Source organism: Dendropsophus ebraccatus, chromosome 1 (genome assembly GCF_027789765.1).
Source record: "Dendropsophus ebraccatus isolate aDenEbr1 chromosome 1, aDenEbr1.pat, whole genome shotgun sequence".
In the NCBI taxonomy this organism is placed as follows: Eukaryota; Metazoa; Chordata; class Amphibia; order Anura; family Hylidae; genus Dendropsophus; species Dendropsophus ebraccatus.
Window position 1 is genome coordinate 16,378,725 of NC_091454.1, and position 288,358 is coordinate 16,667,082.

Below are 288,358 nucleotides of genomic sequence, written 5' to 3' on the forward strand. Positions count from 1 at the left end.
GAAGAAAGCGGGAAACAGGACGATGATAATCCCTCGGATGGTGTTGGCTATTGGAGGTATATTCTGTTCTCCAGAATCCACCGAATCTGTTACTGTCTGTATAGAGAAATCATAAAGAAAAATGAGAAATTATACTGATTAGAAAAAGCCGAAAGTAATAACACTTACAGATCTGAGAATTTTTATAAGAAAGATGAAAAAAACAAGAATGTGGAGAGTTGGGAGAGCATACATAGAGGGCAGCTCACACTGGCTGGAGATAGGGAGTTAAAGGGGAACTATCAGCAGGTTAGTCTAATCTAACCTGCTGATATGTGCCTATTGCAGAGGAGATGCCGAGGATGAAGGTGAGCTCTTACCTTCCTCTTTGGCGCTGTTCCAGTGCAATTAGTAGTTTGCTCCATGGTCTGGTAAGACCATTAGAAGTACTAGGGCACTGTTAGGAGAACTGCCCACCCCAATATCACCGATCCGCCTCCGGGCGGCCTGCCCCTCTCTAATTATAATCAATGGAGCAGGCTGTCTGGGGGCAATCCGGATCTTTGCTATGGGGGCGGGACAGTGCTCCTAACGGTGCCCCAGTGCTCCTAATGGTCTTACCAGACCATAGAGCAAACTACTAATTGCACAGGGACATTAGATGGATTGAAGGTAACTAGTTACATATGAAATTATTTTTTTTTTTCATGTCAAAGCATTCTAAAGTGTCACTGTCGTTAATTTTTTTTTTGCAGAAATCAATAGTACAGGCGATTTAAGAAACTTTGTAATTGGGTTTATTAGACAAAAATGCATTTTTTTATCATGAAAAAGCAATTTGAAGCAACCCCCCCCCCCCCCGTCTTGATTGTCCTCTTATGGCGAGGGGAGGGGTGGGGGGAGATGAGGCACCAAAACAGGACAACAAAAAGTTAATTTACAGCTACATCACCGGGCTATCTCCTCTGAGGTCAGCACTGACCTCTCTGACCTCTGAATACCGGCTTTCACACAGTTCCCGCTGTGTAATCTTTTGTTCTCTGCTCTCTGCTGCCGAAATCTCCCTCCCCCTCCCCTCTCCAAAGTTTACACAGGGTCCGACTGATGTAAAAGAGTTGAGATTTCCTGATAATGAGCAGTGAATGAGAGAGAGGAGGGGGGGGACCTGGGGAAAGTCTTTTTGAATGCAGATAATGGCAAAGTTTCTTAAAATCGCCTGGACTATTGATTTCTACAAAAAAAAAAAGAAACATCAGTGACACTTTAAGTAGTCTGGGCAGACAGATGTTCAGCATAGGAAGAAGCAGTCTTGGATTGTTGCACTGTACATTGGCTTTGCTCATTGGTTGTCACATTGACAGGCCTTATGTTATGCACTTCTCTATTTTGCATTTTACCAATGTTTGCAAAGTACCTCAAATTTGCATTGTTCGTATGTATCGTACTGCTGATGTCCTGATGCATCTAACCTTTGCTGCCACCTGGTGGTAAGACCAAGCGGAAGTGATCTATGCACTTATACAGGGAAAACCTAGAAAGCACGATGTCCTTAGTTCCTTCCCCCTTTCATTTCTCAGAGAGAGGCAATCCGGGCGGACCCCTTCTCTAAAGTAGGCCTCAATTATTTTTATTATAGCTATAATAGTTATAGCCCCTGCAAAGTTGAACAGAATGCCCCATTGATTTGGCTTCAGGCCGGGCCTAGTAATCTGTATAGCTGAAAGAACTGCACCTTAAAGGGGTTTTCTGGTTAGGTAACATGTTGAATATGTTGAATCATCTCCCCTTTTAGAGACTAACAGTTCACTCCATGCATGTCATTACCATTTCTGTCTCCTTTTCTCAGTTTTGAGCTGCTGCTTTCTGCTAAAGACACAAAAGTCAGTCTCAGCTCTCAACTCCCCCCCCCCTTCCTCCCTTCTGAGATGGCTCATGCGAAAGCTCCCTCCTGGCTTCACACAGTGTATATTCAGCCAGCCATGGATGTCGTTTACATGAGCAGTCTGGAAAAGAAGGGTGAGGAGATGGTTGAGAGCAGAGGTGGACTAAACAGCTCAGAAAGAGATTTTTGGGTTTTCAGCAGAAAGCAGCAGCTCAAATCTGAGGGAAGGAGACAGAAAAGGTAATGACATGTATGGAAGGAATTATTAGTCTCCAGGAGGGACGATTCAACATACAGTATATTTTACATAACCCCTTTAAGTTATCTGTACCACACAGATTTGGGCACTGCAGAGTGTCCATGAGTACTACAAGTGTCATAAACCCTGCCAGGAGCCAACTGGTGTGAGACCCTTTTACTGAAGAGTATAGATTGTTATTATTTAAAGCTATAAGGAACAGTTCAAAAAAGAGAGGGATCTCCTCTTTTTGAGGTTTATAAATACCCATGCAAAAGTATTCTACAGTGCTTCATAAGGACGGTGCTGAGACCGTCGAAACGTCAGTCGATGCACGATGTTATATTTTTGCGTCTGATGGAATAAATCTTCTTCACACATTTTTGAAATTATCTAGAGTGCTGTGGAGTATTGTTTGGATTATGTAATTTAGTCCGTGGTCGGGACCAATCTACTGGCACCAGGACATTATTTAAAAAGTGCGATGGATAGATAGATAGATAGATAGATAGATAGATAGATAGATAGATAGATAGATAGATATAGGAGATAGATAGATGATAGATAGATAGATAGATAGATAGATAGATAGATAGATAGATAGGAGATAGATGATAGATAGATAGATAGATAGATAGATAGATAGATAGATAGATAGAAGATAGATAGATAGATAGATAGATAGATAGATAGATAGATGAATGATAATAGATAGATAGATAATAGATAGATAGAAGATAGATAGATAGATAGATAGATAGATAGATAGATAGATAGGAGATAGATAGATAGATAGATAGATAGATAGATAGATAGATAGATAGATAGATAGATAGATATAGGAGATAGATAGATGATAGATAGATAGATAGATAGATAGATAGATAGATAGATAGATAGGAGATAGATAGATGATAGATAGATAGATAGATAGATAGATAGATAGAAGATAGATAGATAGATAGATAGATAGATAGATAGATAGATAGATGAATGATAATAGATAGATAGATAATAGATAGATAGAAGATAGATAGATAGATAGATAGATAGATAGATAGATAGGAGATAGATAGATAGATAGATAGATAGATAGGAGATAGATAGATAGATAGATAATAGATAGATAGAAGATAGATAGATAGATAGATAGATAGGAGATAGATAGATGAATGATAGATAATAGATAGATAGATAGATAGATAGATAGATAGATAGATAGATAGATAGATAGATAGGAGATAGATAGATAGATAGATAGATAGATAGATAGGAGGTAGATAGATAGATAGGAGATAGATAGATAGATAGATAGATAGGAGATAGATAGATAGATAGATAGATAGATAGATAGATAGATAGATAGATAGATAGGAGATAGATAGATAGGAGATAGATAGATAGATAGATAGGAGATAGATAGATAGATAGATAGATAGATAGATAGATAGATAGATAGGAGATAGATAGATAGATAGATAGATAGGAGATAGATAGATAGATAGATAGATAGATAATAGATAGATAGATAGATAGATAGATAGATAGATAGATAGATAGATAGATTTTGTCTGGTTACAGTAGAATGATATATTTTCTTTACCATCCCTTCCGTTGTGCTGGGGACGATATTAGAGACCCCTGTAGATCTGTCTGTGGTAGGTTCAGTAACCTCAGGACCTGAAACACAAAAGTTGGTTTGTTCTTTAGCTGAAGACTCCATTATATCACATTTATAGTTCCTTTAAAAGTTATTAAACAGAATATCCTTAAAGCGACTCTGTACCCACAATCTGTCTCCCCCAAACCACTTGTACCTTCGGATAGCTGCTTTTAATCCAAGATCTGTCCTGGAGTCCGTTCGGCAGGTGATGCAGTTATTGTCCTAAATAACTACTTTTAAACTTGCAGCCCTGTGCCGAACGGCCGTGGCTTGGAGTGTCCCTAACTTTGCACCACCCCTCCGTCCCTCCTCCCCACCCTCTTCATCATTAGGAATGCCACTGGAACATTTTCTCCTGTCTGAACCTTTGCACAGGTGCTTTAACGATCCAGCCCATGTGCCGGGCTCACACAGCTGATGAATAGTAGAAAATCTGCCTGGAGCATCCCTAATGAGGAGGAGGGACAGAGAGGGTGTGCCAGCCTAATGCATACACATTCTAGGCCATGGCCTTAGGGCACGAGGCTGCCCGTTTAAAAGCTGTTTTTAGGACAATAACTGCATCACCTGCCGACTGGACCCCAGGGCAGATCTTGGATTAAAAGCAGCTATCTGAAGGTACAAGCAGTTTGGGGCGTCAGATTGTGGGTACAGAGTTGCTTTAAGTATTCTCATTGAAGCAATAGTGACCATTTTTGCAGGCTGCCATTTAGAGGTCCAGTCACATGTCCTGCTGGTTCAACAAGATCTGCAGATTGAGAAGACAATATAGTAACATCTACAAATAATAAAGACTAAAAATACAAAGTTGTCACAAAAGGTGATAAACGAAAGGAGTTTTATCACCTCTAGTAAATACGGCTTAAAGGGATTGTTTTAGGAAGAGAATCTGTTTTGCTAAACCTCCATTAGACAGGCTATTTTATTCTTATTAAAGTCCGGATGATCACAGGGTGCTGTCTATAGCACCTTAGTAAGTCACTCCCTCAGGTTCACACAGGTGGGAGATGGTGTGTTGTTGTGTTCTCCCCACTAGCTGTCACTACAGTCTTGTCTTATACTATGCACCACTGACGGAGCATAAAGGTTAAATTGTTTTGTGTCACATGTTGAATGCTAACCAGTCACCGGTGTGAGTTTTCTCTGTCCTATCTTGTCTTCTCTCTCTCTCACATACACTCAGTTGCACCACTCACTGGAGGGTTAACACAGCCCCTGTAGGAGGAGTTAGTTTCTGGGGGAAGAAAGTGATCAGTCTTAGATTAGGTCTTCAGTGTTAGAGGAAGCAAACAAAGGAGTCTCTGCTGGAGTTAAGCCGGGCCCTTGTTTTAGCCAGGTCCCCTGTCAGTGTGTTAGTGGCTGGAGGTCCAAGCGGACAAATGTGTGAGAGGCAGCTCAGTTACAAAGTTCTCCTACTAAACTCTAAGATAGCTATGCAGTGCTAAGCTATAAAATGGGGAGAGAACTCAAATAGGGAACACCTTGCCCATGCTAGGAACTTCTCTAAAATGTGCAGGGCAGTTAACTGAAGCAATAGGAACTGACCTCAGCGAAAAACAAAGCTACCATGAGAAAGGTCCATGTATCCTACTGTGCAGTGCAGGACAACTGGGCAATCCTGGGAGTCTGCTACACCCAGATAATCAACTACTGGGGCTCGTACTACCCACCTAGGACGGGTAGCCCGCAACTAGGGGGCATAAGGCGGTCAGAGACAGCAAGTCATCCATGAGTTCGAGTATTCTTTTTCACCTCTTCCTGTTCCAGCAGAGCACACTTACTACATTAGGCAGGGTGCCTCTGGCAACTCCTCACCTCTCTCTCTCTACTACAAAGCAGCTTTCCACTAAAAGCACCTGTGTTCTACCTCAGCTACTTGTACCTCAGTCTTCAGCAAGATCTGTACTGCTGTATTACACTGTTACTATGTGTACTGCTTTCTGGTTTGCACTACGTTAATCCAAAGTAAAGTATTCTATGTTTACCAAAACGCACGGGACTCTGACCTACTCTTTCAGCACCAGCACCTACACATCTCTGTGAACTTGGGCTATTCCTCTTTCTGTGTGTGCCGGTACCAGCAGTCTGGGGTGGGTCTAATACCACTCCAGGCTACCGTGACAAGTGCCCAAGTGACCCTAAACACCCCCGAGATGCTGGCTACAGGCCCACCACACTGCCATGCGCTGTACCTGGCTATAACTAATGATCGGAGAAGATGTCAGCATCAGTGAGAGTGTTTGTAAGAGTTCATTTAAGTGACTCTTTAAAGGGCTTGTCTGTGATGGAAATATATTTTATTGTTTGCCTGTAAAGGTCTCCTTACCTTCACGTATCTGTACTGTATATTCTATTCTCAGGTCATTGTTCCATCCAGGGATCTCTATTTTGCAGCAGTAAGTTCCTTCATCTTGTTTAGTGACCCCGGTGATGGTCAGGGACACGTCCCTCTGTCCGATGTCCCCCAGTAACTGGTATCTGTCAGATTTCCTCCAGGTCACTTTGTCACCATTAGTCCAGATGATCACATCATAACACTTAGAGGATGGACAGTGGCCTCGTCCCCAGCACATTGTGGTTTTCCAGCCAGTATATGTACAGGGTAATGTGACTCTGCCATTCAGAGGTCCAGTCACACGTTTTGCTGCTGCTACAAGATCTGCGGATTGAGAAGACAATATAGTAAGATCTACGAATAATATAAGGAAATATAAACAAGTCACGGAAGGTGGTTAATGAATACAGTTTTATGACCTCTAGTAAATACGGCTTAAAGGGATTGTTTCTTGAAGAGTCTCTTTAGTTGAACCTCCATTAGGCAGATCACGCACGAGGCTCATAAAGCGTTTATTAAGCGTGGCAGTAAAAGTATATACAGTAAAATGCTAAATAAATGTAATTATTATAAATAGGGATATAAAGGCCGAATCAATAGCCCGATAGATGTAAGTGTGTACTTGCCTATTCCCAGGGGCATAGCTAAAGATTTGTGTCCAATGGTGGAAAAGCTTTGCTTGCTTATAGATACGCTCATACATATGTATAAAACAGATGAAACAAACATTCAGAAACAGCAGAATCTGTGATATTATAAGTTACTGTACAGTAATGGAGAGGATGAGAAACACAAGGGCGGACAGAGACTGCAGGGAGCAGGAAGGAATGAGCAGGACAGATGTGGGCACATACATGCAGCACTCTGTCCGGGGAGAGAGGGGTTACAGCTATGGAGAGATTACCCCCACAGTCCTGTCCCCTGATGTAAGCCCCAGCCTGAAGTGGATCTGCTATGATTTGGAAGGTGAGGGAGACTTCCTGGGTCAGAGTACAGGGCTGTAGACCCCGCTATGCAGGCCATGCCCCTCCTCCACTCGCGCTCCCACCCAGTACAGGGAGCTCTTAAACCAAAGCAATGCTCTTAAACCAAGTCACAATTTTGAAAAACTGTGAGCTCCTAAACCAAAACGCTCTTAAACCAAGTTACTCTTAAACCAAGGTACCGCTGTGTGTATATATATATATATATATATATATATATACATATATATATGTATATATACACTCACCGGCCACTTTATTAGGTACACCATGCTAGTAACTGGGTTGGACTCCCTTTTGCCTTCAGAACTGCCTCAATTCTTGGTGGCATAGATACAACAAGGTGCTGGAAGCTTCCTCAGAGATTTTGGTCCATATTGACATGATGGCATCACACAGTTGCCGCAGATTTGTCGGCTGCACATCCATGATGTGAATCTCCCGTTCCACCACATCCTAAAGATGCTCTATTGGATTGGGATCTGGTGACTGTGGAGGCCATTGGAGTACAGTGAACTCATTGTCATGTTCAAGCAGAAATCGAGACTCATCAGACCAGGCAACGTTTTTCCAATCTTCTACTGTCCAATTTCGATGAGCTTGTGCAAATTGTAGCCTCAGTTTCCTGTTCTTAGCTGAAAGGAGTGGCACCCGATGTGGTCTTCTGCTGCTGTAGCCCATCTGCCTCAAAGTTGGACGTACTGTGCGTTCAGAGATGCTCTTCTGCCTACCTTGGTTGTAATGGTTGGCTATTTGAGTCACTGTTGCCTTTCTATCAGCTCGAACCAGTCTGCCCATTCTCCTCTGACCTCTGGCATCAACAAGGCATTTCCGCCCACAGAACTGCCGCTCACTGAATGTTTTTTCTTTTTCGGACCATTCTCTGTAAACCCTAGAGATGGTTGTGCGTGAAAATCCCAGTAGATCAGCAGTTTCTGAAATACTCAGACCAGCCCTTCTGGCACCAACAACCATGCCACGTTCAAAGGCCCTCAAATCACCTTTCTTCCCAATACTGATGCTCGGTTTGAACTGCAGGAGATTGTCTTGACCATGTCTACATGCCTAAATGCACTGAGTTGCCGCCATGTGATTGGCTGATTAGAAATTAAGTGGTAACGTGCAGTTGGACAGGCGTACCTAATAAAGTGGCCGGTGAGTGTATATATATATATATACAGTATATATACACACAGACACAGGGTGGTCCAAAAGTAGGTGGGCAGTATGTATAATAGGGTTATAATGGGGGAGATTTATCAAACATGGTGTAAAGTGAAACTGGCTCAGTTGCCCCTAGCAACCAATCAGATTCCACCTTTCAGTCCTCACAGACTCTTTGGAAATTGAAAGGTGGAATCTGATTGGTTGCTAGGGGCAACTGAGCCAGTTTCACTTTACACCATGTTTGATAAATCTCCCCCCTCATAACCCTATTACACATACTGTCCGCCCACTTTTGGACCACCCTGTGTATATACACTAAGGGGTAGATGTATCAAGCTCTGTGCCTAGCGCAAACCAAAAAATATTTACAAACTTTTGCGTAAGAGTCCACCTTGCGCAAAATGGCCTTCCAGTGCGCAAAATTTATCAATATTTTCACCCAGATTACCCCAAAAATTTACTAAAAATCTATGTCAGCTCCAGACTGGCATAGACTTTCTATCCTGCTGGGCAGCAGCCTCTGCTACGCTGGATTTTTCAGGACGCGGGCATCTCTTGATAAATTTAAAGGCGCAACCCGGGAAAATAAGTGTGGCACAATAAAGTCTGCTATAGATACATCGACCCCTAAATTTCTTCCACCTTTGGGGGCCAGGGGAGCGGACCTGATTAGGTCATAACCATTGTAGGACAGCATAAACCATTTGTCTATGTAGAAAATAAAGGTTACAGAGATGGAAAGAAATGTCCGTACTTACCTGTTGAGCAAATAACAAGAACCAAAATCCTGAGAGTATTCAGATGAGACATGATGTGTTGCTGGTGGCTAGAGCTACGGTATACAGAGAAAGAAAAATAACATAAGAAAATCAGGAAATAAGAGGTGTGATGTAGAGTTCCTGTCTCTCTAGATACTCCTACTTTTCTCACCTAATAGACAGGATGCGGCTGAAGTGTGGACGTGCTATATCTGATGTACAAATCAATATAGTTCTCAAAATGACTTTAGCGGTAAGCATGGTAATTGTTGAAAGGGTTCGCCCCTTCCTGATGACCTTTCTGCATACCATCAATAGATGTATTCTTATTGTATATAGCACTTAAGTCCAAGGCCATAAGATGACCATCAGTCTATGCCGCTTAAAATGGCAGAAGTCATGGGATTGATCCACAAAAAAAAAGTCATGGGATTGATCCACAAAAAACACATGGTCCTTTTGTCGTCCTTGATATTTAATAATAATAATAATAATAATAATAATAATAATAATAATAATAATAATAATAAGAAGAAGAAGAAGAAGAAGAAGAAGAAGAAGAAGAATATTTTGGGGGGGGATTTTGTAGTGCCCCACTAAGGGTTTTTCTTTATCGTCACACACCCAGGTAAAAGTGTTTCTGTCAGGTGTTGCAGGTTATGTAGCTGCTGTGCCCTGCTCCAACCACTGGGTGGCTCACTCCCCCTATGCACAGCTGCAGTTATGTGGGAAGGTTTAGCCTGCCACACACTCTCTTACCTGTTCTAGCACAGCTCTATGCCAGTCAAGTTGTCTGGCCTAGAGCTGCCTACGCTGTGGACTCTTTTGTCAGGACAGTTAACCCTTTAAGAAGGAGAGGAAAAGCAAAAAGCTGATCCTCAGTAGAGCACAGATGCAAGTTAGCCGCTCTCTACAGACTACGCTCAACTAAGTAAGAAGGGAACTACTAGTTATCTGCAACCAGAGACAGAGGCCTGGGACTCGTACTACCTATCAGGGCGATCACTGATACTGAGAGGCAGATGGCGGTCAGATGAGCAAAAGTTATGTAAATGAGAGTACGAGGACTTCTTAAAGGGGTTGACCACTTTAAAGTAAAATAGGTCAGTGTACAGTATTAAGCTGGGTTCACACTACGTATATTTCAGTCAGTATTGTGGTCCTCATATTGCAACCAAAACCAGGAGTGGATTGAAAACACAGGAAGGATCTGTTCACACAATGTTGAAATTGAGTGGATGGCCGTCATTTCATGGCAAATATTTGCTGTTATTTTAAAACAACGTCTGTTATATTGAAATAATGGCCGTTATTTACTGTTATATGGCGGCCATCCACTCAATTTTAACATTGTGTGAACAGATCCTTTCTGTGTTTTTAATCCACTCCTGGTTTTGGTTGCAATATGAGGACCAAAATACTGACTTGAAATATACGTAGTGTGAACCCAGCCTCAGTAAGTGTACTCACTGTATATACTGACAGCAGCTCCCTGTGTACTCACTGTATATACTGACAGCAGCTCCCTGTGTACCTCATAGAGCTAATATCAGGCACCCCTCCTGCTCTGTGGTGACTCTGTCCATAAGATGGCCAACATAGAGGAGCATGTGACCATGCCCCACCCCCCTGTGTCCACCACTGAGCCTGTATATGTCTATGGAGGAAACAGGGGACAGGCACTGGGTGGTCACATGCTCCTCCATGTCGGCCATTTTATGGACACATACAAAACAGAGCAGGACAGCCCAGCCTGGAGGAGGGGAGTCTGATTTTAGCTCTATGAGGTACACATGGAGCTGCTGTCAGTATATACAGTGAGTACACGGGGAGCTGCTGTCAGTATATACAGTGAGTACAGCGAGCTGCTGTCAGTATATACAGTGAGTACAGGGAGCTGCTGTCAGTATATACAGTGAGTACACAGGGAGCTGCTGTCAGTATATACAGTGAGTACACAGGGAGCTGCTGTCAGTATATACAGTGAGTACACAGGGAGCTGCTGTCTGTATATACAGTGAGTACACAGGGAGCTGCTGTCAGTATATACAGTGAGTACACAGGGAGCTGCTGTCAGTATATACAGTGAGTACAGGGAGCTGCTGTCAGTATATACAGTGAGTACACAGGGAGCTGCTGTCAGTATATACAGTGAGTACAGGGAGCTGCTGTCAGTATATACAGTGAGTACACAGGGAGCTGCTGTCAGTATATATAGTGAGTACAGGGAGCTGCTGTCAGTATATACAGTGAGTACACAGGGAGCTGCTGTCAGTATATACAGTGAGTACACAGGGAGCTGCTGTCAGTATATAGAGTGAGTACACAGGGAGCTGCTGTCAGTATATAGAGTGAGTACACAGGGAGCTGCTGTCAGTATATACAGTGAGTACACAGGGAGCTGCTGTCAGTATATACAGTGAGTACACAGGGAGCTGCTGTCAGTATATACAGTGAGTACACAGGGAGCTGCTGTCAGTATATAGAGTGAGTACACAGGGAGCTGCTGTCAGTATATACAGTGAGTACACAGGGAGCTGCTGTCAGTATATACAGTGAGTACACAGGGAGCTGCTGTCAGTATATACAGTGAGTACAGGGAGCTGCTGTCAGTATATACAGTGAGTACAGGGAGCTGCTGTCAGTATATACAGTGAGTACACAGGGAGCTGCTGTCAGTATATATAGTGAGTACAGGGAGCTGCTGTCAGTATATACAGTAAGTACACAGGGAGCCGCTGTCAGTATATACAGTGAGCTGCTGTCAGTATATACAGTGAGTACACAGGGAGCTGCTGTCAGTATATACAGTGAGTACACAGGGAGCTGCTGTCAGTATATACAGTGACTACACAGGGAGCTGCTGTCAGTATATACAGTGAGTACACAGGGAGCTGCTGTCAGTATATACAGTAAGTACACAGGGAGCTGCTGTCAGTATATACAGTGAGTACACAGGGAGCTGCTGTCAGTATATACAGTGAGTACACTTACTAATACTTTGTACTGACCTATTTTACTATAAAGTGGCCAACCCCTTTAAAGATTTCACTTCACATACTTCAGCCACATCCTGGCAGAGTACTGAGACACTAATTTGGTAAGGGCCTCCTATCTGACCCCTATCTCCTGCTACAGAATTTCCTATCCTATCTCACCTCAAGCTATTGTTGTTACTATTGTTTTATAGCACTAAGTACCAGAGCACCTTCTGTATTGCACTGAAGATAGTTTCAAGTAAAATTAAGCATCAGTTAAAGTAGTCCGATTGCCCGTGTGTCCAGGGGTGGGTGTTACTATTCCTGGTCACCATGACAAGTCGCCCCAAAACACCAGAGCTCACCAGCTGGTTCAACACCAGTATCCAGTGCCCCAGGCCATAGCACTTTTACTTCAGTGCTGCAGTGAGGAGCGAAGTATGTTAGTGTTTCCTATGCAAACTACACACCAGCTCAGCTAATTTATGAATTTATTCACAAAGTGGCCAATCTCTTAAAGGGTTACTCCAGAGAAAGAAAAACTATTCAAATCAACTGATAGTTATAAAAGTTATAAAAATTTGTTAAAGGGTCTTCAAGTACTTATGTACTGCTGTATGTCCTGCAGGAAGTGGTGTATTCTTTCCAGTCTGACACAATGCTCTCTGCTGCCACCTCTGTCCATGTCAGGAACTGTCCAGAGCAGCAGCAAATCCCCATAGAAAACCTTTCCTGCTCTGGAGAGAACCTGCCTCTGTCTGGATTTTCCTCTCTTTACCACATGACTTTCATTGCAGTAATTAGTTAGGGATTTAACCCTTATGTTGCCTTCCAGTAAAGAATATTTGTACACTAACTGCAGGGGAGCAGTGTAGGAGTTAGGCTTCGTGACATGGTCCTAGAATAAACTGGAATCGGGAATAAAGCAAGTGTCTAGTGGCAAACACGGCCCTGACAATAATCACACATGACAGACACACATGTACTGTATATATTTTGCACATTTTTTGTTGTTGCTAAAGATGTAGGATAGTCATTAAAGGGGTTATCCAGAGTTAGATAAGCATGGCTGCCTTCTTCCAGAGGTAGCACCGCTCTCATCTCCACTTTGGGTGCAGATTTTGTAATGGTGCGTTTACACAGACAGATTAATCTCACAGATTTCTGAAGCCAAAGCCAGGAACAGACTATAAACAGGGTTCAGGTCATAAAGGAAAGATTGAGATTCCCTGTCTTTTCAAGTCCATTCCTGACTTTGGCTTCCAAAATTGGTCAGATAAATCTGCCTGTGTAAACGCACCATAATGCTGGGTTTACATGGAGCGATAATTGGCCAGATCGTATGATTAACGATGTTGGAGTAACGATTTTTTTTCATAACGATCAGCGTTTAGACGGTACGATATATCGTACTGAAAAATTGTTTTGCGATCGTTTTAAGACCGCGCGCCTGCAGCCCGGCCCTCCACTCATCCGCAGCCCGGCCCCACGGTCAACCGCAGCCCCCTGCGCCGCCCTGATCGCTACCCCCGCCGCTCCGATCGCCCCCGCCGTCCCGGGCACGAGCATAGCTTACCTGCTCCGCGTAGCAGGTGTTCGAAATCCCCGGCTCCCCTCTTCAGTGCATTGATTGGCTGAAGAGGGGAGCCGGGGATTTCGAACACCTGCTACGCGGAGCAGGTAAGGTATGGTCGTGGCCGGGGCGGCGGGGGCAATCGGAGCGGCGGCGGTGGGCGTGTCAATCAGAGTGGCGGCGATCGGGGCCGCGGGGGTGGCGATCAGAGCGGCGGCGCCGGCGATCGGGGCGGCGGGGGTGGCGATCGAGCCGGTGCAGGGGGCTGCGGGTGAGCGGGGGGTCGGGCTGCGGATGAGCGGGGGGCCGGGCTGCGGGCGGCCGCACTTTAGCAACGACTGTTTACACGGAACGATCGGCGAATTTTTTGAAAACGACGATTTAAGAACAAGATAAAAGATCAAAATGAACGATTTCTCGCTCATCGTTCGATCGTTCGCTGCGTTTACACATACGATTATCGTTCGAATTTGATCGTTATTGTGCAAATTTGCACGATCGTTTCGTGTAAACCTAGCATTAGGCTATGTTCACACTGCGTATATTTCCGTCCGTAGTGTGAACCGTGAATATACGCACATAGTTTTGAGGTTGATGCGTTCGCTTGAAAGTATACGATATACGGCCGCACAATGCACACTACGTATGAGCTTACGGTCGGATCGTATGCGGCGCCGTGAAAAATGGACAAGACCATTGTTTAAGGACGGAAATGTTGAAACTCACGGCCGTGGATTTCCATGCGGTCCCGTACGAAGTACTTATTTCAGCCACATTGAACTTGATTTTTAGATCCAAAAGGTTCTGTGTGGTTGACGGGGCTGGGCGAAGATTTCCAAGTAAATGACCTGCCTCAGATCGCTTCGAAACAAGCTAGGGAAGCATAACTGTACTACGAGCGTATGTTCGCGGTTCGCCCGTATGTTCGCAATTCGGCCGCATGTCTATTTTTCCCTTTCAGCTGCACATGTACGGCTGCGTACGAACTACGGCTGGACTCATACGTAGTGTGAACATAGCCTTACTCTGTTCCATTGAAGTGAATGGAGCTTAATGGTAAACCACACCTGAACTGGAGACAAGAGGCGCTGTCTCTGGAAGAAGGCTGCCATGTTTTTTTTGTTTTTTTTAAAGCTGGATAACCACTTTAATCCACCTCCTCTGTGGACGCTATACTGGTATTATGTGCAGCCTCTATGTCATGTAGACAACTATGGGCAACTATTATAACTCCAGTAGGGAGATTTATCAAACATGGTGTAAAGTGAAACTGGCCCAGTTGCCCCTAGCAACCAATCAGATTCCAGCTTTCATTCCTCACAGACTCTTTGGAAAATGAAAGGTGGAATCTGATTGGTTGCTAGGGGCGACTGAGCCAGTTTGACTTTACACCATGTTTGATAAATCTACCCCCAGGTGTCTCTGTTACAATTTGACTCAGAAGCTCAGTAGTCCACTGTTCACATTTTTTACCACTATTTGGTTGATGGAAAGATTGTCTTTCAATTGCTCCTTGTTCTGTACAGTTGTGTTATGTTCTTACTTTGAAGTCATCTATTTAAAATGTCTATGTATAATGTGTACTTTGCTGACACCTAGTGGTTATTTTGTATAATGACCAGAGCTAAGTACTTAGTAATTCCCATGAGGATAGAAAGCACTATATCATACGGTTGTCAAACTCGTGGCCGTCTAGCTGTTGCAAAACTACAATTTCCTTCATGAATTAATGATAGGGAGGAAGAGGGGAGAATATGAGCCCCATTAATCCTAGCTATGCCCCTTTATGTACTTTACAAAGAGAAGGGTTAAAGAGCAGAAGACAAGGAGATCTCTGCTTCACTGCCCATGCACTGATCTGATAACCCGACCTCTGCACGAAGCCCTGCACACATTTCTACTTAAGTCCGGCCAGAGGAGGTGCTGCAGGGACAGTGTTGAGAAACTGTTCCTGTTGGGGATGCTGTCTCTATCAGTGTCGGAAGGGCCGTAACTGCCCCCCCAGTGCTCCTAAAGAAGAAATCTGCTTATTTTAATAAGATTGAATTTAAAAAAAAAAAAGCAGCACTTACAAGCCTCAGGGGAGCAGCGCCGGTATGAGGAGGTAAGGGGGCACCAGAAACTATCAGCAGGTTCGTTTGCACAAACCTGCTGATAGTTTTCCTTTTATAGTAAGATATTATACCTCGTACCCCCACCCTGCAACCACTATGAATGTAACACAGATGCCACAAAGCTTAATACATGACAAGGTGTATCTTGTTTCTTGTTTTTATTATATTCACTTATATATGACCACCTGACCACCACCTGTAGGGTCTAGTCCTATAAACACACATCCAAAATCAAAGTTATCTCTATAGCCGCGATGGTCAGTCTGGCCACAGTAGTCCCGGACTATCCCGGACTATGTGCAGCTGAGTAGGATAGGCAGATGAGGTGAGGCTGTCCATGTAGCTGTCTATGAATTGGATCTTGACCCCCTAGTGGGTAAACACTGGAACTGCAGAAACCAGTTAGAGGCAGAATCATATCTCCTGGTACATGAGGACTGCAGCTAAAATCCGGGACTGTCCTGCTGGATCCAGGATGATACGGTAACCAATAGCTCTAAAGTAATGGAAATGTCATATACAGCCGAGGGGCAGATGTCCTATAAAAAACTGCTGTTTCCATAAATGAATTTATTCCGGATATTACGTCTATGTACAGATATAAAAAATTAACTTATTGTATAAATATTCTGTTCGGTTTGGTCCTCTGTTCTCTCCAGTCCCTCCAGTGATATGATGGCTGAACAGCTGCAAAACATACATAGTCAGTTATATGGTATACAAATAATCATGTGAGCAATACTTAAAGGAGTTGTATGAGATTAGCACCCCCCTTGTCTATAAGCTATGAATGGCATCACATTCAGTTATAAGGCGCACAACCCACACGGGAATACCCCATGGGCAAAAGTTTCTGGAAGAAAGTGGCCATGTTTTTTTTTTTTTAATTTTTTTTAATTTCAAGTTCAATCAAAGGATCAGTATTTTTGTATTTCAACCTGATATCGCCATCTTGTGTCGGAGAGTGGTTACTACAGCTGTTCTATTATTCGAGAAGAAATGCAAAGTACTTCGGCATCTGTAGACAGCTGTTTTAGGGTTCTTGTCCCTCACCAGTACAGAAAATTGTCCTGGTTGGATGAGAAGCCTTTGGGTAGGTGGAGATGTACACAGAACGGAGAAGGATCAGAGCGGCACTCCGTGCAAGCTGGTGGTGCACGAGGAAAGGAGCGTAGTCCCAAAATAGTATATCAAATGGAAATCCCGGCACTCACCATATTCATCTCATAATTTTATTTGGTTCAAAACCGTAACAGTGTGAAACTGCAGAACGGCATATAGCCGAAACGCATTCTGCTGTTTCACACTGTTACGGTTTTGAACCAAATAAAATTATGAGATGAATATGGTGAGTGCCGGGATTTCCATTTGATATGAGATGTACACAGAGACTACTCTCAGAGAGTGTCTTAAAGGGATTATCAGAAAAGTCAAATGTCATGAAACAAAAAAAAAAAAAACTTTACTAATCCTTCCAATGTGACAGTGATCCTTTGTCCAGTCCAGTCTTTCTCTACTAAGGGTGCGTTCCCCCTGAGGAATCTGCATGGAGATTCTACCGCTCATCCCCACGCTCTCCCGCTTGCATCTCTGCTCGTCCCATAGACTCCATTCTATAGTCAGGCAAAATCCGCCGTCCGCCCAAAGAATGGACAGATGTAAATTACAAATCTATATAACCTTTTTTAATACCAGTTGATTTGAAATTTTATTTTTTGCTGGAGTACCCCTTTAAGACGCAGCTCTATAAGCAGAGGTGTCATATAAACTAATTTTATACAAAAATATCTTTCAGGTTTTATCGGATTTGTCACTGACCTCTCTGAGTATTTAGTTTTCCTTTTACAGTGTCTGTCTGTAGAGAAAAAAGAAGATTGTGGTTTATTACTGTGCAATGCGCAATGTATAATATAATCTCACCCCAAGTATTATATGATTATAGTCAGTCATATACTAGGCAAGACAACCCCCTTATATCATGCAGTTCTTATTCAGTGTGGACTATTTCTATATCTTTATGTACAATATCAGTAATGTTTCCTTAATCTGACATCAATGAGACTTGATAGGCACCATATTATTTTATATTCTAACATAAATCCCCCAAATCTATATTACAGTCCAGGATTGGATTATTAAAGGGGTTGGCCACTTTATAGTAAAATTGTTCAGTGTACAGTGTTAGTATATTCACTGTATATACTGACAGACGCTTCCTGTGTGCTCACTGTATATACTGACAGCCGCTTCCTGTGTACTCACTGTATATACTGACAGACGCTTCCTGTGTGCTCACTGTATATACTGACAGCCGCTTCCTGTGTACTCACTGTATATACTGACAGCCGCTCCCTGTGTACTCACTGTATATACTGACAGCCGCTCCCTGTGTACTCACTGTATATACTGACAGCAGCTCCCTGTGTACTCACTGTATATACTGACAGCCGCTCCCTGTGTACTCACTGTATATACTGACAGCAGCTCCCTGTGTACTCACTGTATATACTGACAGCAGCTCCCTGTGTACTCACTGTATATACTGACAGCCGCTCCCTGTGTACTCACTGTATATACTGACAGCAGCTCCCTGTGTACTCACTGTATATACTGACAGCAGCTCCCTGTGTACTCACTGTATATACTGACAGCAGCTCCCTGTGTACTCACTGTATATACTGACGGCAGCTGCCTGTGTACTCACTGTATATACTGACAGCAGCTCCCCGTGTACTCACTGTATATACTGACAGCAGCTCCCTGTACTAACTGTATATACTGACAGCAGCTTCCTGTGTACTCACTGTATATACTGACAGCAGCTCCTGTGTACTCACTGTATATACTGACAGCAGCTCCTGTGTACACACTGTATATACTGACAGCAGCTCTCTGTGTACTCACTGTATATACTGACAGCAGCTCCCTGTGTACTCACTGTATATACTGACAGCAGCTCCCTGTGTACTCACTGTATATACTGACAGCAGCTCCCTGTGTACTCACTGAATATACTCACAGCAGCTCCTGTGTACTCACTGTATATACTGACAGCAGCTCCCTGTGTACTCACTGTATATACTGACAGCAGCTCCCTGTACTCACTGTATATACTGACAGCAGCTCCTGTGTACTCACTGTATATACAGACAGCAACTCCCTGTGTACTCACTGTATATACTGACAGCAGCTCCCTGTGTACTCACTGTATATACTGACAGCAGCTCCCTGTGTACTTGCTGTATATACTGACAGCAGCTCCCTGTGTACTCACTGTATCTACTGACAGCAGCTCCCTGTGTACTCACTGTATATACTGACAGCAGCTCCCTGTACTCACTGTATATACTGACAGCAGCTCCCTGTACTCACTGTATATACTGACAGCAGCTCTGTGGTGATTCTGTCCATAAGATGGCCGACATGGAGGAGCATGTGATCATGCCCCACCCCCAGGTGTCCAACACGGAGCCTGTATACACCTATGGAGGACACTGGAGGCGGGGCATGGTCACATGCTCCCCCATGTCGGACATCTTATGGACAGAATCGCCACGGAGCAGGACAGCACAGCCTGGAGGAGGGGAGTCTGATTTTAGCTCTATGAGGTATACAGGAAGCTGCTGTCAGTATATACAGTGGGTACACAGGGAGCTGCTGTCAGTATATACAGTGAGTACACAGGGAGCTGCTGTCAGTATATACAGTGAGTACACAGGGAGCTGCTGTCAGTATATACAGTGAGTACACAGGGAGCTGCTGTCAGTATATACAGTGAGTACACAGGGAGCTGCTGTCAGTATATACAGTGAGTACACAGGGAGCTGCTGTCAGTATATACAGTGAGTACACAGGGAGCTGCTGTCAGTATATACAGTGAGTACACAGAGAGCTGCTGTCAGTATATACAGTGAGTACACATACTTATACTGTACACTGAACAATTTAACTATAAAGCGGCCAACCCCTTTAAATAGGAATGAGCGTATTTACAGGTGCTGGGAAAAGATGGATCCCGTCCTGGGAATCTTCTCCCAGTTTCCCAGGACCGGATCCATCATTTTTCCAGCACCTGGGAATGAGCGTCACGGAGCGGAGCACACTTCAAAGCGCCGCAGCCCGATGAGCGGCATACAGATAGGGACGAAGCACTTCGCTTCGTCCCTACTGTAAATACGCTCATTCCTACCTTTAAACTTTACAAATCTCATCAAAATTTTCTAATCTAAAAATTTAATACGTTTTTATTGCACGATCATGCACATTTACCAAAGCAGCAACTTACAACGGACTATTAGTACGGCCACTAATACCAGGACAACAATCAATATGACAGCGGCAGCGATGATATGAGGAAGTTTGTTGTCGCCTGTTTCTTTGACTTCTCCGTCCTACAGGAAGCGGAGAAACAATGTATTGGATAAAGCATATGTATGAGATTATAGATTGGGGGGGGGCAAAGTCAAGTGTTTGCATCGTGGCACATGAACCTTTAGCTATACTCCTGGGACAGACATACCTTCAAGGAAAATTTAGAGTAAACTTGTGCAACAAAAGAGATGATATGAACTCTCTACAGCACATGTGTCAAACTCAGGGCCTCCAGCTGTTGCAAAACTACAATTCCCATCATGCCTGGATAGATAAAGCTTTAGCTTTGGCTGTCCAGGCATGATGGAAGTTGTAGTTTTGCAACAGCTAGAGGGCCTGAGTTTGACACCACTGCACAGTATAGGTGCTGCCATTCTTTCTGCACCCCCCTCCGTATACTTGTAGTTAGCTCAGGGATCTGAGTCGCCACCAGTAAACAGAACAGTTTATTTTAGAATTAAGTGACAGTTTAGCAGAAAGGGGAGAGCAGGGAGATGCTTGAAAACAGGAGGAGACATTTTTGTCTGGTAAGATATATTACGTTTCCTAAATGTTTGTTAAAATGACAGTGCCTATTTAACCGCTTGCTTCTCCTCACTCATTTTACTGATCGGCGGGGGTCCCAGCACTAATGTCTTTGTGACACGTTAAAGATTTCTTGTTTGTGATACCATCCGGATTTCACTTACCCTTAAAGAATTTCATAGGGGTCTATAGTGTAATAGAAATGAGTTAATCAATTTGGAACTAATCAAATTTTTTATAGATTTTTTAAAAATTCGATTTTTTTTTTTTTTTTTTTTGAGTATTTGATTTGTTACAATTTTTTTTTTTTAATTTGGGGGCATTTTTAGTACAGAGCACTTTAGAAAGTATGTACAGGAGCAGGGATTCCTGCTGAATCGGATTGAAATCCATAACACAGATGTGAAAATGTGTTTGTGCGAATCCAGCCTTGCAAACTTTGGCACCCCTAGTGGTGGCTGTAGGCAATTGCAGTTATGATACAAAAGATTAGGGCCTCCACGGCCTCCAACATGGGAAGCTCATATCTACTAAATTATCAGATTCATGTAATATCACGGTACTCATATCCCCAGTCATAGGCTGGGTTCACACTGCCTTTTGAAGTCTGTTTTTTTAAAATCCATTTTAAGTAACAAAAAAAAAAAAGTATAAAAAAAAATTGATGTATTTGGATTCATTTAGATTTGTGTGCAAAAAAACGGATGAAAAAATAGATTTTGATCCGTTTTTCCACTGTCTTCCATTATTTAAAAAAAAAAAAAAAAAGATCAAAAGGCATCAAATTTTTTTATGTTATGATCTTTTTTTTTTTATTATGGAAGTTAACTGAAAAATGGATAAAAATCAATTTTTTCATCCATAAAACAGATTAAAAAAAACAGACTACAGAAAATCAGTGTAAACGCAGGCTTATTCTATAGGTCTCATAAAATCCAGAATATGTAATAATCCAACGTCTTTTGAATTTTATCCAAAAAGATTGCATAAAAATATACCTGGCTTTCCATCTTTCTGGTGACGGGAACAGGGGCGGCGGAGATTGTTTTTGGATGGATATAAGGAAAATAAGGATCTGTGGTTATAAGAAGGTTGTTAGATAAAAATACAAGACAACTAGACAAATGTATGGGATAATGTATGGGATAGTAAAGCCCTAAGTTCTGTATCTGTGATGTCATGAGCCTTGTGGGTGCACCCCCCTCTGTAGCATACAATCCTGCTGATCTATTACTCTGGATCAGCTCAATTCTAGTTTAGACTGGAGTTCCTGATTGGTTGGCCTCTCTTTACAGCAATTAGGGTGTGTGCACACTACGGAATCCGCCGCGGGTCATACGCGCAGATTCCGTAGTGTGCACACACCCTAAGGTAGTGATTATAGTATAAGCCCTTTTGCTTTCAGGGTTCCTTGTATTTCTCTAGTATCTTTCCTACCTAGTTTTGTTCCTAGTCAGTCTAGTTCTTTCTTCTTTTGTAGTTCTTGTTTCTGTATCTGAGGTTACTGCAGTTTCTTCCAGTTTTGTTTTTGTTGTATTTCTCCTTAGTTCAGTACTTCTTAGCCTTTGCTTCAGGGTCCTAGTGCCTGCTTATTGTTCTGCTAGGGTAAGTATAGGGATGTCTGTGGGGACTTTGTAGCTTATCTTTTCCTGATGTTAGGGTAATATTCAGGGAGAGATGTAGGGAAAGATTATGGACGGCTCCTCGGTTCAGTTTCTCTTATTATTCCTGTTCTTTAATTCCTGATATAACTTTTTTGCTTGTTCCATCATCCATTTATTTTGATCCTATTTCTGACACCTACTAGTGAGCGTCTATTCTTGTTTATAGCTGACAGCATTGATATGTGCTTTGAACAATTTGTGTCGTACTATTCAGGCCTACAGTAAGTCCTGGGGATATCTGAGACACTGGGAGCCTAATTAGAACTCAGGAAAGGCTTCTGCTGTAGGTGACATCCAGTTCTGCTATCTTGTGACCAAATACTATTATCACAGTACTGAAGTTATTGGGGTCTGTAAAAAATATGTAAGTAGCAAGCTTTACATAATGGCCGAATTAACAATTTCATGGAAAGCAAGAAAAGCAGATTATTGGTAGGATTTCTCCCACCATAGCTCCATAGCAGTCATGTATTTCTATGGGAGATGGAGTACAATATACTGGGAATTGTTCTCTGCTTTGGTTCTTGAGTCTGGTTTAGAGAAATGGGTAACATAGGCATCCCATTGACACACTGAGGCAGGCGGGATTCCGCCTGTTTTACTCAGTGTGAACGCACCCTAACTGTTTTCTCTTCCGTCATCCACATGAATGTTAGGCTGAACAAGGTCGGTTACTGAAATTCAATCACACCAAAACCCTTCTCTGCCAATATCATCTGTCGGTGGGGTCTGACATCAATAAAAAGTGTATGGGGACCCTTAAAGGGAACCTGTCACCAGGGACGCGGGCACAGAGCCCACCTGACCCTCCGGTGCAGCTCCCGCATACTTACCCTTTGCGACGAGTCCCGTTCCTGGAGCTGTTACCGGGACAAAGATATCAGCGCCCGAAGCCGTGTGTGCGCTGTATGCAGATTAGGAGAGATGAGTCCGATGCCCATAGAGAATGACGGCTCCGTCATTCTCTATGGGCGTCGGACTCATCTCAGAGGCGCTTATGCATGGCTTCAGGTGCTGATATCTTCGTTCCCGGGACCGACTCCAGGAACGGGACTCGTCGCAAAGGGTAAGTATGCGGGAGCTGCACCAGGGGGTCGGGCGGGCTCTGTGCCCGCGTCCCCGGTGACAGGTTCCCTTTAAGCCCAGACTATCAGTAGACATCTATGACTTACCATAAGTAGTGTTAAATAACCGGCTGGTCAGTTCAGGAGGCTTTGTAGTTGTTTCTAAAAAAATATATAATTTAGTAAAAAGGTGTCATCCTTACAAGTTCTACAACAAAGACCCACAAACTAGATTGTTTTTAGGACTAAAAAAGACTTTAGACTTTCACAGGGACTCTCATTGTTTACATGGTGGCTCTGCCAAATAAATGGCATTTCCTGAATCTGTGGCTAATCCTATTTAGTTGGTCAGACCCTCACAGATTAAACATTGATGGCCTATGCCGAATTACTGAAAGTTTAGGCTTTTTATTCTGATAACTAAAGTGGTTGTCCCACTTATCCATGTCAAGCCCTAAGACCCCCAACTGATCAAGAGAATGGTTGGCCCCAAGGGCCCCTTGTTAATGGACAGGTAGTGTGCCCAACTGATGCCCATTCACCCTTTATGGCTTGCCGAGCATGACGTCAGTCCCATTGATGGTGGTTGGTCCGATGCAGGTCCACAGCCACTCCATATACAGGCTGCATTCGGGAACTGCTGATCGAAGGGGTACTTGTGGGTAGGTGATATTTGGGGTGCGCGGGCTTCTAAAAGGTTCCTAAGTCAAACAAACCAGAGCCCTCCAAGCATACACACAGCTGTGGTCTCTCCCAGCCAACCAGCCAAATGAGATACTCATTTATCATAGAGGGTGTGTATTATTTTTGGAGGATGGGGGTCCTTGGACATTGGTGTTAAAGTACCTATTGGGTTGTTTTCTTAGGTTATATCATGATTGTCTGCAATGCCCAATAAGGAATTGTTTGTGAGTACATGAAAAGGTCTCCCTTCTTATTCTCCTGGAAACAGTGCCACCCATATTAAAAGGTTATGTCTGGTATTGCTTCCCAATCTTATTAAAGTCAATAGACGAAACTTTAGGATGTGAAAAGAGTGGGTTTTTATTTTCTAGAGATGAGCAAGTAGTGAAATATTCGACTTTCGAGAATTCGAATCGAATAGGCACCGAGATTCGACAATTCGAACGAGTATTCGATCCCATTATAGTCTATGGGAAAAAAATTCTTGGCTCTTGGAAACCCAAATTCGACCACTTGGAGGTCACCAAGTCCCCCATGAAACCTTCCTAAATGATGCCAACACCTCCGGAATGACAGTGGGACATTAGGGGGAGCATGCCTGGGTGGACCCAACACCCCAAAATCACAGTATAATGCCACTCTCCGCAGTTGCGAATGAAAAATATTTTTGAACGCTTTACGAACATTTATGGCAATGTTCACACATTTCCTTCGTATTTCTTGCGCAGTGTTACATACATGATTCCAATGTGCGTCCGCAGAGTGTCATGTTATTTGCGCGTATCACGCATCATGCTGTACGAACGTTATTGGAACAGTATGTATGACGTGCCTTTTACTAGGCTACTGGAACAGTATGTATGACGTGCCTTTTACTGGGCTACTGGAACAGTATGTATGACGTGCCTTTTACTGGGCTACTGGAACAGTATGTATGACGTGCCTTTTACTGGGCTACTGGAACAGCATATATCACGTGCCCTTAGTGGGCTAAACCAGGGACACCATAAGTCACTTGTACACACAGGGTACTGGAATGAATACAGATGCTGATGCTGCTGTTACATCATCTATTTCTTAGCACTGAGAAGTACTTTGGATTCAGAGATGACTTTTTCTCTTGATCTTAGCCCTGAAAAGGACTTTTGGGTTCTGTAGTAATCCTGCCTAACCAAAACGCTACTCAAACCTATCTCTCCCTGCTCCAAGATCTCTCCCTGACTAGGTTGAAAGCGTATCTGCGGTCAAGAGGCGGGAGCCAAATATTTAAGATTCGAGGTCATGTGGTTTAGCTATCCAATGAGGGTAAACGCCGTTTTCGCGCTGCGTGCGGACTCCCAGGGTCCCTCCCTGCCTCCCTGCATGGTGATTGGATTAAAAAAAGCGCCAACTGCAATGGGAGGGCTTTCAAATGTTTCCCGCATATTCATCACACTACTCGATTGAATTTGAATCTTTCGAATACCACAATATTCTATCGAATACCTACTCGATCAAATCGTATTCGCTCATCTCTATTATTTTCACATTGATGTGTTTTTTCCATTGAAGCAGGTGTCAAACATGTCCTAGACTGGCTTCATTCAGGACAAACTCGTCATCTTGATGGGTTTTGCTGTAGTGTTGGCATATATAACCCTGTCTGTTATTTAAATGACCTTTTGAGGGGTCGCATATACATATCAAAAGACCCCATCCGATTGGGAAATATGTGTGGCAGCGCTTCACTCCTGGCTTAGAATGGGCTTTATAGGCTATAATGTGGGGGAGTGCCATGTGTGGAGATCTCAGCATTAATCCTAACTTTTGATATGTTTTTGAGAGTTCGTTTAAATGACAGTAACTCTTTAAAGGGATTGTCTGTGATGTAGTGGAATATATTTTAACGTTTTTCTGTAAAGGTCTCCTCACCTTCCTGTATCTTCACTATCACCTCTTCTCTCAGGTCATTGTTCCATCCATGGATCTCCACCCGGCAGCAGTAAGTCCCTCCATCTTGTTTATTGACCCCGGTGATGGTCAGGGACACGTTCCTCTGGCCGATGTCCCCCAGTAACTGGTATCTGTCAGATTTCCTCCAGGTCACTTTGTCACCATCAGTCCGGATGATCTCATCAGTACACCAAGACGCTGGACAGTGGCCTCGTCCCCAGCACATTGTGGTTTTCCAGCCAGTATATGTACAGGGTAATGTGACTCTGCCATTCATAGGTCCAGTCACATGTTCTGCTGCTGCCACCAGATCTGCAATATAATAACATCTACAAATAATAAAGGATAAAACTGAAATGATTTGTCAATAACAATGAAGATTAAAAATCTATTAGTTACTTTAAATTATGAAAGTTTATTCATTGCATGTGAGTTTTCAGGAAAAGCCATCGTATGTAGCACTTTATATGGCCATTATATCAATGATATATGGCATTTTCACCAGGCTACAACCCTGCAGGCTCTACAGCTGTGTAAAAGCAGACTAACCTCTATTTTACCTCCCAGGAAATTCTACTCTCCTACTCTCTCTAGCACACCCTCAGAAGTAGCAGCAGCATAAAGGAGATTATAGAGCAGTGTAATCTGTGAATCCAGCTCCAAAATGACAAAGTGGTATGTTTACACAGGCAAAAGTATATGGATCTTATGAAGCAAAGCAAAAACGTGGTGGTCAGCTCACCTCATAGGGGTTGATAGCTTGTGCCTCTTCAAATAGATACGTGGAGGGTGCACGGAGACTTCAACGGTTGCCAATCGTGATGCAAATAGCAACAAAATCCAAGAGGTAGGGGAATCCAGCACTCCAGAAAAAATATTTTAAAACGATCCTTTATTAAACATAAGAGGTTAAAACTTCATCACCCCATGCGGGGGACCCGGGTTACGTAGGGTGATGAAGTTTTAACCTCTTATGTTAAATAAAGGATCGTTTTAAAGTATATGGATCTTAACCTGGGAACTGCATTGATTTTTGCATCAAAATCTATACTGTCAAAAATTTCAATGGGAGAAGTGATGCGGGAAAACAATAACTTTTTTAATGCAGCCCATTAAAATCAATCGGAGTTTCCTTACACATCTGTCCATGCTGACCACAGTATGGAGAAATCCATGTTATAGATCAGCATGGAGAGGCAAAGGTGATTAGCTATGAGGAGTATTTACTAATGTAAGAGAGTTCAGGGGTCATCTTATAGGGGAATGTAGATCTTAAGCCCAAGTGTAACCTAAAAAAAAAGTTCCTTGGGGGCGGGTCTTAAATATCCCAATTAGGGTAATTTAAATGTTGCCAAGTATGCTGTGTGTAGAAGAATACGAAGGATGGACTAACTAATGAAACATGGCGGCAGCTGGGCATAGTGTGGTGAGCCCCCGGATGATGCTATAGCTGTGGGATGGCCGGCCACTTGCTAGATGGAAGTGTGACACCACTCCGGTGGTGGATGGCCGAGTTACAGCCAGACCTTATTGTGTTGTCACGTGATGCCAGTGCCAGGTGGGCACACAGAGGTGATGGCATGCCTGCTAAGCTAAGGTGCTACACCTGCTAAGGTGTAAGGCCGATTGTACCCTTTTCCCCTGTGGTCGGTGTCTTGTCGGGTTACTACCGGGTCCCTTGGGATAGTGTTGTCACGGATGATGTATATATATATATATATATATATATAAAACCACCAGGTCTGTGTGATAAATGCTGAGTAGGATACAGTAGAGTTGGTAGGGTTGTACTGAGGTAGCGTAGCAGAGAGAAGGATGCCGTGAGAGTCTCAACCCAAGTAGTAATGTGCTCTGCCGGGATGTTGGAGTATATGGAAGAATACTTTAAGAAGAAGAAGAAGAATGAGAAAACCTGTGCTTGTGTTTTGACCATTCCTTTAATCTTCACACCACCTTATGCCCACTAGCATTGACTGAACCGTACTAAAAGGGGACACAGGGCCCAGACCTTGTTACCTGGGTTGAGCAGAGTGCTGAGGGTTCCCTTGCTGACACGCGTGCTGCAGTTCCTAGACTTTTACAGTAACTTTGCTCCACCCGGATCAGTTCCTAGCTCTTTAGTGGATACTGTCCTGCACTGTTGTTTCTCCTAATCCACAGCGTCCTCTCCTGAGAAGTTTACCACTGCATCATATGGGGTATAGGCACTGAGGGAAAAGTTTGTAACAGAGCACTGTCCTGCTACCTACCCATGCGGGGTACTGACTAAGAACTAACTCCTCTTCTTTACAGGGGGGGGTGGGGGCTGGCAGAGGGCCAGGGCCCAGGTAGGACCACTGTGGAGAGCTATCTGTCTTGCGTTCTGCCACAGAATCCCGACTAAGACTCCTCCTCCACCCAAGGGACTAACTTCCTATCCAGCGTGTAGGGCGCTGTGATTGGGTAAAAAGAGTGCAACAGAAGAACAGAGAGAAGAGGTGATAGAACAGAAGAAAGTAAAGATCCTACTGGTTCACAGATTCTGGTACACATAAACACAATAACCCTTTGAGGCACTTCAGCTGTGCAGCTTCCACACTTCAATACATAACATAGCGACATCTAGTGGTCCTCTCTTAATACTACTTTGGCTGCAATAAGACCAGACTTTTGCGAAGGGATCTCTCAATAACAAGTCTGCTTTCTGCAAATATGATGAGATTATGTGAGGTTGGGATTGTACGGGACAGGGGCGGTAATCCTGTGGCTTTTGTAAAACTACATAGAAACATGGAAGATTGTCGGCAGAAAAAGACCACTGGGTCCATCTAGTCTGCCCTTTTAGTATTTCCCTTCTTATTATCTTAGGATAGATATACAATTCCCATCATGCCTGGACAGCCAAAGCTAAAGTTCCCTCATAGACTGGATGTCACTTCAAAGCTATGAATGTTATAGTGACACAGTTTGGAGAGGTGGGTGGTCCAGGTCTGTAGGCGCCATGATTGCTAAAATGAAGAAGCAGAAGCAATCAGCTGAGCGTGATGAACCTTTGACTGTGAGTGGCTTAAAGATGTCCATACACCCTACACTAAAGTCACGGGATAAGGTGCATGGCGACTCCCAACTCTCTAAAGAGAAGGGTTGTGTTGTGCGTGATGAATTTTCACTTCCCAGTCCTTTAGTTCTCATAGGAATAAGCTGATGCTAGAGCAGTCTGGCTTCAGCTTACCCCTCCCCATAGGGAACACATAAATGTTCAGCTGCCTGTGCCAAACATCAATGTATATGGGAAGGACGGGAGAGATGAATGGTCATCAGTTATATATAATGAAATAGGATGTGTTCTCAACATCATATCCTGAGATGTTGCGTGTATACATTGGTATCCTATAAAAACAGGATGGTAATGTATACATGTACATAGCAGGCACCAAACCCACTGACCCTAAAGCCTGGTTTTCTTATGATCTGAGCGTAATCTCTAGCTGACTATATTTAGCCCATTAAAGTCTTTGGAGCCTGTGCATGTACATGATAGATGAGATAGATATTGGTTGGATAGATAGATAGATAGATAGATGATAGATAGATGATAGATAGACAGACAGATAGATAGATAGATAGATAGATAGATAGGAGATAGATATATAGGAGATAGATAGATAGATAGATAGATAGATAGATAGATAGATAGATAGATAGGAGAGAGATAGGAGAGATATAGATAGATAGATAGATAGATAGATAGGAGATAGATAGATAGATAGATAGATAGATAGATAGATAGATAGGAGATAGATAGATAGATAGATAGATAGATAGATAGATAGATAGGAGATAGATAGATAGGAGATAGATAGATAGATAGATAGATAGATAGATAGATAGATAGATAGATAGATAGGAGATAGATAGGAGATAGATAGATAGATAGATAGATAGATAGATAGATAGATGATAGATAGATAGATAGATAGATAGATAGATAGATAGATAGGAGATAGATAGATAGATAGATAGATAGATAGGAGATAGATAGATAGATAGATAGATAGATAGATAGATAGATAGATAGGAGATAGATAGATAGGAGATAGATAGATAGATAGATAGATAGATAGATAGATAGATAGATAGGAGATAGATAGATAGATAGATAGATAGATAGATAGGAGATAGATAGATAGATAGATAGATAGATAGATAGATAGATAGATAGGAGATAGATAGATAGGAGATAGATAGATAGATAGATAGATAGGAGATAGATAGATAGATAGATAGATAGATAGATAGATAGGAGATAGATAGATAGATAGATAGATAGATAGATAGGAGATAGATAGATAGATAGATAGATAGGAGATAGATAGATAGATAGGAGATAGATAGATAGATAGATAGATAGATAGTCCCAAAAAAATCCGCAGCACTCCAACATAAAGTGAGATGGTTTTATTCCATCAACACAGGTACAAAAAAATCAGCTGATTTTTTTGTACCTGTGTTGATGGAATAAAACCACCTCACTTTATGTTGGAGTGCTGCGGATTTTTTTGGACTGTGTTTGGGATCCCCGGCCAAGGGACTTTCTTCGCAGGCACCCACTCCTTCCTTTTTGGAAGTGCGGCTTTTCTTTGTACTAGATAGATAGATAGATAGATAGATAGATATTATTCAGCAATATAGGTGGCACTCCGTGTAACCGAATAAGGTGCCTGCAGACGGGTCCTGGACTTCAGAACCAAAAAATGGCTAATATAGAAAATACTCCGCAGCACTCCGATATAATTCAAAAAAGGTAACGTGCGTTTATTACATCTAGTGTCGATTCACAGCAAGCAAAGAAAATACACGACGTTTCGGCGTACCATCCGCCACTTGAGAATGGCGTATGGTACGCCAAAACGTCGTGTATTTTTTTTTTGCTTGCTGTGAATCGACACTTGATGTAATAAACGCACGTTACCTTTTTTGAATTATATCGGAGTGCTGCGGAGTATTTTCTATATTAGATAGATAGATAGATAGATAGATAGAAGATAGATAGATAGATAGGAGATAGATAGATAGATAGATAGATAGATAGATAGATAGATAGATAGAAGATAGGAGATAGGTAGATAGATAGATAGATAGATAGATAGATAGGAGATAGATAGATAGATAGATAGATAGATAGATAGATAGATAGGAGATAGATAGATAGGAGATAGATAGATAGATAGATAGATAGATAGGAGATAGATAGATAGATAGATAGATAGATAGGAGATAGATAGATAGATAGATAGGAGATAGATAGATAGATAGATAGATAGATAGAAGATAGGAGATAGGTAGATAGATAGATAGATAGATAGATAGATAGATAGATAGATAGGAGATAGATAGATAGATAGATAGATAGATAGATAGCAGATAGATAGATAGGAGATAGATAGATAGATTAATAGATAATAAAGATAGATAGATAGATAGATAGACAGGAGATAGATAGGAGATAGATAGATAGATAGATAGGAGATAGATAGATAGGAGATAGATAGATAGATAGATAGATAGATAGATAGATAGATAGATAGATAGGAGATAGATAGATAGATAGGAGATAGATAGAAAGATAGATAGATAGATAGATAGATAGATAGGAGATAGATAGCTAGATAGATAGATAGATAGATAGATAGATAGATAGATAGGAGATAGATAGATAGATAGATAGATAGATAGATAGGAGATAGATAGAAAGATAGATAGATAGATAGGAGATAGATAGATAGATAGATAGATAGATAGGAGATAGATAGAAAGATAGATAGATAGATAGATAGATAGGAGATAGATAGATAGATAGATAGATAGATAGATAGATAGATAGGAGATAGATAGATAGGAGATAGATAGATAGATAGATAGATAGATAGATAGATAGATAGGAGATAGATAGAAAGATAGATAGATAGATAGATAGATAGATAGATAGATAGATAGATAGGAGATAGATAGATAGATAGATAGATTTGGCGACTCACCTTTGGTAACTAGGACATATAAGCAGAGTGTTAAGCCCAGGAGCCTCATCTCTCGCCTGCAGCCCCGGGGATGTGATCGCTGTGCTGGTCTCTCATGGTGACACATTACATGGTTCTGCATTTCTATAAGGAAACGAAAGGAAACTCTTTGGTGTTAGTTGTTAGTGACTCACACGGCAAATAGTCTCCGCGGTTAGAAAACCATAGGGAACCCACCTAAATGTCAGCTGTAGATTTCAACGAACCCTAGAAGTACATAACTACTAAGAAATAAGCGGTGACCAGGCAGCCCCATGTAACATACAGCACCCGGCTATGGAGGTGACGGTGCATAACATTGTAGATCCTTGTCATATCACAGTTACTCCACCCTGATATCTACAGTTGTATGGAGGAAGAGGTTGAGATTATAACTAACCCCCATACAGAGCCCCCACCAACTTGTATCTACCCCCCCCCCCAATATCTCATGCCACTTGGTGTCTTCCAGTCCTATTGCAAAGCCCCTGCCTGACATCCTTTGCCCTCTACAAACCCTGGCCTCTTGTGTCTCCCCCCCCTGACATTCCAGCTTGTGCCCTCCTCTTAGCCTCTACTACCTTGCATCCCCCCAAGGGCCCCAGCTTGCCACCCTGTGCCCCCGCCACCCAGTGTCTGACCGCTGTACTGCCCTCACAAAGTCCCTTACAGTTTGTATCATCCACTACCCCCATAGAGCCGCAAAACCCCATGCTAGCTATCGCTTTGTAGCCCTTCTATTCTGGGAGGTCAGCTGACACAATATTGGACAGGGCTGCTTGGTCACATGTCTGACAACAGGATGGGGCTACACTGTTGTCTGTTTCTAAGGGCGACTGGGAAAATTTTGAAGGGAACTCAAATTAGTACAAAAATATTTATACTTTTATGAAGATTTAAACTTTTTTGTTGCTTAGAATCTTAGAATCTTTGATGTCTATGAATTTCATGGCCAAAAATGAACAAGTGCATAGAGTTCTGTGGTGTAAACTGTGATCACTAGGAAATCAGCACGCTGGGGTTTGTGGTCGTCTTAGAGGCCGTCCATCTACATGAAGGTGCTATAAAGATCACACGGCCACCGTGGTCGCGGGGGTCGCCGCCGCGACCGGGCCCGCCACAAAGGGGGGCCCGCGGGGCCCTCAGGGCCCCGCAAGGCCCTCCCTTTCAATCACTCTTGTGACTGCAAGCATTGTTTTGCTTGCGGTCACAAGAGTCCGACTCTGTCTTCCCCCGGCTGCTGCGCAGCTGCCGGGGATGTCGCGTCTTATCCCCGGCAGCGCACGCATCCCAGAGCTCCCTGCGCGCCTTGGGCCCTGACTTCCGGTTCCGGCGCGCAGGGAGCTCTGGGATGCGCGCGCTGCCGGGGATAAGACGCGACACCCCCGGCAGCCGCGCAGCAGCCGGGGACAGACCAGGAGGAGAGAGGATCAACGTGGGAGCGTGTTGTCAGGTGAGTTAAGTTTTGTTTTTTATCAGCCTGTACGGGTGGGGGGAAAGAGGGGGGCATCTATGAGGGTGGGGGGGAAAGGGGACCATCTATAAGGGAGGAGGAGGGGGGGGTGAAGGGGACCATCTATAAGGGAGGAGGGGGGGTGAAGGGGACAATCTATAAGGGAGGAGGGGGGGGTGATGGGGACCATCTATAAGGGAGGAGGAGGGGGGGGTGAAGGGGACCATCTATAAGGGAGGAGGGGAGGGGGGTGAAGGGGACCATCTATAAGGGAGGAGGGGGGGTGAAGGGGACCATCTATAAGGGAGGAGGGGGGGTGAAGGGGACCATCTATAAGGGGGGGGTGAAGGGGACCATCTATAAGGGAGGAGGGGGGGGGGTGAAGGGGACCATCTATAAGGGGAAGGGGGGGTGAAGGGGGCCATCTATAAGGGAGGGGGGGTGAAGGGGGCCATCTATAAGGGAGGGGGGGTGAAGGGGACCATCTATAAGGGGGGGGGTGAAGGGGACCATCTATAAGGGAGGGGGGGGGGGTGAAGGGGGCCATCTATAAGGGAGGGGGGGTGAAGGGGGCCATCTATAAGCGAGGGGGGTGAAGGGGACCATCTATAAGGGAGGGGGGGGGGTGAAGGGGACCATCTATAAGGGAGGGGGGGGGGGTGAAGGGGACCATCTATAAGGGAGGGGGGGGGAGAGGGGGCCATCTATAAGGGAGGGGGGGGGGGGGTGAAGGGGACCATCTATAAGGGAGGGGGGGTGAAGGGGACCATCTATAAGGGAGGAGGGGGGGAGTGAAGGGGACCATCTATAAGGGAGGGGGGGTAAGGGGGACCATCTATAAGGGAGGAGGGGGGGGTGAAGGGGACCATCTATAAGGGAGGAGGGGGGGTGAAGGGGACCATCTATAAGGGGGGGGGGTGAAGGGGACCATCTATAAGGGAGGGGGGGTGAAGGGGGCCATCTATAAGGGAGGGGGGTGAAGGGGACCATCTATAAGGGAGAGGGGGGGTGAAGGGGGCCATCTATAAGGCTATAAGGGAGGGGGGGTGAAGGGGGCCATCTATAAGGGAGGGGGGGTGAAGGGGACCATCTATAAGGGAGGGGGGTGAAGGGGACCATCTATAAGGGAGGGGGGGGGGTGAAGGGGACCATCTATAAGGGAGGGGGGGGGAGAGGGGGCCATCTATAAGGGAGGGGGGGGGGTGAAGGGGACCATCTATCAGGGAGGGGGGGTGAAGGGGACCATCTATAAGGGAGGGGGGTGAAGGGGACCATCTATAAGGGAGGGGGGGTGAAGGGGACCATCTATAAGGGAGGGGGGGGGGTGAAGGGGACCATCTATAAGGGAGGGGGGGGAGAGGGGGCCATCTATAAGGGAGGGGGGGTGAAGGGGACCATCTATAAGGGAGGGGGGGTGAAGGGGACCATCTTTAAGGCAGGGGGGGGGGTGAAGGGGACCATCTATAAGGGAGGGGGGGTGAAGGGGACCATCTATAAGGGAGGGGGGGGGTGAAGGGGACCATCTATAAGGGAGGGGGGGGGGTGAAGGGGACCATCTATAAGGGAGGGGGGGTGAAGGGGACCATCTATAAGGGAGGGGGGGTGAAGGGGACCATCTTTAAGGCAGGGGGGGTGAAGGGGACCATCTTTAAGGCAGGGGGGGTGAAGGGGACCATCTATAAGGGAGGGGGGGTGAAGGGGACCATCTATAAGGGAGGGGGGGGTGAAGGGGACCATCTATAAGGGAGGGGGGGTAAGGGGGACCATCTATAAGGGAGGGGGGGAGAGGGGGCCATCTATAAGGGAGGGGGGGGGTGAAGGGGACCATCTATAAGGGAGGGGGGGTGAAGGGGACCATCTATAAGGGAGGAGGGGGGGAGTGAAGGGGACCATCTATAAGGGAGGGGGGGTAAGGGGGACCATCTATAAGGGAGGAGGGGGGGGTGAAGGGGACCATCTATAAGGGAGGAGGGGGGGTGAAGGGGACCATCTATAAGGGGGGGGGGTGAAGGGGACCATCTATAAGGGAGGAGGGGGGGTGAAGGGGACAATCTATAAGGGAGGAGGGGGGGGTGAAGGGGACCATCTATAAGGGAGGAGGGGAGGGGGGTGAAGGGGACCATCTATAAGGGAGGAGGGGGGGTGAAGGGGACCATCTATAAGGGAGGAGGGGGGGTGAAGGGGACCATCTATAAGGGGGGGGTGAAGGGGACCATCTATAAGGGAGGAGGGGGGGGGGTGAAGGGGACCATCTATAAGGGGGGGGGGTGAAGGGGACCATCTATAAGGGAGGGGGGGGTGAAGGGGGCCATCTATAAGGGAGGGGGGGTGAAGGGGGCCATCTATAAGGGAGGGGGGGTGAAGGGGACCATCTATAAGGGGGGGGGGTGAAGGGGACCATCTATAAGGGAGGGGGGGGTGAAGGGGGCCATCTATAAGGGAGGGGGGGTGAAGGGGGCCATCTATAAGCGAGGGGGGTGAAGGGGACCATCTATAAGGGAGGGGGGGGGGGGTGAAGGGGACCATCTATAAGGGAGGGGGGGGGTGAAGGGGACCATCTATAAGGGAGGGGGGGGAGAGGGGGCCATCTATAAGGGAGGGGGGGGGGTGAAGGGGACCATCTATAAGGGAGGGGGGGTGAAGGGGACCATCTATAAGGGAGGAGGGGGGGAGTGAAGGGGACCATCTATAAGGGAGGGGGGGTAAGGGGGACCATCTATAAGGGAGGAGGGGGGGGTGAAGGGGACCATCTATAAGGGAGGAGGGGGTGAAGGGGACCATCTATAAGGGGGGGGGGTGAAGGGGACCATCTATAAGGGAGGGGGGGTGAAGGGGGCCATCTATAAGGGAGGGGGGTGAAGGGGACCATCTATAAGGGAGAGGGGGGGTGAAGGGGGCCATCTATAAGGCTATAAGGGAGGGGGGGTGAAGGGGGCCATCTATAAGGGAGGGGGGGTGAAGGGGACCATCTATAAGGGAGGGGGGGTGAAGGGGACCATCTATAAGGGAGGGGGGGGGTGAAGGGGACCATCTATAAGGGAGGGGGGGGAGAGGGGGCCATCTATAAGGGAGGGGGGGGTGAAGGGGACCATCTATCAGGGAGGGGGGGTGAAGGGGACCATCTATAAGGGAGGGGGGGTGAAGGGGACCATCTATAAGGGAGGGGGGGGGTGAAGGGGACCATGTATAAGGGAGGGGGGGGAGAGGGGGCCATCTATAAGGGAGGGGGGGGGTGAAGGGGACCATCTATAAGGGAGGGGGGGTGAAGGGGACCATCTTTAAGGCAGGGGGGGGGGGAAGGGGACCATCTATAAGGGAGGGGGGGTGAAGGGGACCATTTTAAGGGAGGGGGGGGGTGAAGGGGACCATCTATAAGGGAGGGGGGGTGAAGGGGAACATCTATAAGGGAGGGGGGTGAAGGGGACCATCTTTAAGGCAGGGGGGGTGAAGGGGACCATCTTTAAGGCAGGGGGGGTGAAGGGGACCATCTATAAGGGAGGGGGGGTGAAGGGGACCATCTATAAGGGAGGGGGGGTGAAGGGGACCATCTATAAGGGAGGGGGGGAAGGGGACCATCTATAAGGGAGGGGGGGGGGGAAGGGGACCATCTATAAGGGAGGGGGGGAGAGGGGGCCATCTATAAGGGAGGGTGGGGGGAGAGGGGGCCATCCATAAGGGAGGGTGAGGAGAGCGGGGGCCATCTATAAGGGAGGGGGGGAAGGGGACCATCTATAAGGGAGGGGGGGAAGGGGACCATCTATAAGGGAGGGGGTAAAGGGGGCCATCTATATGGAGGGGGGAGAGGAGGCCATCTATAAGGGGGGGTGGGGGGAGAGGGGGCCATCTATAAGGAGGGCAACATGGGGGGAGAGGGGCCATCTATTTGGGGGGGGGCAACATAGGGGGAGAGGGAATACACAGAGGGGGGCATATATTATTAGGAGGTCACATAGAGTCAGGGCTACCCACTAAAGGAGTGTGTAAAGGGGACAATACAGATGTGCAGTGTGTATATAGGTGAGGATGGTGCCAGAGTGAGGAGACTAATATGTCTGTCTGGCAGATTCTGTGGATTCGTGGCTCGGAGAAGTTCTCATAATGGCCCAGGGCAAATGGAGAAGAAGATGAAAAGGGAAGAACTCCGATCAGAGAAGACGTCCCCCTGGGAGTCACCTGATATATCTGCACTGTAATGTATATGGTGTATAGAGCCTGTGTAGAGCTGGGGCCACCTCTATATGACTGGATGAGGTGATTTAGTATACTGGATTTGATCAGTAACAATATGGTGGTGATGGTAGTGGTTGTGGTGTGGCGGTAATGTTTCCTTCCTATATACTGGTATTACTGGTAATATAGGTCTCAGTATACAGGATTTGGTCGGTAACAGTATGGCGGTAATATGTACGGTGATAATACTTTCTCTTCCAATATGCTGGTGTTAGTGGTAATATCTGTCTTGGTGTGTGTATATATATATATACACACACCAATAGCATCACTTGGTCGTGAAAGGAGGGGGGGGGGCCAAGTTGGCCTCTCGCACCAGGGCCCAGGAGACATTAGCTACGCCCCTGATCACACGCATTCTGCTTGAGCCACTTACAAAGTGTTGCCATAAGTCACACCTTTCTGTTTATCTCTCCCTGAGTTTTCTCATGAGGCAGCCTTCAACAAACTTATCCTATTGCCATGGCCCGGGGCACTGGATACCAGTGTAGAACCAGCCGGTGGGCTCTGGTGTTTTGCAGCGACTTATCCCGGTGGCCAGGAGTGGTAACACCCACCCCCGGACACTCTGGCACCGGACCATTGGTATAACTAGTGTGCGGCGAGCAGGGTGCGGCGACAAAGATAACAGAGTCCAACTTAAACAAGGCTTAAACTTTACTTGAAAAATATCTTCAGTGCAATACAAAGATATAACAGTGCTTTGCACTTTTTAGATAAGTCTGCATTATCTGACCGCCTTCTGCCTACACAGTATTGGTGACTGTCCTGCAAGGTAGTACGAGTCCCAGGCCTCTGTCTCTGGGTGAGGCCAACTAGAAGTTTTCCCACGTAGTAGAGCGTAGTCAGTAGAGAGCGGCTAACTTGCATCTCTGCTCTACTGCCGATCAGTCCCACTGCCTTTTCTCTCTAGAGGGTTACTGTCCTGAAGTGAAGATCCATGTTGTAGGCAACGGTTGTTCCTCTATCTCCGGTTACCTCAAGGTTGGGTTCAGCAGTGCATGACTGCTGTAGTCTCTCACACTGGAGCTTGTTCTAACTCCTTTGTCTGGAACTAGACTACACAGGGACTACCCCTGGACTAGAACTGAACAAGAAGCCCTTATCTTATATAGGGCCGTGTGACAGTAAGAGAGTGTGTGAACAGGCTAAACCTTCTTACATGTGCTGCAGCTGTGCACAGGGGGAGTGAGACACCTGTTGACTGGAGCAGGGCACAGCAACTACATAACCTAGGTGTGGCACCTGAGTGAACCAGTTTTACTTGGGTAAGACAAGAAAACCACCCGTAGTGGGACACTACACTATTGCTCTAATATTATAATCACTTATTTAGATCATTATTACATCACACATAGAATGCTTCACTCCACTCCAACAACTACTTCTCCTTCTTGGTGTATTATAATAATAATAATAATTTTATTTTTTCCTTGAGTGTACCGTACATTGTGGATGGAGAAGTTCTTAACATGACGTAAAGTTGTTGCTCAATCTTAGGAGTGTGGGAAACAGTGAAGAAAAACTGCTGATGGTGGATAATAGAAAGGTTTTTATTTTTTATGTGTAATGTTGAAAAATTAACTTTTGTCTTTTTTAAGTGTTTTCCAATTCTACAGATCTTGAGTGGAAAAGCTTGCTTGTCCACTTTCAATATTTGCTGGAACATCTTGGTGGTTGAAGGGATTACTGCAGGGTACTGCAGACCTTCATTTCTGCTAAATTGGGATGTGGGCGCACAAGGGTGTGCCCGCATCCGAATTCACCGCTGCACACAATGGAGTGTGCGTCCGGAGCCGCACGCTCCATTGTGTGCAGTGACAGGTTCTCTGCAGAAACTATTGAATGCATAGCGGCCGCAGAAAAGGTACATGTCAGTTCTAGCATGCGAGTGTTTGTAAAGGTCTACTAAGACAAGACGACCACTGACCTACCTTTAGTCAATAAGGTATGTGAGAATCTCGGTCATACAGTATGTGCAACCACAAAAAGTTAGACAGCACGGTTATTACCATAGCAAAAAAAAAACACTCAATAGGCAGTGTTCTATATGAATACAAATGTTTTGGTACAATATTTCACACCTTCCCACCTGCCTTAAAGGGGTATTTCCATCTCAGCTAATATAGTTGTACTTGTAGAACTCGTCAAGTTAAATATTCTGGCAATTATATTCATTTAGTAAACTTGTCTCCTCCTCCTGATATGCTGCCATTTATCTCTGCTTGTAGGTTACTGACCACTGCTCTGCTCTAAAAGCTAAAGTTACATATTTATGTATATATTATACAGTATATATATACACTATGGGGGGAGGGGATTTATGAAAACCCTTTTCCCCCGGCTGGATTCACTAAGAGGCATATGCCTCTTAGTGAATCCGGTCGTCTGGGAGCCCGAACCTGCGCCTGGCGCAGTGTAGATTTGGAGCATAATTTACGCCGGCGAGCAGACTTAAATCATGATATATGCGGCGCGGGAGGAGGCCACGAGGCCTTGCCGTCCCCCCTCTTCCCACCGATTGGGCCCGCGGGGCATACGGCAGGCATATGCAAGGGAGAAAGGATGAGTCTGCACCTTCTCCCTGGCGTATGCCTGTGGCGGGGCCTTTATAAATGTCCCCATATAAATATATATACATATATATATATATATATATATATATATATATATATATATCAGCCAGACCACTGATTTTAGAGCAGAGTGGTGGTTGGTAACATAGACAAAAATGGGAGGAAAAGAGCAGCATATCAGGAGAATTTTGCAAGGAGACAAGTTTGCTAAATGAATGTATTTTCACAAATATTTAACTTGGCAAGTCCTAGAAGTATAACTATGCTATGTACAGGTTCACAAGGTCATACTGCTTGGCCGCCATCGCCATGCCATGTTCCTCATCTTCTTCCATACTCAAGCATTGTTTGATCTCTTTCCTAGTACACAGCATGGCTACCTAGCTTACCTCACGTCTCCAACATAGTTCCCCATTTATTCCTAGTCTTCATCTTGACGCCCCCAGCATGACTTTCCATCTCAGTCTTGGTCTCCGGCATGGCTTACTATTTTAAATATGAAAAAACACTGCGGAGACACCATCACATGTTTCTCAAAGTCAGTGAGCTAGCCAGACCTTGCTCCGGGAAGGAACAACCAAGTCAAGGAGAGTCTCCATTCAAGGAAACCGCCCTCCAACAAGTCACAATCAAAAAATGACAGGACTCGTGAAATATCCCAGCAAGGTATCCATCCACAGACAACAGTTTTGGGGTATTTGCCCCTCATCAGTGTGGAGTAGGATTCTGGCTAGTGGGAGCAAAGCCTAGTAAGTGCATTAAAGAGAATGATGGTTGACCTCATGAAGATCAACCAAAACACTGCAAATCATGTGACACCATCGCATGTTTCTCTACGTCAGTGAGCTAGCCAGACCTTTCTCTGGGAAGAAACAACCAAGCCAATGGGGGTCTCCAGTCAAGGAAACCACCCTCCAACAAGCCACAATCAAAAAATGCCAGGACTTGCAAAATACCCCAGCAAGGTATCCTTTCACAGACAGCTGTTTCGGGGTATTTGCCCCTCATCAGTGTGGAGTAGGATTCTGGCTAGTGGGAGCAAAGCCTAGTAAGTGCATTCAAGAGAATGATAGTTGACTTCATGAAGATCGACCAAAACACTGCAAATCACGTAACACCATCACATGTTTCTCTACGTAAGTGAATCTAGGAACATTGCCTCCTGGAATATCAAATATACAAAAATACTGTGGAGACACCAGCACGTCTTTCTCAACGTCAGTGAGCTAGCCAGACCTTTCTCTGGGAAGGAACAACCAAGTCAAGGAGAATCTCCAGTCAAGGAAACCACCTTCCAACTATTTTTGCATCTTTGATTTCCCAGGGGGCACTGTTCTTAGATCCACTGACATTGAGAAACACGTGATGGTGTCTCCACTGTGTTTTGGTTGATCTTGTATTATAAATCTGTATGCAGTGATCCCCCCCTAGTGGTAGCTCCAGGTAAACAGAATTTTGTCATTTTTGTCAGAAGTGAAGCATTTCATTGTCCTTGAATTCTTCTACACACAACATAGACTTTTTAAAAGGCTATGTTTTCAATGGACGGGGTTACGGAGGAAAACATCCGAGGGTTTCTAAAGTTCATGCACCCCAAAGCTTCCTGTACTAAGGAGGCCATGGGAAAGTTGTTCCTCATTTTTGTTAGTCAAGAAAACCTGAGTATGACTTTTCTGGACACGCTCCTCTCTCATGTCCTCTGCGTGCAGGGAGGATGATGGGTATACTATTCTCTTCTGTAATACTTTCTGAGTCTTATAAGCGCTGCTCGAGTTTCATAAGGAAGTTAGCGGAAACTTATAGTTAACAAAATGATTCATAGGCATCTCGGTCGGAACGGCTTTCATAGTCCTACGAGAAAACCTCGAGAATCTTGTGACTTTCAGAAGCTGATGTCTATAGGTGATACCACATACATAGGAACTGACTTATTTGTGACTTAACAGAACACGGCTGAGGTTGGGGTGACTATAAACCATGATGAAGTCGAACCAACCATAGCGTTTGTTACTCTGTAGTCATAGGTATCGCTTCTAATTTTTGGTATGTCATATATGCCTCATGTTTTTTTTTTTTTTTACTACATCTAGCTAAAGACGTGTCATTAGTATTAAAGAGTTTTTTTTATCTCACTTTATAGCCTCAGATATATGTTTATCCCAGGCAGCTTTACATTCACTTACTGTAGATTTACTAACCACATCTGCTGGAGGTTTCTTCCAAGTATCTACTACTCTAGGAGTAAAGCTTCTGATCTTTCCCCCAACTAACCTCAGATTGTGCCACCCTGGTGATGATTCTCCTGATTCACATCCCTAAGCTTCAGATTCACCCTCCTAATGATAATTTATACCCCTCAGCCTCATATTCCTACTCCATGAGCCTCAATCTGCCCCCTACCCTCATAGTCATACCCCAGGAGACGGAATCACACTTCTTTTTTTTAAATACCATTCATGAAATGAGAAAAGAGTATGGGAGGAGAGGAGTCTCTTTTATGAACTTTACTTCTATTACAATGAGGAATTATTGTAGGCCACAAATATATCAGCAACCAAAGAGCTATCTATCTATCTATCTATCTATCTATCTATCTATCTATCTATCTATCTATCTATCTATCTATTTATTATCTATATCCTATCTATCTATCTATCTATCTATCTATCTCCTATCTATCTATCTCCTATCTATCTATCTATCTATCTATCTATCTATCTATCTATCTTATATTTAGCTCATATCTATCTATAGTGTCCTGGTATGGGTTGGTCCACTAAGTCACACTAGGGGATGAAGCTGCCTTTTTCACTTTTACCACTTGGTGTCTCACTTACCCCTATCTGCTGTAAGAGCACAGCTGAAGGTATGCCAAGGGTTAACTATGTGTTTTTATGTTCACTGTTTCAACCAATAATGGGTGCAGGTGTCTCACACACCAGACCACCACTCACACTCTCTCTCTTTTTTCCTCTTGCACAGCCCCATCAATAGGAGGTTAGACCCAGTCACCCCTATTTAAGCTCAGTTAGTCCCTGTTGGGAGGTTTTTATAGTTATTTGCAGTGAAGGAGAGACACAGATAGAGTTGCTGCTGCAGCTTCCAGCCAGGCCTGGCTCAGACCAGGGACCTGGAGGTCTTTTTGTTAGTTGATGGTAGATAGAGACTCGGTCAGAGAGAGAAAGATTTTTCTTCAGTGCGAGACTCTAGTCACTATGCAGGGCTAAATCCACAGGAGGAATAACTTTCCTTTATCTAAGGCAGGGGTCTCAAACTCAATTTACCCGGGGGCCGCTGGAGGTAGAGTCTGGGTGAGGCTGGGCCGCATCAGGTTTTCTACAAGAAAAGCTCTTACAAAAACATTCCAATGTCATCAAATGTTTTTATCTTTTCATCTGTTAAAACCACATATAGTTGCTGACTAGAGAAATGTAATTATTATTATTCAGATTCAAATGTCTGTGTTGACAGTTCCTTAACATTTAACTTTCTGAACATGAATGGAACACACACACACTGCCTGACCCCCAACACACACACATGCAGTGTCCCAGAACATGCAGACTACTACTCCTATTATGCCCATTTCTATTTCTGTGTCAATGCCTGTTCTGGTAAGTGTTTGCACTGCAACTGCTGCTGGTTTTCCCCTAGTATTCTCTGGTATTGTGCATTTTCATGTGTATTCTCATGTGTTCCTGTGTATTACAGTGTACAGTGGTATGCAAGGCTGTTGATCACGTGACCTGTAACCATGGTTCCTCCAATGGCCGACTAGCTCTGGTCAGGAGCAACCATGTGACCTCCCACTTCCTCCTAACAAGTTAGTCTTCCCCCTGCTTCCAAGCAAGGAGGATGTGTGTCGTCCCTCTCCTGCCTCAGAGGAGTTGGGCTTCTTCTCTGCAGCTCCCACTTCACCACTAGAAGTGTGGATCAGGTGCTCTGCTATATTCAAGTCTTCGGCTGTATCTGCCTGCTCAAGTGACCGGATTCTTCTCTCTCATCTGGGTGTCATTCCGATATCTCTCCTCATCGCTGCAAGGATTCACAGCAAGTATTATTCTCAAGCTAATCCACCCAGCAACGCTATTCCTCTCATACTCCTACTCCCATCATCCGGCACGTATTCTCACAGCCTATGCAGCACCACTCCTGCTTTATTTGTCAAAGCCTGCTATATACCCGGTTGCATCCGGACAGAACTGTTGCTACTAGTTACCTCATCTATAATAAAACCGCTGTTACTGAACCCTGGCATTGGTGTCCACTAACTGGTGCCCTGACTAAGTGCAGCGAAGAATCGCATGCCCATCATCACCCGCAGATTCCACAGACCAGCCCTACAGCTGTGCCGCCCTCAGGCCTATACCGTGACAAGTATACACCCTGCAGCTGCCCCGGTCATTGCCCGCTCATAACACCAGCACTGCGGAAGTGGCCCCCAGGGGCCAGGGCATCGCATTTTTGGCGTCACGAACAGGATACAGACTGTGTTGTGCCAACTGTCAGTGTCCCCAGAACTGTACTGCTACCCCCCCAGAGACTTTGCCGATTACTATGGGGGTGATTGAGGTGTTTCGGGCCCTAAACAGTACACAAGATGGCCGCCGTCTTCTTCAGTTTCTGGCTGCGCCATACCCCGGAGAGGAGGGGGTAAACAGCCATGCTGCCAAAGCGCGGGAATCGCCCGGCGCCATAGACTTTCCATTGGCTGCTCCTGATTGGCTGCCTGGGCCGGATGACGTCACTGTTGCTGGGCAGATTCTGGAACCTGATCCTCCAGCCTGGCGCTCCTCCCCTTCCTGCTACAAGTTCCGGCCAGAGCGTGACAAGATGGCGTCCCCCGAGAAACGTTTGCCTGCAGCCGCAGCACCAGTGATGCCGGAGCTGCCGGAGAGCAATCCTGCCTGCCTGCTAGCACCGCTCCCATCCTACAGCGACACCAGCTGGGGCGCTGCCCCGTCGGACGACAGAAGTCTTCGCCGGGCCTTCATCCCGGCCTCTGCTGATCAGACTGAGGGGACCATAGCTGAGACCAGCATTCCTCCGGGACCCGGTCACTCCAGCCCCGCTGGTACTATTCCTATGCCCACAGCTGCCACAGGGGTGCAGTTCTTCATCGGCTTCTCCCGTCTCTCCGGCTACAAGGAAGAGCCTCCGGACTCGCAGCTCACCCAGGCCGAGGAGGACTCCCCAGACGAGATGGACACTGCTCCAGTGTCCCCGGAGGGCACCCCGGATCCAGAGGAGGTCCAAAAGGCTGCCATTCTGCATGCCTGGCGTCACCAGCTCCAAGCCCTCTGGGAGCATCATCGGGCAGAGGTCATGGCCGCCAATGGGGAAGCCACGATTGCTATCTGGCAGCCGACTGATCCTCCACACCCCGGGCAAGAGTAAGCTTCTCTGGGAAGCTAGGCCGACATGGCCATCCTAACTGTTCTCACTGTAACTGTTCATATGACTGTTTTGTTTCAGGTTCCTGCTATGCAACGTTTAAGGTTCGTGCCTGGTCCTCCTGACCAAGTTCCCTGTACTAACCAGCCATGAGCTGATGGACACTTACAATAACAAAAGGTTCTCTAGTGCCTGTCCCAGAGCCTTTTACATGGACGATGTCTAATTGCCTAAAAGAGACTCTACCTAACAGAGACACTTAATCCCTTCCTTCCTAATCCACTTTCCTGTGATTGTGTGTTCCACACAGGGTATTATTGCACTTATTTCATTATTGTACTTTTTCTACTATTGCATTTCAGTGTTATCAGAGTCATTTGTATTTCCTCCTCTGAGTAAGCACAAGGTTACATAGATTGCCTCAGAGTAGAGCGCCTCTTTTGTAAAACAGTATATTTTTCCAGTGTCAAAGTCAGATAGCTCCTCCTCTGAGTAAGAGAAGTCAGTTTACATATACCTCAGAGAAAGTCCAGTTTATGTAGGAGTGTATTTTCTCATCCAGTCTCAGTATTGTGTATTATTATCATATCTATAGCTGGAAAGATTTAGTTGAGCCAGTTTGTATGCAGATTTTTCTCAAATTTTCATTCAGATTTTTCTCAGATTTTCATTCAGATTTTTCTCAAATTTTCATTCAGATTTCTCTCAGATTTTCATTCAGATCCATGTGAGCCAGTTCTCCTCAAGACCTCGCAGTATTTGTTGTCTGTTGTGTTTCCCTTCCTTTTGTTTCCAGTATTTGTTCACCTCTGTCTTGTCCCAACACAGTAGTTATCACACATAGTCTTACCTAATATTCACACTGGTCCATACATATTGCACCTTGGATACCCTTTCGTGTGTTTGGCCTATTGAGTAATTGTGTTGTATGATTGACCGGTATGTAAGGGAGCTCCCCATGTATGTTTGCTTTTATTATTTTGTTCTTTTCTCTTCCAGGTATCCAAGACACTACTCAGACACGCCAAGATAGTACACAGGTCTTCACAGTTCTCTTTTCCAGTAGGGTAACACATTTAACAGAAAACCTACTGTCTAACTGGCTGGAATATTGAGGGTCACCCGCCAGCAGTTAAGTTGTCCTGGCTTACACGTCAGATGGTTCACGCACTAGCTACCTGGTCGCCAGAGTACGTTAGGCACCCCTAGGTGAAGTCCTGCCACTAGGGTTTCTCATCCTCTCTCTCTCTTCTCACCTGTGCCTTGGGCGTGGGAAACACACACCTCATCACACTCACTCTCATCATTCATTCCTGTTGTTTGATTGTCCAGTCTATTCATGTTTGCTGCCTTCTAGATTCGCCGAGGTCGGCTCAAATTTGCTAGGGAGGTATGCAGTGTCCCAGAACATGCAGACTACTACTCCTATTATGCCCATTTCTATTTCTGTGTCAATGCCTGTTCTGGTAAGTGTTTGCACTGCAACTGCTGCTGGTTTTCCCCTAGTATTCTCTGGTATTGTGCATTTTCATGTGTATTCTCATGTGTTCCTGTGTATTACAGTGTACAGTGGTATGCAAGGCTGTTGATCACGTGACCTGTAACCATGGTTCCTCCAATGGCCGACTAGCTCTGGCCAGGAGCAACCATGTGACCTCCCACTTCCTCCTAACAAGTTAGTCTTCCCCCTGCTTCCAAGCAAGGAGGATGTGTGTCGTCCCTCTCCTGCCTCAGAGGAGTTGGGCTTCTTCTCTGCAGCTCCCACTTCACCACTAGAAGTGTGGATCAGGTGCTCTGCTATATTCAAGTCTTCGGCTGTATCTGCCTGCTCAAGTGACCGGATTCTTCTCTCTCATCTGGGTGTCATTCCGATATCTCTCCTCATCGCTGCAAGGATTCACAGCAAGTATTATTCTCAAGCTAATCCACCCAGCAACGCTATTCCTCTCATACTCCTACTCCCATCATCCGGCACGTATTCTCACAGCCTATGCAGCACCACTCCTGCTTTATTTGTCAAAGCCTGCTATATACCCGGTTGCATCCGGACAGAACTGTTGCTACTAGTTACCTCATCTATAATAAAACTGCTGTTACTGAACCCTGGCATTGGTGTCCACTAACTGGTGCCCTGACTAAGTGCAGCGAAGAATCGCATGCCCATCATCACCCGCAGATTCCACAGACCGGCCCTACAGCTGTGCCGCCCTCAGGCCTATACCGTGACAAGTATACACCCTGCAGCTGCCCCGGTCATTGCCCGCTCATAACACCAGCACTGCGGAAGTGGCCCCCAGGGGCCAGGGCATCGCACACACACACACACATCTGGGGGCCCCCAGCCCGGAGTACCCCTCCAAGGAACCAGCAGGCCAAGTGTCTATTCCCCTCCCCCCTGTGGCTTCCCCCATGTCTCCTCTCTGGCCTCCCCTTTCTCCCCTCCGGCATCCCCCTTCTCCCTTCCGGCATCCCCCTTCTCCCCTCCGGCATCCCCCTTCTCCCCTCCGGCATCCTACCTCTCCCCACCAGCCTCCACATCCCGGGCGCCGCGGCCTCCTCACCTCGGGTAGCAGCGGCAGCCTCACACTCCGCCCACCCGACGCGGCGCCCGCAGAGGCTCCACGCTCCCTCCCTGCGCTGATTTGATTGGACAAGGATGTTCCGGCGCTATGTCGGGTGGGCGGTGTGTGAGGCGGAGGGGCAGCCGCAGCGACCTGCGAGCCAGATGCGGCCATCAAAAGAGCCGCATCTGGCTCGCAAGATGCCGGGGAAAAAAAGATTCGGGGCGGCAGGCATTTAATCCGGGGCTGGGCCGCACTTACAGTAAAATTACCATTGAGGTAGGGGCCGCAAACTAGTGTCCTGAGGGCCGCAGTTGGCCCGCGGGCCGCAAGTTTGAGACCCCTGATCTAAGGAAACCTCGTCCATGCCAGGGATCCTTTCTCCATATTCGTCAGGACAGTCTTTATGAGGCAAGAGACTGTTCCCCAGTAGGACAAAGAGCATAAGCCGAAGTATCCTGTTGGCTGCCTTGGGAAGGCTCGAGAAGTCAGCTACAGCCACTTGTATAGATTTGGGGCTGGTACAACCCAACTTGGCACACTCTGAACGGGTTGGGTAAAAGGCAGTCTTCTATGTCTTGCTGCATATCATGAGTATGGGTATTCTCTATCTATCTGTCTGTCTATCTCCTATCTATCTATCTATCTATCTATCTATCTATCTATCTATCTATCTATCTATCTCCATAGACACACACTATAAGTTATCCAGTCATAAAAATATCTATGATAAATAAATTTATAAACAGAAATACAAAGTGTCATTGGTTGAAGCAGCAATAAGTTAACAAGCCATATAACAACAAACAAAAAAACACAATGTTCTCTTGCACTAAGTAGTGGTTGCAAACAGAAAATGAAAGTAGTACAAGCTGTAATGTCCGTATCCATAAATTCGGTACCATTTTATAATTTTCCTCTCCGGTCACATCCAAGGCGAAATTCAGAATAGCATTAGTTTCTTGTTATCAGACAGCAGTGCATTGTGGTACTTCAGATACAGTTACACAATTATATTGGAGCTGTAAGGTCACATGTCTGACAGCGGAGTGGAGGTAAACTGCTGTCTGTTTCCAAGGGCAACAGTAGAATTTTTGTTAGACTAAGAGACATTCTCTTCCTGGTTGTCTGGAAGGCATCAATTATCTCATCAGAGTTTCCCCATAAACAGCAAATTCTTAGGTAATCATTGATACTTGGGGCCTATGGACTGATACAGGGGGCTATATATAGCACTGGGGCCACCAAATAGAGACCTTGATCCAATCACAGATCTAGCCCAAAAAAACCAACACAAATCCTATATTCCAGTCAGCACCAGATGAAAAATAATAAATTTAGTCTATGATATACACATTTTGCACCATCTGATTCACAGGACTGGTTAAGTTATTCCACTCTGATGTTTGTCTTGTCCTAGAAAGAAATACAATGATAAAATGTATTATTAATAAAAAATAATAATAATAATTACATGTCACCGTTACATACTAAATGAGAGGACACTGGGTAATGCTGAAGTACGGTAATAGAACTAATAGACAGGAAACTGAAGTAGAGAAACCAATGCCAGACAGCTGCAGTTAAAGGGGGTTTCCCCATTAAGCAAAGTTGGTGTGTACCATATGTAAAGGAGTGTTTTAGTTACCTACATTAAAGCTAATCTGGTTTCCTCTCTGAACTGTGGCCGTGCTGTTGTCATACACGCTTTCCCACAACCCCCCTTGCTTACATACATGGTGAAGACTTACTGTCAATACTTCCTGGTCAGACTGGGAGATTGTAGTTGAACTAAAGAAGCTTGACCATATCCGTTGATGACTTACACTGGATTTTTTTAATTTTTTTTTATAAACTAGGGCTAGAAAGTTATACAGATTGGTATTTACTTCTATTTTTAAATCTGCAGCCTCCCAGTACTTATCAGCTGCTGTATGTCCTGCAGGAAGTGGTGTATTCTTTCCAGTCTGCTGCCACCTCTGTCCATGTCAGGAACTGTCCCTATAGAATCCCCATAGAAAACCTCTCCTGCTCTGGACAGTTCCTGTCATGGACAGAGGTGGCAGCAGAGAACACTGTGGCAGACTAAAAAGAGTAAACCACTTCCTGTAGGACATACAGCAGCTGATAAGTACTGGAGGGATTTTTAAATAGAAGTCATTTACATATAACTTGCTGACACCAGTTGATTTGGAAACTATTTTTTTTCCACAAAAGTACCCCTTTACATAAGGACTGTGTAGTACTCGATTGCCCCAGTGGTGGCGCTGTAGGAAAAATGAGCACTTACTGCTGGATTCAGCCACAGATTATAGATGATCTGTAATGAGTATATCTAAGTAACTAAAAAGGCTCATCTATAGCAGACAACCCTTTTAGTACTAGTGGGGAAAACATATACATAATCTAAGTGTTGTCAGTGTCCAGCTACTTACCTAACAGGTTCTTTTCTCTTCTTGAATTTATCTATCAAGCAGAATTTAAAATTATTTATAAATAACATTAAATAGAACCAACTCTCTATATACCGTGTCGCTAGACCTGTATTCATGGGATGCTATTGATTTACCAATGATCTACGCCCGGGAAATAATTGTGAACTGCAGTTTGGAGTGGGTGACTCCAAAAATACTTGTTAGGGTGCCTTCACACCTACCGTATCGCAGCAGAAAATCCGCTGCGGATCCGCAGCAGATCCGCAGCAGATTTAACTAAATGAATGAACACAGCATCAAATCCGCACTTACAAATCTGCAGCGGATTTTCTACTGCGATACGGTAGGTGTGAAGGCACCCTTTGGGTAAATTCAATGGGGCGGATCCGCAGCGGATACCGCCCCTGTGAATTCCAATTTAATTACATACTGGCAGCAAGATTGTCATTCCGCTGCCAGTATGTAAGTCCCAGCCCCATTAACCCCCGCCACCCTTGATAATACATTACCGGCAGCGTGATCCGACTGCATCTGAGGCTCCCGGAGATCCCACGCAGCCAGTCAGTGCACGGCCCGGCTGCAGTCACTGATTAGCTGCGCGGGACCTCCGGGAGCCTCAGATGCAGTCGGATCACGCTGCCGGTAATGTATTATCAAGGGTGGCGGGGATTAATGGGGCCGGGACTTACATACTGGCAGCGGAATGACAATCCCGCTGCCAGTATGTAATTACATTGGAATTCACAGGGGCGGTATCCGCTGCGGATCCGCCCGTGTGAATTTACCCTTAAGGGTACAAACACACACACTGTATACGCAGCAGATTTGATGCTGTGTTCAGTTATATAGATCTAATCTGCTGCGTATCTGCTGCGTATCGGAGCAGTAAATATGCAGCGTATACGGTGTGTGTGTTTGTACCCTAATACAGTTTTTACCCAAATGGTGAAAAATGGCCATCATACTGGACTAGCCAAAGATAGGGATTGTCCAGTATAGAAAACCTATTTTTATAGTCATAGTTCAGGATTCTTATCTCTTGGGCAACATAGTAGAGGTTATTAAGAGTGTGTGTCTCTCTAGATTGTGGAGAACCCATTTAAATATAATTTATGGGACAACTGCTTTTCAAGCTCCAAAATCTTTAACAGTGTCCCCCCATCTACTATGGGTCATTTATAATACTTCTTATGTGGCAGGGGGCTCAGTTACTAGGGCCCCAACACGTCTTCACTCTCTACAGCTTTGTCCGGATCCCATTTTGAACACTTTCCATAATACACTGGATGACATTATGTCACTCACATATGTATATAACAGCAACCAGAAGCATTACCGCCAGTGTGACACACGTTATAATGATATAGGTCTCATTGTTCATATTCCTAGGCCCAGAATTTGTGGGGAAATCCTATAATAAAACATATATTGCAAGATAAAATGGTTAGTAGCAATAATCTAGTAAAGATATACACTAATACCGATACCGACATCTAACAAACTTCACATTGTTGGCATCATTGTGTCTTTAAAAGCAACATCTCATGTATTATTGCCACTAGATGGCGTTACCCTTTCATAATATGTCGCCATCTGGTGACGTCTCAAATTATCGCATTTTGATAGATTCACACCATTAAAGTTTATGTATTATAAATGTTGCCTGAACACTAATTCACCCAACAACTATTACCCCTGAGACCCCCGTATTGTGCATGTACAGTATATGGTATCAATAGGCATAAGGGAATATGCCACTGCGGGACAACTCCAGTGGACTTTCTACCTTCAGAATCAAGATGCTGGTATGGTCCAACATGCTTGATCCTTATTTCACCCAACATCTACCATGTCAGGGGTGGAAACCTCAACACACATTAATTGGTTGGCCAGTCATGCCAAAATTGGTGGGTTTACCCAACATTCATTTTTAAGCTAAGTAAATCATCCCATATTATATCCAAGACAGTAGTCGCCCTGTAGTAGCCCTGGTTGCCTATACAGAATCTTCTCCTGGGTCTTGACCAACTGTATAACAACCTGAGCTGAGGTGGTGAAGGTCCCATGGATGGGAGGAGTGGTGGGCTGTTCTTCATGTTTTGTACCTGAAAAAAAGTAAAAATATCATAAAATAATCAAGAGAAGCAAAGGGCTACAGAGGAAATAGTGCTAGGGACTTGCATTGGTGTGAGAAAAAGCTGGGGAGAAAATAGTGTTCCTTGGGCTTGGGGAGATCATGGTGATCATGCTTAGTTCTTGTCAGGCCTGGTATGGTTGGCCTGTGAGTGCTAGAGTTAGGACCATCATTTACATTCAATTCAACAGCCAATTCGAGTTATACCTGAAAAGAGTTTTGGGAGACTTGCTCATCTAGAGTGGGTTCACACTACGGAATCCGCGCGGATAAGTTCCGACGGATTCCGTTCGCGGCGGCGCGCCTCTCCGCCATTTTATGGCCAGGATTCCACCTTCCGCCTAAAGAACTGACATTTCACATGATGGCATGGTGCACATTTTTAAAAGAGTAGTAAGGGACATGACCAAATACACCATCCGCATAGAATTAAGGTCTCCAATCCTGGACTCTTAGGACATGGAAATATAAAGTATTTTAGACTAGGACAATGCTAAATTGAGAACATTACCAAAAGTTTTTTTCGAAGAACACTACTTTTGTGACCTTAAAGCTTTGTGACACCATGTTTTCCATATGAGGGAACAATTACTTACTGTCATTGACCTTCAAAGTCACATCTGTCATCTCATCATTGAACAGTCCTGGGATCTCCACCCGGCAACAGTACGTTCCTTCATCTTGTTTGGTGGCCCCGGTGATGGTCAGGGACACGTTTCCTTGGCTAATATTCCCCAGTAACTGGTATCTGTCAGATGTTCTCCGGGTCACTTCTGGACCTTTAGTCTCCAGAATCGTACTTGTACAATAAACCTGTAGAGGTGAACACTTGTGTCGTCCCCAGCACGTGGTGTAAGTCCCTTTACTGGTAGAATATTTGCACGGTAAGGTCACCGTTCCATTTATCCCAATCACATATTCTGACGATGAAACAACTGCAAATTAAAGAGATTTGTAAGAATTTAAAAATAAAATAAAAATTTCAAATGGATCAATTTGACTCGAAATTATACATTGATTTCCCAAGAAGTAAAGATTGTTGAAATCTTGTCAAAAAGTTTGTAGCAGTAAAATTTGGTTGTATAGGTTGTAGGCTTGTCTGGAGATGTGGGTTTAAGTTGCTTTTAAATGTTTCAATGGTGAGTGGGAGTCTGATGTGTCGGGGTTGTGAAAGTTCCAACGTGTAGCCCCATGATGGTGAACCTATGACACTCGTGTCAACTCTGACCGGTGTAGCTATGTTTGCTTAACCCCTTAAGTAAGGACCGGGGCAATTTTGATTTTTGCGTTTTCGTTTTTTCCTCCTTGTGCATAAAAGGCCATAGCAGTGGCATTTTTTCACCTAGAAACCCACATGAGCCCTTATTTTTTGCGCCACTAATTGTACTTTGCAATGACAGGCTGAATTTTTGCATAAAGTACACTGCGAAACCAGGAAAAAATTCACTGTGTGGTGAAATTGAAAAAAAACCCACATTTTGTGTTTTTAGTGGATATGTGTTTTTACGCCGTTCGTCCTGGGGTAAAACTGACTTGTTATATATGTTTTTCTTGTATCTGACGGCCTGTAAAAAATTCAAACCATTGTTTACAAATATACGTTCCTTAAAATCGCTCCATTCCCAGGCTTATAGCGCTTTTATCCTTTGGTTTATGGGGCTGTGTCAGGTGTCATTTTTTGCGCCATGACGTGTTCTTTCTATCGGTACCTTGATTGCGCATATACGACTTTTTCATCGCTTTTTATTAACATTTTTCTGGATTTGATGCGACCAAAAATGCGCAATTTTGCACTTTGGGATTTTCTGGCGCTTACGCAGTTTACCGTACGAGATCAGGAATGTGATTAATTAATAGTTTGGGCGATTACGCACGCGGCGATAGCAAACATGTTTATTTATTTATTTACTTTTATTAATAACCTGGGAAAAGGGGGGTGATTTGATCTCTCATAGAGATCTCTGCGGCATAGATATGCTGCAGAGATCCATGAGATCGGCACTCGTTTGCTTTCGGCTGCTGCAGCCGGAAGTAAACGAGTGCCGAGCCGGGGACGGCGCCATCTTGGAGCGGTCCCCGGCCGGCTTCAGAAACGGAGATCGCTCTTCCGGGACAACGTCCCGGAGGAGCGATCTCCCCACTAGACACCAGGGATAACGCTGCAAACGGTAATCGGATGCAGCTGTCAACTTTGACAGCTGCATCCGATTACTGTATTAGTGGGCACAGCGATCGGACCGTGCCCGCTAATACCTGCGGTCCCGGGCTACAAGCGGCACCTGGGACCGCCGTGGTTCAGAGCGTGGCCGCCGCGCGGCCCCGCTCTGAACGTCCTTACCGACCGCAGGGCGTAAATATACGCCCGCGGCCGTTAAGGGGTTAAATGCAGTCGCAAGGAGGTATGATGCTGCATGCCGAGAAGGACAACGGCATGCCCCAGTGTTGACGCAATTACAGTATCCAGCCTCTGGCAGTGCTCACAGGTATCCCACCGCACATATCACCCAGACTTTGCATGCTCCACGTTACCACTTTGTTGATTGGATGTGCAGCGGCACTAAATTCCTGCACAGCCTAGTCCATGTCTGAAAGGCTCCACACTCCTACTTGCGGACCTGACCATTCAGCAAGCTGGTGAGAATGCTGGGGGGTGAGATTGCTGGTGAAGGAATGAGGGGGCAAGGGACTGGGGTGTATGCTGTTGAAGGGAGGGGGACAGGGGGACTGGGGGTGTATGCTGGTGAAGGGAGGGGGACAGGGGGACTGGGGGTGTATGCTGGTGAAGAGATGAGGGGGCAGGGGCACTGGGGGTGTATGCTGGTGAAGAGATGAGGGGGCAGGGGCACTGGGAGTGTATGCTGGTGAAGGGATGAGGGGGCAGGGGCACTGGGAGTGTATGCTGGTGAAGGGATGAGGGTGCAGGGGGACTGGGGGTGTATGCTGGTGAAGGGATGAGGGTGCAGGGGGACTGGGGGTGTATGCTGGTGAAGGGATGAGGGGGCAGGGGGACTGGGGGTGTATGCTGGTGAAGGGAGGGGGGAGCAGGGGGACTGGGGGTGTATGCTGGTAAAGCGATGAGGGGGCAGGGGGACTGGGGGTGTATGCTGGTGAAGGGATGAGGGAGCAGGGGGACTGGGGGTGTATGCTGGTAAAGCGATGAGGGGGCAGGGGGACTGGGGGTGTATAATGCTGAAGGGAGGGGGTGGGGGAGTGGGGGTGTTCTGGTGAAGGGATGAGTGAGCAGGCGGACTGAGGGTGTATGCTGGTGAAAGGATGAGGGGGCAGGCGGACTGAGGGTGTATACTGGTGAAGGGATGGGAGAAGGGGGACTTGGGGTGTATGCTGGGGAAGGGATGAAGAGGCAGGGGGACTGGGAGTGTATGTTGGTGAAGGGATGAGGGTGCAGGGGGACTGGGGGTGTATGCTGGTGAAGGGAGGGGGTGGGGGACTGGGGGTGTATGCTGGTGAAAGGATGAGGGGGCAGAGAGACTGGGGGTGTATGCTAGTGAAAAGATGAGGGAGCAGGGGGACTGGGAGTGTATGCTGGTGAAGGGATGGGACAAGGGGGACTGGGGGTGTATGCTAGGGAAGGGATGAGGGGGCAAGGGGGACTGGGTGTGTATACTGGTGAAGGAATGAAGGGGCAGGGGGACTGGGGGTTTATACTGGTAAAGGGATGAAGGGCCAGGGGGACTGGGGGTGTATGTTGGTAAAGGGATGAAGGGGCAGGGGGACTGGGGGTGTATGTTGGTAAAGGGATGAAGGGGCAGGGGGACTGGGGGTGTATGCTGGTGAAGGGATGGGGACTGGAGAAATATATTTTTGTTACTTAAACTATAAATGTTGCAGAATTATGTTGTTGGGTTTTTTTGGGTGAATTTTGTCACACCAAGTTGAAAAAGTTGCCTATCACTGGGTTAACCAGTGAAGGGGTTGGAGGAGGAAAGAGACAGAGGAGGAACAAGAGGAGATAGGAATTTACCAAGCAGTGGAGTGTGAATTGGGGGAGTGCAACAGTATGGAATAGAAGACCACAGTAAATGATGCTGCAGTAGCTCAGATGATGAGGGCATCCACTAAAATTTTTGTTGGGTCAAAGTTCATTAAAAAAATTAAAGGATTTTGAGGTAGAAATGACAGAACATGATTGGATTTTTAATGTCTAGTTAGATAATGGGGTGGAATCAATGGTTAACTGGAGTAAAAGAACTTATAGGACCATGGAAGAGTTATATTGTTAGTTCTGGTGGGGAAGTTAAAAGATATGGGGTAAAGATGAGGAATTAGGTTTTCCCCTTGTTGAGTTCTAGAAAGCAGACGGAGAATGAAGCCAAGAGATCATCTAGAATATTGGGGAGAAGAGAAGTAACATCTAAATCCGAGAGGTAAATTTGAGTCTCTTTGTCATTAAAGTGGTACTAAAAACCATGGGAGCCGTCTGTGAGCCTATGGACCATCCTAGGCCAAAAGTATACATAGAGAAGAAATGGATTCCCAATGTAAAGTCTTAAGAGACACCAACAGAAAAAGGGCAAGGCAAAGAAGGGGGAAGACACTCGATCATTGGTTGGTCATGTAGGAAGAGATCTAGAAAAGGACCAAGTCTGTGACACCAGTGGTAGAAAGGTTTTGTAACAGTAGGAAGTGGTCAACTGTGCTGAAGGACAGGTCTATATGGATAGGTCTAATTGATGTCATTGATGACTTTGGTTATAATGGTTTCAGTAGTAGCAGTGGTGGGGGCCAAAACCTATTAAAAAAAATGAGTTTGATGTAAGATGGAAGGACAGTTCGAGGTAAATGTATTGCTCTAAGACTTTTCAGGCAAATGAGGGTGGTGAGATACGACTGGAGAAAGGTCAAAAGCTGGCTTGTTACGTAGAGGTGTGATGGTTGTATAAAAGAAGAAGTGAAGACGAGTGATAGGTTGAAGAGATGGCTTAAGACTGGGCTAAACCTAGCAGTAAGGTTGGAGGTGAAGCAGGATGAGTCAGCAGATGGTGAAGCTTCTCATCAGTAGAAGTTGTGGAGATGGGTTGTGGGGACTGTAGGTTGAGGCCTTATCTGAGGTTTCAACCTTGTTTTTTGGTAAAACCAAATGAAGTAAAGTCCTCGGCTGAGATAAGACATGTGAGAGGTGGCCTCCCGTCATGGAATAGGGAGCTGAGTAGTAAAGTTATGAGAAGTTTGTGGTTATGAGACGATATATAACGGTAGTGAAATTGTTCTGTTTAGCAGACGTGAGGGCAGACTTTAAAATGAGAAGTGCTTGCTTGTAGTCCATCGTTAATAAGTTGTTTTTTATATATTTGACAGGTTTATATTTATATAATGACAGGTTTTTCTCTCTCTTTTTATGCATCCGAAATCGCTATGTGCTTTAGCAGCTGCTGCCTGACATGTAGGACTGTGGTGGTCATGCTGTTGTGGTAGTATCTGGAAAAAGTGCACTATTCTGGAGATGTGGGTGACTCAGATATCAGGTGTCTATGGCTGGAGACAAAAGTCCTACCATCACAGACTTTTGGGTTAGTGATGTTTTTACCAAATTCAAACACAGATTAGGAAAGTAGGTTAATCTCAGATTGTATCTGGATACCTTTACTTAGGAATTTCCTTAGACCCCCTTCACACTTCCGCATTTCTTACCATAGGGTTCTATTGGGCACAGACACTCTTAAGGATTATTCCTCTTAATGCACAGCTTCGCAGTCTGAGCTAGCGCCATCACCCGGGCAAGTGCTGCCAGGTGCTGACACTGGCTCTTTAGCTGTACACGCATACAGTTAAATGTGGCGCTGTGTTTGACAGGGCCGGGAGACATTGACCCCCGGCCCTGTCAAACATTTTCTGGCCAGAGGCAGCATTATGCCTCCGACCACAAAAGGCCCCCCTCTCTCCCTCAGCACTGCGGCGCATGAGTGACACTACTCATGCTCTTGCCAAGCTGGAAGAAAGAGAAAGAAGTCAATCGGGAACACCACTGCAGCAGGTAAGTATGTATTTTTTTTCTCACCAATTTTTATGGTCAGGAAACATTGATGGTTTCCTGAAGCCTCCTAAAAGGCTTTCTGATCAGTGTTTCCTGGCTGTAAAAATGGCCACAAAAATGTGACGGGGGGGGTCCTTAAGGCCCTATTACACAAAGTGATTATAGTCTGTATTTGGCCAATATCGGCCGTTACAGTTAATAATCCTCTCTTGTAATAGAAGATTCCTTATCTGTTTAGTTTCTAGTTAATCCATGATGAGATAAAAGTATACTAAACATAGGTAGTAAGATAGAGAAACCTACAAGAGGTCAATAGACATACATAATAGAGATAAGGCACGTGAGGAATACTTACCAGAGAAGACGCAAAGAAGACCAGATATGGATACAATCAAGAAAATCATCTTGTGAAACGCCTGTCCGAAAGCAAAGTGTCAGAAGTTGGAGAGTTATTGTATGACAGGAAATGAATGGGAGGAAGTTCCCTAAATAAACTGTGATGTATATGGTGGTGTATAATCATTTGTGTTCTGTGTAGCAGCATGAAGTACGGGGCATAAAGTCCACACATGACACAAAAGAAGAAACATAAGCAGAGCGGTCTTTCCCATTGGGCAGGGTAGGCAGCTGCCCAGGGGCCCAGGATTCATAGGGGGCCCCTCTCGATCGCCCCTCCCTCTGTCACCAACTTGCTGATGTTTCTGATAGGTGGAAGGGCAGGAGCTTCACCGTGCTGTTCCACATATCTGCTGAGCTGCAGGGATACTGGAAGCCGGAGTGAGGAAGCGCCCCTCCCTGACAGACGCGTCCTCACAAAGCTGCAGCTGTAAGTAAACACTCAGCTTCATTTCTCTGATTCCTAGTAACTGTGAGTGGGGGTCATGACAGGGGCCGCACAGATTTACCCTGAGGTAAGGGGCAGCAGTCCTGTCACAATACACATGTGACTGCAGCACATCATAGCTGTTCATCAGCATCCCACCACCAAAGAGATGTATAACAGCAGAAAACAGTGTGAACATAGTCATGAGCTGAAGTGAATGGGACCTGCTGCACTACGCCACAGTATATGTCAGAATCCCTTTCGTGATAGCTGTGATGCACCGCATAAAGGCAGTGTGAAGGTATATATATTTTATAGGTCACATAACCTCTGATAATAAAAAAATAAAAAATAAAAACTCAAACTTTTCTATAAAATAAAGCTTTTTAATGTCGCAGTTTTGGAAAAAATCAATATGGGGGAGATTTATCAAACTGGTGTAAGGTATATTTGTCTTATTTGCTCCTAGCAACCAATCAGATCCCACCTTTCATTCCTCATAGACTCTTTGGAAAATAAAAGGTGGAATCTGATTGGTCGCTAGGGGCAAGTGGGCCTGTTTCACTTTACACCATGTTTGGTAAATCTCCCCCTATATGAATATATGTTTAGTTCAGTAATTCTTTAAACCCGTTTTTAAAAAATCTGTGACCACACCTAAGAGTTTGTCTCCATTCATTGTGTAGTCGCGACCTGTAGCTCACCTCCTGTTCACTTAAAGGGGTTATCCAGCAAAAAAAAATTTTTTCTTTCAAATCTACTGGTGTTAGAAAGTTATACAGATTTGTAATTTACTTCTATTTAAAAATCTCAAGTCTCGAAGTATTTTTCAGCTGCTGTATGTCCTGCAGGAAGTGGTTTATTCTCTCCAGTCTGACACAGTGCTCTCTGCTGCCACCTCTGTCCATGTCAGGAACTGTTTTCTATGGGGATTTGCTACTGCTCTGGACAGTTCCTGACATGGACAGAGGTGGCAGCAGAAAGCAGTGTGTCAGACTGGAAAGAAACACAGCTTCCTGCAGAGCATACAGCTGCAGATAAGTACTGGAAGACTGGAGATTATTAAATAGAAGTAGATTACAAATCTAAATAACTTTCTGAAACCAGCTGATTTAAAAGAAAAAGTTTTTCACTGAATCGCATTCACAGTGCTGACAAAGTGACGGCTTCAGATTAAAGAAGGTGTCAGTTGTTAGTCACTATTCATAATCATTAACGGGGTGGACCAGCTGCATGTGTGCGTGTGTGGTTGGGGGGGGGTTAGAGTGACATCGGGGGGGTGGGGGGGTGGATCGGTACTTGGAGGGGCTGTAGCCACACCCCCCAGTGCTCCTATCGGGCACAACTAATAGCACGGGAACGGCACAGAGAATAAAGGCAAGAGACATACCTAATCTTCCATTATATTATACTTAAAGGGATTGTCCACGGTTAGTTGAGCAAGGGTAGTAAAAGTAATCATTCATTTAATAGGATTGCTTTGTAATTAGAGCCATGGTCCCTATTATACACTATGGGGGAGATTTATCAAACGTGGTGTAAAGTGAGACTGGCTCAGTTGCCCCTAGCAACCAATCAGATTCCACCTTACATTTCCCAAAGAGTCTGTGAGGAATGAAGGTGGAATCTGATTGGTTGCTAGGGGCAACTGAGCCAGTTTCACTTTACACCATGTTTGATAAATCTCCCCCATTACTGCCACCTAGGGACAAGAAGGTGTAGACAAATCCCTTTATATCTGAGCCATGTACATTGGACACCTGCAGATGGTTTATGGTTCCAGATGAAGTTTGCAATGTAATCGGTGATGCAGGAAACCAAGGCGTGGTTATTTCCTTAGAAGAAATATACTCAAATTTGGTCCCGGTAACTTAGAAAGCAGAAATGTCCAATGTCCATTGTGATTATGAATCAGTCATCGCCGATATTTCCTATGAGGTTGGTTTTGCCGTTGTCGTTTGCTTCAGTCTGGATTTCGTCAGCATTGGTGACAAGTTCGAGGCTGGGAAAAGACATGATATGTTATGTGTGGATGAGATGTTAGTGGCACTGAAAAGTTTTGATACTTAATTCCAGGGGTGAGGGAATAACCAGGGATGGGGAACCTTCAGCTTAAGCTTTGGCTGCCCAGGCATGATGGGAATTGTAGTTTTGCAACAGCTGAAGGGCCGAAGGTTCCCCATCCCTGCCTTTAAGTGTCCCTGTCGTTTAAATTTTTTTTTTTTTTTTTTTTGCAGAAATCAATAGTACAGGCGATTTTAAGTAACTTTGTAATTGGGTTTATTACCCGAAAAATGCATTTTTATCATGAGAAAGCAGTTTAAAGCTCTCCCCCCTGTCTTCATGGTTCTCTATGGAGAGGGGGGAGATGAGGCACCAAAACAGGACAACAAAGAGTTAATTTACAGCTACATCACCGGGCTATCTCCTCTGAAGTCAGCACTGACCTCTCTGACCTCTTTCACACAGGTCCCACTGTGTAATCCTTTGTTCTCTGCTGGTGACTAATCTCCCTCCTCTTCCCTCACCTCTCCATAGAACAGACAGGGCTCGACTGATGTAAAAGAGTCGAGATTTCCTAATAATGAGCAGTGGATGAGAGAGAGGAGGGGGGGGGGGGGACCTGGGGAAAGTCTTTTTGAATGCAGATAATGTCATATTTGCCTAATAAATCCAAATACAAAATTTCTTAAAATGACCTGGACTATTGATTGATTGACACTTTTAAGTATCTATCGTTTTGCTGGATGTCATGTGAGTGTGACATGTTATTTTTGGGAGGACATAGCCACCACTAGGGGGAGCTGAGTGCATACAGATTTGTGCAGTTCCCATTGAGTTCAACACTAGCTATGTGAATATATAAGCATGTATCTGTCCATTAGTTGTGAAAGCCATAAACCACAATTATATTATTTCAGACAAGTAGACAGCCGTGACATCACAAATACCTATCAGGTATATCAGGTAAGTTGCTGTGACGTAATAATCTTGTTTTTTCAGACAAGCAGCAGTGACATCACTAAATTCCAAGTTCTATAATATGGATTAAGAATTTCCTTAAAATCAGATTATCCCTGGAGTTTTCCTAGCGTGACACTTTTTTTAGGTGGTGAATAAATTAATAAGGCTGGATTCACACAACGTTTTTGCAAAGAACTGATGAAAAAAACGGATACAACTGTGTGAATCCATTTTGATCCATTTTTCCATTGACTTCCATTATAAAAAAAAAAACAAAAAAAAAACAATCAAAACGGATCGTTTTTTTTAACGGACACAAAAATGAGGTCGACCACGTTTTTGTGTACGCTAAAAAAAACGGATCTGTTTTGACACTTTTTTTATAATGGAAGTCAATGGAAAAACGGATCAAAACGGATGCACACAGTTGCATCTGTTTTTTTCATCAGTTTTTCATCCATTTTTTGCAAAAAACGGATGAAAAAAACAGACTGCAAAAACGTAGTGTGAACCCAGCCTAAATACAAATAAATAAATAAAACATGTACTTACCTTTCTTGCACCCATGCTACCGCTGGTATTAAGCCACTTGTGTCCCTTCTGTGTGACCACTTCTTGGTTTGTGGACGTGACATCACAAGCCTGCCTAGCCAATCAGCGACAGAATACCGATAGCAGCCAAGGAACCAGGAAGGTAGGTGTATGTTATTTTTTTACTCACTCCCTCCGGGTATATTATCAAAAAGTGTCCCCCCGGCCAACACCTTTAAGGTGAATCACTACACCTTTAACTTTTTTTTTTTTTTTTTAATCAACTGGTGCAAGAAAGTTATATAGATTTGTACATTACTTCTATTTAAAATTTTCAAGTATTCTAGTACTTATCCACTGCTGTATGTCCTGCAGGAAGTAATGTATTCTTTTCAGCCCATCACAGTTGTCTCTGCGGCCACTTCTATGATGATCTTACCTACATTAACTGACATAATGTTGGTCCCGTAGACTATAAAAAAAATACATTTTCCCCCTAAAAATGCATATGTTTTGTTTAGAAAACACCAGAGACATTTATATATAAAAAAATAATAATAATAATTTGTCATTTGAGATTACGATATAGTCAGCCCCATAGACACTTACGGGGGATCTTGCCTTAAAAAGTATTCTCCTTTCTTCCGACCTAATAGAAATAGGAAATTTTTTAGATTTTTAGATAAAGCTTTACAGTCAGATATCCAGTATGATATAAATGGTCAGTAGGGCAGAATGTAAGGGGCACCGCTATGGGCACCATGCACAGCCCTTAAAGGAAATCATGAAAACAAAAATTCCTCTTTCTAACACTGTCAATAGAACATAACTAAAAGCTTCTAATGGATGGAACTAAGTGTAACCACCCCCTTACCCACCCAGGAATATTGTCTATATCTGCCATCTCAATCTTATTTTTCTATTATTTCCAGATCTCAGTTGACTTGTCCTACAGTGAAATGTAAAAGGTATTCCCTTTCTTCCGACCTTGTAATAAAAATAGGAATTTTTTTAGATTTTTAGATAAAGCTTTACAGTCAGATATCCAGTATGATATAAATGGTCAGTAGGGCAGAATGTAAGGGGCACCGCTATGGGCACCATGCACAGCCCTTAAAGGAAATCATGAAAACAAAAATTCCTCTTTCTAACACTGTCAATAGAACATAACTAAAAGCTTCTAATGGATGGAACTAAGTGTAACCACCCCCTTACCCACCCAGGAATATTGTCTATATCTGCCATCTCAATCTTATTTTTCTATTATTTCCAGATCTCAGTTGACTTGTCCTACAGTGCCACCACAGGGGAAACAAAGTATTACACAGTATGATCTGAAATACATGTAATGTATAGGATTGTTGAGTCCTCTGTTAAAATATGCCCCTCCCAATTGGGTGACATTTTTTATTTTTCTGAACCCTTTTTTGACTTACCTTTTAGTTGTAGAATTATCACACCAATCACTATAATGGCAAATACAGATGCACTTATAGCAATGACAAGGGTACTTGTATCCTGCAACTGAAAGTTACACGTCAGAATGGTGATCTGCAAAAATCTTTAAAAACGTCTCAAAACTTAAGGTATGTTAATTCCGGGATTGTCCCACAATAGGATTACATAACATATCAATTGGCTGTGCTAACAATGTCTGATTTCAGTAGTTAGATCCCCGCTGCTACTGTTTTCCATGCAAACTAATTTTCATTCCAGGTGCTATAATATGAATTGCAACATCATAAAAGACCAGGTATATGGAGGGTAATACTATTATTATTCAATTTCTAAATTAGCAATAGGTGACTGTATCCCTTAAATTTTCCATGCTTCTAAATATGTTTCACCCCCAACATGTTTCACCATTTAATGTGGCATCTTCAGGGGAAAATTAGGCAATGACCATACACTGAGTACGGGCTTGTCCCCATTCAAGTGAATAGGATTTTTTGGAAATCCTATGCTGCATTGAATCATAAATTTTCGATGATGTGGCCTCTTCAGGACTGTAAATTTATGGATGGTAAAATGCCATAATCATACATACATGCATACATATGCCTTCTTCATACACACACAAAGACACGTACATAGTCATATACTATATAAAATGGTGTCTCCCCAGAAGGTCAGCAGTGGGTCCTCTGTGGCCTCGTAATATGTTGCCAGCAGGTTAGCAGTGTCCTTGCACTGAGCCAATTTTTACTATAATCCAGCCCATGGCTATTTTTGTCCCATACTACATTATCAGGATAACATTCGGTTCAGTAAAGTGAATAATTGTCCCCCGTTTACCAGTCTCTGCAGTGCTGTCACATTTCCTTGAAATACATCTGGGATTCCTACAAGTAAAATCAATATTAAATTCAGTAAATTTATTCATATGGCAAATTTTACACAAGGGGAATCTGGAACACGCCTCCCCCAAACATTTACAGACCCATCACAGGTGTCCCTTATGTTACAGGGGACCCTGATACTTACCAGGCCCTGTACCGACGCAGCGCTGCATCATCGGGCTCCTGGATGTCATTTTTATACAGATTCTGTGTAGGTCACAATTGAGCAGGAAAGGGTAGGATATAGCCTGCTCAGCCAATCAGTGATTGCGTTATTGTCCCGCCCTTGTGACTGACTGGCTAAGCGGGGCATCCATCAGCCGGGTTGTGGCATTGAAGGAATGAGAGAAGCAGAATGTCGGTGGAGGTTCTGGAGTGGGATGTGGCGCTCTATGGGCACAGGGAAAGGTAAGTATACCTTCTATTTAATGTCCCCCCCACACCCTGAACTGATTGTTTTTTCCCCGACGGATTTCTCCTTTAACCCTTTAATCCTTTAAGTTTTCAGAAATATATTAAAGAAATCACTGATTTTAAAAATTCAAAGCTCCTTTTGAAATCTAACTTTTTGAAGAAAAAAAAATAAACACAGCGATACCCAGAGTAGCGTGATTTTACTATGCTGGGTCTCCAGACGCCAAATTCAAAATGAAAGAAATTTAGAGAAATGACAATTGTGCATAAAATTTATACAAAAATTTTATCAAGCCATTATTACCCCAAATACTCTTGTCCTATACTTACCATTTTTACTCAGGGGGAGACTATCCGGCCATAGAGCTGTGTCATCCTGTCCTTCATACTGTGAATCAGCTAATGTAGTCAAGTCATGATCAGGGATGGAACCGGGGAAATCTAGAAAAGGGCAAATATACAAAATACACAAAAAGATATTAAGATCACTAAGATCTAGGCCAATCAGATGCAAGCATTTCTTCCCTTCCCTGTTATATGCATACAATATAATAGAACACTGAATGATAAGCTGCAGCTGCATCCCCCTCCTCTCCCCTCCCCTCTGCCATCTAATTACTGTTTTACACTAGATGGATGGTATTACAACTTAGGTCCGTTAACTTTAATTGAAGTGAGCTGCCATACTGGACTCAAACTGAGGACAAGAGTGGCGCTGTTTCTGGAAGAAAGCAGCTATGGTATTTCTAATTCTGGATAACTCCTTGTAGGACTTTCAGGAGAAGCCCTGATCTATTGTAATGAGCCTGACCATGTGCCCAATACTGCTAGAGCGTGTGGCCAGCCTCCTAGGCACGCCAACGGCGTCCCTGACAACTGGCCCGGCTGGTTGCTAGGGGCACATTGGCAGCGTCCATAGTTACTGTGCGGTGGCTGGACCGGCACAGCTGAGTTTGATAAGTACAAGCTGGCTGGCGGTGCCGGTTTCAGCCCCAACCACATCCTGGGTCTGGGTCTCTGGCCTTCATAAAACGAATACCCCTATCATGCTTCCTTGCCTGCGATAGGGCCTCCTACTGATGGTGAAGCTAGCGATTATCCTGATTGTATTCTGTGTTTTTTTTTATTCCGGTTCTGGCTTCCTGACTTTATCCTAGACTTCCGATTTTGTACCGCAACGACCGACTGATACCAACCCTGCTAGCTGACCTTAATTTATTGTGCTTGTAGTCTTGTCCGCATTTTGTTTTCTCACCTGCTCAGGCTAGGGACTGTCGCCCAGTTATCCGCTGCCACTTAGGAATGTTGAGGTAAGCAGGCAGGGAACAGGGGGGAGGGAGCCAGTACAAGGGCCTCACCTGTCTTGTGTCCTTCATCCCCAAACCTGACATCTACATTTACATGCAAAGGCTTTAGAAAACGTGGTTTTTGATATGACCCTACTTTTAGCCTCCCAGTCATATAGTCATAGAGAATTGTACTAATAAACCTCTTGGTCCATACACCATGCACTATATATATAAAGAGCTAAATGTTGCAGGTTTTACCTAAGCTCCTTGATATCAGGTCTGTACCCTCAGTCCTACCAGCAGGATAGACAATTGTTGATGGAGTTATAGTCCTTGCCGTTAGAGATGATGGAGTCTCTGTCCTGATGAGTGGTGGTGGGGATGTACTACTAGTAGCGGATGGAGGTGATTGAATAGTTTTCACCACTCTTGTAGTCAATGGAATGGAAGGTTCTGGAGTGGTCTTAACAGGTGGTGGTGTTGTAATTGCCTTCAAAGTTGTAAGTTGTGGAGTTGTCTTCAGAGTTGTAGTTGGTGGTGTTGTTGTAGTAGTCTTCAGAGTTGTAGTTGGTGTTATAGTAGTCCCCACAGTTGTAGTTGGTGTTGTAGTAGTCCTCACAGTTGTAGTGGGTGTTATAGTAGTCCCCACAGTTGTGTTTGGTGTTACAGTAGTCCCCACAGTTGTAGTTGGTGTTGTATTACTCCTCAGAGTTCTAGTTGGTATTGTAGTAGTCTTCAGAGTTGTAGTTGATGTAGTGGTAGTTTTCAGAGTTGTAGTTGGTGTTATAGTAGTCCCCACAGTTGTGTTTGGTGTTACAGTAGTCCCCACAGTTGTAGTTGGTTTTGTAGTAGTCTTCAGAGTTGTAGTTGATGTAGTGGTAGTCCTCACTGTTGTTGGGGCTACAGAAATTTAACCACATTATGCGAAGGCATCAATTTACTCTTTGACAAGGAAAATACAATTATGTTATGAGTAAATTGCTCAAAAAGTTGATGAACCTAAAGACACAACTTTTTGCGCAAAAATTTGCAACATATGTCCCCGTCCCCCACCCCCTTCCCCACCATCTCTTCTTTGCAATACCATGAAATCATGCAGTAGAGAGTGTAAAACTGATCAGGCTACAGTGTGCTGGAGGATGATTTTTCACAGTCCACTATCATAGATGGCATGTGAAGGGAGAAAGGGTTTCTGATGCATATCATATGCTGTAAGAGCAAAAATGCAGGAAACAGCAGCAGCAAAGATGGGGTTACACTAAGCACTGAGCTACTGCTGATACTGCTGCTAAAGTGAAGGGGGAGATTAACTGCAGAACTGTGGACATACAGCGGAACATACACTGGTATTTACAAAAGGGACAGCTGCCCAGAAATCTGTGGGTGGTAAGAGATGAAAAGCCTTGATTTACCTTTTAGGAAAAGTGTGGATCGTTTTCAGCAGTAAGACTGGTTGAGCTTGCATGTACACAGCCCAAGCTCTCTCCCTCTCTACTACACATGTCCACACTAGGTAATAGACAAAAAAAATTGGAGACAAAGAAGAAACTTACTGGGTAAGATTTTGGGGCTGTTTTGATGGGTAAGGAGTATTCTATATGAAGTGATTTACAAATATGTTAGGAATTACACAGCCTGTTAGATAGAGGAAAGTTGTTTGAAATGACTGTGAATATTGCAGCCACAACCGAAGAGCACCTTAGAATCCCTAGAAATGCCCTCAAATGGTTTATAACAAGAAAAGGAGGCATTTTTGTCTGATAAGATATTTTACAAATTTTCTTACATTCTCTTTTTGTATTGATCAGTATGTGAGCTTCTAAGAAAGTTTGTAGGTTTGGATTTTCAAAAAAAAAAAAATCAAAATATTTTATATATGACAAGCACCTTTTTCAACTGTCAACCTTACGTTAGTCTTCTCATGTTCGATGCGACAGCAGTACGTCCCGGCATCCTCAGGCTTTGCTTGTGTAATGGTCAGGGACACTATTCCTTGATTGAGTCTGTCCCTGAGCTGGTAGCGTGAAGATGCCCGAAACGTGACCTTGTGGCCATCAGTCCAGATAAGTTCTTGGTTACACTTTGAATGTGGGCAACTACCACGTCCCCAACACATACTGGTGAGGACGCCGGTGCGTTTAACTTTGTAGGAACATGGCAGAGTGATAGGTTGTCCTTCGATTCCTATCGCTGTTTGTTGACATAGCACAGTAACTGGAAGAAAGAGAGGGAAGAAATTATCATATTAAAGTCACAAACCTATAGGGCAATACAACTATTGGCCACCACACATCGAGATCTCAGGACATGAGGGTCCAACTTCATTTGGGTTTTAAAGGGGTTATCCACCTAAGAGCTAAAAAAGAAGTGCCAGTTGGTCTTACCAAGTCCCTCTGAGTATTTTGAGCCGTCTCCTGTCTTTCTAGCTGCTGCCATTCCTGAGTTACAAGTTTTTCTAAAAGCTGATCTATATCCAAGATGGAGCCAGCCAGGAAACTACATTTCCCATCATGCATTTCCCTGATTGGTCCATTTGCGTACATGTCCCCTTAGCTTTCTTTTCTGCCCTCTGCTGCCATTACTATTGTACAGTAAACACAGGACAGTTTTTTCACTGATTTTGCATCACATCACCCCACTGTTGTGTATTAGTACAACCCACTGATTATGTAGATACACCACTGACACATTTAGGCTATGTTCCCACTATGTAAAAACAACGGCCATAATTCATAACAACGATCGTCGTTTAAAAAATAGCCTTTTTATGAAATACGGCCTTTGCTTTTACATAGTGTGAACATAGCCTTACACTGGAATGTGATTACACTAGTGCATACTTATACACCATGAATAGACGGCACACAGAGAAATCATCTCCCAAGTATAATAAGAACTATTGAACCAGAATAATATCATCTGCTGCAGAACATCTTTAAAGAGCAGATCTGTCCGTTACCAGATTGTTGCAATGAGAGACAATCTGACAACAAGAGACAATATATCCTGGAAAAGCTGCTTCAGGACATCGTTGGGAGCAAACCTGTCAATCACCACTGACATACACATATACACATACATCACTGTCACAGACAGTACTGATACAGACTCTACTGACATACACAAACACACACACACACACACACACCACTGTATGTCAGATAGACACACACACACTGGCTGACACATATAGATACAGTAGATACACATACACTGACATATAAATACACACACTACAGTACATATATATGCTCACTGACACACACACACACACACCACTGTATGTCAGATACACACACACACACACACACACACACACACTGGCTGACACATATAGATACAGTAGATACACATACACTGACATATAAATTCACACACTACAGTACATATATATGCTCACTGACACACACACACAGCACTTACAGCTCTGTCTTCCCCCTCTTCTTCTCTGTAGTAGGGCTAATCGCTCCACAGGGTAACATTGAGAACCTGCAGGTCATTTGACTCAGGTCCTTAATCATCTCCCTCTCTGTGTGCTGGATGCTGGAGGCTAATGTAGAGACTTCACTCTGCCTCATGGAGGGAGCAGCCCTGAAGAGGAGCAGGATGCTGACAGGTCCTGCTCCTCTATTTTGTTCCTTTTGATGTTCAGCCAGCTCACCCTGCACTACAGTGAGTGGCCTAAAAGTCTCTCCCGGGGCCCCTGTGCAGCCAAATCGGCTGCACATGCGGTATGTCCGCCACCGATAAGCTCATAACAGGATCCATCTGTCAAAAAGAAACCAAAACAATGCTGGCAATGGTACATCTCCTGAGGAAATCAATATCATAATCTTAAAAGTAAAAAGAAGAAGAAGAAAAAAAAACTGTAGGAAGCTAATGTATGCAAAAAACAGGAAACTGTTATACAGTAAGTCTGGAGAGATAAAGAACCTTGGCTCCATTATGGTTGTCGTATGAACATTGCAACCGCAGAAGAGGAGAAAGTGTGACTCAGCAAACTGACTTCCTTACGTGTCAGTAATCTAGAAGCTTTGGGTTATGGGTCGGGTTAGGGTTATAACTTATATCAAGAGAAGGACTGAGATTCTCTGGTGTTGTAGGATATCCTATCGAGGATGGAGCCCTGAAGACTATTCACATTGTTTATTATTCTTGGACCCGCAAGTCACAATTGCATCAAGTTACAGTATCGTCAACTAACAATAGTCTTTCCTCAGCCATCATATAACTAGAGATGGGCGAGACCAGTCTCCTGAACCCAGACTCGTTCCAAACTTTGTAAAAAGTTTGGTTTGCTACCTAGCCAAACTTTTTATAAATTCCATGCAGGTTCAGGAAGTGCGGCCGCACGTCTCAAAAAAAAAAAAGTTATTCTCACCTGTCCACACTCCCCCTGCGTCATCTTGTGGCTCCCTGGTCCCGCCCTGTTTTCTCCTCCGTTGAGGGCCGGCTCAGCCAATCACAGGCCGCAGTGCTGCCCTGTCCCATTGAGCCTGTGATTAGCCGAGCAAGCTGTAATTCCTGAAACGAGTGACAGCCCTATCAGCCAATCACCCGCTTTCTGGGATGGCCTGTGACTGGCTGAGCAGACCTTCACTGGAGATGTTAAAAGTTGTGGATCGTAATATGGCCGTTTTGGGCTGCCACTCATAGATCCATGACCACCCCAAAAAAAGCCATATACTTCCTGTATATACTGTATATACTTCACTTCTGCGGTTTTGCATTGATTTGCACAGATCACAGCAAAACTGCAGAATGAAAGCCATTCAGCCATGTCTTTGCAGACTGTGCAGGACCTTAGACATGTGACTATGATGTCACCACAGGTTCTGCAGAGCACTATGGAGGAGAATATGTAAGACAGGAGGATGCATTATTTTATATATAAAGGAGAAGTCCGGCGAAATAAAAAAAAATTAGTCCTGTCAGGGAGTGGGGGAAACATAATGAAGAAAGTGTGCCAGACCCCCGTGCCCGCGCAGCGCCACATCATCAGGCTCCCGGATGTCATTTTTTTGCATATATACGTCACACCTTAGCAGGAAAGGGTAGGATATAGCCTGCTCAGCCAATCAGTGACTGCAGTGTTGTCCCGCCCCAGTGACTGACTGACTAAGCAGGGCATCCATCAGCCGGGACGTGACGTTGAAGGAGTGAGAGATGCAGAATGCCGGTGGATGTCATGGAGCGGGTTGCAGCGCTGTGTGGGCACAGGAAACGGTAAATATACCATCTTTATTATGTTTTCCACCACACCCTGAACTGATTTTTTTCCCCTGCTGGATTTCTCCTTTAACCCCTGACAAGGTTCGCTATCTAACAAAACTTCTTGCAAAGTCCGGCCAGGTTCAGGAACAGCGGCAGCACGTCTTAAAAAAACAGACAAAAAAGTTGTTATCACCTGTCCACACTCCCCCTACATCTTGTGGCTCTCTGGTCTCATCCAGTTGTCTTCTCTGGTGAGGGCCCGCTTAGCCTATCACAGTCTGCGGTGCTGTCCTGTCCCAGTGAGCCTGTGATTGGCTGAGCGGGCTGTCATTCCTGAAAAAGAGTGACAGCCCTATCACAGTCTGACTGGGATGGCCTGTGATTGGCTGAGCGGGCCTTCACCGGAGAAGGCAATGGGACCGGACCAGAGAAGAACTTGTACTTCATGTACTGTACTGTTCTTTACCTCTACTACCTGTACTGTACTGCTCTCTACCTGTACTACATGTACTGTACTGCTCTCTACCTGTACTACATGTACTGTACTGCCTTTTACCTGTACTACATGTACTGTACTGCCCTCTACCTGTACTACATCTACTGTATTACTCTCTGTCTGTACTACCTGTACTGTACTGCTCTCTACATGTACTGCACTGCTCTCTACCTCTACTACATGTACTGCACTGCTCTCTACTAGTACTACATGTACTGCACTGCTCTCTACCTGTACTACATGTACTGTACTGCTCTCTGCCTGTACTACATCTACTGTACTCTTCTCTACCCGTACTACATCTACTGCTCTCTACCTGTACTGCATGTACTGCACTGATCTCTACCTGTACTACATGTACTGTATTGCTCTCTACCTGTACTACATGTACTGTACTGCTCTCTACATGTACTACATGTACTGTACTGATCTCTACCTGTACTGCATGTACTGCACTGATCTCTACCTGTACTACATCTACTGTATTACTCTCTACCTGTACTACATGTACTGTACTGCTCTCTACCTGTACTACATGTACTGTACTGCCATCTACCTGTACTACATGTACTATACTGCTCTCTACCTGTACTACATGTACTGTACTGCTCTCTACCTGTACTACATGTACTGAAATGCTCTCTACCTGTACTACATGCATTGCACTGATCTCTACCTGTACTACATCTACTGTATTACTCTCTACCTGTACTACATGTACTGTACTGCCATCTACCTGTACTACATGTACTGTACTGCTCTCTACCTGTACTACATGTACTGTACGGATCTCTACCTGTACTACATGTACTGTACTGCTCTCTACCTGTACTACATGTACTGTACTGCCCTCTACCTGTACTACATGTACTATACTGCTCTCTACCTGTACTACATGCATTGCACTGATCTCTACCTGTACTGCCATCTACCTGTACTACATGTACTATACTGCTCTCTACCTGTACTACATGTACTGCACTGATCTCTACCTGTACTACATCTACTGTATTACTCTCTACCTGTACTACATGTACTGTACTGCCATCTACCTGTACTACATGTACTGTACTGCTCTCTACCTGTACTACATGTACTGTACTACCCTCTACCTGTACTACATGTACTGTACTGCTCTCTACCTGTACTACATGTACTGTACTGCTCTCTACCTGTACTACATGTACTATACTGATCTCTACCTGTACTACATGTAGTGTACTGCTCTCTACCTGTACTACATCTACTTATTACTCTCTACCTGTACTACATGTACTGTACTGCTCTCTACCTGTACTACATGTACTGTACTGCTCTCTATCTGTACTACATGCACTGTACTGCCATCTACCTGTACTACATGTACTATACTGCCCTCTACCTGTACTACATGTACTGTACTGCTCTCTACCTGTACTACATGTACTGTGCTGCTCTCTACCTGTACTACATGTACTGTACTGCTCTCTACCTGTACTACATGTACTGAAATGCTCTCTACCTGTACTACATGCATTGCACTGATCTCTACCTGTACTACATCTACTGTATTACTCTCTATCTGTACTACATGTACTGTACTGCCATCTACCTGTACTACATGTACTGTACTGCTCTCTACCTGTACTACATGTACTGCACTGCCCTCTACCTGTACTACATGTACTGTACTGCTCTCTACCTGTACTACATGTACTGTACTGCCCTCTACCTGTACTACATGTACTATACTGATCTCTACCTGTACTACATGTAGTGTACTGCTCTATACCTGTACTACATATACTGCTAAATGCGACATGGGAGGAGGCGAGCAAGGGATATGGCAGGCATACGCCAGGAAGAAGGGGCGAATCTGCGCCTTCTCCCTGGCGTACTGTTCATCAGTGTCCCCCATGTTCAAATGTGTATGGACCTGAATTATTGGGCCGCTAATAGTATACACTGAATTACACATACTGTATAAGGGTTAGATACATATAATATTCTCAGACATTCCCTTATTCTATAGAAAATACATCACAAAGTGTATCTAGTCTGATCCCTAATCTAATTCTTAGAATTATCTGCACTTTAAATAAATAAATAAATATACATAATAATAAAGGTTGCAGGGTATTTTAAGATTGGTCTCCATAGTCTATGGAATATTATATTGTTGTTGATGTCATTGTCCTATCATGGTGACCAAGGTGGGCGATCAAATATTGTTATTCAATATGTCAATCACAGCAAATTCACAAAGACCACAAATATGGTTTTACATAGGAGCGCCCCTAAACCGGCCAAAAAAGGGGGTAAAATATCTCCTTCAACTCTGCTATATCGGCGATCGGCCGACTCATATAAAGGAAACAACACATCTAAACAACATTGTAAAGTTGTAAACAAATGTCAGTGTTCTTACCTGAGAAGCCGAGGAGAAGGACGGAAATTTGCAGACTCTCCCTACAACTCCAGCAAAACTTCATCCTGACTGCTGCAGTGTCAGTCACTTCTGCAGGGACGGACAATGTGTGATACAATGCACATATAGGAGGTCACTCCCACATCCACAGGGACATACAACACGGCCGTCACATATATGCAGGAGATGGAGGAAATGTAGCAGAATGTAGTCAGTGTACAGCTGGTAGAACAGTGTACACACACACATACACACAAACATACACACATATACACACACATACATATACACATACATATACACACACACATATACATACACACACACATACACACAAACACACACATATACACACACACACATACATATATACACACAAACACACACATACATATACACACACACATACATACACACACACACATACATATACACACAAACACACACATACACACATATACACACACATACATATACACACATACATATACACACACACATATACACACACACACACACACACACATACATATACACACACATACATACACACACACACACACACACATTTTCCGAGGGCGGCATTTCTCTGACCCAACCCTCTATCTCCCAAGGCAATGCACAAGGACATGAACTGTATGCCAGCAGTGCAAACATCAAGCATGTGGCATAAAGTGCAAACACACTGAAGTGCAGGACACAAAGGAAAAAAACACAAGAGTCTTAAAAACAATGTTTTATAGTTCATCCGCTTTTTCATCACAAAAATACAACATTGAGGCAGCCATATAAACAAAGCCTTACTAGAAGTCATTAACAAAATATGTATAGTGCAACAGGTTGTATGGCCCTGAATTTAAAGGAATTCTCCACCTAAATTTATTATCACAAAAATCTGATTCATATGTTAAGAAAAGACAGGGAAAGCATCTGTTCTGGCCTGAGACTGCCTGATGATTCCTGGCCTACAGGAAATTGAAAATTCAAGACTTTAAACACAAAAGACTTATGGTTGCTAAGGACAGACCTCACCTAGCAACCATTCCTCTCAAGCTGTGCTGACATACATCTCTCAGCCCCACATTGAAGACCATGAGTTAAACAATATTAGTTAGACTGGTGATTTTTTTAAATTTATAATGAACTGTTGTCAGAAATTTATATAGATTTGTAATTTACTACTATTTAAAAATCTTTGTCTTCCAGTACTTATCAGCTGCTGTATGTCCTGAAGGAAGTGGTATATTATTTCCAGTCTAGAGAGCAGGAGAGGTTTTCTATGGGGATTTGCTACTGCTCTGGACAGTTCCTGACATGGACATACACCACTTCCTACAGGACATACAGTAGCTGATAAGTACTGGAAAACTTCAGATTTTTAAATAGAAGTATTTTACAAACCTATATAACTTTCTATATAACGCCAAATATTTGAAATAATTTTTCCACATAAAGTCTGCAATATTATTCAGATTTTTATAAAAGTGAATTTAGCTGGAGACCCCATTTAACTAAACCTGCATATTAACAATGACATTCATTAGGATTACATTACAATACAATGGTCAGAATTATATTAGTGCAGAAATACAGGTAAATTATTATAACAATGGTGAAAATTAAAGCAGGAACATCTGTATCCTACTCCCTTGGCGTTGACAGAAATTTATATAGATTTGTAATTTTTTTCTATTTAAAAAAAATCTTATGTTTTCCAGTACTTATCAGCTGCTGTATGTCCTGTAGGAAGTGGTGTTGCCTTTTAAGTGTGACACAGTGCTCTTTGCTGCCACCTCTGTCCATGTCAGGAACTGTCCAGAGCAGGAGAGGTTTTCTATGGGGATTTGCTGCAGCTCTGTACAGTTCCTGACATGGACAGAGGTGGCAGCAGAGAGCACTGTGTCAGTCTGGAAAGAAAACACCACTTCCTGCAGGACATACAGCAGCTGATAAATAGAGCCAAATTTCAAATCTATATAATTTCTGAAACCAGTTGATTTGAAGGAAAAAGATTTTCGCCAGAGTGCCCCTTTAAGGATTTTTGGAAAGGTCCCCTTACGGTAAACCGATCACAAGGTATCTGCTGCTAGGACCATAAGTGATCATTTAAACTATGGCAGAATTTGTTAGGTGGGGTTTCATTTTCCAGCAGTGCCCCCAGAGGTCAAATAAAGTATTACACATTTCCCATTGAAATAACCGACTGTCTTTTTTTTTTGCCAAAATATAGGGGGGGGGGGGGGAATCAATGTATCTCTTTTTTAATCTTCAACTTGGGCTCATTGTCGCCCCCTGATGGGAAACTATTCATTTCATATGATTACTTTGTAATTAGAGCCACTGGGGGAGATTTATCAAACATGGTGTAAAGTGAAACTGGCTCAGTTGCCCCTAGCAACCAATCAGATTCCACCTTTCATTCCTCACAGACTCTTTGGAAAATGAAAGGTGGAATCTGATTGGTTGCTAGGGGCAACTGAGCCAGTTTCACTTTACACCATGTTTGATAAATCTCGCCCGTTGTCCCTACTATGAACAATATTACTGCCACCTACCGCCATGTCTAAGCCATATCTATTGGACACCTCCAGATGTTTTTTGGTTCTAGATGAACCGGGCAATGTGATTGGTGATGCAGGGAATCAATATGTGGTTATTTCCTAAGAAGGAATATACTAAGGTTTGGTCCAAGAAATGTCCAGCGTCCACCATGGTTATAAATTAGTCATCATTGATGTTTCCTATGTGGTTGGTTTTGGTTGTGTCCCATTTAGCTGTGCTGGGTTCCTTTGCTTCAGCTTGGATTTCGGTCATTGTTTCCTCAGCGTGAGTGACAAGTTCGAGGCTGCGGACAAGACATAGGAGCTCAGTATACAGTAATATATTATGTCACTATGGATGAGACATCCCTGGCATTAAAAGTCTGAACACATACATAGTCCCTGCCTCTAACAATATAAACAAAAACATTTTTTGCAGGATGTTTTGTGATTTTTCGGAAGTCATAGCTACCACTAGGGGGAGCTCACAGCATTGTTATTATTATTATTATTATTTTTTTTTTTTTTTGATCCTTCAAAAAGGTTGTTTAGGTGAGACAATTTAGGCGATGAATTAAAAAAAAAATCATGTCACACAACAGGGACTTAGGCTTCCGGTTTCCATGGCTACCATCGGGGCTCTGCGATCACTTCGCAGAGCCCCGATTGACAGCGGACAGAGAATTCTCCCTCTGTAGAGGGTGAATTCTCTGTCTGGAGCCCTATAGATGCTGACCGCAGAATCTATAGGATTAACTCTCAGCATCGCAGCGTGGCTCTGGTGCTGAGAGTTGCGGCGGGTCCCCGGAGGAGACAAGCACAGCTCCTGCGCCTGTGTCATCCTGGATCGTTAATTAACGTTGCTACAGCATTGGGCATAGGCTGCAGTGACGTTAATTAACTGTGGGGCGGCCGGAGGGGATTAGTTATATTGACAAACGTAAAGGGTATTCCAGAAAAAACTTTAGAGCCCATCCACTAGACAGGATATTTACACTGCTGTTCTGTGGTCGCACTACTCTTATAGAGGAGTTGAAAGCAGTTGGTGCTATATATGGGGGGGGGGGGGAGGGGCAGCACTGGGGTACTGGGGCCTCAGCACCTATTCACTTCAATAGATGCCAAGGCTGTAGTACCCTGGTGCTGCCACTCCACTGCAGACACTGAGATCATGCTGGCCCCATGGGTATTGCAACATTATATTGTAAAAAAAAATCTGAAGTTTATTTTTTAGAAAACACCACAAATTTACATAAAATAAAAATAATTTGTAATTTGCAGATTAGATTATAGTCTGCCCGAAAGATACTTACTGTGGATCCAAACCTAACGGGTATTGTCCTTGCTTCCGAACTAATACAAAAAAGAAACTTTTTAGATAAATCTTCACAGTTCATTCATTCATTATAATGTAATTGGGCAGTAGGGCACAATTTAAGGGGCACCGCTATGGGTACCATGTGAACCAAGGAATTTTTTTTTCTAGATTTCCTTTAACATTATTAATAGAACAGAACTAAACGCTTTTAATAGATGGAACTAAGTGTGATCATCCCCCTACCCACCCAGGAAGATGGACCAACTGTCTACATATAATATATTTGGGTAGTAGGGTACAATTTAAGGGGCACCACTATGGGTACTATGTGAATCCCTTAAATAGAAGAATTTTTGTTTTCTTAATTTCCTTTAACACTATGAGAATAACATAACTAAAAGCTTGTAATGAATGAAACAAAGTGTAATCATCCCCTACCTACCCAGGAAAATATATGTTTATATCTGTCACCTAGATCTTATGTTTTCCTCCTGAATTTTAGAATACAATATATACTGTACTTTTGACAGTCCCACCATAGAATAAGTTAACTACAGTATCAGGTGTAATCTGCTTTGAATTTGTCAGAAAAAGTTTACTTGTCCTGCAGTGCCACCACTGGGGGAAACAAGGTATTACAGTCTACCAACTGAAATGAATATAAAGTATAGATTATTTGAGTTCTCCATGAAAATGTATGGAAAACCCTTTGAAATATTTTCGACTCACCTTTTAATTGCAGAAGTATCGCACAAATCACTATTAGTGCAAATACAGACACACTAATGGCAATGACAAGGGTACTTTTATCCTGTAACAGAGAGAGATGTAAGGGTAGTGGTCACAGGAGTAACCAATCTATGTACAACTTGTGAACCTACCACTAGGTAACAACAGCCCCTAAATTTCCTATACACCTAAACATAATATACTAATTTTAATTAGTGGCTATACCTTTAAATATACCTTGTAATATCATGAATTAATCTGCCACCTATTAGTTTGTCATAGTGTAAGCCTGTATAGGTGCACTTTTCAGTGTTAGAGGATTGATATAGTTGCTGTTTCTTCAAACACAAGACAGTGCCCCCCCCCCCCCCCCAACATGTTTCACCATCCAATGCAGCATCTTCAGGGGGTGCAGCATGTCCCCATTCAAATGTAAAAAGGCTTGTTGGAAATCCTATGTTATATTGGATGATAAAAATGAAATGGTTATTCCACAGGAGGTCCACAGCAGTGGGTCCTCTGTGGGCTAGTAATATGATGGTAGCAGGTTAGCACTGGCCTTGCACTGATCCCTACTAGCCAACTAGTCAATTTATACTATGATCTGGGCCAGGGCTATTTTTGTCCCATACTACACTGCTCAAAAAAATAAAGGGAACACTTAAACAACACAATATAACTCCAAGCCAATCGCACCTTTATGAAATCACTATGTCCAGTAATGACGCAACACTGATGGAGAATCAATGTATTCTGCTTTTGTGCAAATTGAACAATTATCAGGTAGAAATGATCGGCAAATAGCAGGACACCGCCTATAAAAGAGATTCTGCAGGTGGTGACCACAGACCATATGTCCGTTCTCATCCTTTTTGGCTGTTGTTTTGGTCACTCTTGCATTTTGTCATTGCTCTCACCCACAGAGGTAGCATGAGGCGGTGTCTACAACCCACACAAGTGGCTCAGGTAGTGCAGCTCATCCAGGATGGCACATTAATGTGAGCTGTGGCAAGAAGGTTATCTGTGTCTGTCAGTTTAGTGTCCAGAGCATGGAGCAGATACCAGGAGACAGGCCAATGCACCAGGAGACGTGGAGAAGGCCGTAGGAGGCAGCATGACCGCTACCTCCCCATTTGTGCAAGGAAGAACTGGAGGAGCACTGCCAGAGCCCTGCAAAATAACCTCCAGCAGGGCACTTATATCCAAGTGTCTGCTCAGACTGTCAGAAACCGACTCCATAAGGTTAGTATGAAGGCCCAACTTCCACTCTTACAACCCAACACCATTCAGGGCGATTGACATTTAGTAGAGAGCACCAAGATTCGACATTGGTGCCCTGTGCTCTTCACAGATGAGAGAAGGTTCCCACTGAGCACATGTGACAGAGTCTGGAGACGCCATGGAGAGTGATCTGCTGCCTGCAACATCCTTCAGCATGACCAGTTTGGCAGTAATGGTGTGGAGTGTCATTTCTTTGGAGGGTCCTACAGCCCTCCATGTTCTCACCAAAGGTAGCCTGACTGATCTTACGTACCAAGATGAGATCCTCAGACCCCTTGTGAGACCATATGCTGGTGCGGTTGGTCCTGGGTTACTCCTAATGCAGGACAAAGCTAGACCTCATGTGTCAGCAGATGGAGGCAGTGAAGCTATGGACTGGCCGCCTGTTCCCCAGACCTGAATCCCATTGTCACATCTGGGACATCGTGTCTCCCTCCACCCACCAAAGTCACGTTGCAGCACAGACTGTCCAGGAGTTGGCGGATGCTTTAGTACAGGTCTGGGAGGAGATCCCTCCCTCAGGAAACCATCCGCCACCTCATCAGGAGCATGCCCCGGTGTTCATTCAGATCTGGGATGTGTTATTGGAGTGTTCCCTTTTTTTTTTGAGCAGTGTACATTATAAGGATAACATCTACTTCAGTGTAGTCAATGATTGTCCCCTTTTTACCTTTGTGTGCAGCGCTGTGACATTCCCTTGAAGTAAATCTGACATTCCTGCAAATAAAAAAATATTATTAAAGGGACCGTACAAAGAAAAGAAAATTTTCAATCAGTTTTACTAAATTGGTTCTGTTTATTCAGAATGTGATTTTTGGTACTATATATATATATATATATATATATATATATATATATATATATACCAGGTGCCCCCTTACATTGTAAAGGACCTGGAACCTTCTCCTTTTGTTAGGCCCCCTGATTAACATCGATGGACCAATGTCTTAATTTAGTCTTGAGGGGTAAATAATATAAGATTTAGAAGTACCGTATAGTCGTCTTATACGCCGGGAATGGGGGAGCTAAAAAACGGCCACCTCCCCACCATATGCGGCGACCGCTATAAAAAAAAAAAACTATTTAACTCACCTGTCACCCATTCCCGGCAGCCGCGCGTCTCACCTCATGTTCCCGACGCAGGCAGCATGATGCAGACACTCTGCTTGTGCCGGAGGTCCCTGTAACTCTCCCGGGCAGTCGAGCATCTCATCAGAGAAGCTCGGAGATGCTTGGCTGCTAAGAGAGCTTTGGAAGTCCCCGAAGCCTTTGTAATTTTCCCGGCAGCCAAGTGTCTTTGTCCCGGCAGCCAACTGCCTGGGAGAGCTTCGGGGACTTCTTACGCAGGCAGTGTCTCTGCATCCTGCTGTCTGTGCCGGGAACATGAGGTGAGACGCACGGCTGCCGGGGGAAAGCTGCTAGGAATGGGTGACAGGTGAGTCCATTGTTTTTTTTTTAGTGGGGGCCATGCAGCCAGGGAGTGTCAGGCAGTTGGGGTGTCCCTGTTTCCCGCTTCAATTAACCCCTGCCTGGCCGCAGCAGGGCTCCAGCTTGTAAACCCTGCGGCGGTCAGGCATGTTAACATTTTCAGGAGTATAAGACGAACCCCTGAAAATCTTCTTAAGGGTATATTCACACGAACGGGCAGGTCCTGGCAGTTCCCATACACTACATACTTGCTGCGAGAATCTCGCTGCGAGCCCGTTCGTGTGAATATACCCTAAAAGTCAGAGAATAGGATTCTTGCCACACCCCTCCCCCCGCCCTCCAGCTGTTGATTGACAGGTGACTGTTTACACACAGCAGGGATAGATAACGGCCAATCAGCAGCTGGGCGGAGTTTGCTTCTTCTCATGAATATCAAGGACTACTGGGTTTATGCACATAATGAAGAGGACTACTTATTGTCCATGCTATTCAGAAGGATAGCTCTGAATCAGCTGCACAGAACAATGTCAGTGATCCATCATTCTGTTCAGCTTCTCTGTCACTAGTTTATGCTACCCTGAGATAAAACAGCGTAAACTAACTAACAGAGTCTGTTTAAGGAGCCAAATTCAAAATGGAAGTGATTTAGGAAAATTACTATTGTGCACAGTGGAGCTTGATAGTTGTTTTTTCAGAAAAAAAAAATACAAAAAATATTATTGTCCTATTACCATTATAACTCGGAGGAAGACTTTCCGGCCATAGAGAAGGTGTGTGTGTGTGCTCCTGTTCTTCAGGCTTTGAATCAGCAAATGTAGTCAAGTCATGATCAGGAATAAACTCAGGGACATCTAGAAAAGGGTAAATACACAATATTAGAAAAGATATTGGCGATAAGATCACTAAGACCTAGGATTCTTTTGGTGGCTGGGAAGGTTTATGAACATTGACATGGAGCCTGTAGACTGGGATAGAGAAACTACAGGCTGCTGGGAGGTCAAGAAGATGTCATTGTTCCTAACACAATATATTGCACAGTTACATGTATGGAAATACTACTGACATATGTCTTGGAAATTAGGGCATGTAGTACCTGTGGTCTTGTCACTACTAGGCTTAATTTCTTATGATTCAGTTATAACAGATAAAAAGTATTCAAAAAGAAAACAAAAAATTGTGGTCAATGGGGTCACACTTTTCTGTTTGGAATATTTTAAGAAATACTTAAAAAAAAAATTGGTATCAGGATGGTAGCTAAGAAGCATTCACCCTGCTGCATGAGACGGGGCTGGTGGTTCAGGTGCGATCTGGCAGCCGCAGGGGGTGGCAGGTGAAGGTCTGATAGAGGAGCCGTGCAGCAGAAAGCCTTGTTATGATTTTTTACATGTAATATCTACATATACTGCGCCCTCTGCTGGACCCTTCAGGTATAGACCAAGTCGTGATGTCACATTTTACTTACAGAAATTGAAGCCTCCCTGATTTACTAAATTGAACGAACTAGCACTACATGTGCATTTTCCATAATAAGCGTACATTAGGAATTTGTTTAACTTTGCTTATGAAATTACATTTTAAAAATAGATTTTGGCCAGAGTTGTCCTTTAATTTAACTCTATACAGGATTTTAGAGTTAAAGTCAAAAGTGAACAATGGACCTTAACAGTTAGGTTGACATTTGCTTTAAAGTGTTTATCCAGGGCTAGATAAACATAGCTAGTTTATACCAAAAACAGCACCACACTTGTCCTCAGGTTGTGGGTAGTATTACAACTCACCTCCATTCACTTCAATAGAACTGAGCTGAAATACCTCATTCAAACTGAGCACAAGAGTGTTGAGCGCTGTTTCTGGAAGAAAGAAGATATAGTTTTTCTATTTTTAGTCTACCGATTATATAGTCATATGGAGTTGTACACATGAACCTCTTGGTCCATACATCATGCACTATATACAAAAAATATATATTTTGCAGGTTTTACCAGAGCTTCTCGATATCATGTCTGTACCCTCTGTTGTACCATCAGGAGAGACAATTATTGATGGAGTTATAGTCCTTGCAGTTAGAGATGATGGAGTCTCTGTCCTGATGAGTGGAGGTGGGGATGTACTACTAGTAGATGGAGGTAGTTGTGTAGTTTCCTCCACTGGTGTAGTCAATGGGATGGAAGGTTCTGGAGTGGTCTGAACAGGCGGCGGTGTTGTAGTTGCCTTCAAAGTTGTAGGTGGGGGAGTTGTCTTCAGAGTTGTAGTTGCTGTTGTAGTAGTCTTCTTAGTTGTAGTTGTTGTAGTAGTAGTCCTTACTGTTGTTGGGGCTACAAAAATTTGACAATATTATCGAAAGCATCAATTTGACCTATAATAGGGCAAATACATTTCTGTCATGAGAATATTGCTTTAAAGGTAACAAAAAGTTGTTGAAACCTAGAGGCCCAATTTAGCACATTTATAACACTAGTGTCTTCTTATGTTGTTAAAGGGCCTGCGGGCAATTTCAAGCACCTTTACACCCCCTATCGCCAGCCTGATATACCTTGGTCAACATTGAAATGACAGAATCGAGACATGAAATGTCCCAAAATCTGTCCATGGTCAGAGGTGAGAGGAAAGCCGTGATTTACCTTTTAGAATCAATGTAGGTCATTTTCAGCAGGAAGACTGGTTCAGCTTATAGGTATTTTGTTTTGCTGTATCTGTTACTAGAGACAGATTTCTCCTGCCAACAGGCAGTGGACAAAAAGTTGCAGAGAATAGAGACACCTACTGGATAAGATTTTAGGTCTGTTTTTGCAAGGGTAAGTAGTCGCTCACGGTAACTAAATTGATTAACAAATATGTTAATAATTGCATAGGATATTATATAGAGGTAAGTTTTATAATAATTTCATAATCCACACTCTAAGAACACCTTAGAAACCCTGGAATTGCCCTCAAAATTGGCAAACATAGCGACGTTTCAACCTTAATTGTCTTTTTCAAGCAAAAAGTTTTTCTTTTTTCCATACTACCGCCTATGTGAGATGCTGTTACTGTGCTGTTGGACTTATATTACGTTGTCCCAATTGGACACTGGGATGGGTAACTATTGCATCTAATTTTTTTTGTACACCATCTTTAGACCAGAGGGTCTTTGTGGGGAAGTGCTATAGTTTTTTCCTTTTTTGCACAGTGCCCTCAAACTTGTCACATTTGGGTTAGTGAGGTCAAAGGTCTCCTTTCATCTTCTAACGTTGTGATGGTCATAAAATTAGCTATCATGGTCTAAAGGAGCCCAAACCTATTAGAAAAAAACCTTCCAATCCAAGAACGTATGTGTATAGAGCATCAACACCCTCCATGGAGGGCAAATGTTGGGGTAAAGAAGTAATGTTTTTGTCTTTTCTTCCTTTGAGAGATTTTTGAACTTAATATTTCTCATAAACTAAAATGATCCGTGATCAAGGCCCAGTTCATTGGGTCCACTCTTCATGGCTATCCTGGCAGAAATAGGCTCTAGTTATGGCTCCAATCGCCTCCAAAGAGAATTGTCTACAACTGGATCTTTGAAGCTCCTTTTTGCATCAGAGCCCAATCCTCTTGGGGGAAAGTCCGATTCGCTCCACAAGAGTCAAGGTGGCCATCATCTGTTGGTGGCTGTCCCAGACATCCCCATAAACCTTAGATTGACGTGGGAATCTGCCGCAAGTGTCAGGTTCGACCAACTAAAGTCTAAAGTGTATGGGGACCTTTAGGGCTAGACAAGCTGGGCCTATCCCCTGCAGGTACTTTCTTCTGGTTCCTGTAATGCATTTACCCCATAGGAGATAACAAATCACTGACTCAGCAGTATCTGACTTCAGTGACGGGCTAAGAGGTCAACAAAGGTGCCATCTGAATGGCAGCTGTGGGTGATCGGGGTAGGTAAGTATCATTTGTTTACTCATACACCAACCCCAGCCATAGATTACATACTTTTTTTTTTACATTGCTTTTTTTACATACTTTTTTTTTTTTAAATCTCCCAACAACCCCTTTAAAGTTTACCAATTGTTTCAAGTGACTTTTTAAGGTGAGCAGTCCTGTGGGTGTACATGAGGAGCGGCGATAGATCTGGCCATTATTTATCTTGAACAGTATATGCCATTTTCAGGAGATTTCTGCTCTGCAAGTTGTCTTTTAGCTCTCTTTCTCTGTGTGTGTTCCCAGGCACTCTTCCTCCTTCATTCTCCCTCCTTCACCCTCCGTAGACTTATATTGCTTATAATCTCATTCTAACAAGTCCTAACTATTAAACAAAGGTCATTACTAAGCTGATTTTTCAGCAGGGATGACAGTTTAGTGATGGTGATGATGATGGGGTCTTGATAACCAGAAAATAAAGCATTTTTGTCAACTAAGGTATATTACAATATCTTTTCTGCTTGTTTATAGGTTTTTATAGGAAAAAGTAATATAATGCTAACACCATAAAATCAATTAGATTAATTGAATTATTTAATATATTACAATCACCTTTTTCAACGGTCAGTCTTACGTTGATCTTCTCATCGTTGAACCAACCCTTATGTTCGATACGGCAGCAGTACGTCCCGGCATCCTCAGCCACTGCTTGGGTAATAGTCAGAGATACTCTCCCTTGGCTGAGTCTGTCCCAGAGCTGGTAGCGTGAAGACGCCCGATAAGTGACCTTCTGGCCATCAGTCCAGATGAGTTCTTGGTTACACTTTGAATTCGGGCAACTTCCACGTCCCCAACACATACTGGTGAGGTCGCTGGTACGTGTAACTTTGTAGGAACATGGCAGAGTGATAGATTGTCCTTCGATTCCTATCACTGTTTGTTGACATAGCACAGTAACTGGAAGAAAGAGAAGTAAAAAAAATTATCACCTTATAGTAACAAATCTAAAGGGCAATAAGATTAGCGGCCACCACACCTTGAGGTTTCAGGACATGAGGAATCTACTTTTCTTTGGCTTCCAACCCTTATAGACGTAAAGGGTGGCAGGTCATCCTTTGCTTGATTTCCTTAAAGAGTTGACTGGTTCCCAACCTCTCAATGAGCCCCATGGTACTCATGGCCACCATTCCTTTTTATGGTGGGGACCAACCTTCATCAATTGTGCAAATTTAGACCTTTGTATGTTTAGTTATGACATTGAGAAATCTGGATCTTATAATTAATTAGCGAGGGTCACAAAAATTTATCTCGATTAGGTAGATGAATTTTCCAAAATTTCCAACAAAAATTGAAATTTCTATACAGTACACGGGTTATACTATATATGAATTTTTGAATTTGCCTCTCAACAAGACCCATGGCATCGACAACCATCATTAATTTTCTCGGTTGAATATGGTAGGATGGAAAAGGCATCTACTTTTTGTTTGAAATATCGATTCAGACCTTTTTAAGTTTGGTCGATCCTACGATTATTCTGAACAAGTAAAAAATTTTTGAATTTCTTGAATGTCATAACAGGATCCATCTGTCAAAGAGAAACCGAAACAATGGTGGCAATGATACATCTCCTGAGGAAATAAGTGACAGCGAATCGAGATAGTGGTCGATAGTCAATATCATTATCTCCAAACCACAAAAATGAAGAAGAGAAACAACAGGAAACAAATGTAAGTCTGAAGAGATAGAGAATTCTGGCTCCATTATGGTTGCATTATGAATATTGCAACTTCCTGGGAAGGACCCCGCAGAAGAAGAGAAAGTGTAAATCAGCACATTGACTTCCTTACGTGTAATAAGGAAGTTCCACAAATCTAGAAAAAATAATACCTCAATAGTAACACCTGACCTAAAGAAAACCGTGTCACATGCTATCGGTTTGGTCGTAGCTTTTGGTTATAGGTCAGGGTTAGGGTTAGAGGTTAGGCTACTGAGTAATGCTGATATCAAGAGAAGGACTGACTACTGTAGTTTTGTAAGATATACCGTGGATGATGGAAAGGGCAGGATGGAACCTCAATGACATTGTTTATCATTTCTGGACCCCCAAGTTGCAATATTTCCAACTAACAATGGTCTTTTTAGCTGTAATTTACTATACTGCTCTCTACCTATACTAGGATGATGGATAAATTCTACATCTACTGTACTGCTATCTACCTGTACTACATGTACTGTACTGCTATCTACCTGTACTACATGTACTGCACTGCTCTCTACCTGTACTACATGTACTGTACTGCTATCTACCTGTACTACATGTACTGCACTGCTCTCTACCTGCACTATATGTACTGTAATGCTCTCTACCTGTACTACATGTACTGTACTGCTATCTACCTGTACTACATGTACTGCACTGCTCTCTACCTGCACTATATGTACTGTAATGCTCTCTACCTGTACTATATGTACTGTACTGCTCTCTACCTGTACTACATGTACTGTACTGCTATCTACCTGTACTACATGTACTGTACTGCTCTCTACCTGTACTACATGTACTGTACTGCTCTCTACTGTTACTGCATGTACTGTACTGCTCTCTACCTGTACTACATGTACTGTAATGCTCTCTACCTGTACTTCATGTACTGTACTGCCCTCTACCTGTACTACATGTACTGTACTGCTCTCTACCTGTACTACATGTACTGTACTGCCCTCTACCTGTACTACATGTATTGTACTGCCCTCTACCTGTACTACATGTACTGTACTGCTCTCTACCTGTAATACATGTACTGTACTGCTCTCTACCTGTACTACATGTACTGTACTGCCTTCTACCTGTACTACATGTACTGTACTGCTCTCTACCTGTACTACATATACTGTACTGCTCTCTACCTTTACTGCATGTACTGTACTGCTCTCTACCTGTACTACATGTACTGTACTGCTCTCTACCTGTACTACATATACTGTACTGCTCTCTACCTTTACTGCATGTACTGTACTGCCCTCTACCTGTACTACATGTACTGTCCTGCTCTCTACCTGTACTGCATGTACTGTATTGCTCTCTACCTTTACTGCATGTACTGCACTGCTCTCTACCTGTACTACATGTACTGCACTGCTCTCTACCTGTACTACATATACTGTACTGCTCTCTACCTTTACTGCATGTACTGTACTGCTCTCTACCTGTACCACATGTACTGTACTGCCCTCTACCTGTACTACATGTACTGCACTGCCCTCTACCTGTACTACATGTACTGTATTGCTCTCTACCTTTACTGCATGTACTGCACTGCTCTCTACCTGTACTACATGTAGTGCACTGCTCTCTACCTGTACTACATGTACTGTGCTGCTCTCTACCTGTACTACATGTACTGCTCTCTACCTGTACTACATGTACTGTACTGCTCTCTACCTTTACTGCATGTACTGCACTGCTCTCTACCTGTACTACATGTACTGCACTGCTCTCTACCTGTACTACTTGTACTGCACTGCTCTCTACCTGTACTCCTGACTACTTTTGATGCATGTATTATATAACTTATTCCATACTCTTCATTTAGGGGCTTTGAAGCTACCAGTTTTCCATAGAGTCATGGTTTCAAGTGACAAAAATGTAAAATGTCAATGGCCTCTTACCCCCCAAAATCCATCTAGAACTGTACAACATATAGACGACAAGGAGGAAGGGAAAACAGCTGCAGTATCTCTCTAAGTGAGACTAAATGTGCATTTACAGAAGTCAGCAAAAAAAAAAAGTGAGAAGACTCAAAAACCATGCTGCCCCTGACCACTGATCTCAGCGATCACTCACGATTGACCTGCACCCCTGCAGGATTGATTAGTCACATGCACATCCAGCTCAGCTCTGCTACATCTTTCCTTGGGCAAATATCTCAGACTACAACACATCTACATCTCCCAAATTCTAGCCCATTAACCTCTTGGCTCCCTGTGGGTCTTTAATGCATTCCAGCTCCCCGTGACAGTGATGAGGTTAAGCTGTTACCAGATTCCTCTAAGCAGAACATGAGACCCCTCAGTGCGGCCCCTACACATTCCTCTATGGACCCTTTTGTTATTTTGCTTTATTTCTTCTGCTTTTTTCTTTTTCTTCTATCTACACAATAGTATTTAGCATTGATATTACAAGCTCGCTCTCCATTGCGTCAAAAGACAGAAACTACCCTGTATCTATGGTGGGGTGTAGCTATATTCAATGTAGAGGATGATGCATATAAACTATAGGAGAGAATAGTAGAGCTGAATTTGTCATTTAACACTTTCCTATGTATATCAAGGCAACTCGCTGTAAGATAGAGACAATGCTATGGGGGCTTCAATGGTGTAATTGGGCCCAAAGGTTTCTCTCTATGGACGCCAATACTATATACTTGTTCTTAAAGGGGTGATCATTTAACATCTGTTCATGAAATCAATGATCATTGCTGGGGGTCCATCTGCCATGACTGCGTGGCCGCCGCTAGGTTCACTAGTATGGGACTGATCAGCGATCACGTGGTAACAAACCTTTTTAAAGGGAAAACCCTATATATATATATATATATAGAGAGAGAGAGAGAGAGAGAGAGAGGGAGACAGTGAGTGATGGTATATACATTATTTCTCTAATCTATCTATCATCTATCTATCTATCTATCTATCTATCTATCTCCTATCTACCTATCTATCTCCTATCTATCTTATCTATCTATCTATCTATCTATCTATCTATCTATCTATCTATCTATCTATCTATCTATCTCCTATCTATCTATCTATCTATCTATCTCCTATCTATCTATCTATCTATCTATCTCCTATCTATCTATCTATCTATCTATCTATCTATCTATCTATTATCTATCTATCTATCTATCTATCTATCTATCTATCTATCTATCTATCTATCTATCTATCTCCTATCTATCTATCTATCTATCTATCTTCTATTTATCTATTTATCTATCTCCTATCTTCTATCTCCTATCTATCTATCTATCTATCTATCTATCTATCTATCTATCTATCTATCTATCTATCTATCTCCTATCTATCTATCTATCTATCTATCATCTATCTATCTATCTCCTATCTATCTATCTATCTATCTATCTATCTATCTATCTATCTATCTATCTATCGTTAAAGGGTTTTCTTTTTAAAAAAAAATTTTGCTGCATCTTTTTCTACAATACAGTATTTCCAATTCTGTATACTACCCCAAAATCCAAACTACAACCACCAAAAGGTATTTAACATAACAAATAATGCTAACAAGTACAGATGTAGCAGAGCCGACTATGTCAATCACAGCCCATTTACAATACCACAAAGCGATTTACGATTTTACATTTGAAACCTACTAAAAAAAAAAAAAGATAAAATAACCCATTCAGCTCTGCTACATCTGCGATCATCCGAGTCATGTAAAGCAAACAAGGCAGCGGTCATTTAAATAAAAAATTGCAACTTTTTTTTTTGTTAAGGCGTCTTGCAATATGAGGCGATAAGCTGCCGGAATGCAATTTTTAAAAAATTGTTCTTACCTGAGAAGCCGAGGAGAAGGACGGAAATTTGCAGACTCTCCCTACAACTCCAGCAAAACTTCATCCTGACTGCTGCAGTGTCGGTCACTTCTGCAGGGACGGACAATGTGTGATACAATGCACATATAGGAGGTCACTCCCACATCCAGCACATGTCATCCAGAGGAACATACAACACAGCCGAGATATATATATATATATATATATATATATATATATATATATATATATATATATATATGTGCTACATGTAATCTGAGGAGGATGTGTACACCGAGAAGAATGTATAAAAGTAAAAGCTTCTTCTTTTCCCTCCATGACATCAGCGTTGGCTCCAGTGTTCGGCACACAGGGTGGGGGTGCTGCAATGAGAGACTCCCGGCAGGGGGAAGAGATGTTGTGCTATAAAATAATGGGGATGGTGACGGCCAGTGAGCCTATTCAGAGCACAAATGTATTAGCGCCTCGTCCTCCTGGGTGTCCAGGATATATATTTAACATATAACATTAAAACCACTTTAGGCTATGTTCACACTACGTAAAACTACGGCCGTAGTTCTCGCCGCAGAACTACGGCCATAGTTTTGCGGGGTGGAACATAACCTTACTTTCAATGGGATCCCGGCTGGAGCATACACACATTGTATACGCTCCGGCCGGGATCCCATGCGGCGCCGCAAATAACTGACAGGTCAGTTTTCTGCCGCCGGAATTCAGTGAATTCCGGCCGCAGAAAGACCTGTCAGTTCACACAGTGAAGCGAGCGGCTCCGGCTGCTTGCTTCACTGTGTGCTATGGCAAGCTCTGATTCATTAAAGTACCGGCCGAGATGATCCGGCCAGGGACCGGCCGTTCCGTGACCCGGCCGGGGTCACGGAACAGCCGGTCTCTTACGTAGTGTGAACATAGCCTAAAACTGTGAAGATCCTAGAAGAACATATGACTAGAGATGAGCGAACCTGGAGCATGCTCGAATCGATCCAAACCCGTACGTTCGGCATTTGATTAGCGGTGGCTGCTGAAGTTGGATAAAGCCCTAAGGCTATGTGGAAATCATGGATATAGTCATTGGCTGTATCCATGTTTTCCAGACAACCTTACAGCTTTATCCAAGTTCAGCAGCCACCGCTAATCAAATGCCGAACGTTCGGGTTCGGATCGACTCGAACCCGAACCCGGTTCGCTCATCTCTACATATGACCCATGGAGGCCTGGATTCCACAAAACAAAAATGTCAGGAATCGGTTGTATAGATCCTGTGCGGTGTGAGGTGCGGCCTACATGGATGGGACTTGTTTCTCCAGCACATCCTACAGATGATGGATGCGATTGACCTTTAGGGAATCTGGAGGCAGAGTCACCACCTTGATCTGTTTGTCCTGTGCAATGTCTGCAGTGTGGCCCCCGGGGCATTATTCTGCTGATAGAGGCCGCTGCCATTAGAGGGCCCCACTGCCATGAAGTGGTACAGTATGTGTCACAGTAAGGCTTGGTTCATACTATGTCTTTTTCATCCTTTTTTTGTTTTTTTTTTCCCCATCCATTTTTACAAAGAACGGATGGAAAAACAGATCCATTTGTGGGCATTCGTTTTGATCCATTTTCCATTGACTTCTATTACAAAAAAAACTGGATCAATTCAAAACACATCTGTTTTTTTTTTTTTTTTATATATATATACACTTAAGTGTGGTCGACCACATATTTGTGTACGTAAAAAAACAAAAAAAAACGGATGCTTTCTGATCCTTTTTTTTAAAAAAAGGATTAAAACGAATTCACACAAATGCATCTGTTTTTCCATCCGATTTTTGCAAAAATGGATGAAGAAAACGGATTGCAAAAACATAACGTGGACCCAGCCTTACATCCACAAGATGCCAGGACACAAGGGGGGCCCCCTTACAAGTACGCCGGTCTTATATGAAGCTCTGCCCCCTTTTTCGCTGCAGGATTCACTAAGAGGCATATGCTTCCAGGATACTAGACAACCTCCTTTCTAATGCCTGTTGTTAAGGGACATTTGTCTCTAGGAACAGATACAGCAAGACAAAACACAGGATGTTGTGTTACATGCAGGAAAGATTGAGAAAACCGAAGAAAGTCTGGGTTGTGTACATGCAAGTTAAGCCTTTTTTGCCTGCTGAAGATGATCCACATTATTACCAAAAGGTAAATCAAGGCTTTTTTTCTCATTTTTGATCATTTGTAAAGCTCTGGATAGTTATCCCTTATGTAATTACCACTTTAGCTACTCCAGTCCATAGTACTACAGTGTAATCCCTCATTTCCTTAAAGGGAATCTGTGACTAGGTTTATTCCATCTTAAATGAGAGCAGTATAAAGTACTGACAGAAATGTAGAACAGATCGGTGTATTACTTACATCATTCTGTTTAGTCGTTCTCCTAATATGCAGGAGAATAGGATTCTTGCCACACCTATACCCCCACCCTCAAGCTGCTGATTGACAGTTAACTGCCTACACACAGCAGCTGCCAATTAGCAGTTGGTGGGCGGAGTTTTCTGCTTCTCATGAATATCCAGGATTATTGAGTACATGCACATAATGGAAAGGACTACTTATTGTCCATGTTACTCATGAGGATATCTCTGGATCAGCTGCACAGAACAATGTAAGTGATACATCATTCTCTTCAGTTTCTCTATCACCAGTTTATCTTACCCTTAGATAGGAGAGCCCAAACCTACAGACAGAGTCTCTTTGAGCTTATCAGCAGCATGTTTGTGTTACAGGTAAACAGCCCAGCTCTTGTCCCACCCTGAAAAGAAGAGAATTAGATAGATGTGGCAGCATAATTCTGGGGACAGATTACCCTTAGGGATCAGGATATAGGTAAGAACGTCTGTAGCCCACTCTGCAAAGTCATTTCCCAGTGGTCAAGTAGGGTTAAGTTGGTATAGCTGGTCAGTATTCCCCTACATTGATCCCCGAACTGCTTACAATTGGAGAAAGATGGCCCAGAAAAGGCTTTGTCTATAGTACGTAGGAAACAATAAACTTTAGGGGGAACAAAGGATTTTAGGCAAACGTCGGTGGGGTGTAGTTCTTTATACATTTTTGCTGCTGAAGAATTTTCCTCCTTAATGGTCAACCAACTTTGCACCAATGTATGTTAAAAGCAAATATATAAAACTCTATAATGTCATCTGATAAAAAAGCACTTCTTTCTCCTCTTAACGGCCTTCTTTCCTCCCACTTCCCCCCACTAAACAGAAGCAACAGCTGGGCAGTAAAGAGACCACACAGGATTTATTGATTCACAGCCTACACTGCTCACTACTGCTCCATAATGTCCTCCATGCTGCCTCTTCTTATATAAATATATATATATATATATATATATATATATATATATATATATAAAGACATAGGAGAATTGGTGGGAAATGGTGCAGATTCACAGCTTACACTGCTCACTACTAATTCACAGGTCATACTGCTGACTACTTATTCCAAGATTACACTGCTTACTACTGCTCAATAATGTCCTACATGCTGCTGCTTCTTCTTAGGATTTGTATAGAGACATATGAAAGCTTAGGAGGACTGATAGTGGTGCAGGTCCTGAATCTTTAACTGGACCTTGATGTTCTTGGGAGCACATATGACCCATAGGAGGTGAGCTCTATTATGGATATCTTCTATAAAGTCTCTACGCATTTCAAGCTCTCAAGAAATAAGGATAAGGTGAACTGGATTTGGCTCTTTTTTTTCTACTTCTGTATCATGCTTAAAATATAAACTTTATTGTGTATGCAGTAAAAAAAAAATTACACAAAAAAACTTTAATAATTTAAAAAGACAAAGAAGAGATCAAAGCAATTAAATCATAGTCATAGTACCAACACCAATGTAATTATCATACAGTATTAAAAAGAAATAATCTTCAGTGGCACTCACCATAAATTATCACCTTTATTGAAGCAAAACCACGGTATTCAGGAAGCATGAGGACGCTCACCCCCGGCCTACGACCGTTTCACGCCTTTCCGGCGCTTTCTCAAGGCATCATGGGGGAAAGAGGCGTTCCTACACTATATATACCTAATCATACAAAATTAGCATAAAATCAATTAAAAACACACAACACAATATGCCTTAGAGGAAACTACTAAAATCATTCCTGTCGTTCAGGCCGAGTTGTCCGACTGCATCTGTTGCAATAATATAACGAGCTTCTATCTGCAACAATTTTTTACCCATGTCCATGTTTCTTTCCATTTTAACTCTTCGGAGTCCTGCAAATGTTAACATATTCTTATCAGCTCCATGGATTTCCCTCATATGTGTAATTAATCTAGGACAACCTTTCCCTGTAATCAGGGACCTCATATGTTCTTTTATTCTAGTTTGCATTTTCCTTATGGTCTTACCGATATAATAATATCCACATGGGCAAAACATTACATAAACTACGTTTTTACTTTGACATGTAATAAAATCACGTATCTCAAACTCCTTGCCACCCACTCTCAGGTAGGCAACCTCTAACATTTGGTGACAAATAGAACAGTTGCGGCATTTATGATTACCTTGTGGTAACGCACTGTCTAGCCAGGTCCTAGTCCGATCTTCCTCAAATACCCCTTTTACCAGTTCATCCCGTAAATTTCTACTTCTTCTGAAAGATATTAAGGGGGGTAATATAGTTTTTTCTTTTAGATGTTCATCCTCCCTTAATATGAACCAGTTCCTTTGTATTACCTTTTTAATTTTTTCCGCCATTGGGCTATATTCAAATGAGAATGTAAACCTATTCTCTTTTTTATTCTCTTTCTTCTTATAGATTAGTTGATTCCTATCCATTCTTATTGCTTTCTCATAGGCTTGTGTAATAATATGTTCTGGGTATTGTCTTTCCCTTAAGCGTACGATCAGTTCATCGGCCTGTTGCAGGAAAGAACAGTATTCACTGTTAATCCTGCGCAGGCGGATGAACTGGCCGTACGGGACCGAAGTCTTCACATGGTGTGGGTGGAAACTATTATAATGGAGGAGGGAATTAGTTGCGGTACTCTTTCTATATCCTTTAGTACAAATGGTGTTATCTCTTATATACGCTGTAACATCTAAAAAATTGATAGAATCGCCCCCAAATTCTGCTGTAAACTGCATATTTAGATTATTCCGATTTAGATATTCAGAGAAGGCTAGAAATTCCTCTTCTGTCCCCTACCACACTATCAAAGTGTCATCTAGATATCTTGCCCAATATTTAATATTTTTTAAAAATGGATTATTGGGGGAGTAAATATATTCTTCTTCCCAAAGGGCCAGAAAAATATTTGCTAAAGTGGGGGCTACAGGAGTCCCCATCGCAACTCCTGTACATTGGACATACCACTGGTTGTTGAATGTGAATGCATTATTTTTTAAGATGAACTCCAAAGCTTGACATATAAATTCATTACACTCCTTCCCTTTTGATGTCCTTGCTAATACTCTCCTGATTGCTACCACTGCATCATCATGTCTGATCCGTGAATAAAGATTAACCACATCTATTGATGCCAAAGACACATTCTCACCTATATGTAATTGGTCCAATTCCTGTATCAACATTTTGGTATCCCTCAAATACGATGGAATATTTTTCAATAGGGGGCGTAAAAACCAATCAACATATTGGGAAAGGTATTCTGACACTGAGCCCCGGCCAGCCACAATTGGGCGGCCCGGCGGGTCCACCAAGGTCTTATGGACCTTGGGGAGAAAGTACCAATATGGGGTGCTCGGATTTTCTGGGAGGAGCCTCTCGGCATCCTTCTCATTCAGAATACCTTTCTCTACAGTACCTCTTAATAGCGATCTCAGCTTCTCTTTATAAGTTCCATTCGGATTACTTTTTAAGGGTTTATATGTAGTTAAATCCCCCAGTTGTCTCATGGATTCTCTCATATAATATTGTTTGGACATAACCACTATATTCCCTCCCTTGTCCGCAGGCTTCAGGATCAATTGTTTATTAAATGTAGTTTATGTAATGTTTTGCCCATGTGGATATTATTATATTGGTAAGACCATAAGGAAAATGCAAATTAGAATAAAAGAACATATGAGGTCCCTGATTACAGGGAAAGGTTGTCCTAGATTAATTACACATATGAGGGAAATCCATGGAGCTGATAAGAATATGTTAACATTTGCAGGACTCCGAAGAGTTAAAATGGAAAGAAACATGGACATGGGTAAAAAATTGTTGCAGATAGAAGCTCGTTATATTATTGCAACAGATGCAGTCGGACAACTCGGCCTGAACGACAGGAATGATTTTAGTAGTTTCCTCTAAGGCATATTGTGTTGTGTGTTTTTAATTGATTTTATGCTAATTTTGTATGATTAGGTATATATAGTGTAGGAACGCCTCTTTCCCCCATGATGCCTTGAGAAAGCGCCGGAAAGGCGTGAAACGGTCGTAGGCCGGGGGTGAGCGTCCTCATGCTTCCTGAATACCGTGGTTTTGCTTCAATAAAGGTGATAATTTATGGTGAGTGCCACTGAAGATTATTTCTTTTTAATACAATACGAATGAACTGTTGCAAGTAGAGCACCACCTACACCTTTTGAAGTGGGAAATAAGTGTCTATCCAAACACCTGATATACGTATGCTGGGATCTGTAGTGCCGGTGATTCTCTGAACTTGGAATAGTAATTACCATACACTTTTACTGCTATTTCCCTTAATTTAGTAGATCATCGAGGCGGTGATGGGAATAGCCCTGGTACTACTTCCCCCTCATCTGCTCATAGAATCAGCAGATGATGGAGGAGTAGTACAGTGTCTATATGTGCAGACTGACCTGTTCCATAGACAGCCATTGATTCTAATGGAGTGTCCAGCAGGGGCGCACTATATATAGAAGTCAATTGTACTCATTGAATTCTATATATAGTGCTGGACACTCCCTGAATTACACCCTGGTTCGTGACGTCACTGTATTTCTGAGAATTTGAAGTCTCTGTGATCTACTAAATTAAGGGAAATAGCAGAAAATGTGCATTTTCCATAATTAATGTACATTATGAATTTGTCTAACTTTCCATAACTAGTAACATATTAAAAAATGCTTTTGGCCGGAGTTGTCCTTTAACATAACACATAATAATAGAATAATAATAATAATAATATTAAAATGCTCCAAAAAAATTCTAAAAATACGATGTTATATTTTGCAGAGCGGGGCTGCTATATACCCAGAAGGCAGTGCGCTCGGCTTAGCCGCGTTATCAGCAGAATTCCTGGTCTTGTGATTCTCTGATAACTCTAACTCAGCTTTAGCGAAAACAGGAACCGGTCCATTAGTTCTGTGGTAATTTCGGTTTCTATGGAACTTTCCACATTTAGGAACATTTTCAAAGTAAATCTCTTTAGTTCTTTTCTCTAGAGATTTCTGATAGTGGAAAAATTATGTATTTCCTGTCGGTTACATAGTGCCAACATGCTCCGTGGCACTGCATAGAAATTACCCTCACTCACATCAGTCCTTGTCCCCAATGGGGCTCACAATCTTATTTCCTTGCACTCACTATTCTGCTGGTGGGGTCACTGTGTACATACATTACTTATCCTGTACAGATCCTGAGTTATATCCGGTATTTTACTCCAGAGCTCCCCTCACTATTCTGCCGGTGGGGTTACGGTGTACATACATTACATTACTGATCCTGTACTGATCCTGAGTTACATCCTGTATTATACCCCAGAGCTGCACTCGCTATTCTGCTGGTGGGGTCACTGTGTACATACATTACATTACTGATCCTGAATAACATCCTGTAATATACCCCAGAGCTGCACTCACTATTGTACTGGTGGGGTCACTGTGTACATACATTACATTACTGATCCTGAGTTTTACATCCTGTATTATACCCCAGAGCTGCACTCACTATTCTGCCGGTGGGGTCACCGTGTACATACATTACATTACTGATCCTGAGTTAGGTTGATCAAATCTAAATTTTAATATGGTATCTTACCTTTAAGGACTGTGGCCACAGCCGGTGACTTGCTATGACACGAGTATTCCTGAATTATTGAGTTTTCATTACAGCTTGTAAATTTTTGGCCTTCACTTTTATTGTTGGAAAAAAGTTGAGCCTCCTGATTGCTGCCCATGTTACTGGGACATTATGACATAGTATTTCTATTTAGACTGAGGCGTAACTTAAAACTCTCGGGCTCAATTGCAAATTATGTAATAGTGCCCACACCTAACATGTACCATTTATTACATTGGTCTCTACTACTACTGGGCCTGGTAGCTCCCTATAGGTGCTGGGGCCTGGTTGTGACCGCACCCCCTATAGTTATGACTAGAGATAAGCGGAGCAAATCCAGCAAAGCTCCCCCGGTATCATCTTCCGTGTCTTCAGCCCGCCCAGGCAATCACTGACTGAGGAATAGCACCGCAGCCAGAAATTGGCTGAGCAGGCTGTCACTTTCAAGATACAAGAGTGACAGCCGCTATCCAGTCTCAGTTAGCCAGTGATTGGCTGAGTGGACAGTCCACTCAGCTAATCACCAACTGATTGAGAAGGGACAGCACAGCGGCCAGTGATTGGCCGCGTGGGCTGTCACTCTAGTAACTCAAGTGTGACAGCCCACTCAGCCAATCACCCGATGCGGCTCTGTCACTCAGTCAGTGATTGGCTGAGCGGACTGGAGGTGGATGAAGACACGGAAGAGGACATAGGTAGAGATGAGCGAACCGGGAACTTGGATAAAGCGCTAAGGTTGTCTGGAAAACATGGATACAGCCAATGACTATATCCATGTTTTCCACATAGCCTTAGGGCTTTATCCAACTTCAGCAGCCACCGCTAATCAAATGCCGAACGTTCGGGTTCGGATGGACTCCAGCATGCCCGAGGTTCGCTCATCTCTAGACATAGGGGAAGCACAGACAGGTATGGATAGATTTGTTAAGTTTGGTTCGCGAATTTCGCAAACTTTGCCGTAAAAATTTGTTAACGTCAAGAACCAAATTTTAAAATGATTCGTTCATCTCTAGTTATGACCTGTATTTGCAAGATAAGACTTAGCATTAGGGAGCAAGAGACATGACATGACAGGGATTGACAGGCCAGTAGCAGGTCAGATGGGGGGCAACAGGCTCAGGGTGAGCAGGTGGGGAGCACGTGCACAAGGGGGGAGGAGGAAAAGTGAGTGTGGAGAAGTAAACAGAAGAGATGGTTGGTCAGAAGGAAGAAGGGGGAATAGCTGAAGGGGCCGGGGTATAAAAGTTAGCCACGAGTGGGGGTGGTCATCCATTGTGGTTTAGCAGGCAGAAATCGCCCACCCACCCTCCCTTTGTTGCGGTTTTGGTTTGGAGTTCTGGGGTTTGGGTGGTGCAGCAGCGGTGGTGGGTTTGGTTGTGGCGTTCGTCATGGCAGCTGTGTGGCGGTGGGGGTCCTCGGGGTTGGTGTGGACTTGGTCGTGGTGGGAGGGGACCTCGGAGTGGTTCCGGACTCCCAGGAAAAAGAAATACAGTTATTGGGCTGGGCGGCTGTAGTTAGCCACCATTAAAAGGGGTACAGTTATACGCACACAGGTGCTTAGTTGGTGCCTCTGGGTTATGTGGCCCGTCGGCCAGAGGCAAATCCTGCGTGCAGTTGGGGTCAAGTTTAAATAAACCGCCTGAGGGGATTTTTGGGGCTCCGAGGACCGCCCTGTCAAAATAAATATGTTACAGTTTTGATATGTTTTATACTTGGTGTAATAAACGGCTGCTGTGGCCATTTAATTCCAGAACGGTGTCTGTGGTTATTGGGAAGGGAAGGGGACAGAGTGGTAGAAAGGGGGGGGGGCCTTAGTAGGGCGGAAGGGCCTTGGCAACTACCCTAGTCAAGAGATCTGAAATATATAAATTGGTACTGAAGGTCTAGGTGTTGGAGAGCATGAAGTTTAGGTGTTATGGGATGGACAGATAGATAGATAGATAGATAGATAGATAGATAGGAGATAGATAGATAGATAGATAGATAGATAGATAGATAGATAGATAGATAGATAGGAGATATATAGATAGATAGATAGATAGATAGATAGATAGGAAATAGATGGATAGATAGATAGATAGATAGATAGATAGATAGATAGATAGATAGATAGGAGATAGATAGGTAGATAGATAGATAGATAGATAGATAGATAGATAGGAGATAGATGGATAGATAGATAGATAGATAGGAGATAGATGGATGGATAGATAGATAGATAGGAGATAGATAGATAGGAGATAGATAGATAAATAGATAGATAAATAGATAGATAGATAGATAGATAGGAGATAGATAGATTATAGATAGATAGATAGATAGATAGGAGATAGATAGATAGATAGATAGATAGATAGGTAGATAGATAGATAAATAGATAGGAGATAGATAGGAGATAGATAGATAGATAGATAGATAGATAGAAGATAGATATCAAGTCTTCCAGTACTTATCAGCTGCTGCATGTCATGCAGGAAGTGATGTATTCTTTCCAGTGTGACACAGTGCTCTCTGCTGCCACCTCTGTCCATGTCAGGAACTGTCCAGTGCAGAGGAGGTTTTCTATGGGGGTTTACTACTGCTCCTGATATACACAGAGGAGGCAGCAGAGAGCACTGTGTTAGGCTGAAAAGATTACACCACTTCCTGCAGGACATAAAGCAGCTGATAAGTACTGGAAGACTTGATTTTTTTTTTTTACGCCTTAACGACCAGGGGCGTAAATTTACGCCCCTGCAGCCTGGGCCTTGGCGCAAGAGGGTGTAAATGTGCGCCCTGTCGGGTTTCCGGGCTATGGAGTGAGCTCAGGATCAGCTGCTATCAGCAGCCAGGCCCTCACCCTCAATGGTGGGCGACCTCGGCATTTAAGTGTAAGTGACAGGAGCATCTCCTGTCACTTAGCGATCGGGAACCCCGCAGCGTGTCTGCGGAGGTCCCGATCGCATGGCCTGACTGCCGGAGGTCTCTTACCTTCCTCCGTGCCGTCAGATCTTCATTCCTCTGTTAGAGTCTGCCACAGGCCACAGGCAGGCTCTATCAGAAGATCGCAGATTGCGCTGATCCCTGCTATGCTGTGGCATCGCAGTGATCAGTGTATGGAATCCAATAAATGTATATAATAGTTCCCTAAGGGGACTATAAAAGTGTAAAAAAAAAAAAAAAAAAAAAGTTAAAAAAAAATGTCCCAAAGCCCCTCCCCCAATAAAAGTGAAAATCACCCCCCTTCCCATCTTATACATAACACACATTAAAATAATAAAGCTAATTAACATATAATATACCATAGTGTGCGTAATCGTCCAAACTATTAAAATAAAACAATATTATTCCCCCAGGGAACAAAAAGCGGTAAAGAAAAATGCAGAGATTGCTTTTTTAAATTACATTTTTTGTATAAAAAAATAAAAAACGATCAATACGTTTGTTCTAGAAAAAAAATGTTACTAATACAAACTAGAGATCATGGCGCAAAAAATGATGCCCCACATGACCCCGTAGGTAAAAAAATAAAAGCTATGAGTCACAATAGCGCCATTTTAAATATACCTATTTGCGAAAAAAAAAAGTTTACTACTAATAAAAATAGTAAAATGTTAGAAAACCTAGTAATCATACATATCGCTGTGTTTAGACCGACCTAGAGAATAAAGAAAAAATGCCAATTTTACCGTAAAGTAAAGTAAAGTAAAACATGGCCCCCCCGCCAAAAAAAAAAAAAATATAAAAAAAATAGCAGAATCGCATTTTGTGACCCAAATTCACCCCATAAATGATATTTTGGGGGTTCCGTCATTCATTTTATGGCAGATTGAAAGATGCCATTACAAAGTACACCTGCCCTCATGAGGCCCTGTAAGTTGAAAAATGAAAGTTATGGGTCTTAGAAAGTGAGGAGGAAAAAACTAAAAATTGGCCCTGTCCTAAGGGGTTAAATAATGTTTTATTTCGTTTTTTAGTATATAAACAAATATCAGTCACCCACCAAAAAAGTTAAAAAAAAAAATAAAAATAATTTACAAAACTGTATAACTGACAACCAGTTAATTTAATAAAAATTCCCTAAAGTACCCCTTTAAAGATTCAGGAATAAGAGAGGATTACAAACAGATATAACATTGACCATTTGGTCTCCCAATCCAGTCTTGCGCACTTTCTGCTTGATGGTCAGGTGTCCTCTCCGATCCCGGACGAGCCCCCAAAGTAGTGTTACAGGATTAGACCAATAAAAAATAATTGAAATTATTAATGTATTAGTCTATTTAGGCTTAACCAAAAAGACCTGAAAATTCTGCCCCGAATTTTTTTTAGGAATTTAGCTGTTTTTGTATCATGATTGATAAGATAGATATACATGGACAGCCAGTGACCGCAGAGCTCACATTACCCTGCCAGCCTTATGTAACCATTAGTAATGAAGTAGTACAGCTTTAAATGACATCAGCTAATTTGCGTAAGAAGAAATAATATGTGCTAAAGCGGACAATGTTGTTTGACCTTCAGATAGATGAACTCTTAGTGTGTTTACATGTAGCCGACCACAAACAAGAGGTCAAGATAAGATCAACCACCTGGAAAAATGGGTAACACCTGCTAGAGCTGAAAACAGAGATAAAGAGTAAACTTTTTGTAGTTTACATGCTATATAACCACTATATATATATATATATATATATATATATATATATATATATATGGAGGTTTATCAAACATGGTGTAAAGTAAAACTGGCTCAGTTGCCCCTAGCAACCAATCAGATTCCACCTTTCATTTTCCAAAGGGTCTGTGAGGAATGAGAGGTGGAATCTGATTGGTTGCTAGGGGCAACTGGGCCAGTTTCACTTCACACCATGTTTAATAACTCTCCCCCATACAGTATAAACTTTAATTAATTATATACAGTATATAAGGTCGGAATAGAAGGTTTAGGCGATGCCTCCTCTTTATTGCCACTTGTTACAAACTCAAAAGGACAGAACTCTTGAAGTGAGGAACCTTGGTTTATCACTACGCGTGCAGGCCCAGATGTCAGTCCTGTTCATCGTTGCTTACGCCATTGATTAGGTGAACGGACACAAGAAGTGCGCAGAGGCAAAGCTTCCTGTTTAGCGATGAATCCCAATTATGTCTCACATGTAGTGTTGAGTGGAGAGGCCGAAGTGTTCGGGTTCGGCAATGTTATACTAACTCGAATGCTCGCCACTTGGTTGTGGAACCAGTTGGACGGCCTTTTCTCGCATTTGTCCCAGGAACCATTTTTAAATATAATAATGCAAAGTTGCAAAGCGAACTGCCAGCAACGAATCTTGATGGCTTGTGTATCTAAGTCCATTCAGCGTGGCAAAAATACATTCATCTATGGGGATTTGCTGCTGCTCTGGACAGTTCCTGACATGGACAGAGGTGGCAGCAGAGAGCACTGTGTTAGAATGGAAAGAATACACCACTTCCTGCAGGACATACAGCAGCTGGAAGTACTGGAAGACGAGATTTTTTAATTGCAGTAAATTACAAATTTCTAGCGCTTTCTGACACCTGTTGATGGTGAGTTATCCACTGAGACAATTCTATTCTTTAAAAGGTTTTCCACTTCCAGATCCTGTCTCTACAAATGGGAAACGTCCATTCAGTTAATCGCTGATCCAGATCTGGTTACACAAGAAATTCTTGGACATTGAGCTCAACAGGGAAACCGAGAGCATGGAAGGGCAGGGATTGGTGAGATCAGCGATAATTAGTTTGCGTTTTTAACTTTTTCTGTCCCATAAAAAAAAAAAAAAACTTTAAAGTATTTTATGAGATAAAAAAAAGTTTGATTTTACAAATAAATGTGTCCCAGCAGCCATTAGAACGGAATTGTTTCTTTAAAAAATATATATATTTTTTTTTAATATAATTTCATTCAACAATTGATAGTGTTTAAAGGAGAACTCCGGGCAAAATATATTTTTGTGCATTATGTTAGGGCAATATTGCAGTATATGTGCATTTCCTATAATGAGTGTCCATTAGGAATTTGTCTAACTTTGCTTATGTAATAACATATTAAAAATAGATTTTGCCCAGAGTTCTCCTTTAATTCTAATCGTAAATAAAGGGTTAATACCAGCTAGGTGCATTGCATAAGCTTCCACAGTCATACCAGACCGGATGCGGCATAATATAAAACACATGTTTTAGAACCAGGCTGCTTGGCGCTACGGGCTTGTACAGAAGAACGCGTGTCTGTATGGGTGCAGATGTACAGGCGTGGATTCCTTCCTGCCTTATGTCACCTACATAGGAGTCACTCGAATCTATTAAATATGAGTTGGATTTTTCACTGATTTTTATTGCTATATTTTTCATTGACTTTTGTCTTTCTGCTCACTTTACTGTTTATCTTTCCCTTGGTACCGAAAATTAATTGGTTGTCTACTTTATAAAATCGATCTACCCTACAGTAGAGAGAGTCCCCTGCTCAGGATCCTCATCTATTATCCAGAGAAGAGAGCCCTGCATTACACTGACAACACATGTATTGTTACAACAACTGTGTAATACTTCATTTGACCTGTGGAGGAGCTGTAGGGAAAGTGAACACTGTCTCAGTTGCCCCTAGCAACCAATCAGATTCCACCTTTCATTTTCCAAAGAGTCTGTGAGGAATGAAAAGTGGAATCTGATTGGTTGCTAGGGGCAACTGGGCCAGTTTCACTCTACATCATATTTGATAAATCTCCCCCTAACTATATGGTTACAGATTACTGCTAATTGCCAGGGGTCTCAGCAAGAGGTCATTTTTTTTGGGGGGGAGGGATTTTTAGTGTAGATGAATCACAAACTATAGTATTAAACCATGTGCACTGTCCCTCTATTTATACTCTGTAAAAGGCTATGATCCCACAACGTCTTTCTTACGTGAAAACGTCCGTCTTTTTATACAGATGGGCGTCATTACTGATCATGATTAAAGTGTACCTCTAGCACTGTCCTACATTCTGCTGCAGGGAGATCCTCTTCACCCGGCCAGTACAGATGCTGTAGCAACCGTCCAACACCCAAGGAGTTCCATGCGTGAGCCCTTTTCTAATGAACAGGACTCATGCACAGGACTTTCTGGGCATCAAGTGGTTACCTCAGTAACTGTACCACCCAACATGAGCTGCATCACAGATCTTTGCCGAATGGATGGGAGACCAATGATGGAGGTACACTTTAAAGGAGAAGTCTGGTGAAAATTTGTATTAAAGTATTGTATTTCCCCCCAAAAGTTATACAAATCCCCAATGTACACTTATTATGGGAAATGCTTATAAAGTGCTTTTTTCCCCTGCACTTACTACTGCATCAAGGCTTCACTTCCTGGATAACATGGTGATGTCACTTCCTGGATATAATGGTGATGTCACTTCCTGGATAAAATGGTGATGTCACTCCCCGGCTCCCAGAGCTGTGTCGGCTGTGGTTGCTGGAGAGGATGATGGTCGGGGAACACTGAGGGACACAGGGCACTGGAGGGACACTGAGCATCCCTCTGCCATCATCCTCTCCAGCAGCCACAGCCCGCACAGCTCTGGGAATCGGGGAGTGACATCACCATGTTATCCAGGAAGTGACATCACCATGTTATCCAGGAAGTGACATCACCATGTTATCCAGGAAGTGACATCACCATGTTATCCAGGAAGTGACATCGGAAGTGACATAAGTGACGTTCATCGCCCTGTGTAATAGGGTGACCGATTTAAGATCATTTGTCATAGCGGTCGTTTGAGATCGTTTATCGTTAATGGCCGGAAAATCGTAAAGTAATATCACCCTAACTCTTCAGATCAAGTCTTCCTGTTTTATCCAGCTGAATTCTATGTATAGACTGACCCTTGTATCTTCCCTGTTGCTTCATCGGAGTTCATTTTCATTTCCGCTTTTCTTATGGAGTTGAAGAATTTGCCCATCTAATCCTTAATGACTCTACTAGTTCTGCACAGACATGTTGTCTTCCTAGAGCTCACACTCAGCAAAAACATGTCTCAATGCAATAAAGGAAAAAAAACAAAAAAAGTTGGAACAAAATAAACCAAAAATGTGCGTATAATTCTACATATTTAAATTTTTTTCAGCTTTTTCAGTTTTTCAATCATAAAAGTGAAAGAGAAAGCGCAAAACATAAAAAACACTGAAGCAATATTTATTGTAAACTTACATTTGAGGTCAAATGTCCATTGGAAGCGAATAGATTGGGACTTTAAAGGGGAACTATCAGCAGGTTATATGAATCTAACCTGCTAATAGCCCCGAAGATGAAGGTACGTCTCTTATCTTCATCCTCGCTACTGTAACCGTGCAGTTAGTTGTTTACTCCTTGTTCTGGTAAGACTGTTTGAAGCACTAGGGCACCATCAGAAGCACTGATCTGGCCCGCCCACTCCATTAGAAGGGGTGGGCTGGCTGGGGGCAGGTCTGCTTAGCGGACCAAGGAGTAAACAACTAACTGCCCGGGAAGGGCGCCAAGGATAAAGGTAACAGACATCCCTTCCACCAGCTCTACAGTGTCCAGGTTCCTGCTGTGCCCCACCAGCTCTACAATGTCCATGTTCCTGCTGTGCCCCACCAGCTCTACAGTGTCCACATTCCTGCTGTGCCCCACCAGCTCTACAGTGTCCAGGTTCCAGCTGTGCCCCAACAGCTCTACAGTGTCCAGGTTCCTGCTGTGCCCCAACAGCTCTACAGTGTCCAGGTTCCTGCTGTGTCCCACCAGCTCTACAGTGTCCAGGTTCCTGCTGTGCCCCACCAGCTCTACAGTTTCCAGGTTCCTGTTGTGCCCACCAGCTCTACAGTTTCCAGGTTCCTGCTGTGCCCCACCAGCTCTACAGTGTCCAGGTTCCTGCTGTGCCCCGCAAGCTCTACAGTGTCCAGGTTCCTGCTGTGCCCCACCAGCTCTACAGTGTCCAGGTTCCTGCTGTGCCCCACCAGCTCTACAGTCTCCAGGTTCCTGCTGTGTCCCACCAGCTCTACAGTGTCCAGGTTCCTGCTGTGCCCCACCAGCTCTACAGTGTCCAGGTTCCTGCTGTGCCCCACCAGCTCTACAGTGTCCAGGTTCCTGCTGTGCCCCACCAGCTCTACAGTTTCCAGGTTCCTGCTGTCTCACACCAGTTCTACAATGTCCAGGTTCCTGCTGTGCCACACCAGCCCTACAGTTTGCAGGTTCCTGCTGTGCCCCACCAGCTCTACAGTGTCCAGGTTCCTGCTGTGCCCCACCAGCTCTACAGTGTCCAGGTTCCTGCTGTTCCCCACCAGCTCTACAGTGTCCAGGTTCCTGCTGTGCCCCACCAGCTCTACAGTTTCCAGGTTCCTGCTGTCTCACACCAGTTCTACAATGTCCAGGTTCCTGCTGTGCCCCACCAGCCCTACAGTTTCCAGGTTCCTGCTGTGCCCCACCAGCTCTACAGTTTCCAGGTTCCTGCTGTCTCACACCAGTTCTACAATGTCCAGGTTCCTGCCTCATGTCTGATATCATCTCTACATTTTCTCATGTTATGTTTCTATTGTTATTGTTCTATTGTTATTGTTATTCTATTGTTATCTCAACGGACACATGCAAACATTTCAGTACACTATAGCCATGGATCCCAATGAGGCAACCTGGATGATGTTCCAACCCACATTATTTTGAGTGTTTCAGGCAAGATGTGAATAATCATCAGCTTCCTAGGGAGACCTGTCTCTTTGTAGATGTTTTCCTGGTTGCTGCTGAACTATCTAGTCGGGAACGTATGTCTACATCTTTGAGGACCTTTGTACTCTGCTCTTGAGATTTCCACAGTTCCTCTTAAAGGTAATTCCAAGTTATGTAAAATATCTGAATGTACATCAATTTTCTCTGAACTCTCTTGTCAAGTTTCCACAACTTTTCCTGAACTGTGTCACGTACCAGCAACCCCTTCTTTACTGTCTGGCTCATATTCTGACGTTCCTGAGCCTAGTCCAGAGTCTTCCTCAGTTCCTATCTCTTAAGTCTACCCAATCCTGTGAATGAAAAGTCTACAGTTTCTTCCCAGGGTAAATCTAGTTCTAAAAAATAGTGCTTGCCTCTCCAGTGGTACAGCATTAAGCCAAGGAGAACCATGAAGCTGAAGTCTTATTCTGGCTCCTTGATAATTAGGATTCTTCTCTTAGTACAGTCCGTTTCCCTAAAACCTTATCTGGTCCTGTTTTCTGGTTTCATAGTGCCATCTGCTCTGCATGTTCCTTTGTAATCATATCCAATTCAGTCCTGAGACCCACGTTACTGTTCTTCTGTTGTTATCTATAAACCTTCTTCACACTTCAAGTTACTAGTGTGTCTGTTCCAGTCCAGGACTATCTCTCTTTTCCAAGATCCTGGTGTTCCTGTACTACCCCTGATCTCCAAGTTCCTGCTGTGCCATTCCTGGGCTCAAAGTTCCTGCTGTGCCATTCCTGGTATCCACATTTCTGCTGTGTTACTCCCTGGTCTTTAAGTTTCTGCTGTGTTACTCTCTGATCTCCAAGTTCCTGCTACGCTATCTCTGGTCTCCAAGTCCCTGCTGTGCGATCCCTGGTCTTCAAGTTCCTGATGCGTCATTCCCTGGTCCCCAAGTTCCAGCTTTGTCACTGCTTGGTCCCCAAGTTCCTGCTGTGCCACCCCTGGTCTCCAAGTTCCTGCTCTTCCATCCCTGGTCTTGAAGACCAGAGATGGCACAGCAGGAACTTGGAGACCAAGAAGACACATGGCCGGAACTTGAAAACCAGAGATGGCACAGCAGGAGCTTGGAGACGAGAGATGGAAGAGCAGGAACTTGGAGACCAGGAACTGAACAGCACAAACTTTGAAATGGCACGGTAGGGACTTGGAGACCAAGGATTGCACGGTAGGGACTTGGATACCATTTATTGCACAGCAGAAACTTGGAGACCATTTACCGTGCCATTTAAAAGTTTGTGCTGTTCAGTTCCTGGTCTCCAAGTTCCTGCTCTTCCATCTCTCGTCTCCAAGCTCCTGCTGTGCCATCTCTGGTCTTCAAGTTCCGGCCATGTCTCTTCCCGGTCTCTAAGTTCCTGCTGTGCCATCCCTGGTCTCCAAGTTTCTGCTGTGCCATAAATGGTATCCAAGTCTCTACCGTGCCATCCTTGGTCTCCAAGTTCGTGCTGTTCAGTTCCTGGTCTCCAAGTTCCTGCTTGGTGCAGATGATCTCCATCCACCCTGTCCCGCACTCTGATTTAAGTCTTAATTTGCTCTTGTTATATTTTAGTGTTGTCTCAATGAATGAACACAGATTTTTTTTTTCAGCCATTAGATTTATCAAAAAGTTCTCCTCGAATAACTTGGAACACTCTCTACACCCTCAACTCATGCACGCACCAACAACTTACTGCAAAAACTTTTGTATGGAGAAACTTTAGTTGGATCTGTGATTTTTGCTGAAATCAGGGTTTTTGCAAAGTTCAACTGAAATAGACTTTTCAGATTTGCAATCCTGGTATTTTCAGGGTAAAGAGGGACATGAAAATAGTTTAGCTCAGGTTCCCAGCAAGCTATTTACTGTGACAGAGAAATCACACACAACTTTAGTTCCTAGGCAAGCCTAGATTGCCACAAAAAGTTGATAATAGACACCCCAAATCTTAAAATATTCCTAATATTTCGTATTTGATAATACATTCGGTTATGTTTGGTAAGAATCTTATAACAACTTATACAGATTTTTCCGATTAAAACTTACTTGTTGCCTATCCACAGGACATAGGGGACAAGTAAGAGATTTCAGGGAGTCCGATCTTTACACCCCCTGGCAATCTCCAGATCAGCCCTCGGCTCCTTTGTTTTGAGTAGAGCTGCACATGACCCGTGGCGTTATTTATTTCCTATGGAGCTGCGGAGAGACAAGTTCAGTGCTCGTTTTTTTTCGGCAGTTCTAGAGAGAATGAATAGAGCTGCAGGTCACATGCCGAACTGCGGTTCTATTCAAAACAAGAGGGAAGACGGATCTGGAGATCCCAGGGAGGAGCAGAGGTCAGATCCCCGCCATCTCTTCCTTGTCCTGTGTATAGGAAACAAGTAAGTTTTAATCGAAAAAAAACCTTTAAAGAGTCTTTTCTACTCAAGGGCCCATTCTGGAATTAAAGGGAATTTTCCATGACCTTAGAATAAAAAAAAAAAAGGACTGTCCAGGATCTGTAGAGTAAGAGGTGGGTATTAACTATGGGTTGGCTATGTAGTTGTGGCAAACGAGAAGAGCTGAAGGAACAGTAGCCTGTGGTGAGAGGAGGAGCCTACTGTTCCCACCATGGATGGTGACCCTTATGGAAGGGATTACAATTAGGGTGGACCAGGTTGGGTGGACATTTTATTCTCCTTTGTCATGGCAGCTGGCAGAGAGTAGGTCTAAGCTCAGATTGGTGAAGGTACAATTTAGCGCACCCCAATGATCAGCTGACTAAATACAATCTTGGCTTAATGCTCATTTACTGGAAAACCAAAAATACAGTTTTATAGATATTTTTTTCCCATATTTTGTCAGCAGAGTTCTCTTTTTTATTACTTTCTATCTTATTATAATAAAAAACAGAATATTGCTCAATATAAATATTACAACATACAATTACATTATATAGGTTATGACTCAGGGTTTAAAAGGTCGCCCTCCAAAAAAAAAACCAACCCACCTCTTCTCTTGCACAACACACTGTTCATTTTTCAATGAAAAAGTTATTTTAGTTTTTTCCACTTTTTTGCCCTTTTGCAACAGAGTCTACTGGTAGAATCCATCTCTTCATGTTTTTGCACTTTTCTTGAAGGATACTTGACGCTAGTTTCATGTTGCGTAAAGCGACTACGTACTCACAATCTGTCCCCCCCCAAACCACTTGTACCTTCAGATAGCTGCTTTTAATCCAAGATCTGTCCTGGGGTCCGTTCGGCAGGTGATGCAGTTATGGTGATAAAAACAACTTTTAATCCAGCAGCGCTGTGTCTAACGGCCGGGGCTTACATTTGTATATGCATTAGGCTGGCACCACCTCTCTGTCCTTCCTCCCCACCCTCCTCATCATTAGGAATACTCCAGGCAGATTGCTTCCTATTCCCCATCTGTGTGTATAATGAACATGGGCTGGATCGTTAATACACCTGTGCAAAGCTCAAAAAGCAGTAAATGTTAATGGATGATTCCTAATAATGAGGAGGGTGGGGAGGAAGGACAGAGAGGTTGTGCCAGCCTAATGCATATACAAATGTAAGCCCCGGCCGTTAGACACAGCGTTGCCGGATTAAAAGTTGTTTTTATGACATAAACTGCATCCCCTGCCGAATGGACCCCAGGACAGATCTTGGATTAAAAGCAGCTATCCAAAGGTACAAGTGGCTTGGGGGGGACAGATTGTGGGTACGGAGTCGCTTTAAACCCCAAGGATCGCCTTACCGATCTTGCGCTGATCTCACGTTCAGGCTCCAGTTGGCACCCCGATCTTCCTTCTTGAGCGGACATCAAATGACCACTGCAGCCAATCGGTGGCATCTGAGGTCACAGGCTGTACTCCTGGCATCACCAGTCAATGATGGCTCATGATGCCGCTGATTAACTGCAGTGTTCATGTGATGTCCGCTACGGAGAGAAGGTCGGGGGCCAACAAGAGCCTGACCGGGGGATCAGCGCAGGATCGGTGAGCAGATCACCATTGAAAACATGGATATCTCCTTACACCCTACTAATCATTATGCTGATGGAAAATTACTGGCCTTCACTAAAACCCATACCCATGTATCCAAGTCTATTCCTGACATCTTTTTTTTTTTAACCCAATTTAAAAAACACCGGTTATATAAACTATGAAACATGAATAATTGCACGCATGAATCTTCACTTTGTGTCATGATTCCAGTAGTGTTATTAGAATAAAAGCAATAAAGAAAGCATAAAAGATAATGATTAGTGACAAACAAAGCAAAACCATTCCATCTCGGTGATCACAGTTTTTGTGCATGTTATCCTTATGACTCATTGAGAAATTACATAATCAGAGGGGGTTGTGCGGTCATCCAGCTGTCTCCATACCCAAAGGAGGAACACAACGATCATGTGTGTTAAACAACCACTATTACCAAAACATCTTTTAAAGAGAAATTACAAAGATTAGAGATACATTTTATTGGTACTTCATTACCGAGACCGGGGGGAAAAGGGCGAAGGTTAACCCCTAGGCGACCCTGGACGTTCCCGTATGTCCAGGGCCGCCTCCATCTGCTCAGAGCGGGGCTGCGCGGTGGCCGCGCTCTGAACTGCCGCGGTCCCGGGTGCCACTTGTAGCCCGGGACTGCGGCTATTAGCAGGCACGGTACGATCGCTGAAAGTTGACAGCTGCATCCGATTACTTGATGCAGCCCGTTCCCTGGTGTCTAGTGGGGAGGATCCACACATCTTACCCCGTCCGGGGTCAGCGCCGTAATGGCACTGATTCTGGCTCGGCACTCGATTGCTTCCGGCTGCAGCAGCCGGAAGCAATTGATGTGCCTATCTCATCGATCTATGCTGCATATCTATTCAGCATAGATCTGTATGAGAGATCAGTGTACTTATACTAGAAGTACCCCAGGGGGAATAACCCTAACCCCAGGGGGGAATAACCCTAACCCCAGGGGGGAATTACCCTAACCCTTAGGGGGAATAACCCTAACCCCATGGGGGCTTCTAGTATAAAAGTACAAATAAAAGTGTTATTAATAAAAAGCCCCCTCCCCTAATAAAAGTTTGAATCACCCCCCTTTTCCCATGTTATAAATAAAAATAAATGAATAAATAAACATGTTTGCTATCACTGCGTGCGTAATCGCCCGAACTATTAATTAATCACATTCCTGATCTCGCACGGTAAATGGCGTAAGCGGAAAAAAATCACAAAATTGCGCATTTTTGGTTGCATCAAATCCAGAAAATTGTAATAAAAAGCTATCAAAAAGTCACATATGCGCAATCAAGGTACTGATAGAAAGAACACATCATGATGCAAAAAATGACACCTGACACAGCCCCATAGACCAAAGGATAAAAGCGCTATAAGCCTGGGAATGGAGCGGTTTTAAGGAACATATATTTGTTATTAATGGTTTGAATTTTTTACAGGCCATCAGATACAATATAGTTATACATGTTATATATCGTTGTAATCGTAACAACTTGAGGAACATGCACAACAAGTCAGTTTTACCCCAGGGCGAATGGCGTAAAAACGAAAAAAAAAAAAAAAATAAAAGAAATGTGTTTTGTTTGTTTTTTTATTTCACCACACATTTAATTTTTTCCTGCTTTTGCAGTGCACTTTATGCAAAAATTCAGCCTGTCATTGCAAAGTACAATTAGTGATGCAAAAAAAATAAGGGCTCATGTGGGTTTCTAGTGCTATGTTTCTAGTGCTATGGCCTTTTAAGCACAAGGAGGAAAAACGAAAACGCAAAATTTAAATTAAAAAATAAATTTGGCCGGGTCCTCTAAGGGTAAAAAATTAAAGCAGGTTACAGTCATCAAACCTACTTTAATTTTAAGCCTCCCCTTTTACTGTGATAGCCCCCAATTGTGCAGGAGACACCATGGAAGAAGGTATGTCTCTTCCATTCATCTTCTATGCCGTTCCTGTGCACTTAGTGGTTTACTCCTCAGTCCAGTAAGACCATTATGAGCACTGCCTGCCCCCATAACGATGATCCAGCCCGCCCCCATCTAGCCCGCTCCATTGATTATCATTAAAAGGAGTGGGCCAGCTGGGAGAGGATCGCGCTATAGGGGTGGGGCACTGCTCCCAACTGGACCATGGAGTAAAAGACTAAGTGCACAGAAACAGAAAAAAATGCATTATAAACTACAAATCTATATAACTTTTTGAAACTAGCTGATTTGAAAGAAAATTATTTTAGCTGCATAACCCCCCCCCACCTGTGATTGGCTGAGTAGGTTGTCACTCTAGAGACAAGAGTGACAGTCCACTCAGCCTATCACAGGCTGCAGTCACGCCCCATCCTAGTCAGCCTGTGATTGGTTGAATGGGCCTTCATCAAAGAAAACGCCGGGAAGGGACCAGGAGACATTGTGGACAAGCGAGAATATGTTTTTGTTTTTTCTTTGCCATCTTCCCAAAACCCTCCGAACTTTGCAGAAAGTTCGGTTTGGTAGCAAGCGGAACTTTTTGCAAAGTTCGGAACAAATCTGGGTTCGGGTGGCTCAGTTCTCTAGCTTTGACGCTTCAATATATTGATGATGTGATCTGTTCATGGCTCTGTGGTATACCAGAGCATATTCAAAAAGTTTTTGCCCAACAGCACACCATAAGGCCAGGCATGGTATTACAAGTAAAGACATCACCAAACGCAGACAATTATAATACATTGATCATTTTATTGTGGTAGCAGTTTCATAATACATTGTTGAAAATAAAAATAAAAAAAATTCCTAAGCAGCTGAAATGTTGAAATTTGATAGCTTTTCAGACAAAAAAAAAAGAAAGCCAATTTTGTGTAGGAATTTTAACCCATGAACATAACTGAGTGCATTCGCATCTGGTAAGTAAACGTCAGAATTATTCGAAGCATGCAATGTTTCAGCAAAGCAGTGGTTTTAATCTTTGGAATAACAAAGCAGTGTAATTTTTGATTTCCTATTAGGTCAATGGATGATGTTATGGCCGCCATAGTACAGCCACAATACCTGGACCGCCCATGGTGCTACTGAACCAAAACCTACATCACCAAAATACGATTGTAGTTTGGCTTTGTAGAACCTTGGGGTGGGGGTGGGGGAGTAATCTGTGTGTGTTACTACTGTAACATGGACGCTAAAACATGGCCGCCCAAGTGTAGGCAAAAAATTATTGCATAAACTTACTCTTGGCAGTTTTAACTCACACTGTCTAAAAACGTTAAGATATATTCCCTGTACTGATGACACAAATAGTAACTATATACATATAAAATGAAACCCGCCTGTCAAAAACTTTGGAACGGATTAATAAGCGAATGGAAAAAAAAAACAACAAAATAATATATATATAATATATGTTTAAATGATTGTGGTGATCCCAGTGGCAGGAGTCTCAGTTTTGTGCCAATTTTCTAATTTCTAAAAAATACTTCTTTTTTTTTTTAATTCTGTTTTTATAAATTAATTACAATTTTTTTTTTTTACTTTTATGTTTCCCGCAAATCTGAACTAATCTGTACTCTTTATATTGTACCTATGATTTATTTGTTTATTTTACTTTTTTATATATATATTTTTATATTTATTTTTTTTATTTTTCCAAGTTGTTGTCGGGCTTATATTTTTTATTTATGAAATTTCAAATAAAAAAATAAAAAAAATTCTAAAAATAAAAAAAAAAGTGAATTAACAAAAAGCTGTGATACTGGCTAGTATGTTAAAAAAAAAATTCTAGATATAGTCGAGCACATATAAAAGCATTCTGCATTTAATAGTGTTGTCAAATTAAAAGCTACCTGTGCATATAATGTGTATAAAAAAAAAAACGTTGAACTATTATAACACTATAAGGTTAACCATTAAAGTACCACTGCTGGCTAATACAAGCCAAAAGTTTTGGCAATACCTGTAACAGAATGAAAAGGTTGATTTAAAAAAAAAAAAAAAAAAATTTTAAAGTAGTTTGCAGTAGGAAAAAAAAATATTACAAAAAAAAAAAAAAAATCAGTAATTTTTTCTTTAATGGACATTGGTCTTTATATAAAGAAAATATAGTAAACCGTGTTATACTCTAAAGTGCAGCGCGATTCTGCTGGTGCGTCACCTCGTGGGAAAACTGCCCCTTTTGCGGTCACTACAAAAAAAACTTTTTCTTTTTGTAAATATAAATGGTATCAGTAGAAATCAGTTTGTTTCACAGCTGAGATTCCTGAAGATCTTGTGCAAAGGCAGTGCTGTACTTCTGGAGGATTCGGAGAGACGTAGGTATTAAATACAGTGCTAATATACATGGTTTGGTTCAGCGTAATGAGAAACACATTTTTTTTCTTTTTTTTTTTTGGTAAAGTAAACATAAATATAAAAATGACAAATTTTAGCACTTTATATCTGAGTTGGTCCGGTGGGGCGGAAAGTGTTTTATGGCTCCTTTTCGAATCTCAATCCTGCTGGAAAAAAGGGAAACACTGAGAAACATGCCGAGATGAAAAGAATTCAACAAATATGTTTTTTATTTTTAAAGGGGTTGTCCAGCGAAAATCTTTTTCTTTCAAATCAACTGGTGTCAGAAAGTTATATAGATTTGCAGTTTATCATTTCAATTTAAAAAAAACTCAAGTCTTCTCATAGTTATTAGCTGCTGTATGTTCTGCAGGAAATGTTGTTTTATTTAAAGTCTGACACAGTGCTCTCTGCTGACATCTCTGGCCGAGAAAGGAACTGTCCAGAGCTGGAGAAGTTTCCTATTGGGATTCATATAAAACCCAGACAGAGTTCCTGTCTCGGCCAGAGATGTCAGCAGAGAGCACTGTGTCAGACTGAAAATAAACCAACCTTTTTCTGCATGACATTTAGTAGCTAATAAGTATGGGAAGACTTGAGATTTTTTAATAGAAGTAAATTAAAAATCTATATAACTTTCTGATATCAGTTGATTTGAAAGAAAAAGATTTTCGCTGGACAACCCCTTAAAACGAATGGACCAACGATACATCGTTTTTTTGCTTTTTACATGAGTAGACTGGCACCGGGGCCGTCTGGCCAGCCTTCAGTTCTTCATGCCCAGCCGGTGCTTAGTAATAGATCGGTGCCATACATAGGAACCAGGTGGTAGTTCAAAAAAAGACTGTGGCAATTCATGTAAAAAAAACAAAAAAGCGACGTACCAGTGATAAATTCTCTAATTCCACACTAGTTTAACTCCACATGCACAAATGTTTAATTTTTTAAATTTTTTTTTACAGGACAAGTTGTAATTCCAAAGAGCAATAAGCAAGTATACAGTAAAAATTTGTTGAATCTGAATCTGATGAATAGGTTATTGATTTGTTAAGTCTTTAAAAAGTCATTCAGCTAAGTGTTCTGGAATGGGAAATCTGGAATCAGAGGGTCCTAAGAGACCTTTAAGTGTCATGTACTTTTTTAAGATTGAACAAATCAATAGTCCATCATTAAGACTTGGATTTGGCAAAATCGAAACAATTGGAAAACGGACAACATTTTCAAGGCTAAAAAAATTAAACTTGCCATTAGGAACCTTCACCCAATTGGTACATAGTTGCTCCTTCTGCGAGAAGGATTGGTATTAATGAATATTAGAGATGAGCAAATTCTCTCTAATCTTACCCCGGGATAGAACCGGTGCCGCGGTCCGTTTTTTGAACCACGGCCCGGTTCCAGTGTACGGTGCCGTTCTATCCACGGGTACCGGGCCGGGGCGGATCCCCCATCCCTGTATGACGCGGCTTCATTGATTCTAATGGAGCCGCATCATAGAGGGGAGGGAATTCCCTCCCTCTGGCGGCGGGCCAGCCTGCCTCCTGTACTTCAGCCCCGGCCCGGTACCCGTGGGTGGAACGGCGCCGTACACGGGAAATGGGCCGCGATTCAAAAAACTAACTTTGGCACCTGCTTGCCTGTGACTGTGCCGTTCTATCCCTGGGTCAGATTGAAGAGGATGTACCTGATGGTACATCCTCTTTAAGATTCGGCTTCAGCAAATTGAAGCACATGGAATGCAGAATTACTTTTCTCAAGACTAAACAAATCGATGGCTGATTTTTTAAAAATGTAAATTGCTTTATACTATGACCCCTATACATTTTCAAATTTTTTTTTGTCTATGCAGCTGTCTTAAAGTGACTGTACCACCAGGCCCAGGCTGAAGCACTGGGGACGGGCCGACCCACCCTTAGTGGGAGGAAACCCTAGCCCCTCTATGATAGGGTTCCATTGATTCTAATGGAGTCACATCATGGAGGGGCTGAGGTTTTTTCCAACTAAGGGTGGGTCGACCCGCCTCCAGTGCTTCAGTCTGGGCCTAGTGGTCACTTTAAGGCTCACTTTTTGGTGGGTGGATTTACCATGTCACTGATACCATTTTGTGGTATGTGAAACTATAAAAAAAAAAAAAATCTTTTTTTTTTTTGTAGACAGGCGAAGTGACAATAGGCAGGATGAATAATGTCCTATTTTAAGAGTTTAGACACTTCCAAATGCGGTGGTACCGTTTTTATTCTATATGGTATTTTTGGCTTTTGGAGGATTTTTTATTTTCTTGATATTTTTAGTCATCCTAATTAACTTGCATGAGCAACTGCTTGATGGGTTGTACAATACATTGCAATACCAACATGTAAAGAGAAAGGGCAGCCACCTCACAGCTCCATCCTCTACACTGCGATCGGGTCTACGCTCCAATTTAGCTCACACCAAGTTCTAAAAATACACACAGATCCGGCAATCGAGTAGATCCAGAATAAAACCCTCATTTATTGATCTGTTTGTATTTTTGGATGGAACTGCAATGCTAACATTGCATTCACATTAGACTGACAGCTGGTACTGCCAAAATGTGCCAGTTTTGCTAATTTTTTTCCAATGTATATTGGGGGGGAGGGGGGTTTAACGATATCAGAAAAAAACTGCTTCTATAAATTAGATAATGTCATCTCGATAAATGGTGGAGAGTCCAGAACCAAAAAATAAGAGAAGAAATGTTACTTACCATTAGTGTCAGACTTTTTCCCTCCAGTTGTCATCTGTTAAATAAAGTTTAGAGAATCGGTGAAAAAAAAATTGCACTTTCCAATTTCCTATGTTAGATCAAACTTTCTGTTTTCTGAATAAATTCTGACTGCCTACATTGACTAATACCTTAATCCCTTAAGGACCGGGCCAATAGTCACTTTTGCGTATTCGTTTTTTCCTCCTCGCCTTCTAAGACCCATAACTCTTATTTTTCCACCTACAGGGCCATGTGAGGGATTGTTTTTTTTCAGGAACAGGTGTACTTTGTAATGGCATCTTTTAATCTGCCATAAAACGAATCCATCAGTCAGACACGCTGCAGGGGTCCCGATCGCTAAGTGACCGGTCACTTAACGCCGCGCCGGTTGCGGCCCACCATCGCGGGTGAGTGCCTGGCTGCAGATAGCAGCCGGTCTTCACCGGCTATGGAGTGAGCTCAGCTCGTGAGTGGAAAACCCAAATGTCTTTGCCGAACTTTGGCCAAGCGCGAACACATTTGACTCCAGGCGGCTGGAGAAGTTGGATGCAGCCCTAAGGTTACCAGGAAAACATGGATACAGCCTATGGCTGTAACGTTCAGCAAGTTTGCTCATCACTCATACCCACCAATATACTTAGTATCCCCCTAACAATGAACAGTAATGTGCTGCCCTCACCTTGGTTGGTGACCCAGGTTTCTCTGTTTGCTGCTTTTCCCAGATATTACGTTTGCCGGATACATCTCCAGGTCTTAAATCCTGAATATAAAAGAATATAAATATAATATATGTTTTAAATATGTGATAAGTACAATGTGTAAAGACTGGGGGGGGGGAGACTTATCAAACATGGTGTGAAGTGAAACTGGCTCAGTTGCCCCTAGCAACCAATCAGATTCCTCCTTTAATTTTCCAAAGAGTCTGTGAGGAATGAAAGGTGGAATCTGATTGGTTGCTAGGGGCAACTGAGCCAGTTTCATTTTACACCATGTTTGATAAATCTCCCCCTAGAAGTAAAGGTCTAGGAGGTCTATACAGAATAGAGTACCTCAGGGGTGGAGTCTCTAAACGATCAGCTAGTTATCTCCTATGGATTGGATAGGGAATAACTTTTAATCCTGGGAGAACACCTTAAAGGGGTTATCCAGCGTTACACAAAAATGGCCACTTTCTTTCAGAGACAGCCCCTCTCTTGTCTCCAGTTTGGGTGCAGGTTTTGTAACTTCTCTACATTGAAGTGAATGGAGCTTAATTGCAAACCACACCTGAACTGGTGACAAGAGGGGTGCTGTCTCTGGAAGAAAGTGGCCATGCTTTTGTAGCGCTGAATAACCCCTTTAAGCATACTGTACACCAAAAAAAGTGAAAAATGATACCAAGAGACAAGGATAAAAAAAAAAATCATTCAAAAAATACAAAATCAATTAATAAAGTAGATAAGGAAGGGGAAATGTCCAACTACAATGAATGGCCTTCCATGAGTGTTACCAACGTGTGAGTGACATCACAATATCTAACTAGGCATTTCCTAGTTCTCAGTCAGCCAATCACAGAGGATATTATTATCTAAGCAGCTCAGTGATTGGTTGATCGGTCATTATACAATATATATGTATCTGTGCAATACAGCAGTGCATAGAGGAGCAGGAATCATGTTTTTCTAAGCCTGGACAACCTATGTATCCTGTGGAGAGGGAGTATCCCTTTACTACCCTGGAACATCAGGGATGTTATCAATAATCAGGTTGGACTTACATTGGCTCTTGATGTGCTAGGGACCACCCCCTGGGCACTTGAGCCTAATTTGCATATTAGCAAAAAGACATATCTCTCCAAAGGAGAGGACTATTGACATAATAAAAAGGGTGGCTGGAATCCTGATGACTAGCCTTATCTAGCCATTGGCCTATTTATACCCATGACCTGAGTAATGAACCCCATTGAAATCAAGGGAAACTTGAGCATTTAACCAGGTTGCCCCTGGTCAGCAGAGCAAAGGGTGTCTGTTTCACCTTCAAGTAACCTATTGCATTTTTTTTTCGCTCTAATTTTTGTATATTTCATTCCTTGAAGGGACAAAATATCCAAAAATTAGAACGAAAAAGACACATTAGAAATTGCCGGCATACCGCCAGAGTTCTAGAGTGTCTTGCAGGAAGTTATAAAGGCAGATTTGTTATTGGGCATTCTGAATTACTGAGGTGACCCAAGCACCGCAAGGTGAACTATGCTCAACCGAGCGTACTCACTCAACACTAGCACAAGTACCTACAATACCGACTCTTTCATCCCAACACACATCACCATAAGTTATGAATGACTCATTTGTGCACGTTATTATTACCTTATTAGCACAGTGAAAAGATCCAATAGGGAAAGAAGGAGGAAGAAGAAGAAGGCATCAGAGAGGAGATCTCCTCAGGTGGGGGCAGATGGATAGACGAGTAAGGAAAGAAAATCAGCTGATCGAGAGCAAGAAAAAGAGAGGTGTCAAAAATAACTAAAAGGTCAACATAACATAGCTGCACTATGAAGGCCTACAGAAGAGACAGAGGAGCTTAAAGGAGAAGTCCCACCAACTATGCCTCATAGTGCCGCCGCTGGGTTGTGTTCACCATGACCGGGGTCTTTACCGTGTTCACCGTGACCCCGGCTGAGCGATTGCCGGCTCAGCCAACTGCCCCAGTTACTGATTGGCTGAGCGGGCAATCCTTCATGATGTTGCTGCTGCAGGCTTCCTGCCGAAGAAGACGTCTGGCGGCAGTGAACAGAACCCCGGTGGCAGCGCTGTGAGGCATGGGGGATGGGTGTGTTAACTCGCTAGTTATTTTCACCCCCGCCTGCCTACAAATCTCATAGTTGGTGGGACTTCGCCTTTAAATAATCTTTTGAAAAATCTGACAACTAAAGCAGAAAAAGGGAATAAAAGCGACTGCCATAACTATTGTATACCCCTAGATCAGTGCCAATTTAGGCCACCCGGTTATAAGGATACTATATATAATATAACTCTACAATACAATATAACTCTAGCAATATAACTCTGGGATACAATATCACTCTAGCAATGGTAAAAAAGGAGGAGAAGATCCACAGCGTCCAAAAAAAGGGTTTGTTGTCTTTATTGAGGCATATAAAAAGTTACAAAAGATAAAATCGTAGGTCTACACGTTTCGGGGAAGCCCCCCCCCCTTGATCACGGCAGTACAGACTTTCACAGAATCACAGGTATATATGCCAAACATTTAGATGCAGTGGGGAAGGGAACGCCCCGTGGGTGGTTGTGCTTACGTATGTGATTAGGCACAATTGCTTGATGCTGTACATAACACCTTATGTTGTTTATCTTGCCTGGTGCTCTGATTGCAACATACAATATGTTGACAGCACAAAACGTAAACTAAAACAAAGGATTGCTGAACATATTGCTGATGCATCAGCCGCATCACGATTTAACTCCCGCAAAGCCATGTCAGGGTTAACTCGACATTTTTTTGATGTCCACCAGGGGGAGTGCTGCTCTCTTCGAGTCATCCCTATAGAACGAGTGTCTAAACCAACACGAGGAGGAGATTAGGTCCGTCTCCTACGTAAGCGAGAGGCTTTTTGGATTAATCCGCTTACAAACCAGGACACCCAAAGGTTTAAACTTTAAAACGGACCTATCATATCTATACTGATGATGATGATTCTCTTTTTTTCATTAAAGGAAGGGAAGAGGAAAAAAGAGAGAGAGGGAAAAAAAAAATTTCAAATTTTTTTTTTCTTTTTTTTTTAATGTTTTTTCATGTTTCTCTCTTATCTGTCTGATATGCATTGTGCACACTAGTAGTCATGTGTTATGTACAGAATCTAGCAATTGTGCCTAATCACATACGTAACCACAACCACCCACGGGGCGTTCCCTTCCCCACTGCATCTAAATGTTTGGCATATATACCTGTGATTCTGTGAAAGTCTGTATTGCCGTGATCAAGGGGGTGTGTTTCCCCGAAACATGTAGGCCTACGTTTATATCTTTTGTAACTTTTAATATGCCTCAATAAAGACAACAAACCCTTTTTTTGGACGCTGTGAATCTTCTCCTCCTTTTTACCATTATTACCGGGTGCGGCCCGCTACCACTCCACTTGCTCCTGCCTGAATGTCCACCATCACACAACAAACCACCTGTGGTGAGCTGAGTTTTTTTCTTTGTTCATGAGATCACTCTAGCAACCAGACTGGATTGTCACTTTCCAGTAAAAAGAAATATATAGGATCTTGATTGAATTTCCTGTCTTACACAACTAGAACAATGAGGAGGATTTATCAAACATGGTGTAAAGTGAGACTGGCTCAGTTGCCCCTAGCAACCAATCAGATTCCACCTTTCATTCCTCAGAGACGCTTTGGAAAATGAAAGGTGGAATCTGATTGGTTGCTAGGGGCAACTGAGCCAGTTTCACTTTACACCGTGTTTGATAAATCTCCCCCAGAATGTCTACTTTCTTTGAAAAACAGCTCCACACTTGTCTGCAGGTTAAGTGTGGTATCACAGCTTAGCTCCATTCCCTTTAGCAGAGCCGAGCTGTAATACTGGACCTAACACATGCACTAATGTAGCATTAATTCTAGAAGAAAGCGGCCATGTTTTTTTTTTTTCTCTTATGGCCCCCTTTAATAACTGTCTTGACCATTTTTATTGGCATGTTACATGTCCACACATAGTGGATGGCTCTAGATCACGCCTAGTACTTACTAAAGGCTTTGCAGAAGGTGTTTTGTTGGTCTCTGGAGTTTTTGTAAGCCATTCATTAATACGGCTTGAGACGCCCACTTTTAACCCTGCCGTTTCCTGGAGAAAGAAAAGACCAAAACATTTTTTGAAAAAAAGTAAAACAGACAAATAAAAACCAAACTTCACATTGTACACACAAGACTATCTTTGAGCACCAAGTTATAAATGAGGAGGATCTGGGCAGAATAATACAGTTTTATTAATAAAAATCCCGGACTTTTATGCTTAGGAGTCCAGTGGGTGGTCCTGCTTCTCTATCTATCTATCTATCTATCTATCTATCTCCTATCTATCTATCTACAGTATCTATCTATAGTATCTATCTATCTACAGTATCTATCTATCTCAATATGCTCAGCTCCTCTTCCTCTAAAGCAGCCCACCCCTGCTAAGGTGCCAGATAGTAGTATAAGCCATATTTACCTTGTTCGGTGACACTACCCCACCGGGCGATGAAAAAACATTTCCTGTCTCCCACATGCTCTTTACGTTCCGCACACCCACGGTTGCCAATGGAAGATCGGCCGGTGCACCTTTAATAGGTTTGGCGCCTTTGTTGTTCTACAAATAAAATTTAAAAAAAAAACACACAAAGAATTGTATAAACCATTATAAAACTGATGAGGCCAAAGGAAAATCAAGTCCAGGATCAACTTACTGTTGATCCAGAAGAAGTCATTGGGGTAGATTTAGCAAACATGGTGTAAAGTGAAACTGGCCCAGTTGCCCCTAGCAACCAATCAGATTCCACCTTTTATTTTCCAAAGAGTCTGTGAGGAATGAAAGGCGGAATCTGATTGGTTGCTAGGGGCAACTGAGCCAGTTTCACTTTACTCCATGTTTGATAAATCTCCCCCATTGTCTTTAGTATCTAGGGTGGAGGCCTAGGGTCCTAATAGGGTGCTCAGAGTGATTGTTGCGTCCATCACAAAACATTTACATAAATACATTCAAAAATTTACCGACCACATGTCATCCCACACTTACCCCAATCGCACTGGTGTACTGCTCAAGTCGGCTGTCAATCTTGGACACCATGGCTGGTTGTGAGGATTTGACACTGAAAGACATGAGTTATTGGATGTTTTATAAATACTGTGGTCCTGTGGGTTTAGTTATACTGGGAGGAAAAAAACTAAAGATTATAAATGTGTGGACTGTATATTGTATCGTTCAAAGGCAAAATGTATGGCTGCCATTATATCTCCCAAGAGGCTCGTTGCCCAGCTCTCTTAAAGTCCTGAATCATAACAGTCTTGGGACTAGAATTGATCAAACTAAGCCAGGAAAACCTTCTGCCCAATTGGTTGCCACCCAAGGCACAAAAGAAAAAAAAACTAAAAAGAAAATAGAATAAAAAAAAACTTAAAATGCTAATAAATTATGGCCACAATCACTTCATGATATGCTTATTGCACATATATTGTACATTGGCCTGTCAAAATGGGATGCCAATGCTTATGTGCATAGAAAGGTAGGGACTCCATAGACTTTCCCAGAGCTGGAAAGTTGTGATCATTGTATGAGGGTGAAACATGCCTGCACGCCATGTCCAATAACTGCACAGACAATGTCTCTGCAATATTGGGCCTTAGCCCGACCCCTCCATGTCTTCCTGGAATCTTAGGAGGTGAGCCCCAGGGAGCATAATGCTTCAGCTGCCTTCTGCTCCCCAGACAACCCCTTTATTGACTGACTGCCAGCTAGTGAGTACATTTGTGTAATTTCCGAGAGTAGATTATACTTATACCCAGTGGCATAGGTACCATGAAGGCAGACCACGCAATGGCTATGGGGCCCGTGGAGTAGGGGTCCAGGTGGTCTGCCTTCATGGTACGCCACTGACAGTACAACCCCCCCCACCCCCACCCCACACACACACACACCACCACCACCACCAAATAGTCACTAGCGGACAATTGAGACAGCACGGTTGCCATAGATAAACTATGGCCCAGATTTATTGAAGGATATGAAACAGAAACTGGTGTAAACTGCCCATAGCAACCAAACACAGCTCCAGTCTCTCTCTTAACAGCCACTGAGCAGAGGGCAAAGCCATACCCCTGTGTGCTATGTTATTCAAATATATGTAAGAGAAGCTTTAGGCGGAGAACCTCTATAAACTGGATATTCATGGGTTAAAGGGGACACATAATGATCTGCCTTTAAATAAATGGATCGTGACCAACTGATCGGGGGGGGGGGGGGTCTTGCTTTTACAACTCCAGTGATTCGATAGGAAATTTGCATCAAATTTCGCATCAAATTTCCTACAGTGCCTCCACAGGGGAGGGGAGGCATTACATGATGCTTATTTAAATCAATGGGTTGTCTTTGTGATGTTAGGACATGCTGAGTCCTCCAGATTATAATTTGTCCTCTGCTCTGCTTAGTGGTTGATTGTAGTGAATATGGAACCCCTTTAAAAAAACAGTCAGACCCCAAAAATGTAGGAGGTATGAGGCCGGTTTCACACATAGGCCTCCATTCACACTGAGCAAGAACGTCGGAATCCTGCCATGCTCAGTGTCTCACTGTGAGTGAAGGAGAGGGCCTGCACTCCTCCACTGCCGCCGCTCTCCGCTCGAAGAAATGACATGTAATTTCTTTGAGCGTAGAGGGGAGGAAGCGGATGCGTACGCGCCCTCTCCTTCCATCACAGTGAGACACTGAGCAAGAATCCCTCGGAATTCCGATGTTCCTGCTCAGTGTGAACAAGGCCATACATAGTATAGAAAAAAATATAGGGGGAGATCTATCAAGCATGGTGTAAAGTGAAACTGGCTCAGTTGCCCCTAGCAACCAATCAGATTCCACTTTTCATTCCTCACAGACTCTTTGGAAAATGAAAGGTGGAATCTGATTGGTTGCTAGGGGCAACTGAGCAAGTTTCACTTTATACCATGTTTGATAAATCTCCCCCATATTGTTATGTGTAGACACTTCCTCCTCGACTCTTTTGAACAAAAATGGCCGACGCCGGACTTCCCCTTTGACTTTAACATTACAGAAAGTTTAAAAAAAGAAAAATAGGTGAAAAGTGGAGCTCTACATCGACCTGTACAATATTATATAGGGATAAAGTAATCAAAAAATCAGCCACGTGCAGATCATATCACCAGACTGATAGCTTTATGGGGCACCTGTATACATAAAATAATTTTATGCCTTCTTTGGTGCTGATCGGTCTCCGGTTGGGAAGGTGTTACGTCCGACATGACTTCAACGTTAACAGAACGCCAGGTGTCATGTGCTTTTATGGGAAAAAAAAAAAAAGAAAGGTCGCCCCCTGGTGCTGAGTAGTTGGAATGACATGTGGAGAGGGATAGGGGCTACATTAGTGGGACTATTATGACTGGCCGTAAACAGAAGCGTAATGCAACAATCGAGATCCATTTCCTCTGATTACTTAAGCTGTTGATAACATCACAAAGTAAAGATGGCTGGCGGGGGTCTCTGGGAATTCTGTGGCCGACTTTAATCATAGAACAAAGCCTCCATTTACCGCACTTGTCATGTCCTAATGAGCGCTCGCCTGAGAACAGAGTCATTTCTGTTAAGTCAGGAAAAGAGATGGAGAACTAAAGTGCGGAGGGACAATAAGGCAATCACCTCCGAAACCGGAGTCTGAGCCGTGTCACGTAATCCGGATTGAGTTTTCATTAACCTGTTATACGACTGCTTGGGGTAATGCATTATAAGCAGTTTCTTCTACTTAAAAATCTCAAGTCTTCCAGTACTTATCAGCTGCTGCATGTCCTGCAGGAAGTGGTGTGTTATTTCCAGTCTGACACATTGCTCTCTGCTGCCACCTCTGTCCATGTCAGGAAGTGTCCAGAACAGGTGAGGTTTTCTATGGGGATTTGCTACTGTTCTGGACAGTTCCTGACATGGACAGAGGTGGCATCAGAGAGCACTGTGTCAGACTGGAAAGAACACACCACTTCCTGCAGGACATACAGCAGCTAATAAGTACTGGAAGACTGGAGATTTTTAAATAAAAGTAATTTACAAATCTATATAACTTTCTAAACTATGACTTTCATCATACATTATATCTTTACCACTCACCTTTTTTGGGACGACCTGTTCAAAAACTCTGCCCGTTCTTCAATCTACAATTAAAACATAGTAGTATTTTATAATCTTCCATCATTTTTCTTTATAAGGGGGGAGAAGGGGGGCCCATCCCCTCCAACCTGTGCAGTATCGCCCCCTCCAGAGGATTGCACTGTTACTATAGGGCTCATGAATGGGCCCATAAGCCATGGAGAGGGCTGACCTGTGCCCTTAATGGGGGGCATTTAAAAAAAAAATCACTTTTGGGACCCCCTTCTCCTCTATTAGCCAAGGCTCTATCATGCAACACAACAAACTCAAACCACAAAAATAAGAGTAAGACTATAGATAAACTAATAAAATGTTACAGGTGGAGAAGATTTTAGTGCAGCATCACCTTAGAATAAAACATTACTATTCTAGAGATTCCATAGACATCCCTTATATGTATCACATCCGTCCTGGATTTTATCTGCACCATATTGCTCTCACTTTTATTAAACACTAAAGTCTGCTGCACATGTAAACAATAGACTGCCACACAATGTGTTTCTTTTTAAATCCTATATTTTTTTAAACATTTTTTTTTTCTGATGAATCATTGGAATTTTTCATGTACTTTCATGTATATACTACGTGAAAAAATAAATAAAATAAATGATGCATCAAATTTCTGACCACTAGGTGGCAGCATGTTACTAAATCTACTACTCAAAACTCACACTTTTTTTCAAATAACATACACTGTATAAAATCACAAAGAACCTCTGTAAAAAGAGACAAAAAAGACAAAAAAAAAATTTATGGAAATTGGTCAAAGTCACAATGATAAACCGATCGACCCTAATAATTTATTGATTGTGGCCCTTTCCATTACAGATGGTTAAGAAGATAAGTAAGCTTGGCTGATTGGAGTTGTAGTTTTACATTTGTTATGGGGAACCTGCGGCTCTCCAGCTGTTGCAAAACTACAATTCCCATCATGCCTGGACAGCCAAAGCTTTAGCTTTGGCTGTCCAGGCATGATGGGAATTGTAGTTTTGCAACAGCTGGCGGCAATTGGTTCCCCATCCCTGGTCTAGATGTACAGATCAGCCCCTAAAGTTTTGAATGACAAGGGAATGGTTAACCAGTGGGCACTCCCACTACAGCCAATGACTGGTTATAGTGGGAGTGCTCCTATAAAACCTAGAATACACAGCTTTACTTTCTCGGTAGAAAATGTAAGTCCTGTTAGTGAATGTGTTACTATGATAGACATACCCATGTAATCACCAGTGTATAATACGATTACAAAGGGGTCTAACTACCTAAGGCACTTGATGTACTATTCCTAGACATGACAAGTCGATTCATTCAAAAATCAAATTTATACCAAATTTTACAAAAATCAGTTTTCAAATCTAATTTTTTTCTAAGATCTAAACTAGAAAATCAAATACTCTAATAGAAAATCCTGAATTACCAAAGGTCAGGTATCAGGCATAGTAGAAAGGGTATAGAATGAACATGTCCTACATCAGGCATGTCCAAAGTCCGTCCAGAGGGCCATTTGCGGCCCGAGTTCCGAACTTTTACGGCCCCCCAGGTATCCAGCTTGCTATTATCTGCCTGTGTTATAAAGCATATAGCATGTAGCATGTAAAATGGTCGGCCCTCGCACATGTTCACTTCATCAAATTTGGCACTCTTCGAAAAAAGTTTGGACATGCCTGTCCTACATGAACAGTCCAGTCATTTCAATGAGAATTTTGTAATTCTTCATTCCTCCTGTAGAGGTGCTGTAGGGAACTTTATTACTTGCTAAATCTCTACAAATTTCAGCGATCGCTTTGGGAGTTTGCAGTTGGACACCTTACTATCAGGAGATCCTCCTAACAAAAAGGAATTGTCCAAAGTGGACAACCCCTTGAAGTCACCCTTTAATAAAATATATTGTAGCTATTACCCAAAACTGTCCAAAAAATTGCCCAAAGTGGACGACCCACTTCGGGCAATTTTTTGGACAGTTTTGGGTAATAGCTACACTATACGGGAATACCTACAGGCAAGTAAGCATACGTTAAGCCATCTATCTTTCATACCTTAAAAGCTGAACCCTTTGGTGTAAAACACTTGAATGGCTTCTTCTCCTCCGATAACCCTTCTTCAGGAACCTTCTGGCGTTTTTCTGCGGCCTCTGCTCGTCTCCTCTCTCTTTCTTCTTTCTGTTTCTTCTTTTCTTCCTGAGAAGACGGAAACAAAAAGTTCGAAGTTTTAGGAAATTTTTTGTTTATTGGCTATAAACAATGGAACCAATTCACTTATGGACCCTTTAAGACCGGCGCAGTATCTGGTAACATTCCCAGACACCTTAAAGGGGTTTTGCCACCATGGGCCTTTAGGCCGCCACTCCATTCATTGTCTATAGAATTTGTCTATCGTCTTTAAAAATACCACAGACCAGGGATGTGGAACCAGCAGCCCTACAGTTTTTGCAAAACTACAATTCTCATCATGCCTAGACAGCCAAAGGCCAAAGCTTTGGCCATTTCCAAGTCTATACCAGCCCTTTAAGCAGAAGAAATGCCATCTTCCACAGCCCATGGTAGCCTAGAACACTTTGAGATCCTCCTAGTAATAACTATCGCACCTCTTCCTTAGCTTTCCTCTCGGCCTCTTCTTGTTTCTTTCGTTGCTCTTCCTCTTCCATAATTTTCCTTCTTTCCTCGCGTTTCTTCTTCAGATCCTCCAGCTCTGCCGCAGATTGTTGCTGCTTCTGTTTAAGCTTCTCAAACTCTCCGGTTTCTGTATCGCCTCTACGACGTTTCAGCTCATCGAGCTTCTTCCCGGCTTCCACCTTGGTCCCTGCGTCCGTCTCATCAGAACTGGGTTGTCCTTTCGCACCACTTCAACAAGAAACAGAATGGATATGAGAATTGGCTGCAATGATGTTTACTTGTTCTGTAATATACAAAAAGTGGACCATGACGGAGGCAGAGCATGACCACAACTGTACTCAGCCAGCCCTGACTCTCGTACAAGGAGGGGATGGATTAAATTTCATGAAGGATATAGTGGTTCTGGAATGGGTAGAAGAAGGCAGCCCTCCAAAGAATAAGAAAAAGAATAAAATAAAAATTTTAACAAAAAAAATTGTTCAGAAGAGTTTTTAAGAGGCCCAAACAAATTATCCCCCCTATGTGACTATTATTCTCTAGAGGCCCTTATAGTCTCTGCTAAAATTCATATGACTAAAAGAAGAATTCAAAAGGGCCAAGTTATGGGGTGCAAAAGTGGTCGATCCATACCCATCACTTTTATCCAAAACCATGGGAAGGAAGCCCCCATATGGGAAGGGGGTACTGGCAATCCTTAAGGTGATGCCACATTGGGAGCAAGAGGGTACCGGGTCTCCTTAAGGAGATGAGTTGTGTTGTATGGAGTCTTATTGGCAATGTTAAATGGGAGAAGTATGCAAGTTAGGTCTGTCTGTTATGTATGTATCTATTAGGGTTATCCAATTCTTAGGAAATGATGGATCGGACAGTAGCCTATTCCTTCTCCTCATTGAAAAAACATGAAAATGGCAGAGTCAAATACACGTTTATGGTGGAATTGGGTGGAACTGGAGCCAACAGTTTTAAAAGTTATATAGGGTCAGGTTACTATGCTGTAGCAGGCGACTGAAGCCAAAGCTACGAGCAGTGGCCAATTTTGCTAAATTTTGGTGGCAAAGGTGTAACTGGGCATTGGTCACAGGCTCTCGTGTTTCTGTCCATGATATAGTCCCAGTTGACCCACCAACAGTATTTATTGCCTATCCACTAGATATATAATATCAGTATGATCACTGTGGGCTCCTCACCAATCAAGAGGATGGCGGTCCCCAAGTGCCCAGCGTATAGGACCAGCAGTGCTCTGGCGTGATCATCATTCCTTTTACTCTGTATGGGACTAACAGTGATAACTAAGTGTTCTTATTGGCTATCACCACCAGTCCTACTGGTGGTTAAAGACTTACCAAATTTACCAAAAGGAATTTGGCAAACCTCTTAAAGGGGTATTCTGCTCAAACATAACTTTTAATATGTTGCTGCCCATGGAAAGACTAACAATTCCTTCCATACTTGTTATTATCTGTTCAGTTTCCTTCCCGCAGTGAGTTCATCAGCAACTTGACCTCGGATTAACAATGTTAATTCTACAGTGTTGCAGATAAAGCCAGACAGGGACTTTTTTGCATCAGCGGTCTTGGAAGGGAGGAGGGGGATACAGAGAGAAAAGCTCACATACAGATTTTCGTGTCAGCAGAAAGCAGCAGTTCAAAACTGGGAGAAGGAGACTAAGTAGATAATAACAAGTATGGAAGGAATTTTTAGTCTCAGCATGGGCAACAACATGTGAAAAGTTATGTTTGAGCGGAATACCCCTTTAAGAATTTTAAGATGTACTTTATACTACTGATATAGTAAAATATCCCAGAAATGCCCCCAAAATTGGTTCCATCCTTGCTCAGAATTACCATCAAATATTTTGAAACTCCTAAAGTCCGCCACGAATTGCGGACAGTGGAAACAATGAAAAATGATTTAGCGTGGCAATTTTAAGTTAAAACAAATGTACTAAATATGCTTTCATAGGATCAAGAGATCAGCCCCTTGAAACCCATTGGAACTTGTCTATGAACTTCATCATGGAAGCCAGAAGATCCGCTTTCCCAGGCCTCTCTTGGGTCAAAGATGACAAGTTCACCCCGAGCTTATTAGCATTATAAATAGGAAGTGTCAGGCAGCAGCTGTAAAGTCTGAATAAGATGGCTGCGGGGACCTTAATATAGGTCAAGATGAAACAGCTTGGCTTGGCGTACATCACATGTGCGTGATACATCGGTGCCAGCTTCCTATAAATGATGCTGTTTTTAGACTATAAGTCAAACTCCTTGAACATTTTTGAGTTTTATGGATAAAATAGCTTTGCATGCAGCAGAACATATATAATATATATCTCTCCTTGTCAGTACAGAGGGGTAAGAACCTCAGAACAGCTGCTCACAGACGGGTCACTCCCCTTTTTGGAGGAGATTCTGGATCGCCATATAGTCCCTAATAATGTTTTAATGTTTTTTAATTCTGGCAAATACAATTTTTTTTTTTACACTTTTTAATAAAGTTATTTTTTTTAAGTTGATAATTTATTTATTTTTTTTGCATTTTTACTCTGGCTAGCAGCAGTAAGAGGTGACATGGCTTCTCTGCTGCCACCAACGGCTGTGTTGGGAACTACAGGCTGTGTTGGATGACCTCTGGCCACCCCAGGGATCTCTAAAGTGGAGCCCTGACTGCTTTGTTTTGAATGGACCCATAGCGCCATTCTCTACGTAGCCGAGTGCCGAGTGCTTTTCTCTGCTCTCTCCGGCGGCTCCATAGAGAATGAATAGAGCTGCGGGTCATGCACCGACTTGTGCATAGGGGACCAGTAATATGTAATAAGTAAACCCCTTTAATCTGGGAGTACTATTAAGTCAACATCTTAAAGGTTTGTCCCACCATAATCTAAAGGAGAGGAGATTCATAAGTGTACCATTTGGACACCTTGGGATCTCCCGAAAGAGGTTCCAGAGTCTCCCGTTGGAATAGGGAGGTGGTCACCTGTGTGCACTACTGCTCCATTGGGAGGGCCAACCACTGAAAGTTCCTTCCCAAAGATGAACTAGCTCCCAAACCTTGACTATTTAGGGGGGGTGGCCTCCAGTCACCAAAGTTAGGGAGAACCCAAAGTTAGGCAGTCTCCACCTTTCCTCTAAGGGTATATGCACAATTCTCGCGGATTCCACAGCTCGTCTCCGCATGCTCCCGCTTGACTCTCTGCCCGTCTCATAGACTTAATTCTATGCTCAGGAGTATTCCGCTGTCCCCCCAAATAATTGACAAGTCAATACTTGGGGTGGACGGTGAAATCCACCTGAGCATAGAATGGAGTCTATGGGATGGACGGAGAGTCAAGCAGGAGCACGTGGAGGCAAGTGGCGGAATCTGTGGGAAGTTATCCGCGAGAATTCTGTAGCGTGCATATTCTCTAAGGATGGAACCAGGTTGTACGGGGGAAGTATCCCAATGCCCACATTACCATAGACTCTTTAGGGGAGATACCGATAAAGCCAACACACCCTGAGAAGCCTGATGGCAATGATCTGTGGGGAAAAGGTTTGCAAAATAGTTGTTTCTTTAGTATCCCTTCGGGTGGCCTCCCAGTAAGTCAATCCCTGTCCCTTTGAAGAGTGCCAACTCCAAATATGGATGAAACCTAAAGGAATTTTTATCATGATACACTATCATAAGGAAAAAGAGAAATGTAACTTATAAAGCCCTATATATAGAAAGCCGATGGACACACAAGCTGGAGACCATCACTCTACACATAGTCTTGGGGGAGGAAGTGATCAGACATCATCTGAGTCTGGATGGTCCTCATCTGTTCCAATTACTCTAATTCCAACACAACCAAATATGAAGTTGTTTGGTTTACGGAGAAGACGTATTACCCAAACTTATCCATATGTTTCAGCTTCTGTGGCGTAGCTTCATGTAAACTTTCTCCATTTTGGGCTTTGGTCTTGCGTTCCCAGCTGGCTTTTAACTCTTCCTTTCCTCCTTTAGGTTTTTCTTCTTTAATCTGGAAAAACAATTTAAGGAAGCCAAAAAGACAAGATGTAAGATTATTTGAGGAACACACTGTGATCCCTGTCCACTAGGATAATGGCTACTGGCGCGGATGTCTAGAAGAACCAGGTAAGTCCTCATGCACATGGCCATATTACAGCTCCATACCATACTGGGCTGTATAGAGCTGTTATGCGTCATCCTTAGAGGTCTTCTGTCCGATAGTGGCCCCCATAAGCCTCTGATTCTATAAAGAGTACTAAGGAAACCATGGTACCATGTTCTACTGAATTCTGTAATATGGTGCTATATGGAAGAACCACATGACAGCACGTACCCCTCCATAGAAGAGAACTGTGCCATTGGTGTTGCTAGCACTTGGCACCAAGTACTGGATCTTTTGCATAGTTTCACGTGTCTCTTGACACCACTGACCACCATTTTCAATCCACCAGTGCCGCAGGTAACACTCTACCAACACCCCTGTGTTTACTCTATGTTTGATGACTTTATGTATGATGCCTCGGACATATGCATGAGGAAGTTACTCAATACCTATTGCATTAAATGGGACCATTGACAAAGAACTTGAAGTCCATGATGGGATACAATCCAATGTTACATACAACTGCATTACTGCCAAGTAATGGACTCCAACTAACTATGCTACACAATGACTATCTTTTAATTGTTGGCGGAGGGCTTCTATGAAGTTAATAAAGCTGAGAGAGGCTACAATGAGTATCTCTTGACGTGGAGGAGCCTGCATGTCTATGTATATTACTGAGATAACCGTGTAATTCTTCATTTCCCCCATGGGGGCACTGTAGAAGAATTAAACACTTGTTTCTTCACAGATTACAATCGATCACTAGGGATTAGGGATGGTCCGAATCCGCCGAGGTTCGGGTTCGTACGAACCCGAACGCTCAGCATCGGATTACAGCTGTCTGCCCGCTCCGTGCAGCGGGCGGATACAGCGGGAGGAACGCCTGGAAAACTGGGATACAGCCTATGGCTATGGCTGTATCCCAGTTTTCCAGGCGTTCCTCCCGCTGGATCCGCCCGCTCCACGGAGCGGGCAGACAGCGGTAATCATTGCGGATGGTTCGGGTTCGTACGAACTTCCAGGGATCAGACTATTATATGTAGCTAAAAGGGTGGTCTGGTGGCCAGAACATTATGGACTTACCGTATGAAGACACTGTTTGCACCATGTTTGTGTTTATAATAAAATGTAATGCAGCAGGATTGGTCAATTTTAAGGATTAACAGATTAGATTTTGGAATTTTAAGAAAGATCAGTTGTTATAGGATGGAGATGTCGTACTTCTCTAGGTAATACAGTATTACAAAGAATACTGTTAGAACATTATAAAGTGGGAAAAGAGAAAAGTAAAACGAAAAGTATTCACAATATCTAACACTTAAAGGGGCAGCAAAAAAACAAGTAGATCCTATTATTCTTATGTATTTTGAGTGATTAACACCTAAGATGGTCTTTTTCGGCTTGGTTGAAGGGGTCATTTTTAAAAACAGGAAGAGCAGCCATATTTAAAAAACAATTACATTAAAAAGTGACCGATTACCTCTTCTTTTTTGAAGCCAGGCCGACCTTTGTCATCTTTTTTAGCTTCAAATTTATTTTCTTTGTCTTCTCCCTTTTTACGGCATTTGACAAGATTTGGTAAGAGTCTATGAGATTACGAGCAGACAAGGTGCACTCTCGCATCTGCAGGCAATCTGGTGCTTCAAAATATGGCAGCGTGTCGAGTGCGCATTTCTGCTGTGTGTATGTCTGGAGTTACGATGAACCCTACCATTAATTTTATCTATGTGGCCCTAAAGAATTCAGCATGGACAATGCCAAGGAAAAATATATATTAGGCCTCCTGCATACATCCATCCCCACAAAATGCACGGATAGCCTGGGGAGCGTAATCCTTGCCCACCATAACAGACCACAAGGCCAAGCAAGGTCTATGGATCACAGGCTGCTAATACACTCCCATATAATAGTGTGTCCTATTTATTTGTGGTCTGGGCTTCGGGAAAATGCATGGGTGCTAAAACCCATTGTTGCCTGAATTGGCCGATAATATTTGCCCTTTCTTTTTAGGTACGTGAAATGGGGTTGGGTTTTTGTAGCCATGGTTTCCACAATGAAACTTGAAGCTTGTGATACAAACCCAAATGCTGAATGCAAGTGCGGCCAAACACCAAACGTGAAACAAACCAAACCGGTGGCACTCAAAAAAGTCAGCCGAAGTTCCCACAACATGCCTTATGGTCCTTTGACTAAGAGGGATAAGGGGAAGTTTTCTTGTGCAGTATTAGCAGTGAGAGTTGTAAGCAAGGTGTTAACGTGAAAGTCAGTGCAAGACGAAGGAAGTGACAGTAAATTTTATAGAACACAAGGCTGTGAACAAGACCCAAAAGTATTGCTGCCATTCCATTTCTCAAAACACAGGTGCAAAAAAGTTGGCATAGGAATAAATAGGTACCTGCTTCTTGAGGAAGGCTGGCTGAATTTTGTCCTCCAGCTTCTTTCCTTTTACCTGTTTGTCGTCAGGTTTCACATCTTTTTTCTCTTCCGTTTTTAACTTCTCCTCTTTCTTTTTGGCCTCTAGCCTAGCCTTCTCTTCTGCTTTTTTCTTTTCCCTTTCCTCAGCGGCTGCCTTCTCCTCTGCCTTCCTCTTCTCCTCTGCTTTCCTCTTTTCCTCTGCCTCTAGTCTTTTCCTTTCCTCCTCTGCCTTTCTCTGTTCTGCCTTTAGTTTCTCCTCCGCTGCCCTCCTTTCCTCTTCCTCTTGTTTTCTCTGCCGCTCTCTCTCTTCTGCCTCAAGTCTCTCTCTTTCCTCTGCCGCTTTTCTCTCGGCCTCAACCCTTTCCCTTTCTGATGCCTCCCGTCTTGCCTCTTCTTCTAATCTTTCCCTTTCCTCGGCTTCCTTCCTTTCTGCCTCAATTCTCTCTCTCTCTGCTGCCTCTCGTCTAGCCTCTTCCTCCAGCCTCTCTCTTTCTTCATCAGCTCTTTTTTCTGCCTCTACCCTTTCCCTCTCTGCTGCCTCATGTGCTTCCCTTTCTTCATCATCTTTCTGCTCATCTCTTGTGATGACCGCCTCTATCCTCACCTCCCCATCTGGCCCATCCCTAGATGTCTCTGCGTTCTTAATTTGGAAAGTAACTTCTACCTCATTCTCCTCTATGTGAGGTTCCTCGGGTGCTTCATCTTGTACTTCCTGCTTGACCTCAACCTCTTCTGTTTCTACATTTTCTACTTCTTCTTCTTCTTCATTTGTATTGTTCCTCTCGAAGGACTTGTCAACAGTTTCAGTCTCCTCGACTTCATGTCGGCCTGTGTACGTTTCGGTATCGTTTTCTTTAGGCGAGGTATCATTTTCTTGGACTTCATTTTCTCCATTTCTGCTACTTTTTGAGAAGGAAGTAGTTTCGTTGAGTGTAATAGATATGGTCGGGTCTAATTCTTTCTGACGTTCCAAAGCCTCTTTTAGACGTTTCTGACGCCTCTCTTCTCGCTTGGCCAGTCTCTCCAGCAACGCGGCTTCATCATCTGCTGAGAGGTCGGTGCTTGGTATTGAAGAAGACTTGGTCTCTTCTCCCGTGATGCTGGTAAAATAAATGAATAGACTAAAATTAATAAATAGATCTGGACAAAGTGATTGGACATTCTCTGGCCAAGAAGCCTCCACTTTATCGATGGCCTCCTGAGGTTGTTTCGACTGGTAACATGTTCTCATCAGTGTCTAAAGTATCTCATTGTAGTACACATTTGGAATCTTCCAGGAAGTTACTCTACCGGTGGTACCTTACCCCATTCCGCCTAGCAAATATTTAGCCAAATTCATCACCTATTTGTTGGAGATGCCAGGGGAGAATTGGCAACCTGATGCATATTTGGTGGTTGTCCCCCCGACTGGCACAATTCTGGGCCCAGATGCGTAACCTTATTTATAAAGCCATCAAAGTTAAGCCTTCTTGGGGCCCAGCATTGGCTTATTGGGTCTGGAAATGTAACAGTGGCCTATTTCAGATCTAATACAGTTCATTTTGTTGACTGCCAGAAGTTGTATAGCTAAGCGCGGAAAAGTGGGGAGGTGCCATCGGAGGCTGAAATAATAGCAACAGTTACTTGTAACTACCAGAAAGAAAACTCTATTGCAATAGTTCTATTACGTCTAAGGACCGTAAATGGTAAAGTGGAAGAAATTTATACAGGTCACAGCGGCTCCCTCCCCGAGTTTAGATAAGGCCAAAAAGAGTTATTCATTATGTTTTGGACAACCTGTTACTATACTTGTTAGTACCACACTTGTATAAAGATAACTTAAAATCTTCTTACATTGCTTAGCACTGTCATAAGTTAGGATACACCAACAGGTGTACCACAATTGCAAGGAAGTTTATTGTTATGTTTCTTGTTTATCACTGTTCACTAGACATGTGATACAAGTTGTATTGTTGCATTGCTGTACCTTACCTTATTCCTTAATAAAATTAAAATATTAATACATAAATAAAAAGTAGCAAATTTGGCAAAAATAAATAAATAAAATTTACCAAAACTTACACAAAAACTTTTATTTTAGTACGAGCCTAAAAAAAAAAAAAAAAAAGAAAGAAAGAAAGGGGTCGAGACCTGGATTTTTAATTTTGTAAACTGTACCTTTAAGATTTATCTTTTTCAAAAGATTGATACTGAAAAGTTTAGTGTTTTTTTTGCAAAATAGTCTCATGTCTAATATTAATGATGCAGGGTCACCGTAGTATCAGGGTCCTTGGACATATAAATAACATGCAAATATTTGGCTGAATTCTTCATGTACGATTATTCAATGTAAATAAAATTTTGGCAGATGGTCGCTTTTAAACTCCCTTTAAATCGCTGCCATATTTACATTCTTCTTGGTGACTGGAAGTTCTCCAACCTCCCTTGCTATTGCAGACAGATCACAGTTTTGGTAATGTTTTCCCATGCATTTTCTTATTAAAAAAATATATGGGGGGAGATTTATCACACTGGTGGCTCAGTTGCCCCTAGCAACCAATCAGATTCCTCCTTTCATTTCCTAAAGAGTCTGTGAGAAATGAAAGGTGGAATCTGATTGGTTGCTAGGGGCAACTGAGCCAGTTTCACTTTACACCATGTTTGATAAATTTCCCCCATGTTTTTTTTTTTTATCAATAAACTTGATCGAAGAGAAGGGGTCTCATAGCTACCATCAAACTGGGTCCCTCATTACAATATTGGGTTTTGCCACCAGAAAAGAGGGCCCCATCGTTTTTCCCTTCTCTCTAACCTTCTCATGACCCCTGGGCCAAAACCCATTCAATGGAGTTCCTCAAGTTGTCATCACCGATCTTACAGATAGCCTGCTTGTTCTGAACTTAGGAGCCTGGTGGGTGGTCTTAAAAAGTAACTGAATAAGAACGCCCACTGGACTCCAAAACCCAGAGGAGCAGAGGATTAGATGAATATATTATTAGTTTTAGTGAATCTTTTCCCACAAAACTATATATTAGGGGTCCTCAACTGGCGGACTGCGGAGGCCAGCTGTCCAGACCCCTGCTGCATCTCAGTATACCTATATACTGAGTTGTGCTGCTCCCCTCTGCACAGTAACTATGAGCGCTCGTAACGAGCGCTCTTAGTTAGTGTGCAGGAGCACTGACAGAGAGGGAGCCATCAGCTCCTTCCCTGTCAGTCATTCTTGTGGCTGCAGTGGTCACAAGAGGCCGCTCTGCCCTGTCTCTGGTTTCGGCGCTCGAGAGACGTCACTGGAACGCTGACGCTAGGACAAGGGGAGAGCAGCCTCTTGTGACCGCTGTGTCCACAAGAGGGGAAGAGAGGAGGAGACACTCGGACCCAGGTGAGTATAAGTGTTTTTTTTTTTTTATGTTATATGCTATATGGGAGGGGGAGCACAGGGGGGCTATATAACTGGGGTGCTATTTACTACTGGGGGAGCACAGGGGGACTATATACTACTGAGGGAGCACACAGGGGGGCCATATACTACTTGGGAGCACAAAGCAGGGGTCTGTATACTACAGGGAAAGCGCACAGGGGGCTATATACTACTGGGTAGCACAAAGCAGGGGTCTATTTACTACTGGGGGAGGAAATAGGGGGCTATACACTACTGGGGGAGTGCACAGGGGGGCTATATACTACTAGGGGAGCGCACTGGGGAACTATATACTTCTGGGGGAGTGCACAGGGGGACTATACACTACTGGGGAAGTGCACAGGGGTCTATATACTACTGGGGGATCAACAGGGGGCTATATACTACTGGGGGAGCGCAACACGTTACTAATAATGTTCAGATCGAACCTTCACCGACAATAGACCCTGGTAAGTGGACCTTCACTAAAAGTTGTTGTGTACCCCTGCTATATATCAATCTGCTCAGATCTTCCTGCTTTAAAACATGATTTTTTACATCAGACTAGTCAACATTATATACATAATAGGTTCCCATTAAGAACTTGTACAATTCTTGAAATATCAATCATAATACAACCTATTCTTAGGTAAAGACCCAAGCCATTTATTGCTATGGGCCCATAACACTTAGTCCCACCTCTGTGCATTGAACAGTAAAGTTTGCCATATATCTAAGGACTATCTCTCAATTTATCATACCTTATACTGTAAAAGTCTAACATAGTAGGGAACATAGACATGTGAGATTTACCTATTCTGAGTACCATCATGCCCTTCTCCATCATCCTTGTTCAACCGTTGCCGCTCTTGGCGAGCTCGTCTGCGCCTTTCTCTTGCAGCTTCTTCTTCATCGTCGTCATTTCTCTGATAGGTTGCTCTATAATATAAAAAAAAGGGCAGGTTTAGAACATACATCGAATACAATGTATAGTAACAAAAATATAGCATCTCCTGCAGAGCATAATGGCGTGTGCATAATAGAGCTGAGTAATTATACTGGGAGGTCGTATAGAGGGCAATGGAGTTGAGTTCTCGCGTTCGACGTCAGATGGAACATTTAGTGTCCCGTATCTGGACAGAACTGTATTATAATCCTGGCTGCTTTATCATCAGGACCTAAGGATCTGGTTATTTATAATGGTCTACAGAGTTTTTCATCTTCCCGCAGTACAGAGTAAGCTCTATTAGTACATACCATTTGCAAACAAAGGTAACCAATGCTATAAAGACAATGTACCAGTGGGAATGTTCCCCTTTTACTGACCCCCAAAAACAGACAAAAGAGGACAATTTATGTAAACCATCATATCTAAAACAATGATGCTGCTCGTAGCAACCAACCGCATGAACCTTTGAACTACACCAAAACCGTGAACCCAATTGATCATCAATGGGCAAATATTTTATGGGGTCAAAGAGTCAAAAACATCTCCGAACATCTCAGGTTCACTTTTGCCGCACATTGACACCGATCCGGTCAGCCACCAGTATCCCATAAGAGAAGGTCTAAAGCTAATGACCACCTGGCCCATCGTGAAGAAGGAAATAGTCTTTCACAATATAATACATATATAATACATATTATAATAAAAAATAAAATAACTCAAGAAATTTAAAGAAAACCCCAAACCGGTAATCCATCTCGTCTCTCCTTCCCTCCTCATGCCGGCTGCGCTCCAAGGAAAAGGATACAGTTTCCCAGACTGAAGCCGTTTCCTTTTTCTCGGGGCCGATACCTAATCTGTTACATTAAAAATGTATGTGAGGCAATGTAATCCATAGAATGTACTGAAGTCTCCTCCCCAGTCAGTTTCAATTGGGGGCTCTTACTTAAAAATATGTAAAGAAAAAATTCTCATGTGCTTCTATGTTCTCTACCTAAAGCTTTCATGGTCAAGGAGCCAAAAAAGACCTTCATACAGCCTAAAAGGGTACTTTGCATATTGCTTTTTGCTTGATGAAGGGGTTCATATTAAAGGGGCTGCCCTGGTTCAGCAATAAAGCTTTAAAAAAAAATTCACAGTAAAGTGATCTCAGGATATCTCTTTGTGAGTACAATTTGTACTTCTCTACAGCACTCCCACAGGGGAGATGAGGAATTACATATTGATCATTCAAAGCAATAAGCTGCTGGGTCCTCCACGGATGATCGTTGTAGCTGCTTTCCACTATGGTTAGTAGAGGAGGGTCCTAGAAGCCATAATATTTAAAGGGTTGTCTTTTTTTGACCATTTCATACTTATTAAAAAGGTCACACGAAAGAAAAAGACGGTCGAGAGATGTCTTGTTGCTGGGACCTACAGGGTACTGCTGGAAACTCCGAGAGTATGCACTTAGTTTTTCTACAGCACCTCCGCAGGGAAGTTGGGGAATTACATTGTATTTAATTAACTTAATAATTGTCCATGTGAGATGTTTTTTTAAAGCTTTTCTCCATAACACTTAATAGATGAAAGTTCAAAATATTAACCTGCTAATCAAAGGTTGTCCCACTCTTGGTACTTTTAGCGAAACTTTGAGATCAAACGCTTGATTTCTCTACAGAGCCTCTACAGGGGAGATGCAGAATTACATAGTGGCCATTGAGTAGTGTGTGTAATTCTGGGTGCCCCACAGATTCTTGCTGCTGTCCATTATGGTTATAGGGTAGGGTTCCAAAAGCCTATAACAGTTGTCTGATTCGGGCAATTTCTATTTATAAAAAATGCTCCATAACAATAGATACCTCACTTCTGGGACTCCTTGTAATCTCTGGAAGCAAGTGCTTGATTTCTCGACAGCACCTCTACAGGAGGGATGAAGAACTACATAGGACTCTCTGTAATCTCTGGGAGCAAGTGCTTGAATTCTCAACAGCACCTCTACAGGGGGGATGAAGAACTACATAGGGCTCTCTGTAATCTCTGGAAGCAAATGCTTGATTTCTGAACAGCACCTCTACAGAAGGAGATGAAGTACTACATAGTCATTACTGAAGTCAATAAACTGAAAATCTTAGAGGCAGCGTTTTAGGTATTTTTGTACCATTCAATGTTGCGTGTCATTTCTTTTACTGGTGACAATGGACACCTTTATTATACAGGCGGCATGACCTCACCAGAGACAGAAAGCGATTCATGTTAATTTATCTATGTGACTCATCGAGGGAGGATGGGGATCTGGGATTTCACATGAGAAAACTCACCACTAAAAGCTACATCAGATAACTAAAGAGAAAAGTATATGAAGATAGAACAGGTACTACAATCAAAAATGTAAACTCTCACGTACGCTACAACTCCTCGGTCTATTATTCTGCAACTCTTCTGTCAGTGCTTATGGTGGTACTCTACTGATACTGTTGACGAGGACAGTCTATTTGGAGTGTTTATGGCGCGACTCTGCTTATGTGAAAGACTTAGTTTGCTTAGTTTGCTATTTGGAAGGGGCATTCTGCTATGAGCCCTATTACACGGCCCGATGTCAAAGGGGTATTCCAGGAAAAAAAAACAGTAGCGGATCATAATAGGTCTTTTTCGGGGCGGTAGCCAGGGGCCCATAACCAAAAAAAAAAAATAAAAAAAATAAATAAATAAAAAAAAAAAAAAAAAAAAAAAAATCGCATTTTTTTCAAGACAATTTTGCACAAATTAGGGAATCATGACATTATCCTGTGCTATAAACACCAAGCTAGTGTTACCATAGTTACAGTGGGCCCAGGCTTGGTGAACAGCCCGGGGCCTATGGTAAGTTAATCTGCCCCTGAAAAAAAACTACTTTTCCTCTATCCACAGGATAGGGGAAAAGTAGAAGATCTTGGGGGGGTCTGACCTCTGTAACCAGTGTCGGACTGGCCCACCAGAGGACCGGAGAATCCTCCGGTGGGCCCCCAGCTTTAGAACCTGCACTAACACTAACGGACTGACATGTCGTTTCTCATTGGTTCTTCATTGGTGGGCCCCCAGGATCATTTCCTCTCCTGTGCCCCAGATACCCCAGTCCGACACTGTCTGTAACCCCCGGAGACCTCCGTATTCTGCTGTCGGCTTCTGTATTATGAATAGAGCCGTGAGTATGGCAGTGACCTGCAGCTCTATTCATTCCTATGGAGCCAAAGAAAGAGCCGAGTATGCCGGAAGAGTGCTGTCGGAATAAATAGAGCCCTGGGGGTACAGAGGTTGGATCCCCGTGATCTACTACTTTTCCCTTATCCTGTGGATAGGGGAAGTTATTTTTTCCTGGAATACCTCTTTAAGGAGGAAGCGAGTGCTGCTTTTTTTCAGCGCTCGCTTGCTCCTTTCTCCGCTCGCTGTCTCCTTAGATCATCCTGGTGGCCCATAGAAGATAGCGGTGGGAATAAGGCCTTACAGTTGCATCTTTGATGTTTGAACTTTTATTCCCTCAAACAGCGCTCCTCCTGGCTGTGCCTGGTATTGCGGCTCAGCCCCATTCAATACCAGCTACATCCTATGAACAATAAGGACACTGTTGCTACGGTAACAAAAAAAAGTTATAATTTTGCAACCCGAACTAGTGATGATCTAATAGCTATAGGAAGTGAGAACATGTCAGTCATGGCTGGAGGGAAATGTTTAATTCAGATAACTTGGCATTGACTAAAAAAATCCTCCAAAAATCCTCCAAAAATGACACGTCCTATAAAGCAGTCATGACACAATGGCGAGCCAGGCTGCGGCCTACCTGCCAAGCCCCACCTCATCCCCATTAATCAGCAGCTCCCAGACTAGTCACACGCTGACTTTTTTTTTTTTCTCGCATCACCAAAAGAGTCGAAAACTTTTCCCTTATTAGGACAATGTCTGTGTAACGAAAAAGAAAAAAAAAAATAGGCCTAACAATCATTACCGTGACGATGAGCATGTGTTTGGAAAGGAGAATAGTAAAAGGTCATGACCAGACGGTTATCTACCCCCCCGCCCCATATTGCACGAGCTGATTCACTCAATTGAAACAATATGTTTAGCTTCGGTGAAACATTGATAAAGGTTAGGACCGGAGCAGGGCCTTCTGGGATACCGTATTGTCCCAGCAGCAGTTTTATATAGTGGTTTAATTCCTCGCAATTCCAAGAACGACAAGAAGGGAGGAATTTTGCAAAAAAGAGAGAGAGACTGATTTGTTCTTCTTGGAGCTCATGAGTGTAAGTATAAAATTTCTTCGCAAGTACCATAAAATAGCTTGAGTTGTAGGCCCAAAGGTGCTTAAAGTGAAAGTACCACTGGTACATTACTTTTTTGTTTTCTACATGAATAGATGGGCGTGGGGATGCTGGTGCCGTGGCCCAGTTCCCGCGCACTGTGACGGTCTATTACTGAGTGACAAAGCCCGCTCCCATCTGTGACCTCCATTACAATCGATGGAGCCGATGGAGGGGAGGGAGTTCCGTCAAACTTGGGACGGGCGAGCCCACCTTCAGTGCTTTATCCCTGGCCAGTGCTCGGTAATAGGCGCCATACGTGGGAACTGGACCGCGTTTCAAAGATGGGACTGCGTTCATGTGAAAACCAAAAAAAACATGTACCTGTGGTACATTCACTTTAAATGGGTATTCCTGTTTTAGGAAGACATGATATATTGCTTAGATATGCTATCACTTTATTGGCAATGGGGGTCCCCATACACCTTAAGGCCCTATTACACGAATCGATTATCGGCCGTATTCGGCTGATATTAGCCATTACAGCCGATAATCGCTTAGTGTAATAGAAGGCAACGACCAGCCAACATGCAAGATGTTGGCTGATCGTTGTCTTTCGACATATTGAAACGGCAACGATAACTATAGCAGCGATCTTCTGCCATTGCCCCATGTAATAGGAGCGGTGGCAGCGGACCGCCGCTATCTTCTATAGGTTACCCGGACAATCTAGCAATCACCTGGGTAGCCCCCCCTGCAGCTCCCCGTGGCCCCCCCCCATGGCCCCCCCTGTCTTACCCGCTCGCTGCTGACGCGTATAATAGCCCCAGCAGCGAGGCGCTCGTTTGCTCCTTAGAATCGACCCGTTAGATGGTTGAACCCACCACTCGCATGCTTGAGGTTCACGTATTTCTCCTCAACAAGAGTTTGCTACATTTATACTTAGACTAAGCAATCCACTAGGCGCCAAATTGCCCTCCAAAAGGATGCATTTACCTGCTGTATACCAGCCCCAGTCATCAGAAAGAACATATTTCAAAGTAGTAATACATGACTCCATGATCAGACTACACACTGTATTTGTTTGTAGTCTGTAACCATGGAAACTCATAGGTCTGTATTGAAGCTATGTACACAAGATAAAGGCTTTTGTATCCAGGTGACTGCTGTCTGAGGCTTCAATGCTATGTAGCAGCATGGTGGCCACTAGCTGCACAATTTTACCAGTATTAGAATGAGAACCCAAACACTATAAAAGCCGACCATTTTAGTCTAATTCCCCTTTAAATAAATGTATAGAATAGCCTCCCAACAGGAGCTGCAGATTAAGCGTTTACGCTCCTTATCCCTTAATGAGAAGATTAGCGTGTGACAGCCATGAAATACTGTGCGCAGTGCTGGACACCCGCAGAGAGGAATTCCATCCCTTCTCTATTATTATTTGCATTATGTGATATCATAGCTGTCATCACGCACACAAAACAATCATTAAGATTCTTCTGTCATCTTGTAAGATTAAACCCACACCCACCGAGAGGCTCCAAGATCTTACGTCTGGTCACAATCACGTTTTTGGCAGGTAAAATTACTTAAACGTGTCAGTATCTGTGTCTGTCGAGTCTGCCTCTTACATCTTGAAGAAGCCTTGCACAGACACTCCACTGTTAGTTCAGTGCTTAAAGGGGTACTCCCCTATTTCTTGCAGGACTCGTCAAGTTAAATATTTTTGCAAATAAATTCATTTAGCAAACCTGCCTTCGTCTCCTTCCCACTGTTGAAAGCTCGTTGTCTAGGTAACCAACCACCACTCTGCTCTAAAAGCAGTGGTCTGGCTGGTGTATTATATAGCTATAGTATATATACAGTATTTCTAAATGATACACAGTATATATATATATATATATATGTATGGGGGGGATTTATCAAACATAGTGTAAAGTGAACCTGGCTCAGTTGCCCCTAGCAACCAATCAGATTCCACCTTTCATTCCTCACAGACTCTTTGGAAAATGAAAGGTGGAATCTGATTGGTTGCTAGGGGCAACTGAGCCAGGTTCACTTTACACCATGTTTGATAAATCTCCCCCTATATCTCTGTACATTCCTTAGCAGCTCCTTTAGGGAGGGGCATCCAGTAGGACCAATCAGAGTTAGGCACCTCCCTCCAAGGGTCTCATAGCAGCAACATGGTCTGCAGGTATGCGTGTCTTTGCACGTATGTATGTAAGGGTACATTTACACAGAAAGATTATCTGCCAAAAATTTGAAGCCAAAGCCAGGAATGAATTTTAAAAGAGAAATCTCCGGCTTTCCTTTGTGACCTGATCTCTGTCTTTAGTCTGTTTCTGGCTTTGGCTTCAAATCTTTGGCAGATAATCTTTCTGTGTAAATGGACCCCAAGCTGTCAAAATTTAAAGGGGTTATCCCTAGATTAAAAATTATCTCCTATTCTGTTATAGCTGATCAGTGAGGTTCAGATTACTGATCAGAAAAATAGAGGTCTATCCATTGATCCTCTATAGGAAGCCTAAAAAGAACTGAAGTTGTCCTAAGAGTCTGTGAGGAATGAAAGGTGGAATCTGATTGGTTGCTAGGGGCAACTGAGCCAGTTTCACTTTACACCATGTTTGATAAATCTCCCCCATAGTCAGGGCCGCTTCTGCCATGAGGCAGAATGAGTATCCGGGGTGCTAGTGAGGTTTGCCTCAGGCGGCAGAGACCCCAGAAACAGCCCTGCCCATAGTCTTGGGTTCCTACGTAAATACTGTATACATGTTCACACGAAGAAGAAGGATAAGCATCTGAGAAACAGGTCTGACACCTCTTGTCTTAGGGGCAAGAGCTATAACTGAAAAAAGTTGCCTATAGACACAGGCCATCAATTATCCGTTATTGTAATATACTTGATTAGAATATTAAGTGAACTGTAATACCAGACATGGCCAATAGACAAGGGTGGCGCTCTTTGTTTAATTTTTTTTTTTTTTTTAAAGAATTTATTTTTATGCATCCACCTTAATTCTTGAAATGTTTTAACCCTTTAGAGTATTCCACATGTCCACATGTAACAACATCAAGACAACCGGCCCTTGTTCTGCCCCAGCACATTCTGTTTTAGCCACATGTTTATTTGCTATGACCCAGTGTCATCTCCTGACTTCTAACCATTTCACGTTAAATCTCCTGCAAATTACCCACAAGGTCCGGGAGAAACTGCTGCTTTCACCTGAGAGGGCTCCCGTCCCAGCATGCACCGTGCCTGAGATCTCCGCTGGGCTGCGAGTTGTGAAAATAAACACTTGCAACAAAAGTGCATTGTTTCCCGGCCGCTGTGCGGCTTTTCAGGACATTTCTGTTTTTCTTTTCGCTGGAATATAACTTTATGCCAGACTTCACTCTCACCTAAGTAACTTTGACAGATTGCTACGAGATAGGCCTTAAAGGGAATGTCCACTAGTGCAGAAAAATTTAAATCGACTAGTGTCACAAAGTTATACAGATTTGTAACTTACTTCTATTTAAAAATCTCCAGTCTTCCAGTACTTATCAGCTACTGTATGTCCTGCAGGAAGTGGTGTATTCTTTCCAGTCTGACACAGTGCTCTCTGCTGCCACCTCTGTCCATCTCAGGAACTGTACAGAGCAGCAACAAATCCCCATAGAAAACCTCTACTGCTCTGGACAGTTCCTGACATGGACAGAGGTGGCAGCAGAGAGCAGTGTCAGATTGGAAAGAATACACTGCTTCCTGCAGGGCATGCAACAGCTGACAAGTACTGGTAGATTGGAGATTTTTAAATAGAAATAAATTAGAAATCTATATAACTTTCTGACACCAGATGAATTGAAAGGGAGTACCCTTTTAAATTATTGTCTACCATTCTGTTTGTTTTTTTTTTGTTAAGATTTCTCGGCCACAAGCCCCCGAAATGAGTGCCGATCAGAGAGAGTGGTGTAGATTTGCCATGCCTACACAGCACCAGAAATCAAGCAGCCGGGCTGCATGAACCAGGTGGGTGGGGCCTGAAGATGCAGAGGCTGGACCGGAGAGCCAGAGAAGAGGATGCCGGATCACACAGCAGCAGCGCAATAGGTAAGTATGTACTACTGTGTGATCTGGAAACTGACAGCACGGATATATACATATCTGTGACGTCAGTTTGCCTTTATTGTTATCGGCCTGTTCACACAGACAATGACTATAAATTTTGAAGCCTCCTCTAAACAGACGATCAGTCGTCATTTTCTCAATCGAAGCTGATCGCTGTCACTTTTACACTGGCGGATTATTGCGTTTCAAGCTTAAGAAATAACCTAAAGGGGTTCGTTAAGGATTAGGAAAACAGCTGCTCTCTTCCAGAAACAGCACCACGCTTATCCACAGTTTGGGGGAGGTATTGCAGCTCAGTTCCATTTGTAGTGAATGGAGTTGTAATACCACACACAACCTGAGAACAGGGGGCAGCGCTGTTCTTGCAAAAAAAAAACAAACAAACTGATTTTCAAACCCTAGATAACCGCATTAAAAGGTTATCAGAAAATAGTCCTGACATGGATTTTAGCATACATAAGGGACTACTATCGTGGGTGTGTAGAAAATTATTTAAAGGGGAACTATGAACAGATTAGAGGAATATAACCTGCTGTTATCTTCCTATTGTGCAGGAGATGCAGAGAAGGAAGGCAGATCCCTTACCTTCATCCTCTGTGCCGCTGTGGTGCAGTTAGTCGTTTGGTCCATGGTCTGTTAAGACCGTTAGGAGCACTGCCCGCCACCATGGCGCCGATCCGCCCCACCCCCGCCTGGCTCGCTTCATTGATTATCATTAGAATGGGGCCAGCTGGGGGTGGATCAGCACAATGGTGGGCAGTCCTCCTAACTGTCTTACTGGGCCGAGGAACAAATGACTAACTGCACCAGAACGGCCCTGAGGATGAAGGTAAGAGACATATTTTCCTCCTCGGCACCTCATTCCCAATAAGGATATATCACCAGCTTAAATTCGTCTAATCTGTCAATTGTTTTATTAAGGGAAACTATCAAAAAAAATCTAAAAAGATCTGAAAACACTTAAAGGAGTCGGCGCCGATCACAGGATTTGACAGGAAAAAAAAGAAAAGATGATTTTCCACTTTGCCTAAGTGCAGAAAGAGAAAGCGATCCAATGACGTACACCCGAGCCCTCCTATTTAATTAATGGATTAGGTGCGCTGTGAAGTTTCCCCTGAATTCCAGAGTCTTATCTGGTGACCTCTGATCGCATACCAGTGTCAGCGGCCTGAGGGGCAGCGCCAAAACACACTAAAAATCCCCCTCCAAAAAAAATACATCCTGAAAACAGGTTATAACCGGAACGATAAATATCATTAGGTTTTACTATAGGAGACATTTGCTTTATTATGTTTATGGAGTATATGGGTTAAAAGGGGAACTATCGGCAGGTTAAACCTGCTTATAGCTGCCTAGTGGGCGTGGCAATGGCCGGATCGGTGATCAGAGAGGTGGTAGCCACGCCCCCAGGGCACCTAACGGCTTACCGGGCACAAATAACAGCACGAGGATGAAGGTAGAGACATACTTTCAGCAGTTAGATTTGTCTAACCTGCTGATAGTTCCCCTTTAAGTTGGCCCGTCATAGACAGGCTTCAGTTTAGGAGTAGGACCAGGACACTACAACTGATAAATCCCATAGTAAACGTCAATAGGGGGAGATTTATCAAACATGGAGTAAAGTGAAACTGGCTCCGTTGCCCCTAGCAACCAATCAGATTCCACCTTTCATTCCTCACAGATTCTTTGGAAAATGAAAGGTGGAATCTGATTGGTTGCTAGGGGCAGCTGAGCCAGTTTCACTTTACACCATGTTTGATAAATCTCCCCCATAGTGTTTATTATACTTTCTAATGTTTTGTGTGCTGTGTTTTATGTATAGGAATGTAGAGAGAAGCACATGTAGGGAATTTCCCTAGTCAGTCTAGACAGGGCTGGGTGTAAAAGTGCAGCATTCAAAGATGGTCTCTATTAAAAAAAAAATTTCTTTAATTTTATAATTGCACAAACATGCAACATATCAACCCATATGTCTTTATCAAGCTTAATAGAGGCTTACGGGTTGAAATGTTGCATTTTTGTGCCAGGATGGGACAAAAGGATTGCTTTTTTGAATTGAAGCCATATTTCAATGGTGTTACATGCACTTTAATGATTCTACGGACATTAGGGCTGGTAACTGTAAAATCACATCACTTAAAGGGGTATTCCAACATCAGGTAAAAATAGATAAACATGCTCCACAGGCATATAGTGTCACTGTATGGGCTAGTTCTCAAATCACTAGAAATCTATTTGTTTTGGGGACTTAGTTCTGTACTTCCTGGTTGAACAGTTGCTAAGTACAACAAGTCCTAGGCACTGATTTCCCTCAGCTGTTCATCACAGTCCTCCCTCCCTGCCTTCTTCCCTCCCACAGCACTCCTCCCAGTTTTCACCCAAAGCTACAGACTATTGACCAGTAAGGTTGCAGCACCTGCTGTATTCACTCCCAGTCTTCTCTTTCTGTAGCATCATTCATCCCAGGGCAGCATGCTGTAATCACACTCCACTCTCCCTAAAGGTCTCAATAAGGATATATATATATATATATATATATATATATATATATATATATATATATGTATATATATCTTGTCCAGGGAGAGGTCAGGGGCAGCTTGTCCAGGGAGAGGTCAGGGACAGCTTGTCCAGGGAGAGGTCAGGGACAGCTCAGTCAGTCAGCACTCCTTAGACATTTCCACAAAGTTTATCCAGTACAGTCATGGCTAACCTCGACACTCCAGCTGCTGCAAAACTATAATTCCCATCATGCCTGAACAACCAAATATATGGCTTTGGCTGCCCAGGCATGATGGGAGTTGTAGTTTTTCAACAGCTGGAGTGTCAAGGTTAGCCATGACTGATCTAGTACTACTCATAGCGGCAATGAAACGGTTAACCTGCCATAGAGGAGGCTGATCTGGGGTCACTCTACCCAGGCAGTGCCCTATTATCCTATTATAATTAGATTATCTAAGTACACAGAACATTCAGCTACACAAGACTAAAGCTGGAAAACCAAGCAGGAAGGTAATATCATATAATGGGGCCGTCAGCAAGAAGGATTCTTAGAGGAAAAGCAGTACAAGCATGGGTGCCGACTCTATGGACCATCTAGGAGGTCTGGAGGTCCCTGACCTCGCCCATCACTTCCTCTCTCATGATCGTCTACAGTTCTTGAAAATGGTGATACATACAGAAGACACCATATACACTCATCTACATACACAAGAAATACACAACACAGTATATACATACAGAAGACACCATATACACTCATCTACATACACAAGAAATACACAACACAGTATATACATACAGAAGACACCATATACACTCATCTACATACACAAGAAATACACAATACAGTATATACATACAGAAGACACCATATACACTCATCTACATACACAAGAAATACACAATACAGTATATACATACAGAAGACTCCGTATACACTCATCTACATACACAAGAAATACACAATACAGTATATACATACAGAAGACTCCATATACACTCATCTACATACACAAGAAATACACAATACAGTATATACATACAGAAGACTCCGTATACACTCATCTACATACACAAGAAATACAAAATACAGTATATACATACAGAAGACTCCATAAACACTCATCTACATACACAAGAAATACACAATGCAGTATATACATACAAAACACACACTGTACCTGCCTACACACACTGTACCTGCCTATACACACTGTGCATACAGTACCTGCCTACACACAGACACTGTACATACCTGCCTACAGACACACACACACACTGTACCTGCCTACACACAAACATTCACACAGACACAGAGACACACACACACTGTACATACCTGCCTACACACAATCACACAGACACACACACACACACACACACTGTACATACCTGCCTACACACAGACACACACACTGTACATACCTGTCTACACACAATCACACAGACACACACACACACACACACACACACACACTGTACATACCTGCCTACACACAATCACACAGACACGAACACACACACACACTGTACATACCTGCCTACACACAATCACACAGACACACAGACACACACACACACTGTACATACCTGTCTACACACACTGTACATACCTGTCTACACACACACACACACACACTGTACCTGCCTACACACACACACACACACTGTACCTGCCTACACACACACACACACACACACTGTACCTGCCTACACACACACACACACACACTGTACCTGCCTACACACACACACACACACACACACACTGTACCTGCCTACACACACACACACACACTGTACATACCTTACCTGCTTACACACCTGTTCTCCCCTGACACCTGCCATTAGGGGAGTCAGGATCCCCCCATATGCATTACATTAGAGTGCTAGTAAAACTACAACTCCCATCCTAAACTACAGTGCTGGTAAAACTACAACTCCCATCCTGAGGCTGGGTTCACACTACGTATATTTCAGTCAGTATTGTGGTCCTCATATTGCAACCAAAACCAGGAGTGGATTAGAAAACACAGAAAGGCTCTGTTCACACAATGTTGTAATTGAGTGGATGGCCGCCATTTAATGGCAAATATTTGCTGTTATTTTAAAACAACGTCTGTTATATTGAAATAATGGGCGTTATTTACTGTTATATGGCGGCCATCCACTCAATTTCACCATTATGTGGACAGAGCCTTTCTGTGTTTTCAATCCACTCCTGGTTTTGGTTGCAATATGAGGACCACAATACTGACTGAAATATACGTAGTGTGAACATAGCCTAGTAAACTACAAAGCAAAATTTCTCTCTAAGCTTCTATAAAGTCCATACAGATGTAGCAGAGCTGATATTGTCACGGGTGGGATCATTTGAAGGACTTACCTGGAATCCTATAGAAAAGCACAGATAACACTTTGTGATATCCAAATGTGTGGTGCCAACTGATCAACTCAGCTCTGCTATACCTATACCCAGCTGTCTGGACCCCTCCTGCAGCTCAGTATACATGTATATTGAGCTGCGCTCTGCACAGTTCAGCAGCACTGACAGAGTGCTGCACAGTGCAGCAGCACTGACAGAGAGGGAGCCATTGGCTCCCTCTGTCAGTGACTCTTGTGGCCGCAGTGATGTCACTGGAGCGCCGACGCCAGGACAAGGGGAGAGCTGCCTCTAGTGACTGCTGCTGTGCAGCCCACAAGAGCGAAGAGAAATCTCCCGGACCCAGGTGAGTATAAGTGTTTGTTTTTTTATGTTATATGCTAGATGGCAGGGGGGCAGCGCACAGTGGGTCTATATACCATTGGAGGAGCACACAGGGGGGTTATATACTACTGGGGAGTGAACAGGGGCTATATACTATTGGGGAGCCACAGGGGGGCTATATACTACTGGTGAGTGCACAGGGGGGCTATATACTATTGGGGAGCACACAGGGGGGCTATATACTACTGGGGGAGTGCACAGGGGGGCTATATACTACTGGGGGAGTGCACAGGGGAGTTATTTACTATTGGGGGAGCGCACAGGGGTCTATCTACTACTAGGGGAGCGCACAGGGGGGCTATATACTATGGGGGAGTCCCCAGGAGGTCTATATACTACTGGGGGAGTGCACAGGGGGGCTATATACTACTGGGGAAGCGCACAGGCGGGCTATATACTACTGGGGGAGAGCACAGGGGGGCTATATACTACTGGGGAAGCAACAGAGGGGCTATATACTACTAGGGCAGTCACCCCCTTTGTACCTAATTATAAATGGCCGGTGAGAGAGAAAAAACGCCAGTTTTCCGGCTAATAAGCAGCAATTCTGTATGTAAATAGTTCAACGACGTTTGTGAAAAGTAACAAAACACGTTTCCTACTGATGTTCAGCTCGGACCTTCGCCTGACAATAGACCCCGGTAAGTGGACCCTCACTAAATGTTGTTGAGTCCCCTGATGTAGAACTACAACTCCCATCTTGCTTTAGTAAACTGCAAATCAGAAATCTACCATTGATGTCAATGGCTCCTATACAGATGTAGCAGAGCTGCATTAGGATAAGATGTGATAATGCGGTCGTGTCAAATGTAAGATGCCAAGGTGCTGTGCCATTGACCAACACAACTCTGCTATACCTCAATGCACATCCTAAAACTATTATCCACACCAATTCATTCTATACAGATGTAGCAGAGCTATATTTGCGATATAATAATGGAGTCCTATGTAGACTTCCATCCTAAGGTGCTATGCCAGGGGTCGGGAACCTTGTCTCTCCAGCTGTGGCAAAACTACAACTCCCATCATGCTAACGCTTTGGCTGTCCAGGCATGATGGGAGTTGTAGTTTTGCCACAGCTGGAGGGACAAGGTTCCCTACCCCTGTGCTATGCCATTGACCAACACAGCTCTGCTGCATCTGACAATGCCCACTTGGTCATTGTAGAAAGGCATAAATCTGCTCTCCTCTTCTATAGTCGATACAGATGTAGCAGAGCTGACATCGCAACAGCTTTGAAATAAGAGAACGCTCTATGGAAATTCTCAATGAGCTGTACCAATTAACCAACACAGCTCTGCTTCATCTATTCTTCTAGTGTAGGATCAAGACTCTGCCAGCATACTTGTAAAAACGACATAGCACAAAGCTGCCATCCTCTTCTATACAGACAACACAGATGTAGCAGAGCTGATCCTGTTAGAGGTTACAATGGGACCAGAGCCTTGAAATAAGACAATGCAGTAAACGTCATAGAGCATCCTTACTGTATGGTGTGCCAAGTGACTGATTCAGCTCTGCTACATCTTATCTTATATTGTGGGATCAAGACTCTGCCCGCTTACTTGTAAAAACTGTAAGAAAACACAAAGCTGCCATTCTCTTCTATACAGTCAATACAGATGTAGCAAAGCTGATCCTGCTAGAAGTTGCATTGGGGCCATAGAGCATCTTTATCGTATGGTGTGCCAAGTGACCGACTCAGCTCTGCTACATCTACAGTTAAGTAGAACCTGGAGCTGTAACAGTGCACAGGTTGGGTCCAGACCACAGCCTTGCAGTAAACTCCATAGAGCATCCTTATTGCATGGCGTGCCAAGTGACCGACTCAGCTCTGCTACATCTATAGTAAAGTAGAACCTGGAGCTGTAACAGGGCACCGGTTGGGTCCAGACCAGAGCCTTGAACTAAGACAATGCAGTAAAGGCCATAGAGCATCCTTATCGTATGGTGTGCCAAGTGACTGACTCAGCTCTGCTACATCGTGAAGTAGAACCTGGAGCTATAGTAAAGTAGAACCTGGAGCTGTAACAGGGCACAGATTGGGTCCAGACCAGAGCCTTGAACTAAGACAATGCAGTAAGCGCCATAGAGCATCCTTATTGTACGGTGTGCCAACCTACCGACTCAGCTCTGCTACATCTATAGTAAAGTAGAACCTGGAGCTGTAACAGTGCACAGGTTGGGTCCAGATCAGAGCCTTGCAGTAAACTCCATAGAGCATCCTTATTGTACGGTGTGCCAAGTGACCGACTCAGCTCTGCTACATCGTAAAGTCAAACCTGGAGCTGTAACAGGGCACCGGTTGGAGCCAGACCAGAGCCTTAAACTAAGACAATGCAGTAAACTCCATAGAGTATCCTTATTGTACGGCGTGCCAAGTGACCGACTCAGCTCTGCTACATAGTAAAGTAGAACCTGGAGCTATAGTAAAGTAGAACCTGGAGCTGTAACAGGGCACAGGTTGGGTCCAGACCAGAGCCTTGAGCTAAGACAATGCAGTAAACGCCATAGAGCATCCTTATCGTACGGTGTGCCAAGTGACCGACTCAGCTCTGCTACATCTATAGTAAAGTAGAACCTGGAGCTGTAATAATGCACAGGTTGGAGCCAGAACGGTTGCAGAAAGTTAATAACTCACTTGGAGAGGGCGGAGAGGCCGTGCCTGCTGTAGGATCTGCTGATCATTTCTCCTTTTCCCAAAGTTTCATGAAGAACAATGCAAGATGGGATGAGACACTGTCATATTCCGTCCAAGATGCTCCGCACACCTAGGCACTCGCCTTGCCCATCAGCCTATGACGACAACAACGCCTGCCAAGCTTGACCCACCACTTTTATCACATGATCTCATATGTGAATGCCCCCCCCCCCTTCTTTTTTTTTTTTTTGTTACCGTAATCACCCTAGTAGAAGTTCTCCACTCTTTGTCTTCAATTACTCACATATCCCCCCCCCCCCTGTCTCTCTATCCCACCGCCCCCCACCCCCCTTGATAATACAGGAATGTGTACGCCGAACTTACGTCAGCTGAGAAAAATTGCACTAAATATTTTCAGGTCTGTTATCTGGGAAGCAGAAATTTCGGAATTCTTCATAGCGGGGCGACTTCTAGACTCCACATCTTTAGTCAATTTACATCGTTTACCTATAGGCGGCTGATAATTTATGTAAAAGGTTCCTGACTTATTTGCCAACTAAATATTTGCTTTGCGCCACCGGGAACGAGAACTCGTGTTTAGTATCGACTACAATGAACTGATATAATGGTTCATATTAGCCATGGTGGGCACAATATGGGCACGGGCCCAGCGTTTTTGTGTATATACGGTATTAAAGGGGCGAAAATGAACTGGTAGCAGAAAGTTTATACAGATTTGTAATTTACTTCTATTTCAAAATATCAAGTATTCCAGTACTTATCAGCTGCTGTATGTCCTGCAGGAAGTGGTGTATTCTTTCCAGTCTGACACAGTGCTCTCTGCTGCCACCTCTGTCCATGTCAGGAAATGTCCAGAGCAGGAGAGGTTTTCTATGGGGATTTGATGCTGATCTGGACACGAACAGAGGTGGCAGCATAGAGCACTGGGTCAGACTGGAAAGAATACACCACTTCCTGCAGGACATACAGCAGCTGATAAGTACTAGACTACTGGATAATCTGTATAACTTTCTGAAAATGTCTTGGAGTTCAGCTTTAAAGGGGTTGTCCAATTTAGAAAAGGACTTTCCATTTTGCTAGGATTCCCAGTTAGAAGCTGTGAGATATAGGAATCCCAATTTCCCTGCAGTGCCCCCACAGGAGCAATGAAGTATTACATGGTTCTCATTGAATTGCGCATGATGGTTAAAGATTTGTAGCCGCTGTCCACTCCTGAAAGGGGACCATTACACACACACACACACACACCTAAGAAATCCTTGAAGGGATTACCCCCTATCCTGTGTGTAAAATGTATGGGGGCCTCCCAAGTCTCCTCCGAAAAATGATGTTGTAGAGAGAAGGGTCGGGTGTGATAGATTTTTACTGCCTGACTCTTTTGTTCTTGGAGGGATAAGCTGACGCCAGAGCTATCTAGAAACAGCTCACCCCTCCCCATTGGGGAAACATGAATATTCGGGCGTGTCCGATGAAAAGAGTGATAACTGTTGGCCGATAGTTATTGAAAATTTATGTCCACCTTAGGACAACTGGCTGCGGCAGGACCCTCTTAACTAAGGGCCCTATTCCACCGGACGATTATCGTTCGCATAATCGTTAACGATAAACGATTCAAATGAGCGCTATTACGAAAGACCTGAAATCGTTCGCCCATTTACATGGAAAGATAATCGTTACTTATGATTGTTTTTGCGGTCGTCTTGTCGTCGCTAATGTGTTCGTCACTACCGACCGAACGACGTCTTATTCAATGCGAACGATTTGCGAACGAGCAACGATAAAAATAGGTCCAGGTCTTATTAAACGATCAACGATTTCTCGTTCGGTCGTTAGTCGTTAACTGCTATTCAACCGAACGAGTCAGCAGACTAAAGGCACTATAACAGGGACTGTAGCAGGAGAATAAAGGCACAATAACAGGCACTGTAGCAGGGGGCTAAAGGCACTATAACAGGGACTGTAGCAGGAGAATAAAGGCACAATAACAGGCATTGTAGCAGGGGACTAAAGGCACTATAACAGGCACTGTAGCAGGAGACTAAAGGCACTATAACAGGGACTGTAGCAGGAGAATAAAGGCACTATAACAGGCACTGTAGCAGGGGACTAAAGGCACTATAACAGGCACTGTAGCAGGAGACTAAAGGCACTATAACAGGGACTGTAGCAGGGGACTAAAGGCACTATAACAGGCACTGTAACAGGGGACTAAAGGCACTTTAACAGGCACTGTAGAAGGAGACTAATGGCACTATAACAGGCACTGTAGCAGGAGACTAAAAGCACTATAACAGGCACTGTAGCAGGAGAATAAAGGCACTATAACAGGCACTGTAGAAGGAGACTAATGGCACTATAACAGGCACTGTAGCAGGGCACTAAAGGCACTATAACAGGCACTGTAACAGAAAACTAAAAGCACTATAACAGGCACTGTAGCAGGAGAATAAAGGCACTATAACAGGCACTGTAGCAGGGGACTAAAGGCACTATAACAGGCACTGTAGCAGAAGAATAAAGGCACTATAACAGGCACTGTAGCAGGAGAATAAAGGCACTATAACAGGCACTGTAGCAGGGGACTAAAGGCACTATAACAGGTACTGTAGCAGGGGACTAAAGGCACTATAACAGGCACTGTAGCAGGGGACTAAAGGCACTATAACAGGCACTGTAACAGGAGACTAAAGGCACTATAACAGGCACTGTAGCAGGGGACTAAAGGCACAATAACAGGCACTGTAGAAGGAGACTAAAGGCACTATAACAGGCACTGTAGCAGGGGACTAAAGGCACTATAACAGGCACTGTAGCAGGAGGCTAAAGGCACTATAACAGGCACTGTAGCAGGAGAATAAAGGCACTATAACAGGCACTGTAGCAGGGCACTAAAGGCACTATAACAGGCACTGTAACAGGGGACTAAAGGCACTATAACAGGCACTGTAGAAGGAGACTAATGGCACTATAACAGGGACTGTAGCAGGAGAATAAAGGCACTATAACAGGCACTGTAGCAGGAGAATAAAGGCACTATAACAGGCACTGTAGCAGGGGACTAAAGGCACTATAACAGGCACTGTAGCAGGGGACTAAAGGCACTATACCAGGCCCTGTAGCAGGAGAATAAAGGCACTATAACAGGCACTGTAGCAGGGGACTAAAGGCACTATAACAGGCACTGTAGAAGGAGACTAAAGGCACTATAACAGGCACTGTAGCAGGGGACTAAAGGCAATATAACAGGCACTGTAGCAGGGGACTAAAGGCACTATAACAGGCACTGTAGCAGGGGACTAAAGGCAATATAAAAGGCACTGTAGCAGGGGACTAAAGGCACTATAACAGGCACTGGAGCAGGGAACTAAAATGAATAACAATCAACATCAGGGTCCACTTAATGAACCTTTCAAACTCATCATTATCGGTCGCACATCCCCTATGTAGACAATTTTATAGGCTGCGCAAAAGACCCAGTTATCTCACAACCCAAACTAAAGAAACTCTCTAAAAGCTTCTTCCGAGAGAAAAAAAAAAGTAGATAGGGAGGAGGGGGATGGAGCTGCAGTTCCCCTCTCTGTCATTCAGTGAAACAACATAGGGAGGAGGGAGGAGGGGCAGCAACATCTGGCTGTTCCCTGTGCTCTGGGTGTAGGAGGAACAGCAGATGGTTAGTACGAGGTGAAAGTGAGAAATCGAGGGATTTCCCAATGACGGGAAGAATTTGTTTCTCAATTTTTTGAATATTAGGATCATTATGACTGATGATTCTGTATAACAGATAGATAACCCTAGGAGCAAGAAAACTTTAGTGTTTAAAAAATTAATTGCACCCCCCCTCCCCCCTCCCTAACAAAATAAAGGGCCACATGTATCATCCTGCGAACGGATGATTTTCGGCGGAAAGTGCCGATTTGCGTATTTTTTTATACGCAAATGGGCGATTTGCGAATAAAATATTTGCAAATCGGCACTTTCCGCCAAGTACGCCAGGGGGGCGGAAAGGGGCCGTGTAGTGGGCGGAACAGAGGGCGCGGACTCAGAGTCTGCGCGATTTAACAATCCGTTCCGCCCAAATATACGCCGAAAACCTACTCCAGTCCTCAGCTGGCGTAGGTTTTCGGCGGGGGGGAGCTGCGGGGGCATTTTTAAGTCCGGCGTAAAAAACGCCGGACTTAATAAATGCCCCCCAAAGTGATGTACCAATTAGGTATATAATACTGGGCACCGATCTATACAGACAAGCTGCCTCACCACATATATGACAACCAGGTACACCATGGGGGAGATTTATCAAACATGGTGTAAAGTGAAACTGGCTCAGTTGCCCCTAGCAACCAATCAGATTCCACCTTTCATTTTCCAAAGAGTCTGTGAGGAATGAAAGGTGGAATCTGATTGGTTGCTAGGGGCAACTGGGCCAGTTTCACTTTACACCATGTATGATAAATGTCCCCTCTTGTGTCTACTACCTACAAAGCAAGGCCTCATGGAGAATATTGGGTGCCAGCTGGGGAAATTGGGTTCCAGCCTTAAATGGTCACCACCATGATGCCACCCCATGGAGAGACACAGCTTAGGCTGGGGGGATGGGTTGCTGGGACAAGGACCCACATGAGTTCCGTGCATCAGCTTTATTCTGATTAATAGGGCTTCTGCACAGAACTCGCTGGGTGTGGGGCCTTTCCTTGGCAAATCAATCTCTTAGGCCATATACACACGTTCCGTGTCTTTAAATATTTGCAGCACTTCAGCGTTCTTTTATTCTAATGGAGTTGCGTCATGGGGGGGGTATAATGTCATTTCAAAATATGCCAATTGGCTCCTGTAGGCCAATAGGGAATCTGTAAGCTGCAATTCATGTTCTAAGCCATGGGTCTCCAAACTGCGGCCCTCCAGCTGTTGCAAAACTACATTTCCCATCATGCCTGGATAGCTAAATCCAAAGCTTTAGCTGTCCAGGCATGATGGGAGTTGTAGTTTCGCAACAGCTGGAGAGCCGCAGGTGTTAGTCAAGCAGGGAGGAGGAGGAGGGAGGAGGCAAACCAGCTTAAAGCTGATCAGAAGCTTGATTTGACTCCTTGTATCAGAGAATAAAATCATTTCTATACGTTCTGGAAGCACAGATGGATATAGGAAAGGTACCATGTCCTATCTAATAATTTTATCATTTCGGAATATACATAACAGCTGACAGAACTGGTGAAGCACCCACCCTGAGGAGAGTCACCCCTGCCCCTTACTCCACCTCACAGATGGCCAGCACCAGCCCTGCTCGCTCAGGGGACCTTTGGGGAACTTGCTCTAAAAAGGGTAACCACATGCCCTAACCAGTCCCTAACATGCTCCCAACGTGTTTCATCCAGCCTCCCTGAATCATCAGGGGAGTTGATGCATATACCAGAAAAAAATATTTAAAAAAAGGCATAAATTGAGTAAAAGAACAGAGGTCCTAGTACTAAATGGTGAGGTAACCCTCGCTAAGGGTATGGGCTCATGGTATAATGGGTGGGTCACGTCTTGGTTTCACGGTAGGCAAACATCTCAAATTGAACATGGTGGCCCATGGAAGCAGCCACCCCTTTTTATTATCGGAAATTTCAGACACTGATCGTGATACTGAGTGTTTTTGTGGTGCCGAAGGGGTTTAGACTTGATATAGAACGGCCCAACCTCCATGGAATCTGGTGGGGGCTTTATCCATATAATGAAACATCTAGCCCCGGCAATAGACACTCTTAATAAAATAAGCATCCTTATAGTTTGTTATGCTCTCATGTAAACCAGCGGCAGGAACATTTGGCTGGTTCCAGAAGACTTTCAAGGGGGTTAAGAAGGTTGTCGTGACCACTAATGGAGGCCGGCAGAACCATGGAAGAATGTTCTAAATTCCCATAATAAACAAGCGTAGGCAGCTCCACCGCAGTAGTCAAACTTGTCATTCAAACGCAGGTCTCGAAAGTACACAGAGGTCGGAGATTTGTATAGAGAACGATACAATGCGGTCACGCACGGCTGAGTTGTCGTTACACTTGAAGATTTTCTATTGAGGAGATGCCGGTTCTTATTTTATTTAAGGTGATTAAAAACAAATGGAGGAATGTGAGGATGCGACTATTGATTTAGTGAGGTATTGTCTATAGAGCGCGATGTACAGTGTAAGAGATGCAATACCCCGGTGGTAGCTGAAGACTTCCGAGAGACTTTTCAGAGGAGAAGAGTGAGGAGCTTATTAGATATATGTAGTTTAAGGCCCTCATGGACATTAGATATGTGTTGGCCTTGTGTTTGGTGGTCTTCTAATCGGAAATGTGGCAAAAAAAGGATCAGGCATGCAGAATTTGAACTGCTTGATCCTTTTATTCTCAGGAAAGTCTATCTCCATGACCACTACCTAATATCAAGGTAATATTTATCCAGGTCTAAGATTCACTAGGTTTGGTGGCCTCGTCACATTCCCTTGACAGATGATGTTGGTGCAAAGAAGGTTTAGGCATGCTGGATTCCAACTGCCTGATCCTTTTGTTTCACGGGGAGGTCTATCTCCATAATTACTACCTAAGATCACATTTATCCAGGTCTGAGATTCTCAAGGTCTGGTGGCCTCTTGACATTCCCTTGACAGATAATGTTGGAGCAAAGAAGGATCGGGCGTGCTGAATTCCAACTGCCTGAGCCTTTTGTTTCATGGGGAGTTTTTTTTCCTTGTGGCCACTACATATTATCACATTTTTCTAGGTTTAGTGACCTCCTAAAATTCCTACCACAGATGATATTGGGGAAGAGAAGGATCAGGCACCCTTAATTTCATCTGTCTGATCGTTTTGTTCTTGGGACTATCCACTGCCAGAGGTGTCTGGTAGCAGCTTCTCCATTCAGAATATGAAGGTCCTCCGAGTCATTTATAATATTAGTGTTGTTATATGTGTCAGTGGTGCCTTTGGGCTCCCACAAGAGCCATCGCTCGGGTTCAACTCCTTTTTCTATAGAAGAGGTTGACTATAGTTTTTTTTCAACAAGAAGAATACATGGTCCAGATATAAGTCTACCCCCGTGATAAGGTCCGGGATCCTCTAGAGAAGTTCCCAAAATTGTTCTTTCCAAAATCTTGGAAGTCGCAAGTAGACAACTTCTCACAAAGTGTACGAATTGAGAAGAGATTGGGGCAGGCTCACCTGAAGACTAGGGAATAGTGTTGAGTGGACTTGCCAAATTGTTTGGATTTGACAGTGTTCTCCGGACTTCTTAGGGCGGCATCCAACTTCTCCAGCCACCGGTAATCAAATGCTGAGAGTTCCGGTTCAGAGAACATATAGTTCGACAAGTCCACTCAACTCTACTAGCGAATCCTCTGGAGGGCTAAAGTATTGACATCAAAAAGACGTAATTCGTGGCTAGTATGGTATAGTATGAGGTCAACTGATCATGTAGCTCTTTCTACTACATTCCTTCCGAATAGAAAATTGCTTAATATTTTTCCCTGGTGGCTTCTACGGACTATGGACTATGTTTTCAGTACAAAATAGAATGTTACAAACTAGAATGTTACACTTTGGGGGTGTTGATGTGTATGGTGCCCATTGGGTTTCGGTAACAGAAGAGGATGACCACTAAGCAACACAAATTCATGTAAGAGCACATTCACATTACTTTTCGCCCTTATATTCGGTGTCAGAACATCGGCAAAATGTATGTCAACGTATACTGCTACTTGCGAAGAGCCCATTGGGTTTGATGGACTGAACAGTCTACAAGTGGCTATGCTCCATCCACTTCTCCAATGTCTAGATATTTTGTTCTACACAAAATAGCTTGGTCTATTGCACTTTTGTGTCCTGGGGAAAAAAAGTATACATTTGGCATATAGACTTGACATAATCAATTTAATTGGACACTGTCCCTTTAAAAAAAAAAAAATTATCTCTGAAAACAAAGTTTTGAAGTCTAGATGTTCAGACACCTACCAATATTTGGAATGAGATGGGAGAAGTGAGCACTAAGGGCGTTCTTCAACTCTGTGCCATGTAATTGAGAAGGATGCCCAATGGAACCATCTCAGTTTAGACAAGTCAAAAGTTTCTTTTTGCAGAAATCAATAGTCCAGGCGATTTTAAGAAACTTTGTAATTGGGTTTCATAGGCAAATATGTCATTATCTGCATTCAAAAAGACTTTCCCCAGGTCCCCCTCCCCCCCTCTCTCCTTCACTGCTCATTATCAGGAAATCTCGACTCTTTAACACCAGTCGAGCCCGGTGTAACCTATGGAGAAGGGAGGGGGGAGGAGGGAGATTAGTAGCCAGCAGAGAGCAGAGAACAAAGGATTACACAGTGGGAGCTGTGTGAAAGCCGGTATTCAGAGGTCAGAGAGGTCAGTGCTGACTTCAGAGGAGATAGTAGCTGTAAATTAACTCTTTGTCGTCCTGTTTTGGTGCCTCATCTTTCTCCACCCCTCTCCTTTCCATAGAGAACCATTAAGACGGGAGGGAGAGCTTCAAACTGCTTTTTCATGATAAAAATGCAAAAACGACAGTGACACTTTAACACAGTGGGATTGCTGTCACCTAACTTTTGTCGATATGTCTATGTAAACCCCAAACAAATGAGAGAACTGTGATGTAAATTGGCCCTTACTTTCCAATGTCATGTACCACAGCATAGAGCCCCCTAGTGGTCGTCCCCTATTGACCGTATACTCCTGTCACTTATCTCATTTTTGCCTCTTTTAATCTGCATGCAAGACGAGTATAACAGAATAAAGAACATACGCTGCTTTAGGAAACCCAGAACAAAGGGCTCTTCAGTCCATGTGAACGTGCGACAATCAATAAGCACAACGTTCCTTCCCAAAATATTTTCTCTATTTCTCTTGAACACAAGCCTGAAAACAGATACATTGGGAACTCGCACATTTTCCATTTAGGTCGATCCAGACTTCCTTCAATACACATAAGAAAATGTCTTAATTAATGAATTAATTAATAAAGAGTGGTAATTGAGAATTAGCGTCCCGCCAAGTTCAGCTGCTTGTCTTCTCAACCTCCAGTGGCTGTCGTTCAGCCAAGAACAGAGCATACATATGTAGATGTAACAGAAGATCCCGAGCCAGCGGCTTGTAGATGTTTGCAGAACAAGCAGTAACAGAGGCCGGGGCAAAGCTGTCTGGCAGCAAGTAGGGTTGTTCGGATTATCCTCAAGTCAACTCATCGGGGGCATAGTGTGACGGGGGATTGGTCATTGCTGGGTACTGGCAACAGTAATAAGAAACCATTCTGCCTTGGTCGGGGTATTAGATGTAGGGCTAAAAAGTGGTCTCGGGTAGTGTTGAGTGGACTTGTTCGTCGACAATCTCCCAACCTGAACGGCATTTGACTCTAGGCGGCTGGAGAAGTTGGATGCCACCCTAGGGAGTCCTGGAAAACATGTTTTCCTAGCAGCCCTAGGGCGGCATCCAACTCCTGTTGCTGCCGATTGTCAGATGCCGATCGGTCAAGTTTGGAGAACCTTGCCGAACCCAAATAGTTCACTAAATATTTGTCTCTGGTAAAGAAAAGTCGAGCTATGGCACTACTCATTGGGCTCTATGGTTGGCGCACCATATTCCACCACTGTCCCTCTCACTATTGACATTTTGACTATGGGACCCCGGCCAATTGCTACAAGAAGGTAGTAGAAGCACTGGCTTAAACATTCCCCTCCCTGTTTTACTTGTCTCTGGATAAGATGGACTCTATAGAGTGTCTATGGAGATGCATTTAACCAACCTATTCCTTCCCTCCTCCTGGTGGTGTCCAAACATCTAGATACCAACTGATCAAAATTTTTGACATTTTTTTTTTAAGTTACAAAAATATTTTAAAAGGACTCAGAATGGCGTAAAATAATAATAAAAAATAGTCTTACTCACTAATCCTGCACCAATACTTCCTATAGCCTATAGTCTCTGTACTTCCTGATCCCTCTAAACACGGACATTCGACCACTGCAGCCAATAAGTGGCTCAAATAGTAAACCTCCACAGCCAGTGATTGGCAGAAATAGCCACATGTCCATGTGGAGAGGAACCAGGAGTATGGTGGGACCTGGGAGTCATCAAAAAATGAATTGGTGGGATATCTGTAAGGTGAGTATAACTTTTTTTTTTAAAAAAATCATTGTTTACATTTTATATTTCTATACATTTCTATTTGTACAAGGCCAAACAGTATTTTGGAGTAGTGACCTTCTGGGAACTATCTAGTGGACCTTATTTGTTTCCAAATAAGTGATGGATGGGGGTATCAAGGGAACAACAGAAATTTTTGTTGCTGAATGGGATGGGCATGGTGGTATCAATCATCACCAGCAGGGGGCTCTCTTACCTCTAGGCACTGCCATCTATCGGCCTAGTGTTTGACAGGAAGAAGGGGATTATGATTTTTTTTAACGATAACATTAGACATAGTACAAGATGCGGGTCAGATAAATACGCTCCTAGCTACGACAAGATGCTGGGCTCCGTTCCCCGTCAGGGGAATCGTGTGGATTCTTTTATTATTCGAAACTATAAAAGTCCCATGAACTGTGTGCTGGGGAGCCGTCGTAATATGTACTGTAACACAATGAGAAACATCTGCGGATCTCCACCATGGGCCGAACACTAAGATAACAAGAAGTAAATAACTACAAGATGGAAAATCAAATATTATGTACCCACCGAGTACTAACAGGACTCAAAGCAACATGAAAGCTGTGACATTACGCACAACACCACCGCACTGGCCTTTGTCATCATCTCGGGCTGTATACACAGCTGATACCATTCAGATTCAAAGCAGACCCTAAGGCCAAGGTTCCATCTGGTCGCATGTGAGTCACGGTAAGATAGTCAAATCAATGTTTCTCTATAGATGGTGCTAACCCCTGTTGATCTGTTGGTATCAAGGTTGATACACTTGTATAATGGACCCACCCATGAGGAGCATCTTCTATATATGTTGTCCTTAAACGATACCAAAGAAGGGCCAACATTTTACAAGCTAAATTTTAACCTAGCTTCTGGGCTCAACCATGAATGTTCCCAAAACACAGACTTTTTAGCCGACTCAGAATAAATCCCACCCATTTTTTTTACTCGTATCTAGTGTTGAGTTCAGAAAAGTGTCTGTCTTCAGTCACGTGGCGGTACCCGAACACTCAGCATTTATCTCCCGGCATCTGGAGAAGTTGGATACTACCCTAAAGAGTCCTTGGACACATGGATACATCCATAAGCAATAGACTGTATTCATGTTTTCCTAGGGCAGCATCAAATTTCTTTAGATGTTGGGAGTTGAATGCTGAGTGTTCAGGTTCCGCCATGTGACTGAAGCCAGGCACATGAACTTAAGTTCGCCCAACACGATACGAGTTAAAAACGGGTGATATTAATCATGAGTCTGCACAAAAGCCTGTGTTTTGGGAACGTTCCTGGTTGACCCCATAAACTAGGCTTAATTTTACCAAATTCGGCTTGTAAAATGTTGGCCCTTCTTTTGTATAGTTTATGGACAACAGCAGGTGTTCCTCGTGGGTGGATCCATTATACAAGTGTATCCACCTTAATACCAACAGATCAATGGGGGTTAACACCATCTATACAGAAACATTGATTTCACTATCTTACCGTGACTCACATGCAACTTTTCAGAAGTTTGCTCAACATTACTCGTATCCAATCTTGGGACTTGTTTTGGGAGAGAAACAAAAACTTGAATCCATTCGACTTCGAATGGATCAACAGACCCCAACTTCTCAACTTCTGCTCCATTCATTGTCTACAGGAGTGTCAAAGATGGCCGGACTCAATTTTCTATGGCACCAGAATGTGCCGTCACCTTAATATTGTTGGTGGTCCAATCTTTGAGATCCCCCACCGATCATGAGAATGAAGAGGATACAGTGTTGCATCTTCTTTATTACCAAAGGTTGAATCCCCATCGATCATAAAGCGATGACTTGTCCTACTGCTATGACATCACTTTATGGGATCGGAATCAGCCAACCAACTAAAGTGGTCATTCAGGACTGTGCTTAGGATAGGCCATTAGGATAATGTTTGAACCTAATTGGATAAGATGTAGTACCAGGCAGAACCATCTCAGCACTCTTAGGAATACAATAACCAGTTTATTGAGAAGATCGGCAGGTCAGACCACCACCAATTCAACAATGGTGTCCAACCGCGACGATAACTCATCAATGTGAAACTATAACCCCTTCATTGTGGTGACCATTGGGGGCCTTGGCGGTCAGACTCCAATCAGTTATAGGTGGTCTAGCCTAAGGATAGCTCATTAATGTGCCACTATAACCCTTTATTGTGATGATCATTGGGGGCCTTATGGGTCAGTCCCCCACCCAGTGCCAAACAGGCCCATCGGAGGACCGGAGGATCCTCCGGTGGGCCCCCAGCTTTAAAACCTAGTCCAGGGGGTCTCCTCTATTATGTTAGACTCCCAGGAAATGTAGTTATTAATGTGATTTAGACTAAGATCCCTTTTTGCAAAATCCCTTTTTTGTGACAATAATTCACACTTTTACTCAAAGTGTTCCAAAGGACACGGCCCTCCTCGGGGAGCACGGAATAAATTTGGCCCCTGTTATTGTAAGCCATGTATGAGCCTGAGATGGAGACAAAATAAAGCCTCCATTCATGACATACTTTGTGGTGACAGCTCGCTGAGATATCTAACTTCTATTCAAATAGTTCCACGAAATTCACAGAATACCCACAGGATTGCCTTAAAGGGAAATGTATATTTATTTTAACTTGATCCAGATTTGGTAACTTGTGTGTGGATTTAAGGACACACTCCCACAAACATGGGAATAAAACTGGGGGAAAAATTCCTTTAATCTGACATCCAATGGTCTGGAAAAGGCCATGGGAGAGATTTATAAAACATGGTGTAAAGTGAAACTGGCTCAGTTGCCCCTAGCAACCAATCAGATTCCACCTTTCATTCCTCACAGACTCTTTGGAAAATGAAAGGTGGATTCTGATTGGTTGCTAGGGGCAACTCAGCCAGTTTCACTTTACACCATGTTTGATAAATCTCCCCCCATGTCCTGAGATCCTCAAGTACTGTTATCAGTACTGTTGTTACTGTTAAGTTGTTATCATTGTTGGCCGTGTTAAGGATACAGTGGAGCATGCTAAGCTTATATTACACTTGCAACTCTTGCCTCACTCCTCTAATACAGCACAACTGTTGCTTAAACAAGAGCCTATGCTGCTGTAATTACAGGACCCATAAGATTGCAAGTTCCTTATACAGACACTCACGCTGCTCAGACTACTTGCGTAAATCAGTGCTCCTGCTGCTGTAATCACAGGACTTTTTCTTTTTTTTTTACTTTGCAAGGCCCCTATACATACTGTACACAGACTGCTTGCATAAATCAGTGGCAATGCTGCAGTAATCACAGGACGTTATTAGTTTCCAAGTTCTCTATACAGACACTTACACTGCTCAGACTGCTTGCTTAAATCAGTGCCCCTGCTGCTATAATCAAAGGACTTTATTAGTTCCATATACAGACTCTCACACTGCACAGACTGCTTGCTTAAATAAGTGTCTATGCACGCACAGTACTTTTTTAGTTCATAAGTTCCCTAAACAAACTGACTGCTTGCATAAATCAGTGCCCCTGCTGCTGTAATCACAGGACTTTATTAGTTCAATATAGAGACTCGCACACTGTTTAGACTGTTGCATAAATCAGTGCCCTTGCTGCTGTAATCACAGGACTTTATTACTCTGTAAGTCCCCTATACCAACACTCACACTGTACATTATGTATTATTTCCCCACCACCCCCTGTCCTCACTGGCTTTTAACCTTTGCTTTGAGTACCCTTTTAACTCAGTACCTATGCTGCTGTAATCACAGGACTTGGTTGTTAGCAAATTCCCTATACAGGAACCACTTAACTTATGGTGCGTTTATGCGTATGGTTGTGTAGTTATGTATATGGTTGTGTAGTTATTTCAGCTATATCTCTATTTCTCTATGTCTTGCAGTAGGGAGAAAGTAAAGGGCTATAGTAATTCAAACATCCTCTTACTTTGGTGGATATTGAATACTATCGTAAAGCATGGTCACATGACCTCCATTCTCCGTATTAGTCGGGATAACACGTCTGAGGAGATAATCTTGCCGTCCCACGCGAGTTACATAATACTCTTGCAATAAACAAACTAAACGTGGAAGATAAGTGCGAGGAAAATCAACATTTCCCTGTCTCCGTTATCACTAGTCAGTTGTAAAAGAAGGGGAGCCGTGTCTACACAAGGGTTTTGTCTGGGAATTCACTGCAGCATTGGTCTCCAGCCAGGTTATAATACTTCTAAAGACAGCATGCTGATATATTTATTTCACAGGAGCAAAAGTTTTTCAAAGGAGGAAAAATTATCTACTAAAAAGTAAAAATAAAAAATCCTCACTGATAGCTCCCGGAGACTGAGGAACGCTTTTGTAAAGTTCAGGAAGATTTGATAGGGATGTCACAAGGTACTGTAGAATTGAAGGGGTTATCCAGTGCTACAAAAACATGGCCACTAGGGATGGTCGGAACCTGGTTCTGACGGGGTTCGTACAAACCCGAATCCTCCGCAATGATTACCGCTGTCTGCCCACTTCGTGCAGCGGGCGGATCCAGCGGGAGGAACGCCTGGAAAACTGGGATACAGCCATAGCCATAGGCTGTATCCCAGTTTTCCAGGGGGTCCTCCCGCTGTATCCGCCCGCTGCACGGAGCGGGCAGACAGCGGTAATCCGATGCTGAGCGTTCGAGTTCAGCCAAACCCGAACCTTGGTGGGTTCGGACCATCCCTAATGGCCACTTTTCCCCCCTTTCCAGTTCAAGTGTAGTTTTAAATTAAGCTCCATTTACTTTAATGGAACTGAGTTTTAAACCTCACCCAATCTGTAGACAAGAGAGGGGAAAAGTGGCCATGTTTTTGTAGCGCTGGATAACCCCTTTAAGCATTTATTTTACCATGAGGCCCCAGTGGTTAGTTGAATTGACCTGTTCTCCTCGCTCAGGGGTGTAACTATGATAAGGATAAGGTAGATGTCCCACCCTGGCCCTGGTGCCGTCACCCCTACCACAAGAAGACACCACTAGATACTGTAGATACATTTATGGAACCGCTTGTTCTCTTTCCTCAGGAATATGTTTATGCCTGAGAAGAAGCCAGTCAGTATTATATTGTTTAAGGGTGGTTCACACCTACAGGATCTGCAGCAGATCTGCAGCAGATTTGATGCTGTGTTCAGTTATTTAAATGAAATCTGCTGCAGAAAATCAGCTGCAGATCCTGTAGGTGTGAACGCACCATAAAGGGGTATTCCACTCAGTCATAACTTTTGATATCTTGCTGCCCAAGGTGAGACTAACAATTCCTTCCATACTTGTTATTATCTATTCAGTCTCCTTCTCCCAGTTCTGAGCTGCTGCTTTCTGCTGAAAACACAAAAATCTGTGTGTGAGCTTTCCTCTCCGTCTCCCTCTCCTCCTCCCCCCTCCCTTCTGAGACGTCTGATGTAAACAAGTCCCTGGCAGGCTGTATCTGTAGCTTTTTTGTAATGTTGGGAGGGTATTCTGTGGTTAAGTTGTTAAAGTGTACATGTCGTTATAACTTTCAAAATATAAATCAACAGTAGATGTAAAATAAAGCATGTTTGCCATTTACATTCATTATTTTTTTGTTGTTATCATGCTGTAACATAAAGATGAACCTACCAGATATCCAGGTCCAGTCTCCTGCTGGCAGCTATATAACAGCTATACTTACCAGAAATCCAGGTCTAGTCTCCGGAAGGCAGCTATATAACCGCTATACTTACCAGAAATCCAGGTCCAGTCTCCTGAAGGCAGATTTTCTGACTTGTGCTGGTTGAGAAAAACAGACTAAACACAGGAATTCTGATTAGTACAGAGGGTCACGGCTCAATGTGTCCGTCAATCACATGACTGCCTTCTATCTGTGAGCGCTCAGATGGCCTGGGATACACTGGACTTCCTGTTCTCTGTTTTTTGAGGAAAAAAATTGTCAGAAAACAGGAAGTGCTGCGTTTTCCATGATAACTAAAAAAAATAATGAATGTAAATTGCAAACTTGCTTTATATCACATCTACTGTTGATTTCGATTTAGAAGATTATAACGACAGGTACACTTTAAGAAATCACTGTGATTAACCCTCCTAGCATTACAAAGAAGCTACATTGTTACAGATAAAGCCTACCAGGGACTTGTTTACATCAGCTGTCTCAGAAGGGAGGGGGAGGAGGGGGAGACTGAGAGAAAAGCTTGGACACAGATTTTTGTGTTTTCAGCAGAAAGCAGCAGCTCTGAACTGGGGGAAGGAGACTGAATAGATAATGACAAGTATGGAATGAATTGTTAGTCTCACCATCAATTGACCCGTGTAAAGGTTCTGTAAACGAGCGCCAATCACAGGTCTCGTCACTTATCATCTGTCCCGCCATAGGCCTGATTATTTTAGAGATTTAGGGGGAGATTTATCAAACATGGTGTAAAGTGAAACTGGCTCAGTTGCCCCTAGCAACCAATCAGATTCCACCTTTCATTCCTCATAAACTCTTTGAAAAATAAAAGGTGAAATCTGATTGGTTGCTAGGGGCAACTGAGCCAATGCTTCTTTACACCAGTATGATAAATCTCCCATAAAGTCCACTTTAGAAAAATATAAGGGGAGATTTATGAAACTAGTGTAAAGTAGAATTGTCTTAGTTGCCCCTAGCAACCAATCAGGTTCCACTTTTTATTCCTCATAGGTTCTATGGAAAATGAAAGGTGGAGTCTGATTGGTTGCTAGGGGCAACTAAGACAATGCTACTTTACACCAGTTTGATAAATCTCCCCCATAGTATTATATGTCAAACATCATAGAGGTGGGATCCCATGTTTCAAGATTTTTCAGAAGGACCCCATGTTATGTATCTGCAATTATTTCTTTTAAATTCCTGACATATTAATAATAGGTTAATAGAGTACTGGAAAAAACTAGAAAACAAACAAACAAAAAAATGATACTTACTTTTCCTGACACCCTGCAGCCACCAAGCTCTCTTCACGATGCATAGCACTTCCTGTGTTCAGGGTTGAAACATATACTTACCTGCATGCCTACTAATTGGGTAAGCGGGCAACTGCACATGCCAACCCTGATCACAGGATGTACTGTACATCGGAAGAGCAGGTGTAACGGCAAGGGAGCAGGGAAGGTAAGTATAGTTTTTTTCTGTTTTTTTTTTAGTCCTTGGAATAGCCTTCTGTACATGTGTAAGTGCATAGGATTCATAAATGCTAAGTACCAGGCCTATTAGGGCAATAAATTCAGAATATGTTGGCACGATCGGGACATTTGCAGGCTCTCTTCTACCCGTAAGTAGAAATTTTTACAACTCCTTTTTTCAACATTTGCTGAGAAGGTAAAAATTCCTGTAACTGCAAACCTGTGGATTGCGCCCCCCCCCCCCTCCTGCTCTCTAACAATACATATGTTGTATATGCTTTGACGAACAGCTACAGTATTTAATACGTCCCCGAAGATGGAAGTGAATTTACAAAAGCTCCCTCTGTCTGCAGCTGCATAAGAGTTTGGATCGCCAGGCAGAAAAATCAACAAATAAGAAATGCCAAGAACCTTTTTAAGTGGGATTTGTGGATTACAGATCAAGCTCGAAGGTCATTCTGCTCTACGTGACGGGGGGGACTGAAATATCTCCAAGGTGGCCGTCTAGGAGGAGAAGCATGAGGGAGCACTTTGGGTTCTCAGACAAATGATCTCTGCTACATCATGTTTCCATCAAGAGCGAACGCCTAGAATAGTTTTTCCTACTGTAAGGCTTTTCAGAAATCTAATACCTTCCCCAAGCAAATTTCTAATATATATATATATATATATATATATATAATGGTGTATTGAGTGGTTTATAGTAATATACACACACAGTGGGGGTCAGGTCCAAAAGTGTCGATGAAACAAAATATTGAAAGTTAAAATTTTAAAAAAAGTTGGCACCGAGTTGGTAAGTTAGGATTCAATATTATTCAAGGTTGTAGTTATTCTGTTGCCCTGCGGGGGACGTCCATAATAGCTGCTGGACTCTCTAAGCAGGGGTGGAGCTAAACAGCAGTGATAGGGAACCTAAGGCCCTCAAGATATTGCAAAACAACAATTCCAATCATGATTTTGCTTTGGCTGTCCAAACATGATGGGTATTGTAGTTTTGTAATAGATGGGGGGGGGGGAAGGTTACCCACCTTTGCTATGGAGAGTGCAAAGTTAGGGGTAGCACAGAAAAATCGGTGGCTGAGGAGCAGGGCCGAATTCTGCGCCCGAACTCTCCCCGCGCGTTCGCAGCAAGCCGAACACCCGTCCCAGAGACCCGATTGCCACAGTGCGCCCCCTCCGACCCCGCGACCCCGGGCACTCACCACTGTCAGGAGGGTAAGGAGAGCTGCTGGTGGACATCACAGGAGCCCAGCGGGACATGAGGACAGCGATGAGCGTGGGCATTGGGCTGGCTGCGTCGGGACAGGTGAACAGCTGCAGGGCTGCTGTCATTTTTGTTAAGAACTTAACAAAAATGACAGCAGGGGGAATATTTTGTCGCCCCCCCCCCCCCCCCCGCAGGACCGCAGAATCTGCCGCCTGAGGCGGAATACTCACTCTGCCTCATGGCAGAAGAGGCCCTGCTGAGGAGACCCAAATACCCCTTAGCCACATAATAGCACATGGTAAGTTGGGGGGGGGGGGCGTGGTATAGCATTTACATCAGTGCTTCAGGTCACATTTTTGACTTAAATCGGTACTGTCACTTTAAATAAAATTTTCATATGTCAAAAGTTTTGAACAAACTGTGAAAAGAGCATGTGTATGGGACCATCTCGGTTGCTTTCACAGAGAACTGGGAGGGAAGCACTCAGCTGTATGCTTCTCTCCCCATTTGTTCTAGTGATTTCTAGTCTGAACAGTGATCAAGATTTTTTACATGTCTCTAAGACAAGTCATATATTTTTTTTAAAGGGTTGATCCAGGGTTAGACCAGACCTGCTTTCGTCAACAACAACAACAACAATAAAACACAGAGCCACTCTTGTTCTCAGTTGGTGTATGGTATTGCAACCCGATTCCATTAAAGTGAACGGAGCTGTATCGTAATACAACATACAACCTGAAGATAAGAGTGGCGCTGTTTTTGAAGCAACAGGTAGACTTTAAATTACTTTAAGTAAAAAAATTCCAAAAACTTTTTAGTAGAGTTTTCATGTTTTTGTTACAAAAAAAAAACACCTCTATTTTTGGAGGGCACGCCATATAAGTAAATCACATGAATTGAGTTGCAATACCTTGTTTCACCTGTGGTGGTGCTACAGAGAAACTGAACACTTGCAGCCCGATTCCCCCACAGATTACTGCTGATTGTGGGAGTTCCCATAAAAATAGGGCCTGTGATCAGCTCGAGGATCCCTTCTGTATACACGTTTACCATGGCCGTGTATGATACCAGTCTCTGTAGCCCAGGGTCTCCCAACTAGAATTACATTTAATATAAAAAGGATGCCAGAATCCGGCAAAAGTCAAAGTTATAAGGGAAATGTTAGCAGAACCTTATTGAATTTCCAGTATAAAAAAAAAAAAAAATCTTTGGTAGTTGCCAAAGCTGATTATTATTATTTCATTTCCTTTCTCTCTTTTTCATTATAATGAACTCCGATGCCAATGACATTTTATGCACAATAGATGAAGAAAAAAAAAAAGTCAGCAGTCAGGGTGGGATTTGCACCCTGGAGTATAGCAGGATACTCCATTGGCCTACAGCCCACAGCCAGTCGGTGACTCACCAGATTAGCTTGGGTAAGGTCATGTGGGGTGACCATACAACCTTATGAAATCGCAGCTTCAATAAACCACACGCTCTGTGAATAATGTTCTCTGCAGACCCCACAATGATCATTAGGTCCCAAATAAACAACACTAAATCAGCAAAAAATTTATTTAATTAGAGACTATGAATGCAACCCAAAGTCTTCTAATACGCGAGGAGCCCATAGGTCGGACCTGCATCTATGGGACATTGGTGACATGTCCTGTGGATTAAGATGGAAGAATCCATTTTATTAGAGATGAGTCGATTAATTAACAAATCACTCCAAATCCTCCCCCCAAATCTTGATTTGTTCGAGTCCAAATTTTTGGGGATTCGTTTTGGGCAAAATGCAGGAGCAGGTACTCCTATCAATGTCAAGAGTTCCTGTTCCTGCACACTGACTGGCAAAGCATACATTGTATGCCTCACCACTTCTATTAATATTGTGTGCGGCTGCCTGGAGGTATGAAGCAAGTGCTAAGTGGTGAGGCATACAGGGGGAGATTTATCAAACATGGTGTTAATTGAAACTGGCTCAGTTGCCCCTAGCAACCAATCAGATTCCACCTTTCAATTTCCAAAGAGTCTGTGAGGAATGAAAGGTGGAATCTGATTGGTTGCTAGGGGCAACTGGGCCTGTTTCACTTTTCACCATGTTTGATAAATCTCCCCCACAGTGTATAAACCCTGTCTTTGATGGCAAAGACAAATGGCTCCTGTACACTGATTGGTAAAGCATACACTGTATGCCTCAATTCTTGTTATTAGTATTGTGTGTGGCCGTCTGGAGGTAATAGGCGAGGCATACAGTATATACATCCTGTGGTTGATGGAAGTCACTGCTCTTGTACATTAAATGGTAAAGCATACACTGTATGCCTCAGCAATCACTATTAATATTGTGTACGGCCGCCCGGAGGTAAGAGGCAAGGCATACAGTGTATATATCCTGTCTTTGATGGGAGTCCCTGCTCCTTTACACTGACTGGCAAAGCCTACACTGTATGCCTCAACACTTGCTATTAGTATTGTGTTTTGCTCTCTAGATGTGAGAGGTGAGGCATACAGTGAATACATCCTGTCCTTGATGGGAGTCCTTGCTCCTTTACACTGACTGCCGAAGCCTACACTTTATGCCTCCGCACTCACTTTTAGTATTGTGTACGGCCGCCTGGAGGTAAGAGGCAAGGCATACAGGGGGAGATTTATCAAACATGGTGCAAAGTGAAACTGGCCCAGTTGCCCCTAGCAACCAATCAGATTCCACCTTTCATTTTCGAAAGAGTCTGTGAGGAATGAAAGGTGGAATCTGATTGTTTGCCATGGGCAACTGAGCTAATGCTACTTTACACCAGTTTGATAAATCTCCCCCACAGTGTCTACATCCTGTGCTTGATAGGAGTCCCTGCTCCTGTACACTAACTGGCAAAGCCTACACTGTATGCCTCAGCACTCACTATTAGAATTGTGTACGGCCGCCCGGAGGTAAGAGGCGAGGCATACAGTGTATACATCCTGTCCTTGATGGGAGTTCCTGCTCCTGTACATAATCTTGGTGGTATCCTCCACTGATATTGTAGGGCACCACAGAAAGTACATAGAGGAGCAGGGACTCTTATCAAAGACTCCATCCTCCTGTATATTCTGTATACCCGATCAGTACTCACTAACATGCAATTTTAAGATGGCAAGGGGAAGTATGTACATGTCACCTCAATACTAAAAGCAACGGCCAATGAATATGAGATGCGGCCATGACTACTAGCAGGAATCCCAGTTGTCACTGGTCCAGGGCTATATAAGCAGCTGCAATCCACTAAAGCATACACGAAAACTCATAATTCAGAAGAAAAAATATGTTATGCAACGTAGTGAAGCTTAAGGGGCCGCTATTAAAAGCTTCATTGTTTCTAAGTCTCCGGGCAAATCCTTGCTTCATGACCAAGACTCTAATGCAGCTGCATGTGAGAGCGATATTAATACTCTATAACGTCTTTATGTCATACAGCTGCTTTAGGTATGATAAAAAAAAAAAAAATCTGGGTCACAGAAAATTGTTTACGTTAGAAACATTAAAGGGGTACTCTGATTTTTTTTTTTATACATTGATTTATTAAAGTTATTGTACTTTGAATAAATGTATAATTTATGATGGATATACTATTATATGTTAAGTGGTAACAATAAGGACTAACATAAGCCTCTCTGCTGCCACCAATGTTCAAATTGGGAACTGCAGGGCTGCCCAAGCCATGGTCCCTTATCCCCTGCTCTTCCAGGAATACAGCACTACTTATACAGAGCCTCCCCCATGTACTGTTTATTCTTATGTATTAGAATATACAGTACACTAAGGGAAGCTGGCTGTCAGTAGCACTGTGTCCCCGCCAGTCTCTGCAGAGCTACTGACAGCCAGTTTCCCTTAGTGTACTGTATATTGTAATGCATAAGAGCTAACAATACACAGGGGGGCTCTGTATTAATGTATTAGTGGCATAACTTGATTAAAGCAGCAAAGCAGGGATCAGGGCTTGGGCAGCCCTGCAGTTCCCAACACAAACATTAGTGGCAGCAGAGAGGCTTGTATCACCCCTTGCTGCTGACACTCAACATAAATTTGTATAAAAATAAAAAAATATACATTTATTTCATAAAGGTAAAGTAACGTTATTAAAGGAATGTATAAAAAAAATCCCAGAGTATCCCTTTAAGGGGTGCTGTTCACGCTTGCTGATTATAAAGGGATACTTTCCCCTATTCAGTACCTCATCTATTAGCCAACAGCTACAAAGATCACCACTTGCCTGGATGAATTCACACATCCATGCATTATATAGATAGTCTATTCTTTTCATTGGGAGTAGTGTAATGCTTCATTTCTCCTGTGGGGGTGCTGTGGGGGAAATAAACACTTGCTACCAGATTCTACTACAGATCACAGATGATCAATGGGGATCGATGGAGAGTTTAAACAAAAAACGTGAGTGACGCCTTGATTTGTTAAGGTAACACTCTGATGGGTTCAGCCTCCTTCAGGATTATAAAATGAGAAGTGGAAATGAACTCTAAAAGATCTAATAGGTAAGGGCAACCCACCACAACAACCTAAGGTGGCCACATATTTTCAATAATGAAACATTGTCCTGGCCTCCCCTGCCCAATGAACATACGGTACGGCTGAATGTGTTCCCTACGGGAAAAGTGAGCTGATTGGGTGTTGGCTTATTCCTCAAAGAACAAAAGAGACAGACTGCAAAACTTCAGCTGACCCTTCTCTCCACCATCATCTTATAGTTTCGGCCAAACCCACCAAAAGTGTCAGGTTGTCCAACTTTTAGTATAAGGTGTATGGGCACCTCTACCAACACCTCAGGCTGGGGGTATAGCTATGGGGAGGCAGTCACACCTGCATCCTCTTTCTTCGGGGATGAGGTCTTTACTAGAGATGAGCGAACCTGGAGCATGCTCGAGTCGATCCGAACCCGAACTTTCGGCATTTGATTAGCGGTGGCTGCTGAAGTTGGATAAAGCCCTAAGGCTATGTGGAAAACATGGATATAGTCATTGGCTGTATCCATGTTTTCCAGACAACCTTAGAGCTTTATCCAAGTTCAGCAGCCACCGCTAATCAAATACCGAACGTTCGGGTTCGGATGGACCCGAACCCGGTTCGCTCATCTCTAGTCTTTACCCCATTGACTACTCTACAGTCCAACCTGAAGTTGGCATAACACAATTAAGTTGGCAAAACCCATTGATTTCGGGCGAACTGACCAACCATCTAAGGTCTTTGGAGGCCACCTAAATCTGACCCATTGACAGATATTGGAGAAGAGAAGGATGAGATGGTGGTGTCTAGCAGCGGCTTCCTCCCCCCATTCAGACCATGTGTATACGTATTGGGATCAAGGGAGATTGTCCGATAGCTATCTAACGGGTTTGGCCAAGCGAACTGCTCGTGTTGACCATGACCATGGTCCAACCCACCTTTCTACATAAGACCACCACCATCAAGTCGACACAGCACGTCGTATTAACCCTTTGAGATTGCTTCTCACCACAGCACTGATACAACCCAACATTTTAGGATCTAACGTTCCGTCCTTCGGAGATGTTTGCCAATACTTGGCTAAGTCTCCAGAAATGTTTCCTGTCAACAATCTATCCAAGAAATAAAACGGGTCCACTGGGAACAATGATGTCACCAATATACCATTATAAATAGCCTCCGTGCTCGCTCTACATTCCTCACGTGCCGGATTTGGACCAACAAACAGAAGACGCTGCGAGTCATTATTTGTGACCATGTTTGGAAATACAACATGGCTTATTATTTCATGGTGTGGAAATTGGGCCCTGCCAGATACGGGTAACCTCCGACTCAAACATCACCAGCGCCGCCTGTCACTGATCCACTATGACGTTACCTTTCGGCTTCCTGGCGCATTTCCTCCCGTTTCTGTCTCCTGAGCTCTCTGCGACGTTCAAAGTCATCCATGGCGGCCGCTGGAGCGTCTAGGCTGGAATCTGGAACAACAAAGTCGAAAACCAATGCTAGACAATACTATAACGTATGCTTTTTGCAAATTAAAGGGAATGTATCACTATGAGACCCAGTTGTGTGCATGCTCTGTGGGCTGATTTCATGGGAGGGGGAGGCACCGAATTGTGAGTATCAGCTATTGTTTGTACTTGTTATCTATATACTGGTGTCACCTGTCACTGTACTCCTGTCTGTGTTATCTATATACTGGTGTCACCTGTCACTGTACTCCTGTCTGTGTTATCTGTATACTGGTGTCACCTGTCACTACTCCTGTCTGTTATCTATACACTGGTGTCACCTGTCACTGTACTCCTGTCTGTGTTATCTATATACTGGTGTCACCTGTCACTGTACTCCTGTCTGTGTTATCTATATACTGGTGTCACCTGTCACTGTACTCCTGTCTGTGTTATCTATATACTGGTGTCACCTGTCACTGTACTCTTGTTTGTGTTGTCTATATACTGCTGTCACCAGTCACTTTACTCCTGTCTGTGTTATCTATATACTGCTGTCACCTGTCACTACTCCTGTCTGTTATCTATATACTGGTGTCACCTGTCACTGTACTCCTGTCTGTGTTATCTATATACTGGTGTCACCTGTCACTGTACTCCTGTCTGTGTTATCTATATACTGGTGTCACCTGTCACTGTACTCCTGTCTGTGTTATCTATATACTGGTGTCACCTGTCACTGTACTCTTGTTTGTGTTGTCTATATACTGCTGTCACCAGTCACTTTACTCCTGTCTGTGTTATCTATATACTGCTGTCACCTGTAACTACTCCTGTCTGTTATCTATATACTGGTGTCACCTGTAACTGTACTCCTGTCTGTGTTATCTATATACTGGTGTCATCTCTCACTGTGTTTCTGTCTGTGTTATCTATATACTGCTGTCACCAGCCACTTTACTCCTGTCTGTGTTATCTACTGGTATATACTGGTATCACCTCTCACTGTACTGTCTGTGATGATAAGGAGGGTTATGCTGGGAAATGATCAGTACACAACAGGAAGTCTCAGTTTAGTTTTAAGCCTAGTGGCCAAAATGAAAACCGCAAGATTTCAGAATAATTATAATCTAAATAGTAAAATGGAAAATTAAAAAAAAATTCAAAAAATCTTCAAATATATGTATTCAAAGTATAGATTGTTTTCTGATGACAAGTTCCCTTTAAGTTTTTAAAAACCCAATTGAAGACAATAGTCCAGCGTGTAGCCATCTACTCTTTTGTAGAGATCACTGATCGCAGGTGTGTTCTCTAGTCACCGCAGGTCACATGACCCTCCCAGTACTATATCCTAGTAGTCTGATAGAAGCAAAAGAAAGGGGGAAGAGTCTGAATGAAAAAAGGCAGCCGCATCCCCCTCCTCTCCCCTCCTTATTAATAACTATAATATTATAGACTGACTTTTAAGGGCAGAAGATCTAAATTCCCATAGAAGCCTTCAGGGAAAAGGAAGCTACATGATACCAGGCAGGGCTTAAAAGATTTCTCCAGGATTAGACACACATCTACTTTCTTGCAAAAACAGCGCCACCCCTGTCCTCAGGATGTGTGTGGTATTGCAGTTCAACTCTATGTACTTCAATGTAACAGAGCTACAAAACATACACTCCAGGCCGAAATTCCCCTGCGCCATGTTTCCTAACCACAGAGAAGCTTTAAATCATTGAGTCTTAAAGGGGTACTCCGACGCTGATAAAAATAAAAAAAAAATCAATCATAAACATAGTTTTTACATTTACCATCCCTCCTAAATCTGTCTCCAATTGAATTTCCCCCTGTTTGCAGGTCCCTGAAGCTCCAGTTGGTGGCCTCAATTTTTCTTTACTTCCTGGTTTGGTCTATCCCATGATGCACTTTTTCTCCTGTGATGTCTAACTGACTCTGTAAAACTGTTAGATGGCTTACAGCTTGTTCAGCCAATCAGAGCTGAGCAACCTGTGTCATCTGACAAAGGGAGGCTGGCCTAACAGGGCTTAGACCCGCCTCCCTCTTGATGATGTCATAATCACAAAATACATCACTTCCTGGTGGGGGATTGAGGGGGGAAAAGATAGGGAAGTGGGGCAGATAGGTCATTGAAGCATATTACAGAGTTATATAACTTTGTAATGTGTTTCAATTACTGGGAAAAAGCTTTTCGCTGGAGTGCCCCTTTAACCAAATCTAATTTCAATGCCAAAAAGTTACAGGGTGAAATTACACATTGGTCAAATAATACTAAACTACGTAAAACTGATGACAAAATATTAACTTTTTCTACATTGAAGTCTGCGTGAAATTGGCTGTAATTGAGTGCGGGCATAAAAATCATGAATATGAACACAGATTTAAAAAAATATATTAAAAAAAAAAAAAAAAAGATTTTTTTTTCACCTATTCACACATTTTATTTTGACAGCCGTATAATAATAATAATAATAATAATAATAATAATAATATTAATAAGGCCGTATTTCTAACAGATCAATTAAAAAAATGTATTGCCTTTACCCGAATAATATATCACTGTAACTGTGACAAACTTGAATAACAGGGCAAAATACAACAGAAAGACTAAAAAAGTAGATAAAACTGCTGTTTTTTTTTTTTGTTTTTTTTAACAATTACATATTTATTTATTTTTATACAGGTATATAATACTGCCAATAAAAAAAAAAGAAAACAAGACCTTAAAAAAAAAAATTACTATAGGTCTCGAAAAGCAAGGAAGCAAAAAAAAAAAAAAAAAATTCTTTACAGGATTTATAATAAAAAAAAAAAAAAAAAAGTGGGTGGAAGGGTTGTGTTCACACATAGTATTTCCATCGTTTTTTGGTTCAGTATTTTTTCAACTAAAATCAGGAGTGGAACTGACGGGGCAAAATTTATAATGGAAAGAGTTGCACGGTTTCTGTTTTTGGTTAAAAAAAAGACTGACGGAAACACTTTGTGTGAACGTAGCCGAAGACTGAAATGGTACTATGATATATGCCATAGATATGAGTAGGGTGTGGGGTCTGGACACCGACGCCTCCCCCCGCCCTTCTGTGTCCTTTCATCTATTTTTAAGGACAAAGACCCCAGAAGTGAGACTCTCCATACTCACCGGTTGTAGTCTTTCTCCTGTGATTTGTAATCCACCGGCTCTAACGTAAAGTCTTAGGTGTCACTGAGCAGGCACACAGCGTGGAGCACATCAAAGCCCGGGCTTGTCTCCTCCACTCTGGAGATCATATTAAACTACTACCAGAAAAGGGAAAGGCTTTGTGTCCGCTCTGTGTTTAGCTAAACCGTCCTGTCAGTGCTTAGTTTAACTTTCGGATGCTGAATGCCAGATCAGCACCAAGAACGAGAGAGTTTCCTGTGAGGTTTTGGAGGCTGCCTCTCTGAACTTTGGGACAACATTCCTCCATTAACCCTTCAGACACCGATTCGCATTCCACTAAATTCCAGGCACATATGGTCCCAGGGCTTGGAAAATCCCTTAGACCGATGGTAACATGCGATATGTAAGATTATACGGTAGATCAAAGATATAAAGGCACGCGATGGATGTAACACAGTATCCTGCATTCGTTCTGACAGTCCAGAGGTCTATGTTGGTGCAATTTTTCGGTTGACACCTCTATGGTGAGTCCCATATCTTACCAACGTAACCTGTGAGCTTGAGAAGGTCTACTCTGTATACAACATAGGTCCCCACATCCATAGCTTCCTACCTATGAAGACCTTTCCCACCTATGACCCTCACATCACCATTTCGTACCATCTCGACCTTGACCAGTCATCCATTCTCTTTCCCACCAACCCTTTTTGATCTTACCCATTCTTTACGTGTCTTCTTATACCCAATAGACACAACCAAGAAACCATCTCTTAACCCTCATCTCTCCAGGTATACCTATAACAAAGAGCCATAACCTTTTTGTAGGTCATGACCCACTTTACACCACTTTTACTAGATTCCTAATGCCACTTGGACACAGTAGGAGCTGGAGTTGCCAACCATTGGGGAGCTACAGATGCACTGTTTGGCAACACTACCCTATATCTATATGAGATGGTGCATAGTCCCACCAAAGTAATGATTTCAATACCCTGGATATCATTTTCTAGTGCTCTTCTAAACTTCAGGGGTCCAAGGTCTTAAGATGCCCATACACCTTCAATAGCTTTTGGCCAAGGTGACAGATATTCCCCCTCCATAGACATGCAACTCATCTTAGAGTTCTCAATGGTATAGGGGAGTAAGCTACTTTGGACAACTCTGGAGGTGGCTCATCACCTGAGACTTCCCAACTCGTGATCCTTCTCAACTACCCCCCACCATTGTCATTGGGAGACCCACATACACATACAAACGTGGTTCAGATAAGTCTGTATTAGGGATGGTCCGAACCCGCCGAGGTTCGGGTTTGGCTGAACCTGAATGCTTGGCATCAGATTCCCGCTGTCTTCCCACTCCATGCAGCGGGCGGATACAGCGGGAGGACCCCCTGGAAAACTGGGATACAGCCTATGGCTATGGCTGTATCCCAGTTTTCCAGGCGTTCCTCCCGCTGGATCCGCCCGCTGCACGGAGCGGGCAGACAGCGGTAATCATTGCAGATGGTTCGGGTTCGTCGAACCCCGTCCAAACCAGGTTCGAACCATCCCTAGTCTGTATGTGTTCTCAATGGGCAGAGGGGGAGTAAGCTGCTGCTAGACACTTCTAGAGGTAGCTCATTTCCTGGAAGTCAACAGTTCTGATCCTTCTCGATTACCCTCACCCCCTCATCATTGGTGAGAAGCCCACACACATAAGATAGTTAGACAGTTCCTGCTAAATTGTTGAGTTTAGCCATCTTTTTTCTTATGTATATGAGGGCTTTACACTCTCTTGAATGTCCTCCTAGCCTTCATTCATGTATTCAACTTGCATAAATCCCTTAAAGCAGTGTTTCTCAACTCCAGTCCTCAAGAGCCACCAACAGGTCATGTTTTGAGGATATCCCATACAAAGAACATTGACTATAGTTATATCACCTGTGAAATACTAAAGAGATCCTTAAAACATGACCTGTTGGTGGGTCTTGAGGACTGGAGTTGAGAAACCTTGGTTATTTTTGGCCTTGAAACATGGAAGACTCAACTGGTTGGATGACACCAATACCTATCAGCTCCCAATCTGGTCACCCTACTATCTTGTTTTCCTGTCTGTTTCCTCTCCCCACGTCCTCATTCTTAACCTGGTCGAGACATAACTTATCCAGCCTGAAACAACAATCTCTGGTGATAATAGTAATGCTGGTCATAGACAGCAGTCATTCCACTGAACAAGAGAACATATACCCTGATCGTTCGATCACACATGATGGCCTACTACTTATGTCTACTTTAAAAAGTAATTTTTCAAGGCTCTTCAATTTCTGAAACTTTTTTACTTTGGGAATAATTTTACTTCAGATCATCTGGAAAAGTGAAGTATCAGAAACTTGAGCCGAGACTTGTACAAAGTTATAGACAACAAAACAGGAAATACCCAAACTGAAGGTTACGGCCGATAGCACGAACTGCAACATTATCCCTGACCCTAAAATATGCCGGCTTTTCTTCATTAGCAAATTAGTCTCAAAAATTCCTTAAAGGAGCCACGAAAAAAAGGGGCAGCTTCGCTGTTTTTATGTCGTGTGGAGTTTGTACAATGAGAAGTTCTGTAACTTTTAATATACTTAGTCCCAATTTTGCAAAAAGTTTTTATCCTCAGTTTATGGCACGGTCATACATTGCTCTTATGACATATCAACAGGATAGACCATAGATGTCTGATAGATGCGGGTGATAGATCTCAACACTGAGGACCCCCGACGACCTTCTACCAGCTTATGGCTGATGGAGATGGTCAGGAATCTAAAAACAGCAATATGAAAACTCTTATATAATAGTATATAGTTCGACAACGAGTTGGGGTGCACTGATCCCTAGAGTGCTCGCACATTAGCATATCCTATGGTCGTACTCCGATACCTTAGTATTTTTGATGAGTTCAAGGGCTTATTTGTACAATGTCCTCTCCGTCCCCTCAGAACTAGAGTAGGTTTGAAGCGTGTTAGGAGCGGGCACCGGCCATGACTCCTTTCGTGGGTATGGTGGCTGGTAAGGGTCAAGAGTCTAACGTGTTTCTGTGGTCTTGGCTGCCTTCGTCACACTTCTAACAGGATCTGAGGGGACGAAGAGGACATTGTACAAAGAAGCCCTTGACTTCATCAAAAATGCTAAGGTATCGGAGTGCGACCATTGGATATGCTATTGTGCTAGCACTATAGGGTTCAGTGCACCACAACTCGTTGTAGTGCTGTATACTATTATATAGGAGTTTTTATATATATACAAACATTGGAGTCTGAGACTCTTATACCTAAATAGCAGCAAGCGACATATCTGCAGTACAGTGCCATGTTATGTTATGTCATGTTGTGTGTCATATGATTGATAGAGGTCCAACGTCTGGGACCCTAGATTAAACCAAGAAAGAAGGGACCAAGATCCCTTTGGCTTTTGTCATGCACAGAAGTACTCCATGGGGTCCTACCTATTTGACCCCTTGCACCAAATGCAATGACCAGAAGTATTTAATCACTGGACTTGTCCAACTGTTTGGGTTCGGCAACGTTCTCTGAACCCAAGTGCTTAGTGACTCCCGGAGGCTGGAGAAGTTGGCTGCCAGGAAAACATGGACACAACCGATGGCTTCCATCCAACTTTCTAGATGCCGGAAGTCAAATACAGAGCATTCAGGTTCGGAGAAGGTTAAACAGTTCAACAAGTCAACTCAACACCATTCACAAGAAGTTTTGTAATTGGTCTAGGGGAAGCAGTTGCATATAGACAGTGTGTGCAATGGTCCAAAAGGTCTTTCTGCCACATAGAACTAGGGTTTCCTGGTTGTGGGACTAGGAACCATTGTGTCACACTGCCTGGTCGCATGACTCCTCACATGACTCCTACAAATAAATTGGGTCACATGGTGACCCACTTTTGGGTCACAATTTGACCCCATTCATTTGTATGAATGATGGAGTTAGGTAACTAGCAATTAGCAAGTAACCCTAGCCTATAAAGACATGGCACATGATAGATATGGTGCCCTGTTACAGATTTCACATTTGGACCCAGGAGCTACATTTTGACCTCTACATTATGTGAAGACGGGGGTGGGGTGGGGGTACTCACTTCTAAACGGGGCCAGTGACTACCAGTAATGTTTGCATCTTGTCGCACACCATTAACAATATTAGGTTTCACCAGCCCAGAGCCGGAGCACTAAGCTCCTCGATCACCGCGTGTGTGGTCCTGGTTGAGCCGTGGTATTTGCACATTAGTGGTTTCGTGTAACAATGAAGGGGTGGAGATATAATCTTTACTTCCACATGGATTACAAAGGGAGAATTACTAACACAATGGAGGGAAAGACTGAAGAAAATCCATTAAAAAATTCATCTTTGTTATAGGAAGCTAATAAAATCTAAGTAAGTGTTAATAAAAAAACAAAAAAAAACACAAATGATGTTATACTGAATACTGGCACAATGGGAACAGATTGTAATGTTAAGAATAAGAATATTTCCTCTGGGGCATCTGACACCGAGAGCTTTAAGGTATGAGGTGCAGCCTCCAAGGATGGGACTTGGTACTCCAGCACATCCTATAGATGATAGATCGGATTGGGATCTGGGGAATATGGAGGCTGAGTCACACCAAAGGCATAATCCTGTTGATAGAGGCGGCTACCATTAGAGGTTCCACCACCATAAAGGTGTGTACAATGGTTAGGTAGGTGGTATCTACATGATACTAGGACACAAGCAGGGGGCGATTTATCAAGACCGGTGTACTCATATGGTGGTCTTTAATTAGGCCACGCCCCTTTCCCAGGCCCCTCCCCTTTACCTAGGCACACACCTCTTAGTGAATTCGGCCTGGCCACACCTCCTTCCTGCCTTGCAATCTATTCTCAGCCTTTCTTTTTGATTTCGAGGTCTGATGCTCTTATAACTCGAAGAGCGGAACCATCTGAAAGCCATCCAGATGACTAGTGCTTTGAGCCCAGATACTTTACTATATTAGAACAACCACTGAGCATTGGGATGCGGTACAATGTTTTCCTAAGATAAGCCGAGATTAATAAAAACTTTTATGCTTTTTGTTGTTTTCTCGTTTCCCCCTCGGTACGGATTGTCAGAAACAGAATGTTCTAATGTCAGTGTTAAATAGTCATGTTATACAGGAACAGATAGAGATCAGGACTTAATAGGCTCCTGGCGTGTCCGGCCTGAAAGCGCCATGGCCTAGTTTTACTATGCTGTTGCTCTGTAAAATCTGGGACTTGTGTTACAGGATACAGGACTAAAAAAGTACAAGCAATGCTTTTATTGTGTGAAGGAACCTATTGTATATAGAAAAAGAGGTTAAAATGCGTGGGGAACCAGATCCCAAAAACTCTAGCATGACTGGTGTACATAGAAGCGACGGTATCCATAGCGCGGGTCAAAATGGGACCCATTATGGTACCTGAATTTTGTATACATGTCAGAAGAGCCTAAAGCTTCCATAACTCTGGTCAATTCTTAACACTATTGTTTGCTATCAACTAGACTTGTGCACAGGAACAATTGAAAAGGGTGTGGGACCAAGCTGGGTCGGGACACCTCTTAGGATAGGTCTTTCAAGGGGTTTTACAGGCAAAACAGATTGATAGCCTATCGGAAAAAATAGGTCATCAATCACTGATCCACAGAGTGCCAACACCCCCAATGATCAGCTGTTCGCTGGAAGTAGTTGACTCTATTCACTGTGTAGTGGTGGTGATGCGTAACCACATTCAAGTCAAAGGGAACTGAGCTGCAGTTACCAAGTCCAGCCTATACACCATGAACAAAGCCAACTGCTTCCAACCCCATTCACTGTGTAGTGTGGGTATTGAACAGCTGAGGTATAAGAGGTAAAAATGCATGAAGAGTCATATCCCAAAATGCTAGCTTTATAGTGGTGTATATAAAAGTGAGGGAGCCCATAGCACAGGTCAGAATGGGCCCCATTATGGTACCCTAAATTAACATTGAAGTCAGAAGAGCCTGGTGCTTCCATGACTCTGGCCAATTCTCTACCCTCTTGTTTGCTACCAACCAGAACTCTGCACAGGGTGATTCCTCACAATAGAAAAGGGTGTGGGACCAAACAGGGTTGGGACACCTCTCAGGATAGGACTTGAAAGGGGTTTTACTTTCAAAACAGATTGATAGCCTATTGAAAGAATAGATCATCAGTTGCTCATCCACAGAGTGCCAGCACCCAAGACCTCCAAAGATCAGCTGTTTATCTCCCACACTACACAGCAAACAGGGCCGGAAGCAGTTGACTCTGTTCACTGTGTATAAGCGGGGATGCATAACCAGGTCCTGCCACTACACAGTGAACAGAGCCAACTGCTTCCAACCCCATTCACTGTGTAGTGTGGGCATTGAATATCTCACTGGCAGGGGGCACTAGGTGTTGCCATTCATTATGGCAATTTTTCAGGCTGCTCAGAAGTAAGCAGGGATCCTGTTCGTATCGCCACTTACACTCACTACATTCGCTGGGCCTCTCAGTGTACAGGTACAGGGACTCCTGTTTTCGACAGGTATTCCTGCTGAAGTCTGAACTGGCTGTCCAAATTAAATCAGAGCTAATTGAAACAAAATGATGTCCGAGATAAGACCAACTCTAATTTCTTACGACATAAGTATTTTTCTCCAGAAGGCGAGAACAAGTTGCCTCATAATGGCACCATACGGAGGCCCATGGAGTGCCTAAAGATTCATAATACAGAGGCATATCATGAAAAACATATTGAATATCACATATGCTTTGTATGTTTCCTCTATCCTACATGATGGATACCATCAGTGTCCGACTGGCCCACCAGAGGACCGGAGAATCCTCCGGTGGGCCCCCAGCTTTAGAACCTGCACTAACACTGACTGGCATGTTGTTTCTCACTGTTCCTCCTCTGGTGGGCCCTCAGGATCATTTCCTCTGGTGGGCCCCAGATACCCCAGTCCGACACTGGATATCATCTTTCTAACACATGTAAGAAGTCATTGTCCCCGTGATTAGCCGCAATGACCGGAACACTTGCTCAACACACAACAAAACGTTGCTCATTTAGCAGCCGATAATTCGGTGAAATCTTCTTTCTCTGCTGGGTAGGAAAAGCTACAGGAGGCGTTTCCTATTTACTAGGAATTTTTGTGACTATGGGGGATTCTCACTGACAGGATGTCCCGACTTCCGTGATCATTGTTGCCTATGGCCTACATGTTATTATAGATCCACGTAAAGCAGTTATTACAAACTTTTTGGATAAAAATAACGTTTGGAAAACATGACATATTGGGATGGTGACTTCAAATATGTAAACGGGTAGAAGTAGTGGTATTGCTATAGTGGGAGCAAAACAACCAAAAAACGGGGGGAAATAATCTATAGAAATACCATGCTACATAAGTATCCCTCATAGTAAGGGCCCTATTACACGGAGCAAAATTCGGCAAAATTTGGCTCTCTGTTATAGAGACAACGATCAGCCGATGACATCGACTAATCGTTGGTTTATGTTTAGACCTAAAATCGACGGCTAACAATTGCCCAACACCTGATACCTCACCTCTCCCAGTTCCCGGTCTTCTCTCCTGTGCTCCGCAGCTTCCCGGTTCCAGCGACAGCAGCGTCTGAGCGGCCTGTCAGCTGACAGGCTGCTCAGCCAAACACAGGCCACGCCGGTCCCGGGAGGCTGCGGAGCACAGAAGAGAAAACCAGGATCGGGAGAGGTAAGGTATCAGGTGTTTGGGCAAGGGCTGCATGGATATCGCTAACGATGTCCATGCAGCCCTTACTGCCCAATTATCAGGCCGTCTAATAGGTCCAGTAAACGAGCGCCTATTTAGCAGATCACCGCTCATTTACTAAAATAATCGGGCCGTAGTTGGCCCGTGTAATAGATTATTCTCTGCCAATAGATTCCCTTTAAGAACAATTTTTTTTAGTATAAGGGCTATGTGGTTAGTATTCAGCTTGTGGTACATAGGCCATATATATTAATATGACCAGGGCAGCATCCACATGTGTTGGCATATACACATGGGTTTCCTTTCAGTAATCTGCCTTCCTCCCCAATATAAATAACATAACTAACTTCCTATAGAATTGGCCTTTGCGTCTGTAGGAGAGAGATAGGGAAAACTGATGTCAGAGGAGAGAGAGGTGCATCCTCCATCTATAAATATAATGGCTAATAAAGAAGCTGTATAAGCTTCACCGCACAGAAGGGAAGAGGTGGGAAGAACAGCGCTGGGCTGGATTGTTGGCCTCTTCAAGTGGAGATATGGTTATCCCATGATTAAAACTTATTACCTATCTACAGGATCTGATCAGTAGGGTCCGACCACTAGGAGCCCCCGCAAGAAGAAAGATCCTTTGTCCCACAAGTAAATGCTTTACCACCACTCTGTTTACTCTCTATAGGAACTGTCAAACAAGAGGTTTTCTATGGGGATTTGAAACAGCTTTGAACAGTTCCTGACATGGGCAGCAGAGAGCACTGTGTCAGACTGGAAAGAATACACCACTTCCTGCACGACATACAGCAGCTGATAAGTATGGAAAAATGTAAGATATTTAAATAGAAGTAAATTACAAATCTATATAACTTTCTGACACCAGCCTATTTGAAAAAGAAAAAAGAAAAAGAAAAGAATTCTGGAGTACCCCTTTAATTCCCATTTTTTTCAGCTACCATAAAGCATACTATCTATTGCCCTTTCTATGGAGGCAACACTTAAAGGGGTTATTCTAAAATTAAACGTTCTCCCCTAGCCATAGCCGAAAGGTTAGCTAGATAATAGGGTAGGGGTTCTAGTGGTCAGAGAACGGGGTCACTTGTGCCCTGAGTGAATGGAGTAGCAGTGTAAAAATCCCCAAACACTGCTGTTTTATTCAATCAGTGGACAAGTGACCTCAGCTGTCATGTCTGGTCGGAGTCCCAAGGGTTGGACACCCAGTAGTCACCTAGTTGTTTCTTATAAGACCCATAGGGGATAGCTTTAAATCTTGAGATAACCCCTTTAAGGAAGTATGTCACTCCAGTATAGCTGCCTCCAGGGGAGGTTTAAAAGCTGCCATGACTGGTGGGAGTCCCAAGGGTTGGACACCCAGTAGTCAGCTAGTTATTCCTTATCAGACCCATAGGAGATAACCTTAAATATTGGGATAACCCCTTTAAGGAAGTATGTTGCTCCAATATGGCCGCCTCCAGGGGAGGCTTAAAAGATAAAAAAAATAAAAAGCTAAAACCTTAAAAAAGTAGGGGGAAAAAAAAAAAAGAACAAATCGATCATTTGTCCCTCACAGCCTGAATAAGACAAGAAGTGTACACATGATACTATCCCTTTAAGTCTCCCAGTCTTGAGGAGTTCTCACTGGGAGAAGAATCCAGGCCTTTGTCTGCATTATCCAAGCCATTTCGAGTGCGGGGAAGCATGCCTCGCCTCACGCCATTAAATATTACAGTCCGATATTGATTGGCTGTCATCGTCCTCACGCCGTTTCTCACACAATCGCCTATTTATTTACTCTACAATGGAGATAAAGTCTCGACTGGTGAGAAAAGGAAAAAAAAAATATTAAGAAAAAACATTACTCCATCATTTTTATGACGTCGGTTCGGCATGCCAAATAGATTACAATCATGAGATTTTTTGGAAAAACTCCCCGCTCTATAATTATCTTCAGTATTGCTTTGGGGAATGTAAGATGTTTGACAGGATTGGAGATTGTTTCACGCTTTGCTGCGTGTTGTGATGTAGTTAAAAACATGAGGAAAAATAATTAAAAAAAGAAAACCAAGAAAAAAAATTCTTGTCGGTGAATGGAATGGGGGGGTCTGGAGGAGGCTAATACAGGGGGAGGTATTAATGGGGGGGGATTTTTGCCTTTTTTTTTTTTAAATCTACCACCTCAGTTACGTCCGAACATGATCGCAAATATAGTAAAAAGTTTTAATAGCAACAACATGGATTCAGGTCAAGAGGGAAAAAAAATTGAGTAAACAAAGTGTAGATTGAAACCACATGTCCCGTACGCTGAAGGGAAAGGGGCCTTTTTGAACAGTTTAACCAGGTTTTGAAATCAAGTTGAGAAGAAAAAAAAATCTTTAATATTTAGTGAAATTTTAAATGCAAATATTTTTTTGAAATTTACTTTTGAGTTTTTTTTTTTTTCTAGTTTATGGTATTAATATTAAATGCAGAAATCCTATTTGTATTTTTTAATTACTTTTTTATTTTTTAATTTTAGAACTTTTGGGTAAAATTATAAAAAATGAATAATTTTATGTTAGGTTTTAAAGAAATTAAAGGAGAAGTCCGTCTGTTTTTGAAAATCTGGTAGCCGGCAGGGACAGGAAGGAATATGATAACGAGTACATACTTACCTCTCCCCTATCCAGTGGTGAGCTGCGGGACCAACCTCGGGACCCCTGCCGGAAGGCATTTACCCCCGAGCCGTGACGTCTTTACAAATACCTGTCCTGGATGATGGACTGGACGCTCAGCCAATCAGTGACTGCAGCTACGTCCCGCCCCAGTCACTGATTGGCTGAGCGGCCAGACCATCAGCTGGGTCTTAATGTGTACACCCTGGAGATCCCGAGGCTGTTCCACCACTGCCCGCCCACGAAGAGAGGTAAGTTCGTACTTGTTATCAATTCCCCCTCTGCCGGTTGCCGGATTTTCAAAATGGCCATACTTCTCCTTCAAAAAAAGTATAAAGTATAGTCACGTTTCAGTCTCAACAATTTTTTTTTCTACCAACAACACTTATAACTAGAGATGAGCAAATTTCCAGAAATTTTGGGAGATTAGTTAGAATCATTCAATTCAAATCAAAAGTGCCCCAATTATACTTAAAGGGGGTGTCCAGGCTTAGAAAAACATGGCCACTTTCTTGCAGTAACAGCGCCACTCTTGTCCTTAGTTCCCTTTAATATTCATGTTTGACCCTCTGAGGTATCTCAGGTTTTTATGATCCCCCTGGTATAAGAAAGTTATACAGATTTGTAATTTACTTCTATTTCAAAATCTTCCAGTACTTATCAGCAACTGTATGTCCTGCAGGAAGTGATGTATTCTTTTCAGTCTGAAGCAGTGCTCTCTGCTGCCACCTCTGTCCATGTCAGGAACTGTCCAGAGCAGAAGCAAATCCCCATAGAAAACCTCTCCTGCTCTGGACAGAGGTGGCAGCAGAGAGCACAGTTTCTCTCTGACTGGTAAGAGAGGGGATAACGTAAAAAAAAGTCCTCGGGTTAGGCCCCTGTGATCACTGGATGACAGTGACAGACTCTAATCCTTCTTACTTCTGTAGCTTGAAGCTCCCCCTCCTCTCCTCAGAAAACTTTCTGCCTTGCTCATTGACTTCAAATAAGTTCCGCTTGCCAAATATTGTAGCCACAGCCTTGAAGAGGGTTATCCAGGTTAAGAAAAACATGTAATGCAATGTGAATGGTGTCCTAAGGTCTCATCCGATCTGGGCAGAATGGACTATGCCAGCTATGTGCCCTCTCAGGTACAGGAGCAGGAATCCAGCAATGACACTTCATTTATTAGGACAGTCTGCGAGAAGTTTTCCCCCGTTTAAAATTCCGAGCTTGAAGTTTTAAACATAAAGTTACTTTCATGTCATAAAATAGAAAAACAAAACTGTAAATAAATAAAAGTGTTTCCTCTTCAAATACAAAAAAAGCTAAAATTAAAAAAAAAAATGGAAATTTTTTTCTATTAAGGGCAACTCCTTCTCTTAATTTGTCCTGTCTGTGGATCCTCATGGGACTGGCAGCCAAAACCCCTGACACACAGCTGTTAGAGAGCGGGAAATGGTGGGAACCAAGCTGCATACGTGCCCTGTGCTGTCTATCTAATCTATCTATTATCTATCTATCTATCTCCTATCTATCTATCTTCTATCTATCTATCTCCTATCTATCTATATATCTATCTATCTATCTCCTATCTATCTATCTATCTATCTATCTGAGGGTGCTGAAGTTCCCTGCTGACAACCACACTGCGAGATAGAGTTCCTAGGCTTATCGCAACTTTGCTCTATCCGGATCAGTTCCTAGTTTACCGCTGTCTGTGGATACTGTCCTGCTCTGTGACTCTCCTAGTCCACGGCGTGGGTTGAAGTTGTTTCTGACTTGTCCTCTCTTGAAGGGGTTCCTGTCTGACGTCCTTGAAGGTGTCCTGTCTGATGTCCTACCCATACGGGGTTTTGACTAAGACTGACTTGAGTAGGGGACCTGGCAGAGGGCCAGGGCCCAGAGAGGACCACTGTAGTGAGCTATCTAGCTTGCGTCCTTCCCCTACAATGTTCAACACGAAAGACCTTTACACTTCCTCCACCCATGTGACTTCCTTCCTCAGCGTATCTAAAGTGTGCTGTGAGTGAGGGAAAAGTGCAATAGAAGAAGTAAAGAGAGAGGTGATAGGAGAGAAGAACAGATTCCTATAGGTTCGCAGATCCATGTGACATACAAATAAACAATAACTCTTTGCATACTTCAGCCGTGCAGCATCTGAATACACTTATCCAATACAGCAACATCTAGTGGCGAAACATTATCACTACTTTCATCACCACTGACAAACAATAAGTACAGAACTTTTCGAAGGGTGTAACCAATAGCAACACCCGTGGCGGGACACTATCTATCTATCTACTATCTATCTAGCTAACTATCTATCGGGCTAGTAGATTATATGAGTCATCACTGTAGATTTGTGGCCACTTACATGGGTAGCTGTAGATTTGGGGTCACTGGGCCAGGTCCTCTCTGTCAGATGAAGCAGCTGCTCAGCAGGCAGACATAAAGGATTCGGGATTGCAGCACTGTCAAAGAAAACACAAAAAATCATTTCTAAATCAAGCTTTTATGTTAAACAAGTTTTTTTTTTGTTTTTTTTTTAATTTGGTGATTTTTTTATTTTTTTACAGTGTGTTAAAATATTCCTGAAATTGCTGTTTGTGGCTGCTAAGCCTAAAACAAAGCTGAGATGTCCTGTTGTATATAGATCGCTTTCCAGCAGTGTCCTCCATATCATCACAGACATAAGTACAGTGACAGGTGACAGCAGTATATAGATAACACAGACAGGAGTACAGTGACAGGTGACAGCAGTATATAGATAACACAGACAGGTGTACAGTGATATGTGACACCAGTATATAGATAACAAAGACAAGAGTACAGTGATATGTTACACCGGTATATAGATAATACAGACAGGAGTACAGTGACAAGCGACACCAGTATATAGATAACAGCAGTACAGTGACAGGTAACACAAGTATATAGATAGCACAGACAAGAGTACAGTGATATGTGACACCAGTATATAGATAATACATACAGGAGTACAGTGATAGGTAACACAAGTATATACATAACACAGACAGGAGTACAGTGACAGGTGACAACAGTATATAGATAACACAGACAGGAGTAGAGTGACAGGTGACACCAGTATATAGATAACATAGACAGGAGTACAGTGACAGGCTATGCCAGTATATAGATAACACAGACAAAAGTAAAGCGACAGGTGACACCAGTATATAGACAACTATGCAGAGCTGCCTGTCTCCATGGTTACAGACTACAGACAAACCTTTTGTTGTCAGATCCAATTTATTTTTGTCATTTTTTTTTACAGACAATCAAAGAAGAGGCAGAAGGAATATAGTAAAGGAATGTAAAGGTCCTTTATCGATAGAGGGTTGAAAGAGAGAAAAGTTGTACATATTGGAATTTGCCTGATCTTTTTTGTTCTTGGAGCTGTCTGACACCACCTTACCTCCCTTCTTTCCATAAAGAACAGGTGGAGCTTAATTTTTCATGTGTATGCAGAGGTTGGGAGAACGTTCACTGAGCCATCAGGTATTCAAGGTATATTGCAGCAGTATCAGACTACGGAAAAGGGGGTTGTAGTCTGTTACCATGGAGACACATGGAACTACATAGGAGCTATATATGTTTACACTGAATTTCTTTTTGTAAATTGAGTCTGGATCGATTTGTCAGTCCATTGATAGCGTGGTGCCAAATGCTGCCTCTATAGATCCATGTATATACATATATATCAGCATGAGTGTTGTAAGGCTCCTCAGGAGAGTCATGTTCCATCCCAAAATTCGTGATATTTAAGAAAAGTTGGTACAAAAAAAAAAAGTCGAAACAATCCCATTTATCAGAAGACTAAACAGGCTGTATTTTACTTGAACGGACGCCAACTCTTGTTTTGTTTCTAAGGAACTATTATCACATTGCCCGCCTCTGCCAAAATCAACAAATTAGGGACGTATTTGAGACCTTGAGGTTTATTAAACCATGAAAAGGAAGCTAAGTATACAATGAGGGCCATTTTGACATGCTACAAAAAGCTTTCACAGACGAGGACGCCACTCCAGACCCAGAATGGGGACGTGAGTCATTAAATGCCATAAGATCGGCCATTAAAACACATTCTAATCCCCCCAGCCTTTAGAGGGGTTGTCTAGTTTAGACTAAACATTCTTATTGATCTAATTAGGGAATTCTGGGTTAAAGGGGTACTCCGGCCAAAATCTTTCTTTCAAATCAACTGGTTTCAGAAATTTAAAAATCTCCAGTCCTCCAGTACTTATCAGCTGTTGTATGTCCTGCAGGAAGTGGTGTATTCTTTCCAGTCTGACACAGTGCTCTCTGCTGCCACCTCTGTCCATGTCAGGAACTGTCCAAAACAGTAGGAATTCCCCATAGAAAACCTCTCCTGCTCTGGACAGTTCCTGACATGGACAGAGGTGGCAGCAGAGAGCACTGTGTCAGACTGGAAAGAAAATACCACTTCCTGCAGGACATACAGTAGCTGATAAATATAGGAATTAATAGAAATGATTACAAATCCATATAACTTTCTGAAACTTGTTGAGTCGAAGGAAAAATATTTCCACCGGAGTACCTCTTTAATAGAATCTGGGCATCCCTGTTTAGGATCCTCCCTGTCACAGTCCTTGCTGGAGGACCTGCCATGCATGGCATAAATAAACTATTGATCCAAACTTACAATGTGTAATACTTTTCGTCTCCTGTGGTGGCGCTGCTGGGAAAGTAAACACTCACTGTCCGTCATCTTTACAGTCCTGACCGCTGGAGGCTTCAGCTTGGAAGGACTCTTTGCCATCAGTTTATTTTCAATGGAGTATTTTAACAAGAACAAATTGCCCAAGAGGGCCCCTTTAAATAGTCATTAAGTGAACATGTCAAGTATGAACCTACTAAAATAAGTCCATTGAGTCGATTTTTTTGTAAATTCTAGGTATTTTAAAAGACCCTCGTATTGTCAAATATGCAATACATTCTTTTGGAAACAATTGGGTTCCACAATGTTTTCAATAAGACTTTAAGGATTCAAAATTATGGTCAAAGATTGAATTCTTCTCTGGCTTAAAGGGGTGGTCCACTATGGAAAATCCTATTTTTTAGAAGAGAAGTCTCCTAACAATAATCTGATCACATGTTCCGTTATTTTTTGGCCCCTTCTCAGGAGCTGGATGCTTTGCGGGTACCTGAAATCAAGTGTTCAATTTTTCTGCAGTGCCTCCGCAGGGCAAATGAAGTATTACAAAAAAAAAAATCTATTGAAATAACTGGAGTTATTCTTTGGTAATGCTGGATCTTCAAGGGTGAAAGTCACACTGCATTAACATTCTATTTTGGATAATTTTGTCCTCACCCTCTCTATTAACTCAGAACTCAATAACATGGTGTTTGAAGGCAACTCCATATGACTAAAGATGATCAACCAGGGCCGAGGTTCAGGTTTGCATGAACCCGAACCATCGGCATTTGACTCCCACTGCCTTCCCATTCCGTAGGGAAGGTGGTGTACGAACCTGAACCTCGGCCCTGTTCGATCATCTCTACTTATGAGCCCATCATCTACACAGTAGCATGAGTTATATAACCATGTAGACAACTTGAGGGGTAAGTAAAATCCTGTAGGAGGAGATATTGTAGGTGAACACACAGCGGCTAGACAAGCTCTTGGTTACTCTATCAGCCGTGAAGTTGCATGCTCAAACCTGATAGAACAATTATGTGTTTTTACACATCTTGCCTTCACGCCTGAACAGTTGCATATGGGCTTTTATATTTTAACACGTGAAGGCTGTCGCTGATCATTGGCTTTGTTCCTTTTTCATAAAAGAAACCACCACAAAGGAAACAATAGCCGTAAAGACTCGGAAAACAGATAGCCGACCTATTGTACGTCACGGGGTGAATGTTCTACCAAGTATTTCTGAGAATATTGGAGAACGACATGTTGATTCATCCAAATACTATGACCAGAATAGTCAGCCAGAAAGAGAAAAGTAAAGATTTCTATATAACTGTTGGCCGAACAATGTCTCCCGACTTCCTTTTCATCCTTATAAGCTTAGTCCTCCAAGAACTGGGTCTGGAAGTAAAATTCCATCAAGCCTGACCATCTCCACCAACATCATCTGTCATCGAAGAGTTGAGAGGCCCCATTACATATCTAGCGTCAGTACAGAGCCAAATTAAAGGTCTTTTTTTGGGAAGCTCTAAGGATGTCATTGTCCATATGTGAAACTTCCCAATGGGTTCCTTCTGGGAGTAGTGATATCTATGTAGTGAGATAGCCTGTAGGCCGTTGGTGACGTAAGGATAAAAAACTATTTGAACCTATTCCTAAAGTGGTTGTCCCAAAATTAAAAGATGTCCTCCACAAGTGACCAGTGATGGTCCAACCACTGAGATCCTCACCATTCATGAGAAAGGAATTAATTGTCCACACAATTGAATGATGCTCGGCCACTGCTCCATTAATTCTCAAAGAGGCTTCAAAATTTTCCAGAGTTTATTACTTGAGAAGGTTCAGAAGCCCAATAAAGAACGAATCGGGTGCTAGCCAAGCATGGGCACTGCTGCTCCATTTATGGACAGTGTTGAGCAGACCTGTCAAACTGTTCGGGTTTGGCAACATTCTCCAAAAACGAACACTTGCCGTTTGATTCCCCATGGCTGCAGGAGTTGGATGCCACCCGAGGGAGTCCTAGACAACATGGATACATTCATAGATTGTATCCCTGGCAACCCTAGGGCGGCTTTCAACTTCAGCAGCCATGTGGAACCATGTGCCGAGCATTCAGGTTTGGGGTATGTTGTCGAACCCAAACAGTTTGACAGATCTGCTAAACACTATTCATAGACACTTGACCTCTGTTCCTATAATTGGTTAGGGACCCAATGCCTGGACCTTCACCAATCAACTAGTCAGTGTATATTAACTGTATCATCTTGTACCTAAAGCCAAGTAGAACTAAGGCTGAGGCTCACAATTTGAGCATCCACCCAGTACAAATAGATCCAAGTTATTGGCTCCAAAGTCAGTTCCAACTGGGTTATCCTCTGCTGAACCCTTCTGCCCCACCACTATGTAAGAGCTTGTGCTCCGCTGGGCCAGTCATACCAGTTCTACATCACGTCAGACAGGACTGGCCCATCATGATTCATCCACATTGTAAAATGTCCAGACCCCTTCACTGTCTTTTCTTAAAAAAGTCTAGAACCTCCTTACCCTGCCCCACACGTATCGGTCTACAATACGACTGTCTGCACTTGATTTCTTTGGTTCATTTTAATACCAAGTTTCAATGAAACCATCTGTTCAGTTTATTGGTATCACTTTTTGGCAAATAACGCAATCTCTTTCGTAACTATATGTTTTATAAACATCCATCAAAGTAAAATGTTATCAGATTTTCGCTCTGGCAATTGTAATGGAGTTTCGAGGCAGCAAATATTGGTTCTTCTCTACTGCTTGTTAAAGATATTATTCTGGGTGGTTCTGGTATAAAGACGTTCTGGCGGGCCAAGATGACTCGAAAATTATATGATGATGTGAAGTAACAAAGTCCATAGAAACGGTTGTATAAGGCGGAAAAATATCACTGGTGGACGATGCTGTATTTAGAAAATTGTATTATAGATGCCTATATCTACTATAGCATTTTATTGCATGACCCCACCCCTGCTGTAATCTTAGTCACACCCACGCTTTCTAAAGCCACACCCATTGACTATTACATTCTAAAGGTGCTTATACACCTTAGACTAAACTCAGTACCAGTATAAGGGTCCTATTACACAGGCTAACTACGGCCCGATCATTTTAGTAAATGAGCACCGATCTGCTAGATTGGCGCTAATTTATTTGACCTATTAGACAGCCTGATAATAGGGCAGTAAGAACTGCTTGGACATTGTTAGCGATGTCCATGCAGTTCTTGCCCAAACACCTGATACCTTACCTCTCCTGCTCCTGGTCTTCTTTCCTGTGCTCCACGGCTTCCCGATCCTGGTGGCAGCAGTGTCTGAGCTGACAGGCTGCTCAGCCAATCATAGGCCAGTACCGCCGGGGCAAGTGATTGGCCGAGCGGCTTGTTAGCTGACAGTTTGCTTAGACACTGCAGCCGCCAGGACCAGGAAACTCCGGAGCACAGGAGAGAAGACCGGGAGCAGGGAGAGGTTAGGTATCAGGCGATTGGGCAATCGTCAGCCATCGGCCCCGCATCGCTATTATACATAGTGATGCGTGGTAGCCGCCTGACGATTTTAGGTCCAAACCTAAACCAATGATCAGTCATTGATCGTTGTCATGGGCTGATCGTTGTCTCTATTACACGGAGCGAAATTGGCCAATTATCGCTCTGTGTAATAGGGTCCTAAGGTGTATGGGGCCTCCTGATTTTCCACCAACATCATCTGGGTGGAAGGGTTGGGCATGCTGGAATTTTGCCACTCAACCTCTTACTTTTCGAAGGGATAACTGCTTCCAGAGCACTCTTATCCCTACCCATACATAACACATAAGCATTCATGTGTATGGGGAGAACGGGAGAAATTACTTTCATCTGAATAACATTCGGCCAACAGTTATTGAAGGTGTCTGCCCACCTTAAAAGTCAACATCACTCATAGAAACGGGACCGCCAATAAGGAGGGGGGGGGGATTCCAATGGTTTCTATCATATAGGAAATTATAAACGTACTTACTGGTAAGATAATGATTACTATAGCAGTGGTTTTCAACTCACAATCTAGTACCTGGGATGATAGGGGGTTATATACAGTACGTAAAATGGTTGGCCAAGTCAAAGGTTGCAGATGACCATGCTCTATGGAGTGTCTACTGTATGTACTGTATGTCTCTGGAGGCATATGGTGATATATTAGAACTCCATAAACATCTAGAAGTGCTAAAGTACAGCGATGTACAGCTCCACAGACAGATCCATAGTATTACGGTGAACGTGAATCCTAAGCCTAAAATTAAATTTTTCCTAACAAGTTTGATTTTTGTGTCCAAACATAGAACATGAAAAAGGTCACCTCCACTGAGCCAAGTTCTGCAGAGCTTCATTGTCAGCCATGTAATTGGAACATAGAGACTGTTTCTAGCCTTGCTCTATCTCTAGCGAATTTTCTGATGTTTTTTTTTTAAAAATGTCATGCTAAATCCTGGCCTACAGCCACACGAGAAAGAAAGAGATCCGAGCCAAGGCAATAAGCACATAAGCACTCAAGCAACAAGATATCATTGCATTTTGCGCCTTGACCACTGTAGAAGAACCAGCTGTTTACTGCATTTCCCAAAAAGATTATTGGGGGCCTATATTTATAACCGGGGACAATTGAGGAGGGCGCCAATGAGATGCGTGGAGACTAGTGTTGAGCAGATTTGCCAAAATGTTAGGATTTAATAACATTCTCTAAACTCAAGCGCTCGGCATTTGACTCCCAGCTGTGACTAGTGTTGAGCGAACCTGCCAAAATGTTAGGGTTCAACAACGTTCTACAAACTTGAACGCTCGGCATTTGACTTCTGGTGGCTGGAGAAATTGAATGCATCCCAAAAAATGGATACTGCCATAGGTTGTACCCATGTTTTTCTGGCGGCCCTAGGGGGCATCCAACTTCTCTAGCTGCTAGGAGTCAAATGCTGAGTGTTTGGGTTTGGAGAACATAGTTAAACCCTAAAATTTTGGCAAGTCTGCTCAACACTAGTCACAGCCGGGAGGCAAATGCCGAGCGCTTGGGTTCGGAGGACGTTGCCAAACTCAAAGAGTTTGACAAGTTCACTCAACACTAGTGGAGACATAAGCCTTTCTAGATGTATATGCAAAGTAGCCCTCTGTCACCACCCACAATTCTGAGTGGAGCCATCGAAGTCTGTCTCCTCAATAAGAAACGTTTCCCTTTGGCCCATGAAAGTAAGTGTATGTGCACACTAAGGAATCCCGGTGGATCACCTGCAGCGGATTCCGCAACTATTCCCCGCTCTTGGCCACTAGGTTCATTCTTCGAGCGGAAGGCGGGATCTGCCATAGGTTGTATCCATGTTTTCCTGGCGGCCTAGGGGGCATCCAACTTCTCCAGCTGCCAGGAGTCAAATGTCGAGTATTTGGGTTTGGAGAACAAAGTCAAACCCTAAAATTTCGGCTGAGTTCATTCTTCAGGCAGAAGGCGGAATCTGCTAAACTATAGAATGAAGCCTATGGGACCAGTGGAGACCAGCGGGGGTGAGCTGCGGAATCTGCGGCGGGTGATCCGTCGTGATTCTGTAGTGTGCACATACCCTCTGATCCAGAGAGACTACATTGTACTGATAAGGAGCAACAACCCCCGAAACAGCTGTCTGCACCTTCTGGAGAGGTTCCCTGCTTGGCTTATATAATCCTGAGTCATGTTCTAAGGCTTCTTATAGGGATCAAACACTGACTTAAAGGGAAAGCTGCCTCGAAAGGAAAGTTGTTTTGTATATACTATGTATACCCAGTCAGTCATATCTAATGCTAAATGGTCAGGATTCATAATAGGTCAAATAATTTGGAATGGTTTAACCTAGGGATGGGGAACCTTCGGCCCTCCAGCTTTTGCAAAACTACAACACCCATCATGCCTAGACAGCTGAAGGTTCCCCATCCCTGGTTTAACCCAACATGTCTACTATGAATAAAGCGATCTATAACAAAAGAGCGCCCCCTTTGTATTTGCCTGGTATTACAACTATGTGAGTTCTATTCATAAGAATCCAATTACAATATTGTAAATTACTGTATGCAAATTTCCCAAAAAAAAAAACTTCTCTGCTGCCGGGTTTTTGCTGGCAGGATCGCTGTATATCATCAGTAAAATTACCAGAGTCGGCTGGACTCGGTTTCATGTTCATGTTTGTGTTGTCAATTAATTCAGTTAAAAAGTTTAAAAAAAAAAAAGTTTTAAATCTGTAATGAAAGTTTGGAATGTGGATGAGTGTTATAGGATTGAAAAGGCCGATGGTGTCTGCACAATCTCAGCAGGCTATAGCTCTGAGCGGGGAGCAATATTCCTTCCAAAGTATTATCCCGACTGAGAAACATAAACATTGGATTTGACAGCGGAATCAAGCGGTTCACAACTTTACATGATCTGAGTTTTTTTTTCCTTCTGGTCTCTTATTTCTCATATTTCTGTGACTTTTCATTTGCTATACTACATATTAACACTTTCACATATACATAGCATGTTGTCTATTTTTGAAAGGCTATTTTTTTTTTTAAACCAAGATCCTGCAGTTCCCAATGCAGCCACTGGTGGCAGCAAAGAGGTCATATCCCCCTTGATGCTACAACTGTATTTATTTATCTATTTATTTATCTTAAATAAAGTTATATAAGTTTTAATAATATTTATTTTAGCATCTTGTGCGTTCATCCTGTTCCCAAGTCTGAGTCTTACTGGAGCAGATTTATTAATAGGGTCTTAAATTTAGACATTGTAGAAGTAGGCGAGACATGTGCCACATTTATCTCAGTGGTGCATGCTGGGTGATCATTTCTGACTCTGTTCACTTCCATTTCTTGGACAGCTTGGTATGCCTCATTGATAGATTTGGTATATGTTTCCAGTCATGCTTCTTTTTTAGATGTCTATGGTCCAAAAAGGGTGTAAAATACAGGAGTCCCTGCTCCTGTACACTGAACAGTGAGGCACTCTGCTGACAGGAGTCCCTGCTTATACACACTGAGCAGTGAGGCACTCTGTTGACATTAGTCCCTGTTCCTGTACACTGAGCATTGAGGCACTTTGTTGACAGGAGTACCTGCTCCTCAACTCTGAGCAGTAAGGTACTTTGCTGACAGGACTCCCTGCCTCTTAACACTTAGCAGTCAGGTACTCTGCTGACAGGAGTCTCTGCTCCTGTACACTGAGCAGTAAGGCACTCTGCTGACAGGAGTACCTGCTCCTGTACAATGAGCAGTGAGGCACTCTACTGACAGAAGTGCCTGTTTCTATACACTGAGCAGTGAGGCACTCTGCTGACAGGAGTCCCTGCTCCTCAACTCTGAGCAGTACGGCACTCTGCTGACATGAGTCCCTGCTCCTGTACACTGAGCAGTAAGGCACTCTGCTGACAGGAGTACCTGCTCCTGTACAATGAGCAGTGAGGCACTCTACTGACAGAAGCCCCTGCTCCTGTACACTGAGCAGTGAGGCACTCTACTGACAGAAGTGCCTGTTTCTATACACTGAGCAGTGAGGCACTCTGCTGACAGGAGTCCCTGCTCCTCAACTCTGAGCAGTACGGCACTCTGCTGACATGAGTCCCTGCTCCTGTACACTTAGCAGTGAGGCACTCTGCTGACAGGAGTCCCTGCCTCTACACACTTAGCAGTAAGGCTCTCTGCTGACAGGAGTCCCTGTTCCTGTACAAATCCGAATCAGATTTGAATTCCAATTTGAATCAAAGTTAAAGGTGAACCTTCCTGAGATAAATTTTAGAAGGTTTGCTCATCTCTAGTAACTATTGCACCAAAAAAAAGTGCAATAGTTAGTTTTTGGCAAAGGTATAGGGGAGCAGAGGTAACCGTCACACCTGATCCTGGAACCTTTAAGGGTCCAAAATACCCTCTACCATATAAGAAGATGACATATAGGAATCCATCGATATTAGATTAATCTCATTCAGTCTCATTCTTGTTACTCCTACCAATCAGCTGCTGAGGAGACTGCGGTGCTGGTGCAGGCCTCACAGTCTCTTCAACACTCGTCCTTGCAAGTTCCTTATAATTATCAGTAGGACAATGTTGTAGGTTCTTGCAGCGGCGTTCACGCGTGTCACAGTCTCTTCAAACAGCTGATAGGGGAGGTTGTCCGGTTTTGGACAATGATGATCTCTCCACCTCCGGCCTAACACCCTGACCCCCTGCCCACATCCGGAATCATTTATGGCTATACCACTGCATCTCGCTTTATGGCAGATTACCATAAATGACAGGTATATTGCAGCACTTCTGCTTCACCTGCCGCCAGGTCGCTGCCTGTTTGGATCTGCGTTTTACAGGTTTACAGAGAACAGAGTTTTATTGGAAACCAGAGCCTGGATGTGAGCTGAAACGTATGAGGCCGGGTCCGCTGATTTCCTGGCTCCTGTCCCCATGGCCTAATATGGCGAGGCGTTTTTACGCCAAACCTAACAAGCTTCCATTGAGTCGTGTGCCACGGGCATCTGTTTAGAATAGGTATAAATTAAAATGTCAACCAGTTTACATCAAGTATACCCTAACTGTACTTTCCATCTTTAACACAATGCAGGCCCCCACCTACCACCCTCCCCCCAATCCCATTTAGACCCAGTCTTACATAAATAAAACTTTCAGATTTTTTTTTTTTTCCGCAGCACACCAGCATGTAGTGAAGAGTGGTTTATTCCATCAATAAAGGTGCAAGATACAACATTTCAATTTACTCCAGAATCATTTATACAAATATTTGTATTTATTTATTCATTTTTATTTAAAAAAAATAGGACTGATAAAAATTGTTTAATGTGTCACTGTCATTTTTTTGCAGAAATCAATAGTACAGGCGATTTTAAGAAACTTTGTAATTGGGTTTATTAGCCGAAAAATGCATTTTTATCATGAAAAAGCAGTTTGAAGCTCTCCCCCTGTCTTCATGGTTTTCTATGGAGAAGGGAGGGGTGAAGAGAGATGAGGCATCAAAACAGGACAACAAAGAGTTAATTTACAGCTACATCACTGGGCTATCTCCTCTGAAGTCAGCACTGACCACTCTGACCTCCCGCTGTGTAATCCTTTGTTCTCTGCTCTCTGCTGGCGACTAATCTCCCTCTTCCCTCCTCCCCCTCCTCTCTCCATAGGTTACACAGGGCACAACTGATGTAAAAGAGTCAAGATTTCCTGATAATGAGCAGTGAATGAGAGAGAGGGGGGGGGGGCTGTACTAAAAAACAACAGTAAAAATAAAAATTCTATAATACCAAGTGAATACAATAAATCACTTTCATGCTGCCTGAACTACGAGGCAGTCCCTGGTGGTTTTTCCCCACCCCACCAGCCTTGATTGACAGATCTCTGGATGTTTGTGTGTATGGAGATCTATCGAACCAGGTCAGCAGGATGGGGAGAAGCCAGTGGCAACCGCCCCCATGACTCATGGTTCGGGCAGCATGACAGTGATGACAGGTTCCCTTTAAAAAGCATATAGAAAAGTGGGGATCTTATAGTGACAATCCCAATGAGGCCCTTTTTTCCCAATCAAGACAGAAGCTGGAATTGGCTTCCCCCATCCACACCTTTTCCGATTTCCCTCCCCATTTGTTTTAGAGAGAGTAGTTCGGCCCAGTAACAAACCATAACCATGGTATGCCCCCATAAGTATGCCCTTATTCACATATAGTCATGTCAATGTCTCTATTGGGCCCCAAAATTAAAGATACGTAAGATAAAGTAAAGATTGGGATATGGGGACGATTCAGCCGATTATCGCTCTGTGTAGTAGAGACAACGATTGGCCGATTCTTTAGGTCTAGACCTAAAATCATTGGGCGTCAGGAAGACCGCAGAAAGCAGGAGGAGACCGGTATTGTGGAGAGTTAAAATCTGAACAGTTTAGGGCAAGGGCTGCACGGACATCGATAATGATGTCTGTGCAGCCCTTTCTAAATGATAATCGAGCTATGTAATAGACTCAGTAAACAAGTGCCGATAGCAGATCATCCTCGTTTAAACTATTGATCACATTAGGAGCACTGGGGCACCCAATAAGAGAACTGCCCGCCCTCATAGTGTCGTTCCGCCTCCAGCCGGCCCGCCACTTTCTAATGATAGTAAATGGTGAGGGTTGGCTGGTCTAACTGGACTGTAGAGTACATGACTGCATCGAAACGGCACCGAGGATGAAGGTAGGAGACATACCTTCCTCCTCGGTGTCTCCTAGATTTGTCCAACCTGCTGATAGTTCCTGTTTAAAAAGCAGATGAAGCCACCAAGAATTTAGTACGGCAGTTGTGTACCCTCAGAAGGTACTGAGATCCAGCTACCAAGACAAAGCTCCTATGGACATCAACATCCAACAAAACATTGGAGGAGAAAAAGTTATGGGATTGAGCTAATTTGCATATTTTTTTTACCCATAGTGCATTGCCTGAAAATAATATCATCATACATCAACTTGGTCTCTTCAATTATAATGAGCACAATCTGAACTTCCCAGGAGTGATGTTATTTCATGGACCACCATACAATAGACCTTCCATATAACCTAAGAACCTACACAAGTTCTCGACTTCTCCCTAAGCTTTTGGATGCTCGTGTCCACCCGTCTTACTGTCATCAGTTCTGCCAACTCAACAGCTTTAATTTATTAACCTACAGAGAAGAGGCCTATGTGCTGGACGTGAAAGGATCCACCAATGGGGGCGGACAACTATCGTAGAAATATGTTGGTTTTTTTCCTGGATTTACGACCCCTGGGTGTAATGAGCAAGTAGCACACACTCCTCATATAAATGTACCATACCAGAGGTGCAATTGAGAGCAACACGTCAAACATCTTTATAGACAAAGCAAACTAGGCCTGAAATCCTGAGTCCTGGAACCTCTTTGCTATGGGCTTCAAGCCATAAATATGTGGCCAAAAAGAAATTTATGGGACCCATCAAAACCCTATTCCAGTATAGCAGCAGATAGGTGGAGATATGAAATAGAGCTAGGAGCTTTGTTCGGTGAATAAAGTGGTATAAATACTTATAGATTGGCAAGAGCCTTAGGGGGAGACTTATCAAACATGGTGTAAAGTGAAACTGGCTCAGTTGCCCCTAGCAACCAATCAGATTCCACCTTTCATTTTCCAAAGAGTCTGTGAGGAATGAAAGGTGGAATCTGATTGGTTGCTAGGGGCAACTGAGCCAGTTTCACTTGACACCATGTTTGATAAATCCCCCCCATAATCTTTATTAACTCCTCATTTACCTAAGGTCCCCATACACGCTAGTCCACAGTCCAACCCCTTTGTTTAAGAAGAGAAAAGCCACAGCCAGCTCTATGGCTGCAACCTACCCCTACACTCTTAATAGCCATGGAGAACATTCCTGTGTATGGGGAGGACAGGGATCGGACAGGAGAGATAACTTGCAGCCAAACAATTCGTCCGTCAGCTATTGAAGATGTACGGCCACCTCTAACTTAAAAGGGTATTCCTCTCATACATAACTTTTGATATGTTGCTGCCCATGGTAAGACTAACAATTCCTTCCATACTTGTTATTATCTATTCAGTCTCCTTCACCCAGTTATGAGCTGTTGCTTTCTGCTAAAGACACAAAAATCTGTAAGTGAGCCTTTCTCTCTGTCTCCCCCTCCTCCCCCCTCCCTTCTGAGACGTTGATGTAAACAAATCTCTTACTGGCTTTATCTGCAACATTGTAGCTTCTTTGTAATGCTGGGAGGGTTTTTCTGAGGTCAAGTTTAATCAGTATTAACTTGTATTAATGTAATTAATCTTCCCAGCATTCCAAAGAAGCTACAATGTTGCAGATAAAGCCAGCCAGGGACATCTTTACATCAGCTGTCTCAGAAGGGAGGGGGAGATGGAGAGAAAGGCTCACACACAGATGTTTGTGTCTTCAGCAGAAAGCAGCAGCTGAGAAATGGGGGAAGGAGACTGAATAGATAATAACAAGTATGGAAGGAATTGTTAGTCTCTCCATGGGCAGCAACATATCAAAAGTTCTGTTTGAGAGGAATACCCCTTTAATACACTCTAAAAGATATATATTGTTTACTTATTTTTATTTTTTTTTTTCATTGTGGTTAAAACAAGATAACAAGTAAATCAGTATACACAAGGTTCTGAGCTCCCCCTGGTGGTGACAACAATCAGCATCGGTTTTATCATAGATAGATAATAGATAGATAGATAATAAATAAATAGATAGATAGCTAGATAGATAGGAGATAGATAGATAGATAGATAGATAGATAGATAGATAGATAGATAATAAATAGATAGGAAATAAATAGATAGATAGATAGGAGATCGATAGATAGATAGATAGATAGATAGATAGATAGATAGATAGATAGATAGATAGATAGGAGATCGATAGATAGATAGATAGATAGAAGATAGATAGATAGATAGATAGATAGATAGGAGATAGATAGATAGATAGATAGATAGATAGATAGATAGATAGGAGATAGATAGATAATAGATAGATAGATAGATAGATAGATAGATAGATAGATAGATAGATAGATAGGAGATAGATAGATAGACCCTTCTCCTTCTTTATCCCCCCCATACTTCCCCAGTTAGCATGGTCCCTTCTCCATCCTCTGGGTGGTGGGCCGGGGTCGCCCTCTCTGTAGTGTTCCTTTCATACTCTCCCTATTACATTGTATTGGTCAGACTTGCTCTATCCCTTCGGTGTCACATCCCCTCCCCCTCCTCCCCTCCGGCACAGGATGCAGCAGAGCCCATTCATGTACACACAGCTCACATATGAACAGATGTAATAAATGAGGACAATGCGTCCGTCCGCAGACGCCCAATTAAACGCATAGTTGGGATTCCATAGATTTACTGTAATAGTAAGGATCGAGTCCGGGTGAAATTCCAGCCAGTAGCTGAAAAAGAATCAGCGCTATGGAAGATAACGTCTGGCCGTTCCCGCCAACAGGTATCAGATGGCGCAGAATGGAATGTACGGATATCGGAGAGGACCCGCACCCTCACATTGTGTCCCATCAATGGGGGATTTGGAGATTTTCTTTATCAAATAGAAAGTGACGTTTTTCCGTGAACCACAATTAAAGGGGAACCCCATCTGAAATAAATATATATGGAATCAGCCTTAAAGGGGTCAAGTATATAAAAATCAACTATATAATGCAGAGTATCACATACTGGTGACCAGTATACAGTGCAGAGTATCACATGCTGGTGACCAGTATACAGTGCAGAGTATCACATACTGGTGACCGGTATACAGTGCAGAGTATCACATACTGGTGACCAGTATACAGTGCAGAGTATCACATACTGGTGACCGGTATACAGTGCAGAGTATCACATACTGGTGACCAGTATACAGTGCAGAGTATCACATACTGGTGACCAGTATACAGTGCAGAGTATCACATACTGGTGACCAGTATACAGTGCAGAGTATCACATACTGGTGACCGGTATACAGTGCAGAGTATCACATACTGGTGACCGGTATACAGTGCAGAGTATCACATACTGGTGACCGGTATACAGTGCAGAGTATCACATACTGGTGACCAGTATACAGTGCAGAGTATTACACACTGGTGATCGGTATACAGTGCAGAATATCATATACTGGTGACCAGTATACAGTGCAGACTCTAACACACTGGTGACCAGTATACAGTGCAGACTCTAACACACTGGTAACCAGTATACAGTGCAGAGTATCACATACTGGTGACCAGTATACAGTGCAGACTCTAACACACTGGTGACCAGTATACAGTGCAGACTCTAACACACTGGTATCAGTCAATACGGCCGATAATCGTCCCGTGGAATGGAAGGCAATGATCAGCCGACATCGTTTGTCTTTCAAACATGTTGAAAGACAAACGATTGTGATAGCAGCGATATGCTGCTGTCACTCTGTTGAAAAGGAGTGGCAGCAGCAGACCCCACCACTATCCTCTATGGGCTGCCCGGACAATCTAGCAATCACCCGGGAAGCCCCCCCCCCCCCCCCGCAGCTCCCCGCAGCCAATCCTGCACTCACCCGTTCGCTGCCACCGCGTGTAACAGCGGTGGCAGCGAGCGGGAAACGAGGAGCAAACAATCGCTGACAGCGCTCGTTTGCTCCTCACAGTCGGCCCGTGGAATAGGGGCTATATATTTGCTTGATAAAAAGACAACAAGGCATTTTTCTCTGATAAGATATATTACAATGTTATTTACATCTGCTTGATAAGAGACCACAAGGCCTTTTCCGCTTATAAAATATTTTACAACGTTACTTAAAGGGGTAGTGCGGTGCTCAGAAATTATTCACAGAATAACACACATTACAAAGTTATACTTTGGTGCATTATACATTACCTGATCCGTGTCGAGGGCCGTCCGCCATCTTGTGCATAACGTCATCTTCGGACGCACGACCGAGTCGCTGCCGACCGTCCCCCCTCTGCCGCGTCACAACTGTGCTCAGCCGCGATTGGCTGAGCACAGTTATGCTCAGCCAATCGCAGCTGAGCAACGGATGACGCTGCAGAGGGCGGCCGGCATTCGGAACAGACGGAGCTGTTAGCCGTCCGCCCGAAGAAGACGTCGCTGAATGAAGATCGGAGACGGGTGTCGGCGCGTGACAGGTGAGTATAGCGCACCACACTTCCGGGTACACGGGTGGGGGTGGTGGGACACGGGGAAGGGTACCATTCACAGACATAACATACATTACAAAGTTGTATAACTCTGTAATGTGTGTTAGTCTGTAAATAATTTTTTACCGCCGCACTACCCTTTTAAGGTTGATAAGAGACAACAAGGCATTTTTCTCCAATAAGATATATTACAACGTCACTTACATTGGCATGATAAGAGACAACATTGCATTTTCCTCCAATAAGATATATTACAGCGTTACTTGCATTCGCTTGATAAGAGACAACAAAGCATTTTTCTCCGACAAGATATATTACAAATTTACTTAGATTTGTTTGTACTAATGAGTTATGCAAATGACAGCACCTATTTATTTCAGGGCAGATGTCAAGGTAATGTGAGATCAGGCAGGTGGGTTTCAACATGCCTGATCCTTTGATTCTTAGGGGACATAAGCGATACTGAATGCACATGCACGATCGGCCCAGCCGGACGTGCACGTCTGACCATCATACACACATCTCATCTACTGACAAAATTGACGTCTAGTATAAGGATCTGACGGTTTGTTATACGTGTTAAAAGGATCTTCACTGTGTTCTCATCCGAGCGCTTAGATCCAATTAAAAGTTTCCTTTAAGACCTAATCCTGACATATAAGGAAGAGCATTCCTGGGAGTTTGGCTCATGCATTCCGGGACCCCTGCAGTGGGCTCCGAGGCTGCGGCTCTGCTTCTCATTAGATAATTACAATCAGTCGGCATGATGGGAGATGAGATAATGGACACATGCAAAGCCAAACATTCCTCTACAACAGATTTATAACCAGTACGTGGTCTGATATGGTTGTAATTGTTCACATTCTACAGTACTGTTATATGGGCACTGTATGGCAGTATTATGTAGTCATTGCCTTGCGCTGTTACTATGGGTCCTATTACACGGGCCGATGGGGGCCCAATAATAACTAAACGAGCGCCGATCTGCTAGATCGGCACTTGTTTACTGGGCCTATTACACAGCCCAATAATCATTTAACAAGGGCTGCATGGACATCGTTACTGATGTCCTTGCAGGCCTTGGATAAACTCTATGCATTAGCTATCCAGGCTGCAGGGCTCCTCTTGCGCTCTGCTTCTCCCCGGGTACTGCGCGCTGCAGCTCCAGTGCGACCTGTCTCAGCTAACATCACTGGCCGCGGCCGTCCCATTCAGTGATTGGCTGAGCAGCCTGTCAGCTGAGACAGGCCGCACTGGAGCTGCAGCGCACGGGACCCGGGGAGAAGCAGAGCGCATGGATGGGTAATGTATAGAGTTAGGAAATCTTCAGCCGCCGGCCGTGCACCGCTATTACACGTAGCGATGCGCGGTCGGCGTCCGACAATTATAGATCCAAACCTATATCAACGATTAGCCAGATAGGGCCGTGTAATAGGGTCCTTAGGCTTATCTGGGCTTGTTAAGGTATGGTTATTTGGGCACTATATAGTGGCACTATTTAAAGGGGAACTATCAGCACGTTAGACAAATCCAACCTGCTGATATGTCCCTATTGCACAGGAAACGCCGAGGAGGAAGGTATGTCTCTCACCTTCCTCCTCGGCCCCGTTCCAGTGTAGTTAGTATCTTGCACCACAGTGAGGTGAGACCGTTAGAAACACTGCCCCACCCCCATAGCGCTGATCCGCCCCCCAGCCAGCCCGCCCCTTTCTAATAATAATGAATCGAGTAAGCCCTCCGGGGGCTAGCCGGATCCACACTATGGTGGCGGGCAGTGCTCCTAATGGTCTCACCAAACCGTTGAGCACCAGCTGCTGTATGTCCTGCAGGAAGTGGTGTATTCTTCTCTCTGCTGCCACCTCTGTTCTTGTCCGGAACTGTCCAGAGCAGTAGCAAAACCCCCATCGAGATCCTCTCCTGCTCTCCAGACTGGAAAGAATACCACTTCCTGCAGGACATACAGCAGCTGATAAGTAGTGGAAGACTGGAGGTTTGTTAATAGAAGTAAATTACAAATCTCTGGCACCTTCTGGCATCGTTTGATTTGGTGAACAACCCCTTTAACCCTAGGAAAACCCCCATGAGGATGAGCTGCAATACCAGACACAGCCACTAGACATGAGTGGCGCTGTTTCTTGAAGAAAGAAAATAAAAAGCAGATCTTTTTCATGAACCCAGACGACCCTTAAGTAGACTAAAATTAATTGGCCTTATCGGTCATGCTTACAAAGCAGAATGTCAGCAGCATTAATTGTCTGGCTGTCATTTTTTTTTTTGTTAATCTCTCAACACCCTATTACAATGGCGGCCTACAATCCCCATGTACAGCACGTCCCTGAGCTCTGTGGCTTCTAATATAGTAAAATGCATTGTTGACTTTTCTCGGCCATGTTAATGCCCCCACGTAATTCATATCTGTAACAGGCCGGTTCCTTGTGGTCTGGTTTCCAGTCAATTATCCAAAAATAATACCTCTTGTTTATCCAAATAAACACTGGGAGAATGAGGAATGTCGAGAGAGAAAAAAAAAGTCAAATATTTTATCAGAAAAGAAGAAAGTTGCCAAAAAACTTCAGTCCTGACATTTTTCTTAACTCCAAAGAAAAAGAAAAGTAAACATTTGGATTTCCTATGCTGATCTGCATCTGCCATGAGGCGAGGTGAGCATCTCGCCTCAGGCGACAGATAGCTGTTTCTCTGGGGAGGTGGTGATCAGGTCTGTTGGGCTGCCACTGTGCTGCTTATCCTCACTGCTCCCACTCACTCACTGAAAACAGACTATTGTCCGGGTTTTTATGAAACGGGCTCAGTTACCCCTAGCAACCAATCAGATTCCACCTTTCATTCCTCACAGACTATTTGGAAAATGAAAGGTGGAATCTGATTAGTTGCTAGGGGCAACTGAGCAAGTTTCACTTTACACCATGTTTGATAAATCTCCCCCATGGTGTAAAGTGAATTTGGCTCAGTTGCCCCTAGCAACCAATCAGATTCCACCTTTCATTTTTCAAAGAGTCTGTGAGGAATGAAAGGTGGAATCTGATTGGTTGCTAGGGGTAACTGAGCCAGTTTTACTTTACACCAGTTTGATAAATCTCCCCCTAAGTCTATCTATCTTGATCATTCCATACACATGATTATAAGGCTTGGATGAAACTTTTCGTGTTCAGAATAGAGAGAGGAGTAAGCCACTGCCAGACTGCTCGAATCTCCTTTAAAACAGGAGGATCAGGCAGTTGAAATTCAACATGTCTGATCTTTCTATCCCCCAACATGTGTAATAAGGTAAGTATCGGGCTAAAGGGCCCCTTAGTTTACTTCTATAATGTGTAGGCCCTTGTATGTAGGCCCTTTCTTTGTAAATCTGTGCCTCGTGATTGGCCTCATTCACCTACAAGCCTTACAGGGAAAGTACCGCCTCCCCCCTGATCCATTGGCCGCTGTGCAGAATGATCAGTCCAGGCCTAGGTAGGAAGAATTAAAGGAAGGAAAAAATTAAGGAAGAAACTTGCCAAAAATTTAAGTCCTGGCATTTTTTCCTAACTGCAGTGAAAAAGAAAAGACTGGACTTAGGTTAAAGAGAGTATTTAAAAAATATATATATTTATGTAAAAAAAATATATACCTAAAAGACATCTAAAAAGCCAGGAGGGGATCGTGCTTAAGGGCCCCTTAGTTTACTTCTATAATGTGTAGGCCCTCATCATTTGTAGTTTCTCTGTTATTCTGTGCCCCCTGATTTGCCTCATTCACCTACAAGCCTTACAGGGAAATATCCACCTTTTCACTGATCCATTGCCCGCTGTGCAGAATGATCAGTCCGGGCCTAGAAAGGAAGAAATAAAACCTTGCGTTCCTTAATCCCTTTTCTGCTTCCTTCTAGATATGTTTTCGCATGTCCTGCGGTTGATCTTGGACCACTTATTATTGCATCTCGATTCTTGACATAAATTGGCCGAGCGCTTGATGAAAATCGAGCAGCGTTATTGAATTCCAGCGAAAATCCATTTTGCTGCATATCACGGATTCTTTCTAAATTACATTCTTCTAGTAAATGTGGCCTTTGTGAGAAATCCTTAATTACACCATGCAGCCGGCAATGATGGAGGAATTATAGAGATGGTTTGTGTCGTCAGATTCAGGTTACTCTCTGGTAACTATCAGGTTTTATAATATGGGACTCTCAAAATGGGCTGGAGATCAAGGACATACCTGCACATTCATCACTGCCAGCCATAGTCAGTGCTGCCATAATATTGCCACCCAGAAACAGTGCCCTAATAATATTACCACCTGCAGTTATTGCCCCATAATATTCCCAGCCACAATAGTCAGTGCCCACATAATATGACCAGCCACAATAGTCAGTGCCCACATAATATTACCAGCCACAATAGCCAGGGCCCATATAATATTACCAGCCACAATAGTCAGTGCCCACATAATATGACCAGCCACAATAGTCAGTGCCCACATAATATGACCAGCCACAATAGTCAGTGCCCACATAATATTACCAGCCACAATAGTCAGTGCCCACATAATATGACCAGCCACAATAGAGTCAGTGCCCACATATTACCAGCCACAATAGTCAGTGCCCACATAATATGACCAGCCACAATAGTCAGTGCCCACATAATATGACCAGCCACAATAGTCAGTGCCCACATAATATTACCAGCCACAATAGTCAGTGCCCACATAATATTACCAGCCACAATAGTCAGTGCCCACATAATATGACCAGCCACAATAGTCAGTGCCCACATAATATGACCAGCCACAATAGTCAGTTCCCACATAATATGACCAGCCACAATAGTCAGTGCCCACATATTACCAGCCACAATAGTCAGTGCCCACATAATATGACCAGCCACAATAGTCAGTGCCCACATAATATGACCAGCCACAATAGTCAGTGCCCACATAATATTACCAGCCACAATAGTCAGTGCCCACATAATATTACCAGCCACAATAGTCAGTGCCCACATAATATGACCAGCCACAATAGTCAGTGCCCACATAATATTACCAGCCACAATAGTCAGTGCCCACATAATATTACCACCCACAATAGTCAGTGCCCACATAATATTACCAGCCACAATAGTCAGTGCCCAAATAATATTACCAGCCACAATAGTCAGTGCCCACATAATATGACCAGCCACAATAGTCAGTGCCCACATAATATGACCAGCCACAATAGTCAGTGCCCACATAATATTACCAGCCACAATAGTCAGTGCCCAAGTAATATTACTAATCACAGTCAGTGCCCCCATAATTTTACCAGCCATAAAAAAAAACACGTCTGTTTTATGCAAATGACAGTCGGAATTTGCATAAGATTGCCACGTTTTGGCACCAAAATAACTACCTTTGCTGTATTTTTTCAGCTTATGGCACAGGCATCAAGTAATTTCATTTAAAATGTATAAATAGGTCATTAACATCCAATATAGATGGGAAAGCATTGTGGCAGTACTCATGTAAGAGCAGTAGTAATCAGATTTAAAAATTTATATATATATATATATATATATATATATATATATATATATATATACATATATATATATATAACGGGTTGGCCACTTTATAGTAAAATAGTTCAATGTACAGTGTCAGTAAGAGTCCTCACTGTATATACTGACAGCAGCTCCCTGTGTACCTCATAGAGCTAAAATCAGACTCCCCTCCTCCAGGCTGTGCTGTCCTGCTCTATGGTGAGTCTGTCTATAAGATGGCCGACATGGAGGAGCATGCGACCATGCCCCGCCCCCTATAGAACATATAAAGGCTCAGTTGTTGACACTGGGGCAGGGCATGGTCACATGCTCCTCCATGTCGGCCATTTTGTGGACAGACTCACCACAGAGCAGGACAGCACATCCTGGAGTAGAGGAGTCTGATTTTAGGTACTTAGGGAGCTGCTGTTAGTATATATAGTGAGTACACTTACTAATACTGTATACTGATCTATTTTACTATAAAGTGTCCAACCACTTTAATTGAAGCGCAATGATCTTTAGGAGCATGGAAACCAATGTCAATGGTGTTTAGTTCTTATAGAATGAGAAAGCCCGGCTCACACTTAACCTTCTCATTCTTCCAGTTCTCCGAGAATACATAATCATAGTTCCTATATGTGTGAACTTTTTTACGATCTAGTTCCTCCTCATCTTTATATAGCGCTGTAAAACGATTTTATTATCATGTCACCATTTTAAAATGGGATGACTAAATTATTTACATCCCATAGAGAAAAGCATTGTGTCAGCAGAATGTATTACCAGGACTCATGTAGTGGTTGTAGTAATCAGATTTAAAGGGGTACTCAGGCAAAATTTTATTTTCATTTAAATCAAAAAGTTATATCAATTTGTAATTCACTTCTATTTGTAAATCTCGAGTCTTTCAGTACTTATCAGCTGCTGTATGTCCTGCAGGAAGAGGTGTATTTTTTTCAGTCTGACACAGTGCTCTCTGCTGCCACCTCTGTCCATGTCAGGCACTGTCTAGAGTAGTAGCAAATCCCCATAGAAAACCTCTCCTGCTCTGGACAGTTCCTGACATGGACAGAGATGGCAGCAGAGAGCACTGAAAGAATATACCACTTCCTGCAGGACATACCGCAGCTGATAAGTACTAGAAGACTTAAGATTGTTTTTTTTTTTTAAATAGAAGTAAATTACAAATCTATATAACTCTCGGACACCATTTATTTTGAAAAACATTTTGTTTTCTCTGGAGTTCCCCTTTAAAGTGGTATACCTATCCCCATTTGGAAGCAGGGAAAGCATTGCGGCAGCGGTATGTGTCACCAGTTCTTATGGGGCGACAGTAGCAATCAGATTTAAAAAAAAAAAAATAAATACATTTAGCTGGAGAATCTCTTTAGCACCGTGATCTTTGGTAGCATGAAAACCAACATCAATAGTGAATAGTCCCCTTATAATGTACACTTTATTACCATTCGTTTTATATAGAGCTATAAAACTTTTTTTTTATTTTTTTTTTATTTTTTCATGTCACCTTATGGCAGAGGCCTGCAGAGTAAGAGTCAAGTAAGGTAATTTCGAGTGGTATAAATAAGTAATTTACGCCCCATATAGGGAATGTGCCACAGTCATATCGCACCTGTACAAATGTACAGAAAACATCTGGTTCGTAAATCTGTCCTCTGGCGTTCTCCCGAGACCTTCATTTATGTACATTACAAATACTCGGGAACAGGATGGAGCAATTTCGTATACGTAGCCATTAAAGCGGCCTCCAGTCAACTCCCATCAGCTGTCTATTGCCCAATGACTCACCTGAGGTTACTGAACTGGGGAAGAAGGGGGGGCGGTGGGGGGGGGGGGGGGCACCAATTAAGACGCAAGATGTCATGGTCACAAGGGCTACGATTGCCATTTACATTTGATGGCTCTGATTAAGTCAACACTCTATGCACTTCACGTCAGGAATGTCCCATTACACAACCCGTCCCTAACGCGTCTGGCATAGTCCTGACTACAAGGTGCCATTGTCTACGTGGACTAGGCCAACGTCTCGTAAAGTTAATTAGTTGGGATATTCAAGATAATATTAAATTTAAAAAAAAAAAAAATAATTAATGCAATCATTTTAATAATATACAGGCCAAATATTTGTAGCTTGCGGTATATATAATTCCTTTAACCCAGCACCATGTAAGTCATACCAAGACTACTGATGGCGTCAAGACCAAGGAGGCCATCGACCTCCCGTAGGCTCAGACTTTGGCCTTAGCAGGTGTTATGTTCAGACCTCTGCCCATAAAGTACGTCAGTGTCTGCACTTTTGGCAATGATTCAGCTGTGTGGTGATTGACTGGTTCCACCACATCCCTCTGGTGTCTTCTGCTAGCCCTGGCCGGGCTACAGATGGTTTAGAGAGAGTAGTGATGGACAGTTACTTTCTCCACTTATCTCCCTTTTCTGCCAGTCTGTGTTCTGCGGGGTCTGGATGCCAGAGGGCTGGTCCAATCAGACCCTGGACCGGGACTCTCATCTCATAAGAAGTCCACTTGTGTTCTTGGACATTGCCTGCCATAGTCTCTTTTAGTTTGAACTGGCATATCATATTGGAATGGATTGCTTGGTATTCCGACCTCTTTGCCTGACTATTCTTTATTGTGTTTGCTTGTCTTGCCTCGTTCTGTGTTTTACTTACCCAATGTAGGGACCGTCACCCAGTTGCCCCAGACCGCCTTGGGTTTAGCTGGCAAGTAGGCATGGAAACCTTTGGGGGGGCCTAGCGCTAGAACTCACACTATCTGTTTGCCCCTGTATTCTATCGAGGTTCTGTGTTCCCTTACACCAGGACTATATAGGGGTCCTAGCTTAACAGGAGGTTCCTGTAGTCCACTGGTGGGTCAATCCGAGAAAAACCTTTATTAAATTTTTTATTTTTGTGTCTTTAATATATATACAATTTTATCCATAATCGTACCATACCAAAATAGTAAGAATTGGTTGTCTTGTAGGATAAAAAAGAAAAAAGGGCATTGGGTGTGGGAAAATAGAGGAAACTATACTCATCTTGCTGATCCCCGTTGCTGTTCTGATGGTGCATTGGCCCCTACTTTTTGATCCTCAACTCGACATAAGGGATCAGCCAATTACTGGGGGTCACTAGAAGTTTCAGTAGGATGTGATCAGCTTATTGTCTAACAAGTGGACAAGGGAAGGTGGTCACATTAGGTTAATGCAGATTGACATTGTCAACTATTGTAGGACATCTATTGGTGGAGTCCCAACTTTCCCTTGATGGCAAATATGAGGAAAAAAAGAAGGATGGGGCTGTTGGACTTCCCCATGCTTGGTCTTTTTTTTTTTTTGGGTAAATGAAAGGCCCTTTACATAGGCCAATTATTCTTTAACTAAACATTTGTAGGATGTGCCGTCAACAGTGATGAAATTAATGGGATGCACAAATGATACGTTGATCATTCGTGTGGACCTATCTTCATGGTGATTGAGTGCTTTAAAGGCTCCTTAAGCCCCGATCTACTAGATAAGTTCTAGCTTACAAGCAAGGGTCAGTTGGTCTTAAAGATCCCTAAAGGCCCCTATACACTTTATACTAAAGTTAGCTAAACCCACCAATGGTTCCGAGTCTGGCCATCAGTATAAGGTGTATGGGGACCTCCCAACTCTCCCCCAACATATAATGTCTGTGGACATAGGGGTCGTGCGTGAAGGATTTTCACTCTCCGACCCTTGTTTTGGAAAGAATGGGTCTGGATGGCATACCTCTCCCCATAGGGAACGCATGAACATTCAGCCGTGTACAACTATCATTTGGCCAACAGTTATTGAAGATGTATCGGTATCTTAAGTTGCTTCCAGGCTCCTTACCTCATCTAGAATATATGCTTGATTGCCAAACCAAGAAAACGTGCGTATGGGGGGCAGCAGTAATAGCTGTTGACCGAAACAGGGAACTACTACCTGTAGTGTATGACCAGCTTAATTTCTTAGATGGAGATTTACTGTAAGAACTGAGTATTTCCAATGGATTCCGATACAGAAGACTATCATTTCCTGTCTGGCAAAGATACGACCTTATATTTGTCATGATTATTGTTTGTCTGGAAGCTTTCTTAAGACTTCAAAAGTATACTACGTAAAACACCCTCCGGGGAGAGTAATTAATTGATTTTCCATTTTAGAAGGAAGAAGCAAAGTGTGGAAAATCCTCCTGAGGAGCACAACTCCGATATACAGAGGAGGACAGGGGAGAGTACGAGCTCACCATGAGGAAAATGGAATCCGCCAACTCCACTAAGGAACCATCTAGGGATTAGAAATGACAAAGTCAAAACTATTTTGTTTGGGTGTTTTTTGGTTTCCAAATTGGAAGAATACCTTGGCCGGTATTGCTTCCCGATAGAGTAAGACCAGTTTCAAAATGTCTATGGGTCTTCATGTGAATTTTATAATGGTGCCATGTCTTTTTCTTGGATACAGTAGAGACCGTCAACCCCAGTTCGGCCACGTTCCCAGGACGAAGGGACCGATCAAGAAATAGTACTTCTATATTCTTATAGGGCAGGAAGACGGTTGATCTCCCTTAGGCAACAGGGCCAAGAACAACTACAAACTTTGCTCCTAGAGTTACACTCTTAAAGCCAGGACCTACAAATGCCTAAAGAACTTTGAGAATGTTTTGTCTAGAATTTTTTTTCTTCACTTCCTGTATAATATGGTATAATAAGATTCATCCTAGTATCCCACCCTAAGGACAGGAAACATAGACAGCTGTACCCAAGACTGTTGCCTCCTTTGCTTACCCTACACATGTATTTACTCCCCCCTTTTCCCGGTCAACCATGAATGACAAGTATTTTTGACACCTTGGTGTCAAGTTGTCTCAAAACATTTTGTATCGGCTACGTATCATATGTCTCGTACATAGAGATGAACGATTGTAGACATCTACGTACGTAAGTGAGCCACAGTGACTCTCCCGAAAAAACAAGACTTTAGGGTCAAACCATAAGACGTGATTTATTTTCATACCAAACACATCTAGCGTTCTTTAACTTTAACCCTTTATGTTTAAAGTGGAAGAGCCCTTTAAGTTGACTTGTGTAAGGAACCTCCTACCCAGGACACATGGAACTGATCTGAAAAGATTAAAGATTGCTTGAGCTGAATGTAAGATGTAATATAAAAACTAATGGTTCTCCGAAGCCAAATCTGTTCTGGCCCTTATAAGGAGCGTTATTTGATACCATGGAATGGAGTCCCTGAGCTAGCAGGAATTATTTTTTTTTTTTTCACTTGTAAGCCGCTGCCATCTTTCGAACTCAATAGGCCATAATTTATTTCCCTGGTACTGTAAAGGACCTCTTCCCTATTAGGCAAACAAATACAGATTTTCCTCATACAGCAGGCAGGCTATATTGCAAATGGCTTTTCAAAGATTTAATCTCACCGGACTTATTGCCAAATCAAAAACATATGACATAAGGACTGTAAGTTTTTAGCTCTAAACTTTACAGACACTATAGTGCACAAGTATCACTAAAAATCACCTAAAACAAATGCCAATAAAGCTGCCAGGGGTCTGTCACCTGTCCATGCTAAAGAAGGCAACACCTGTCCTTGCCAGAGAAGGGTACCGCCATGGGCACCTAACCTATGCCTAGTGCCCTGATTTGTTTAGACTTGGAAGTAGAGATGAGTAAACTTTTTAAAAGTTGGGGTCGATGGGTTCACCAAAGTTTAACGTAAAGTTCGGGTTCTTCCAAACCGAACCTTAAATGAGCTGCACTAAAACAGCTAAAACAATTGGAGGAGTGTAGCTGTTTTAGTGTGGTTAAAAAAAAAAAATCACTCGGTTTTCCCACCTGTCCACGGTGTACTTCTTCTTCTTCTTCTATTCCATGCAGCTACCAAAATCCTATTCAGCCAATCACTGATTAAGACAGGACAGGGTCGTGGCCACTGATTGGTTGAACAGGCTGCCACCCGAATGACAGCCCACTCAGCCATTTACTGGCCGCGGCGCTGTCCCGTCTCAGTCAGTGATTGGCTGAACAGAATTTTGGCGGCTGTGGGGACCGGAGACCCAGAGGAGGACACTGGGGGAGCAGGTACAGGTGAGAATTTATTTATTTATTTATTTTTATGTGTGCCCGCCATTCTTTCTAACTTTTATCAAACTTTGAAAATAGTTGATTTGGTACCAACATCAAACTGAAACTTTTGCAAAGTTTGTAACCAATCTCGGTTCGGGAAATTCGGTTTACTCATCTGTACTTTTTAGAGGATAGAATGATTTTGGGTCTGACTCCTGGGGCCCCCACCAATCACAAGGAACGAGGCAAAATTATTCCTCCAATGAATGGAGCACAATGGAGTGCTGGCCGTAAAATCATGCTGTACTGTGAGTGCACTTCTGGACTTCTGAGTGCACTGAAAATAAGTGCCGATCTCGCCGATCAGGGATCACTTGCGTCCTTGCACGGCCCCATATTGTCCGTGTAAAAGGACCTTTACTTGAGCTGTCTTGAACAGAGATGCTTTTACTTCTAAAAACTATTGTTGTGGGCATGCTCTGTGACCCATGCAAAGGGAGAAGAGAAAAACTGTGATCATTACCTATTGTAAATGGCAGTCACCTATGTTACGGTATCTTTCCGCAATATTGCGGCAATAAAACAAAAAACTCTTTAAACAGGTGTTATCTTTCATTATCCTATCTGTGATGATAAGGAGAAGCGATCTCTACAAAACAGGAAGTGTTACCTTATCATTGGTCTTAGGTGGCCAGAGTGAAAACTGCAAGATTTACATTTTTATATGACAAATTAAAAAAAATATATATATGTATGTACAACATAAAAAATGAATTTTAACAATAGGTCCTTTTCTGATGACAAATTCCCTTTAAAATATTTTGCAAAAAATCCAATCTGGGCTGTGCTTGGTTTCCTACAGTCAGAGGAACCAGCAGAGCACCTCCTAGATCCTGTGCCCAGAGAACGTGTTTCCTGCTCTCACGGAGATTACTTAAACTGCTGATTTAATCAAGGGAGTTCCCCGTATGAAACGCGAGTTAATATTGTAAACAGGCGCTAATGTACCAGCAGTGAAAGCTTCTTACTGAACAATGAAGGCAAAACACTCAACGCATTTAAAGGAACACTCCACCCAGAATACACACTGAGCTGCTTCAAGAAAATGTATCCTCTAGATTTTTTAGTACTGAATAAAACCAGTAAATGTATTATGAGAGTGTAAAAACAGACCTAAAATATTAAAAATATACTATATTGTGTCTACAGTTCCAAACCAGACCTGTGTGTCTCCATGGTAACAGACTACAGATAAATCCAGTGTAGTCTGATTAGCAAGGCCTGTTAAAGGAGTGTCCCATTTTAATATTTTTTTTACTGCTTAGTGGGTCTTCCAGCTCCTTGTCTGTACTGGGATCGACTTCGGGCCCCACTCACCTGAAGGGGACTGCAGTCACCTGATTAGTCAGCTGATGTTAAAGGGGATATAAGACGCGCCACTACAACCACCACTGCATCCCCATTACTCTCATGATGAATCCAAGAGGTATCCACAGGATAGGTGATAACTTACTGATTGATGAAGGTTCAACTGCTGGGAGCGCATGCTACATCACTACTCTATTCACTGTCTATGGGACTTCCAAACATGCGCTGTACTCACCTATATTTAGAAGTCCCATAGAGAGTACAAATAACAGTGGTCAGGCATGTGCGCTCCTGCTCCATTTACCTTTGTTCTCATGATCAGTGTTGGCCCATTTACCTTTGTTCTCATGATCAGTGTTGGCCCATTTACCTTTCTTCTCATGATCAGTTTTGGCCCATTTACCTTTGTTCTCATGATCAGTGTTGGCCCATTTACCTTTGTTCTCATGATCAGTGTTGGCCCATTTACCTTTGTTCTTATGATCAGTGTTGGCCCATTTACCTATGTTCTCATGATCAGTGTTGGCCCATTTACCTATGTTCTCATGATCAGTTTTGGCCCATTTACCTTTGTTCTCATGATCAGTGTTGGCCCATTTACCTTTGTTCTCATGATCAGTGTTGACCCATTTACCTTTGTTCTCATGATCAGTGTTGGCCCATTTACCTATGTTCTCATGATCAGTGTTGGCCCATTTACCTATGTTCTCATGATCAGTGTTGGCCCATTTACCTTTGTTCTTATGATCAGTGTTGGCCCATTTACCTATGTTCTCATGATCAGTGTTGGCCCATTTACCTATGTTCTCATGATCAGTGTTGGCCCATTTACCTTTGTTCTCATGATCAGTGTTGGCCCATTTACCTTTGTTCTCATGATCAGTGTTGGCCCATTTACCTTTGTTCTCATGATCAGTGTTGGCCCATTTACCTTTGTTCTCATGATCAGTGTTGGCCCATTTGCCTTTGTTCTCATGATCAGTTGGACCTCCTTCAATCAGAAATTGGGGTAACACCTTTAAAGGGGTATTCTCTTCTTGACAGTATCCACAGGATAGGGTATAAATTAGAGATTGTGGTGGGTCTAAGCTCTTGCACAATTTCAGTATCCAATCCCTGGTGGATAAAAGGCCATTCCATATATTTACTATGGGACTGCCATAGGGGAAGAGCTTTTAAGCACTTTTGTTCCTTTGTTTTAGCAATCCGTCTCAGCAGCGGGAAACATTCTGAACAAAACATTTTAATATTTTGCAATGACGTGTTAAACGTTTTATGATGTCATAGCTACCCTTAGCAGATAATCTATGTATTTATATATTATAACATATTTATCTGTCTGTCATGTGATTCATAGCTATCTATATATGCATCTATGAATAGATAGATAGATAGATAGATAGATAGATAGATAGATAGATAGATAGGAGATAGATAGATAGATAGATAGATAGATAATAGATAGATAGATAGATAGATAGATAGATAGATAGATAAAAAATCCACAACAGAGTGCACTCTAAGTAAATGCAGTCGGAGTGCCAGCTGCTGGAGGCTGAATCCACATCTCCCCACTGTATATTCTCAAGAATTCCGCAGCACTTCGTTTAGTGAAAAATCCAAACATGTTTATTCCATAACGGTCAAAAGATACATGCAACGTTTCTGCCTCGTCACGAGGCCTTTCTCAAGATGCTTGAGATAGATAATAGATAGATAGATAGATAGATAGAATAGAAGAAAGAAAGATAGATAGGAGATAGATAGATAGATAGATAGATAGATAGATAGATAGATAGATAGAATAGAAGAAAGATAGATAGATAGATAGATAGATAGATAGATAGATAGATAGATAGATAGATAGGAGATAGATAGATAGATAGATAGATAGATAGGAGATAGATAGATAGATAGATAGATAGATAGGAGATAGATAGATAGATAGATAGATAGATAGATAGATAGATAGATAGATAGGAGATAGATAGATAGATAGATAATAGATAGGAGATAGATAGATAGATAGATAGATAGATAGATAGATAGATAGATAGATAGATAGATAGATAGGAGATAGATAGATAGGAGATAGATAGATAGATAGATAGATAGGAGATAGATAGATAGATAGATAGATAGATAGATAGATAGATAGATAGGAGATAGATCGATAGATAGATAGATAGATAGATGAATGATAGATAGATAGATAGATAGATAGATAGATAATAGATAGATAGGAGATAGATAGATAGATAGATAGGAGATAGATAGATAGATAGATAGATAGATAGATAGGAGATAGATAGATAGGAGATAGATAGGAGATAGATAGATAGATAGATAGATAGATAGATAGATAGATAGATAGATAGATAGATGTATTTTCTTGAAAAATTTGCTGAGAAATAATGATCAGGCTTTCCCAGGCGGTGAGGGATGTGAGATGTATGATGACTACTCTGTGGCCGGCCTGGAATGTGGACACCGGGGTGAATAATATCTCCACTATTTAATGAATGGAGCGCGGCCTGTCTCCTTATATGGAAGAGTTCGCTAGTAACCAAGTACCAAATAAACACTGGAATTTGTCGGAGATTGCCCCATCCTCCCCGGAGCGTCACACTTCCAAAAATAATTGTGATTAATCAGCTTTTATCTTCATCAATAAGCGCAAAGTGCTGGATTACAGCGCACATCGATGATTTATGGTACTAGTAATAGTCATACCATACCATTGCATTTTTATATTTAGCAACATTTAAAGGGATTATCCAGGCTTAAAAAACATGACTGCTTTCTTCCACAAACAGCGCCACCCCTGTCCTCAGGTTGTGTGTGCTATTACAATTTGGTTCAATTCACTTTAATGGAAGTAAGCTTAAAAAAAAAAAAAAAAAAACACAGGAAGAGTGGTGCTGTTACAGGAAGAAAGCGGGCCATGTTTTTGTAAGCCTTGACAACCCCTTTAAATCTCAAGTTGTATGACATCTGCACAGCAAACAATGTGATGTGACCTGTGAGGACTCAAAGGCCAACAATAACCAAGCCTAACAATAGAAACGTATACGCGCCCCTGGACGTAGTCATAGCAACCAGGATGAAACAATAACCGCATACAGTACCACATGTATCAGAACTGTCCAATAGAAAAGCAGCCCTTGGTTACACCAACCAATGACATCGCTATTTTCAGGTTTTTTTTTAAATAAAAGCTTTGCTGTGATTGGATGAAATAGCATCTTGCTGCAGCACTACTGACACAGACAGCTTCTGTAAGGGTCTTATTACACAGGCCGGCTACGGCCCAATCATTTTAGGAAACGAGCGCCGATCAGCTAGATAGGCGCTCTTTTACTGGACCTATTAGACAGCCCGATAATCGGGCAGCAGGGCTGCATGGACATTGTTAGCGATGTCCATGCAGCCCTTCCCCAAACACCTAATACCTTACCTCTTCTTGTCTTCTCTCCTGTGCTCCGCAGCTTCCTGGTCCCGGTGACAGCAGCGTCTGAGCGTCCTGTCAGCTGATTGGCTGAGCGGCCAGTCAGCTGATTGGCCGATTGGCCTGTGATTGGCTGAGCGGCCTGTCAGCTGACAGGACGCTCAGATGCTGCAACTGCCGGGACTAGGGAGCTGCAGAGCACCGGACAAAAGACCAAGGAGAGGTAAGGTATCAGGTGTTTGGGCAATCGTCAGCCATTGGGTGCGTATCGCTATTACACGCAACAATAATTTAGGTCCAAACCTAAACCACCGATCAGCTGATGATCGAAGTTATACAGACGTCGAAATAATGATCATGCTAATTATTTAAGGCCATTGTCCATAGACTTCAATGAAATTTTCATTTAAAATAACGGACCTTCTTTACATGATATGTGAACATAGCCTTAAGCTGCTGACTACTGTCGTAACGTAAAAAACAGAACAAAAATTTTTATTTTTTTAAATAAAAAAATTTGGATCTCATTTACAAAAAAAACTTTCCAAGGTTTCGGCCAAAACTATGTTCCATTACGGTAAAAAAAAAAAAAAAAAAGTGCCCTATAGGCAAAAAAAAAGGTTTAAAAAAAAAAAAAAGTCAAACTTTTTTTCTTTTCTTTGAAGAAAAAAGAATTGAGCTGTAAAAAAAAAAACACACATATCCTCACAATTATTTTTGCAGGAACGTTTAATATTAGCGGCTGTCACATTGAACACCAGCAAATCCGCATTATACTAATATTTAAGAGACATCTAAGCCCTGAAACAAGAACCTGTAATAATAAAAGGAAGGTAAAGCATCTGCTCAGGTCTCTAATAAGAGACATTACCGGGGGCTGTCAGCATTCCAGAATGTTCCTCAAGCATCTGGAATACCCTAAGGCTACTACTAACATTCCTTACATAGCTTAGGAATGGGCCTGATTGGCTACAACCCTAAAGCTCATCTACCCCATTGACCAGGGAATCTTCCACCTTTAACCTAAAAAGTTCCAAACATTCTGTGCGTAATGTCTGAGGAGCCGATAATTCTGAAAAAAAAGTTCCAGTACATACGATGGGGGAGATTTATCAAACATGGTGTAAAGTGAAACTGGCCCAGTTGCCCCTAGCAACCAATCAGATTCCACCTTTCATTTTCCAAAGAGTCTGTGAGGAATGAAAGATGGAATCTGATTGGTTGCTAGGGGCAACTGAGCCTGTTTCACTTTACACCATGTTTGATCTCCCCCGATATATCTACATAGCACGGCTGCACTTTTCTATGCAAAGGTATCATAACATGGAAGCCTAGGTGACACCAGCAGATAGCAAAGACAATTGATGAAGCTCACAGCTCAGCCTTCCCCTCCATGCAGAATGACCTTTGCACGGCTCATTGAGGTCACAGAGCATGCTCACAAATGTGCCCCATACAAAGAATTGGAGATGTTCCTTTTGGTCCATGATGTCCATGATGCTTGCTGTAACGTATATCATTAAAGGGGTTGGCCACTTTATAGTAAAATAGTTCAGTGTACAGTATTAGTAGGTGTACTCACTGTATATACTGACAGCAGCTCCCTGTGTACTTCATAGAGCTAAAATCAGACTCCCCTCCTCCAGGCTGTGCTGTCCTGCTCTGTGGTGAGTCTGTTCATAAGATGACCGACATGGAGGAGCATGTGACCATGCCCGGCCCCCCCCAGTGTCCACCACTGAGCCTGTATATGTCTATGGAGGTCTATGGCGGGGCATGGTCATGTTCCTCCATGTCGCCCATCTTATGGACAGACTCACCACAGAGCAGGACAGCACAGCCTGGAGGAGCGGAGTCTGATTTTAGCTCTATGAGGTACACAGGGAGCTGCTGTCAGTATATACAGTGAGTACACAGGGAGCTGTTGTCAGAATATATAGTGAGTACACTTACTAATACTGTACACTGAACTATTTTACTTTAAAGTGGCCAACCCCTTTAAATTCTGTTAAAAGCAGATTAAAGGGATTATCCGGAATTTAAAAAGTGTTGTCACTAAATGCTGTTAAAAATTACTTAAAGGGGTTATCCAGAATTGGAAAATCATGGCATAAAGCATGCTCACAAATGTGCCCTATACAAAGAACATACTGTAGAGATGTTCATTGTGGTATGTCCATATTGCTTGCTGTAAAGCATATCACAAAATGCTGTTAAAAAAAACAGCTTAAAGGGGATATCAAGGATTTGAAAAACAAATGCTTTATATCAAGCATCATAGACATATCAAATGACCTATTCTTTGTGTAGGGCACATTTGTAGACATGCACTGGACCATGTTTTTCCTAAACCCAGATAACCCCTTTAAGCTGTTTTAACAGCATTTAGTGATATGCTTTACAGCAAGTGTCATAGACATACCACCATGAAGCTGTAATGGTGGTCATATCGGTTGTTACCAGAGTTTCTCAGTTTTCTTTTAATAGAAAAATCTGAATAGTGACAACCAACATGGCCGCCGTCACAGTTCCCATTGGATGTGCCAAAAGAGGAGAATTCTAGGGAGAAATAACAATCCCCGTACTAGTAATCTGTCTTCATTATTGACGGATACACGTTGTTCTTGAGCCGACTACTATTGTTATGATTGGTAATTATCAGCCTCATAGTTTTATGGGATTTCCGCGTTCTCGGGGCAGACGTGGCGGGTCTCAGACGGAGCCCAGCGCCAGGATGACAGTAAGTTCACAAATTAACTCTGTAATAAACATGCTGCCTTGCAATAATTCTGCCAGCTTTAGTTTGGCATAAGACGTTGCACATTTAACCACGACGGGGGAGATTTATCAAACATGGCGTAAAGTGAAACTGGCCCAGTTGCCCCTAGCAACCAATCAGATTCCACCTTTCATTTTCCAAAGAGTCTGTGAGGAATGAAAGGTGGAATCTGATTGGTTGCTAGGGGCAACTGAGCCAGTTTCACTTTACAACATGTTTGATAAATCTCCCCGAACATGCAGTGGTAGTCGCCATGGAAACGTTTGATATACAGGGGTGTGGCTATGGGGGTAGTTGTAGCATTTGGGCCTATGTCACATATAAAGACAACAGTATTGTAGGTGGGGGGGGGGGGGGGTTGTTACAGACATTAACATTTAAAGGGCTTAGAAAAACATGGCCGCTCTGTTCCAGAAGCAGCACCACTCTTGTCCTCAGTTTGGGAGTGGAGTTTTGTAGCTCAGTTCCATTGAAATGAATGGAGCTGAATTGCAATACCACACACAACCTGAGGACAGGGGTGGCGCTGTTTTGCAAGAAGGTAACTGTGCTTTCTCTAATCCTGGATAACCAATTTAAGTCATCCCTCTGACCAGTAACCTTGCTTTTGGTGTATCTACTACCACCTTATAACTGCAATATGTATATCTAGTTGTAAAACATAGTGATTTACATAAAGGGGGTTCCAGATATCAAAGATCAAATTTAGCCCCAAATTAAAGCACTGAGTTTTGCCACCTAAGGCCAAAGGGCCTTGACTTATGGGCAACTTTATTGTTGCCCCATCCCCTGTTTTGGGACACTACATCTACCCCCACTGAAGAAGTAGACTCCTACATAAGTTTTTGTCATGGAAGGACATGGGGCTGACCAGGACTAGATCCACTCTCCATGGACTCTCTTATGTTTCAAAGAAGACCCATGTCTACCATAATGAATGTTATTTTTAAAAAAAAATTCCCATTACATAGGGGTCAACAATATTCTTTTTTTAAATAGAATCAAATTTAAAAATTGAAATCAAAACAAGAACTGAACAGTTACCCAGGTCACTGTTTACATTTAAAAAAGTGGTTGCTGTGGGAAAAGTTAATGGTTGCTATGGGCAGCTATTATGGCACAAAAAGGGGGCATATTGTAGTTCCTGTATATTTGTGAACGGGTAGTATCTTTCTTATATGACGGTCCATCCTTCAAAGGGAGGCTATAGTGCTATTGTCCCCCTATAGCATAATTATAAAAAAAATTGTATTAAAGGGGTACCTCGGAGGGAAAAAAAATGTTCTTTCAAGTCAGCTTTTTTCAGAAATTGATATAGATTTGTATTTGACTTTTACTCAAAATTCTTAAACTTTCCAATACTTATCAGCTGCTGTATGTCCTGCAGGTCGTGATGTATGATGTATTCTTTCCAGTCTGACACAGTTTATAACATTTGATGCTGGAGTACCCCTTTAAAATAACACGTAGCCCCTTAGCAATAAGCACAGCTGCAGGATAGGGGCGTGGTTATTTACATACGTCTCATCCAAGACATGGGAAGAATTCTCAGGGATTTAACTCGGCATCCTGCGGATGGGGTTAATGTATGTAAACAAATACCCCCCATCCACACCCAAAAAAAAATCTGCATAATTTCATATATATTACCAGAAAACTGTTAAAAAATGGGGTATTGGCCCTTTAAGGCACAAAAGACTACATAAATAGGATAACAGTAACAACATCAAATGAAAGAATTTTGAATTTGTAAAAACTTTATCAACATCTAAGAATCCAGACAAAGGTTATCAGATGGATCAGATGTTTTCTAGTCTGCATGAAGTGTTTGTGCAGGAATGCCAACCCACAGACACTATCTGCCTCAACCATCAAGTCTGCTCCTCAGCCAGAACTGTCTCAGCATGTCCCTGCCGCTTCTGCTCCCTTGTTTCCTTTATTCCTGGAATAACTGCATGACATAAGGATAGTGATATTCCTCTCCTAGGACCCACCCAATTACACCCAATGCAAACCATCATGTGCAGATGTAGCAGAGCCTGATGTGTTGCTGGTAATCTCTACCACCAGGCAACTCACCTAGCTCTGCTACATAGCTGCACACGTAACATTACAAGTAGTTTATTTTTGCATAAAAGAAAAAGAAAAAAAGAAAAGAAAGAAAGAAAGATCTTACATACACATACTGCTCCCTTAAAAGAAGTAAGTGTTGGAGTGACACATAGGTTGCACAATGTATAGTGAAGCATTTAAATGGATGGGGATCAAGCACTCCTCCAGAGCTGAAATCCTTGTGTCATGTAGGTATTGCCTATAATGGTGATCTGCGACCTGTGGCTCTCCAGCTGTTGCAGGACTACAACTCCCATCGTGGCCTGAAATCCTTTGTGTGCTGTAGCTATCGCCTATGGTGATATGGGATATAGCTGTTGCCTAGGACAGTGATGCCCATCTATTGACTCTCCAGTTGTTACAAAACCACAACTCCCATCATCCTATGATACCCGAAGTCCTTGTACAATGTACCTTATTACCTATGGTGGTGATCATCCAACCACAACTCCCATCATCCTATGATACCCGAAGTCCTTGTACAATGTATCTTATTACCTATGGTGGTGATCATCCAACCACAACTCCCATCATACTAAGATGCCTGAAATCCTTGTACAATGTAGCTATCGCCTATAGTGGTGATCTGTGGCATCTATCTTTTGCAAAACTACAACTCCCATCATGCCTGACACCTGAGATCCTTGTGTGATGTAGATATTGCCCAGGGTGGTGATTCCTGACCTTTGACTCTCCATCTGTTACAAAACTACAACTCCCATCATGGTGTGCCCTGTATGATGTAGCTAATGCCTATGATGCATGATGTTGATCTCCTAACCTGTGGCTCTTCGGCTGTTGCAAAACTACAACTCCCATCATGCCCTGACATCTAATATATTTTTGTTATGTAGCTATTGTCTATAATAGTAGTCCTCCATCCTGTTACTCCCCAGCTGTTGCAGAACTACAACTCCCATCATGCTCTGTGATGTAGCTACCACTTATGATGTATGTATGATGGTGACCCCTATCTTGTGACTCTCCAGCTGTTGCAAAACTACAACTCCCATCATGCCCTGTGATGTATGTATCATAGTGATCCCTATCTAGTGACTCCCCAGCTGTTGCAAAACTACAACTCCCATCATGATCTGTGATGCAGCGCTCACCTATGATGTATATATGATGGTGATCCCCATCTAGTAACTCTCCAGCTGTTGCAAAACTACAACTCCCATCATGACCTGTGATGTAACTATCATCTATTATGTATATATGATGGTGATCCCCATCTAGTAACTCTCCATCTGTTGCAAAACTACAACTCCCATCATGATCTGTGATGCAGCGCTCACCTATGATGTATTTATGATGGTGATCCCCATCTAGTGACTCTGCAAAACTACAACTCCCATCATGCCCTGACATCTGAAATCCTTATGTACTCTAGCTATCACCTATGATGGTGTTCAGCAATAGGTTGCCAAGACAGGCATGATGGGAGTTGTAGTTTTGCAACAGCTGGAGCATCACTAGATAAGGATCACCATCATACATGCATAATAGGTGATAGTTACATCACAGGGCATGATGGGAGTTGTAGTTTTGCAACAGCTGGAGGACTAGAGGACGGGGGCAAACTTATTCCTACCTCCAAGTGCATCAAAACACTAAACCAATAAAGAATACCATGTAAAATCAACCCATCTGAATGCAAAAAAAAAAAAAAAAAAATGCAATAAAACAATAAACTCTAGAACAATAATATACATCATGCAGGGAAATTTCCAACAATTCCATCCAGGACAAAATAAAAAATAAATAAAAAAATTCCTAATCCCCTCCCTTACCTTTCTGATGAAAAGTTTGCAGCTGGAAGGAAGTCACTGGCCGCTTCGTAAAGAGGCAAGAAAAAAAAGGCAGGGGCTGCTTAAAACACAGCTCTATTGAATTAAACTGGCAGACTTTCCCTAAGCCCCTCCCCCTTCCGAGTGAAAGGAAAAAAAAAAAAAAAAAAAAAGTCAACGCTAGAAGAATCCTTATTCCTTATGTTTACAATTGGCAGCCAGTAAAAGCCATTGTCCTCCTCAGCATATTCTAATAGGCGGCCAATGGGTTCGCTCCTAGTCCCAAAAAAAAAAAAAAAAAAGCGGCTAGAAAAAAAATGCTTGTCATTCCCTAAGCATGCTCAGAGACGGGACTCATCAGAAAAACCCAAAATCACGCCGCCTGCCAATTCCAGTAACATATCCTTTTTTGGTTATGGTTTCGGGGCCTCTGTAAGAAAAAAAAATTCTCTTGACAAAAGGGAAGATCATAAGAATCCAGAAAAAAAAAATAAAAAAAAAATAAAAAGATGTAGCAGAACTGAGTTTGTCACGAGGTTGAGAACTTAACCGACTCAGCTCTGCTATATCTGAAGGTATAAGGAAGAGGGGGGGGGGGGGGCAGGCGGGGGTTAATTTTTCTGAAAAATTAAAAGCACATGTTCGCTGGAGAAGGATTCTGGAACAATTGAATGAGACGCTTTGAAAGACATGTCTGCCTCGGAGGGGTGTTGTAATGGCGTAGGGTTGGCCGCCGGCCCGATAGGTGTGCGCGTGTGTTTTTGGAACCACTGTCCTACTACTGTAGGTTCCCAGAGTTCCGACTTATATGTAGATCTATCAGATGTTAGGGACTTCCATGACGGGAGTTTATACGATCTGGGGAGGCTTAATCCTCTCACTGAGTGAGTGTGTACAGTCATCAGGATTAATAATGAGAGGGTTTAAGCAGCTGAAGAAGAGCGTCTCCTGCCCTGGAGGACCTGGCGTGTCCGGGCGTTACATGGACATGTCATTGATTGGGGTTAGATAGCAGTGTAATGCTTTGTTTCACCTGCGGGGGTGCTGTAGAGAAATTAAACACTTGCTGCCAATAAATGATTGAGGCTGGATAAGCTTTAAAGGGGAACTCCAGTGAAATCATGTCAGAAAATGATACAGATTTGTAATTTACTTCTATCTTAAAATTCCAGTCATCCAGTACTTATTAGCTGCTGTATGCCCTGCAGGAAGTGGTGTATTCTTTCCAGTTTGACACAGTGCTCTCTGCTGCCACCTCTGTTCATGTGTGGATCAGGGTTTCTATGGGGTTTGCTGCTGCTCTGGAGAGTTCCTGACATGGACAGAGGTGGCAGCAGACTGGAAAGAATACACCACCTCCTGCAGGACATCCAGCAGCTGATAAGTACTGGAAGACTTAATACTTTCTAAAAAAAAAAAAAAAAAAACATGTGAAATTTGACATGTGAATTTTTTTTTAAAGTGACAGTAACAATATTTCTAAGACTTCCTTAAAGGGCAGATCACACGATATAACCCCCCCCCCCCCCCCAAATTCCCTGTACCCTAATAACATCTGTAAACATATCCAAAGCTCATTTCTAGATGGTTCCGCTGCTAGAATGCTGGGTGACAACCATTAATTGCAGCAGTTATGGTGTCCATTGTGGTTGTCACCCAGCTGTCCATGATCCCACAATAGTATATAAACTGATAAGTATACATAGCTATTGTCCTTCTATCGTAATAGACTGAACCACTGTGTGTATGTTTTTTCTGTACTGTGGAAGACAATAGGTCACTGGTACATATACTCCTGAACTAGCCTTAAAGTGACTGTACCATCAGGCCCAGGCTGAAGCACTGGAGGCGGGCCGACTCACCCTTAGTGGGAGGGAACCCTAGCCCCTCTATGATAGGGTTCCATTGATTCTAATGGAGTCACGTCATGGAGGGGCTGGGGTTTCTTTCCACTAGGGGTGGGTCGGCCCGCCTCCAGTGCTTCAGCCTGGGCCTGGTGTTACAGTCACTTTAAAGGGTTTTACCCACAAGGCAAAACTGGTAAAGTCAGATATGTACCGCATAAGTACAGATGTGCTTTTTTTTTAAGGTAAGATGACCTACATTACTGTTCTGTTCTTCTCCCCCATGGATCTCGTGTATGTTTTTTCTGTAGTGTGCAAGACAATAAGTGACTGGTATGTATATACTCCTGAAATAGCCTTAAAGGGTTAACAAAAACTACATCACTTTACTGTTCTTCTCCCCCATGGATCTGACCACTTCCTGGTTCTGTAAACCTGCTGTTCCCATGCAGCAGAGCACACACATTCCCACAACCCCCCTTGCTTGCATACACAGTATAGACTTAAACAGCTGAACTGAGCATGCTCGACCATCCCAGTGGATATCCTAAGGTGGACATAACCAAAGGTAACAGAGCAAAACAAATCAAGCACATGGGGTTTAATAAGTATATATAGGAATTTTTCAGAAATCCATGAAACATATTTATAGCATCAGTTCAGACCTATTTATCTTCATGGTATGAGGCCGGCACCAGAGATATAAGCCAACCTGAATGGGCCTAGTTATAGAATAATCCTGACAGCTACTTACATGGCTATTTTAGGCCTGGTGACCTATCTAGGCTCATTTATACTGACATTATGCAAATTACCGGTAATTAACGTAACTGTATAATAAAAGAATAGAATGTTCTAAGCTGAATAATTGGAATCTAACATTCTAATCATTCCAATATCCATCAAAGCCTCTTGTGATATCAGATGATGTGTTGTCTCTAGAGAGAGGGAGGAGCCAGGAAGCCGAGACAATACAACATTAAAGATTAAAGGACTACACAACTTACTGTACACAGCACTATATAAGTCACGTATACAGTACATCTTGGGTGATTTTTTTTAAACATAATTTTTCGATACTGGAATGCCACGTTAAAGGGGAACTCCAGCACATATGTTTTGTTTTTTCTTTTTCATCTCAACTGGTGTCAGAAAGTTATACAGATTTGTAAATGACTTCTATTTAAAAATTTCAAGTCTCCCAGTACTTATCATCTGCTGTATGTCCTGCAGGAAGTAGTGTATGCTTTCCAGTTTGACACAGTGCTCTCTGCTGCCACCTCTGTCCATATCAGGAACTGTCCAGAGCAGGAGAGGTTTCCTATGGGGATTTATTTTTCTGGACAGTTCCTGACATGGACAAAGATAGCAGCAGAGAACACTGTGTCAGACTGGAAAGAATACACCACTTCCTGCAGGACACACAGTAGCTGATAAGTACTGGAAGACGTAAGATTTTTTAATAGAGGTAATTTACAAGTCTATATAACTTTCTGACACCAGTAGATTTGGGGGAGAGGAAAAAAAACATTTCCGCTAGAGTTCCCCTTTAATATAGATTGGATCCATGTTGTTTCACTCATACAGCCATGATCTCCATCCTAATGCTTTCCAGCTGCTGCAAAACTACAACTCCGAGCATGTTGGCTGCTCAGGCATGCTGGGAGATGTAGTTCCACAACAGCTGGAGAACAATAGGTGGCAGATCATTGTCATAAGGGATCGAGAAGACCGTTAGCTATTCCACGCGTCGGCAGCGAGCGGGTGAGTACGGGAGGGAGGGGGGGGGGACACAGAGAGCTGCGGGGGGCTGCCCAGGTAATCGCTTGATTTGGCAGCCCATAGAGGATAGCGGCGGTCTGCTCCTATTCCACGCTACTATATAAGTCGTTTGTCTTTCAACATGTTAAAAGACAAACGACAGCAACAAACAGCCGACATTGTTCACGTTGGCTGATCATTGTCCTCTATTACATAAGACGATTATTGGCCGAATACGGCCGATAATCGTTTTGTGTAATAGGGCCTTTAGACTAGAAGTTTCCCATTTGCTGACAGCAAGCAGAGGTCATAAAAATACTAAACATAAAGGGGGAGATTTATCAAACATGGAGTAAAGTGAAACTGGCTCAGTTGCCCCTAGCAACCAATCAGATTCCATCTTTCATTCCTCACAGACTCTTTGGAAAATGAAAGGTGGAATCTGATTGGTTGCTAGGGGCAACTGAGCCAGTCTCACTTTACTCCATGTTTGATAAATCTCCCCCATAAAGTATATGATAAAGTTGCTGAACTGTTCACTATACATCAAGTAACAGAGTCTGGACTGGAAACTCCCTTTAAGATTTTACAAGTTGCTAAAATATTTTTCTCCAGTAATAAATGGGCCTGAGGGTGACAAGCGATAACACAGACAGTGTGGTGTATACAGCGGGGATGTTGATAGTACTATTAATGGAAGAGATACAGAGTAGAACAGCAGAGATGAGTCAGAGCTCGGTAAGGGGTGAGCTAACAGCACTGCCAGCTTTATGTCATTCACCCACCCACATTCATGGTACCAGTTCTTATATGGAGTAGGACAAATGCTGATGTGACTTACAGCAGAAGAAATCGACCGTTAGCTCCATATAGATGAATATACATCTATAATATATCAGTAGAAGGGTTAATGCATGTAGCAGAGCTGTGAGTGCTAGAAGAAGAGCCTGTACGGAGGCAATTTTAAAGGCGTATTCCACTCGAATATAATTTTTGATATATTGCTGCCCATGGTGAGACTAACAATTGCTTCCATACTTGTTTTTATCTATTCAGTCTCCTTACCCCAGTTCTCAGCAGCTGCTTCCTGCTGAAGACACAAAAATCTGTGTATAAGCTTTTCTCTCTGTCCCCTCCCTCCTCCCTCCTGAGACAGCTGATGTAATGAAAGTCCCTGGCAGGCTTTATCTGCAACATTGTAGCTTCTTTGTAATGCTGGGAGCGTTAATTACAGTGAGTTCATCAGCAACTTGACCTCAGAATAACCCTTCCAGCATTACAAAGAAGCAACAATGTTGCAGATAAAGCCTGCCAGAGATTTATTTACAGCATTCTCAGGGAGGAGGAGGGGAAGACTGAGAGAAAAGCTCACACATAGATTTTGGTGTTTACAGCAGAAAGCAGCAGCTGAGAACTGGAGGAAGGAGACTGAAAAGATAATAACAAGTATGAAAGGAATTGTTAGTCTTACCATGGGCAGCAACATATCAAAGGCTACGTTTCCGTGGAATACCCCTTTAAGTGTGATGTCTACATGGTGTGTAGTCTTATAAGTGTTCTGTAATATTCAGTATTGACTTATAGGGGGATGCATGAGGCCTAAAATTATGAACATCTATGAAGCTGGAGATGTTCTATTAGTAGAAATTTTACAGTTTTAATATTTATAAACATTAAAGATTTTCGGCAGAAAAAGGCCGCCTGGTCTATCTAGTCTGCCTTTGGACAGACTATTACTCTTTATAGGCTTCAAAGTGATAACCTCTAGGGCAGTGCTCCTCAAACTGTAAGGCGGGCCTCACCAGTGAGGCGCCCCCTAGGTGTTGGTGGGGCCCAGCTGGGAAGCCAGTTATCACAAAAGTGACTATGATCTGCACAGTCCTTTTGCTGTTTGCAAAAATCTCCATTTTAGCAACATTATTAACTTATTTTGTACTTGCTTTATTAGTATAGAGAGCTTGGGAGATGAGTGAAAGGCAGCCCTAGCATTATTTCCAGCTTTTAAATGGACTTTCACCACAGATAGTGAGGCCCAGGCATCCTCTTGGTCAGTCTGGTGAGGCTCCAGTAGAAAAAGTTTGAGAAGGGCTGATATAAGTGGTGATATGTATGGTGCTATATGTGGTGATATATGGTTATATATGTAGTGATATGTATGGCGATATATGTGGTTTTATATGTAAGGTGCTATGTTTGGTGATATATATGGTGATATTTGTGGTGATATGTAAGGTGATATATGTGGTGATATATGGTTATATATGTAGTGATATGTATGGTGATATATGTGGTTTTATATAGTTATATGTAAGGTGCTATGTTTGGTGATATATATGATGCTATTTGTGATGATAGGTAAGGTGATATATGCGGTGATATTTGGTGATATGTATGGTGATATATGTGGTGGTATATATGGTGATATATGTTGTGATATGTATGGTGATAGGTATGGTCATATATGTGGTGATATGTATGGTGATTTGTATGGTGATGTATGTGGTAATATCTATGGTGATATATGTGATGATATGTATGGCCATATATGTGGTGATATTTGTGGTGATATATGTGGTGATATGTATGGCCATATATGTGGTGATATGTATGGCCATATATGTGGTGATATTTATGGTGAGATATGTGGTTATATGTATGGTGATATATAATGTGATATATGTGGTGATATATATAGTGATGTATGTGGTGATATATATAGTGATTTATGTGGTGATATATGTGGTGATATTTATGGTAATATATGTAGTGATATGTATGGTGATATATAATGTGATATGTGGTGATATATATGTTGATATATGTGGTGATATGGATGGGGATATATGTGGTGATATGGGTGGTGAAATGTATGGTGATATATGTGGCGACATAAATGGAGATATGTATGGTGATATATATGGTAATGTATGTGGTGATATAAGAGGTGATATATATGGTAATATAAGTGGTGATATATATGGTGATATGTATGGTGATATATGTTTTGATATGTATGGTGATATGTATAATCATATATGTGGTGATATTTATGGTGATATATGTGGTGAAATGTATGGGGATTTCTATGGTGATATATGTGGTGATATCTATGGTGATATATGTGGGTATATATGTGGAGATACTGTATATGTGGTGATATGTATGGTGATATATGTGGTGGTATATATATATGGTCATATATGTGGTGATATGTATGGTGATATATGTGGTGATATGTATAGTGATATATGTAGTGATATATATGCTGATATATGTGGTGATATATATGGTGATATGTATGGTGATATATGTTGTGATATGTATGATGACATGTATGGTCATATATGTGGTGATATTTATGGTGATATGTGTGGTGATATGTATGGTGATTTGTATGGTGATATATATGGTGATATCTATTGTGATATATGTGCAGATATATGTGGTGGTATATATATATGGTGATATATGTGGTGATATGTATGATGATATATGTAGGGATATATGTGGAGATATATGTGGTGATATATGTGACGACATAAGTGGTGATATGTATGGTGATATATATGGTGATGTATGTGGTGATATGTATGGTGATATGTGTTGTGATATGTATAGTGATATGTATGGTCATATATGTGGTGATATCTATGGTGATGTATGTGGGAATATATGTGCAGATATATGTGGTGAAATGTATGGTGATATATGTGGGGATATATGTAGAGATATTTGTGGTGATATGTATGGTGATATATGTGGTGATATGTATAAAGATATATGTAGTGATATATATGCTGATATATGTGGTGATATATATGGTGATATGTATGGCGATATATGTTGTGATATGTATGGTGATATATGTTGTGATATGTATGGTCATATATGTGGTGATATTTATGGTGATATATGTGGTGTATGGTGATATGTATGGTCATATATGTGGTGATATGTATGGTGATATATGTGGTGGTATATATATGGTGATATATGTGGTGATATGCATGGTGATATATGCGGTGATATTTGGTGATATGTATGGTGATATATGTGGTGATATGTATAGTGATATATGTAGTGATATATACAGGGCCGATTCTGGGGTTTCTGCCGCCTGAGGCAAACCTCAGGCGGCCGCCCCCTGACAACCCCCCCCGCCGCCGTAACCGGATCACCCGCGCCGGCACAATCCGCACCGCCCCCCCCCCCCCCCGCCGTAACCGAATCACCCGCGCCTGCACCCCCCGCACCCCCCCCCCCCGCCGTAACCGAATCACCCGCGCCTGGACGCCCCGCACTCACCTGTCCTGCAGCAGCCGTCCCGTCCCGCTCACCGCTGTCTCCCGACCCTGCAGCCGCTCACCTGTCCTGCCGCAGCCGTCCCGTCCCACCGCTGTTCCTTTCCGCGCTCCAGTGCCGTCAGTCAGCAGCTGTCATCACCCTCCAGAGAGTCGTGAGTGCCTGGGGTCAGCGGGGGCATCGCGGCCCCCGCTGACCACGGGCACTCACGACTCGCTGGAGGGCGATAACAGCTGCTGACTGACGGCGCGGGACAGCGGTAAGCGTTGGCGGCGGGACCGGACGGCTGCGGCAGGACAGGTGAGCGGCTGCAGGCGCAGGGCTGCTGTCTGCCGCCCCCTGCAGGGGCGCAGAATCTGCCGCCTGAGGCAGAATACTCATTCCGCCTCATGGCAGAAACGGCCCTGGATATATATGCTGATATATGTGGTGATATATGTGGTGATATATATGGTGATATGTATGGTGATATATGTTATGATATGTATGGTGATATGTGTTGTGATATGTATGGTTATATGTATGGTCATATATGTGGTGATCTCTATGGTAATGTATGTGGGTATATATGTCGAGATATATGTGGTGATATGTATGGTGATATATGTGGAGATATTTGTGGTGATATGTATGGTGATATATGTGGTGATATGTATAGTGATATATGTAGTGATATATATGCTGATATATGTGGTGATATATATGGCGATATATGTTGTGATATGTATGGTGATATATGTTGTGATATGTATGGTGATATGTATGGTCATATATGTGGTGATATTTATGGTGATATATGTGGTGTATGGTAATATGTATGGTGATATATATGGTGATGTATGTGGTGATATAAGTGGAAATAAATATGGTGATATAAGTGGTGATATATATAGTGATATGTATGGTGATATATATAGTGATATGTATGGTGATATATGTTGTGATATGTGTGGTGATATGTGTTGTGATATGTATGGTGATATATATGGTCATATATGTGGTGATATATATGGTGATATGTATGGCGATATATGTTGTGATATGTATGGTGATATGTAGGGTCATATATGTGGTGATATTTATGGTGATACATGTGGTGTATGGTGATATATATGGTGATATATATGGTGATGTATGTGGTGATATAAGTGGTGATATATATGGTGATATAAGTGGTGATATATATGGTGATATGTATGGTGATATATGTTGTGATATGTATGGTGATATATATAGTGATATGTATGGTGATATATGTTGTGATATGTGTGGTGATATGTGTTGTGATATGTATGGTGATATGTATGGTCATATATGTGGTGATATATATGGTGATATATGTGGTGATATGTATGGTGATTTGTATGTTGATATATGTGGTGATATGTATAGTGATATATGTAGTGATATTTATATGCTCATATATGTGGTGATATGTATGGCGATTTATGTTGTGATATGTATGGTGATATATGTTGTGATATGTATGGTGATATGTATGGTCATATATGTGGTGATATTTAGGGTGATATATGTGGTGATATCTATAGTGATATATGTGCAGATATATGTGGTGGTATGTATATGGTGATATATGTGGTGATATGTAAGGTGATATATGTGAAGATATATGTGGAGATATATGTGGTGATATGTATGGTGATATATATGGTGATATAAGTGGTGATACATATGGTGATATGTATGGTGATATATGTGATATGTATGGTGATATATATGGTCATATATGTGCTGATATTTATGGTGATATATGTTGTGCTATGTATGGTGATATATGTGGTGGTATATATATGTTGATATATGTAATGATATGTATGGTGATATATGTGGGGATATGTGTGAAGACATTTGTGGTGATATGTATGGTGATATATGCAGTGATATTTGGTGATATGTATGGTGATATATGTGGTGATATGTATAGTAAGATATGTAGTGATATATATGCTGATATATGTGATGATATATGGTGATATGTATGGTGATACATGTTGTGATCTGTATGGTCATAAATGTGGTGATATTTATGGTTATATGTGTGGTGATATGTATGGTGATTTGTATGGTGATATCTATGGTGATATATGTGCAGATATGTGGTGCTATATATGGTGATATATGTGGTGATATGTATGGTGATATATGTGGGGATATATGTGGAGATATATGTGGTGATATGTATGGTGATATATATGACGACTTAAGTGGTGATATGTATGGTGATATATATGGTGATGTATGTGGTTATATAAGTGGTGATATATATGGTGATATAAGTGGTGATATTTATGTTTTGATATGTATGGTGATATATGTTGTGATATGTATGGTGATATGTGTTGTGATATGTATGGTGATATGTATGGTCATATATGTGGTGATATCTATGGTGATGTATGTGGGTATATATGTGGAGATATATGTGGTGATATGTATGGTGATATATGTGGGGATACATGTGGAGATATTTGTGATGATATGTATGGTGATATATGTGGTGGTATGTATAGTGATATATGTAGTGATATATATGCTGATATATGTGGTGATATATATAGTGATATGTATGGCGATATATGTTGTGATATGTATGGTTATATATATTGTGATATGTAAGGTGATATGTATGGTCATATATGTGGTGATATTTATGGTGATATATGTGGTGTATGGTGATATGTATGGTGATACATATGGTGATGTATGTGGTGATATAAGTTGTGATATATATGGTGATATAAGTGGTGATATATATGGTGATATGTATGGTGATATATGTTGTGATATGTATGGTGATATGTGTTGTGATATGTATGGTGATATGTATGGTCATATATGTGGGGATATATATGGTGATATATGTGGTGATATGTATGGTGATTTGTATGGTGATATATGTGGTGATATCTATGGTGATGTATGTGGGTATATATGTGGAGATATATGTGGTGATATGTATGGTGATATAAGTGGGGATATATGTGTAGATATTTGTGGTGACATGTATGGTGATATATGTGGTGATAAGTATAGTGATATATGTAGTGATATATGCTGAGACATGTGGTGATATATATGGTGATATGAATGGCGATATATGTTGTGATATGTATGGTGATATATGTTGTGATATGTATGTTGATATGTATGGTCATATATGTGGTGATATGTGTGGTGTATGGTGATATATATGGTGATATATATGGTGATGTATGTGGTGATATAAGTGGTGATATATATGGTGATATAAGTGGTGATAAATATGGTGATATGTATGGTGAGATATGTTGTGATATGTATTGTGTTATGTGTTGTGATATTTATGGTGATATGTATGGTCATATATGTGGTGATAGCTATGGTGATATATGTGGGTAAATATGTGGAGATATATGTGGTGATATGTATGGTGATATATGTGGGGATATATGTGGAGATATTTGTGGTGATATGTATGGTGATATATGTGGTGATATGTATAGGGATATATGTAGTGATATATATGCTGATATATGTGGTGATATATATGGTGATATGTATGGCGATATATGTTGTGATATGTATGGTGATATGTAGGGTCATATATGTGGTGATATTTATGGTGATATATGTGGTGTATGGTGATATGTATGGTGATATATATGGTGATATATATGGTGATGTATGTGGTGATATAAGTGATGATATATATGGTGATATAAGTGGTGATATATATGGTGATATGTATGGTGATATGTGTTGTGATATGTATGGTGATATGTATGGTGATATATGTGGTGATATCTATGGTGATGTATGTGAGTATATATGTGAAGATATATGTGGTAATATGTATGGTGATATATGTGGGGATATATGTGGAGATATATGTGGTGATATGTATGGTGATATATGTGGTGATATGTATAGTGATATATGTAGTGATATATATGCTGATATATTTGGTGATATGTATGGCGATATATGTTGTGATATGTATGGTCATATATGTGGTGATATTTATGGTGATATGTGTGGTGATATGTATGGTGATTTGTATGGTGATATATATGGTTATGTCTATGGTGATATATGTGCAGATATATGTGGTGGTATATATATGGTGATATATGTGGTGATATGTATGGTGATATATGTGACGACATAAGTGGTGATATGTATGGTGATATATATGGTGATATATATGGTGATGTATGTGGTGATATATTTTGTGATATGTATGGTGATATGTGTTGTGATATGTATGGTGATATGTATGGTCATATATGTGGTGATATATATGGTGATATATGTGGTGATATGTATGGTGATTTGTATGGTGATATATGTGGTGATATCTATGGTGATGTATGTGGGTATATATGTGGAGATATGTATGGTGATATATGTGGGGATATATGTGTAGATATTTGTGGTGACATGTATGGTGATATATGTGGTGATAAGTATAGTGATATATGTAGTGATATATGCTGATACATGTGGTGATATATATGGTGATATGAATGGCGATATATGTTGTGATATGTATGGTGATATATGTTGTGATATGTATGGTGATATGTATGGTCATATATGTGGTGATATGTGTGGTGTATGGTGATATATATGGTGATATATATGGTGATGTATGTGGTGATATAAGTGGTGATATATATGGTGATATAAGTGGTGATAAATATGGTGATATGTATGGTGATATATGTTGTGATATGTATGGTGATATGTGTTGTGATATTTATGGTGATATGTATGGTCATATATGTGGTGATAGCTATGGTGATATATGTGGGTATATATATGTGGAGATATATGTGGTGATATGTATGGTGATATATGTGGAAATATATGTGGAGATATTTGTGGTGATATGTATGGTGATATATGTGGTGATATGTATGGTGATATATGTTGTGATATGTATGGTGATATATGTGGTGATTTTTATGGTGATATGTGTGGTGATATGTATGGTGATTTGTATGGTGATATATATGGTTATGTCCATGGTGATATATGTGCAGATATATGTGGTGGTATATATATGGTGATATATGTGGTGATATGTATGATGATATATGTGACGACATAAGTGGTGATATGTATGGTGATATATATGGTGATGTATGTGGTGATATAAGTGGTGATATATATGGTGATATAAGTGGTGATATATATGGTGATATGTATGGTGATATATGTTGTGATATGTATGGTGATATGTGTTGTGATATGTATGGTGATTTGTATGGTGATATATGTGGTGATCTCTATGGTGATGTATGTGGGTATATATGTCGAGATATATGTGGTGATATGTATGGTGATATATATGGTGATGTATGTGGTAATATAAGTTGAAATATATATGGTGATATAAGTGGTGATATATATAGTGATATGTATGGTGATATATGTTGTGATATGTGTGGTGATATGTGTTGTGATATGTATGGTGATATGTATGGTCATATATGTGGTGATATATTTGGTGATATATGTGGTGATATGTATGGTGATTTGTATGTTGATATATGTGGTGATATGTATAGTGATATATGTAGTGATATATATATGCTCATTTATGTGGTGATATGTATGGCGATTTATGTTGTGATATGTATGGTGATATATGTTGTGATATGTATGGTGATATGTATGGTCATATATGTGGTGATATTTAGGGTGATATATGTGGTGATATCTATAGTGATATATGTGCAGATATATGTGGTGGTATGTATATGGTGATATATGTGGTGATATGTAAGGTGATATATGTGAAGATATATGTGGAGATATATGTGGTGATATGTATGGTGATATATATGGTGATATAAGTGGTGATACATATGGTGATATGTATGGTGATATATGTGATATGTATGGTGATATATATGGTCATATATGTGCTGATATTTATGGTGATATATGTTGTGCTATGTATGGTGATATATGTGGTGGTATATATATGGTGATATATGTAATGATATGTATGGTGATATATGTGGTGATATGTGTGGAGACATTTGTGGTGATATGTATGGTGATATATGCGGTGATTTTTGGTGATATGTATGGTGATATATGTGGTGATATGTATAGTGATATATGTAGTGATATATATGCTGATATATGTGATGATATATGGTGATATGTATGGTGATACATGTTGTGATCTGTATGGTCATAAATGTGGTGATATTTATGGTTATATGTGTGGTGATATGTATGGTGATTTGTATGGTGATATATATGGTGATATCTATGGTGATATATGTGCAGATATGTGGTGCTATATATGGTGATATATGTGGTGATATGTATGGTGATATATGTGGGGATATATGTGGAGATATATGTGGTGATATGTATGGTGATATATGTGACGACATAAGTGGTGATATGTATGGTGATATATATGGTGATGTATGTGGTGATATAAGTGGTGATATATATGGTGATATAAGTGGTGATATATATGTTGTGATATGTATGGTGATATATGTTGTGATATGTATGGTGATATGTGTTGTGATATGTATGGTGATATGTATGGTCATATATGTGGTGATATGTATGGTGATGTATGTGGGTATATATGTGGAGATATATATGGTGATATGTATGGTGATATATGTGGGGATGCATGTGGAGATATTTGTGGTGATATGTATGGTGATATATGTGGTGGTATGTATAGTGATATATGTAGTTATATATATGCTGATATATGTGGTGATATATATTGTGATATGTATGGCGATATATGTTGTGATATGTATGGTTATATATTTTGATATGTATGGTGATATGTATTGTCATATATGTGGTGATATTTATGGTGATATATGTGGTGTATGGTGATATGTATGGTGATATATATGGTGATACATATGGTGATGTATGTCGTGATATAAGTGGTGATATATATGGTGATATAAGTGGTGATATATATGGTGATATGTATGGTGATGTATGTTGTGATATGTATGGTGATATGTGTTGTGATATGTATGGTGATATGTATGGTCATATATGTGGTGATATATATGGTGATATATGTGGTGATATGTATGGTGATTTGTATGGTGATATATGTGGTGATATCTATGGTGATGTATGTGGGTATATATGTGGAGATATATGTGGTGATATGTATGGTGATATATGTAAGGGATATATGTGGAGATATTTGTGGTGACATGTATGGTTATATATGTGGTGATATATGCTGATACATGTGGTGATATATATGGTGATATGTATGGCGATATATGTTGTGATATGTATAGTGATATATGTTGTGATATGTATGGTGATATGTATGGTCATATATGTGGTGATATTTATGGTGATATATAAGGTGTATGGTGATATGTATGATGATATATATGGTGGTATATATGGTGATGTAAGTGGTGATATATATGGTGATATAAGTTGTGATATATATGGTGATATGTATGGTGATATATGTTGTGATATGTATGGTGATATGTGTTGTGAAATTTATGGTGATATGTATGGTCATATATGTGGTGATATGTATGGTGATATATGTGGGGATATATGTGGAGATATTTGTGGTGATATGTATGGTGATATATGTGGTGATATGTATAGGGATATATGTAGTGATATATATGCTGATATATGTGGTGATATATATGGTGATATGTATGGCGATATATGTTGTGATATGTATGGTGATATGTAGGGTCATATATGTGGTGATATTTATGGTGATATATGTGGTGTATGGTGATATGTATGGTGATATATATGGTGATGTATGTGGTGATATAAGTGGTGATGTATATGGTGATATATATGGTGATATGTATGGTGATATATGTTGTGATATGTATGGTGATATGTGTTGTGATATGTATGGTGATATGTATGGTGATATATGTGGTGATATCTATAGTGATGTATGTGAGTATATATATGAAGATATATGTGGTAATATGTATGGTGATATATGTGGGGATATATGTGGAGATATATGTGGTGATATGTATGGTGATATATGTAGTGATATATATGCTGATATATTTGGTGATATGTATGGCGATAAATGTTGTGATATGTATGGTGATATATGTTGTGATATGTATGGTGATATGTATGGTCATACATGTGGTGATATTTATGGTGATATATGTGGTGCATGGTGATTTGTATGGTGATATATGTGGTGATATCAATTGATATATGTGGTGGTATTTATATGTTGATATATGTGGTGATATGTATGGTGATATATGTGGGGATATATGTGGTGATATGTATGGTGATATATGTGGTGGTATATATATGGTAATATATGTGGTGATATATATGGTGATATGTATGGTGATATATGTTGTGATATGTATGGTCATATATGTGGTGATATTTATGGTGATATATATGGTGATATGTATGGTGATATATGTGGTGTATGGTGATTTGTATGGTGATATATGTGGTGATATCAATGGTGATATATGTGGTGGAAAATAAATGTTGGTATATGTGGTGATATGTATGGTGATATATGTGGTGATATGTATGGTGATGTATGTGGTGGTATATATATGGTGATATATGTGGTGATATGTATGGTGATATATGTGGGGATATATGTGGAGATATTTGTGGTAATATGTATGGTGATATATGCAGTGATATTTGGTGATATGTATGGTGATAAATGTGGTGATATGTATAGTGATATATGTAGTGATATATACGCTGATATATGTGGTGATATATATGGTGATATGTATGGTTATATGTGTTGTGATATGTATGGTGATATATGTGGTGATATATGTGGTAATATATGTGCTGATATGTATGGTGATTTGTATGGTGATATATGTGGTGATATCTATGGTGATATATGTGGTGATATATGTGGTGGTATATATGTGTTGATATATGTGGTGATATGTATGGTGATATATGTGGGGATATATGTGGTGATATGTATGGTGATATATGTGGTGGTATATATATATATGGTGATATATGTGGTGATATGTATGGTGATATATGTGGGGATATATGTGGAGATATTTGTGGTGATATGTATGGTGATATATGCGGTGATATTTGGTGATATGTATGGTGATATATGTGGTGATATATATGCTGATTTATGTGGTGATATATATGGTGATATATGTTGTGATATGTATGGTCATATATGTGGTGATAATTATGGTGATATGTGTGGTGATATGAATGGTGATTTGTATGGTGATATATATGGTGATATCTATGGTGATGTATGTGGGTATATATGTGGAGATATATGTGGTGATATGTATGGTGATATATGTAGGGATATATGTGGAGATATTTGTGGTGACATGTATGGTGATATATGTTGTGATATGTATAGTGATATATGTAGTGATATATGCTGATATATGTGGTGATATACATGGTGATATGTATGGCGATATATGTTGTGATATGTATGATGATATATGTTGTGATATGTATGGTGATATGTATGGTCATATATGTGGTGATATTTATGGTGATATATGTGGTGTATGGTGATATGTATGGTGATATATATGGTAATATATATGGTGATGTACGTGGTGATATAAGTGTTTATATATGTGGTGATATAAGTGGTGATATATATGGTGATATGTATGGTCAAATATGTGGTGATATTTATGGTGATATATGTGGGGATTTGTATGGTGATATATGTGGTGATATCTATGGTGATATATGTACAGATATATGTGGTGGTATATATATAGTGATGTATGTGGTGATATGTAAGGTGATATATGTGGGGATATATGTGGAGATATATGTGGTAAAATTTATGGTGATATATGTGGTGATATATGTGGTGGTGTATATATATGCTGATATATGTGGTGATATGTATGGTGATATATGTGGAGATATTTGTGGTGATATGTATGGTGATATATGTGGTGATATGTATAGTGATATATGTAGTGATATATATGCTGATATATGTGGTGATATATATGGTGATATGTATGGCGATATATGTTGTGATATGTATTGTGATATATGTTGTGATATGTATGGTGATATATATGGTCATATATGTGGTGATATTTATGGTGATATATGTGGTGTATGGTGATATGTATGGTGATATATATGGTGATGTATGTGGTGATATAAGTGGTGATATATATGGTGATATTAGTGGTGATGTATATGGTGATATGTATGGTGATATGTGTGGTGATATTTATGGTGATATATGTGGTGTATAGTGATTTGTATGGTGATATATGTGGTGATATCAATGGTGATATATGTGGTGGAATATAAATGTTGATATATGTGGTGATATGTATGGTGATATATGTGTGGATATATGTGGTGATATGTATGGTGATGTATGTGGTGGTATATATATATGGTGATATATGTGGTAATATGTATGGTGATATATGTGGGGATATATGTGGAGATATTTGTGGTGATATGTATGGTGATATATGCGGTGATATTTGGTGATATGTATGGTGATATATGTGGTGATATTTGGTTATATCTATGGTGATATATGTGCAGATATATGTGGTGGTATATATATGGTGATATATGTGTTGATATGTAAGGTGATATATGTGGGGATATATGTGGAGATATTTGTGGTGATATGTATTGTGATGTATGCGGTGATATTTGGTGATATCTATGGTGATATATGTGCAGATATATGTGGTGGTATATATATGGTGATATATGTGTTGATATGTAAGGTGATATATGTGGGGATATATGTGGAGATATATGTGGTGATATGTATGGTGATATATGTGGCGACATAAGTGGTGATATGTATGGTGATATATATGGTGATATATGTTGTGATATATATGGTGATATGTGTTGTGATATGTATGGTAATATGTATGTTCATATATGCAGTGATATATATGGTGATATATGTGGTCATATGTATGGTGATTTGTATGGTGATATATGTAGTGATATCTATGAAGATGTATGTGGGTATATATGTGGAGATATATGTGGTGATATGTATGGTGATATATGTGGGGATACATGTGGAGATATTTGTGGTGATATGTATGGCGATATATGTTGTGATATGTATGGTGATATATGTTGTGATATGTATGCTGATATGTATGGTGATATATGTGGTGATATTTATGGTGATATATGTGGTGATATATGTGGAGATATATGTGGTGATATATGTGGTGCTATATATATGTTGATATATGTGGTGATATGTATGGTGATATATGTGGGGATATATGTGGAGATATATGTGGTGATATGTATGGTGATATACACTCACCGGCCACTTTATTAGATACACCTGTCCAACTGCACGTTACCACTTAATTTCTAATCAGCCAATCACATGGCGGCAACTCAGTGCATTTAGGCATGTAGACATGGTCAAGACAATCTCCTGCAGTTCAAACCGAGCATCAGTATGGGGAAGAAAGGTGATTTGAGTGCCTTTGAATGTGGCATGGTTGTTGGTGCCAGAAGGGCTGGTCTAAGTATTTCAGAAACTGCTGATCTACTGGGATTTTCACGCACAACCATCTCTAGCGTTTACAGAGAATGGTCCGAAAAAGAAAAAACATCCAGTGAGCGGCAGTTCTGTGGGCGGAAATGCCTTGTTGATGCCAGAGGTCAGAGGAGAATGGGCAGACTGGTTCGAGCTGATAGAAAGGCAACAGTGACTCAAATAGCCAACCATTACAACCAAGGTAGGCAGAAGAGCATCTCTGAACGCACAGTACGTCCAACTTTGAGGCAGATGGGCTACAGCAGCAGAAGACCACACCGGGTGCCACTCCTTTCAGCTAAGAACAGGAAACTGAGGCTACAATTTGCACAAGCTCATCGAAATTGGACAGTAGAAGATTGGAAAAACGTTGCCTGGTCAGATGAGTCTCGATTTCTGCTGCGACATTCGGATGGTAGGGTCAGAATTTGGCGTCAACAACATGAAAGCATGGATCCATCCTGCCTTGTATCAACGGTTCAGGCTGGTGGTGGTGGTGTCATGGTGTGGGGAATATTTTCTCGGCACTCTTTGGGCCCCTTGGTACCAATTGAGCATCGTTGCAACGCCACAGCCTACCGGAGTATTGTTGCTGACCATGTCCATCCCTTTATGACCACAATGTACCCAACATCTGATGGCTACTTTCAGCAGGATAATGCGCCATGTCATAAAGCTAGAATCATCTCAGACTGGTTTCTTGAACATGACAATGAGTTCACTGTACTCAAATGGCCTCCACAGTCACCAGATCTCAATCCAATAGAGCATCTTTGGGATGTGGTGGAACGGGAGATTCGCATCATGGATGTGCAGCCGACAAATCTGCAGCAACTGTGTGATGCCATCATGTCAATATGGACCAAAATCTCTGAGGAAGCTTCCAGCACCTTGTTGTATCTATGCCACGAAGAATTGAGGCAGTTCTGAAGGCAAAAGGGGGTCCAACCCGTTACTAGCATGGTGTACCTAATAAAGTGGCCGGTGAGTGTATGTGGTGGTATATATATGATGATATATGTGGCGATGTGTATGGTGATATATGTAGTGATATATGTGGTGATATGTAAGGTGATATATGTGGTGATATGTATGTGATATGTATGGTGATATATGTGGTGATATGTGGTGTTATGTATGGTGATATATAGTGATATGCATGGTGATATATGTGGTGATATGTATGGTCATATATAGGGTGATATGTATGGTGATATGTATGGTCATATATGTGGTGATATTTATGGTGATATATGTGGTGTATGGTGATATGTATGGTGATATATATGGTGATGTATGTGGTGATATAAGTGGTGATATATATATGGTGATATAAGTGGTGATATATATGGTGATATATGTTGTGATATGTATGGTGATATGTATGGTCATATATGTGGTGATATATATGGTGATATATGTGGTGATATGTATGGTGATATATGTGGTGGTTTATATATGATGATATATGTGGCGATGTGTATGGTGATATATGTAGTGATATATGTGGTGATATGTAAGGTGATATATGTGGTGATATGTATGTGATATGTATGGTGATATATGTGGTGATATGTGGTTATATATGTGGTGTTATGTATGGTGATATATAGTGATATGCATGGTGATATATGTGGTGATATGTATGGTCATATATAGGGTGATATGTATGGTGATAGAAGTGGTGATATAGGGACATATATACGTGGTGATATGAATGGTGATATATGTGGTTATATATGTGGTGATATAGGGGATGCCATGTGTAGTTGCTATATGAGTTTTCATTCTGCTCAACCTCACTTATAGAAAGCAGAGGTCTTCACCAGGTGGATCTTTTCAATCGTCTATGTGCCTATGATGGAGCTTCGGAGGAGAGGTAGTCTACTCATAGGTGGTCTCATCCCTTCAGCCATTAGGGTGTGTTCACATTGAGGAAAAGAGGTTGAAATTTCAAGCGGAATCCCTGCTGCGGACTCTGCTTGGAATCCCGCCTGCTTCACTGTCTCAACGTTATGTATAGGGCGCCTCCGCACTCTGCGGCCCTCCGCTCATAGAATTGAGAGCAGAGGCTTACTATACATAACATTGAGACAGTGAGGCAGGCGGGATTCCAAGCAGAGTCCGCAGCAGGGATTCCGCTTGAAATTTCAACCTCTTTTCCTCAATGTGAACACACCCTAATGGCTGAAGGGATGAGACCACCTATGAGTCCACGGTGGGAATTCCGCTTGAAATTTCCGCCTGTTTTCCTCACCCTAAAGAGGCAAAAACCTGCAAAGGACTGCAATGTAAGCAAAGACAGATGTAGGGCAAGAAGCAGCATACCCTTTTACCATGGTTGGCATCGCCAAGAAGAAAGCCATTTTGATTCCTGCTATGGGGGCACGTATCTTCATTTTCGATGAATTGTATCGTGAATCTTCATATTCTTATCTAGAGACATGCATGTAGCAGTCATGGAGCAAAAAGCATCTGATGATAAGCCAGTGGCACATCTGGAATCGGTATAGCCTGGAATCTGCTCCTGATTGATAAATGTTAGCAATTAGCAATCAAGGAAGAACGATGGATGGGAAGGGCCACCCTACTGTGGATGGCATAGCCAAGGATACCTGATATGGGGCCCTCGAATATTTAGCTTCACCAGATTGACTCCCGAGTCTATGAATCCTCAAGAGCATTCTTGTTTGCTCTATTAGACAGCCCGTGCCACTCGTAGACTGGAGTTTGTTTATAAAGACTATTACGTAGGAGGAATCCGTGAAAGATCTCTTGATCAGCCCTTTGCTGCCATCAATCACTGGCCGCATGACCCTTTTTACATGGGGGGATGTGCGGCCTATGGTCGTTTTTCAGTAGGTAAAAACATCACGTGTTTGCTTATTTATTGGTTGATCGCTGGCCCTGTTACATGGGGTGATAGTAGCCTGTTTGCCCAATAGTAGAGTGCCCATACATTTTATACAAAAGTTGGCTAAACTTGGAGGTGGTTTCAGCCAACAGGTATGTGGGGGCCAACTCTCCATCAACAGATAATTTTAGTAGAGAAAGGGGTTGGATGTGATGGATTTTCACTGCCTGACTCTTTTGTTCTTAAAGGGATAAGTCCGCACTGGAAATTGGCGAACTTTGGGTTTGCACGAACCTTAATGATTGACATTTGAATTCCGTTGCGTGGACAAGGTGGATGCAGCCCAAGGACTGTCTGGAAAACATGGATACAGACTGTATTTATGCATGTCTTCCAGGCAGTTCTCTGGCTGCATCCACCTTGTCCAGGCAGCTGGATGATCTGATGATTATTAGAGCTCGTGCCATCCCGAAATTTTGGCAGGTTTGTTTATCTCTAGTCAGTACCTGGCCTTGCTTAACCCTTCCAATAGAGAACACATGAACCTTTGGCCATTCCGAATATTCATGTTTATGGAGAATCCGGGAGAGATAACTGTCGGTCAAATGATGGTATGGCCAACAGTGGAGGTACATGGGCAGCTTAAGGTAGCAAAAGGGGGCAAATAAGCATTACACTATTTTAGCTGGATGGCATAACCAAGGAAAAATCCATTTTGATGCCTACTATGAGGTTTCAAGAACTTATCTGGAGCTATGGAAACAGCATTTCTGGTCTTCTTCGGCACCAGAGAACATCTGATGATAAAAGCCTGTGTCGCACCTGGAATCCTTATATCCTGGAATCCTCTCTCGATTGATAAATGGACATACAGGAAACCCTTGTGGCTTAATATCTGGAGAACTTCTTTTATGTCTAACGCGAGGAAATCACACACATTTTTACAGTCGAGTAAGTGCCATAACAAACAATTTAAGACATTCCTTAAAATCTCTCTGGGATTACAGGCTCTAAAAGAAAACAGCCATCAAAATTTTGTACGGTTCTGCTGGGGTTTGAAGAAGACTTGTAATAAAGGCCGTGTTACGATAAAAAGAACAAAACTGAATGTACTATTTGATAAGGGTCCCACTGAGCAGGATCTATCCTTCTGGAAGACCTTGTTTTGTGATAGGGTCCTCAAAAGAGCCCAAACGATACTTATTATGTTAATTGCGGTAGGACCAGTCAACTGTGTTATATGTATGGGGTCTAGGGGCAAACCAAGAGGAACAACCCAGCGTTCATTCAATCGCTAGTGAAGATGCATGGACTAGTGAGGAAGGGGGCAAAAGTGGATCTATAGAAGAGAACATCATGGACATATCAACCAATAATTTTACAAAGGAGATTGCACAATAGTGGACTTTTAATGGGTGAACTATCCAGGGCAGGTTATTAAACAACCTTACCTTTGCCCCTTTGGTTTTCATGAAGAGGCAAAAGTCCAGCAAGAGTCGCTAGTTGGGCATCAACAAACCATGATCAAGACTAGAGTTGACTGATAAAATGGGGTTGATACAATGTCAATCCAATATAATCCATAGTGTTGTCATTCCAGGCATAGTAGGTTGTACTGGAGGTTTAGATGTGTGGTGTCATTGTGTAGACCAAAATTGGTTGGTGGTGATGGCTGAAACAAGAAGAAGAAGATGGGTCTATTTTTTAAGGGTTTCTGGAAAGCCGTATAGGATCTGTCATCGTTAAGATCTGTCAAGAATAAAGTTGAACAGACTGTTCCAATTCGGCAACCTTCTCCAGAACCGAATGCTCGGCATTTGAGTCCTGGAAGCTGGAGAATCTGGATGCCACCCTAGGGCTGTCAGGAAAACATGGATATAGCTTATGGCTGTATCCATGTTTTCCAGGAGTTCCTAGAAAGGCATCAAACTTCCCCAGACACCACAATCAAAAACATTCAAGTTCAGAATACTTTGCCAAACATCAACAGTTAGCCAAGATCTAGGGTTCATGGACCGATAGGACTTCAAAGCTCTGCCAATGGTAAAGGGCTTGTTGTTCAACACAATCTCCTATTTCTACATATGGGTGCAATATTTATAATCTTTTAGAAAATTTGTCATAGATGTAAAAACTATCCTTTCGACTATTTCGAATGTTTTTTTTCTTTTGTTTGAGCAAAGGGAAAAACAATAGCGCATAAGCCAATGAAATTCAACCCTATTTTTATCCAAGAATGACTAGCTGGTGGGATCTACCATATGGGTACCCATAGGTTTTCATATAAACACATTTGTAGAAAACAGAACTGTCCATCAGTCATGGCTGGTTAAAATAAAAAACGATTGTTCTATCACCTCGCAAGTTCACAGCCAGCGGGGCTACACCTGACAAGAGAAAATTATAGAGTGAGAACAAGCACTGAATATCTTTTGAGACTGCAATGCTTTCCAGCTGGGTCTCAGTCGGCCAAATTATACATCGGAGCCCCATTGACGTGCCAAAACACTTGCTGATATGTAGGAAAGTTAATTGATTGATTGCAGGTTAATTAAGGAAATCCTAAAAATCTGGCGGACGTGTACCCTCGGAGGATAGAGCTGGATGAGTCCTAAGATGAGCAAATAGAAAAAGATTATCTCCCTCTTTGCTCCATCAAGAATGGGTTTGTCTTTGGCAGAACAACCTCCAAGCCTTATATTATACTATCGTGTAGGTGAAATCCAGACAGTGATGCTATGACGTCCATTAGATCAGCTCCGGGGTGGCCGTCGGATACTTTTAATGATTACCAGATGGAAATTCTAAAAAAAGAAAAATTCTTAAAAGTCTAGAAACTCAAACCGGACATTGAATAACTGGATGTCAAAAAATTGGCATGTTCCCGACAAAATAGTCCAAAAAGATTGACAATCCCAATGCAAATTAAGAATAGAGGGGTCAAGTCTATCAGTATGTGTATGGAGGCCTTTCAATTTTCCCCTGAGAAATGATGTCCATGGAAATAAGGATAGGGTTGAATTTTATTATCCGATTGATTCATTTTAAAAAAAAAAACCTCTAGAGGTATCCGGATCGAGGCCCCCAGATGTGCACTCGGCCGACTCAAGAGTTCATTTGGGGTAACTGTTGGTTGATCGAGTATTAGACATCCCGGAGGATAATGAAGAAGTATGAGCACCGTGAGATTGTCAAGAAATACAAAAACACCAAAGAAGGTTATAGTTAGTGCCAAATATGGATACATCTTGTATAGCTAGATAAGCACTGGCATGAAAGTTTGACCCACCTAGCCAACTTCTAGATTTTGGGGGGAATGGTTTTACATGGTCCCATGAGTAAATAAAGCTAGGTAATACACCACCTGTAGCATTTAATGCTCAGACATGACCAGGTTGAATATTTCAAAGGTCCTTTGGTGGCAGAATTGCATTAAGCCTCATATACATCCAGCGTTTGAGTCAACAAGCATTGGGCATAATCATTGCAATTAGGGATGGTCCGAACCGAGTTCGGTTCGGGTTCGTACGAGCCCGAACTCTCAGTAATAATTCCCGCTGTCTGCCCGCTCTGTGCAGCGGGCGGATCTAACGGGAACACCGCCTGGAAAACTGGGATACAGCCATAGCCATATGCTGTATCCCAGTTTTCCAGGCGGTCCTCCCGCTGTATCCACCCGCTCCACAGAGCAGGCAGACAGCGGGAATCTGATGCCGAGCGTTCGGGTTCATACGAACCCGAACCTCGGAGGGTTCGGACCATCCCTAATTTCAATGGATTCCCAAAGTCCAGCCAGCATTGGCATTTGCCCAAGTTTGCTTGGTGCTGATGTCAACCCTGTAGTCTAAGGAAAGATCATCTTATTATGTATTTTGCCAGGCTTCACTGGGTGTGACTTAATTTTACCACCATAACTACTGTCTTAGAAGGCCAAACCAAACATCTCCACCTTTTGTGGAAATAGCAAACCCTCGATACAGAAACTTTGGGATTTTAAAGAATGAATCTTCAGTGATTTTTGGCTAGAGACAGACATTAAATATTCTGGGGTTGGAGATTGGGAATGCTGAGACATGCACATTATGGGATCCAAATGACTGATTGCTTCTGGGATGATCTTCAAGACTGGCCAACGAGCCGTCAATCTACTGACCAGTGTCTAAAGACTCTAAATCATAATTGAAACCTATTAGATGTATGGTTAGGTGAAGTCCAAAAACACATTGTACTTCAAAACATTCTCAACCTCAAAGCGTTGGAACGTCTCTAACCGATTATCCGAAAATGTGGTTTTGTCTTGCAATGGAGGAAACAGACTTCAATCCGAAGAAGACGAGAGCTGATGTCATGGCGTTTCTTCTGCCAATGGATTAATTGGCCAAATCGAGTGATTTTCTCTGCAGTTACTTTCTTGTTTTGTCTGCAAATTCCACCTACTCTCTCCTCCTAATTGTTCTCAGTCAAAATATTTTTTGATCAACATAGTTACGGTAAAAATAAGAGGGGAAGAAAGAATTCTGATAAATCGTATATATTCTTTCCTTACATTTCCTTAAAAAGTTTTGAAAATGTTTTTTACGACATGATTTTTATCACAAACCCTTAAAGTTAGGGGTCGGTAGAGCCATAAAATTCTGTAGTCAACTACGTATATAGAGGCGTTGATACATAGGGCTGAAGTATTGGAGAAGGTGCAATTTCCCATGAGTAGTGTGGAGCGGACCTGTCAAACAGTTCGGGTTCGGCAACATTCTCTGAACCTAAATGCTCAGAAATTGATTCCCTGTGGCTGCAGAAGTTGAAGGCTGTCTTAGGGAGTCCTGGAAAACATGAATACAGCCATATGCTGTGTCCGTGCTTCCCTGGGATGGCATACAACTTCTGCAGCCCCAGGGAATCAAATGCCAAGCATTCAGGTTTGGAGAACTTTGCCAAACACAGTACCCGCTATCATCCGATCCTGTCCAGCACCTCCCAGTAGCTCCTAGTAGCCATACATGGGAGTTCCTTGCTGCTATATTACGTACAATAATCCCAAGAGAGAAGAATCTCCTTGGTATTTAAAGCCCCACCTGGAACCTCCATCACCTGAAACTTGAAGCTGATGACTCTTCACCCAAGAGAAGACTTTGATCTGTTCCTACTAATACAACCTACATTACTCGAGCCACTTTTCCTACGTGCAAGGACACATCAAAAAGTTTTGGTTATTCAAATTGGGTCAACTTTTTGGGAACACAGATAGAATGAAACCTCTTTGAGATGACCACCCAACATCTTATGAAAATACGCCGCATGCTCTGGATAAAGTTGTAGTCTCCATAAGGAGGTGGTCTTTAGAGTAAAATCTCCCAAAAAGACCCTCCTATTGGAGAAGGCCACCCTTAATCTACAACTAGACACAGGTACCACCTCTAGGACCTGCACCTATTTTCAGATTGAGGGCTCTCCAACACCCCCCCCCCACACACACACACACACACACAGCCTGTTTGTATCTGGTGGTGATGAAGCTGACTTCAGCAAGTTATACAATTTGTGTAACTTCCATTGACTCCAATTGAGTTTTCCAGATGGTTATACTGCTTTAAAGGGTCAACCACTGTAACCTAAACCTGGGATATTGTTCCAATCATTGCAAACATCATTCCTGTCCTTTCCCTCTTATCATTGCCTCATTGACTTAAGTTACTCCTGATCATCGGTCACTGCCCAAATTTTTCCAGTAACCCTCTATATGTAATTAAACAGGAAGGGATCAGAGGTCAAAGAGGACAGTAAACCTGCCTTCTCATGATCAGCGACCCCAGGGCACATATCAACTGTGTCCAGCTGCATTGGATGATTGTTGACAAACCTTCAGCTCTGACCTCTATTCCCGAGGAGTGCAAGGGTCAAGTATTCCTAGCCCTAAGCCATGTAAATCCCAGGACATCTGTAAACAATAATGAGACAACTCACCATTTTATGCAAATGTCCTTGGTATCCCTGACATACCAGCCATATAAACAGGCCGGGGTCCTGCTAGTTGAAAGCTTCTTTGAAACTCCTAAGTCCTAAGGACTTGTTTTGCTTGTGGTCCCCTCCTCCCTGTATTGTAGCTCCATAGGAGTTGATAATATCGCACAGGGTGGGGGTCGTGGCGACAATTAAGACTTCTTTGTCTCTTAAATTAGATAAGTGTTGGCCACACCTGGTCAACCATCTAAAGTATGTTACACAGGACGATGATAGGTCAAATCAGGCCAATCATTCGACAAATGGGCAGCTGATCACTCAATTCTGACATTTAAAAAAAAAATCAGCTGTCAGCTGCACATCTCCCTGTGTAATAGGAAAAGGGTAGCTGACAGCTAATTTTAAGGATATTCCCATCTTGACAGATTAGCCATATCCACTGTATCCACAGGATAATGCATAATTAATAGCCCCCCTGCAATCTTGAGAAAGGGGGCCCCAAAATAGAATAGATAGGCAATGCATGCCTTATACACATATATGGGGGGGTTTGGGGAGAAAGTTATGGGGCATAGGTATATATGGGGCAATTACACCCAGGCCCTGGTGCCCAATGGAACTAAAGATACATGTATTACAAATGCCATATAAAAAGTGGGGGCTCAATTACATATTTTCCATTGGGACCCAGAAATTTTAAAGGGATATTCCTATATAGATCATAGATCATAAATTTTTTATAGGTATGGTCCCATATCTGGGACTTATCTTGAGATTGAGGGCTCCCTAGGAGTTGGGAAGCTGAAAACAGCCAAAATGGCAAACAAATGTCCATTGACTTTAAAGGAGAACTTACTGTGTTTGTTTTGGACCACTGTTGGAGTGTGTTTTCCTTAAAGGGGTATTTTCATCTGGGCTTGTTATCCCCCTATCTATAGCATGGTTGCCAGTTTCATTTTATACCAGAGATGGGGAACGTTCAGCCCCCCAGCTGTTACAAAACTATAATTTCCATCGTGCCTGATGCATGATAGGAACTGTAGTTTTGCAACATTTGAAGGGCTGAAGGTCCCCCATCCCTGCCTTATACCCATTAGAGCGCATTGGCGTCAAAGAACAAGATCACCTCCAGGACCACCCCGTCTATTAGCTACAGCCGAGAGCCGCTGCATAGAGTCTTCCCCATCTTTCATCTTCTTTGAAGAAGACTTTAAGGGACGGCAACTATGCGTGTCCGAGGCGTAATGTTTATAGAGCATGTGGGCTGTTTCCAGGAAACACTACATGATAAGACATGGAGGCTTTTTGTTGTTTTCTACAATGACTAAGCAACTTAAAAGGAATGTTCGGTAGTTTGGTTTATTCAGCTTTTGTGGAGCATTACTCTGCTATTCTCTGAAGATGAATAGAGGAGACATAGGGATAATCCTTGGATGGGGCGGACCTGCTAAAGACATAGGGATGCTCCATGGATGGCGCGGACCTGCTAAAGACATAGGGATGCTCCATGGATGGGAAATACCTCTAAAGACATAGGGATGCTCCATGGATGGGGTGGACCTGCTAAAGACATAGGGATGCTCCATGGATGGCGCGGACCTGCTAAAGACATAGGGATGCTCCATTGATGGGGCGGACCTGCTAAAGACATAGGGATGCTCCATGGATGGGAAATACCTCTAAAGACATAGGGATGCTCCATGGATGGGGCGGACCTACTAAAGACATAGGGATGCTCCATGGATGGTGCGGACCTGCTAAAGACATGGGGATGCTCCATGGATGGGGCGGACCTGCTAAAGACATAGGGATGCTCCATGGATGGCGCGGACCTGCTAAAGACATAGGGATGCTCCATGGATGGGGCGGACCTGCTAAAGACATAGGGATGCTCCATGGATGGGGTGGGCCTGCTAAAGACATAGGGATGCTCCATGGATGGGGTGGGCCTGCTAAAGACATAGGGATGCTCCAGGTCAGAAGCTTCTGAAGGGTATATATAGGGGTTATAAATGTCATAAATAGACTCTCGTCTGATGGATTATTGATGGTGCTATGACCCTTTTTGAGGCAGCCAACTTGCCTGAGCTGTTCTTAACAGGACTTTCCCAGCACTCAGGAAGGAGCGGCACAGAGTAATAAGGCAGCAGATTGCATCGTTATTACTGTAAATTCCCTCATCTCTGATGGAGAATTTGAGTAGTGGAGAGTCGGATTCCTGGAGTGTCAGAATACTGAAGAGTGGGATTAGTGGAGAGTCTGATTAGTGGAGAGATGGATTACTGGACTGTTGGACTACTTGAGTTCCAGATTACTGGAGAGTTGGATTAGTGAAGAGTGGGATTATTGGAGAGTCAGGTTACTGGAGAGTTGGATTATTGGAGAGTCAGGTTACTGGAGAGTTGGATTATTGGAGAGTTTGAGTAGTGGAGAGTTGTATTATTGGAGAGTTGGACTGCTGGAGTTCTGGATTATTGAAGAGTGGGATTAGTAAAGAGTCAGATTTTTGGAAAGTCTGTTTAGAGATGGATTACTGGAGTATCAGACTAGAATTCCAGATTACTGGAGAGTCGGATTAGTGGAGAGTGGGATTATTGGAGAGTCGGATTAGTGGAGAATCAGATTACCGCAGTGTCAGGCTACTGGAATTCCAGATCATTGGAAAGTTGGATTACTGGAGAATATGATTACTGGAGTGTCAGGCTATTGGAGAGTGGAGAGTTGGATTAATGGAGAGTGGGATTATTGGAAAGTTGGATTAATAGAGAGTTGGATTACTGGAGAGTCAGATTTTTGGAGAGTTGGATGATTGAAAAGTGGGATTAGTGGAGAGTCGGATTATTGGAAAATCTGATTAGTTAAGAGATGGTTTACTGGAGTGTTAGAATATTGGAATTCCGAATTACTGGAGAGTCGGATTAAAGGAGAGTTGGATTATTGGAGAGTCTGATTAGTGGAGAGTCGGTTTACTGGAGTGTCAGACTACTGGAGTTCCGGTTTACTGGAGAGTCGAAATAGTGGAGAATTGGAATAGTGGAGAGTGGGAATATTGGAGAGTCGGATTAGTGGAGAGTTGAATTACTGGAGAGTCTGATTTCTGGAAAGTCAGATGACTAGAGAGTCAGATTTTTGGAGAGTCAGATTTGTTTAGATTCTATTTGTGAATATTGGCTAGTCTCGCAAAATGAATTTTTGATTCGCTCATCTCTATATGGAGGTCTGTGCAGCAACACTGACAGGAGCAGAGGTGTCACACAATGTATGGGTTAGAAATAAGAGAGGGGGAAGAAAACCTTTCTGATTAGCCAATCATGGTCCTTTATCAGGAGTGACAGTAGTAGTCCCTAAGAGAGTGGATATTCTGTACTTCACATGATAGACGTCCTTTTTGGTAAATGTTATGAAGGAAGATACGATACATCGATGACACATTCGGGATTGTTCAGGAAAAGTTCAGCCGGTCCCTGGATACCATCCGGCATTCTCTCAGTCTCTGAGGTTCCTTGCACCGGGGGCGTTCCGCGTTGCCTGTAAGATGAACATCACAGCTAGAGCCGGAGCACTGACCTTTCAATCCTCGCCAAGCCTTTGCTTGGATCAACAGTCGCCGTTGTCACCCCAGACACTCGTTCTTTTTTTGAATTGAGCAATGAAGCTTCTTCCTTTGTAGCGATCTGATGATTCACTCGGCTTTTATCGGTTTGGACGGCCACTCGACGCCACATTTCGAGGCAGTGGGGGGACGCATACAAAGCCTGTTGTTCCAGAAGTGAAAACACAGAGTGCGGTAATGTGTGTACAGGAAAAGCAATGCGGAGGGGGGGAGGGAGGGATAAAAGGAAACAGGTCTGTGTGTGACAACAACACAGCCAGGGAGGTTTTCTTCTTCATGGGGAACCAACAAGTTTCACAGACAAAAAACCAATACATCATTGCCTCATTGCGTATAGAAGGACGAGGACGGGAAACACACCGATGCTCTAAGTTAAAGGGATACTCCAATTATGGCGATGATATAAAATAGCGGTGGGTTCTGACCATTGGGACCCCTATCAGTTTTGTGAACAAGGGGGCAGAAGCCTTGTCAGCTGTCAGCCGCACACCATGCCCGGAACTACACTAGAGCCTGAATAAACTGGTAAGGAAAATACCTGGTCAGAGCCACAGCACTTAAAGGGGTTATCCAGGATTAAAAAACATGGTCACTTTCCTGCAAAAACAGCGCCACCCCTGTCCACAGGTTGTGTGTTGTATTACATATCAGCTCCATTCACTTCAATGGATCTGAGTTGCAAAAACCACAACCAAACTGAGGACGGGAGAGGTGCTGTTTTTGAAAGAAAACGGCCATGTTTTTCTAAGCCTGGAAAACCCGTTTAAAGGGACCCGATCTTGTTGAACATGCTATCAAGTCTGTCAGTATCATGTTATAAAACAGGAGGAGCTGCTCAAATCCTGGTCCCAGCACAGTTCTATGTTGCTAGTGATACTGAGCCTCCCTGATGTCTATGTAGTACATGTTAGTATTAGAATAGACGTTACACTTGGGGAAGCTGTCTGTGTCACTAGCGCTGCAGCCTCCCCTGATGTCTATATAATACATTTTGGCATTAGAATACACATTACACTGGGGAAGCTGTCTGTGTCCCTAGTGCTGCAGCCTTCCCTGATGTCTATATAATACATGTTGGCATTAGAATAGACATTACATTTGGGGAAGCTGCCTGTGTCACTAGTGCTGCAGTCTACCCTCATGTCTATATAATACATATTAGCATTAGAATAGACATTACACTTAGGGAAGCTGTCTGTGTCAATAGCGCTGCAGTCCCCACTCACTCTGCTACACTGTGCGGGGGCTGCAGGGTTACTGGAACAGACAGCTTCCCCCAATGCAATGTCTATTCGAATGGTAACATGTATTATATAGACATCAGGGGAGGCTGCAACACTACTGACACAGACAGCTTCCCCCAGTGTAATGTCTATTCTAATACCAACATGTATTATATAGATATCTGGGAAGGCTCAGTATCTGCATGCAGCAGAGCTAGTGATATTTAAGTGTGCTATGAAAAAAGCCTTGAGCAGCCCTGCAGTTCCCAATACTGGTGGCAGAAAAGGGGCTGTGTTCCCCCTTACTGTTTAATTGTATGTTTTCTTATAACTTGAATAAATGTAAATATATATATATATATATATATATATATATATCACTGAGAGAGCTCCTGGGTGTCTTCCAGACACAAAACAGAGACACCTGACTAGCATCATGGTTTAAGATATATTTGCACTCACTTAAGAATCCTTATACAGTAAAAGCCAATTGTCTTCAAAGGAAGGGCGGCTAAATTTAGCGTACTAATGTCTGGCAGCGGCCGGCCTCATCCCCGCTGTGTAAATAACATGCTTTCACCATTGTTTCCATGCAGGTTTGACACCCTAATGTATACAGGCTCTATTACAATGCTCCACACTATGGAAAATGTCACTCTCTAATGGCACGTCAACCTGAATTAGTAGCTTAACCTGTCGGCTATGGCGCTATAATGGGGGGCGGCAGTGTGTTATGTTACCAGTCACTTCTAAACAATGAGACATCTTAATGCACCAGACCGCACACAATTCACACCGCTAAATAGGGCTCTAATCCTTCCACGTGGTGGATTGTGCCTGAAATGACTATATGTGACCCATACGTTATGGAGACTGAGGAGTGCCGTGCATGAATACAATCATATGCTGCGCCTTAAAGGGGTATTCCTGCAAATAAAAGCATTTTAAAAAATGTTTGTGATAAATCTTTATTACCTTGTAAGATATATATATATATATATATATATATATATATATATATATATATATATATATATCGGTCCAAAAGTAGGTGGACAGTATGTGTAATAGGATTATGAAGGGGGAGATTTATCTGTGAAACTGGCTCAGTTGCCCCTAGCAACCAATCAGATTTCACTTTTCATTCCTCACAGACTCTTTGGAAAATGAAAGGTGGAATCTGATTGGTTGCTAGGGGCAACTGAGCCAACTCTACTTTCCTCCATGTTTGATAAATCTCCCCCATGGTCTATAGTTAAACTGGCCCTGTTGCCCCTAGCAACCAATCAGATTCCACCTTTCATTCCTCACAGACTCTTTGGAAAATGAAAGGTGGAATCTGATTGGTTGCTAGGGGCAGAGAGCACTGTGCCAGACTGGAAAGAATACTCCACTTCCTGCAGGACATTTAGCAGCTGATCAGTACTGGAAGACTGAAGATTTTTTTTAAATAGAAGTGACAAATCTGACTCCAGTTGACATGAAAGAAACATTTTTTTTTTCACCAGAGAAGCCCTTTAAATTTTTTTTTTTTTAAAAGATAGAAATTTAATTCAATATAATAAAATATAATGTTGATTTTGCAGTGAGAACCACCTACACAAAGAGATAAAACAACCACTAGAATTGCTGATTTTTTCCAACATTAAATGTCAGAAAAATCCCAGAAAAAGCCATCAAAAAGTCATTTCAACCCTAAAATGATGCTCACAAAAACAACATGGTGAAAAATAGACCTGTAGACGGAACAGTAAAACAGTTTTAGTGGTCAGAATAAGGTGAGTTAAAGGGTAATTTTTGAAAAATAATAAAAAAAAAAAATTATTTTAATTTTTGTAAATTTTTCAGATTTACCCCATTTTCTACAATTGGTCCCACAAAAAACAAGCCCCCCCCCCCCAAACATAAGGAACCTTACAGCTTTCAAGTGCCTCCTTATGTTATAGATTTTAGAAAATTGGAAGGTTATGAAAGGGTTAAGAAAATCATTGTCGGCTATGAGCCCATTTCACTTTTACCGAGCATTTGACAGGAAAAGGAAAGCTTTGTATGGGGTCAGGATACATCCTAATGTAATACAGGTCACCCCAGCCCACAGGATGAGCCGGCCTTCCTCACACAGCAAATATGAGCGTTCATGTCGTCCCACGTATCCGCTGAGCACGCAGAAAGGAAATATCAGTCTAATTAAAACCTATAATTGTCATCCAGAAAAACTGCAGGGCGACTTTCCAAAATTAGACATAATGAGAGAGCATGGCTTCATTGCCTTGTAAATATTCATCGTTCATTTCTGTCCGTTCCCATGACTAGACAGACTGGCCTGTAATTTCAAGCACTTTTATTTTCAGTTGGGGAAATGTTTTACTCATCCTGAGCTTCCTGATTCATGTATAGAATGCAGTAAAACTGACACTTAGATTTAAAAACGGCTTATTTAGACTGTTAAAGGGGACCTGTCAGCAGAAAAACAGTAGCGTAAATAAGGCCACTAATAGATGGGGCTAGTCATCACGATTCCGGGCATACCTTTCTTATTTTAATAGTCCTTTCCAATGCTGAGATATAGGCCTTTCTGTTAATATGCAAAGAAGGCTAAAGTGCCCAGGGGGCGTTGCCTAGCAAAGAAAGAGCCCTGGAAAGTCCACCCATGTTTTTTTATCTAGTGGTCATAAGTCAAACAAGGTAGGTGGATACAAATTGGTTATAGGACAGTCATAAAGAGGACATGGACTGGACTTATCTGGGCTCTTGCCATGCGAGGAAACACCCCATGGGCACTTAAGCCTCATTTGCATATTATTAAAAAGGCTTATATCTCAGCGCTCTAAAGGACTATTGCAATAAGAAAGGTATTCCCGGAATCATGATAACCAGCACTATCTAGCCATGTGCTTATATAGACCTTTGTTTTCCTGCTGGCAGGTTCACTTTAAGGCCCCACCCCATACAAATGAGTAAAAATTTGGCTGAATCCACCAATTTCTGTTGGTTTTATGTGTAAGAGGGTATCCCAACTCTCCCTGACAGATGATTTTGGGGGGTAGAAGAATCAGACATGTTGGATTTCAACTGCTTGACCCTTTCAGACTCCAAAGAAAGGAGGAGTCTGGCAGCAGCTGACTGATCAGACAAGACAAAAGAGTATTCATCTGACAGCTACTAAAAGTGTATGGACACTTTTACTGATTTGTCTATGTACCATAAGCAACTTGCAGAATTGCGATTTTAGCTCTGGACTGGATAGGTACATAAGAATTACCCAGGAGACAGGAGTTGTAACGTAGTAATGTGCCCTTAAAGGGTTGTACAGCATTAGAAAAACAGGGCTGCTTTAAGAAACAGCGTCACACTTGTCCACAGGTTGTGCCTGGTATTACAACCTACTCCATACACTTCAATAGAACTGAGCTCTAATACCACGCACAACCTGAGAACAAGAGTGGTGCTGTTTGTGGAAAAAAGTAGCCATGTTCTTGTAATACTAGCTCATTTGGGGGCCCACCGGTGGATTCTCCGGTCCTCTGGTGGGCCAGTCCAGCCCTGACTAAACTGAAAGTAAAGAATATTTTATAGTCTGTGAAATTGTAATGTATGGAGAATACACTCACATCAGACCTTGGCCCCCGTGGGGTCTCACAATCTAATTTTTCTCCTACAGACTCGCTGAGGCCAATTTCATGGGAATCCAATTAACCTAAGTATGTTTCTGGAGTGTGGAAGGAAAGCGGAGAACCTAGAAGGAACGTCAGGGAGAACCGGATTATGTATGGCAGGAGTGGCCCTAGTGAGATCGTATTCATGCACAGTGTTGCTTGGTAGGAGTTCTGCTTATCAACAAGCTGTCAGAGGGTTGCAGCAGAATTATGAATGCAGCTCTTGACTATACTGTTAAAACATATTATGAAGACCCATGGATCATATTTACTATTCTGCTGGTGGGGTCACTATGTGCATACATTACATTACTGATCCTGAGTTACATCCTGTATTATACTCCAGAGCTGCACTAACTATTCTGCTGGTGGGGTCACTGTGTACATACATTACATTACTGATCCTGAGTTACGTCTTGTATTATACTTTAGAGCTGTGCTCACTGTTCTGCTGGTGGGGTCACTGTGTAAATACATTACATTACTGATCCTGAGTTACATCCTGTATTATACTCCAGAGCTGCACTCACTATTTTGCTGGTGGGGTCACTGTGTACATACATTACATTACTGATCCTGAGTTACATCCTGTATTATACTCCAGAGCTTCACTCACTATTTTGCTGGTGGGGTCACTGTGTACATACATTACATTACTGATCCTGAGTAATATGAAGCTTGATACTTGCAGAATTGTGAGTGCAGCTCAGGATCAGTACAATACAACATGCGAATGTTAGAAAAGTCACCGGCACTACTCCAAGCAAGATCTGGACCTTGGATCGTTGATCTAGGACTTGTAATAGAAAAAAGCTGAAAGCACTCACCGCTCTGATGCAAGATGTCTTTATTTCATGATGGATTAAAACATGGACATTAGTCCTGCAGTACGGCAGATGCTAACTCCTACACAAACAACTTTCTCATGACGGCCATTTCGCGCGCATGCGCGCTTCGTCAGATGACATCTGACGAAGCGCGCATGCGCGCGAAATGGCCGTCATGAGAAAGTTGTTTGTGTAGGAGTTAGCATCTGCCGTCCTGCAGGACTAATGTCCATGTTTTAATCCATCATGAAATAAAGACATCTTGCATCAGAGCGGTGAGTGCTTTCAGCTTTTTTCTATTACGCTTGCTAGTACAATACAACATGGTTACACGGTTACTCCCCTAAACTCATTCAGTTTCTTCATATATATTCCATAGACTTTACCCAGTTAAAATGTCACAACCACAAGCACTTTTTTTTTTTTTTGGAAACCGAACAGAACTTTATTTTTCCACGTACAGAGAGGCATGGACAGTTGATGGTTACAGTTACTTAGTGGCACAATATGCTTGATGGTTTTTGAACAGAAGAACACCTGTCGTACACCAGCTTTACATGAGATGTCTCTTACTAAGAAGAGTGTGCCATGCCAAGATTTGTCCAGGAGGTCAGGTCATGCCCAAGATGGCAGCCCCTGCCCGAACCAGCAGTGGCACACTGTAACCCCATCTACCTGTGCTTGGCCTGGCTGTACACGTCTCCTGCATATGTTGGCCCTGACTACTCTACTCAATAGGATGCAATAGAGACCCTCGGAGGACTCTCTTGACCACTTCTAGTTACAAACATACAAACACCATGCTGCATATTGACCAGGGTGCAGTCGCCGACTAACACAGCTGCAGTCCCAGTGTTAAGGAAACGGCCTATTTAAGATGCAGCTTGTTTTATAGGACGTATTGGAACACGAATAAACCTGCACTTGTCACGGGGAACAATATTTCTTATACAGTTTCGGTCACTCTGACCATTTGGCACCACTTGCAGGTGGAGAGAACTCTGCAAACTCTGATTTATGGCCGAGGCTTAACTAGTTTGGTTAGTTGTACTGTATGTACTTTACCTTGATATAGGGGGGAGATTTATCAAACATGGTGTAAAGTGAGACTGGCTCAGTTGCCCCTAGCAACCAATCAGATTCCACCTTTCATTCCTCACAGGCTCTTTAGAATATGAAAGGTGGAATCTGATTGGTTGCTAGGGGCAACTGAGCCAGTTTCACTTTACACCATGTTTGATAAATCTCCCCCCATGCTCTTTGAGAATCAACGGAAAAAAAATCCCCAACACAATAAAAAAAATCCCAGCACACGATTCAATATATACAAACAAAAGGGAAGCGTTATTGGGAAAAATGTGAATATTCTTTATTCATTGTTAAAAAAGACATATAAAAAATACACACTGACACAGGCACCAACACTGGGGTCCGTGTGTTGTCACGTGAAAAGAATTTGTTACAGAACGGACACCTATGATCACACAAATGCAAAAAATGGGATACCAAGACACCCCCAAATGAGCATATCTAGTATAGTGATGTTACCATCATCCAAAGTTCCCCCCTACACATGGAATAGAAGTCAATAAGTATATATGTTGCAGTGAAATTATATAATCAGGGATTTGATCAAATCACTGACCCCTTTCAGGGAAAGGATGGAATGAACTCTATCATTTCCCCCCGCGACATAGAATTCACTTATTCACCGTATCTCCTCTCTGCTCAACCGGGCCGCCCCCGCCACCTCTCTGCTTCCTGTTCCTCTCGTTTCCCCTGCTACGCGCCTTCTGCTCCCCCGGCCTGTCCGTTTCACTCCCGTCCGCCCCCCCCCATACATCTGCCAGGAGGTGTGCCCCTCCGCTGCCCATCCGCCTCCAGTCCCATCTGCCCCGCCCTGCAACATGCCTCCTGCTCCCCCGGCGTGTCCACTCTGCTCCCTGTCCGCCTCCGCCGCCATACACCTGCCGGGAAGTGTGCCGCTCCGCTTCCCGTCCGCCTCCAGTCCCGTTTGCATGCCCTGCAACATGCCTCCTGCTCCCCTGGCCTGTCCACTCTGCTCCCTGTCCGCCTCCACCGCCATACACCTGGCGGGAGGTGTGCCGCTCCACTCCCCGCCTGCCTCCTGTCCCTTCTGCCCTGCCCTGCGACATGCCTCCTGCTCCCCCGGCCTGTCTGCTTTGAGAGACGTACCTCTCCGCTCCCCCGTCTGCCCCACCGCCATATGCCTGCCAGGGAGGTGTGCCACGCTGCTCCCCCTGTCCGCCTCTGCCGCTGTATGCCTGCCAGGGAGGTGTGCCACGCTGCTCCCCCCGTCCGCCTCCGCTGCTATATGCCTGCCAGGAGTTCCCGTCCTCCCCCCGCCGCCATATGCTTGACAGGGAGGTGTGCCGCTCTGCTCCCCCATCCGCCTCCGCCGCCAAAAACAGAGCCGGCTGACTTCTCGATCGTTCATTCCATCATTTCCCTGAAAGGGGTCAGTAATTTGATCAAATCCCTATGGAAATGATGGAACGGCGCAGTCATTCCATCATTTCCCGGGATTTAATCAAATCCCTGGATTCTATCATTTCACTGCAACATTTATACAGTTAAAAAGCAAGTGCTCAAACTATGTAACATGGCTCAAATGGTTAATACAACCAATACAGGCAGTAACTTGAGGGGGTGAGTATCTAAAGAGTCTTGCTCCCCCCCTCCCCCCAATAAGAAGTCTGTGCAGATGTCCTGCTCCAAGTCACAACAGGAAAATGTGCAGATGACATCCCAGGGAGCGAGGCCTCTTCATTTATAATTGACTTATAATTTACTAAATAAGGAAGATGACAATGCAGATGCATGGAATAGCATTGATGTCACTGTCACCCCAGGGTGTGCGGGAGATGTGTCGCTCCTTGCCGCCAGTCACGGCCATGTGATCTAGGACACACGCTGTGCCCGTTCCTCATCTCTGCCTATTCTTAATATTTACTTTGAGTTGCTAACACAATGAGGAGCCGCAAAGGGTTTAGAGTTATGAGGCAGGAGACCTAGAGCTCTATGTATACAGCGTATTATCCCCAGAAACATGCCTACTTATCTGTGATAGATGACAAAAGGAAAAGGTGTCGCTTTATTTAGGCCTAGATTCAGTTCACAACTGATCCCTTCGCTGGGGGGGGGCTGCCTAATAGGAAGACCTACCTGCTTACTAGTAGGACCTAACTTGCTACTGGGGGAACTACCTACCTGCTTAATTTGTCTACCTGCCAACTTTCCCGGGGACACACCAACTTATATGCTGGGGTCCTAACTACTTACTGGGGGCAACTACCAATATATTGGAGACCTAACTAATGGATGGACCTACCCATTGGGAGGGACCTTCCTATCTGATCACGTATGGGACCTACTAATTAGGGGCCCTAACTATCTAACTGGGATATATAGCTACCTACTGGGGGAAACCATAGGGCACCCTACTTACTTGGTGGAGGATCTTCCTGCCTACTTAATGAGGGCACCTACTTACTTAACAGGAAGGACCTACTACATACCTAATGGATGGACCTCCCTGCTTACTTATTGGGGGTACCTACCTATCTACCTATGTAATGTGGGAACCTGCTTACCTACTTAATATAGGGCAACCTATCTAACTAATAGGGAGGACCTACTACATACTTCGTAAGGGGACCTACCTAATTATGTAATGGGGGACCTACTTGATTACTTAATGGGTGCACCCACCTACCTATGTAATGGGGGGACCAACCTACCTACTTAATTGGGACAACCTATTTACCTAATAGGAAGAACCTTCTACATACTTTATGGGGGGATCTACCTACTTATGTAATAAGGGGACCAACCTAATAGGGGCAACCTATCCACCTAATGGGGGGACCTACCTACCTATGTAATGGGGGATACTTACCTATTTAATATGAGGCCATCTACCTAATCCATCTACCTACCCACCCTTGCAGAAAAGGTGATGATATGGCTGAAAAAGTGAGGAAAATGTTTATGTACCAAATTCTGCAGTGTTTGCCAATGGGAGAAGCCATGGCATAGAGGCAGCAGCAACAACAAAGGTATTTCTTAAAGGGGTTGGCCACTTTATAGTAAGATTGTTCATTGTACAGTACTAGTAAGTGTACTCACTGTATATACTGACAGCAGCTCCCTGTATACCTCATAGAGCTAAAATCAGACTCCCTCCTCCAGGCTGTGCTGTCCTGCTCAGTGGTGAGTCTGTCCATAAGATGTCCGACATAGAGGAGCATGTGACAATGCCCCGCCCCAGTGTCCACTACTGAGCCTGCATATGCCTATGAAGGACACAGGAGGAGGGGCATGGTCACATGCTTCTCCATGTCGGCCATCTTATGGACAGAATCACCACAGAGCAGGACAGCAGAGCCTAGGAGGGGAGGAGGGGAGTCTGATTTTAGCTCTATGAGGCACACAGAGAGCTGTGAGTACACTTACTAATACTATACACTGAACTATTTTACTATAAAGTGTCCAACCCCTTTGAGTGCTGCCCCCTCAATTCTGCTGCCCTAGGCAGAGGCCCTCAGGTGCCCGCTCCCTGAATTATGTGAAAATTGTTCCCACGCCATTAGAATTCAGCAAGGAACAAAGCAGTCACTTAACTTTTCAATAGGCAAAATCTACCTGATCCTAAGTCACATGACTCACCTCTGGTCATGAACAACCAGCTGTAGCCATAGTCAATCCCCGGCCTAAAACTTCACTGCCTTCTCATAACTCAGGCAGCAGCTCGATGCTCAGCTCACATATGTTTTGCATGTGGAATAACACTGAACATTTACTAACAGACTCCGCTAAGTAATACCCAGTGGCTGCCTCTTTCCTGCCGCCCCCGGGGGTTAACGTTTAAATATTTATCATCTCCAGAAAGACAGAGTTATGACTAATGGACGTCTCTCACTCGTGACAATTTGGCTTTACAAGCTTTAGCCATGTCATGTATGTGCATCTACCATGGAGTACTGGGTAACATGTGTAGCTATTTACTTTGAGGATATGGAAAATCCACTATTCATACCTTATATTGTATTTTTGAACTATAGGAAAAACTTTTTAGCAATAAAAAATGTTGCCACATCGTGCTACATACTGTCTACAGTTGTAAAATACCCAATTATAGGGAGAACAAATCAGTTCAGAACAAATAAAATAAACTTTAGTTGAGACAGTACAGGAGCAGGGACACCTGTCACAGATAGAAGTCCCTGCTCCTGTACTTTCTCAACAGGGATCACTGCCTCCTATACACATCAACAATTTTACACTTTTTGCACTTACATTGCTTACCGTTCTACCATCAGGAATGTGATCATTTAATAATTTGGGCAATTTCGCAGTACATATCTACTGCACTGATCTCTGAGATCAGTGCTCGATTACTATGGGCTGCTGGAGCCCATAGTAATCGAGGGCCAAGCTGGGATAAGCGCCATAGCAGCGGTGAGGCCCGGCCCAGACAGAAGCATGGATCACCCCACAGCGTTTGCATCATGGGGGGTGTGGGGGGTGATCCTGCCACTAGAACCCAGATGAGGGTTTTCAAGCCATTTAAATTCCTCTGTCAATTTTGACAGGTATTTAAATTGGTAATTAGCTGGGCGCGGCAATTGGTCCTCGGATGATAACCACAGTCCCCTGCTTCTGATAGCAGCCAGGAGTGGCGTGTTTCAGAGTGGGGTCACAGCATGACCCCTCTCTTGACCCCCTAGTGGTGCCATGAGGTAAGCTTACGTCATGGGTCATCAAGAGGTTAAAGGAGAAGTCCTGGGTGTACAAAAAATACATTGCAGGCAGGGGAATGCGGGAACTTAATAAAGAATCTATACTTACCCGTCCTCCGTTGCCCCACAGCGCTCTATCATCACTTGCGGACCCCCGCAGGCCTCCTGAAGCTTCTGCAACATCTAAGAAATGTCTGCTCAGGCAGTTAATGACTGGGAGGGGGCAACACTGCAGTCACTGACAGGCTGATCGGGCTCTTTCCGTCAGGTCGTGACAACAGAGGAACACGGTAGAAAATGAAGACCAGAGGGTGAGGGCGAGGGGGTGATGCAGTTCTGTGGGGGCACGGGGACAGGTAAGTATAGATTCTTCATTATGTTCCCCCCTCCCCCTGCTCTTGCTCTATTTTTTGTTTTCCCCGGAGTTCTCATTTTACATGTGATTGCAGAATCAGACTACAGAGGGTTTGTTTGTAGTCTGTAACCATGGAGACACATTGTAAATAAGATTCTTAAATTTAAATTTTTATGTTGAACAACAAAAAAGTCAAAGGTTTCAGTCTATAGACGCTAAAACGTAACAGTTCAGTAAACTGTGAAGGCTTCTCAGATCCTCACCTTTGGTTGGTTCATGTATAATTCCATAGATTATAAAGCAGACATTACCAGACCAATCTTATCTATATGTGCTAAACAGAACACAGTATCCTGACTGCCACCATTGCTTTTATTAGGGGGACCTGGGAAATTTCATGACAAACTTTTATTGCTCTTAACTTTTCCTTCCAGTTTTCCCTGTTCACAGTTATCTACATCATAAAATAATAAAAAATACCTTCAAGAAAGTAGCTCCAACCCATAGATTATTATAAGAGGGCCACACTAAGGACTGTAATGATAACCAGATTACTCAGCTCATATCAACAAGCCAGTCTTATTGTATACAAAAAATATATGTTTTAAGTATACCGCTCCCTTGCAGATCTATATGTTTCCATGGTAACCGACGACAAACAAACCATATGGGTAGTCTGATATTGTATCATAATCCTGGAATCTTACAGTCTCCATTCTGGCTACTGAGCCTTATAATAAGCTGAGATTTCCGGTTATGTGCAGATCACTTTCCAGCATTTTTCAGCAGGCTAATATATAGATAAGATAGAATCAGGCCATTCACAATGGGTGACAGTTAGAGTTTACCTCCTACCTTTCCCTCCAGTCTATTGTCCATGGGGTTTGCTGTAAAGCATATCTCTAAATGCTGTTATGCTGACAAGATGGCTGCCACCATAATTATGTACCAAAATAAAGATAGATAGATAGATAGATAGATAGATAGGAGATAGATAGATAGATAGATAGATAGATAGATAGATAGATAGGAGATAGATAGATAGATAGATAGATAATAGATAGGAGATAGATAATAGATAGATAGATAGAAGATAGATAGATAGATAGATAGATAGATAGATAGATAGATAGATAGGAGATAGATAGATAGATAGATAGGAGAGAGATGATAGATAGAAGATAGATAGATAAATGATAAATAGATAAATTGATAGATAAATAGATAGATAGATAGATAGATAGATAGATAGATAGATAGGAGATAGATAGATAGATAGATAGATAGATAGATAGATATGAGATAGATAGATAGATAGATAGATAGATAGATAGATAGATAATAGATACATAGGAGATAGATAGATAGATAGATAGATAATAGATAGATAGATAGGAGATAGATAGATAGATAGATAGATAGATAGATAGATAGATAGATAGGAGATAGATAGGAGATAGATAGATAGATAGATAGATAGGAGATAGATAAGGGTTCCTGACTTCATCGTTATGCTACCCGAACCACCACAAGTCATAGAGGCGGTCCCCTTGGCTTTTTCCCCTCCCCACCAGCTTTGATCGATAGATCTCTCGCTGTTTGGGTATAGTGAGAAATATATCATACAAGGATGGCGAGAGCTGGGCAGCATGAAATTCATGAAAGGTTCCCTTTAAATGTTGGTAAATATATGATCTTGATATCATAGATACAACAACCTGATATCTAGAATTTACTAGATTTTACATCCATTGGTCATATGTTTTTTTGGGGGGGAGTACAGGTTTTTCCTAGGATTTACCCCTATGCAATATATCATTGTTGTGCTCTGACCTATAAGGGCCAAGGTGGATATGAGATGACTCTCAGATTACAGGACTGTATGGAGAAAGGAACCAGAGCTTCAGGTGTTAAGCAATCTCCATCCAGCTAAGCCCTCAGTGACGTCCTCCAGGCCCGGCCCGATTGAGCGGCGGAGCGGCAGCTATTCATTAGCTCCAGATTGCTCTAGCTCTCGGCGTTTTCTGGTACGATAATGTAAAAGTCATGTTGGCTGTCTCCCTCCGATACGTCCTCCTCTACAGTAGGAAGCGGCCGTCGTTTTATGGGCTGTGGACGTCCAATTATCTCGATGTAAACCAGGATGATAAAGCAGCGATTGACGTTTTATCAGATTGTTACTTGGATAAATAAATGGGGAGGGGGATGAAGTTGTTCCTGGTTTTCAACATCTGTCAAGCGAAACATGGCCGCTCTTAACATCGTTCCTGTTATTTGTTTAAAGTGATTTATATAGCGCTGCCTGGGGGCCTCCTATTATAATGCGATAGTTTACATACAGATGGCTTATTTTATAGATGTTGTCTTGCTAGGTGTCTGCCGTCGAAAAGAAGAAAAAACCCATAGGCTGGCTATAGACGGCGGTCTAATACGCTCTCTCCCAAAACACAGGGGAAAACGAATTTAAATGCATATTCCGTGAGACCTTTAGCAAATAAACAGCATCAATATAGGTATTTTGTAGAATTATTATCAGGTGTATGATTAAGCAACAGGTGATAATGATCATCATTGTTATATACAGTTTGAAACAGTTGTGTAGGTGGTTTTCAACTGGGAGAGGAACAGCCAAACTCTGCTACAAAGCTTCATGCCATAGGTTACTTATAAACCATGGCAAGACCAAGCATTCTTACTTTTTAGCATGTTTTCCCACACCTGTCTGAAACCTTTGCCCAGTACTATAGTTGTTGGCCACAATTTGTTTACTATCCATTATAAATGACCAGCCTAATGGGATTTATATCTATTATAATCATATAAAATGTAGGACTATAGTCAGGTGTATGATTAATAATATTGATTAATGATGAATGATCATTTTCATATACAGTTTGAGGCTATGTTTACACATAGCAATTAACAATATTTTGCTGCAAATTGCTGTAAAATAGCACTATTTTTGTCACAATTCCGTCCTAATCGCTACTGTGAATTGCGCAATTTGCAGCAAACTAGCACTTATTAACATTAAGTAAATGTTATGTGTGAACATAGCCTGAAACACAATCCTTAATTGAAAAAGGAACAGTTCTGTTGGAGGGATTAAACTGGGAGAAGAACAGTCAAACTCTGCTACAAAGCTTCATGTCCTAGATTATGACAGTAGATTATGTCCCTGAAAACAAAAGGTCCTAAGCTTAAAATCTTTGCCCGATCCCTCTGATCATCTGTCGGGGGATTGTCGAGAGGCCTCCATATACATAAGGCAGCCAACATTACATACAGCCCACTGTATTCAATGAACTAGCTATTTCGCATGCTGGGTCCTCCAGTAGCCATTCTCCACTCTACATCTTGCAAATGACTCTACTTATTCAAAAATCCAGTCACCTCCTTTACATGTTGTTTCCACACTAGATAAAACTTTGCTTATTAATTTCTGTGGTTTTGGCATTAAATCTTAATCAACATGAGCGCATTGAACTGGTTAGTAATCGGGTCAAGGGTTTAGGGTATTCCTGATGAGGATGGACTGTTTTCTGTCTATTGCGTAAGGTTAGGTTGACACAAGTTTAAGCGAGGTCATGTCGAATGCAGGTAGTTTCCTTAAATATGGGAAGTCTCCGGAACGGTGAATAAAAGAGAATTATGAACATACGTTGCGTCGGACGTCATTTTTATTGCAAATATTTATGTTCTTTGGATTGCTAATAATCAAGGAGAAGACGAGGTGAAGGCCATTAGGTAAAGATCACTAACAGCTGTCAAAACCATCGAGTCAATAGACGCAGTCTTTTCTAGCACTCGTGGCCTTTGATGGTAAATTCCACCGGTATCCCGATAATAACAAAGACGGGTCTAGACGGTAAATATGATGTAAATATTATGGACCTTGATTAGAGTCTTCCATTCTCCAATGGTATTTTATTCCACCGTAGTTATGGCCATCTGCGTTGATATCTACAATGGGTAAAATCCTCAACCCCCCAACACTCACGAAGACGGAGGAAGAAGACCATCTCTTTTTTGTAGAGCTCCTCATGAGTTGAGAGATATAGAAAGAGTGGAAAGATGTGGATCCAAGTCTAAAGGTGGTAACAAGAATGCACTTTAAGGGGTTATTCCAAGATTATGTTATCCCCTATCATCATGACAGGTGAAAACTAGCTGAACTTTGGTGGTCGAAACGCTTGGAACTCTATCACTATGGGAATGGACGTCAAATAAGTGGCAGCACACATGTCCATTGCAGCTCCATTTACTCTCTATGGGACCTCCAAAGATAGTCGAGTTCAGCAATGTTTGGATGTCCCTTAGATAGTGATTGGTGGTCAAGAGTAGTGGTCAAGCACGCAATCTAATACTCCATTCACTCACTAGACATTGACTTCTATGGTTGCCTCAATCTTTGACAGTATTTGGTGTGTTCCTAGCTGTGCAATAGTACGACACAACCCCATGTTGGAGGATGTACACTACGGAGGTCAATGTCATAAGCGCCCAATCTTTCCCGCTCCACCCGGGAGGAGAGAGAACATAGCCTGGCTATCAAGCCTATACACACATGGTGGTGCATGAGAACAGTTTTGGGCTCAGTATGGTAAAAAAAAGCCAGATGGGTTTACTTAGTGTACCTGGACATGAACATGCTAAATGTGGGGCTCCGATGCTGTGCCTGATACCCATATACCATTAAACATCACCATCGCGAGACGTCAACAAAAACATATGGTTGACTTAGCTCTACATGGCCTAGCCCATAATCACCCATAGACTACCCACAAACTCCCTTCCTGCCTCATAAAGGGTCAGCATGTGGACTCTTCCCCCAGCCATTTACTGTCAGTTACCTGTATATAAGACATCATACCAGTCCC

General features: G+C 42.6%; 6 protein-coding genes and 1 long non-coding RNA gene across 16 annotated transcripts in view; 1 reads left to right on the top strand and 6 right to left on the bottom strand.

Annotated features, from left to right (window-relative positions):
• Window positions 1-9,079, bottom strand: part of LOC138772324 (hepatitis A virus cellular receptor 1 homolog) — an 11,444-nt gene extending 2,365 nt beyond the window's left edge. The window contains exons 1-4 of the mRNA XM_069952638.1: window positions 9,006-9,079; window positions 6,089-6,421; window positions 3,703-3,779; window positions 1-96 (exon numbers count right to left, since the gene is read on the bottom strand). The exon at window positions 1-96 is cut by the window's left edge and continues 16 nt beyond it. Of these exons, the coding sequence (XP_069808739.1) occupies window positions 1-96; window positions 3,703-3,779; window positions 6,089-6,421; window positions 9,006-9,057 (558 nt within the window). The 5' untranslated portion in view covers window positions 9,058-9,079. The remainder of the gene's footprint in view (window positions 97-3,702; window positions 3,780-6,088; window positions 6,422-9,005) is intronic.
• A 6,740-nt stretch (window positions 9,080-15,819) lies between these two features.
• On the bottom strand, window positions 15,820-32,231 carry LOC138772330 (T-cell immunoglobulin and mucin domain-containing protein 4-like). 2 transcript variants are annotated; one of them, XM_069952648.1, is made up of 8 exons: window positions 32,144-32,231; window positions 31,928-32,050; window positions 25,890-26,222; window positions 23,403-23,456; window positions 21,565-21,641; window positions 19,956-20,061; window positions 17,489-17,525; window positions 15,820-16,357 (listed from the first exon to the last, which is right to left on the bottom strand). In XM_069952648.1, the coding sequence occupies exons 2-8, from the start codon at window positions 32,046-32,048 to the stop codon at window positions 16,279-16,281; spliced, it is 807 nt and encodes a 268-aa protein (XP_069808749.1). In that variant the 5' UTR covers window positions 32,049-32,050; window positions 32,144-32,231; the 3' UTR covers window positions 15,820-16,278. The 2 variants fall into 2 exon arrangements, with proteins under 2 accessions (XP_069808749.1, XP_069808758.1); XM_069952657.1 differs by having other exon boundaries at window positions 25,890-26,239.
• Window positions 32,232-48,927: 16,696 nt separating this feature from the next.
• Window positions 48,928-59,603, bottom strand: LOC138772339 (hepatitis A virus cellular receptor 1 homolog). 2 transcript variants are annotated; one of them, XM_069952668.1, is made up of 5 exons: window positions 59,076-59,603; window positions 53,325-53,663; window positions 52,635-52,699; window positions 51,900-52,005; window positions 48,928-49,575 (listed from the first exon to the last, which is right to left on the bottom strand). In XM_069952668.1, coding segments are annotated over exons 1-5 (561 nt in total). In that variant the 5' UTR covers window positions 59,125-59,603; the 3' UTR covers window positions 48,928-49,573. The 2 variants fall into 2 exon arrangements, with proteins under 2 accessions (XP_069808769.1, XP_069808776.1); XM_069952675.1 differs by lacking the exons at window positions 51,900-52,005; window positions 52,635-52,699 and having other exon boundaries at window positions 59,076-59,590.
• A 1,614-nt stretch (window positions 59,604-61,217) lies between these two features.
• On the bottom strand, window positions 61,218-75,721 carry LOC138789529 (hepatitis A virus cellular receptor 1-like). 3 transcript variants are annotated; one of them, XM_069968224.1, is made up of 8 exons: window positions 75,198-75,721; window positions 68,968-69,294; window positions 67,339-67,980; window positions 66,122-66,232; window positions 65,334-65,380; window positions 64,475-64,562; window positions 63,648-63,687; window positions 61,218-61,545 (listed from the first exon to the last, which is right to left on the bottom strand). In XM_069968224.1, exons 1-8 carry the CDS (start codon window positions 75,259-75,261, stop codon window positions 61,455-61,457), a joined length of 1,410 nt encoding a protein of 469 aa, XP_069824325.1. In that variant the 5' UTR covers window positions 75,262-75,721; the 3' UTR covers window positions 61,218-61,454. The 3 variants fall into 3 exon arrangements, 2 of the variants coding, with proteins under 2 accessions (XP_069824325.1, XP_069824331.1); XM_069968230.1 differs by lacking the exon at window positions 75,198-75,721 and adding an exon at window positions 70,504-70,637; XR_011362733.1 differs by lacking the exons at window positions 61,218-61,545; window positions 63,648-63,687 and adding an exon at window positions 65,523-65,767 and having other exon boundaries at window positions 64,521-64,562.
• Window positions 61,219-64,395, top strand: LOC138789544 (uncharacterized). Its single transcript, XR_011362734.1, has 3 exons — window positions 61,219-61,409; window positions 63,971-64,006; window positions 64,312-64,395. It is a non-coding gene; the product is annotated as an uncharacterized lncRNA (long non-coding RNA).
• A 1,976-nt stretch (window positions 75,722-77,697) lies between the features above and the next one.
• Window positions 77,698-92,102, bottom strand: LOC138772346 (hepatitis A virus cellular receptor 1 homolog). Of its 2 annotated transcripts, XM_069952695.1 has the most exons (9): window positions 91,955-92,018; window positions 90,936-90,953; window positions 86,985-87,329; window positions 84,476-84,808; window positions 83,225-83,344; window positions 81,736-81,782; window positions 79,785-79,866; window positions 79,051-79,090; window positions 77,698-78,042 (listed from the first exon to the last, which is right to left on the bottom strand). In XM_069952695.1, the coding sequence occupies exons 3-9, from the start codon at window positions 87,229-87,231 to the stop codon at window positions 77,919-77,921; spliced, it is 993 nt and encodes a 330-aa protein (XP_069808796.1). In that variant the 5' UTR covers window positions 87,232-87,329; window positions 90,936-90,953; window positions 91,955-92,018; the 3' UTR covers window positions 77,698-77,918. The 2 variants fall into 2 exon arrangements, with proteins under 2 accessions (XP_069808796.1, XP_069808788.1); XM_069952687.1 differs by lacking the exon at window positions 90,936-90,953 and having other exon boundaries at window positions 91,955-92,102.
• A 24,240-nt stretch (window positions 92,103-116,342) lies between these two features.
• On the bottom strand, window positions 116,343-239,854 carry CALD1 (caldesmon 1). Of its 5 annotated transcripts, XM_069968255.1 has the most exons (16): window positions 239,746-239,853; window positions 199,630-199,726; window positions 183,649-183,748; window positions 142,869-142,994; window positions 138,657-139,776; window positions 137,742-137,813; window positions 136,035-136,165; window positions 132,144-132,399; window positions 131,596-131,736; window positions 129,524-129,567; window positions 126,437-126,509; window positions 125,873-126,010; window positions 125,411-125,506; window positions 121,348-121,428; window positions 120,669-120,702; window positions 116,343-118,107 (listed from the first exon to the last, which is right to left on the bottom strand). In XM_069968255.1, exons 3-16 carry the CDS (start codon window positions 183,717-183,719, stop codon window positions 118,082-118,084), a joined length of 2,409 nt encoding a protein of 802 aa, XP_069824356.1. In that variant the 5' UTR covers window positions 183,720-183,748; window positions 199,630-199,726; window positions 239,746-239,853; the 3' UTR covers window positions 116,343-118,081. The 5 variants fall into 5 exon arrangements, with proteins under 5 accessions (XP_069824356.1, XP_069824390.1, XP_069824364.1 ...); XM_069968289.1 differs by lacking the exon at window positions 137,742-137,813 and having other exon boundaries at window positions 139,341-139,776; XM_069968263.1 differs by lacking the exons at window positions 199,630-199,726; window positions 239,746-239,853 and adding an exon at window positions 186,870-187,042.
• Between the last annotated feature and the right edge of the window lie 48,504 nt (window positions 239,855-288,358).

What these genes read in the sequence shown, in the direction of transcription:
- LOC138772330 (XM_069952648.1), bottom strand. Translation starts at nt 32,048, where the DNA reads ATGCAGAACCATGTAATGTGTCACCATGAGAGACCAGCACAGCGATCA. An exon ending in ATATGTCCTAGTTACCAAAG is followed by an intron (nt 26,223 to 31,927) that starts GTGAGTCGCCAA and finishes ATTATATTGCAG; the next exon opens with ATCTGGTGGCAGCAGCAGAA. An exon ending in AAAACTAAATACTCAGAGAG is followed by an intron (nt 16,358 to 17,488) that starts GTCAGTGACAAA and finishes TATGTTTTGCAG; the next exon opens with CTGTTCAGCCATCATATCAC.
- LOC138772339 (XM_069952668.1), bottom strand. Translation starts at nt 59,124, where the DNA reads ATGATTTTCTTGATTGTATCCATATCTGGTCTTCTTTGCGTCTTCTCT. An exon ending in TCTTCTTTGCGTCTTCTCTG is followed by an intron (nt 53,664 to 59,075) that starts GTAAGTATTCCT and finishes TTTAATTTGCAG; the next exon opens with TTGTTTCATCGTCAGAATAT. An exon ending in CCTTCACCACCTCAGCTCAG is followed by an intron (nt 52,006 to 52,634) that starts GTTGTTATACAG and finishes GTTTTATTATAG; the next exon opens with GATTTCCCCACAAATTCTGG.
- LOC138789529 (XM_069968224.1), bottom strand. Translation starts at nt 75,261, where the DNA reads ATGAAGTTTTGCTGGAGTTGTAGGGAGAGTCTGCAAATTTCCGTCCTT. An exon ending in CCTTCTCCTCGGCTTCTCAG is followed by an intron (nt 69,295 to 75,197) that starts GTAAGAACACTG and finishes TCTTTCTTCCAG; the next exon opens with TTACTGTGCTATGTCAACAA. An exon ending in CCTGATATCAAGGAGCTTAG is followed by an intron (nt 66,233 to 67,338) that starts GTAAAACCTGCA and finishes GCCCTTTTCTAG; the next exon opens with ATTTCCCCGGTTCCATCCCT.
- LOC138772346 (XM_069952687.1), bottom strand. Translation starts at nt 92,018, where the DNA reads ATGAAGTTTTGCTGGAGTTGTAGGGAGAGTCTGCAAATTTCCGTCCTT. An exon ending in TCTTCCTCCGAGTTATAATG is followed by an intron (nt 81,783 to 83,224) that starts GTAATAGGACAA and finishes TTTTATTTGCAG; the next exon opens with GAATGTCAGATTTACTTCAA. An exon ending in TCACAGCGCTGCACACAAAG is followed by an intron (nt 79,867 to 81,735) that starts GTAAAAAGGGGA and finishes TCTCTGTTACAG; the next exon opens with GATAAAAGTACCCTTGTCAT.
- CALD1 (XM_069968255.1), bottom strand. Translation starts at nt 183,719, where the DNA reads ATGGATGACTTTGAACGTCGCAGAGAGCTCAGGAGACAGAAACGGGAG. An exon ending in AGTACACCAGTGCGATTGGG is followed by an intron (nt 126,011 to 126,436) that starts GTAAGTGTGGGA and finishes TTTTATTTGTAG; the next exon opens with AACAACAAAGGCGCCAAACC. An exon ending in AACCTGGGTCACCAACCAAG is followed by an intron (nt 120,703 to 121,347) that starts GTGAGGGCAGCA and finishes TTTATTTAACAG; the next exon opens with ATGACAACTGGAGGGAAAAA.